We start from the raw sequence: 246,976 nt of genomic DNA, 5'->3' as shown, positions 1-246,976 counted from the left end.
TGAGGATGTGGAGAAAAAGGAGCCCTCTTGCACTGTTGTTAGGAATGTAAACTGGCCGCTGGAGAATACAGGATGGAAGTGCTTTGAAAAATTAAAAGCAGAAAAACAGAACCACCATATGAGCCAGCAATTCCACTACTGGGTATTTACCCAAAGAAAACAAAAACACTAATTCAAAGAGATACACGTACCCCCGGGTTTACTGCATTATGTACAATAGCCAAGACAGGGTAGGAACTCAAGCACCCATCCATAGATGAATGGATAAAGATGTGGGACACACACACACACACACACACACACTAGAATGAGAAAGACGAACACCACATGCTTTCACTTAGATGTGGAATCTAAAAAACAAAACAAACAGAAAGCAGAAACAGGCCCGTGGATACACAGATAGAACTAATGACCGCCAGAGGGAAGGGGGGGTGGAGGTGGTCGGGCAAAACGAGTGAAGGGGTGCGGGAGACACAGGCTTCCAGTTATGGGATGAACCAGTCATGGGAATAAAAGGCACAGCACAGGGAATAGAGTCCAGGCCAGTGTGGTGACAGATGGTAGCTATGCTTACGAGCAGAGCAGAAAGTATAAACTTGGTGAATCGCTATGCTGTACCCCTGAAACTAATGTAACATTGTTTGTGAACTATGCTTCGGTTTTGTGAAACAGTGTATCATGGGGGTGGGGTGATGGGTGAAATAGGTGAAGGGAATTAGGAGGTACAAACTTCCGGTTATAAAACAAATAAGTCAAGGGATGAGAAGTAGAGCAAAGGGAATGTAGCCAATAATGTTGTAATAACTTTGCATGGTGACAGACGGGAACTACACTTACTGTGGTGAGCATTGTGTAATGTACATAATTGTCAAATCACCCGAAACCAATGTAATACTATACAACAACTACACTTCAATTAAAATTTTTTAAATGGAGGGGCGCCTGGGTGGCGCAGTCGGTTAAGCGTCCAACTTCAGCCAGGTCACGATCTCGCGGTCCGTGAGTTCGAGCCCCGCGTCGAGCTCTGGGCTGATGGCTCAGAGCCTGGAGCCTGTTTCCGATTCTGTGTCTCCCTCTCTTTCTGCCCCTCCCCCGTTCATGCTCTGTCTCTCTCTGTCCCAAAAATAAATAAAAAAAAACGTTGGAAAAAAAAAATTAAAAAAAAAATTTTTTTTAATGGAGAAAAAAAAAAAAACTGTGTCACCAAACACAGTAAGATACTACTCCATATTAAGATGACTATAATAAGGGGCGCCCGGGTGGCTCAGTCCGTGGAGTGCCCGACTTCGGCTTAGGTCACGATCTCACAGTTCGTGAATTCGAGCCCCTGTTGGGCTCTGGGCTGACGGCTCGGAGCCTGGAGCCTGCTTCAGCTTCTGTGTCTCCCCCTCTCTCTGCCCCTCCCCTGCTCATGCTCTGTCTCTCTCTGTCTTAAAAATAAATAAAACATTTAAAAAAATTTTTTTTTCCATCCACGTTATGTGGATCCTGAGAAACTTAACAGGAACCCATGGGGGAGGGGGAGGAAAAAAGAAAAAAAAAAAAAAAAAAAAGAGGTTAGAGTGGGAGAGAGCCAAAGCATAAGAGACTGTTAAAAACTGAGAACAAACTGAGGGTTGATGGGGGGTGGGAGGGAGGAGAGGGTGGGTGATGGGTATTGAGGAGGGCACCTTTTTGGGATGAGCACTGGGTGTTGTATGGAAACCAATTTGACAATAAATTTCATATAACAAAAAAAAAATAAAAAATAAATAAAAAAATAAAAAAATAAAATAAAAAAAAATTTTTTTAAGATGACTATAATAAAAAAGACAATAACAAGTGTTGGCAAGGCAATGGGGTAACTGGAACCCTCACTCATTGCTAGTGTGACCATAGAGTGGTGTAGTCGCTTTAGAAAACAGTCTGCCAGGGGCGCCTGGGTGGCGCAGTCGGTTAAGCGTCCGACTTCAGCCAGGTCACAATCTCGCGGTCCGTGAGTTCGAGCCCCGCGTCAGGCTCTGGGCTGATGGCTCGGAGCCTGGAACCTGTTTCCGATTCTGTGCCTCCCTCTCTCTCTGCCCCTCCCCCGTTCATGCTCTGTCTCTCTCTGTCCCAAAAATAAATAAACGTTGAAAAAAAAAATTAAAAAAAAAAAAAAAGAAAACAGTCTGCCATTTCCTCAAATGGTTAGTACATGACTCAGCAATTCCTCTGCTAGTTATATTCCCGACAGAAGTGAAAACAAATATCTACCCAAAAACTTGTACATAAATATTCACAGCAACATTACTCATAAGAGCCAAAAAAATGGAAATAATCCAAATGTCCATCGGCAGATGATGAGTGGGTAAACAAAACGTGGTCCATCCATATAATGGCGTACCATTTGGCCGTTCAAAAAAAGAAGTGCTGATATCTGTTATGACATAGATGAAACTTGAAAACATAATGCTGAGTGAAAGAAACACATTATAAGAGGTGACACACTGTATGATTCCATGTGTATGAAACATCCAGAACGGACAACCCATAGACGCAGAAGGTACGTTACTGCTGGCCAAGAGCTGGGGGGCGTGGGGACTGGAAGTGACTGCGGATGGGAACGTGGGTTCTTTGTGGGCCCATGAAAATGTCCTAAAATTGCATAGTGGTGATGGTTGCCTGACTCCGTGATGATACTAATAACATTTTTTTTTTGGAGGGGGAGGAGACCATGCGAGGGGGTGGGGCAGAGAGAGAGGAGAACAGAAGATCTGAAGCGGGCTCTGCGCTGACAGCAGGGAGCCCCGTGTAGGGCTTGCACCCATGAACTGTGAGATCATGACCTCGGCCAAAGTCAGACACCTAGCCAACTCAGCCACCCAGGTGCCCCATAATGACATTTAAAAAAAAAAAATTTTTTTTAACATTTATTTATTTTTGAAACAGGGAGAGACAGCATGAACAGGGGAGGGTCAGAGAGAGGGAGACACAGAATCTGAAACAGGCTCCAGGCTCTGAGCTGTCAGCACAGAGCCCGACGCAGGGCTCGAACTCATGGACCGCGAGATCATGACCTGAGCAGAAGTCGGCCGCTTAACCAACTGAGCCACCCAGGCGCCCCCATAATGACATTTTTTAAGCGTTTAACTCAATGAGGTGTTGTTGGCTTGTTTTGTTTTTTCATTGAGACATAACTGACATATAACATTGTATAAGTGTTAGGCGGTCAACGAGATTTAATACACGCATATATTACAAATAGATATACTAGTAACTTTTAATCATACATTTGACGCTATGTAAATTATACCTCAACAAGATTGTTATTAAAAATAAAGCTGGATCTTCACATACTAACCATACATCCAACAATCTCATTCCTAAAACTTTACCTAAGAAAACATTCAAACTTACATTCACACAAGTTGTACATGCGTGTTTATAGTAACTTTATTCATAATGACCCCAAACTAAAAACAATTTAGACGCCTTTCTAATGGTGAATGGATAAATGGGCGGGTGGAGACAGACCAAGTCTTACTGGTACACCCATACAATGGGGTAGCACTCAGCAGTAACAAGGGAAGAAACTGTTGACTCACACAACATGTGAGAATCTCAAAAGCGTTTTGCTACCTGAAAAAAGCCGGATCCAAAAGGCTATATTCTACTTATGAGGCATTTTCTAGGGGTGCCTGGTGGTTGAGTAGGTTGAACGTCTGACTCTTGATTTCGGCTCAGGTCATGATCCTAGGGTCATGGGATCAAGCCCCATGTCAGACTCTGCACTGAGTGTGGGGCCTGCTTGAGATTCTCTCTCTCTCTCTCTCTCTCTCTCTCTCTCCCTCTGCCCCTCCCCCTACTCTCTCTCTCTCAAATAAAAAAATTAAAAAGACATTTTGTAAAAGAGAAAACTACATGGCTAGAACACAGATCAGTGGTTGCCAGAGACTGAGGTTGGGGGAAGGGTTTGATTTCTGAAGAGAAGCAATGGGGATTTGGAAGGTGACGGAACTGTTCTGACTATTCCATACCATGACCGTGGAGGGAGACACCTGATTATGCGCTTGTCAAACCTATAGATCTGTCTACTACAAAGAGTAAATTTTACTGAACGTGAACTTAAAAAAAAAAAAAAAGTGTGTGGGGAATCCAAAATGGAATACAAATGGTAAAAAAAAAAAACAAAAAAAAAAAACAAAAACAAGCATAAATACGAATAAAATGACTATACTGAGGAAAGTGGTAAAGAAAAGAACTACCCTAAGTTACATTAGAACACAGTATTTTGACTGGCTCCTGTATGCTAAGACAGAAGGAACTGAATACAAATAACGGTACTCTACTTAGTAAGTTTGTTTACCACGGGAATATGGGGTAGCAATTCTGAAGCTATTTGATATGTGTATTAGGCTTCGACAAAAAATAAATGCATTGCAGGTAACGAGAACCGGCGTTCTCAGCCAGTGAGAAAAAGATGACCAATGGAGGAGAGGGCAAAGCTAGAATGAGCCTGGTAGTGTTGGGTGGGACACAGAGACACCAGCGTGAGTTCATGGGGTTTTCACGTATATACATATCAGTAGATATGGAAATGTAGATGTGTGTGTACAAATGTGTTAGTATGTGTGCTTCTATTTCCTCGCTCTGGCCACTGAGAGAGTCTCAGGGCACCGAGGTTTACAGTAGCAATCAGCCCTCCTAGTGCCCCGACCTTGGTTTCTAAATGTCATTCTCCCATGAAAGGAGCCAGCCTTCCGTGGAGAAGAGGTCGGGTCTAGGGCAGGAAGAATACAAAATGAGGCTAGGCACCAGAAAGCAAGGAAGTGCTAACAGACTAAAACAAAAAGAAAACCACAAAAAGAAAAAAGAAGGAGGATGTGTCAAAGGCCCAGGAGCCCACCTGAGAGAACACTCCCAAAGCTGTGACACCTGCAACCCCCTTCCCTCCTGAGGTGTCACCACATCATGAGGTGCGAAGACAGCCTTGACAAAGCGAGATCATTTTAAGATCATTTAAATGAATTCTTACATGTGCTTTCTGTCCATACTCACTACTCACTTTTTTTTTTTTTTTAATGTTTATTTATTTGTCTGTGAGAGAGAAAGAGAGAGCACAAGCAGGGCAGGGGCAGAGAGAGAGGGGGAGACACAGAATCCGAAGCAGGCTCCAGGCTCTGACTTGTCAGCACAGAGCCCGATGCAGGGCTCAAACTCATGAACCGTGAGATCGTGACCTGAGCCAAAGTCGGACGCTTAACCGACTGAGCCACCCAGACGTCCCCTAAAATGCTATTTTAATAGGAAGCAATTTTTTTTTTAATTTTTTTTTTCAACGTTTATTTATTTTTGGGACAGAGAGAGAGACAGAGCATGAACAGGGGAGGGGCAGAGAGAGGGAGACACAGAATCGGAAACAGGCTCCAGGCTCTGAGCTGTCAGCACAGAGCCCGATGCGGGGCTCGAACTCACGGACCGCGAGATCGTGACCTGGCTGAAGTCGGACGCTTAACCGACTGCGCCACCCAGGCACCCCAGGAAGCAATTATTTTAACTCATGTGTCACATTACATGCCTGTTGACTTAGGTAGTAGCTTCACATAAGACACAAACATTCCAAAAAATGATGGCTATAAGGGCTCTCAAAATAATTCTGAATGTTCGTATAGGTAACTTCAGAAAAAAAGTCATCTACGGGATTCTGTAGACTTTTCCCTGCCTAAAAAACATATTTTCCCACTTAGTCCTCATTATTCACTCTATTCCTTAATCCGTGTGGCTACAGACCCTTTCCTTCATATTAGAATTCTGCTGAAAAGCATTAGTTTAACCCACCCCATGGCCTAACGACTGGGTTCTCTTGACAAATACAGATTCCCAGGGTGGTGCAGCAAAGTGAGGTTGAGTTGTTAAGATTAATTTGTTGTTTTAGGCCCAGTGCCTGGTTGGCTAAGTCATGACAATGAAGCCAGCGCACAGAGCACTCGACACCGTTCTAAGTGCTTTAAATATATTAACTTACCTAACCTGCACAACAAGAAGCATGTAATATTGCTTCGCATGTTTTATAGAAGAGGAAATGAGACATAAAGAGGTTAAGTACCTAAGTCAACGGCTGAGCCAGGATTCAAACCCGGAGTGTGGCCCACAGGCCATCCAACAACGATGCATGCAACCCCACCCATGACTGTGCATGAAATCTGTCTTTATTTTTATTTTTTAATTTTTTTTTAACGTTTATTTATTTTTGAGACAGAGAGAGACAGAGCATGAGCGGGGGAGGGGTAGAGAGAGAGAGGGAGACACAGAATCCGAAACAGGCTCCAGGCTCTGAGCTGTCAGCACAGAGCCCGACGCGGGGCTCGAACTCACAGACCGCGAGATCATGACCTGAGCCGAAGTCGGCCGCTCAACCGACTGAGCCACCCAGGCGCCCCTGAAATCTGTCTTTAAAAACTGATTACACAGAATAGTGCTCATTAACCTTGGAGTTAGGAGAAAAGTCATTCTGCATAAGTGAAAAGAGGAACTTGAGTGGTTTTAGAGACTAGCTATTTTCTTGTTTGTTGCTTTGAAAGAAATGGTTTTATAATTCTTTTCAAATACCTCCAACAGAGAGCACTAATGCCCAGCTCCTGAGTTATGCTTCCGGGCAGAGACGTGGCTAGGGAAGGGGCCCTCGTACGTACTAGCTTCGTTCACACACGTTCATCTGGTGGACTTCAGGAACAACGGTTTCTCTTACGTAGGGTTAATGAATTCTTGAAAGTGTGCTCCTAATGTCAATTTGCTTCGCAAATTGGAGACAGTGTTTATGCAGTTCTGTCTCATGTTATTGTCTAGGCTGAATAATCAGAAATTTCTTATCGGTTGAGTCCAAAGGAAGAATTTTGACTTTTTTTTTTTGTTACAAAAACTGGCATCAGAGCATTTTAGGGAGGGATCTTCTCTCCATGCCAGCTAGCTTCCAGGGCACAGGGAATAGACTATTATTTTTAAATCATAAAGGAACTCTCCCTCCTATTGGCCAGGATAATTATAGCTCTTTAAATTGATTCCTATAGATTCAACCTCAGTTCTGGAAAATGGTCAAAGCCCAACAAACAGGAGTCCTTTCTAGCCCTTTTATTGTCTGTGGTAGGAGGGTGGTGATCTGATCACTTACTTTTACTTATAGTAAAAGAGGCTTAAAATCCCTAGATCTTTCCAGCCGAACCTGGAGGGAGGGGCAGATGACAGAGGAATTTGCTGAGTTTGAGTTAGACTCAACCTCCTTGAAGGTCAGAAGGTTGGCAACGTGGGCTGTGCCTTGAGATAGAAGCAAAGCTTTGAACAACCTCTCATCTTTTCCCTGCTTTTTTTCTTTCCTTCCTTCCTTAGTTTTTTTGTTTCTTTCTTATAGCCTCATTGAAGTATAACTCACATACCATAAAATTCACCAGTTTTAAACATACAACTCAGTGGGTTTTAGTACACTGACAAACTTGTGCTGTATACCCATCACCGGAACCAAATGTAGACCATTTTTACTACCCCCAAAAGAAACTCCACGCTCTTTGGCCATCACCCCACAATTCCCCGATCTTCTGGAAGTCATGAATCTTTCTAGAGTTGCCTATTCCGGATATTTCCTGCACAATATGTGAACTGTTGTGTCTGACTTCTATTTTTTAACATCATATTTCAAGGTTCGTCCATGTTGTAGCATTCATCAAGATTCCACTTCCTTCTATGGCTGATAATATTCTATCGTATGGAAAAACCACATTTTCTTTATCCATTACTGATGGGCATTTGGGTTGTTTCCACCTTTTGGCTAGGCTATTGTGAATGCTGCTGCTATGAACGTTTTGTGTAGACATATTTCCATTTCTCTTGGGTATGCATCTGGGAGTAGAATCGTGGGTCACATGCTAGCTCTATGTCCAAGGACTTGAGGAACCGCCAGACTATTTTCTGAAGGTGGCTGCGCTGTTTTACATTCCCACTGGTGGTGCGAGAGTTCTCCACATCCTCGCTAACCCTTGTTCTCGACCGTCTTTATTACAGCTGTCCCAATGGGTGTGAGGTGGGATCTCATAGTGGCTGGCTTTGCATTTCCCCGAAGGCTAACGATGTTGAACATCTCATCATGAGCTTATTGGCCATTTGCATATCTTCTTTGGAGAGCTTCCTACCCACCACTTGGCTTCTGTTTTCCCTCTCATGGCAAAAGGTATTGCAACATGACGCTACTGGGTTCGTTCATCTTATTGCAATCTACAACTTCTAGACTATCACAAACACAGATTTATAAAGCACCTGAATCACTCAGTGATTACTTGAACTATCAAAGGGTTGATTTTAATACCGTTCAAGACCCAAAGAGTCTCGCAGACCTACTTTATCCACAGGCTCTGTTTTAACCTTCAAGGCATTATTCCTGGACCCGTGGCTCAGAATCAGGTCCAGCCGCAGAGTATCAGAGGAAGCATTCAGGATAGAAAGATCAACAAAAGGGTGATCACATCACGGGACTCTGAGCCTTCCGAAATCCAAACAGGGCGGCTGACCACCACAATTCGCCTGGGACTGTCTTCATTTGAAAAGTGAAAATCCCAGGAAGTCCTTTAGTATCAGGGAAGCCCAGTTGGTTAGTCAGCCCAGAGTCAACCTCACTCTCTTTGTCATGTGACAGAATTATACATGAGGATTCAGGAAAGGGCAGAGACCACGTACATCTTTAGGCTTTGCTGGCAGCACCGGCTTGAATTCTTGTCACTTGTTTGTTGGCTTGCGAATTTTGGCTGCTTCGTTACCTCTGTGAGCCTCCCAGAAGCTCAGATGAGATATGGCGGGGTCATATTTAGGGTGGTGGAAGTTCAACCACGTTAGGAGGTGCGGTTCACATACAGTCAACAGTAACCTTGAAAATCCTTCAGATACAAAACCACGTACAGTTCCAATGCATGGTTTGGTGTGGTCGATGGTGAAAATTCTTTTACCAGATTCTCCAACTCTTCATGAATTACGCTTATCGAATTCCTCACTTTCTTCTATTACCACCGTCCTGCCTGCCACCAGGAGAAACGGTTTCCCTTTTTGGATCAAAGCCTTGCAGTCATTCACACGGTCTTCCCAAAGTTCTCAGCCCACAGGTGGTGCTGGCTTCAGACACTGAATAGTACTGTTCACACTCCTGGGGGCACACTCCTGGGTAGACTAGCAGGGCCGGTCCCCACATTATTTGAATTCCTTCTCTTTTTGATAAGGACACACGATAGAATTCTTGTAAGTTAAAGATGTGTGTGATGGGACCCCACTGCTAAATATATACAGGCAGTCCTAGACTTATAATGGCTCAACGTATGAATTCTCAACTCTTCGATGGTGCGAAAGTGACACGCTTCGGTAGAAATCACGGTTTGAATTCTGAGTTTGGATCTGTTCCCCGGGGCTGGCGAGATTCAGCACAATCCTCTCCCGCGATGGGGCTGCAGCCTCCAGGCAGCCCGCCGTCAACAGGATCCACGACTGACTCGCTGACGACCATTCCGCACCCCCATGGCCATCCTGGTTCTCCCCGCAGCACAGCTCTCCGTCGATCACATGAGGCCGTCAGCACCGTGTTATCAGACAGGCTCTGTGTGGGATGGTTTGCCCAAGCGTGTAGACTAATGTAAGTGTTCTGAGCACATTCAAGGTCAGCTGGGCTAAGCTATAGGGTCCTCTGGGTTAGGTATAGTCAATGCATTTTTGACTTCCCATATTTTCAATTTACAATGGGCTTACTAACCCTATAGAAAGTAGAGGAAAATCTATAAATTGGTTAGCAAAGGGCTAAATAAGCCCTCAGGAGAGAGACCCTCAGATGTATCCAAGAAGAGGTCAAAGTCCCCCAAATCTTTATGTGACGGAGGCGGCAGCTCCTAGGCTTCCCCTCCTGAGACAGGAATGTGGCGAGAGATGCTTTGACTTCAGTCCGGTTGATTCTGAGATTTCAGGGTCTACTCTGGGGAGCAGCACGGCTCCAGAACTTGAGGTGGGGAATGACCAAAGGCAGGAATATAATACCCCTCCCTTCATCATCCAACAGGAGTCAGTAGGAATAGAGTGTGAGGACAGAGGTACCATTTCCCAGGAAAACTAAGGCATTCTGCGCTTTACCGGCAGTAGAAAATGCTACTATGCCAATACTGTGGCTTTAGAATTTTTAAAGTTTTTATTTTTAGTTATTCTTTGGGGTGTTCTCCAGTGATACCTTTTAATTTGCCTTTTAATAAAAGGCAAAAACATTGTGTCCACTGAAGTGGAGAGTCTTTATTGGAAAGTCTTTATCAAAAGACTGTAACAACTTATATGGCCGTCAACAGATAAGTGTTTAAAAAGTCATGTTATATAGTCCTGGCGGTTCTTTCTGCCCATGGGTCCTATCCCTGTGCTTTAATAAAAACACCTTTTTGGGGAGCCTGGGTGGCTGAGCTGGTTGAGCGTCTGACTCTCCATTTCAGCTCAGGTCATGATCTCACGGTTCATGAGATCGAGCCCCGAGTTGGGTTTGAATCCCTGCTTGGGATTCTCTCTCTCTCTCTCTCTCTGTCCCTCCCTCACTTGCATGCGTGCAAACATGCTTGCATGCTCTCTCTCTTAAAATAAAAATAACCTAACTAACTCAATGTTTAGAAACATCTTTTTGCACTGAAAAACAAACAAAAGCTATGGTACAGTGTTAGTATAGAATCCGAGGCAGTCATTAAAAAGAACAAGGTGGAGCTATGTGTCATAATATAGAACGTTCTCTGAGACATACTGATAAGTTAAAAAAAAAAAAAAAAAAAACACAAGGAGCACAACAGGTGCATTTGCCAACTTTGTAACAAGGAAAAGGGGAGCTATGGAGATGATAGATACATGTACATATCGCATGTCTCTGGACTAACAGAAAGCTATTGCCAGGGGTGGTCTCCATGAAGGTGAATCAGGGGTAGAAGGAAGAGTTAATTTTCAGGGGACGTCCTTTTGTAGCGTTTGAATTTTTTTTTATCCGTGCTTGTATTAGATTTTCTAAAGAACGTGGAAGCCCACGGGGTGCCTGGGTGGCTCTGGCGTTTGAGCGTCCGACTCTTGATTTCTGCTCAGGTGGTGACCTCACGGTTGTGGGATCAGGCTCCACGTTGGGCTCCACACTGGGCGTGGAACCTGCTTAGGATTCTCTCTTTTCCTCTAGCTCTGCCCCTCCCCTGCTCGCTCGTTCTCACTTTCTCTCCCTCTCAAAAAAAAAAAAAAAATACCAAGAAACAAAACAAAACAAAAGGAAGACCGAACACTAGGAACTGCAAAAGTGTGCATCTCACCTGTATTAAAGCAGAGTAGTGAGTGATAGAATTCCTAGTGCTCTTTTGCTTTGCTTGGCCAGCAAAAGAGCTTTGCAATCACTGAGTAAAGTAGTGCATATTTGAAATGAACAATTTCCCACACCGTCTTTTGAAGATCAAGTGTAAATCAGTTCATTGTAGTGCCTGGAGTGGATGTCAGAGCCACAACAGCCATGCTCATTTGATATCAATTGATCAATTGATTGATCATTTGATCAATTGATTAATTGATTGATCATTTGATTAATTGATTTGATATCAATCCAAGAGAAGCTCTCACTTGACCCTGAGAAGATGAAAGTGTAATAAAAGCTGAAGAGGAAAATGTCTTCATAAAAACATCTTCAAATTTCTATTAGTAGCGAAGATGAAGCCAAGTATTCAAAAACCTATTGGAGCCAGAATGTACAATCATGGAAAACGTGAGTCCGGAGACCACTGGGCCGATCAGAATCAGGTGAGATTTGTGTTTCTCTGTGGGGAAGAAAAGCGGCAGCTTACGCTGGTCCTTCATTCATCCCACGAGCTGTACTGAGTCCTTACGCACTTGATGTCAGGCACACGGCAAGGGGCTAGAGGTACAAAAGGGGGCACAGCTGCTATTTTCCTGGCCTAGAATTCGTCTCCTCCTTAACCGGTCTTAGCAGCTTGATTTTCCTTTGGGAGACGACTCTGTTCATGCGGTTCCTTCCACAGAGGTCTAGGCTTGGCACCCCGTCCCACGGCAACCACCACCGACCACTGGTACTGGCTATGTTCTCAGCCCGTGGCCACAGTGATGTGCACGGTCCTCAACGAAAGCGACCTGGAATGTCTGTGGAAGGACTGAGAAGGTGAAGGTCTCCCCTCAGTGGAGGCTGAAGCTGTCAGAACGCGAGCTCGAGGCTGCTGGTCGTGGACAAAGAGGCCGACAGAAGCAAAAGTAGGGCCAAAAGAACAGGGTCTGGGGGCGCGCCTGGGTGGCTCAGTTGGTTGAGCGTCTGACTTCAGCTCAGGTCACAATCTCGCGGTCCGTGAGTTCGAGCCCCGCGTCGGGCTCTGTGCTGACGGCTCAGAGCCTGGAGCCTGTTTCGGATTCTGTGTCTCCCTCTCTCTGCCCCTCCCCCATTCATGCTCTGTCTCTCTCTGTCTCAAAAATAAATAAATGTTAAAAAAAATTTTTTTTAAAAGAACAGGGTCTGGGTACCGTCACCTGGATTTTTTTTTAATTTTAAAGTTTTCCTTTTTTAATGTTTTATCTATTTATTTTCAGGGAGAGACAGAGAGTATAAATGGAGGAGGGAAAAGAGAGAGAGAGAGACACACACACACAGAATCCGAAGCAGGCTCCAGGCTCTGAGCCGTCAGCACAGAGCCCGACGCGGGGCTCGAACCCATGAACCGTGAGATGGTGACCGGAGCCGAAGTTGGATGCTTAACCAACTGAGCTAACCCAGGCACCCCTAATCTTATTTTAGAGAAAGAGAGAGAGAAAGAGAGAGAGAGATCGCGTTCACACAAGTGGGGGAGGGGCAGAAGGAGGGAGAGAGAGAGAGAGAGAGAGAGGGAGAGAATCTTAAGCTGGCTCTATGCTCAGTGCAGAGCCTGACACAGGGCTCCATCTCATGACCCTGGGATCATGACCTAAGACCGAGAGTCAGACACCCAACCGACTGAACCACCCAGGCACCCCAGAGTTTACATATTTTAAAATAAAGCTCACATTTCAATTTTAAGCCAAACAGGTAAATATTATACAGCACACACTTTCCCTTTAGAAGGGGTGAAAAACTCAAGTCAGTTGCATACAAGACGCTACTTGTATTGTAATTGTAGAGATTGTCTTCCTAATGAGAGGGTGAGGGAATAAGTCGGTCGAGAGAAGCAGACCACCTTCTAAGGAAGAAGGACACACACAGCTGCTACCCGTTAATGTATAATGTGCTATAAAGTCTAAACAGTCAGGTATTAAGAAGACAAGTATAAACCCGAGGAGACCTCTTCGATCTTCTCTTCTTTAAACCCATCCATTGAGCCATCTGCGGCCAGAGTCACTGACCCCGAGCACAAGTCAATTCATACCAAGTCCTCGCTTGAGTTCTTCACGGCTCCCTATTGCCTCTTGATTACCATCCTCTAGGGAGCGTTCGGGTCCCTGAAGATATCACTCTCAAGCCGTATTTCGAGGCTTTTCTCCCCCTGGTCACCTGTCCCAGTGCACCTAATGCTGTGTTATTGCCACCGCTCACTGAAGGGACTACACACATAACCTGCTGTGTGCCGTGACCCACACTGTTCCCGCATCCTAGTGTGACATTCTCCCCCAGCGCAACCTGTCGAAACCCTGCCATCTTCCGAGGCTCCCATGCCCGCTCCCTCTGCGACGCTCTCTGGCCTTGTCCCAGCAAATCTCCCCTCCTCTTGGCTTAGGTTACAGTTGACTGTGAGGCACCAGATGCCCCCATGTAAGGTGGGCTCCTTGAAGGCAGGACCCCACCTCAGTAAGCGTCCTTTCATCGACAGCTCTGTGCCTCGCACATGTATGTCACCAATTAAGCGTTTACAGAATAGTATTTTTCAGGGGTTAAATTTACATAAAATGGCCCAATCCAGTAGGATGGCATTTAACTACATTATTCTCCTTCATGATGTTATTATATTGGCCATTCCGTTCTAGACTCCAGCCTTTCTAAGCAATCAAAAAAGGGACTCATTCGTGGTGGGCGGGGTGGTGTCTGAATGAACTTCAGCTTGAAATACAGCCTTTCAGGGGCGCCTGGGTGGCTCGATCGGTTAAGCATCCGACTTCGGCTCAGGTCATGATCTCACGGTCCGTGAGTTCGAGCCCCGCGTCAGGCTCTATGCTGACAGCTCAGAGCCTGGAGCCTGTTTCCGATTCTGTGTCTCCCTCTCTCTCTGACCCTCCCCTGTTTATGCTCTGTCTCTCTCTCTCTCAAAAATAAATAAACGTTAAAAAAAATTAAAAAAAAAAAAAAAAGAAAAGAAATACAGCCTTTCAGCATTCACTGGCAGTGAGGGATTCCATGCTACGCTTCGAGAGATTCTGGACACGGATTTGAAATTGAACATGGTCGCTGACTTCCAGGAAACATGAATACGGGTTTCACTAAAAAAAGTGCACTGAATACACACGTTTAGGTTTTCCCCTCGTGCTCCCCCAGCAAACACAGAGACCTGCCTGTGCAAGGGACGAGCCATTTTGCAAAGGGCTTTAGAACAGCTTGCTTTGGGGCTGAGACCTCGGGACAAGATGAACCAAGAGAGCCTTGTCCCACTGCTGAATTGCTTTTTATGCCCCTCGCTCTGCCAGAAGCCGCCAAAGAATGTCGCCCAGTGTGTTTCATTGCACACCGTGGGTAGCTGGTAGGAGTGAGGTTGACATCAGATACTCGCCAAGACCTCCATCTCCAATACATGTCCCAGCCTGCCTCAAAGTGTGTAAAGTGCGGACACGCAGGTACACTCCGAATGCATGCATCTAAAAAGCCATGGTTGTCATCTGAGTTTGTCCCCAAAAGTCGGTGCATCTGCAAGTCAGTGGGAAGCCAGAGGCGCTCCCTCACTTAGGCTGCGCTCCGGGTGTCCATCGGGAGAGGGAGCACATCCCGTCCCCATCCTCATGCTGCTGACGAGGCAGGAGGAAGGCAGACCTCTAGATAAATAACTGACTTCTGTGTGTCACGCGGAGGTAACAGAGAGGATGCCGGGGCCGCTCTGGGGCCCCGCAAACAGAACAGGCTTCACAGACTGCACGAGGCGTGTGACACATGAGCCGGATTTGGCGGGAGAAGCGAGAATTTGCAAGTGCAGGGGGGCAAAGGGCAGCCCGGGCAGACGGAGCAGTGTGTACAGAGGGGCAGAGCACATGAAAAAGCCCGCCTGCTGTAGGCAAGCAGAAGTGCTTCACGGAACTGCCATGGCAACTGAGTGGAGGGTGGGAGAGGGGCGGGGGGAGCCGGTGGGCAGGTGCATGCCGACAACACCGTGGGTGCGCCTGGCTGTGCACGGCTGGCGATGGGCGCCGGCGAAAGGCCTTAGGCATCAGTAGACTGGCCAGATCGGTACTCGGGGCAAGAGGCTGGCCCTGCCTGGTGGTCCCGATTGCCCCTCCAGATCTGTCCCCCCGACTCTGACCTCCGCAGACAACGTCCACCAGCTTGGCTGTATTTCTCCGGCGTGGGCAGGAAAGCGGCGATTCAAATGTTAACCATATCTTCACAGCAGCATGAAGACTGCTGTTTGACCAAAACCTGGGGACCACGGCCTAGCCGAGCTGACACAGAAGATTAACCACCACCGGTACTAAGGGCCCTGCTCCCTTCCTGCCAGGCTGCCTAGGGGTACTGGCTCCCACTGTCCCTGTAGGTGGCCCTGGCCTTCCACCACACTTCTCTCTTTGCCCGTCAGACGCAGGCGCGGTGACCGTGTCCTTTCGTGGTGAGCCCTTGGCTCCTCTTAACCCTGCCCACAACTTCATAAATAGTTCCTTCATTAGGGGCGCCCGGGTGGCTCAGTGGGCGAAGCGTCTGACTCTCAGTTTCGGCTCAACCCACTGAGTCACCCGGGCGCCCCAATAAAACTTTTTTGTAAGTTCATAGAGAAGACAGACAGGAGTCTATGGCTAGAAACCCCCAAAGAGATGCATGTGTTCAACAAGGATGGAAGGGTCTAAAAATGAAAACACTAAAAATAAAACTGCTGCTGAGTACAGTGAGAATAAAAGCAATTTTCTCGATAGTCCTAGAGAAAAGAAGAGTGGCCCTAGAAGCAGCTTTCTGATGAGGGGACATTTTTCAAACAACAGGCACCACAGAAACCCAGAAGAGACAAGATGGGTTGCCGAATTAAGGACAAATCCCAGAAATGGACACGGCCTTATCGGAACATTACCAGGGAGGCGGTAAGTCAGGCTGAGCGGGAACAGTGGAGCGGACAGAAGGGTTGCGTCAGCAGGACGCAGACACCAGAGAGAGAGTGAGGAAGGCTAAACGAGGGACCGCAGGATCGCTCAAGTACCGTTTTGCAGTCTTCTTTCCCAAAGGAGTCTTCAGATGGGGTGTGAACAGCACTCACGTAAAGAGGGGACCCGACGCTCCAGGTGCTGAAGAAAAACTGAGGCCACCTGGCCATTTGAAAGGCGCTCATTCAGCCATCTTCAGACAACCCACAGACCAAAGGCCGTGGGATGGCAAGATCCCGACCAAGATGGCAGCTGGGAGTTCAGAGGTGTTACTGGCCACCTCTTTCCCCTAAGTGGCCTTCGACCACTGCCCCTCCGCCTAGAACAGCAGAAGCAGCCTTGTTTCCTACCCGACTGTCCAGTCCCGGAGATCACATCTCCCTCGGGAAGTCTTTCTGCTCTCCCGGTGTGGTCCTGCTCTTGGAAGAGGCCCACCGATGGGTACGAAGCCATTCATCACTACCCTCCAGAGACTGGGTCTTGTTCACCACAGTGCCAGCGTCCGGTAGTAACAACAGTAATTGTATCTAAGACATTATAGTTGTTCCCTAGGGCGGTCCTAACAAAGTACCACAAACTAGGTGGCTTCAAGTAACAAATGGATTGTCTTACAACTCTGGAAGCTACAGTCTGAAGCCAAGGTGTTGGCCAGCCATGTTTCTTGTGAACACTGTAGGGGAGTCCTTCCTTGCCTCTTCGTAGCCTCCCGAGGTGGCTGTCAGGCTCTGGTGTTTCTTGTCTCGCAGCCATACTACTCCAATCCCTACCTCGTCACCGGGTATCTTCAAAGATACCCAGGGTCAGGACTTCAATATATTTGGGGGGCACGCAATTCGCCCCGGAGCAGACACACCAAGAGCTCCCTGTGCTCAGTGACTCCCAGGCATCAGCTCATCTAACCCTTACAAAGCCCTTGTGAGGTAGGCAGGCGAACCGTGCCCATTGGATAGACAAAGAGATGGCGGTGAAAGCAATGTGAGATAATCTGGCCAGCTCCAAACTTCTAATAAATGGAGGGGGCAGAACTTCTCTCTTTTCCCCCTTCCTTTCCCTCTTCCCTCCTCATCCTTCTCCTTCTTCTTGAGTAATCAGAGAGCTAACTTATGGGAACGGCTTAGAGTTCCGCATTAGACAGTAATGCTCCCAGTGGGTCACCTGGTGATCTTTCGATGCTGACCCAGCAGGGCCGAGGTCGGAGAGGAGCCGCTGCCTTCCCAACCAGCTCCTCCCAGGTGCTGCCTCTGACCCAGCGGCCACACTTGGCTTAGCAAGAGCACTTGGTCCCCCGGTGCCGGCCATACAAAATGATTTTGGGGTGCTTTTAAAAATGACTCATTGGGGCACCTGGTGGCTCAGTCAGTTGAGTGTCCCACTCTTGATTTCAACTCAGGCTATGATCGCACGGTTCGTGAGCTCAAGCCCTGCGTCAGGCTCCCCGTGGACAATGCTTGGGATTCTGTCTCCCCCTCTCTCTCTGCTGTTTCCCCACTCGCTCCTTCTCTCTACCAAAATAAATAAATAAACTTAAACAAATAAAAATGACCAATTCTCAGAACTTAGAACCTAGTGACTTAGAGTCTCTGGGCTGGGGCCAGGAATCTGTATTTCAAAGGACGTGATTCTGAAGGGCATCTTGGTTTGCAAACCACCTCGCTAGACAAACTAAATGCTGATTTGAATTAGCCTCTGACAAAGTCTTTTCTGCTCACATTTGAGCTAAATGATGGCAAGTAGGACATTCAAAACTGGTTGGGTGACTATATCCAAAAAGTATGTCAACCCAGAGGCAATCTCTTAGATGAGTGGTCTGACCTTGCTCTAGGTGAGATGTGTGTGAATGGCTTAGATAAAGCCAGACAAGGTAGGCTCGCCAAGTTTTTAGGTGGTAAAGGTTGGGAAAACCAATGTGATTGCCAAAAGAAAATCAAGATTTAACAGGCTAAGACACTGAGCGGAAAGCAGTAAGGGAAGTCCTACGTTCAGGTTTATAAAATGAATTGTACCAGTGAATGACGAAGAAAGCCTGGCCTGATAAATTCTTATACAAAAAGGACTTCGAGAACTTAACTGATCACTAATTTCGTATAAACCAACCACAGCATAACGAAACTGACAAAACATCTCGAGCAATCTCAACCTATATTTCTGTTAATATAGTAAGGTACCCAGACCAGAGGCAATGACGTGCCAGGGCTCCCTGCCTGGTCCGGGCACAGCACGCTGGGGGGGCCAAGTAGTCCGGGTGGTAGTAGACTGTGCCCCGTGGAGCAAGATCAGGTTGGAGTTGAGTCTGAGTCACGGGCTCTTGAGCATCGATGAAAAGTGTGGATACAACCTTGGAACATGGAAGACAAAAGAATACTTGACCTCCATCTAAAAATGCTTGGAAGCTTGTCTGAAAACAACCTTCTTCTAAGTAGCTTCCAGGAGGCAGAAGCCGGTTCAATGGATCCAAGTTGCAGGAAAGCAATGGTTTAGTGGGCATAGATGGAAGAACACTCTCGGACTTGACCTGATTAATGGTGGAAAGAGATCCCTGATGGATGATTCAACTCCCCCATGTTCTTGAGAGTGTTGAAGATGCTGTGTTATAGAAAGGATTCTTTTCAGGGGCACTTGGGTGGCTCAGTCGGTTAAGTGTCTGACTTCAGCTCAGGTCATGATCTCACGGTTTGTGGATTCAAGCCCCACGTCCAGCTCTTCCCCTGCTCATGCTCTGTCTCTCTCTGTCTCAAAAATAAATAAACATTAAAAAAAATAAAAAAATAAAAATAAAGGATTCTTTTCAGTGTTTAGAAGGCGAGGCCAGGTGGCCTCTTAATGCTTCCACCGGAAAAGGGTTTGTGACTTCCTGAACGTGTATGGAAAAAAGATCCATTCATATATTATCAACGATTTGCCTCATCTCCCAGAGGGCTTTTTTTCCTTTTTCTCCTTCTCAGAAATAGAAATAATTATGCCTACATTTAAAATCCTTCTTTTGGGGCGCCTGGGTGGCTCAGTCAGTTGAGTGTCTGACTTCGACTCTGGTCATGATCTCTCGGTCTGTGGGTTCGAGTCCCGCGTTGGGCTCTGTGCTGACAGCTCAGAGCCTGGAGCCTGTTTCAGATTCTGTGTCTCCCTCTCTCTCTGCCCCTCCCCCACTCATGCTCTGTCTCTCTCTCTCTCTCTCTCTCTCTCTCTCGGTCAAAAATAAACATAAAAAAATGTTAAATCCTTCTTTTAAGGTGGTTTGATGTTGCTGAAAAATAATATCTTGGCATAAGGAGAATATTCGTTTTTTTATTCTATATATATATTGATTAAATACCTAATATTAGCAATAAGTAATAAGGATAGTCGCTGCCACACACAGTGCTGTGTGTCAGTCTTTGGTCTTAGCACATATTAGCCCGTTTAACCTTAGCCACAATCCAATAAACTATTTTACAGATGAGGAAACTGAGTCACAAATATAGTAAAACAACTCCCTTGAGGTCACGTGGCTAGGAAGGTCAGAGACAGGACTTCTGAGTTGACTCTCCATTAGGAGTAATTCCTGGAATTACAATACTTTTAGAGGTTAAAAATATATATATTATATGATATATGATATAATATATATTATTATATACTATATGATATTATGTCATATATGATATATATCATATATGATATATAATATATATATTTTTGAGAGAGAGCGAGTGAGTGGGGAAGAGGCAGAGAGAGAGAGAGAGAGAGAGAGAGTATCTTAAGTAGGCTCCATGCTGGGCTTGGGCTTGACACGGGGCTCCAGCTCATGATGGTGAGATCATGACCTGAGCCAAAATCGAGTCAGACACTTAACCAGCTGAGCCACCCGGGTGCCCCCAAACTACTGTAACTACTTTTAAAAGCACAAGAAAAAGATGAATGTAAGATTAAAGAAAACTTTCATTGTTTTCCTCATACAGCGCTCCCCCAAAAAAGAAAGGAAAATTGTGGGGCCGCGAAAAGTCGTTAGGATGGTAGGAGGCCCATGGGCCCAAAATACACAGGCTCTGAGAGCTCTACCTGCAGGAATTTTCCAAACACATTTCTTGGAAAAGGCAGTACTTTACTTCTTTTTCCTCTTTCCCCCACATCCTTCTGCATAGAAGTTGTGCCTTTCTAACAACATTGTTATTATTTTTAATAGCCGACTACTAAGATCAGCAGCTGGCTGGGTACAATGCTGTGTTCCTTTCGACTTCAACCTGCCAGCCTGAGGCACTGGCTGAAGCTGGAAATCTTTACTCACAGGAGGCTAACTTTGTGCTTCTAGACTCTTCTGAGAGGCAAATGGCCACAATATGCTTCAGATACGTGGTACTTTACCTCGGCTGGGTTAAATGGGGAGGGGGGTGGGGAGCGGAATGCTAGGCCCAGGCAGGAACATGACCAAAGGGAGGGAGGCAGGGAGAGAGGGGAATCGCCCAGGGTGCGTGTGCGGAGATGAGTCTGGCGGGGCCAGAAATGGTTTATTCAACAACACCCTTGCTAGAAGAACTGCAGAATTGCAGCTCTAGAGAGCAGTGAGGGGAGGTGATTTGAATTAGGGCAAAAGAGTGCAAAATCCATTTTGCACTGGAGGAGACAAGCTTGTCTGGAAAGGAAAACGGTTTCCATAGAGACTGATGCACAGAGCCGTGGGGGTTGGAAGGCATCCAGACTGCTTGTCAGGAAAATAACATTTACCCCGGGCTGGTGAGGGAGAAGGCCGCATGGCTGCTGTTTTGCAATGCAGATGTACCTCACTTCCTGGAAATGGAAATAATACACGCGAGGAAGGATATCTTCCAGGAGACTTTGATCTGTTGAGGGTACCAAAGATTCTAGGAAGAGGGTGTACGAATGTGCAAGACCCCAGAGCATCAAAGTGTGAAAACTCTCTAGAGGTTAACAACCCAAGGGATGGGAGAAGATAAGGACTTTATAGTACAGACTTAAACAATGTCTTTCTATTTTTGCTGTCCTCAGCTTTCTAACTTAATTAGAATATATTCACAGAACTCAACACTAAAGGCAAGCATTTTTGAAAGAGACATCATGTTGGTGGTATTACCTTAGAAAAAGGGGCCTGTATTGGAGCCCCTCCACCCGTACAGCCCCCACACTTTGAAGTGCCTTCCTTGAAATTCTCTAAGTCCCTTTTGGTCTGGGACATGGACTGGGACCCAACTTGGCCATGCATCTATTTTCTCCCCTGTGGAGTCCTTCTGCCCCATTGCCTGCTGCCTCATCTGGTCAACCAGATACCCCTAGAGCTCTGGGCTCCATACGTATGGATTCCCTCCAGGGGCCTATGGCTTCGCTAGCTCCAGCTCCAGAAGGGTGGCCTGAATTGCTCCCACCTGGATTCTTTTATGGAATGATGCTAAATAGTGCTGGGGGACTAAAAAAAAAAAAAAAAAAAAAAAAAAAAAAAAAATTTTAATGGCTTGATTGAGATAAAATTCACACACTACACAATTTAACCACTTAAAGCATACAACAAAGTGCTCTTGCTTAGAGATCAGCCATACCAAACTGAACGCGTAAATGGAGGCTGAGCCCACAAGGGATGGAGTAGGAAGTCAACCAAACCGTGAAAAGACAGGACAGAATTTGTGTATCTACAGACAAGAATTATGTCTCATTGTGATCAGTTACCTACAAATTACAGAGTCGTTCAAGCTGTTCCCACCGGTTCCTGATCGGACGAGCCCTTAGCACACTTTGATTCTTTGTCTGCCTTCCCTGACAATGTTGACGGTGACGAGGATGGTTGCAGCTGAATGTCTAGGCTGTGCAGGCGCTACGCTAAAATGCTTTCAAACATATTTCATTTGATTCTTACAACGGCTCTGTGAGGTGGTTTATTCTCGTTTTACAAATGATCAAACAGAGTTGAAGAGAGAAAACGACATGAACAAGATTGTAGATCCAGCAAGGAGCATAGGACACAAAGGTCTGATTCCAAAGTCCTTGCTTTTGGTGCCATATGTAAAAAAAACCACTGCCTAATCCAAGCTTGGGAAGCTTTACATCTATGCTCTACAGTTTTAGCTCTTTTGTGTAGGTCTTTGATCCATTTTGAATTAATTTTCGCACAGGGCACGTGGTAGGAGTTCAATTTCATTTTTTGCATGCGAATAGCCAGTGGTCCCGGCACGTTGGTCGAAAATATTATTCTTAGCGGGGATGCGGGGGTGGCTCAGTTGGTTGGGCGTCTGACTTTGGCTCAAGTCATGACCTCACAGTTGACAAGTTTGACCCTGCGTCGGGCTCTGTGCTGACAGCTCAGAGCCTGGAGCCTGCTTCAGATTCTCTCTCTCCCTCTCTCTCTGCCCCTCCCCCGCTCACATTCTGTCTCTCTCAAAAATAAAAACATTAAAAATTTTTTTAAAAATAAAAATTAAAAAAAGAAAAAAGAAAAGAAAACACTATTCTTGGCCCTATTGAATTGTTATGGTAACAAAAATCAATTGACCATAAATGTATGGGTTTATTTTTGGACTCTCAATTCTATTCCATTGATCTGCATGTCCCAGTACTTGTTTTTTTTTTTTTTTTAATATGAATATAATTTATTGTCAAGTTGGCTTACAGACAATATCTAGTGCTCACCCCAATAAATGCCCTCCTCAATGCCAAGCACCCATTTTCCCTCAAGTACTTGGTTTTTAATGTATGTCACAGCCGAAAAGACAACTCACAAAGGTTCTGACATCAAATGGGGAAAAATGCATCATCGGCTCCTTTTACTAAGCGTTTCCTATCACATCCACCAATTATGCAAATGTTTGGTTAAAGATCTAGCTAGTGAGCTTCTTTCCATCTTCTCTGATGTCTGTGAATTGACCTTGCAAACCAAGAGTACGGTATTGCATTTATTTTTCCTTTTTAACACGTAGATACAAAACTAACTAAAACTCTTCATTTAGAAGATCTATGTTGGTCCATAAGCAATTTACCAGTGTGATTTTAAAATTCCCCACATATGAGAGGGGAAGGGTCTTTATTGTTTGTTTTCATGCAAAACTTCCAGTTGTCTTCTTTGGAAGGGTCAGGGTCCCTGGCATTGATTTGTGACAGTGCGCACAGAATGTTGCCAAACGGAGGAGGCTCATCTAAGCCTCAGTGTTAAGTTTTCGTTAGGGCCTCAACTGTGCACATGACTGATTGGTTGATTGATTGCCCACATGGTTGAATCCAGTCTCCTATGTTGTGTGACCCAAAGCCCCCCCTCTATATCCCATGATTGGTCTTTCTGGCATGACTAGTCCCTAATCTAAGACCACCTGGTGTGGCCAGCCACACCTACCCTAAACAAAGACACTCCCATGAGGTATGACTTAGATTATCTCCCAGAAGTCAAGGGAAAAAGCCAGACCTGTCTTTGGCAAGGTCAAATTCCTAACGCACAGTGTTGCTGTGCTCAGGAAAAGCATGTATTTCCTCTAGTTGTTGAGTAATGGGTTAATATGTCTAGTACTTCGAGCTTGCTGACTATGTTGGACAATTCTTCCATATCCTTAGGAATTTTCATCTGTTCAATGGGGCGCCTGGGTGGCTCAGTCGGTTGAGCGTCCGACTTCGGCTCAGGTCACAATCTCGCGGTCCGTGAGTTCGAGCCCCGTGTCGGGCTCTGTGCTGACGGCTCGGAGCCTGGAGCCTGCTTTGGATTCTGTGGCTCCCTCTCTCTCTGCCCCTCCCCCTCACACTCTGTCTCTCTCTCTTTCAAAAATAAATAAACATCAAGAAATTAAAAAAAAAGAAATTTTCATCTGTTGTAGCAATTATTGAGAAAAGTATGCGTGAAGGTTTCTCACAATAATGGTCGGTATAGCTATTCTTCCTTTACCTAATATATTTTGAAGCTCTATTTATGCTATTAGGTACAATACATTTGGAATTTTTATGTTGTTCTGGTGAGTAAACCTTTCATCATTCAGTGATGACTTACTGGTAACATTTCAAAATTCTATCCTGGTTTGACTGTGGCCTGTGATTTACACAGCTACACCAGCTGTCTCCTGGTTAGTATTTACCTGGTCGTCTTTGTTTTTGTTTTAAGTTTTTATTTAAACTTCAGTTAGTTAACACGCAGTGCAATATTAGTTTCAGGTATACGATGTAGTGATTCCACCCTCCCCAACATCACCCCGTGCTCATCACAAGTGCCCTCCCTCAGTTACCCACCCCCCACCCACCTCCCTTCATTACTTGCTTATTTTTTATCCAGTCTTTTACTTTCTACCTTTCTCTGTTCTGCTGTTTTTGTTAAGTCTTTTGAAAGCAGCCCATATCTGAGTTTAATTTTTTATGCAGCCTAAGAGTCCATGACATTTAACCGAAAAGTTCATGCCATTGACCTTTTTTATGATTACTCATTCATTTGGATTTGTTTTTGCTCTCTTCTTATTTGCATAGATTATATGCTATCTATTTGCCTTGCTTTTTTTTTTTTTTTTTTTTCATATTTTCCTTTTCTTTTCTTGTCTTCTTTTGGACCGGTTAAAGTGTTTTTTCTCATTCCATTTTTCTGCCCTTCATCTGTTTGGAGCACATACATTCAATTTCTATTATTTGGGTAATTACTCTTAGAATTTTAACATATAAAGTAAATTTAATCAATATATTTCTTTTGAAAAGATCTTAGGGGGCGTAACTGGGTGGCTCAGTTGGTTGGGGGTCTGACTTCGGCTCAGGGCATGATCTCGTAGTCTGAGAGTTTGTTGAGCCCCGTGTTGGGCTCTGTGCTGACAGCTCAGAGCCTGGATCCTGGTTCAGATTCTAGGTCTCCCTCTTTCTCTGCCCTTCCTCTGCTCATGCTCTCTCTCTCTCTCTCTCTCTCTCTCAAAAATAAATAAACATGAAAAACTAAAAGATCTTAGGATGCCTGACTCAAAACAGTCACCTTCAGCCATCTGAGGTTTTTATGGACTTGCTTTCATCATTTGTCGTTTCTGCTGCCTCTCATTCATGGTGGCTTATTTTCTTGAATGTTCTTTGATTTTTTTTTTTTTTTTTTTTTTTAATATTATGAGCCCAAATTTGTTGTGCTCTCTGTGAGGACTGCCTGATGCCTGACCCTGAGGGCACATTCTCTAGGAAATCATTTGCATTTGCATTTCTGGGCACCAGGAAACATTCCATCCAAAGTTACTCAAAATAAAATGTTGTGTCTTCTCATCCTATTGATAGTGACGTCCTTGCCTAGAAATACCTGAGCCCCTCGCTAGGGCCATATTTACTCACAGCGAGCCCCACGGGTGTTTCCCCCTTCCCTACTAGGGCCAACATTGTGGCTATAGCAGGGGCCCGTGGTTCTTAACTGTTGCTTCAGGGCACACCTCAGCAAAACCATCAAAGAATCTGGAAGAACAAGATTTATTACTCCCAAGTCTTGGAAGGTACTTGGCATACATACCCAGAGGCCACACAGCAAGGTCACAGGTGCTTATCTGGGGCTCTTTCTATTAAGATTCAAGGGTGGGGTGTTCAAAATTTTGGGAACTTCATGGGTGGGGCGACAGGGTTCCTTACTCATCTAGCTGTTTTACTGGTAGCTGTGTCCCAGGCTTGCAATGGATTTATTTGAAACGGATGCCTTTCCACTCAAAAGCCTTTCCACTAACAATACAGAAGTTCTTGGGAGCTTTTCTATCCACAGTATGGCACATGTCCCTAACTTTAGAGGACACTGCATGCTAGCAAAATTCTAGGTCACGGTCTCTGTGCAAATTTAAGAGTCGAATATATTAGTAATAATGATACATTCAAATTGAGTATGCAGTCAGACACTATTTAATCAGTACCTTCTAAATTCCTAAACAAGAACTTAAAAAAAACCACTACCCTTTAATGCATATAAGAAGGGATTATAACATATGGAAAGGATGTTTTAATAAACATAATAGAACTTAGTGTCCCCTTCTGTAAAACGGAAAGCAAGCTTAAGTGAGTCTTTAAATGAGTCTATCCTTTTTTCTAGCTGTAAATGTATGTGTTAAAAAAAGAGGCGCCTGGGTGGTTTTGTCAGTTGAGCATCCGACTTCGGCTCAGGTCATGATCTCGCAGTTTGTGAGTTCAAGCCCCGCATCAGGCTCTGTCCAGACAGCTCGGAGCCTGGAGCCTGTTTCGGATTCTGTGTCTCCCTCTCTCTCTGTCCCTCCCCTGCTCATGCTCTGTCTCTCTCTGTCTCAAAAATAAATATAAACATGAAAAAAAAAGAGGCATAGATTGCAGAAATTATGAGTTGGGTCTCAAGAATTTGCACAATATATTTCTGTAAATTGTGACACACATTTAAAAATAATCTCCCTTTAAAAACTAAAAAATAAAATAAAATGAAATATGCTACCTGTGTTATCTTTAAGCCTAACTTTTTAAAAATTATGTTTTAATTTCTTTTTTTTAAGTTTATTTATTTATCTTGAGAAAGAGAGGGGTGGGGGGAGACAGAGAGAAACCCAAGCAGGCTCTGCACTGGTAACACAGAGCCCAATGTAGGGCTCGATCTCACGAACTGAACTCACAAACCGTGAGATCATGACCTGAGATGAAATGAAGAGTCAAACAGTTAACCGACTGAGCCACCCAGGAGCCCCCAATTTTTTTTTTTCAAAAATTATTTTAGTGTTTGCTTATTTTTAAGAGAGAGACAGAGCATGAGCAGGGGAGAGGCAGAGAGAGGGAGACACAGAATCAGAAGCAGGCTCCAGGCTCCAAGCTGTCAGCACAGAGCCTGTCGTGGGGCTCGAACCCACAAACTGTGAGATCATGGCCTGAGTTACAGTCCGACGTTTAACTGACCAAGCCGCCCAGGTGCCCCCTTTTTTGTTTTTTATTTTATTTTTTTATTTTATTTTTAAGTACATCTAATGTGGGGCTTGAACTCCCAGCCCCAAGATCAAGAGTCACATCCTCTATGGACTAAATTCTTATAGAAACACCAGTGACTGTGTCTTTTTCTTACTCCTGCCAGTCTTCTGTGCTTCAAAGCTCCAGTCCATGTAATACAGTAATTATTACTCTGCACTGGGCTGTACGAGAGATACAAAGATGAATAAGGCAGAAGCTCACAGTCAAGCAAAGAGTAAATAAACGATCAAGAAGAAAAAGAGACTCTGATAAGTCCTCTAACCCAGCAGCAAAGTTTTATGACGCAGACAGGGAGGAGGGAGTCATTCAAACTGAGGGTCAGGGAAAGGGCCGCAGGGGACAGCAAACAGAAGAATTTGACAAGGACTGGCTTTCCTGACAAAGTTCCAGTTTCCTTATTGATCAGGCCTACAAAAGAGAGTTCTGCCCTCAACGTGAGAGTAGTTAAGAATTCAAGAGACTTTTCACCCACTGGGGAAAATGGGACTTGAGCCAGGAAAGCTTTGGCTGGATTCGGATGGCTAAACAGAGGTTTTGAAAAATGAGAAAATGGTAAGACTTAACTCTTCAGCTTTACTTGTATCGTTTCACAGAACCGGAAGAATCAGGGTTTTGGGGTCACACGGTCCGGGTCCACCTGAATACTGGCTTCGACCATGTGGGCAGTCATGAGCCAATCAATCATGGTCACATAAAGGAGCCCCCATGAGTCCACCTAGTATCAAGCTGTAGAATCTGTCTCAGTGAAGTTCAAGAATCAGTAGCATGCCGATCACTTTTTCTGACAATGATGCAACTGACTTAAAAATCGCTAAAAAATGAGGTGCCTGGGTGACTCAGTCGGTTGAGCGTCCGACTCTTGATTTCGGCTCAGGTCGTGATCTCTGAAAGTATCAGCATAATTCAACAGGGACAAGAATAATATTTCCGATAAATATGCTGGAATAACTGACTATCCATATTCAAAGAACGAAGCTTGAACTCCTACAACAGGCCATGTATAAAAACTAATGCCAAATGGATCAAAGACCCAAATGTAACAACTAAAACTATGAAACCTTTGAAGAAAACACAGGTGTAAAGCTTCATGACCTTGAATTAGGCAATGGTTTTTAGATATGACCCAGAAAGTACAAGCAACCTCCAAATAATAATAATAATAATAATAATAATAATAATAATAATAAAGTACAAGCAACCTTCAAAAAATAACAGATAAATTGACTTCCTCAAAATAATATCTTTTGTGCTTCAAAGGCCACTATTGGAAAGTGAAAAAGATAACCCACAGGATGAAAAGGGAATTTTGTAAATCATAGATCTGATAAGGGTCTGGTGTTCAGAATATATAAAGAACTCTTATTATTATTCAACAATAAAAAGATAAATAACTCACTGTAAAAATGGAAAAATGATTTGAATAGATATTTCTCCAAAGAAGATATACAGAATACCAACAGGAACATGAAGAGGTGCTCAACAACATTAGTAATTAGGGAAACCAAGGCAACCTACAATGAGATACCATTCACACCCCACTAAGATGACTCCAATAAAAGATGGACAGAGACAACTGTTGGTGGGGCTGTGGAGAAACTGGAACCCCCATCACACTGCTGGCAGGATTGTAAAGTGGTGCAGCCACTTTGGGAAGTAATCTTCAAATGATTAAACATAGAGTTAGCATATGACCCAGCAATTCCAAGCTTAGGTATATACATAAGAGGAATGAAAACAAATGTCCACACCAAAGATCGTGCACAAATGTTCGAAGCAACATTATTCACAACAGCCAAAAAGTGGAAATGACTCAAATGGCCACCAACTGATGAAGAGATAACAAGAAGGTGGGATGTGGGGAAATAAGCTAGAGAATTCCTCATACTTACATGCGTTAAAAAAGCTTAGGGCATGGGGCGCCTGGGTGGCTCAGTCAGTTGAGCGTCTGACTTCGGCTCAGGTCATGATCTTGCAGTTCGTGAGTTCAAGCCCCACGTCGGGCTCTGTGCTGACGGCTCAGGGCCTGGAGCCTGCTTCGGATTCTGTGTCTCCCTCTCTCTGCCCCTTCCCCGCTCATGCTCTGCCTCTCTCTGTCTCTCAAAGATGAGTAAATATTAAAAAGATAATAATAAAAAAATAAATAAAATTAAAAAAAAAAAAAAAAGCTTAGGGCAGAAAGCCATTGCCACAGGGCAAAAGCACCCAAGGTCAGTTAGTGAGATATTATAATAGGATCATGAATGATTTGTTATATCACCTGCAGGAAATCACTTTCCATCTGGTGCCAATATACTTTGATCACAAAGTCCACTTGCCTCCCAGACCCTTTGCTTCTTACACACACAAGTTAATGATCACTATCTGATTGTTTTCTTAACATTCACCACGTGTGTAAGATCTTGAGTGCTCAGTAAACACGGAGACAAAACCCCTGTTCAGGGCTCTTGTCTCTTCCTGGACATTAGCCTCTCTCGTATTCAATTCTGCATCTGCTCTCTTGCTGGACAAGAGAGAACTCCAGACTCATAGTCTGCGACAGTGGGATACACAGACAATAGAATAGGAATGTAATACTGGTATATGATTCAACATGGAGGAAACTTGAAAACATTATGCCAAGAGAAAGAAGCTAGGCACAAAAAGCCATATAGAGCATGATTTCATTCGCACGAAAGGTCCAGAATAGGCAAATCCATTGGGATGGAAAATAGATTAGGGGTTGCCAGGCACTGGGAAGTGAGAGTGTGGATAGTGACTGCTAATAAGTGTGAGGTTTTTTTGGAGGTGATGAAAATCTCCTTAAATTAGATGGCGGTAATGCTCACATCACTTTGTGAACATCTTAAAAATAACTAAATTTTATATTTTAAATGGGGTGGGTTTTACAGTATGTGAATTATATCTCAATGAAAAGAAAGATTAAAAGGAGACAAGTACTGTAATAAACTGAACTAGCCCCAAATTTTGTACTGCAGTATATAATCACAAACGTTTTCTAAAAAGAAAGAAGTGTATTTAAACAATCATATTGTTCTCCTTAGCAAAAGCAGTGGGTTTTGTACTGTTACTAAATAAAACACAATTTGAAAGTACTTTTAAACTAGTTTTTTTCTTTTTAAAAATGTTTATATATTTATTTTGAGAGACAGAGAGTGAGCAGGGGAGGAGTAGAGGGAGGAGAGAGAGAATCCCAAGCAGGCTCTGTGCTGTCAGCACAGAACCTGATACAGGGCTCGATCTCACAAACCAAGAGATCACGACCTGAGCCAAAACCAAGAGTCTGAGGCTTAACCAATGGCGCCCCTAAAATAATTTAATCTGGAAGCTCCTTTCTACTTGCTAGATGATGTGCTGTCTGATTCATGAGTCACTGAATAAAGCCAATTAGAACGCCAAATTTACTTGGTTGAATTTTGTTTTTTAACAGATTTGGTGGCAGTGGTGGGAACCAAAGTAAAGTTCTGATGGCATTTAGGGGACAATGAAAAACACAGGCCTGGTACCTGTGAGCCCTTTTGTGGGTTCTCTGTTTTTCTAGACATTTCTGAGGCCCATGGGTAAGTTCCTCTTGGTTCTGAGCTCTGTTCTCTTTGCATTGAGCTCCCGATAGGGTTGGTTTTCCAATGAAGGGCCAGTCAAGTAAAGCCGGCAGCCAGATCTGTCCAGAGCCCAGATGAGCTGGCAGATGGCTTAGCCCAGAGCCATGCCCCTAACCTTTCAGACCACAGTCTCCAGGTTTTTGAGCAGGAAACCCCCCAGCCCTTAATTCTGTGTGAAGATCCACTGAGAACTGTTTATGGCAGTGCACAGCTCCCCATCAGTGTGGAGCCTTCAGTCTGCATTCCCAATTATTGACGTCTGCTATGTCAATCCTTTCCCTAGTCCAAGGGGAACTTTGCGTCGAGGATCTATTAAAAAGGGGGGGGGGGCGGGACACAAGGCAAGGATAACCAGAATAAAACTTCCTGTGTGGTCTACAGACTCCTAAAATTTTACTGGCCTCCATGGCTATCACTCTTCCAGTCTTGAGCCACAGATTCAAATGGGAATTACCAAAAGGCATTCATGATTTATGATTCACTTCCTTTGGCAGGACCCTACTTCCCTGGTTGAGACTAAGTGTAAAATAATCAGGGACTTCTCCTTGACCTCTGTTAAAAATATTACAGAATTAGGGGTTCCTGGGTGGCTCAGTCGGTTGGACGTCTGATTTGGGCTCAGGTCATGATCGCGTGGCCTGTGAGTTCAAGCCCTGCATCGGGCTCCGTGCTGACAGCTCGGAACCTGGAGCCTGCTTTGGATTCTGTGTCTCCCTCTCTCTCTCTGCCCCTCCCCTGCTCACGCTCTCTCTCTCTCTCAAAAAAAAATTAAATAAAACATTTAAAAAATATTACAGAACTGGGGAGCCTGTTTGGCTCAGTCGGTTGAGTGCTTGACTCTTGATTTTGGCTCAAGTCATGATCCCAGGGTCATGGGATAGAGCCCCAAGTTGGGCTCTACGCTGAGCCTGTAGCCTGCTTTGGATTCTCTTTCTCCTTCTGCCCCTCCCCTAGTCACACACATGCTCTCTCTCTCGCTCTCGCTCTCTCTCAAAAAAGTACTGCAGAATCTGTTGCTAAAGCAATCGTTGCTGAACAAAAATCCTTAGCCTCTCTGGCCAAAGTTGTTCTTGATAATAGGATAGCTGTTGAGCAAGGTGTCAGTGCTATGGTCAATACCACCTGCTATGCCTGGATCAATACTTCTGGGGAAATTGGCTTAATAGGGTGACTCCTTCAATGGGGTCTTCAACTTTTTTGATTTTGATTGGTTTAGGTCTCAGGGGTGATGGCTCCAAAGTACATTGTAGATGTCGGGAATTATCCTGTTTAAAACAGTTACAAGTAAACTCCCTGGTGTGTTGTTTTCTTCTCAAAAACTTTAAATACATGTTTGTAGCCACTAACCACGAAGAAAATGATCTTCCTAAGACCAGTATTTCAGAAAAGGAATGAACAGAATGACTGGCTTAAAAACTATGAATGCGGGACGCCTGGGTGGCTCAGTCGGTTAAGTGTCCAGCTCTTGGTTCCTCGGCTCAGGTCATGATCTCACAGTCCGTGGATTCGAGCCCCGCGTTGGGCTCCATGCTGACAGCACAGAGCCTGCTTGGGATTCTCTCTTGGGATTCTCTCTCTCTCTCCCTCTGTCTCTGCCCCTCCCCTGCTTGTGCTTGAGTGCTCTCTCTCTCAAAATAAATAAATAAATTTTTAAAAAAATGTGAATCTGAAGTCATGACCCGCGAATATCATAGGGACCGAGCAAAAAATGTCCTAACCTGTAAATACTACATAAAGGATCACCAGAAGCTGAGAGGATAAGAACAGCAGTGGAGAGTGGTGTTGATGACAACAGGCCCAAAATGGAGTCAGTTGTGCTCAGCCCCACATCGGCAAACCAAGACTTACTCTCTGACGGAATTATGGTTTTACCAAGATCCCAGGAATGTGACTTTTAACCAGTCAGTCTGGAATCCTCTGATCCGTCTTAGTGATGGAGTCTGCATGGATAGACCCCACCTTCCCCCAAAGGAAGATCTTGCCTGAAATAATCCCTCCTTTGTTAAGAAACTTCCTTTTCCTGCCCCCACGTGCCTACACGTGCCTACAAAACTCTCCGTACAGCTCCCCGGAGCTCTTTCTACTTGCTAGATGGGGTGCTTGCTGCCTGATTCACAAATTCTGAATAAGGCCAATTAGATCTTCAAAAAAAAAGAAGTTTAATCTTTATTTTATCCTTTAAAATGTAATTCTGGCCTGTTTTATATTGTGCAGAAAATACTGGCGCAGCAGTCGACGGATATAATTCCGAAATATGTAAATACACATGTATTGGAGATTAGTGCACAAGGACTTGTTATTGATGAGAGACACAATCAATAAAGGTCAGAGATCGCTGCCTTGATGTCTCGTTAGAGGACGGTCAGGAAAAAAAACTCAGGAAAGTTGATGTAAGAAAGTCACCCAGAAGTACTGACCTATCAAATTGTAGCTTATTTCCAGTACTCCCTGGTAATTCGTGTATATGATTAAAAATAAAACAAGTCTGAGGGGCTCTACTGGAAAATTCTCTGGACTCATATACACGATTTATGGATTCTAACTCACTTCAGTTTATCATGTGGTGGCAACTTGGCATGAAGCAAATTTCCATTCTGTGTTTCTCCACAGAAGAGGGTCACACCTTGTATGCTGTGTACTAAAAATACATCCTTCGAGAATAATAATGTTACAGTTCCTTCTTCAGCTGCGTCCCTGCTAGCCAGGCGTTGGCGCACTTCAGCGATTCAGAGGGAACCGCAGACGTTGTCTGGTCCAGCATCCAATTTCTTTTCCCAGCCTGTCCTGGAAAAAGACAGTGGTGTCCCTGTAGTCTGTGAGCTGTCTCTTCAAATGTTTGCCTGACCTCATTATCCAGAACACTCTATAAATGCAGTCCCCCCTGCACAGCACCGAGTCTGTGAAAGGGCAGGATACTCCCTTGAAAGTAACAAAGCAACATTGAAGGATCTGTCTGGCCAGGCTTGGAAAACTCAGTTGCCAGGTCGCTGTGGGCTTAAAGAAGACGCACGAGCAATGTGCCGGCTGCAGCCCTCTGTCCCTGAAGCCCCGGTGTGTGAGCACTTTATACAAGAACCAAACCCTGGGAGGAAAGCCTGCTCCGGAGCTGGCATACCTGCCCACTAGCCGTCTTCAGGAAGTGCTTTCCACCCTGTGCTCTGAGCAAGCCTGCACCCACCTGCCCCCAGTGCCAGCCGGGGCGGGGGGGGGGGGGGGGAGCGAACCATCAGTGTCCTGTAAGGGTTAAATTGTACTGTAGGGCTAACGCTTAGCTTGAAAAATAACTTTGTTCTGACACTGAAGGTCAAAAGATAACAACCTTGCTTTTACTCTTGTAAATCATACTTCATACTCTTGCGAATCAGGCTTTACCAATGAAGAAAACAAAAGCTCGAAAAAGAGCATCAGAGACAAGGTCAAGGAGACCCACTGGTTGCAACTTAGCGGCAGAAAGTCTAAAATAATCACCTCATTCGATAACTGTTTCTGACTCATCTGGCAACTATTTCTAACTCATCTAGAAACTGTTTCTCTGTTCTGTTCCCAGATAATGATAAAACGATGTGATCGGCTTTAAAAACTCTGTACCCCGGCTGTTCAGGGCCACACTCTTGTTAGGAGTGTTGGTCCCGATCGGTCGGCCTTGCCTCTTAGCGTCACCGGCAATGAGTGAGCAGAGGTCCAAGTTCGAACCTGCAATAAACGACCCTTGCCGCTTGGCTTTGACTTATGACTCTGGTGGTCTTTTGTGGGAGGTTTCAAAACTTCGGGCATAACAGTCCTTCCTTTCAGCAGGCCGGTGCTGCGGGAGGAACACCAGCTAACGTGGGTTTAAATTCCAGTCTCCCACTGACTGGCCTTGGGAACGTCACGCAATCTCTCTGATCCTTGGTGTTCTCGTCTGTAAAATGGGGACCATGACGGCTGTGGCATATGGTTGTCGTGCGGCTGAAATAAGCTGAAACATACCTAAAGACAGCACAGTGTCAAGCACACAGCGGGTGCTCGACAAATGTTGGATTTCCTTCCCGCAAGTGAGCCAAACCACAAAATGCTCCTCGTCCAATGTACTCATCAGAAAGCTTGAGTCAGTCCTAGGATCAGTTCTGGAAAATCCTAAAATTGACCAGTCATTTAGAGCCCGTGTATCACAAGGGGATCTGTTAGAAACAACTAGGTTTAAAAATTTTTTTTCCAGAGTTTATTATTATTTTTTTAATGTTTATTTATTTTTGAGAGAGAGAGAGCGAGAATGAGCAGGGGAGGGGCAGAGAGAGAGGGAGACACAGAATCGGAAGCAGATTCCAGACTCTGAGCCATCAGCACAGAGCCTGATGCGGGGCTTGAACTCACAGACTGTGAGATCATGACCTGAGCCGAAGTCAGATAGATGCTTAACCAACTGAGCCACCCATGTGCCCCAGAAATAACTAGGTTTTAATGAAGCAATTCGTTTCAGAGTTGGAGCAGCGATGTGGGAAATGAGCATATTTGATTTTCGCAGGTTTCAAAATAAATTTTTGAAAAGCTGTGCTCTAACCTGGTACATAGGTTGGTAGAGCCCAACAGTTCACTTAAATAGATGAAAACTATAAATATATTTAACACGTATCTGTCATTTTTACCGTACAAGGAATTTTCTAACAAAATGTAATTTTAAAATATCATGACTAACTTTAATTTGTGGTTTTAATCTAGAAGACGTTTTTGCTGATTCATTTGGCACAAAAGGTTTCACCAAACACCATGAAAATCTACTTGTAAAACAGGTTTTCCAGTGCACAGGTTTTGAAAGCGACTCCAGGTATGACACACAGCAAGCTCTGGGCTTCTTGGTAAATTTCTTTTTCCTGCCATGACATCTTGGTAGAACAATTCCTCCAAAGGACACATAAGAGAACAAAAACCACTTAAAACTGTCACTTAACGCTGTCAACTGATCGTCAGCAACACGCACTACTCTTTTTGTGCTGCAGGAGGTAAGTTACTCAAACGGTATGTGATCTAAGAAAGTCCAAGCAGATCAAAGAGTTCGGTGGTTTTCCATTAACAAACTACGTAAAAATCAACAACAAAACAGTTTCTCGGAAGGGCTTTCATTCGCCAGGAGCCTTGATGATGAGTAGAAGGTCACCACGTAGTCAAATGTGGAAACAGCAGCTGCCAGATGGACGCAGGGACCACGTGATCGTCCGGGGGCCTCCAAGCACTTGGCAGAGGCTGAGCTGTGAAGGGTTGGGAGGGTTGCCAGCAAAGGCCTTGGAGTCTACCACCGGGGTGCTTTTATCTACAACAGCGGAATCCTTCTGACGACAAACGTGTGTGTGAGTGGCAAGCAACTCTTCCGTTCTGTGCAGACACCAACTGGGTGCTCTGTCATTCACTTCATTCTAACAGTAACTACCAGAAGTAGTACCAGACCCCACAGGTTACTGGCTGAGTCCCACGAGACTGCTCCCTACTTCGGAATCCTGTCCTAAGTGGTGGGTCCCCTATTATCGAGTTGTCAAACAAAGTTCTAACTTATCAGGGATTACCTCAACATGTCCTATCTCTGAAAGAAGAAACGAATCAAACCCTCAGAAAAACAAACTTTACAGGATAAAATATCACTTGGGGCATAAGGGGAAATGGAAAACAGAATTAGCGATGATGACATTATCAAAGCGAAGTTCGTCCTATTTTTGTAACTTGGCCTATCCTAGGACGCTTCTACATTAGCAGTCCTAAATGTCCACTCCACTTAATCAGAACCCACTGTTTTGTGTTTTCTTTTGTTCCATATTGAGCAACAATCAAGCAAAACTCAAGGCTTCTCAATGTCACCTTAAGAATCTCAGATTTACTCATACTCAGCCCGCCTTGCAAAGCTCAGGTTTCAAACTAGAATTCTTAAGGGGGGGAAAAGCTAAATCCCATCTAAATCCAAATTACAACTTTAACCTGATTACTGATCTCAGATTTCAAACGTTAAAGACAGAGTTTATTCTCATTTTATGCCACTGTTTCAGCTTCAGAATGTTGACCGGTGGATGCCGAGAGTCCTGGCCATTGTGATTTTCAGGGTTTGTCATCTTGGTCCACCTTGCGATAATTCATCACGAACTTGATCGCGACCTGAGCCAAAGTTGGATGCTTAACCGACTGAGCCACCTGGTGCCCCTTGAGCTTTCTAGAGTAAGACTTGAAGAGGGGGATAAAGGAAAGTAACTTCCCGGCCCCTCTCCAGCAGAATGTAATTTCTTAGAACTATTTCTGAGTGTGCACAGTGCATTTTAGAAACCTCTCCATTTCATCCCCATGGGCTGTCCTGTGAGAAGACGGAAAGTAGAAAGAGAGAAGAGTGTTCTTGGTTCTCCCTCCCTGAGAAGCTTCCAGCTCTTGGGACGTTTATCTCAATTTGATCCAACTCATAAACAAAATTTTACTGTTTGGTTCCTATGAGTGTTGGGGTAGAGGGTGAGCTCTCCAAGGACGGTATTCTCAAAATCCTCAAAGAAATAAATCTAGGTGGGGAAAAAAAATCCATAAAACCAGAGAAAGTTTGAAATAAGAACGTGTTAGAATTAGAATCTTCGCTGACGAAGATGGGATGAGTGAACCAACATGTCAAACAAAGTTTATCTACTAGAATGTCGCTCAAGGGGATAAAAAGATCTACTAGAATGTCGCTCAAGGGGATAAAAAGAGTGCAAATATTAAGGAAAAGTTCAAAGAGAAGAGGACACACGCAGACCCTTCAAAAATATTTAATACGAGTGCCAGGAGCAAAGTGGAAGGGATAGCGAAGAGGTAATATTGAAGAGATACAAGCAAAAACACCCCCAAACTGAAAGGGGGTCAGAAAGAGTCCTCAAATGGAATTATTTCCACTTAGGGTACAGCAGAATAAATAAAGAACACACTCTTAAATATGTCGTGTAACACTCCAGAGTATGAGGGATGAGGTGAATATTCTAAAAGCTATCGGAGGGGAAAGATAGAATATCTAGAAGAAAGGAGAATGAGATTATTAGAAACATTGAAGGCCACGACTCAATGTGCTAAAGGAAAGTAATCTGGGACCCAGAACTCTATTTCTAGCCAAATTATCACCCAAATATAAAGGCAAGATGAAGACATTTTCAGACCTACAAATACTTAGAAAGTTTACTATCCAAAGATGGTCTCTGAAAGAACTACCCCAGGGGGTACTCCAGGGAGGAAAAAAAAAAAGTGCATCTAAAGAAAGGTTGCAAAAAATCACCATGAGCAAATAAAACACTAAAAATATAGAGGCCAATCAAAAATAGAGAGCGGTAAATCAAAATAACAAGTTTTAAAATTATGTGTTTAAAAACAAGCCGGGACCCAAATTTCAGAAAGTGGTAACATGAGAGTTGGGAGAAGTGGTGTGTTATCTTTTTGGTTTGGAGAATAAGGAGACTAATTACATTTAGACTGTCACCAATGTCTGCATAACGTGCTGTATATAACACATGACTCCAAACCTTAGCAACTTAAAATTAAAGAAAAAAACCCCAAAACAACCTTTTATCTTCTCAGAACTTTCTGTGCATCATGATGCCTTTGGCTCAGGCTCCAGTCACTGTGTCCACTGGACCTGCTCACCCGGGGCAAGCTCCATGTCTCAGCTCCCTCGTGTGCTTGAGGGCGAGCCCCGGGCTCTGATTGGCTGGTGGCCAGAGATATTGGCGGGAGGGGCTCTCCACAAGGCTGTGTGCCACATGGCAGCCGGCTTTCCCCAGAGTGAGAAACCCAAGAAGGTGAGGAAAGAGAGGGACAGCGTCCAAGATTGAAGTCACAGCCTTTCTATAACCTAATCTCAGGTGTAACATCCCATTATGTCTTCCATATTCCTTTTAGAGGTAGGTTACTAGGTCTAGTGCACACTCAAAGGAAAACGTGAAAACCAGCACACTGGGTGGGGCATATTCTAAACAAGCCTATTTATTCCTGAAGAGTGATGGCGTAAACTGGCGCCGTCTTAGGGGCCACCTAAAAGGCCAGGCAAACCTGAAGGCGTCTCGGTGAGGGGCACAGCTCAGAGATCCCTGCTACAGGCTGGCCGGTAGATTAAATAAGAAAACGTGTGTAGGGGCGCCTGGGTGTCTCAGTCTATTAGGCATCTCATTCGATTTTGGCTCAAGTCACGATCTCACTGCCGTGAGACTGAGCCCACATCGGGCTCCATGCTGGGCACTCTCTCTCCCCACTTCCCTTGCAGTCTCTCTCTCTCTCAACAAAACAAAACAAAACAAAACAAAACAAAACAAAACAAAACAAAAACATGTGTGCAACACTCTACCTTTATGTCTTTGCTATACCCTTCTCTGTACATGGAGGTATATTCTTATATTCTCTCATCATCAAAAACCAATCCATCTGACCCTTCAACTTCTTCCATTTCCATGAAGCCTTTTATGAATCCTTTAACCGTATGTAAATATTTCCTCGTATAAACCTGTAACATTCGGCTCGTGTCATTTTCATAATACTAACCATTTTCTGCCTTGTACTTTGATTTCCGCATAGTTGTTTCTCGTTCATAACCTGAATTCCATATAGAACGCTGCCTAGCCCATTGATGCACAATGTCTCTGCTTTCATTAGGAGCCAAATCCTAAGGGGAACGGAGCAAAGTAGGCAGGATTCCACCTTTCTCTGTTCCTCAGGAAATCTGGGAAAATGTAACAGAAAGAAAGCCAGCAAACAGACTCCTCCCTAACCCTCACCCCCGCCTGAAAGCAATGAGCAGACCACACAGGGCACCAGGATGTGGAAACACACATGAGCACTTCAAAGGTAAGGACTGAAGTTCCAACCTGACAAAGTGAGTGAGGTCAACGACCGACAGAGAAGGGAAATGTTCAAGAGAGCTGTCCTGCAGGCAGATCAATGGCGGACTTTCGGGTCACATGGAACCAACGGCAGAAGAGAGCTAAGAGGAAGAGATGCCATGTGACGCATCAACTCCATTTCCAGAATCCTCCACTCAGAGAATTGAAAACGGCCGCAAACACCTGTATGCCAATGCTCATAGCAGCCTTATTCGTGATAGTCAAGAGTTGGAAGCAACTCACATGTCCGTCAACAGATAAAGGGATAAAGAAAATGCAGCGTGTACATACAATGAGATATTATTAAGCCCTGAAAAGGAAGGAAGCCCTCATACCTGCTACAATACGATTGGACTTTGACAACAGTATGCTAAGTGAAACAAACACAAAAGGAAAAACATTGTATGATACCACTTACACAAAGTATCTAGAACGGACACTTTCATAGAGGCAGAAAGTCGATTAGAGGTGACCAGGTGCTACGGGGAGGAGGGAATGAGGAATTATCACTTAATGGTACAGTTTCTGTTTGAGTGGATTAAAAAGTTTTGGAAGAGATAGTGGAGACGGGTGCACAATGTCATGGATGTAATTGATGACACTGAATTGCGCACTTAAAAATGGTTACAAAAGTGGCGCCTGGGAGGCTCAGTCGGTTGAGCATCTGACTTCGGCTCAGGTCATGTTCTCGCGGTCTGTGAGTTCGAGCCCCACTTTGGGCTCTGTGCTGACAGCTTGGAGCCTGGAGCCTGATTCAGATTCTGTGTCTTCCTTTCTCTATCTCTCAAAAATAAGTAAACATTAAAAAAATTTTTTTTTAAAAAGGAAATGAAACCTGATATATGCCATTTACACAGTGTGTTCACATCCAGTTTGATCTGAGCCGACAGCGTGAGGGCAATTAAGGAGCCGTAAAATAAATTAGCCTCAGAGAGCTTATGTTCCAGGTCTAACATGCATAAGATTTCCAAGCAGAGGATTTCCAAATCTGTTTTATTCACATAGGAAAAGACGTTGGTGGCATTTTTTTTCCTGCGGCACTCGGCAGCCGGGTGGTTTTTCCCGGTCACATGGAGAATTAGAAACATTCCCTCCGGGAACCGCTCTTTCTCTGGTTACAGAGAACCCAGAGGCTTTGAAACGTCCCACCATGGGTTTCTCTCTCCCTGTGGTGGGACTGGCGGTCTCCCGGCCTATTAGATTTCCGGCCTTTTTGCCCAGAGGCTGGGTCTCGGGATGGTTTTATCTCGGTGCTTAGCGAAGGGCCTGGCCCCTAGTGGTGGCTCAGTGTGACGAGTGCATGAACGGGGCCACATGCTTTCCCCCAATATGCCTGAACATTTACTCCGTCATTTAGCGCCTCTCTCAGCCCCTCTCTGTCCTCCTCGCTCCTATCTGCTTTCCTCAAGGCCCAATTCCAGCCTTGCTTTTCTCAGGAAGACTTCCCTAACTGACCCACCCCTTGGGGACCATCCTCTGCTTTTGTGTCCGTCACCGCTTTTGTTTTACTATTTTCTTGATGGAGGACTGTCCCCAGGCTGCATGGCCCCTTTGTGTCGATTACAAAAAGGTGCCCTTCGGGACCTGGGTGGCTCTCAGGTCATGATCCCACAGTTCATGGGATTGAGCCCTGCGGGATCCCTGCTTGGGATTCTCTCTCTCTCCCTCTCTGCCTCTCCCATGTCTCTCTCTCTCTCTCTTTTTCTCAACACAAATCATCGAATAAACGTAAAAAAAAGAGAGTGGAAAAAAAAAAAGAGAGAGAGAGAGAGAGAGAGAAAGGTGCTCTTTTGGACGGACACACCAGGGCACATGGCTTCAGGGGCCGAGAACAGAGTAACCTCAGCCCTATTCAGCCCGTTAGCTTCACGCCTTTGTTCAGGGCGCTGTGCGCCCAACGGCATGAGGCGGCTCTGCTCCAGAGGCTCCCTCCTGAACCAAACCACAGCTGGAAGAGGACTTGGTTGAATCCCCACCTCTTAAGTCTTTTTTGTTGTGTTTTAAACCCCTTTCGTACATTCCCAGCCTTCTGTCTACCACCTTCTCCATTGTCTGCGACAAACTCTGCAGCAGCCGCTGGTAGTATATTAATTTGTGGAGTCTTACTAGGTTTCTGACTAAATAGGATAGTTAAATGAAATGCTGACACTATCTGAAAAACAGAGACAAAATTAGTGTAAACAAATATACCTAATCGCTTTTCATAACAGCTTTATTTTTTTTATTTTTTTATTTTTCAACTTTTATTTATTTTTGGGACAGAGAGAGACAGAGCATGAACGGGGGAGGGGCAGAGAGAGAGGGAGACACAGAATCGGAAACAGGCTCCAGGCTCTGAGCCATCAGCCCAGAGCCCGACGCGGGGCTCGAACTCACGGACCGCGAGATCGTGACCTGGCCGAAGTCGGACGCTTAACCGACTGCGCCACCCAGGCGCCCCTCATAACAGCTTTATAGCGACATAATTTGCTTAACATAAAATTCACCCTTTTTAAGTGTATAATTCAGTGGTGGTTTTTTTTTTTTAGCATATTCATAGTTATGGAACTGTTACCACCATAAAACTTCAGAATAAAAGTTGTACTTAAAAGAAGAAACCACCCCAAAGAAACCACATATCCATTAATAGCCACTCTCCTTTCTCCTCTCCTTCCAGCCTCTGGAAACCACTCGATTCTTTCTGGATCTTTCTGTATGTCTATTTTGGACACTTCATACACAGGCAATCACACGACATGTGATCTTTTGTGACTGGATCCTTCCACTTCGCATAATGATTTCGAGGTTAATAATGTACCACGTTTATTTAAGTATTCCATTTCTTTTAAGGCTGAAAAACAGTCCATTGTATGAATCTACCGCATTTTATTTGTCCATTCACCAGTTGATAGTTATTTGGGTTGTTTCCATTTTTTGGCTATCGTGAAGAACGCTGCTATGAATAGTCAAGTCCAAGTGTTGTGTGGACACGTGTTTCTAATTTTCCTGGGTAGATACCGAGGAGAGGAATTGCTGGGTCATACGGTAGGTAGGTAACTCCGCGTTTAACTCCTTGAGCAACTTCCAAACTTTTTTTCCAAAGCGGCTGTGCCATTTCCTAACCCCACCAGCCATGAGGGTTCCGATGTCTGCTCACCCTCAGGTGTACTTGCTACTGCCTGTCTTTTTAATTATCGCCATGCGAGTGTTTGTGAAGGGCTATTTCCCCAATGACGAATGCTGTTGGTTTTCAAAAAGAATCAGAAGGCAGGTGGGCCAGGGATGCAACGAGGCCTCAGAAACGACTAGAACCAGGAGCGCCACTGCAGCCGGGGCTCCCTCTCTCTTCCTACCGCTCGCTCTGCTTCCCTCTGCAGGTGAGCTGGGCTTCCCTCCCTCTCGCCCCTGACCAGCTTCTCGCACATGGCTGCTTCCAGCTCCTTCCACCAGAGAAGGCCTGACTCCCTTTCCTCATCGGCCTTGGGTCAAGACATTCAGAAGCAGACCAGTCAAGTGTGAACAGGACATCCAGGTGAGAGGAAAACACAGCAGCTCCCAGTGGAGACACATGGCTGGAACAGGGAAGGGGGAGACGATTCCCAAGAACGGGGAGGTGTTATTCCCAGGAGACAGACGAGGTACTATGAATAAAAAGTAGCGTGTGTCCGTGTCACTATTGACTTTGAAGAGCAAACGGCAAGAGATCGTTGGTCTAAAGTTTGAGAATAGCCTTAAAGTATTTTACCGACTTGGACTATGACCAAATATAAAGAAATGTACGGTTACGAGAGTAATAATAGGGGCGCCTGGGTGCCTCAGTGGGCTAAGCATGCAGCTCTTGATTTCGGCTCGGGTCATGATCTCATGGTTTGTGAGTTCGAGCCCCACCTTGGGCTCCACACTGGGATTCTCTCTCTCTCTCTCTTTCTCTCTCCGCCCCTCCCCCACTTGTGCTCAATCTCTCTCTCAAAATAAATAAACTTAAAAAAAAATAATGCATCATTAGGGATATTCCTGGTGTTGGCTACTTCGACAACAATATTCTGGGGCCGATTTAAGGTTATAACAACGTTTTTGAAGGAAATGCTCTTACAAGAAAAAGTAGCATCATTCTGCTTGTACCCTAATTCTCAGTGACTTTACCAAAAAGGATTGTGAGGAAAGACTTAACTCACAAGTCACAATCTGGCAGCTCACAGACCTGATTTCACCTGATAACATTGTTTGGCTTACACAATTTTTTTTTTTTTTTTTTTTAAGTTTGGATTGACTTCCCATACTAGAAAATCTGGAAATTTCACATAGAAATCTGGATTTCCGGCTTCTCTTGCAAAATCACACTGTTTGGCGGCCCTGGGCCGAATCCCGAATGGAGGAAGTGAGGTGTTAACAGTAGGAGAGATTACCACCCTCATCAGAGCATTCACATCCCAGCTCCCAGGCCTGCCTTTCTCTACCTGCTCCTCTGTGGGCACAGGAGATTGTAACCCCCCTGGAATTTCTGCCATCACCAGTCACTAACTGGCCCCGAGGAAGACAGGGTACAAAGGAGGAATTCCCTTCACAGTTGGATGAAACAAAAATCTCTCCTATAGGCACTTAAACTTTGTGATGATTCTAAGTTCAAGCACTTTATTTGTATTTTATTTTAATTTTTGAGGGAGTGAGAGAGGCAGAGAGATACAGAGATAGAGAGAGAGAGAGAGAGAGAGAGGACTGAAGGGGTAGACAGAGAGAGGGACACAGAATCCCAAGCAAGCTCCACGCTGTCAGCACAGAGCCCGACACGGGGCTCGATCTCATGAACTGTGAGATCATGATCTGAGCCAAAATCGAGAGTCAGCCGCTCAACCTACTGAGCCACCCAGGCGCCCCTCTATGTTCAATCTCTTGTATAACATGCAGAGAGACAACAGAGACAACGTCAATTCTCTGAGAATCCAAGGGTCTCTGCATTAATTCTCCTTGTCACCACTCAAAGCAGGCAACACTTACCAGTTTGGTTAAAACTTACTACTAGGGGATTGTATTTATCTAGAGCTATTCTCTTTCCTTATCAGTTGTTGCCAACAAGGTTTTTAGTTAATAATATAAGTATACATAACTATAAAAATATAAGTAAATAAGTAGGGTTAATAATACTGCACTGCATATTTGAAAGTTGTTAAGGGAGTAAATCTTTAACGTTCTCATCACCCGAAAAACAAATTTTTTTTGTAGCTGTGTAAACTGATGGATGTTGACTGGACTTATTGTGGTCATCAGTTCACAGTGTATACAAATATTGAATCATCATGTGGTACTCCTGAAACTAACATGTTATGTGTCACTGTCAGTTACATCTCAATAGGAAATACACTTAAAAAAAAAAATGCTTTTGGGGACGCCTGGGTGGCTCAGTTGGTTGAGCATCTGACTCTTGGTTTCAGCTCAGGTCATGATCTCACCATTCATGAGTTCAAGCCCCATGTCTGCAGACCCTGTTTGGGATTCTCTCTCTCTCCCTCTCTCTGCCCCTTCCCCACTTGTGCTGTCTCTTGCTTGCTCTCAAAATAAGTAAATAAACTTTAAAAAAATTTAAAAACATGTTTTTAGCTTAAAGTACCCTAAACAATGTAGGGCCATCTGGTTATTATCTTAACTCTAATCAACTGCAGGAAGTTTATAATCTTGTCCTTCTACCTTCGTCAACCCAGTGAAGACGTCACTCCGTGTCTTTCAAGCCAGGTCCTTAAGACTTGAGAGGTCAAAGTAGGGGGCTGTCATATCCAGCGATTGCCCAAGGTAGACACGACTACCCCAGCCAGCTTCCCCTTCGGGAATGAAAAATTTATTCCCACAGCTCCTGGTGGAGTTGTCCACCTCTGAACTCAGCTTCTGCCTAACCTTGCTTCCTTGTGTCCTTTCCACAAGCTCTCCCTAGCGACTTCCTACACCTGTATCACCATCTCGGAGTCAGGTGGGCAGCAGCACAATTGTGCAACTACTATGGAGAGGGTGGCCTGGGAACGCAGGTGGTATTTCAGGGAGGAGGGTAAGAAACCAGGAGAACCGTAGCCCAGGATATGTATCTGGGAGGAGACAAATGAGAAAGTGCGAGAAGGTTCTGAAAGCCCAGCAGAAAAGTCTCCGTTGATTTTTTTTTTTTTTTTTTAAGTCTCCATTGGTTCTTAACCAAAACTTCCAGACGGCAGAAACCAGGCAACACTGATCACCTTTCTCCTACGTCCTATTAAGATACTCATGAACCAAGGAGAGCAGATAAAGTTACAATGGCATTCGAAACTAGAAATGCTGTGGTCATCTGCCAGATGTCCCTGTACCAAAGCCTGGAGTGAGACGCCCAGAGACACAACAGAGGGGCTCTAAGAGGAGTAAATACGGGCAGAATGGCCAGAGATGATTCTCCTCCGGGTTGAGGGGTGAATCAATGTTGAAGACCAGAAGCTCTATCTTGGAAGGGTCAGGGATCTATCCCTTAAAGTGAATAAGGGATAAATGAATCACAGGCTAACAGAAGGCTGGGCTAGGGGGCGTGGGCATCCATTCTCCAGTCTGAGATGCAAATAAAGGATTCGGACACTGACCATCTCGCCATGATTACAGGCGTTCACTGGGGCTGAATACAGCTCTCCTTCTGCAAGGATAATATTTAAAAAGCAGCGAGGGAAGCCTGTGAAACATTAACCTACACAGTAGAGAATCTGGCACTTGAGGTTTTCAGCAAAACAGGTGTTTGAAAAATATTTCTACAGAAAGCCTAATTAACTTTACAAAACATCAGGGTTGAACTCTCCAGATTTAGGAAGATGTGGATCTTATGAAATAAAAGGCAAAATATAGATGGGACAACAAACAGATGAAAAAGGAGCTCGCTGAGAGGGAATCAGAAATCAAAAGCTGTATGAGCTAATGGGACCACTGTAAAAAAAAAAAAAAAAAAGTTGGAAATACAGTCACACAGGGGCACCTGCACCTGGTAAGTGGGTTAAGCATCCAACTTTGTCACCTCAGGCCATGATCTCACCTCATGGGTTCGAGCCTCACTTCGTGGGGCTCTGTGCTGACAGCTCAGAGCCCGGAGCCAACTTCAGATTCTGTGTCTCCCTCTTTCTCTGCCTCTGCCCTGCTCACATTCTGTCTCTCTCAAAATAAATAAACATAAAAAAAAAAAATTCAGTCACACAATTAGTCACACATCGACGGGAAAGGAAACCAAGGCAGTGATTTGGAGAATAAGCTTGAGAAGAGGAAAGCATAACAAAAAACAGATACCCTATTTTCTTCTGAATAGTTTGTTTTTAAATATATTTTTATTAAAAAAATTTTTTTTTAATGTTTATTTATTTTTGCCAGAGAGAGAGACAGAGCATGAGCGGGGGAGGGGCAGAGAGAGAGAGGGAGACACAGAATCCGAAGCAGGCTCCAGGCTCTGAGCTGTCAGCACAGAGCCCGACGCGGGGCTCCAACTCACAGACCACGAGATCGTGACCTGAGCCGAAGTCGGACGCTCAACCGACTGAGCCACCCAGATGCCCCTTAGATATTTTTTTAGTGTTTAGTTTTGAAAAAGAGAAACACAGCACAAGCAGGGAGGGGCAGAGACAGAATCCGAAGCAGGCTCCAGGCTGCCCGACGCGGGGCTCGAACCCACGAGCCACAAGATCATGACCTGAGCTGAAGTTGGACGCCTAACCAACTGAGCCACCCAGGCGCCCCCGAATACTTCGTTTTTCATCTGCTTACTTGTTCATTGTCTTCAGCCTAAAGTACCTCTTAGAAGCTGAAAATTCAGAATCCATGCTCTGTGTGCTTTCATTGACCAAGCTTCCCGCTAAGGCGCTGGTTTTCCTCAGCAAGCACAGGCGTGAACAGAATGACCCCGCGTGGAACTGTTCCCGGAATATCTGTTATCTTCAGCCTGTGGCTCTGGGGACCCTGGGGACAGTGCTTCGGTGGAGGGTCTGTATGTGAGTGGGAGCGGAGGCTACCCAAGGGGGAACAGAGAAAGGAAAAACGGAGAGGTGAAATGCAATAAATACACGGGGCAAGAGACTGGAGATCCAACAACAAGATAACTAACAGCTATCCCACAGGCCGGAATTAAACGTAAGCAGGGAATTAACAACAGGAGAAAACTTTACTGGTAAGAAAACTTACCATGTGGAATCCAAGAGCCCATTCTATCCCTGCAACTGAAAACAATAAGAAAAACATTAACACCTAGACCTATCCTATTGATTTTCTTTCTTTTTTTTAGTTTCAATTTTTTTTAGAGGTGTTCTACATACAGGAGGAACAGATAATCTACAAAGGAAAAAATGTAGCCGCGAAACGAAATGTGCTCCTTACCTCTCCCATAGAGATTGAGGTCACAGATAGGAAGCAGGGCTAGAGAAAGAACCAAGGATCAAAGCTGCGGTCACTCCCTGTCCAAGCGTGTCATGACACGAGGACTCGAAGGACACCCGATCTCCTGCGTAACTTCTTAGGCTCTGACCTGTCGGCCCCTTTCCCTTGTGCCCCCCACCAGTGCGGCTGTCCCCTAACGCACCATCACATCTACACCTGTGAGCTTCGGTTTATGGCCGTACATAGGTGGATTCGTTTGCTATTGCTGCTACAACGAAGGAGCACAAACTTGGTGGCTTAAAACAACTCGGATTTATTAGCTTATAGTTCTGGAGACCAGAAGCCTGAAATGGGTCTCACCAGGCCACAGTGAGTTGTCCCCAAGGTGTCCTCACTCCCTTGATCGGTTTTCCTTCTCTTTCCAGCTCCCAGGGGCCACCCACATCCCTTGGGACTCGGCCCCTCCCACCTTCTACACTAGCCACAGCTGCTGAGTCCTTACACACCACATCACTCTGACCCCTTCTGTCTCCCTTTTCCGGATTGATGGGCTCCTGTGATAATACGGAGCCCACCTCGATAACCCAGGCTAATTGGCCTCTCTTAAAGTCAACTGATTAGCAACCTTAATTCTACCTGCTACCTTAATTCTCCTTTGCCAGGCAGCCCAGCAGGCTTTCATGATTAGAGAATACAGCCGTCCTAGGGCGCCTGGGGGGCTCAGTTGGTTGAGCATCCGACTTTGGTTTCGGTCATGATCCCAGGGCCATGGGATCAAGCCCCAAGTTGGGGTCCGTGCTGAGTGAAGAGCCTGCTTAAGATTTTTTTTCTCCCTCTCTCTCTCTCTCCACCACCTCTCCCCCCCTTTAAAAATGAAGAAGAAAGAATTCCCCAAACGGGCAGTTCCTGGCATGTGCAGCAACTCTGTAAATAAGACTACAGTTTGTACAAGGCCAGGTAAATTTTAATTCTTTCCTTTTAATGGCCAATTTTCAAAGTTAGGTATTAGTATGCTAGCCACCTTCAATGGTGAATGGTTTGTTACACGTTTTGGATTTCCTTTTTTAAGGATCGTTATAACTCAGAGGTTTCTTTTTTAATTTTTTTTAATGTTTATTCATTTTTGAGAGACAGAGTGTGAGTGGGGGAGGGGCAGAGAGAGGGAGACACAGAATCCGAAGCAGGATCCAGGCTCTGAGCCATTAGCACAGAGCCCGATGTGGGGCTCGAACTCATGAACCGTGAGATCATGACCTGAGCTGAAGTCAGACGCTCAACTGAATGAGTCACCCAGGTGCCCCGAACCCAGAGTTTTCTATATTCAATGTGTTTTAATCGACTGCAGTTATTATTTTTGATGTTCAGATTGTCTCCTCTCTGGCCAGTTAGGAGCTGCTCCAGATTGGCATGAGTCCTGTTGACCCCCATCGGTCTGACATGTCTGAGACTTGCCTTGGGCACAAAAGATGTCTCAGGCTCATCTTGTGGTTCCTGCCCCAGACCAGGAATCAGCCATTTCTCCAAAGTGCCCTGGTTCCTTCTAGTGGGAAATGGCATTTGGGGAACACGAACTGGCTTTCACTACTGGGATGTCATTGTTCTCAGGCTTCAGTGGACACAGCTATTAATTATGCGTTTTTTTGGAAAAGTGAATCACAAGTTCATACTAATAATTTCAATTCAAATTTAAGATTGCAAAGATTGTACTTAATAACTTCTATTTTATATTCTCTATTTGCAGCTCTCTTAGGCCAAAAAAATTTGATTCCTAAAAACATGATAAGCAATATACATAAATAATAATATCAAATATTTAAAAACCAATATAACCACAAAGACTCCTGATTATACATTACGTTTCTGTGAAGTTATTTATTTTTTTTACCCTTAGAATATTTCCTAAAATATTGTGCATTTCTTTTTTTTTTTTTTCCTTTCCTTTTTTTTTTTAAATGTAAGCTCTACACCCAATGTGGGGCTGGAACTCACAACCCTGAGGTTGAGTGTTGCACACTCTACCGACTGAGCCAGCCAGGCACCCCAAAATATTGTGTTTTATTACTTTTTAAGTTTATATATTTTGTGAGGGGGGAGGGCAGAGAGAGATGGGGAGACAGAGAATCCCAGATAGGCTCCACAATATCGGCCTAGAGCCCGATATGGGGCTCAAACTCATGAGTCACAAGATCATGACCTGACTCGAAACCAAGACTCTGATGCTTAACCAACTGAGCCACCCAGGTGCCCCAAAATATTGTGTTTTAAATTACTGTGAAACAATTCTTCTCAGTGTAACTACATCACCACCTTAATACCTAGGTAGGTTTTCTTTTGTGTTTGGTTTTGAATTTGAATTTTTTTTTTTTTTTTTAGGTTTATTTATTTTTGAGACAGACAGCATGAGCAGGGAAGGATCAGAGAGAAAGGGAGACACAGAATCTGAAGCAGGCTCCAGGCTCTGAGCTCTCAGCACAGAGCCTGCTGTGGGGCTCGAACTCAGTAACCATGAGATCATGACCAGAGCTAAACTTGGACACTTAGCTGACTGAGCCACCCAGGCGCCCCTGGTTTTGAATTTTAGAGATTGTGTATTTGTCTTTTTAACTTAATTTTGTTTTTAAATTATAACATTTACCTCACCACAAATAAAAATTTTAAATGAGGTATATTTAGAAAAGCCTAGTTTCCCTTCCTCATAGCTAATTCTTTTTATTAGTTTTAGGTTTATCTTTCCATTATTTAAATTTTTTTTTAATGTTTATTTATTTTTGAGACAGAGAGAGACAGAGCATGAATGGGGGAGGGACAGAGAGAGAGAGGGAGGCACAGAATCTGAAACAGGCTCCAGGCTCTGAGCTGTCAGCACAGAGCCCGATGCGGGGCTCGAACTCACAGACTGCGAGATCATGACCTGAGCTGAAGTCAGATGCTTAACCAACTGAGCCACCCAGGCACCCCTTTTTAAATTTTTTTAAAAAATCTTTCCATTATTTAAAAAATTTTTTAATGTTTATTTATTTTTGAGACAGAGAGAGAGAGAAACAGAGAGTGAGTGGGAGAGGGGCAAAGAGAGAGAGGGAGACGCAGAATCTGAAGCAGGCTCCAGGCTCCGAGCTGTCAGCACAGAGCCTGATGTGGGGCTCGAACCCACGAACCACAAGATCACGACCCGAGCTGAAGTCGGAAGCTTAACTGACTGAACCTCTCAGGCGCCCCATGGAAAATACATTTTAATTCAAATATGTTTGTTGATTATGGTGGAAATTTCTCACTTTTAAAGTTGGAGAACAAGAGGGGCAGCTGGGTGGCTCAGTTGGTTGGGTGACTGACTTTGGCTCAGGTCATGATCTCAGTTTGTGAGTTCGACCCCGCATCGGGCTCTGTGCTGACAGCTCAGAGCCTGGAGCCTGCTTCGGATGCTGTGTCTCCTCCTCTCTCTACCCCTCCCCTGCTCACGCTCTGTGTCTCTCTGTCTCTCGATAATAAATAAACGTTAAAAAAAATTTTTTTTAAAGTTGGAGAACAAGAGCAAAGGGAAAAAAGAGAGAGAGAGAGAGAGAGAGAGGGAGAGAAGCAAACCAAGAAACAGATTTAACTACAGAGAACACACTGATGGTCACCAGAGGGGAGGTGGGTGCAGGATGGGGATTGAGGAGGGCACTTGTCGTGATGAGTACCAGGAAGTGCTGAGTCACTATATTATCCCTCTGACATTAACATAACACTGTATGTTAATTATACTGGAATTAAAATAAAGTTGGAGAGAACATGATGGGTGTGATTAGAAATAAAACACCTAGCAGAAACAAGCTTATACTGAGCAAAGGTCATGGTCATCGTGTTTTTTTTTTTTAGAGTAGAGAAGGTTCTATAAAGCTTTATGTCAAAGACTGCATAGAGGAAATTTCATCCGTGAGACTATAGCAGGGTCCATACACTTTCCTCACAGTGGTATGCCTTCCAGGAGATTCCCCAGCTTCAGCTACACATCACAGTCACAGAATTGGTTTTGCAATTTTTTTAAGTTTATTTATTTATTTATTTATTTATTTAGAGAGAGAGAGAGAGAGAGAGAGTGAGCATGTGTGGGGGAGGGGCAGAAGGAGAGGGAGAAAGAGAGAATCCCAAGCAGGCTCTGCACTGTCAGCACAGAGCCCGATGTGAGGCTCGACCCCACGAACCGTGAGATCATGCCCCGAGCCGAAATCAGGAGTCAGATGCTTAACTGACTGAGCCACCCAGGTGTCCCCATAATTTTTTTTTTTTTTTAAAGAAAAGGAAGAGATGCCTGGGCTCACCACTGGATGTTTGGATCTGGAAACTCTTGGGCAAGTTCTTGTCGGCTGTTTTTTTGTCTTTAGGTGTGGGGTTTTTTGGTTTTTGTTTTTGTGTTTTTAAAAATTTTTTTTTAACGTTTATTTATTTTTGAGACAGAAAGAGACAGAGCATGAACAGGGGAGGGGCAGAGAAAGAGGGAGACACAGAATCGGAAGCAGGCTCCAGGCTCTGAGTTGTCAGCCCAGAGCTCGACGCGGGGCTCGAACTCACGCACCGCGAGATCGTGACCTGGCTGAAGTCGGACGCTTAACCGACTGAGCCACCCAGGCGCCCCTGTTTTTGTGTTTTTTGGCTGAGGAGATGATTCTGTGCAGACAAATGTACCTGTTCAATGAGTACTTACTGGGTGTCCATTCAGTGCCAGGGATTGAGTTGGCTGGTGGGTGCTGGGAACACAGCAGTGATAACACGGATATGACCGCTGCCCTCACGAAGCTAGCCCTCACTGACTGATTTACCATCAGGTGTTTGTCAGGGGGCTGGCTGGGCTCTGGGGTGCCCTTGCTAACCCCAGGCTGACCTGGCCTTCACAGGACAGAAGTTCCAGAAGTGACTCGATTTAACGACGAATCTATCTTTCCTTTTGCAGACTCAGCAGCATCGTCATCAACTTTTAGAGGGCAAGGGACTTGACTTATCCCTTTCTGCACCCCCTCCCCAGAGTTCCTGGCGTAAGCTCAGTGTTGTGTAAAGTGCCAGACTCTGGGCTCTTAGCTGGTCTGACGTACACCGTCCTCTCCTCAGCCAAGGAGACCAAGGCCTGGCAGTGCCATTAGGAGAGAGAAGGGAATACATGTGGAGTCGGACACGTTAAGGGCCTGAAAGCTATCTTTATGCCTTGAAAAGGGGCCAACAACTCTGCGGTTCCAGTTTGCTAAGACGTTTGAGGCTGTAAAGTGCCAAATCTCAGATCCTGTTGGCATGGCTTTTAAAAGAATGGTTCTCACAGACTTCTTGGTTCTGTTGTTGTTAACGGACTTGAAAAATAATTCGCAAGAGAATATGTTCAAAATCCTGGAGAAGCTTCTGAATGCCCTACATTAACTAATAGTTCTCCCATCCCCACGTATGAACACTCACATCCATATACCACGTAGAGTCCATACTTGTGTTTCAAAACTCCTGTTTACTCCAAGTCAGTACGTCCCAGTCTCAGAAAACATCCATTATGCCAATGACTTATTGAGTTACAGTTCGCGTATTATTAGATAAAATAATATAGGATGCCCGGTTAAGTTTGCATTTCAGATAGACAACAGGTAATTGTTTCGTGTAAGTATGTCCCATGCAATTTGGGACATACTTAAACTTAATTATTTGTTGTTTTATGAGATTCTAATTTCACCGGGTATCCTGTATTTTTATTTCCCAAATCTGGCAATCCTACTTGGCTTGCCACGTGCTATCCCTCGTAACCCCTACAACACACACCCATACACACACACACACACACACAGGGAGTACCATGCTAATTTGACAAATAAGGAAGCTGTGGCTTAGAGAGAGACAATAAGATCCTCTGGGTTACAGCTGGTACAGGGTAGAGTCAGGATCCGAAGCTAGGTCCGTCCAAACACAAAGGCCCTGTTTTCAGGCTTCTTGGGAAAAGCAGCGATTGCTATGGCTGTTTTGTTCAGATCTACAGCAAGAGTGTTAGAGTGTTACCGCGGTGAGATTAATAGACACAGCTCTTTGCCATGCTGAACCCTGGTGCCGTCCGCCCCTTCTCATCAGGTGGGTGTTATTCGGCCCTCAAGGCTCAGCCCAGAGGTCACCTTCCTGAGGAAGCTTCCCTGGCCATCCTGGGGAGAGCTGACCGCTCTGTGCCTTCGTTTCGACACTTGCCCGGTGTCCGAGGACCTTCTCAAGGGCCCGTCTCCCTCAGAAGACCGGCAGGGGCCTGTGTCATTTTCTCAGTGCCCAGCATGGGGGTGGAGCCGCAGGACACGCTCAGGGAGTGCCTGAGGGATGAAGTTACAGCTTCTGGGCATCCGATTTTGACACAGTCCACTCGATCGTGTGTGCGGTTACCGACTGGGAACCAATGGTTCTCCTGGCTCTCTGTGAAAAATGCCATCAGAGAACGGACACCAGAAGCTATGGCAAGAAAGCCATCACCTCGGGGCGCCTGGGTGGCTCAGCCGATTAAGCGTCCGACTTCGGCTCACGTCATGGTCTCTCGGTTTGTGAGTTCGACTCCTGTGCTGGGCTCTGTGCTGACAGCTCAGAGCCTGGAGCCTGCTTCCGATTCTGTGTCTCCCCCTCTCTCTGTCCCTCCCCTGCTCACGCTCTGTCTCTCTCTCTCTCTCAAAACTAATAAACATTTAAAAAATTAAAAAAAAAAAGCCATCATCTCTTACTGTTTAACCTGGGAACAACCCTACCAGTTACATTTCTTTTCACAGTCCCTTTTCCCTGTGCCCTTTGACATTCGTGTAACTCGTGTTATTGCACAACCAACCTGGATTATCTGAGAATGAATCAGTCTTAGTTAACATTCAAAAATATACGGAAGGGAAGGAGGGAGAGGAAGAAAATACGAGCCTCACCTTTCCAGCTCAGCAAAGTTCAAGCCAGTCGTTTTTAAAAGTCAATTTTATGTGAAAAATGAGGTCATTTTATGTGCTAAAGACACATGTGCTTGGCATGGAAGGATGTTATTCCTTGAAGTATTTCCTTGAATATATTCCAGAGACTTTTTCTTTTTTTTTTTTTTTTTTCCAGTCATCTAAAAGTGGATGAAAGTTCTAGTGAACACAGGGTTTCTCTATGTGTTTCCTCCTCTGTACACAGAGCTCGTGATTTCCAAGGGCACCCAATACGATTACTGAAAAGAAATACGGTACCCTTGTCCCTTGGCTGACCAGGTCAGCATCCCGAACTGAGACTCACTTCTGTGCCAGTAAAGCACCATGTCGCTGAGAACAGAAATACACCCATTCCCTCTGGCTTTGGTTGTCCTCGCACAGCCATGTTCTGTAGCTCTTTTGTTGAGATAGTCCAGATAAGAATAATTATGGGCCAAGGCCCTTTCCAAAATGACATGTAAATGCTACAAAAAGGTAGGTGTTTAAGCTCGTCAGTGTTTTAGGAATGATTGACAAACTCGTATTTTGCTAAGTTTTTTAAATGTTTATTTCTAAGAAACAGAAGAGACAGAGTGTGAGCAGGGGAGGGGCAGAGAGAGAGGGAGACACGGAATCTGAAATGGGCTCCAGGCTCTGAGCTGTCAACACAGAGCCCCGTGTGGGGCCCGAACTCACGAACCGTGAGATAATGACCTGAGCCAAAGTCAGACGCTTAACCGACTGAGCCACCCAGGCGCCCCAGATTTTGATTTCTATTGAGACAAATAGACCTAAGGGGCGACTGTTCTTTGGCGGGAATGATCCACTCAGAAGAACAGCCAAGTTGTTCTTTCACGATGAGGAACTGGACAAAACTCTACGTCAGAAGGGAGTCTACCTAATGGTGGGTCCCAAACACCACAACCACGCAGTGTGGACGGTGTCTTGGGAGACAGACACAAGTGCGTATCCGCAAGGCTGGGCCACGGCAGGCCCGCTGCTGGCTGTTCCTCAGCATGCGGGGGACACACACAGCGGACAGAACAGCAGCTCTGGAGTCAGACTGCCGGATTTTGCCTGCTGGCCCTACTGCTCCCCGACCTTGGACAAGGTGCTTCTGTCTGAGCCTCACCTTCCTGGTCTGTGAAACGGGAATGGGAAACGTGTCTACCCCATGGGTTCTCAGGGGGGTTAGTGAGACTGTGGGCGAGTGGCTGAGTCCAGGGCCAGCACCTTGCGGCCACAGGACATCCGTTCCTCTGGCCCGTCCTCCTTGCCCGTCGGCATGGCTGAAATCAGCGGGACAGGAAGTTGGCGCTTCAGACCTCAGCTTCCTCCAGACAGATTTTCATGAACGATGCACGTCGTACGAAAGAGGAGCGGGATTTACATAGGGAGAGATGGCAGGGACTTGGGGTTTCAAATGCCTCTCTCCTTCCCCTTCCCTCCTCTTGGCCCCCTTCCCACCTTACACCCTTGAGGGAAGCAAAAACGGATGCACAAAAAACGAGGCCAGGCAAATGCACCTCAAAAGACTTTGGCCCCCAACCGCCCGCAGACCGCAGCGGGCTGGGCCGGCCCTTGTGGAAGGTCCCCTCCATGTGGCCAGAGGCAGGCCGACGGTCTCCGAGCAAAGGAGCCCTCACGTCCCCTCCCTCCCAAAGCCCAAACCCAGGTTCCTCTGGATCAGAACACTGCAAGAACACAGAAAAGGGAGTGTGGGGAGAACTGGCAAGTCCGCAAAGAAGCCACACGTTCTAAAGAGCATGTGGCCCTACCTAGCGCTCAGCTGCTCCGAGCTCTCTCAGGAGGTGAGCGCGAGCCCCGGGACTCTCAGGCTAGGTGAGCCCCATCATCCGAGGGACAGAGAGTCAGAAGACTCGAGAGCACCCACCACACCTGGCTCAGAAGGTTCTCTTGCTCAACGCATTCAACATTTAGTTTACTGAGTCCCTAGCGTGTGGCAAGCATGCGTTCCAAATGCATAAGCCCCACACACCCCAGTGTAGAAGCCAGTTTCAAGGTCAAAGAGGACACAAGCCCTTGACCCCATGCCTTTCAAACCTGCCCTCTACTCTCTCTGAGCTTAGCTCCTTCCCTTGTCAAAGGCTTTTTGCCCTTTGCCCCCGACCTGTGCTGAGGCCAGGGTGTGAAGGAGGCAGGAGAAGGGGCAGAAGGGAGGTTCGAGCTTTCGAAGCTAGCAAGCATCAGGCATCGAGATGGACTTTTTGGCTGGTTGCCTTGGTTTCTTTCTTTTTTCTTTTCTATTTTTTTTTTTTTTTTTTGAGAGAAAGAAAGAGCACAAGCAGGGGAGGGGCAGAGAGGGAGGGAGACACAGAATCCGAAGCAGCTCCAGGCTCTGAGCTGTCAACACAGAGCCCGAGGTGGGGCTCGAACTCACGAACCGTGAGATCATGACCTGAGCCAAAGTTGGACGGAGCCACCCAGGCACCCTGGTTTCACTTTCTTTACCACAGGGCTCAGAGCAGGGTGTCCCAGCAGGGGTGGGGGTGGGGTGGGGAACAGGACTGGCTCTCACAAAGCCTCTTTAGATTTGTAACTTCAGGCACAAAAGCCTCAGTTCTTCCCCCTGGGTCCCAAGTCCTCATGGACCTCTCACTGCGGTCACTGGCCTGAAGGAGAAAATCGGCACTTGCTGTGGACTGGGGAGAAAGTGGGCAGCCTTGCAGATGAACAGCCTGCACTTGTTTGCCTTGGGAAATGATTTGCCTGCTTCACGTCACAAGCAGGAAGATGTTAGCACAGGACTGGCGGAGAGCAACAGTAATCCGCTCAAGTGTGGTGAGCTGAGGTGAGGCCAAGTGCTGGAGACAATGCAAAGAGGCCCGACCAGATGTTTCCTTTCCAGGCCAATCCAGATCATCGGTTATGCCAGTGCGGGTCCCAAAATGCAGCCGGAGGCACAGTGGAGAGAAAGCTGGGCCCAGGCTCGTCTGAATCGCAGCAGGACTTGGTTTGTCCAGCTGTTCCTTTAAATTGCCATTTTCTTATCCTCACCATTTCAAATTAAATCCGCTTACATTAACACGCTTATATTTTTGCCTTTGAGGTTTTGAAACTGAACGAACTCAGTTGACCAGGACCCCTTTGAGCTTAAAAAAAACCAGAGGATGGAATTCACAGGGGAAGAAAGACCCTCCAGATCTCATGATACAAGGGCTGTCTCCCTTGTTCTATCATGAAGATACTCGCTTAGGAGCTCTCTTTGTTTTCCAGAGGAGAAAGAGGTGAGAATCACACTGCTAGGCAGATCCAGAGATCGTACCAGACCCTGATGAAGTGTTGGGGGGTGGGGGGCTCGTGGGGTCTGGAGCCGATGGCCAAGAAAGAATTCTTCAATGTTTATTTATTCTTGAGAGAGAGAGAGAGAGAGAGAGAGAGAGAGAGAGAGAGAGAGTTAGAGTATGAGCAGGGGAGGGGCAGAGAGCGAGGGAGACACAAAATCCCAAGCAGGCTCCAGGCTCAGAGTGGTCGACACAGAGCCCGACGCGGGGCTCGAACTCACGAACCGAAAGATTGTGACCCAAGCTGAAGTCGGACACTTATGTGACTGAGCCATCCACAGGCACCCCAAGAAAGAATTCTTGAAGACGTCTTTGGTACAAAAAGGTGATTTTATTAAAGCTTGGGGTCAGGGCCCGTGGGCAGAAAGAGCTGCACTTCAAGTATTGGGGGTGACTGTTTTAGGGAGTCAGGGGAGATCGTCAGGAGGGAGTTTCCAAATAGACTTTCACAGGCTAAAGACTTACTGGCGGTCTAGCTATGGCCAAGCTAAAGTTGTTTTCTCCTCTAGCAAAGCATTAACATTAAGACAGTAGGGAGTTCCTGGACTTTAGGCCACTGATGGGATTGCCTTTTCCTTGTAAACGGACAGAGACTCTTTTTTGATTTTTGTCCTTTCCTGTTTTGGGGTAGGTGGGAGTGTCCAAGGAATATCACACAGATCCCATCTGATCTGCGGGGCAGGAAGGGGGGTGCTAGCTTGTGCTTCGGCCCTCAGTCTGTCTGATGCTCCCTCATCAGACCCCAGGACTGAACTTCAGTCTAGCACTCTTGTTCTGTCCCCAAAAACAACAAAGCCTTCTCATTGTCCATGGCTGGTGCCTGAAGCTACTCTAGGAGTCAGGACCTGAGCCTGGGCTTTAATTGGTTGAAAAAAAAAAAAAAAAACGTTAGCAGTTTTCTGAAAGTTTCGGGTTTTGTGGCTTTTAAAAGACTATCTCCGTAGTTTGTCTAGTTGGTAAATGCAAAGGCAACAGGTAGTTTTTGCCTGGCCCCACTTCCTTGATGGTGTGGTAACTGTGACCGTTTTTTACGACCTAAGAGCCGTCTGTCACCCTAACTGATGAGGGAGCATAAGGCAAGCTGGCAGGCTGCAACACCCCCCCTCCCTGCCAGGCGGGATACACGTGATACACCCTCCAGGCTGCCCAAGAAGGAAAGGGGAAAAACAAAGGGTTAACTGATAGATCACAGTCCTGCAGGACCTGAGTCTCCATCTATTGACAAGTATCTTAGTAAATCACCAGAAACAGGCAATCTTATCAATAGCCAAATCTCCAGAAACCTATAGACGCCATTTCCTCGAGCCCCAACATCACCTCTCCACGGTGATGTGGGGACAGAGGCAGGAGGGAATGGCAGATAGAACTAAATCTCCTTATACCCTGCAGCCCATTGACAAACGATTGAGGCCGGCAGAGCAAACGTTTCTAGGGGAACCCCCTGCTGTCTCAATGCTAATGCTTTGCTGGAGGGAAAACCACCCTAGTTTCTGGCCTCCACCATCCTGGGAATCTTCTTTAGCATATGAAAATCTCACTGGAAACTTCCCCTGGATTTTGCCTCCCCCAGTCTCTCTTCCTGGTCCCCGGGCAGCTCTTCCTGCTCACGGGGTCCTGTCCCCGAGCTTTAATAAAATCACCTTTTTGCACCAAAGACGTCTTCAAGAATTCTTTTTTGGCCGTGCGCTCTGGACCCCGTGAACCCCACTATCGCCCCCAAAACCTCATCACTAACTACCTACCACCTCTTCCGTCTGTTTCAGGCCTGTTGCTTGCCCTGACTATTGCTCCCAGTTTTCTGAGATTGTAAGAACCACACTAAAAAAGCTTCTTTCTCAACTGCTGCCCTTTGCTCTTTCCATAAAAGTCCACTTTGGCGTCAGAGAGGTTCTACTTTTGAAACCTTATCCAACCTGCTGTCTGTAATCATGGCAGCAACAGCTCTAGAGTCGAAAGCAGAAACCGTCGTTCCAAGCCCGCCCCACGGCAGATGGTCCCAGTGAATGTGGACACAATCAGAGGCTGTCTGTCGGTAACATCAACTACAGAACTCAGAAGCAGGAGGGACTTTAAAGACCTCGGTCCGAAGGCCTCGTTTTACAGAGAAATAAACGGAGGTTCAGAGCAGCTCAATAATTTTCCCCAGATTTGGGAGTACCCACTGGTATTAAAAATACGTACAGTACTTGGGTTTCTGGTCAAGATGGTTCAGGAAGTCCATACTTTGACATACTTCTTCTGCTTAAGTAATAATATGGTATAACATTAAAAAAAAGGGGGGGGGCACCTAGGTGACTCAGTTGGTTAAGCATCCAACCTCGGCTCAGGTCATGATCTCACAGTTCGTGGGTTCAAGCCCCGTGTCAGGCTCTGTGCTAATGGCTCAGAGCCTGGAGCCTGCTTCAGACTCTGTGTCTCCCTCCCTCTCTGACCCTCCCTGCGCTCTCTCTCTCTGTCTCTCAAAAATAAATATTTTAAAAATTTTTTGTTTTTTACATTTATTTTTGAGACACAGAGAGAGACAGAGTGTGGGGGGGTGGGGAGGGGCAGAGAGAGAGAGAGGGAGACACAGAATCCAAAGCAGGCTCCTGGCCCTGAGCTGCCAGCACAGTGCCCGATGCGGGGCTCAAACCCACGAGCCGAAGTCAGATGCTCCACTGACTGAGCCACCCAGGTGCCCCAAAAATAAATCAACATTTTTTAAAAATTAAAAAAAAAAAAAAAAAAAAAAAAAAGACAAGACAGAAGGTCTGAAACACAGACTACATATTCCATGAGCCGGAACAGAAGAGTAACACGGAGTAGCGAGATGGGCTGGCGCTCCCCAGGAAGCAGCAGAGGGGGCTCGGCTTGTAAGTTCTGAAATTTAATGGGGACCAAAAATGTTTCAAATGAGGTGAGAGATCAATGATTTGCTGCTTGAAAGCAGGGTCCTGGGCTTCAAAGGATGAACAAAAGTGCCGTACAACCACTCCTGGGAGACACAGCCCAAGAGGAAGGGGTGTGCCGTGGCCCACGGAGGGACGGTGGGCCACGCTGATGGCTAGGAGTGGCTTGGTGACACAGCCACCCCCCCAATATCGCGATAAGTGTGGCTTGGGATCAGGAATCGAGGTTGTGGCAACTGCGAAAACACTAGGCATGTCAAAGAGAGGACAGAAAGACTGGGAAGAGGAAAAGGCAGGCAGAAATAAACACAAGTTCCATGCTAAACAAGTGTGCCCACGACATTTCCAAAAAGAAATCTAACTAGGAAGAGAAAAATAAATACATACATAAAATAAAATCAACAGGGGGAACATGAATTCATTCAGGAGGAAATGAAAATTAATTTTAGGCCACAGGCTGACAAAGACTTAAAATAAATGTTCAGAATGGCCGAAGAGACAAACTGAAGATTAACCTTCAGTGTAAGAGAACAAAAAGAAGACAAAACAAAAATATGGAAATTAAAACAGGCAGATCTGAAAAAGAACCAATTAGAAGTACCGGAAAGTATTTTTAGTCATTGAAGTTTTTAAAAAGTAGTAATGAATTAAAAAAAAAAAAACCCAAAACACCTCACCAGATGGATGTGGTCAGAACCTCAGTTGGAAAGCAGTATCCACAGACAAAGGGTTAAAAAAGATAAAGCAAGCAGCAGCGAAGAGGCTTGGGGGATCAACTTACAGGTGAAGAGATTGAAAGGATCCAACAGAACATCTAACAGAAGTTCCAGTAGACGGGACGGAGAAAATGGCAGAGAAATAATATTTAAAGAAAGAAAAATCAAGATGGTTCCAGAACCAGAGAAAGACATGAGCTTTGAGGTCTACCCTCTCATACTGAACAAAGACAATTCCACACTTACAATTACACTTCATCGAGGGTAAAGAGAAAAATCTAAAAGCTACCAGAGCCTACAGATTAAAACAAACAAACAAAAAACAAGAAAAGGGTGGATAATCCAACAGAAAAAGGGGGAAAGACTTAAACAGGCACTTCGCCAAAGAAGCTGTGTAAATGGCCTTTGAAAAGCAGCCCAATCTCATCAGTTACCTGAGAAATGCGAATTAAAACCAGAATGAGATACCCCCCCCCCCCCCAAATAGTTAAAGTGAAAAAGATGGGCAATACCAAGCAGTATTGTCAGCCCAATGGCACTGTCACATGCTGTTGTTGGGGGTGTGGATTAGTACAACTCTTGTGGAAAAATGTTTAGCAGTCACTACCAAAAGTGAACCCAGACATACCCTATGACCTAGCAATTCCGCTCCTAATGGAATCTATACAGATTTAGAAATGCATATATATGTTCACCAAAGGCACAAGAATTTCAATGACAGCACTACGCTCCTAGCCACAAACTTGAAACAACCCTAATGTCCGTCAAGAGATAAATGGGTGACTTATGGTATATTCATATAATACAATACAATGAGAGTGAATGAACCACCATTCGTGATACATGAATGAGCCTCATAACATCGTGTCGATTGAAAGAAGCCACATACTAGAACAAAATGTTTACAAAACATTTATTTGATAAAGAATCTGTATTCAGAATCTGTAAAGAATCTTTATACATTTCAATAACTAGAAGACAGACAACCCACTGTTGGGCAAAATATTTGAACAGGCACTTTATCAAAGAAGAGACAGGAATGGTGGTGACCCTCTAAAAGACTTGGGGGCACCTGAATGGCTCAGATAAGCATCCGACTCTCTCGGTTTTGGCTCAGGTCACGATCTTGTGGTTTGAGACCCGTGTTTGGCTCTGTGCCGAGTGTGGACCCTGTTTGGGATTCTCTCTCTCCCTTTCTCTCTGCCCCTGCCCCACTTGCACCATCTCTGTCTCTCTCAAAATACATACATAAAAAGTTAAAAAAATAAAAGGCTTGGGAAAGAGAATCTGAGAAGATGGCAAATGGTGGCATAATGTTTTAGCTTTCTCCGACCGGTTGACTCCCATAAAAACAGAGCAACAAAGATTATAAAACCAACAGCCCACAGACAACATCCACAGTACAAGTTGATGAAGTAGCCCCAAGAGTTCCCCAAACTGAGAAGGGACACAGAGCCACACGGCCCATAACCATATAAGCGTCGTCTCCATGGGAACAGTGGGGTAGCTGATGGCATGGGGACTCACCCACAGGTACTCACTGAAAGTAGAGGGCCAGTACCCAAATGCAGCTGGGTTACCTTCAGCTCTGAAAGGACTTGAGCAGAGGCCCCGTGAACCCCTAAATGTCAGCTGCTGGTGCTCCCTTCTAGGAGATGGCCCCACTTTGAGGAGACTCTCCTGGGAATAAAAATCCATAGAAGGTAGAACGGGAGATAAAAGAGAAGGTCCAGATAAAAATGGGGGCTGGGACTGAATCAGGAGAGCTCACGAAGTGCAAAGGACAGCCCTTCTGACCAACCCCCCACCCTGTATACCCTGCCACCGCAGCCAAGGTGCAGGAAAATGAATTAGCAGATTATAGGAAGATCCCACACGTAAGTGCACAAGCTCCCATGTGAGGTCCATGCTGCTGGTCTGAAGGCTACACTTTAAAGTGATAACATGATCACTGAGAGATCAACTTTGGTGTTCAGGTCCTCAGATTGGGAAATATTTTCTAGCAATGCCTGTATGGAACAGGATTCTGACATAAAACCACCCGGTAGTCACGTGGTGTTTGCTCTAACCCACATTGTTCTTGCAATGGGAATGAATCCAAGAGGCACGTTTATATGATGGAGTGGGGCAGAGATCACTGACGGGGCGTAACCTATGCAACTTGCAGTAAATTCTCACCTTTTGCACCTCCCACCCCCTTAGAATTCTGCATCCCAGATACCTGGTAAAGCATCTGCCTGATGCCGCCGCTGAGGTGTGCTCAAAGAACCTGGCTTTATGGACTCAGAGGGTAAGTCATGAGAGGGAGGCCACAAGAGTCCATGTGAATGGCTGCTTTCCTGAATGAAGCAATGGAAGGGAAAAGAGTACGCAGTGTAATGATCATTCCCATTATTTTGGAACTGAAATTGACCTAGAATCTCCAACAGGGTCTGACTTGCTTGAAATACTACAGATACATGGAACACCCGGTGGCTCGGTCGGTTAGACGTCCGACTTCGGCTCAGGTTGTGATCGCACCGTTTGTGAGTTCGAGCCCCGCACTGGGCTCTGTGCTGACAGCTCAGAGCCTGGAGCCTGCTTCCGATTCTGTGTCTCCCTCTGTCTCTGCCCCTCCCCTGCTCACGCTGTGTCTCTCTCAAAAATAAACAAATTGAAATACCACAAATACGATTTTAAGGGATGGTCTGTGATGCAACAACTAACCCGCCCTTCGGAAAGCCTTCTCCACTAGGTGCGTGGTGCAGTCAGCTGAGCCTGGGGAGATGGAAGGAACCCATCGGCCTTGGGAAAGGTCATTTGAAAGGCTCTGATGACATTTTGTCTCCCTTGGGCTCAGCAGTTAGAGCCAACGGCTTCAGAGAAGGATAGAGGGAGGCAGCATTTTCATTGCACTGGTGAGCAGAATTAAGAGATTTATGTGGTATACAGAGTGCATGACTCAAACAATCTGCGCACCAAAGTGCCTCAGATGAACTTGGTCGAAATTCCATTCTTACCACTGATAGAACGACCACATCTGAATAGAGCTTCAAGTATTAAAACAAAAAACACGACGAAACAAAAAACCAGGCACTTTCATGCTCGACCTCATTTCTGCATCCGCAAAATGGATTTCACGCTGACTTCACAGTCCGTAACAGAGATTAAGTGGAATAACAGTAAAATACCTTCCAAAGTACGCGGTAGGGGTATTTCCCTTACCTGATGGTGACTATTAGTTTACACACTATTTTGTAGGAACCTTGTTAACACCAGGTACGTTGGGAATTACCTAATCTCTCATTACATTATGGCTCTGTACCACGAGATGATTTTTCTCTGAAGGCAAGCCTTGGCGGATCCGTTTGGGCAAATACTAACAAATACGTGCACCCCGATCTACAACAGTGCTTGTGAAATACTGAGGAACCAGAGCTTTTAGACCTGTCAAAGTAAACCGTTCTTTGAAGCTCTTGGAGGCAAGTCTCCCAGCTAGGCTTCTGTTTTTTCAAGAACGAGGTTGCTGACAGCCAGACTTGAAAAGCAAGTACAACTTAATCTCCTCCCTCCAGCAAGTGATGAGGCAAAAATCAGCACTACCTGTTTGGAAAAGCTGCACGGGGCTGGCTGTGCCAGCCCATTTCCCTCTCAGACAGCCCTGAAGACTTGGCAACCAGGCTAACACAGAATCCCAGCGGCTTCCGGCTCCTTATAGGTACCTGGGAGTCTCAGGCACTGGTCTCAGCGAGGAAAAGGCCCCAGGGCATTGCTTCTATCTGTCCCAAGCATCTCAATCTGTCCTCAGACTCTTTTCCAGGCATCTTAGCAGTGAAACGGCCAAAAAACCTCTGAAAGCCAATTGTTTTTTTCCCCACCAGGGAGAGAACTCAGGTAGGGGAAAGAGACTACAAAACCTTTAACTGTCTAAAAATAGTCAAGTCAGGAAACCGGGCTCTCCTTGTGATCCCCCCAAGGCAGAGAGTGACAGAATGTCAGGGAGCCGACACTGCAGACAGAAGAAAGAGCACTCTCCTGTCCGCGCCATCTCGGGAAGGCAAGGGAAAAGGGCAGACATCAGGAAGAGAACTAGTGGTCTGCCAGGGGAAGAGGGACCATGGCTAGGGCACTGCTAGTGTTCTTGCCATCTCCACGAAGACTGTGTCTCACCAATTAAAGAGAGCTTTCTCATCTGGAGGTATACAAAGACATACACTACCATCTGTAGAATTTGTATCAAAACTGGATTTTTTTCTTTAAAACAGAGTATCTGTTGAAAAAGTCTCCAAAAGCACCCATACTGTTAACGTTTGGTCAAAAGACAATCAGAACCAAGGTCGGCAGCACGAACTCTAAAGAAAAAAGCAGGTAGTATCCATAGGTTTCCACCCCAGCTTGATTTTCCATGTTAGCTATTTCAGAAATCCTGTACAATATCCTCATGGAATTTTCTCATGATACTAGGAGTATTATTGAATTTGGAAGGCTATCATTTTAGTGAACAAACATTTGTTCTCCCAGTACATCAAACAAAAGCGTGAACACGAACTGCTGGAGTCTAAATAATGGTTCAAAATCCGGGAAGAGATGGAAGGTGTTGAGTTGAGACTAGTTTTAGAATAAGATGAAGAATCCCTCTATCTTACAATGTATTACTTCAGTAATGACCAAACAGTTTGGTTTTTTTAGGTAAACTCTACAACTTGGAGATCAAGAGTCACATACTCCACCTCATACTGAGCCACAAGTTCCCCATATGGCTACAGCTCTAAAAATTAACGTCCTCCCAGGTTGCTAGATAGGATGCTCAAACTACAAATCTTTTCATTGGAACAACATGACTTTTTTTTTTTTTTTTTTGCTGTGGCATTTTCTCAAAAATACTATTACACACACACACACACACACACACACACACACACACACACACACACTAAAAGATAGCTTAACAGGATGTGAACGTGCTTAAGAGTGGCCAGAGCGGCTGGGTGAGTGGAGGGAAATGCTAAGGGAGTGGGAAGAATGGTTAGGAGGGAACGCAGTCATCTGGGAAGTAAGTTCCAGACAGCTACATATAGGCAAATTGTATGGTAATGCAAATATTTATTTTCAGCTTCCATTTGGCAGAAGACAGTCCGAATTCCAAGGATCATTAATGAACCACATGAAATACCCATCTTAGAGAAATATATTCTGAAAACTTACACTTACATCTTCTGGTTTGGTCGTATGTGTGGCTCCCAGATATTTAAGGGCACGCATCAGTTCTGCAGGTGACAAGAGGAAAGCAACCAAGGGAAGATACAAAAGTTGGTTGTGCCTGGAAAAAAACAGCTCTTATTTCTTTACAAGTTCAGTGCTGCCTTCAGTGTTAAGATGACGATCAGGATTATATGCAAAAATAGTATCAAGTGAATGATGACGGGCTGGAGAGCAGAAACCTCAAAATGATACCATGACTATAAAAAACAGTAAGTACAACGCACACATACATCAAGTTGTATATTAGACAGAAAAATGACTCATGGCCACAGCCTGTTATGAATCGACCAAAATGTCAGAACCAGCAGTCAGTAAATTTTGGCTTAACTCAGTGATTTGGTCACCTATTATGAATGAACTTGTTAGCCAAAGATAATTTTTCGATGTTCAACTTTTTACATATCCCATCCTGGAGAAGACCACTGGATTTTACCATAAAATTCTTCAGTTTCAGGCATATTCTAAATGGGAATAATAGCACCAGAATAAACACGATCTCTGTAGCATTAGCTAAACTGGACCACACTTACCTTCCAGCCTGAAGAATTCACTGTTAAGATGACTATATGGTCCTTTTAGCAATAAAATTAAACGATTCTTAACATGAGACCTTTAAACTTTCAGGAGAAAGTCTGTAAATCAAAAATTCTTTAGTCAATGTGTCAGACACCAAGTAAATGTTAAGGGCTTGTAGGATAAGCCCCTTGCAAGAACTACGTCCATTCTATTTTATATACTTATATTCTGAGTCTAGTGTACGTACATATAATGCGTACTCAAGTACTGATGTATTGACAATATTAACTTGTGACAAATAATCAGGATCGAGGAAAATCTTCAAGAGAAGACACGGCAGTTAAAGTAAATCCCTCATTCAAGAATGAGATGTACCATATGTCCTTTCACAGAAAATTGAGTCCCCGCAACAATACTGCAAGTTTCCATGAGTCAAGAATGGTGAGAATACTAAATTTTATGCTGGTTACCCGAGGCACAGAACACAAAAAAGACCTTAACTGTCCTTATTTAGATCTACAAACAGGATGATGGACATGAATGCTGGTTATAGTATTCTCTTCTTTGCCCATTTACCAAAAAAAAAAAAAAAAAAAAAGAGAGAGAGAGAACACCAGACCTTTGCAGGGACAATCAGAGGCATATTGGTGCACCAGCAGTATTTACCAGCTAATCATCTATTTTATGAACGTAATTCATTTGAGGATCAATCATCAACAGATGGTCTATGCAACTTCTTTTATAATTTCAGTACATAGTTGTGATACTTATCTAGATTTTTAAGAAAATGCATTTCCATTTCTCTTAAAGAAGTGGAAATTTACTTGAGGAAATTTCTATCAGAATAAAACTGCCTTATATTGCCTGATTTAGTCAAAGCTGCTTGAAACTCCAACTTTTTACCATCATTTACTGCCTGTATCAACACAGCAGAAAAGACCTGATAATAAAGTCACAAGAATTCTGTTTATTATTATAGCAAACACTTTCACAGCATCTGACAAAACTCAGAAGTATCTGAGAAATGGGTTCAGATCTATGAAACTAAGCCAGCCAGGATGAAATCTTTATGGGGGGTGGGGAGGGAAAGGGGGAGAATGGAAAAGCAATAAATAACCAAAAGATACATTTCACATAGAGGCAAAATATAAAAAGAGGCAAAGTGATAGAATGAAAAAACAAACAAACTGCGAAGCAACGGACTAAGAAACTTTGATTCTTTCCGTCTTACTCACTGCTAATGGTCCCCTTTGTCCCTCCACCGTTACAAATGCAGAGCAGCTAAGGTAGTAATTAAAGAATGGCCTCACAAGACTCACCAGGAGGTCAAAAGGAATTACTGAAAAAGTGTTCAGATACTTTATAAAATATCTATTTTATTATACTCTGTCTTCCTTCGGTGAAGGTGTCCTTTGAAAATCACACTCTATTTCTTAATATCATTTCAAATCCTTAACTAGAGAGGCTAGCTTCTTCCAGAGTGACGCTCCTGGGGCTCCGCCTGTTTTCCACGGCAGACGGATGACAGCAGAGCCGTGCCACCTGCGGGAAAGCGAAGGGCAGCACAACCGTGAAGTTAAGTTACGATCATCCCTGGGGCAGACGCTGTGACTCCAGCACCCTCAAGGATCACTGTGAAATCATATTCTGTGTCAGTGTGAGAGTTCTTCTACAAACAGGAAGAATCTAATTTCTGTCGACACGTGCAGTGCCGGCTATCTTTCCCAACAGACTTTTCCCCCGTAAGACAGCTGCCCCAGGAGAACCGCTGCTTACACATCCCTGTCCAGATTCAAAAAGAAACTCAACGTCTTTCTGTGAAAAGACAGCAATACACAAGTACTGGGAAAGCTTCCTGCAACCGCGGCTTGCCCAGCCACTCCAAGCGCGGGGTCACTCCCTGATGGACGGAAGATCCTGTCCAGTGACTCATAGCTCATCAGACGTGTTGTTCACCTTTGGTAATTCACACTCGTCACTGGCGCGACAGCTCTGGAGGAGGTCCCTGTAGTGCTCCTTGAGATCCTCATATAGGGAAGCAGTTTCCTGGGAGTGAGCCAATGGCAACACCTTTTCATTCAATAGCATCTGCACCCGGAACTCTTCTTTGGGAGTCTTCGCATTCTTACAATGGTAAAGCACAAACATGAGGTTCGAGGCATAGGGCACAATGTGGCCACTTCGGAACTTCCGATGCATCTGTTCCTTGTAATTGTAAGCCGTCAGGGGCTCCTTGTCTTTGAAGTAGCCCATGAGGGAGAGCAGTGGAAGAAGGGTCTCCGCGTGACCAAACTGCAGGACAACTGGAGAGGAAACTGGCTGAGACCTTGAAAGACAAATGGGGAAAAAATATGTGTATGTATTCATGTCGTGGAGGTAATATCTACAGTAGTGAGAAGGAGCACACAACGTTCTCACCTTTTCAAATCTTTATGTACAGACGCCAACAATATGGCTAAGGTTCTGTGTGGCTGAGAACTCAATGTTTTACACTCAGGGTTAAGTTCCCAGTTCAGGATCGCTGTGGTATTGCAAATCCACCTAAAACACTGCACACACGCTATTCTTTATATAGAGAGAAGAGAGTCTTTACTAGGAGATTAACGAACTTGAAGCAGATGTGGATTTCAAAAGTGTATGGCCCTTCCGTGAAGGAAACTGAGCACACTGGCCCTTAGTAAACACTGATTACTCCACGGAGGGCTTCTGAACGAACCTCAGGCGCTACCATATCTATATCTGGGAAATGGGGACAAGCAATACTCAGTCAAGGTCTTGGCTAAAACCTGTCTGAACAGTGAATGGTAACTCATGTACTCCTTCAATGTTTTATAAGACCTGCCTTGGGCACTACATTGGGAGAGAACCGCAAAGGGTAGAGAGACAACCTGTTCCAGCCGCCCTGCTGTGTTTGTGGCTGGAGTGGAGTCTGCACAGGGCCAGCAATACAACAGCTTTCCACACCATGAGCTAGGTCACCTTTTTTTACTGCAAGTTTTCTATGCCTTCTATGCCTTTTTTTGGTAAAGGCTTTTTTTTTTTTTTTTTTTTTAAATATATATACAGTAGCAAATGACTTAGTTTTCCCCCAACTTTAATAGAAAGAATGTAACTTTGCTCTTAAACAAAATGTGTAAATCTACTCAAACACACTGAGCCGTCTAATCGATTAGCCTGCCAGCCCCACACCAGATTACACACTTGGGGCACCAGGGTTTCCCAGTGGACAGCAGCATTTGAGCAGGTTTGGACCTTCATGATTCCCCACAAATTCAGACGGAACTAGAGAGCAGATCCCAAACCCAACGAAAACATTTACAAATAACAGTAGGGAAAGGTTTTCTCAGTGAATCACCAACAGCCTCAGACCTGAACATGATCAGTGTCCATGTGGAAAAGTGTGTTGAAAGAGCTCACACCTGGTGGGTGCTAAGAGAACTCACACCTGCAGGGTGCAGACAGAGCTCACATCTGGTGGGTACAGAGAGAGCTCACACCTGGTGGGTACAGAGAGAGCTCACATCTGGTGGGTACAGAGACAGCTCACACCTGGTGGGTGCAGAGAGAGCTCACTCCTGGAGGGTGCAGAAAGAACTCACACCTGGTAGGTACTGAGAGAGCTCACACCTGGTAGGTACTGAGAGAGTTCACACCTGCAGGGTGCAGAGAGAGCTCACACCTGGAGGGTGCAGAAAGAACTCACACCTGGTAGGTACTGAGAGAGCTCACACCTGGTAGGTACTGAGAGAGTTCATACCTGCAGGGTGCAGAGAGAGCTCACACCTGGAGAGTGCAGAAAGAACTCACACCTGGTGAGTACTGAGAGAGCTCACACCTGGAGGGTGCAGAAAGAATTCACACCTGGTGAGTACTGAGAGAGCTCACACCTCATAGGTACTGAGAGAGCTCACACCTACAGGGTGCAGAGAGAGCTCACACCTCGTAGGCACTGAGAGAGTTCACACCTGCAGGGTGCAGAGAGAGCTCACACCTGGAGGGTGCAGAAAGAACTCACACCTGGTGGGTACAGAGAGAGCTCACACCTGGAGGGTGCAGAAAGAACTCACACCTGGTGAGTACTGAGAGAGCTCACACCTGGTAGGTACTGAGAGAGTTCACACCTGCAGGGTGCAGAGAGCTCACTCCTGGAGGGTGCAGAAAGAGCTCACACCTGGAGGATGCAGAAAGAACTCACACCTGGTGAGTACTGAGAGAGCTCACACCTGGAGGGTGCAGAAAGAACTCACACCTGGTGAGTACTGAGAGAGCTCACACCTCATAGGTACTGAGAGAGCTCACACCTACAGGGTGCAGAGAGAGCTCACACCTCGTAGGCACTGAGAGAGTTCACACCTGCAGGGTGCAGAGAGAGCTCACACCTGGTGAGTACTGAGAGAGCTCACACCTGGAGGGTGCAGAAAGAACTCACACCTGGTGAGTACTGAGAGAGCTCACACCTGGTGAGTACTGAGAGAGCTCACACCTCGTAGGTACTGAGAGAGCTCACACCTACACAGTGCAGAGAGAGCTCACACCTCATAGGCACTGAGAGAGTTCACACCTGCAGGGTGCAGAGAGAGCTCACACCTGGAGGGTGCAGAGAGAGCTCACACCTGGTGAGTACTGAGAGAGCTCACACCTGGTGAGTACTGAGAGAGCTCACACCTGGTAGGTACTGAGAGGGCTCACACTTGGCGGGTGCAGAGAGGACCACAACGACCTCTCCCAGGGCTGGAGAAATCTAGCCACCGGGAACTCTCGAAACAGCCACTCCAAGGCCCCATTCTAGCCCAGAGGCTGCACACACTAGAAGCTGCTGGGAGGGAGTCAAGACTGAGTCGGACAGGGACAGCAAACACCAAAAAAAGCGCCAGTCGGATCAAGGTCAGGGCAGCAAACCAGAACCAGGAGATCTCAGAAAGCAACCTGCCATTTTCTGAACAGCACACACATATAGTACCAAAGAAGGGAGCCCCAGGAGGTTAAAGAAGCAACCTGACGTGAGCCACCTTCTAAATATTCAGAGAAACTAAATGCACATTAAAACGAGCGATAGAAAAGTAAATAGAAGAATAAGGAGCAGAAAAACATCACTACAAAAAATAAAAGTATACAGTACTAGAAATACTCAAAAAATACATAGAAACTGTAACATACTATTTCTCAATTATCCACTATTCTGAGATTAATATTCTCTAAAAGGGAATAAGCACTTCAAGAAGAGGGAGTTGGGGGGGAGTTACTCCCTCTTCTTAATTGGTGTATTTTTTAATTCAGTCATCTAAAGTATTTAAAGTCTGTATTTATTTCCAAGAAGCATCCCCTTAGGCCCAAAGTTACAAAGCACTATCATTTAGACCATAGTTATATTTGGTTTCATCTACGTAACTAGTTTTGAATTTTGCATTATTTGTCAGTCTTTAAAGATTGGGTGGATCTCAGATTCTTAAAAATCCACAGATTTTTGGCTCCTCTTGAAAACCTAAAAGACCTGACAACATATGCTCCCATAAGGCAATAATTAGCTGAAAAGGAATAAGGGTTACTCCGGAGAGGACATATATACCCACTGCCCAGGACATCTATCACTGCACACTGTCTAACCAAGATGGATTCATTCATTACTTACCTGGTGCCTTTATACATCTGAATAAATGCAAGCCAAAGCTAATACCACTGTCATAATGTAAATATAATGGAACTTAATAGTAATACATAATAAAGTAAGTTATGTAAAAATACAGTTGACCCTTGAACAATGCAGGAGTTAGGGGTACCAAACCTCTGTGCTGTCGAAAATCTGTGTACCGGAGCACCTGGGTGGCTCAGTCGGTTAAGCATCCGACTTCCTCTCAGGTCATGCTCTCACGGTTTGTGAGTTCGAGCCCCGCGTCAGGCTCTGTGCTGACAGCTCAGAGCCTGCAGCCTGCTTTGGATTCTGTGTCGCCTTCTCTCTCTGCCCCTCCCCCACTTGTGCTCTGTCTCTATCAATAATAAATAAATGTATTAAAATAAATTAAAAAAAATCTGTGTACCACTTTTTGACTTCCAAAAACTTATCTACTAGCTTCCTGTTGATTGGAAGCCTTTTTGATGATAACATAAACAGTTAACTGTTTATCATAGACTACTGATTGACTGTATATAATACATTGACTGGAAGCTTTTCTGATAACATAAACAGTTGACTGCTGTTTTTTATAATATGCTATTGACTGTATATAATACATGTAACACATTTTGCATGTTACAGTGTATATATACATAATGCAATATATTACATATTTTGTACATTATATGCATTACACGCTGTATTCTCACAGTAGAGAAAAGAAAATGTTAAGAAGGTCCTAAGAAAGAGAAATTACATTCACAGTACTACACTGCATTTATTGAAAAAACAAACAAACAAACAAACAAAAAACAACGCCCATATAAGTGAACCCACCCAGTTTAAATCTGTTGTTGTTTGAGGGTCACCTGCTCTGGTTTACGTTTTAAGTCATCTAGTACAAGGAAGCAACTGCAAAGCCAGGACAGGCTCTCATCCTGATGCTCCACTGCCATTATCTACAGGATCCATCAGGATGGGAAGAGGTCAGGAAGGATCGCAGCAATACCTCCAGAGTCCTGCAGAAACACCAGTCAGCAACTCTCCTCTCTTCCCCACTGAGGAACTCCAACAAATGTAAGACAATATACGATACAGAATTTTCTAGTTTCAACAAATTACAGCAATATTATCAATGAACTATTTTACATTCTTTTTCGCTATCAAGTCTTCAATATGCAGTGTGTACTTCATGCTCACAGCACCTCTCCATACAGACCAGCCCCATTTTCAAGTGCCGAATGAACGAGCACGTGTGGCTCGTGACTACTGCGTAGAACTGTATACAGCATACCCACATAGGAGTATATGACAGACAGTGGTGACGACACAGCCCCATATACTTGGACTCAAAAGTCAATCAGATAAAGAGAAAATGGAAAGAAAGGTATGAGACAAATAACAAGCACATGTACAAAAAAATGCGTGCTAGGGAAAGGGAAGAAACCAACACAGCTATGTACAAATCATGAGTCCAAAGTCACAGTAATGACATCCAAGCTGCAGAAAAAATTAAATTTAGGTTGTGACCCACATGTAAGTTTTAAACCTGAAGGCTCTTTATGTAGAAAGAGCAATCAAACTTCGTTTTCTGTTTTGACTTGCTTTACTGCCAGTTATGTGTTAAAATCAGCTATTTTTTAGAAGAAAGTTGAGGAAAACCATGCTTTGAAAATACTCAGGAATTTTATGGGAAATCAAGTTAGTTTATATATTAGATTTACACAGGGAGCTCTGTTAACAAAAATTAATGTCTTCTGCCATTTGATAAGTCTAAATTAAAAAAAAATGTTTTACATTTATTGCAGCATTATTTATAGTGGCCAAGATAAGGAAGCAGCCCAAGCGTCCATTCACAGATGAATGGATAAAGAGGTGTTCTATACGTGTGGTATATACACACTATGGAATATTACTCAGCCATAAAAAAGGACCCATTTGCAACAATGTGGATGGACCTAGAGGGTATTATGTTAAATGAAATTTAAGAAACAAATGAACAAACGGGAAATAAAAGAGACAAAAAACCCCAGACTCTCGAATACAGACAACAAACTGGTGGTTGCCAGGGGGGAGGTATGCGTGTGATAGATAAAGTAGATTAAGAGGTACAAACTTCCAGTTACAAAATAAATAGGTCACAGAGATGAAAAGTACAGCATAGAGAACATAATCGGTAAGGTAACGCTGTTGGGTGACAGATGGTGGCTATACTTATGGTGACCACTGAATAAGGTACAGAACTGTTGAATTATTACATTGTACACCTGGAACGAATATAACACGGTATATTAATCATACTTCAATAAAAAAGTATTCCAGGCAAATAGTTAATTCACCAATAGTTAAATTCACCAATACAATAATAATAACTTGAGACAAGGATAACTACTAATTATGGGGCGAAAACTAACATAGCCTTCCCCAAAACAGTCTTAAACACGGAAAACACTAATTTGCTTAGAAATCCAAATGTGTATGTAGGAAATAAGGAACTTACAATTATTTGCAGGTTGTATTTTCTACAATAACCAGATAAAAATATTTTAAGCTTATAGGGGTGACAGGTCTGATCATTCCCTGCCAAGTGCCAGGTACCATGCTAGGTGTTTTTTGCTGTTTGTGCTTATCTGTTTTTAGAAGGGGAGGAAAAAATAAGAAAGGTTATAAAGATGAAAGAACAAAAAATCCGAAGAAAACACGTTCCTGGCTCTTGCAGATTAGCACTCGTGTAAGTGTTAAGGGAAATGAACAAAGGGAAGCAAACCCTCCTGGCTGGGGAAGAGCTGGGTGAACTTAGAGGAGACGGTGTCTCAGCAGGGTCACAAATACATTCCTAGTAAGTCTTACAACAGAAATGCTGCCCACTGTGGCTGAGTAAAGGGTCACGGCTGGTTTACCCTACGACATGGAAATTATCATCGCCCGTTAACAGACGAAAAAACTGGGGTTAACTTACTTATCTAAGTGATCTCTTAACTCACTAGAAAAACATTAGCTATTAATTTGTTTCATTCATTAATTTGTTTCATCCACACCTGAAAAGAAGGATCATTTCATGGGCTATATGTAAATCAGTCATAAATGTGTGTGCACAAATCTTTATTGAGCATACAAGACACTTAATTGGTTTGGTTTATGGCTTTTCAAAAATGTCAAGAAAGCAGACTATCGAAAATCTGGCTTAGAGAAATTTTATCCCATAGAGAAAAAGCTTATTAAATAGAAAAGAATGCCTTAGGATATTTTATAAAATATATTATCAACATGAACATAAAATTGAAACCCTGAAGTGGCCTAAAAATTCTTTAAGCACTTCCAAGTTTTACACAATTTTAAAAATCTCTTTCTTGACTTTGGCATTAAAAAATTTCAGGGGCACCAGCGTGGCTCAGTCGGTTAAGTGGCCAACTTCGGCTCAGGTCATGACGTCGCAGTTTGTGAGTTCAAATCCCATGTCGGGCTCTGGGTCAACAACTCAGAGCCTGGAGCCTTCTTCAGATTCTGTGTCTCCTCTCTGACCCCTTCCTGACTTGTGTTCTCTCTCTCACTCAAAAATAAATAAACATTAAAAAAAAAGAATTCAGAGCTCACTAAATGTCTAGGTTGGGTTAAGGTAAAAAGAATTTAACACACTCTTAAATAAGGTAAGAAATCTAAAAGAATGTTAAGTATTTTTTGTACTAACTCAAAAGTAGTTCCATTAAATTATAGCTCACAATATAAATCACTTCAGTTTCCAACATAATTGTTTTTCTTCACTATTTTATGTTTTCCTAGCCAAATTCATCTTAGTAATCCTTAATGGTTCCAGTGTTAAAATTAAATGTAATAATGTAATCTTCTTCAAGACTCCCCAAGAAAGTAGAAGTAAAACATCTAACTTATAATTACGAGGTATAAAATTCCAAAGAATAAAGCCAATAATTTTTCAGCCATTTTATACTCTCTAGTACAAATCAGGGATCTCCTTATAGTTAAGAACATCAGAATGCTTTTTTTCTTTTCTTACAATGATTAAGCAACATGTAAATTGATTTTTACTTTATTGTTTGAAACTCAACTGCCAAAATATCAAACTCTAGGTATATATTTTTTTAATGTTTATATATTATTTTGAGAGAGAGGGCGCGACAGAGCCCGATGCAGGGCTTGAACCCATGAACCGTGAGATCATGACCTGAGCCAAAGTTCACAAGGCAAAGTGATACCCCCCAAATTGGAGACACAGACGGCGGGCACCGGGTCATGGTGGGAAAACCTCAACTGTTAGTGACGAATGGCTAGGGGCTCAATATGGGCGAGTCAGAGTTAAAAACATCGAGGGACCCTGGGGAGCACCCACACTTAGTGAGCGTTACCTCCAGGAACCCAGCCAGGTCCTCACAGTGAATCCCTTCTTGTTTCTGGCAGGGGGAGGGGAAAGGAACCATTCTGAAAGACACGGAGCTTTCTATTCCTCTTAACAAGGCCTACCCTCAGAAGAAACTGTTCTACCAGAGTCTAACTTACCTAGGGGCAGGGAAATACCTGGTTCTAGCCACCTCCATCCGTCCTGTGCCACCTAAGGATGGGGAAGTGAGAAGCACTGGTGCCGTTCACAGCCTGAGCCACAGACTCATCAAAAGGCTGAGACCTCATCCCAGGTCTACAGGACTCTATACCTCACCACCACATTACTAAGGGCTTATCTACCACAGGTCTTTGTAGCCAGTACGTCATGCCCACTTTAAACAAAAAAATTACAAGGTACACTAAAAGGCAGAAACATAGTTTAAGGAGACTGAAAAAACATCAGAGCCAGAATCAGGTATGGCAGATAAGGGTGGAATTACCAGGAATTTTTAACTATGATTAATATGTAAGGGCTTCACAGGCGCCTGGGTGGCTCAGTTGGTTGAGCATCTGACTCTTGATTTCAGCTCAGGTCATGATCTCATGGTTCATGGGATCGAGTACCACGTCACATGAGCATGGGGCCTAAGATATTCTCTCTCTCTCTCTCTCTCTCTCTCTCTCTCTCTCTCTCTCTCCTTCTGCCCCTCTCCCCAGTTTGTGCATCCACCCCTCCCAGGATAAAAAAGAAAAACAACAACTAATATTAACATGCAAAAATGGATGGATAATGTAAATAGGGAGATGGAAATTCTAAGAAAGAATCAAAAAAGTACCAGACATTAAAAACATGGTACAGAAGCGAGGAATGTGTCTGTAACCTGGACACAGATAGAATCTCCAAGTTGGGGCATAACAACAGAAACTTCCCAAACTGAACAGTACAGAGAATAAAGACTGGGAAAAGCAGAACAGAATATGCAAGAACTGTGGGGCCATCACAAAAGGTTTAATTAACATGTGTAATGGGAATACCAGAAGGAGATGAGAAAGACAGAAAATGATGCAATATTTAAAGCAATACTGACTGAGAATTTCCCCAAACCACAGATCCAGGAAGCTCAAACGCCAAGCAAATAAAAACAAAAAACCACAAAAAAACCACCCACTGTACGTGGGCATACCATATTCAAACTTCATAATATCAAAGATAAAGAAAAAAATCTTGAAAGAAGTCATGCAAGCAAGACAATGAAGTATTTCTGTATTGAGAGAAAAAGCCCACCGACATAGAATTTTGTACCATGCAAAATCATCCTTCCAAAGTGACAGAGAAATAACGGCTCTCTCAGACAAAAATTGAGGAAATTTGTTGCCAGTGGACATGTCTCACGAGACATGTTAAAAGAAGTTCTTCAGAGAAAGGGAAATAGTTGTAGGTCAGAAACTCAGATCTACATAAAGAAAAACAGTGAAGATGAATAAGTGAAGGTAAAATAAAAATGTTTATGATTTTTTAAAAAAAAATTTTTAACACTTCTTTATTTTTTGAGAGACAGAGTGTGAGAGAGAGAGAGAGGCAGAGAAAGAGGGGAGACACAGATTCCAAAGGAGGCTCGGGGCTCCGAGGTGTCAGCACAGACCCCGACGTGGGGCTGGAACTCACGAACCGACAGATCATGACCTAAGCTGAAGTCGGACACTTAACCCACTGAGCTACTGTATTTTTTTATTCTTAACTGACCTAAAGATAATAATTTGCTCAAAATAATAATAGCAATAACGCACTTGATTATATATGCATGTTCATGTGCGCGCACACACACACACACACACACACACGTATGTTTATGTGCAAGTAAAATGAATGGCAGCAATGACGCAAGGGACAGGAAAGAAGACCGGGAACAGTTTGCTATAAGGTGCGTGCACTACCCCTGAAGTGCTAACAGTGTTATCTGAAAGCAGACTTAGGTTAGTTGTGCAGGCATACGGCAAATTCTAGGGCAACCACCAAGAAAAGAAACACAGCTGATATGCTATGAAAGAAGAGGAAATGGAACGATATAAAATCCTCAACTGAAACCACAGAAGTTAGAAAAAGTGTGGAAGATAAAATGGGAACAAAGAACAAGGGCAAGAAACAGCTAATAGTAACAAATATGGTAGATATTAATCCAACTGTATTAATAATCACTGAAAAAGTCAATGGACAAAATATACCAACTAAAAGAGATTGTCAGAGTGGATCAAGCACAAAACCCAACTACATGTTACCTACACGAAACCCACTTTCAATGCAGATTAAAAGTAAACTAACGGAGACAGATATAGCATGCTAATGAACACTGATCAAAAGAAAGCAGAAGTAGCTATATAAACTCAGACAGAGCCAACTGCAGAGCAAGGAAAGTTATTAAGGATAAACGGGGCATTACATATTGATGAAGGGGTTAGTACTCCCAGCAGATAGAATATTCCTTAATGTGTATGTAGGTATGTGCCTAACAGAACAAAATGCATGAGGCAAAAACTGACAGAACTACAAAAATAAACAGATAAACTCTCTCTTATAGTTGGAGACTTTAACAATCCTCTACCAGAAATGGACCAATCCAGCAGGCTAAAAAGTCAGTAAAGAGAAATTAAGCTCAACAAGACCATGAATCACCTGGATTTAACTGACATCTGTAGAGGACTTCATCCAACAAGAGCAGATTATACACTCTCCTCAACTTCACATGGAAGATTCACTAAGAGACCACATTTTGTGACACAAATCACATCTTAAAAAATTTAAAAGAACAGAAATTGTGTGACATTCGCTCAATGTAATGAAACTAGAAATCACTGACAGGACAACTGGAAAACCCCCAAATACTTGGAGGTTACATACCACACTTCTAAATAACACATGGGTCAAAGAACTCTCAAAAGAAATTTAACTCCAAAGAAATTTGAAAACATTTTGAATGAAATGAAAATGAAAACACAACTTATCAAAAATTTATGGGATGCAGTGAATACAGTACTTATAGGGAATTTTATAGCACTTAATGCCTATATTAGAAAAGTAGAAAGATCTAAAACCAACTATCTAAGCTTCCATTTCAGGAATGTAGAAAAAGAAAAGCAAATCAAATCCAAAGTAAGCAGAAGAAAATAAAATAAAAAATATGAGCAAAAATCAGTGAAATTTAAAACAGAGAAATCTTTAGAAAAAAATGAACAATATCAAAAGCTAGTTCTTTGAAAAGATCAATAAAATCAATAAGTCTCTAGCCAGGCTAACTAAAGAGAAGGCACAAATTATTAATATCGGAAAAGAAAGAAATGAGATCACCAAAGATCCCACGAACATTAAACAGATAATAAAGGAATATTATGAACTCCATACCTAAGTCTGATAACCTAGAAAAAATGGACCAATTCAATGAGACACAACCTGCCAAAACACAAGAATAGGTGATCCAAGTAAGCCTATATCTACTAAAAAATTGAATCAGTAGTTAATAACCTCCCAAAAGGATTCCTTCCAGAAGGATTTACCAGTGAACTCTACCAAACCTTCAAGGAAGAAATTCTACAAGCACTTCCAGAAAACAGAAGCAAAGAGAAAGAACTCCTAACTCATTCTGAGACCAGTATTACCCTAATACCAAAGTTAGGCAAAGATATCCCTAGAAAACACAACCAATCAATATACATGAAGACAGAAGCACACAAAAATCCTAAGCAAAATATTAACAAATTGAATCCAACCAACAATGTATAAAAAGAATTATACACCCCAACCAAGTAGGATTTATCTCAGGTGTCAAGGCTGGCTCAATATTCAAAAGTCATGCGAACAATCACATCAACAGGCCAAAAAAGAAAAAATCATGTTATCAAGAGCTTCAGAAAAACCATGTGACAAAATTTAGCACTCAGTCATGATCAAAATTCTCAGCAAACTAGGAACAGAGGAACTTCCTCCACTGGATAAAGAACATATGCAAAGAGCTACACTTAACATCATACTTAATGCAAAGCTTTCTTGCTAAGATCAGGTACAAGGAAGGCAAAGATGTCTCTTCTCACCACTAGTTTTCAACATCATACTGGAAGTCTTAGCTAACACTCCAAGACAAGAAAAAAGGGTATACCTATTAGGAAGGAAGAAATAAAACTGGCTTTGTTTGCAGATGACATGATTGTCTATGTAGAAAATCCAAAAAATCAACAAAAAACTCCTGGAACTAATAAGTATGTACAGCAAGTTTGCAGGCTACAAGGTTAATACATAAAAGCCAACTGCTTGTCTATATGCCAACAATAAACAAGTGGAAATTTAAAATTAAAAACACAGTGTTGTTATATTAGTACCATCACAATGAAATACTTAGGTATAAAATAAAATATGTCTATGATCTATATAAGAAGAAGTACCAAACTCTTACGAAAGAATCAAAGAGGACTCAATACCGTCAAAATGTCAGTTCTTCCCAATTTGATCTGTGGATTCAATACAATCCTAATAAAAATCCCAGCAAGTGATTTTGTAGATAACAACAACTGATTCTAAAGTTTACACGGAGAAGCAAAACAATATGGATGAGCCAAAACAACACTGAAGGAGAAAAAGAAAGTTGCAGGATCGACACTACTTGATTTCAAGACTTACAGTAATTTTACAGTAATCAACATAGTGTGGTCCTGGCGAAAGACAAACAGACCAATAGAAAGGAACAGAGAGCCCAGAAATAGACCCCTGTTAATAGAGTCAACCGGTCTTTGACAAAGTAAAGATCAGAAAGCAAAGGTAATACAATAGAGCAAAGACAATCTTTTCAACAAATGGTGCTGGAAGACCGGACGTGAAAAAAATTGCACCTAGACACAGACCTTGTACCCTTCACAAAAATTAACTCAAAAGGATCACAGACCTAAATGTAAAACTCAATACTATAAAACTCCTGGAAGATGACGTAGGAGAAAAACCTAGATGACCTTGGTATTGCAAGGACTTTTTAAATGTAACACCAAAGGCGTGACCCATTTAAGATAAAATTAATAATCTGGGCTTCATTAAAAGTAAGAATTTCTGCTCTACTAAAGACAACGTCAAGAGAATAAAAAGACAAGTCACAGACTGTGAGAAAATATTTACAAGAGACATATCTGATAAAGGAGTTATCTAAAATATACAAAAAACTCGTAAGACACAACAATAAAAAAACCCACCAACCCTCTAAATTTAAAAATGGGCCAAAGGCCTGAACAGAAAACCTGAGCAAAGAAGATAAACGGATGGCAACTAAGCATATGAAAAGGTGCTCAACGTTACGCATCATTAGGGAATTGCAAATTAAAACAATGAGACACCACTCCACTATCAGCAGAAGTCCAGAACACTGACAATGCCAAAGGCTGACAACAGAAACTCTCATTCATTGCTGGTGGGAAAGCAAACGGATAGAGCCACTGTGCAAGTCAGTTTGGAGGTTTTCTCACAAAACTAAACATATTCTCATCATACAATCCAGCAATTGCGCTGCCTGCTATTTATGCAAACGAACTAAAGAGTTATGTCCACACAAAAACCTGAACGTGGATGTTTACAGCAGTTTTATTCATAATTGTCAAAACTTGAAGCAACCAAGAAGGCCTGTTGGTAGGTAAAGGGGTAACTAAACTGTGCTGCATCCAGATAATGAAATACTACTCAGTTCTAAGAAGAAATGCGATATCAAGCCATCAAAAGACACAGAGGAAACTTCGATGCGTATTACTAAGTAAAAGAAACTATTCTGAAAAGGCTAACTATTGTACAACTCCAAATATGTGACATTCTGGAAAAGGCAAAACTATGAAGACAGTATAAAGATCAGTAGTTGCCAGGGGTTGGGGGAAAGGAGGGATGAACAGGCAAAGCACGGAGGGTTTTGAAGGCAGTAAAACTATCGTGGAGGACATTACAACGGTGGGCAGATGTTGGTGTGTATCTGTCCAAACCCAGAGAACGTAGAAGGCCAAGAGTGAGCGCTAACGTAAGCGTGGACTCTGGTGACCACGAGGTGTGTCAGTGCAGGGTAATCAAGTGTAGCGAAGGTCCCGCTGTGGTGTGGTGTGTGTTGGGGTGGGGGAGGGAATTTATGGGAACTCTGTACTTTCTGCCCGGTTTTGCTGTGAACCTAACACTGCTCTAAAAAATTAAGTTCGTTAATTAAAAAAACAAAGGAACAAACTACTACCACGAGAATACGGGTGACCAAAAAAAAGTATATTCTCCCTCCAAAGAGCTAATACGATTCCCCTTTAAACAGCTGCTCATGCGTATACGTGTTTGCCCCCCCTTTTAAGACTTACTCACATCTCAGTTTTCTTTGACAAAGTTAAGCAGCATTAATGTTAAATGGAAAACATATTGTATTTCTATCCTAAATTACATCCACGCACTAAAAGTAGGGACTTGGATATCTTCAATTAGTGGAGACTAAATAAAGAGCTGTGGAGTTTGTGTGGACATACGCACAAAGGGTTTTTTGTTTGTTTTTCTAGCTCTAAAGATGACAGAGCAAATACCTAAGAGTATTTATTTATGGCCCTATTTTTATCAGAAGCCGTTAAAGATATGTACCAGGTTCTCTAAAGTAAATCAATAATTTCTCTGAAGTTAAGTGGTTCTATTTCAAGAACACCCCGCTCTTTGCTCTGTCTCCTAACAGAAAATAAATCTCAGAAATACTCTGGGCCGTCCACTAGGAACTGATTTACATCCAGTGAGGCCCGCCTGCTACTTAAAGAACCAAATCCCCAGCTTCTCCTTGAATACACCAGAGTCCTGAGGCGGCGTAAGAACTTTGGTGGGTTTCATTCCCAAGCTTCTTCAAAGCAAAGCTGGCCTATGATTAAGCCCGAAATATTGGCAACGGGAAATGGGTAGGACGAGTGTGTGTCTGAATGAGGAAGTAAGGGAGTGTGCGTGTGTGTTGGCGTGGGGGGTCAGAACACGAGGAATGAGAGACTATAATGTGTGGGAGGATAAAAGGGGAAAGGATGTGGGGGAAAACACCACTTCTCAGTTTATTCGATTCCTAATTTAAGACCACGGCGCATAATGTTTTTCATTGGACTGTTGAAGGCAATCCAAAGACACTACATCCCACTCTCTCTCTGGTTCCGTGTGGCCTTCTCTGTCGTGACCATCCCAGGAACAAGGCTGGGAGGTTCAGGGTGTCCCCACGGGAGGTACCAAGTTCTCACCTGTAACAAAAGAATGCAGTCTTCTGGTGGAAAGACGTCAGTGTTGTTAGAGCAGGAGCCGCCGGGCCCTCGGTACTGAGGCACGGATTCGATACCTACTGAAGCCATAAGCTTCTGGGGACACACGACCACTGAGAATCTGACTCAAGGACTGGGACTTTATCCCTGAGAAACACACGAACCCACAGAACCGGGAGTACAGCCTTGGGAGCCGAGACTCCCCGCGCTACGTGTCACGGTCTGACATCCTGAGGGACAGCGAGGCAGGTACGGCCCGCACCTGTTTGTGCCTCCTGCACCACGTGGGCTCCGGGGAAGCCTAGTAATCTTACCCTAATGAGACCTGTATTTCAAATGTCTGAGCCGATGAAATCTTTCTGTATTTTCCGTATTCTGATCCATCAACCAAGACAGACTTCTTTTCTTTTTAACGTTTATTTATTTTGCGAGAAAGACAGCACACGAGTGGGGGAGGGGCAGAGCGAGAGGACGACAGAGAATCCCAAGCAGGGTTCACACTGTCTGCGCAGAGACCGAACTCACGACGGTGAGATCACGACCTGAGCTGAAATCGAGTGTCAGGCGCCTGACTGAGCCACCCAGGTGTCCCCAACACAGAGTTCTATGATCCATTGGTCACATTTGTCAAGTTCACGTCTATCCCCGACTTGTAACAACTATCCTTTAGAATTCTTAGAACAGTCTCCCAAACAACAAGGAATACAAAGACGTGAAGTAGGATACCAGTAACTCTGTTCTCTTCTTTTGATAAAAATGTATTTTTATCAAATGCATTTTGGAATGTCACATTTTCCAAAACGAGACAAAACCACTTTTTTTTTTTAATTTTTTTTTTTCAACGTTTTTATTTTTGGGACAGAGAGAGACAGAGCATGAACGGGGGAGGGGCAGAGAGAGAGGGAGACACAGAATCGGAAACAGGCTCCAGGCTCTGAGCCATCAGCCCAGAGCCTGACGCGGGGCTCGAACCCACGGACCGCGAGATCGTGACCCGGCTGAAGTCGGACGCTTAACCGACTGCGCCACCCAGGCGCCCCAAAACCACTTTTAAAAAAGAGGCACATTTTAGCTTTAAGAAGGAAAAAACAGCATAGAAAATGTAAACTATTAATACAAATATAAGGAAACAAATCAATATTCTGTATTAACAAATATAGAGAACCACAGAAATAAAAAGGCAAGCAGATTACCTAACTCTATCTAGCGAGGTAAGAATGTAGTTCTCCAAATTAACAGCCCCCTTTTACATACACAAGTTGGTAAGGAGATTTTACTAAATCTTCAATAAAAAACAAAATTGAATTTGAAGTCTCAAATTACGTTGTTACACGAGGGTTGATGACTATGTATGTTCAATGTACACAAAACACCTCAAGGATGTACTTAAAAGTCACACAAAGAAGCTCAATCATAAAAACAACTGATAACTGCAGGTTTTTCCTCTACACGTACTCAGCTCAGATCTTCCTAAACTCTTAATTCATGTTTCACTCTCAACCAATATGACACAGAGTATGTTTTTAACTGCGATCCAGGAATTCAAACCCAGCTTCAGACAACTCAGACAATTCCCATACTTACGTAAGGACACAAACGTTAAGTGCCAGACACAGGAGATGCTCTGGGAAGAAAATTACCAGGGAAAAAAGATATTTTCTAAGTCTGTTTATACATCTGACTGAAACATCAGCCCCGTGAGACATCTGGGGAAGCATCAGTTTGACTGAGAGCTTAGCACAAATGTAGAACTAAAACGGCTTGAGCATAAAGATTTTTCTCAGGCAAAAATACAACCGAAATAACCCGCGTTCAGCCAAGACGGAGCGACAGGGACCAGATTTACCCGAAGCCTGAAAACCTACATGGGGCGGTGGTTCTGAGGCGCTCAGCACGAGGCAGAGGAGGAGCAAGAAAAGCTAAGTGGCTTCCCCAGCTCACCGCCCAGGGTTTCCAGGCAGCGGCACGGGGAAGGGGAGCCCAGGCGGAGCGTGACCGCCTTCCCGTGTGGATGAGACAGGACCCAGGGCTCAGGGAGGCCACACTGGCCGGAATTCACAGGACCGAGTTCCAGAGAAGAGAGACTAGCGGGGACCCACACCTCGAGGTTGCAGCTGGCACCGATCCGCACACAGTTGAGAAAACCATCCAAATCCAGGGGAAAACACTGGGAAGGAACAGGTGAAACCATTCCCAAAGCTAACCCAGGGCCAGGAGTAGTCTGTTTCCCATAATGCAGACTAGGAAAACCTCCCAATGTACAGGGACCAAACGCACGCTTGGGAGTACCTGGCTCCATAGCGGGGCACCATCAGCCCAAAAGGGACATTTTTACAGAAACAAAAAGGCAAACCCCAGACTAGGAGAACAGATCTGTAGGGCATAAATCTGAGAAAGGACCTGTACCCAGAATATGTACAAAGAACTCTGACAACGATAAAAGATGAGAAACAACCCGCTTACAAAACGGCCAAAGATGGGAAGACACTTCGGCAGATTACACTAGGGTGAAGGGCGGTGCGCGTCAACAGTCTTTAGGGAGATGCAAACTAACACTACAATGAGGAGCCACGAGCCCATCAGAACTGCTCAAATTACAAAGACCTACCACACCAAGCGTCAGCCAGAATGTAGAGTAAGTCAGCTCTCACCGGCGGCCAGGAAGAGTTTGGCCGATTCTCAAGAAAGGGAAACGTTCACCGACAGGGGACTCAGCTATTCTATGACTAGGTGTCACCCGGCAGGAAAGAAGGCACAGGTCCACAGCAGGACAACCGAAGTTCACAGCAGCTTCACGTGGAGTAGCCTTGAATGGGAAACCACCTGACATCCACCGCAGGGGGAATGGATCAGCGAACTGGCGTGTGTCCGTATGATGGAATACCATTCAGCCTTAAAAAGGACTGACTGCCTAACAACCCCTAACAACGTGGGTGAATCTCCTAACCATTATGCTGGAACAAGTCAAATCAAAAAATGTATACAGTAGATGGTTCCATTATCTAAAATCTAGAAAAAATAGGTTAATCTAGAGTGACAGAAAACAGATCAGCGGCTGGCCTGGGGATGGGGGCAGGTGGAAAGAGTCACAAAGAAATCTTTGCACAGGATGGATATTCCGTTATCTTGCTTGCGCTGACGGTTTCACGTATATGTACGTATGTAAAAACTCACCAAATTGTACACTTTAAATATGTACCACTTAACTTTACATCAATGATAGGTCAATAAAACCTTTTAAAGAAATTAAAACGAGTATTAAGGGTGGATACACTGAGGTTACTGAAAGAAGTCTTCAGTGACCAACCTCAAGGCCTCGTACCAAAAAGCCTTTACCAAATCCCAAAGTTCAAATTCATTCTCCTTGAGCGTTTTAAAAACCGGTTTCAGTGCTGTTATATAAATATCCTCCAAACTAGGACATGAGCTCCCTGAGACAGTAACTTAGATGTACACCCTCTACCGCCTGCATAATCCACGGGAGCCAGGCAGGCGGACGCTGAGGCCAGGGAAGCACTTAGAAGGAGTTGCTGCAATCTAAGAGAAAGACACTGGCCTGAACTGAGGGCGGAGCGGTGGGGTAAAAAACGTGGAAGGAACAGATCTAAATCTGGAAGCAAAACCAAAAAACCCCACAAAACGACAAATACAGAACGCAACACAGTGAGTAGAGGTAGAAGGTGAGGGAGGCAGAGTCCAGAATGAGGCAGTTTGCGGCTGGGACGCCTGCATGACGGAAGCACGGACTAAAAGAGGGACAACAGACGGGAGAGAAAGAGAGGACTGCAGACACTCCTGTGATGCGTACCGACCACCAACTGTATGTGCCCCGTGCTCGTTCTAGGCACCGAGGAGTGGACACCGAGATAAAGTTCCAGACACCACACACCTATGCTCTACGGAGAGTCCAAAAGTTTTTCCCAAAACCAGATGGACATTGGCACAGCCAGACTAGTTACATTTTAATCTTTATTTAGCCAGTTTCTTTCCACAGGCAGCACTCCCAGAGTTTGCTGGAACATCCACCTGGACTCCATGGAACCCTGACTGCAGAAAGGGAGCAAAACGACCGGCACACACGTCCTGAGGACTTAGAATCTGCACACATTTCCAAGAACTTTAAAAGACAAGCCCCCCTCCCTAATTCCCACGGGCCAAATGACCCAAACAGCTATTTAAAATCACCCGCTGGGACACCGGGGTGGGCCAGTCGGTTAAGTGTCTGACTTCAGCTCAGGTCATGATCTCACGGTTGTTGAGTTCAAGCCCCAAGTTGGGCTCTGTGCTGACAGCTCAGAGCCTGGAGCCTGCGTTGGATTCTGTGTGTGTGTGTGTGTGTGTGTGTGTCTCTACCACTCCCCCACTTGTGCGGGCTCTCCATGTCTCTCCCTCTCTCGGAAATAATAAATGAATAAACTTTAAAAAATTATAAAAAATAAAAAGTAAAATCACTTGTTGCCACGTGAATTTCAATGCTGCCATCTTATGTTAAAATAAGGAACTACACAACGTTAAAAAGCCATACCCTTGTTCAACGGCAAAATCTGAAAATACCAAGATTTGAGAGTCAGTGAAAAAGTAGACAAAGTTAGTAAGTTTAACGATAGTAACAAATACTGACAGCAGTCAATTTCAGCGTCTGAGATTATCCATGATGAAATGAAAGCTCTCATGAAGCTAAGCAATCACAGTCCAGAATATAAACCTTATTTTAAAAAAGAAGTGACTTATTGAATTACCCCGATCTAAAAAGATAAAAATATATCAACAGAGATAATGGGGAATGGGTACAGTAGAATAAAATCCATATAGTCTCATCCCTTTAGTAAATTCAGTCTTTTTTTTTTTTTTTTAATTTTTTTAATGTTTGAGAGAGAGAGAAAGAGAAAGAGAGCAGGGGAAGGGCAGAGAGAAAGAGAGACACAGAATCTGAAGCAGGCTCCAGGCGCTGAGCTGTCAGCACAGAGCCTGATATGGGGCTCGAACTCACCAACTATGAGATCATGACCTGAGCCAACAGAGGACGCCTAATTGAGTCACCCAGGCACCCCTCCGCAATCTGCTTTTCTTTTTTTTTTTTTTTTTTTAAATTTTTTTTTTTTTTTCAACATTTATTTATTTTTGGGACAGAGAGAGACAGAGTATGAACGGGGGAGGGGCAGAGAGAGAGGGAGACACAGAATCAGAAACAGGCTCCAGGCTCTGAGCCATCAGCCCAGAGCCCGACGCGGGGCTCGAACTCACGGACCGCGAGATCGTGACCTGGCTGAAGTCGGACGCTTAACCGACTGCGCCACCCAGGCGCCCCCGCAATCTGCTTTTCTAATCACAGCTGCTTAAATGGCAAAAGCTGCTTAAATTTGCTTAAATAGTGAATGTACTGGTTTTAACTTTAATCCCATCACTGTGGTGATGGTTCAAGGAGGAAAATAAAAATCAAGATCCTAATAAGAGTAAAGGACCCTGAGCTTGAAGGGCAGCTATACGCAGCCAAAATGCGGACCCTCGCCAATTAACATTGTTTGTAATCTCCAGTTTTTCTGTGAAGTAAAACCAGACTCCTAAAATTACGTTGAAGAAGTATTCATAAACTCGGAAGCCGATCTCTGATTGACCATGAACATGAAGAGGGAACAGCCTGCCTACGCAGTAGTAGTACACGGAACGCAATTGTAGCCTGGGGGCTCCACCATGAAGTGAGAGACATCTCCCTCAGACAACAGGATGACAAAATACTGCTCATAAACATACACACAGACTCTAAACACAAATACAAAAAAGATTTTAAGAGTCGCAAAGAAAAAAGGTTAATGTTCTGACAGAATGGGTCAGAAAAATCTACTGAAGTCTTATCCTACCACTGTGTGTGTGATATTAATGTTGAGGGAGGCTGTGTATGTGGAGGGGAAGGTAGTTGGGAACTCTACAATTCCCACTCCAAACTGGTGTGAACTTAAAACTGCTCTAAGACACAAAATCTATTAATTTTTTAAAACGCTATTATTCTCTTTGCTGAGCATATGTTGGTTTTCTTTGGAAGTATTCTTAAATGTAGCACTGCTCCTAAAATCCTATCAATTTGCTTTTTTGGACAGAAATATGACAGAAGTCTCTAAATATACCTTCTTCCCTCTATTTAAGAAGATTTAATTTTTTTAGCTGTTTTTTAAAATTTTTATTTAAAAAAAATTTTTTTTAATTTACATCCAAGTTAGTGAGCATATAGTGCAATGATTTCAGGATTCGATTCCAGTGATTTATCCCCTACATGTAACACCTAGCGCTCATCTCAGCAAGCTCCTCCTTAATGTCCCTTGCCCACTTAGCCCATCCCCCCCACCCACAACCCCTCCAGCAACCCCCAGCTGGTTCTCTATATTTAAGAGTCTCTTATGTTTTGTCTCCCTCCCTGTTTTTATATTATTTTTGTTTCCCTTCCCTTATGTTTATCTGTTTTGTATCTTAAATTCCATATATGAGTGAAGTCATATATTTTTCCCTAATTTCACTTAGCATAATACATTCCACATTGTTGCAAACAGCAGAATTTCATTCTTTTTGATTGTCGAGTAATACTCCATCACACACACACACACACACACACACACACACACACACACACACACACTACATCTTCTTCATTCATTCATCCATCGATGGACTTTTGGGCTCTTTCCATACTTTGGCTATTGTCGATAGTGCTGCTATAAACATGGGGGTGCATGTGCCCCTCTGAAACAGCACTCCTGTACCCTTTGCATAAATACCCAGTAGTGCAATTGCTGGGTCATAGGGTAGTTCTATTTTTAATTTTTTGAGGAACCTTCATACTGTTTTCCAGAGTGGCTGCCCCAGTTGGTATTCCCACAAACAGTACAAAAGAGATCCTCTTTCTCCGCATCCTTGCCAACATCTGTTAACGTTAGCCATTCTGTCAGGTGTGAGGTGGTATCTCATTGTGGTTTGAATTTGTTTTTCCCTGATGATGAGTGACGTTGAGCATTTTTCATGGGTCTGCAAGCCATCTGGATGTCTTCTTTAGAAAAGTGTCTCTTCATGTCTTTTGCCCATTTCTTCACTGGATTATTTGGTTTTTGGGTGCTGAGTTTGATACGTTCTTTATAGATTTTGGATACTAACCCTTTATCTGATATGTCATTTGCAAATATCTTCTCCCATTCCATCAGTTGCCTTCTAGTTTTGTTGATTGTTTCCTTTGCTGTGCTGAAGCTTTTTATTTTGATGAGGTCTCAATAGTTCATTTTTTGCTTTTGTTTCCCTTGCCTCTGGAGGCGTGTTGAGTAAGAAATTAATGCGGCTGAGGTCAAAGAGGTTGTTGCCTGCTTTCTCCTCTAGGGTTTTGATGGTTTCCTGTCTTACATTTAGGTCTTTCATCCATTTTGAGTTTATTTTTGTGGTGTAAGAAAAGTGGTCTAGTTTCATTCTTCTACATGTTGCTGTCCATTTCTCCCAGCACCATTTGCTAAAGAGACTTTTTTCCATTGGATACTCTTTCCTGCTTTGTCAAAGATTAGTTGCCCATACATTTGTGGGTCCAATTCTGGGTTCTCTATTCTATTCCATTGGTCTATGTGTCTGTTTTTGTGCCAGTACCATAGTGTTTTGATGATTACAGTGTTGTAGTAGAGGCTAAAGTCTGGGATTGTGATGCCTCCTGCTTTGGTTTTCTTTTTCAATATTACTTTGGCTATTTGGGGTCTTTTGTGGTTCCATACAAATTTTAGGATTGTTTGTCTGGCTTTAAGAATGCTGGTGCAATTTTGATTGGGATTGCATTGAATGTATAGATTGTTTTGGGTAGTATTGACATTTTAACAATATTTATTCTTCCAATCCATGAGCATGGAATGTTTTTCCATTTCTTTGTGTCTTCTTCAATTCCTTCATAAGTTTTCTATAGTTTTCAACATATAGATCTTTTACATCTATGATTAGGGTTAGTCCTAGGTATTTAATGGTTTTTGGTGCAATTGTAAACGAGATCAATTCCTTGATTTCACTTTCTGCTGCTTCACTATTGATGTATAGAAATGCAACTGATTTCTGTGCATTGATTTTATATCCTGTGACTTTGCTGAATTCATGGATTAGTTCTAGCAGTTTTTTGGTGGAATCTTTTGGGTTTTCCCAATAGAGAATCATGTCATCTGTGAAGAGTGAAAGTTTGACTTCCTCCTTGCTGATTTGGATACCTTTTATTCTTTTGTGTTGTCTGATTGCTGAGGCTAGGACTTCCAATAGTCTGTTGAGTTAACAGTGGTTAGAGTGGACATCCCTGTCTTGACCTTAGAGGGAAGGCTCTCAGTTTTTCCCCATTGAGGATATATCAGCAGTGGGTCTTTCGTTGAGGTATGATCCTTCTATCCCTACTTTCTTGAGGGTTTTTATGAAGAAAGGATGCTGTATTTTTTCAAGTGCTTTCTCTGCATCTATTGAGAGGATCATGTGGTTCTTGTCCTTTCTTTTATTGATGTGATGAATCACATTGATTGTTTTGCGGATACTGAACCAGCCCTGCATCCCAGGTATAAGTCCCACTTGATCGTGGTGAATAATTCTTTTAAGGCATCATTGGATCCAATTGGCTAGTATCTTGCTGAGGATTTTTGCATCCATGTTCATCAGACAAACTGGTCTATAATTCTCCCTTTTAGTGGGGTCTTTGTCTGGTTTTGGAATCAAGGTAATTTTGGCAAGACAATTTAATCTTGATTCAGCTACGTAAATACTTTTTAAAACTCTGATCAGTCTTTTAGTATAGAGACAACCGGTCCCTGAAAAGCACCCGCCAGTTTCTTCACAATTACTGCTGTCTCTCCTTCCTCAGATAGAAAAGGAGGCAGTGGCCAACATGATCAGCTGTCATACAAGCTCAAACTCTCCTTCCTTTGACTGTTTATACTGTTTCACAATCTCACATGAACAGTTACACCATTACCCGTGAATCTGATACACATTTCTACTTTTTCTAGATTGTAAGTCACAAGTGCAAGGAGTCTGTCTTACTCATCATTGTTTGCTGGTCCTGAAACACTGCCTGACATGTATCATAGCAGGTGTTTTAATTCACAAATAATTCACAACTCCACAAATAAAGGAGTAATCATCCAAAAGAGGGTAAGAATTCCTTCATCTTGCTGATGGAAACATCATATTATACTAAGTGCTTCGAAGACATTATCTCATTTCATTATCACAACAACCCTGTCAGTCAGCAGACGCAGCCCCCTTTCAGAAGTGAGGAATCTGCAACATCAACAAAGCAGAATCAGGACTCACACGAAATCCAAGTACCTGCCTACAGCATCACACTGCCTCTGTATTACTGCACCTGATCCCAGGAGCCACGCACGACAATTAGCCTCATTAGCTTCTGAGTACAGAGTTGGCTACTACCTAACGTAATGATTCCTCAATTAGTTCCATTTTTCCGTCTGTATTTCATCTGTGGGTAAGATAAACAAATTGTAAGAAAATAAGCTAAAAACTGGAATTTCACTTTAAGATAAAAACAAAACAAGGAAAACCTCCCAGCAGGTCATCTGGATCGCTGTAAACAGGGCAACCCCAACTTGGAACTCTCTGTCTACAGATCACATCCAGGAACCAGCGCATGTCAGAGATTGCCTACATGGCTACAGTTTCAATACTCTTTAACAATTCCCGAGAGTCAAACTTCATGACTCCCTAGAAATTCCATTCTGGGCATATACCTGAGCCAAATGAAAACATGACCACACAAAAGTCTGTATGCAAATGCTCACGGAAGCATTACGCACAAGAGCAAAAATGTGAATAGGACCCAGATATCAATTAATGAACAAAATATGGTATATTCATATGACAGAATACTATTCAGCCATAAAAAGAACGAAATACTGACACATGCTACAACACGGATGAACCTGAGAACGTTAGCTAAGTCAAAGAAGCCAGTCACAAAGAACCACATATTACATGATTCCACTTATATGAAATGTCCAGAAAACCCAAATCCATAGAGAAAGAAAGTAGATTAGGGGCTGCCTGCTGCTCGGAGCATTTGGGTAAATGGTGAGAGACTGCTAATGGGCATATGGTTTCTCTCTCAGGTAGTGAAAATGATCTAAAATTAAACAGTGGTGACGGCTGCACAACTCTTGAATATACTAAAAGCCACAGAACTGCACAATGTAAATGGATGAACTACACGATATAGAAACTATTTCTCAAACCTGTTTTTAAAAAGTAACTCTGGTAGGGGCGCCTGGGTGGCGCAGTCGGTTAAGCGTCCGACTTCAGCCAGGTCACGATCTCGCGGTCCGGGAGTTCGAGCCCCGCGTCGGGCTCTGGGCTGATGGCTCGGAGCCTGGAGCCTGTTTCCGATTCTGTGTCTCCCTCTCTCTCTGCCCCTCCCCCGTTCATGCTCTGTCTCTCTCTGTCCCAAAAATAAATAAAAACGTTGAAAAAAAATTTTTTTAAAAAGTTAACTCTGGTAGGCGATTGTGATAGTAGGGACAGCTATGGGGAAGGGAATGGTGGGAAGTCTCTTTAGCTTCCGCTCAATCTTGCTGTGAACCAAAATGGGCTCTAAAAAACAAAACTGTTTAAAACAAACACTGGTTTGTCCTGTCTATAGCAATCCAGATCATCTCATGGAACTGCAAGAGCCCTGAGTTTTTGTTTTGACTCCTCAATTATGTTAGTGTATTTTATCAAGGCAGGGAGGCGAACTGATAATGAAAACACATTTCAAGCAATGACATGTCATAAGCATTTTGGAGTCATCCTGTCAAAATTTCTAAGGAAAGATTCCATTTTTCTGAGTTGCTAAATTCATTAAAAATTCTTTCCACTTTTACCAAAAGACTGTTTCATTCTTTCCCCCTCCTTTTTCCAACAGGCTTCTTTCAGTTAGCATAATATCTTGGAAGCCATTCATTTTGCTGCATCTGTCAGTAATTCATTCCTTTTCGTTGCTGAGTAGTATTCTATCACACGGACATAAGACCTGCATTTATTCATTTATCAGCTGGTGGACAAAGGAAATGTTTACAGTTTTTACCTACTATGAAAAATACTGCAATAAATAGTCACATAAAAGTCTGTGCAGACATGTATTTTCATTTCTATTGGGTACTTTTGGACTAAATTTGCTAAATCATGGTAGATTTATGTTTAACTTTTTAAGAAGCCGCCAAACTTTTCCCAAGTGGCTGTATTAAATTTTACATTCCCACCGGCAATGTGTAAAGCTTCTAGTTCCTACACATCTTGCCAACATTTAGGACAGTCTTTTTTCTTTTTAACTTAAATTTTAGCCAGTGAGTATGAAAAACACCCAGGCTTCCCCTCCTGTGTTTCTCCTCTACTCTTACACTACATACTCCTACCACCTCTGATACCAAACATGTGGGGCTTTTTCCCCACACCCAGCGATTCTGTGATAGCAGCCGGGTATCCTACAATTTAACTCAACTCTGACACCGTGTACCTGGAGCCAGTGTCAGATTCCACTCAGGACTCGGTCCCACGAGACTGCTCCTCCCTCCCCTTCCAGGCACCAACTGCAAGTATGAGTGTTAGTCCCAGGTTACACACAGCTTCTATCCAACTGGGCTACAAATCAAAGGATTTGTAGGTTTATTAACTTGCCAGAGCAGCTCACAAAACTCAGGAAAACACATTGCCAGTTTATTACAAAAGGATACGATAAAGGATACAGGTGAATGTCCACATGGAAGCAATGGGTAGGGCCAGGTTCGTGGGATGGGGCACGGAGCTTCCACGCCCTCTTGAGGCATGGACTACATAATAGTTCACTCTCTCGGCACATCGACTTGTTCATCAACCCAGGAGCTCCCGAAACCACAAACGTTTTTTTGGATTTTTATGACATCTTCATCGCACAAGCACGATTCATCATTAACTCCATTTCCAATCCTCCTTCCTTCTCAAGAGAATGGGGCTCAGGGCTGAAAACTGCAAGCTTCTACTTACTCAAGGCTTGGTCTTTCAACACTCATCCTGGGGCTGTCCAGGGTGCCACCCAAAGTTGCCTCATTAGAACAAAAGATACACCTATCACCCAGGAAATTCCACGGGTTTCAGGAGCCCTATGTCAAGAACTTGGGGAAGAGACCTATATATATATATATATATATATATATATATATATATATATATATATATTTTTTTTTTTTTTTTTTTTTTTTTTTCAAATCATTTCAAAACCAGTTTGGGAATATACTGGTGGTATTTCACTGTGGTTTTAACATCTAATGATGTTAAAAGCATCTTTTCTTGTACTTATTTGCCATCCACATATCTTCTTAACTGTCCATTCAAATCTTATGCTCTTTTTAAAAATTAGTTTGTCTCCTTATTGGGAGGTAACATCTCTATGTATTCTGGATTCAAATCCTTAAACATATATGTATATTTTGCAAATATTTTCTCCAAGTCTATAGCTTATCTTCTCATTTTGCAAATAATATTTTTAGAAGCATAAACATTTTAAAAAAAATTTTTTTAATGTTTATTTTTGAGACAGAGAGAGACAGAACGTGAGCTGGGGAGGGGCAGAGAGAGGGAGACACAGAATCCGAAGCAGGCTCCAGGCTCTGCGCTATCAGCACACAGCCCGACGCAGGGCTTGAACTCGTCAACCGTGAGATCATGACCTGAGCCGAAGTTGGATGCTCAACCAACTGAGTCACCCAGGCACCCCAAGAAGCACAAAAATTTTTAATTTTGAGGAGGTCCATTTTATCAATTTTGCTGTAGATTGAGCTTTCGGGCTTTTTAGCTATGAAATATTGACCTAATCCAAGATCACAAGGATTCACGTCCATGTTTTCTTCTAGGAGTTTCACAGTTTTATCTCTTGTATAGTGTGAAGTAAGGGCCTAAGTGTCATTTTAAACACATGGTTATCCAACTGTTCCAGCACCAACTGCTGAAGACTATCCTTTTTTCCAATGCATGACCTTGGCATCTTTGTTGCAAATTGACCATATAAGGGTTTATTTATGAGTTTATTTATTGACTTGATTCTATTCCATTGGTCTTTTTGTCTATGGCTATAGATTTATAGTACATTTTGAAGTGAAATATTTTTAAGTTTTTATTGTTGTTTTTTCTTTCAAAATTGTTTTAGCTCCTCAAGCTTCTTTGCATTTCTGTATAAATTTTAGAATAAGCCTCTCAATTTCTACAAAGAGACCTATGGACTGTGATAGGGATTGCATTCAGTCTACAAATGATCAATCTATCTTCCAATCCATAAAGATAGTATACCTCTTCATTTATCTGGGTCATCTTTAATTCACTCTGTAATGTAATATTCATTTTGAAACATGAAGATAAACTTAACCTTAAAATCTGGCATCAAATTATAATAGCAAATCTTACAAAAACTTATTCAAGAATCTTTCTGACACAATTTCAAGTTTCCCAAAACACGTTCAACAATGAGACAGAAACAATGAACAAATAGAAAAGATCCGTTATCTTATGAAGTCTATGGGTTATAAACCACTCATAAAACTAAGTAGGAAAAAGTTCATGCTTACCTCAAAGATAGAACTTGCCTTGACTATTCTGCCCCACAAAAATCATTTGGTAGCAGAAACTAAATACTCAATTGAGTTTTCTCCCTAACTCCCATCAAACCCAAGAAAACTTCATGAACTGGAGCTACACACACACACACACACACACACACACACAAATTCTCTCTCTACATGTATATATGAAAAACTTAATATTGCAAACACAATCAAACACACAATCTTCCATCTTTCTGTCTCCATCTTTATAGCATTTTTGTCTCTAATTATGAATGCATAAGCTTTCACGGAAGCATATTTGTCAAATAAAATGGGGTTTAGACTCTATCAGGTTTAAATTATGAGAAGTTTTTTAAAAAAAACTTGAAAAGGATGATTAACAAAAGATTTTCCATGAGAGAGTCTTACTCAAAAACATTTTGCAATTCCTACCACAAGCCATGTACAATTAATTATACTATTTCATAACAGCAAAAAATAGAAACTACCCAATGTCCACTGACAAAAGAGAGCATAAACTGTGGTATTTAGTTACTGAATATCACATATCATTGAATCTTGTACTATAGTAAAAATGTTTATTTTTTTAAGTTTATTTATTTTGAGAGAGAGAAAGAGAGAGAGAGAGAGTGAGAACGCATACACACACGCAAGGGAGAAAGCAGATCCCAAGGATCTTTGTGCTGTCACTGCAGAGCCTGATGTGGGGCTTGAACCCACAAACCATGAGATCATGACCTGAGCAGAAATCAAAAGTCAGATGCTTAACCGACTGAGTCACCTAGGTGCCACATAAAATTGTTTATTTTCTGACTTTATAGTATAGGTAACAATATGATGAACACTATAAATGTAATGCTGGGGCGGGGGGGCGGGGAAGTCCCAGAAGACAACAGGCATATGACTGTAAGCAAAACCAAACATACTGTTTGCACACATATATTTGCAATAAAAACTACTTTTAAAGAGGCAAAGCATTGACATACAGCAAATTCAGAACAGTGGTTATAGGGGACATGGAGTAGAGGGAACACAAGGAGGCAGGAAAAGGGAAGCACTGCAAATGCGAATTATTAGTAACGTTCTAGATCTTGGGTTGAACAAAGGGTGTATATATCTCATAACTCACATATGTCATCTCGTTCTTTTGTATGTCTAGTTATTATTTTTTAAAAACACAAGCAAAACCTATTAAAAAAATTTTTTTTAATGTTTATTTTTGAGAGACAGAGAGACAGCACAGGTGGGGGACAGAACATAGAGAGGGGGAGACACAGAAACCGAAGCAGGCTCCAGGCTCTGAGCTGTGATCACAGAGCCCAGCACGGGGCTCAAACCCACGAATTGTGAGATCATGACGTGAGCTGAAGTTGGATGCTCTACCGACAGAGACAGCTACGGGGCCCAAAACTATTTTTTGAAATCACCCATTATAAAACATTTTCCAGAAGTTCAGTTGAGCATTTAAGAAGACACATTAAAAAAAATTAAGTTTTTACCTTTGTTTCTGTTCAATTGCTTTGTCCAAGTGTTGGAAGATATCCTGAAACAGGGTGCAGCTGGACCGACTATTAATAGTGTACCCGTATCCTCTTTTCCAATATTGCTTCAGATCATTTAAATATTCTAATACCTAAAAATGAAAATTTCAAAAATCGTTATTACATTTTTTTAACGTTAACAGATTCCCTGATTTAACAGTGATTCTCACAAAGGATTACGTTGTTTAACTGCCATTCTACACAAAGTATGTCGAGTTTATATTTGCCATTGTAAGTCCATGACACATACAGATTTACGATGACACAAAAACTCAAACCGTGGGAGTGTCGAGGAGGGCACACGAGAGCAAGTGAGGAGCACTCATGCCCTAACCCAGCACCCAGGACCCCGCGCGACACAGGGTTAAAGACATGCTCACTTCCCCTTTCTGCAAAAATTAAAGTCATAGCAAATATATATACAGAAAAAAGAAAAAAGGATACACAGAGAAGGTTATTGATTATAGCACAGAAAGATGCCAACAGCAGACTAGGAACTTTTAAGAACTTTATGAAGATAGAAACCAGACAGAAGACAAGTTACTTTGGGTCATGTGTCAGTACGGCAAAATTAGTAATGAAATTTGACCAAGAATATAGAAAACGAATGTATACTGGCATAGTTGTTCTAAAGGGCAAGTCGGCAAACTCCATAAAAGCATACATCTCTATGACCCATTTAATTCCACTTCTTAGGAAGTTTTAGTCACAGAGGAACACAAGAGAGAATGTGTAAGAATGTCTTAACACCAGTACTGCTTATCGAATGGAAAAAAGATTCCTGGAAATACTGACATTTCGTTAACAGGCAGATGGTTGACTAAACTAGGGTATATACATACTATGGAACACTATGCAGTTATTTAAAACTTCTGTATTGTAGATCTTTGTGCACTGATGTGGAAGGATCTCCAGGATGTACTGAATGAGAAGGGCAGGTTGAGAATAATAAATACAGTATAATACCTTGTATTACCAAGACATACATACCTACATGTATACATTATGCTGTTTATAGTTCTAAGAATGACAAAGATTATCAACAGCAGCACAGAAAAGGGTTAAAAGGTCCATATTAAACTGACAGCAACGACTGATCGCTATGGAGAGAGGTCCTGGATTAGAATTGGTGATTAAGGCAGGCTTTCTCTGAATGTTAGACTCTGCACTCACGTATCATTTGATCAGATAAACACCAAAACTAGAGAACTAAAGTGTGCAATTAAAAGAGACACAAGAGTGGGGCGCCTGGGTGGCTTGGTCGGTTAAGCGTCCGACTTCGGCTCAGGTCATGATCTCGCGGTCCGTGAGTTCGAGTCCCGCGTCGGGCTCTGTGCTGACAGCTCAGAGCCTGGAGGCTGTTTCGGATTCTGTGTCTCCCTCTCTCTCTGCTCCTCCCCTGTTCATGCTCTGTCTCTCTCTGTCTCAAAAATAAATAACGTTAAAAAAAATTAAAAAAAAAAAAAAAAAAAAAAGAGACACAAGAGAAGCCTCTGTAGTAATTATAAGTTATTCTTCTCTGAAAAAGCCCCCAGAGAAAACTAGTAGTAGTTTTATTATAACTTTAAGAGCAAGAGCCAGGGTAAGTCATTGCCATAATCCAAAAACAAAACTAAAGAGATATTAAAAAGGCAATTAAATCAAGAAGTTAGCAAAAGGGACAAAGTAAACATTTTTTTAAAAGGAAGGAATTGACATTAAAAGAATTAAAGTTCTGTCAAATCCATTCAAGAAAATAAAACAAAAACTGTCAGAAATAAAAAAGGAGATATGACTAAAGATTTTTAAAAAATCATACATGCACACTATTGAAACTTCATCTCAAAAAGATTTGAAAATGTAAATGAAATAAGTGGTTTTTCTAGGAAAATACAAATTACCCAAACTGACTCAGAAAAATCTGATCATACATAATAGAGACAAAGGTCTACCTAAAACATACCAGGTATATTTGTTTTCTTTTCTTTTTTTTTTTTTAAATAATTTTTGTTAAGTTTACTTATTTATCTTGAAAGAGAGAGAGAGAGAATCCCAAGCAGGCTCTGCACGGTCAGCGCAGAGCGGGATACAGGGCCTGAACTCACGAACTACGAGATCCTGACCTGAGGTGAAGTCCAGGGTCGGATGCTTAACCAACTGACTGGGCCACCCTGGTGCCCCCAGGTATATATGGTTTTAAATAGGAGCTCTACGAAACCTTCAAGAAGGGTTAGTTCCTAATATTTAAATTATTCCAAGGTACAGAGAAAGATGGAAAGCTTCTGAACTCACTTTAGGAAGCTACTAGAAGCCTGTACCCAAACCTGAACAAATAAAGCCCTAAGGAAAGGGGCGAGGAAAGAAAATCCGGACCCTGCACTGCAATTCCTGTGCCCTCCACTGTGTCTCCTAGTCACTGCTATGGACACAAATTCCCCCTCACGTTCTAAACCCATCGAAGGAAAAAGAATGGGCCCAGGCCAGTAGTACCACCCACAAAGGAGAGCCACTGCCATAAACCAGCCTCACTACAAACAGGCTTTAATGAATCTGAAATAAAACATCACCAAATAAAATTCAACAGCATACGGAAAGAAATGCCATATGCCAGGACGGACTGCCTGATACGAAGCATGTCCTCCGGACCAAGAAACAAAATATGTAAAATAAATATTTTCAGTCATTGAGTAATCAGCACTGAACTGTGATTGCTGAGAGAAGAGAAACCAACCCAGCAAACCCTACAATTGTCCCAGGTTTGTGCCCGGAGGCACAGGGAAAGGAATGTCAGGCAGAATCCTGCTGAGCAGAGGAGGGAGAACAGACTCTTAAGGGGCTGGAAGTAGGCAGGGCGGAGTATCAGAAAGGAGGAAGCTGCCCAGAAGAGAGCTCCAGGAATCTGGGGGTCCCCTTGAGTCTGTCGCTGAATGTTGCGGGCATTACAAGCTGAATTCCAGAGCTATCACAAAGGTGGGAGATCATCAGGTTCCAAGCAGCCTAAGTAAGAGGCTTTCAGGGCACACTCAGACATCCACAGCTTCAACGCAGACCCCAGAAACGTCACACTTTAACAGCAGAAGCATGTTTACAAGATTTGGTTTTGAGTTTTGTTAAGTTCATACCTAGGGCATGAAACTCAGAAATAAACGTCAAAAGGATCAAGCTGATCCACAAGTAACTAAATTGTAAAGTAAAACAAAATTCAAAACTCTTTAAAGTTATATGACAAGGGGCTCCTGGGTGGCTCAGTCTGTTGAGCATTCGACTTCACCTCGGGTCATGATCTCCTGGTCCGGTCTGTGGGTCATGGCCCTGCTTGGGGCTCTGTGCTGATAGCTCAGAGCCTGGAGCCTGCTTCGGTTTCTGTGTCTCTGCCTCTCTCTGCCCCTCCCCTGTTCATGCTCTGTCTGTGTCCCCAAAATAAATAAATGTTTAAAAAAACCCTGCTACAGATGAAACAGCCAGATGAAAACTGTGAGTAAATAAAGTATCATGAATTCCAAAGGCTTAAGAAAATAAAAAAGTCAAAAGCAAAAAAAAAAAAAAAAAAAAAAGGATATGAAAAGAAGCACAATCACAGAAACAAGCTAGAACAACATCAAAAATAGTTTGGCATCGCTATCTAGCAAATGTCAAGTTCTCTACGCCCTGTAATCCGGCAACTCTACCACACACACAGACAGAACTTCACAAACGTGTGTGTGTATGCCCCAATTCACATACACAAGAATGTTCGTAATAGCCCCAAACTGAGAACAACCCAAATGTCTACCAACAGAATAATGGATTAAAAAAAACCTGTGGTAATTCATATAGTGGAATACAACAATGAAAATAAGTGAACTATAGCTACATGCAGCATCATAGGTGAAACTTAAAAACATGTTAAATAAAAACTAGATAGACAAAAAAAGGTGGGTGATTTCATTATATAAACTGTTACTTGTGAAAAAAATGACATCAGTAAATACTAAATTAGTGTAATGATGAAAATCCAAGCACACAAGTAATAATAGTGGGGAAATAATCTCAGATACAGAGGGGAAACATTTTGTTTAAAAAATTGTGAGAGGGGCACCTGGGTGGCTCAGTCGGTTAAGCGTCCAACTTCAGCTCAGGTCATGATCTCGTGGTTTGTGGGTTCAAGACCCACGTTGGGCTGTGCTGACTGCTCAGAGACTAGAGCCTGCTTCAGATTCTGTGTCTCTCCCTCTCTCTGCCCCTCTCCCGCTTGCACTGTCCTCTCTCAAAAATAAACATTAAAAAAATTTTTTTTAATTGCAAGAAAAGTTTGCCAACCTCTGCAAATAAATCTGAAAACCTGAATGATTTTTATAAGAAAATATTAAATACCAAAACTGACTCCAGAAGAGACAGAAAATCAAGATATTCTCATTACAGTATAAAATATATACAAAGTTGCAAAAAGCTATCCCACAGAAAAATACCTATTTTGTATGTCATCTATTTTTTTGAAAACTGCCATTAAATCAACTTTCTCCTTTATGTATCACTATCACATATATATATATACATACATAACTATTACAGCCATGTTCTTGTTTCTTAGATGCATACCCAAGTATTTAAGGGTGAAGTGCTTTGATGTCTGCCAAGATTATATGTGGTAGACAGAATAAATGGCTGCCCAAAGATGTTTCCATCCTAATCCCTAGACTCTATGAATATGTTATCTTGCATGATGAGAAGGAATTTGCAAGTGTGATTCGGGTAAGGATGTTAAAATGAGAAAGCTACCCTGGGCTATTTAGGTTGGCCAATGTCATCGCAAACATCCTTAGGATAAATATTTAGCGAGGACAGTCAGAGCAGAAGATTAGCCACAGAAGCAGAGGTCAGAGTGATGGGGGAAAATGTAGGTAGCCTCTAGAGACTGGAAAAGGCAAGGGACAGATCGTCCTCTTGAGCCTCCAGAAAGAACACGGTGCTGATATCCTGATTTTAGGCCTGTTAAGATTCATTTTGAACTTCTGACTTCTAGAACTGTAGGATAATAAATGTGTATTGTTTTTAAAACCACTAAGTCTACAGTAATTCATTATGGCAGCAACAGGAAACTCCCATATATGGAGAAAAGGAAATGCGGCAAAAAAAAAAAAAAAAAAAAAAGAAAAAAAAAGGTTAACAACTAGTGAATATAGGTGAGGAATGTGAATGTTTATTGTATTATTCTCACAACTTCTGTCAGCTTCAAATTTATCAAAGTTGCAGAAAAAAAAAAAAACTCTTCACAAGCAATAAACAGATATAAGGATAACCCTAAAAAAAAAAAAGAAACCAGGAAAAGCCAAGTAGTACAGAATCTTAGAATTACAGGGGGTGTTCCTGAGTAATCCAACAGTTGCATCCTTTAACAGATAGGGAAATCAAGGCATAGGAAGAGGAAGTGGAACTTTACCCAGATCATGACCTCCAGGGTTTCTGGAGCATGTGACACTCCATCTCCCAGAAGAGACGGAGGCACAAAAAGCAAGAGCAAATAGTTAAGAGGAGAGGGACTTGGGAAGGGACAGGGAAGGAGATAAGCAGGTGGAGAGAAGATGAGTCAGTGGAGGCCAGGCCGGTTAGGCTCTGAGGCACATCTGCACCACTGGCGGTGGGGGGGGGGGGGGGCGGGGCGGGTGGAGGGTGGGGCGGGGTTTGGAGCTGCGGGAGCCTGCACTTCAACCGGACAGACGCCAGGCCTGGGAAGGGAGCAGGGGGACGCAGCACCTCCTAACGGGAGAAGGATGGCCAGCAGAGGCATGTGGGCACCTGCCTAATAGTCCACCAGCTGTAGTAACTAGTAGCTGTAGTTGTTCTGCTAAAAGGTAAATTTCCCTTTGACAACACTCGTCAATCATTTGTACGGCACTGAAAATTACTGCTTGATCGACTTTTTGCCCTAGAGCAGTCTGGGTAGGGAGAAAAAGGAGGTATCTTGACACAGGTGAATGGGGACCAGAAGTTTCAGTTTATACCTATACTGGGCATAATAAATTAATTTTATGGTCAAGAAATTTCTTTTAAAATTTCTTGTTTTTAAGTTTATCCATTTCCAGAGAGACAGAGAGAGCAAGTGGGGAAGGGGGAGGAGGAGGGGGAGGGAGAGGTGGGGGGGCGGGGAGAGAGAGAATGAATGAATGAATCCCAAACAGGCTCTGCACTGTCAGCACAGAATCTGACACGGGCTCAAACTCACGAAACGCAAGACCATGACCTGAGCCAAAACCAAGAGCCGGATGCTTAACCGACTGAGCCACCCAAGCACCCCAGTGGTCAAGAAGTTTCTAAGTGATGAGTTTTTGAACAGTTACAGGAGAGGAGCAGACAGGGAGGAAATGGAACGCACCCGTTAGCCCTGGTGCTGTGTCCTAGAACAGCCACCCACCCAGGGCCCTCTCCTCTGTTTCCCACTCACCTGCTCTTTCCCGCGTGAGCACACTAACACATCACATCACCCTTCATCTGGCTGCTGGTCACTTTGGTCTTTGGGTAACAGAACAAAGCATTTGTTTACCCTCAAATGTACATTAGCTCTCAGCTTAAGAGCCTGCTTCTATCTGGCAAGTAGTACCCTTCTTTTCAAAATTTGAGGCTAAGAATGGATTTCTGCGTGGAGTACTGAACGCTTTGTGTGTATGCAGGAGACGATGAAAGTTTCAGACGTCCACGTTCCTGAATGATCCACACAGACACCAGCACTCTACCAGCTGGTGCTATTCTCAGTGCTGTGAAAACAATGAACTCTCCTACCCACCTCTCTGGCTCCCAACATCCCAGAACTGACCAGAATTCACCAGAGGCCTGTCTGCCCTTCTCTTTCTAGAGTCTGAAAGTCCACAGAAAGGCAACATGAATGAGGAGAAAAAGAAGGAAATAGGAAGCAGACAGACAGAAACCATAGAGGAATTACTGCCGTGGAACTCAATTTGTCACAAAAACGGTTATAAAAGAAAACTTGGATTTTAACAGCTCTGTAGTCCTTTCCAGCAGTAAAATCTGATGACAGGCAAAATAGATTTTTAACCGGGTGGACCCAGAAATCACATCACCATGGAAGAATGTCTTCCAAAGTTTTCTGAACCTGAACTATTTATAAGTGTGTGGGCCGTATCTGAACAATTCATCTCTTTATGCGAGGAACATTACAAGTAATCAAAGGCAGTTCATGTTCCCTACTCTGCTTATTTTTTGAAAAGCTGCTTCAAGTAACAACAACAACGATAAAAATCATGCAAAAAAAGCAAATAAACTACAAAAGTAATACTTACCTTTGCATCATCTATGTCAAAAACATCACACCAAGGAGATTTAACACCTTTAATTGCCAGGTCAAATGAACAGGTAAAAAAAGCTACCTGAATTAAATCTGGGGGGGGAAAAAGAAAGGTAAAATTTGTGAGTTACTGTTTTCTGTAATCTTCCAAAGGCTGAATGTCTACAGAACGTCACGTGCAGCCAGTCAGAGGACCTGGGCACGTCTAGCACGGAGAAAACACGACTCAGCTTCTTCCTGGCCATCACAGACGACTCACTGTGTACTATCCCTAACATAAGGAACTGTCAGGAAGAAACCACGAGGAGGTACAAATTTCAGTCCAATGAAAATAAGATGCTTTCTCTCTACAAAACGGTAACTTTTTCAGGTTTTACAAGTAAGGTGTTTGTTAAGAGCATATTTGCCTAACGAACCCAACAAGAAGTTTAATCCAAGAACTTGTTAAACAGAACTTGCTTTTGTTCGTTTTAGAGGGCTGGAGGAGGGGACATGAAGTTATAAGCTTTCAGTCCTCATCTTGAAAATCAGCAATAAGTTCTGAACAGTTCTCTTCGTCACACAATTCACACTGTAACTGTTACGAAGGAAAGAGGATATAAAAAGGGAGAAAAGAACGCAGAAGGCGGTGAGGAAAGAACGGGCAAAGTGGATCAGGTCAGGAGGAAGGTGAGACAGAGGTCAAGAAGGAGAGAAACGAGCAGGGAACTCACACACTGGAGAGAGGGGAGGCTAACAGCATCTGTTTCTCAAACTCGGCTGCTCAGTCAGGCAGATTTCCGAGCAAGGTACCTGGATTTTTTTTTTTTTTTAATTTTTTTTTTTCAACATTTATTTATTTTTGGGACAGAGAGAGACAGAGCATGAACGGGGGAGGGCCAGAGAGAGGGAGACGCAGAATCGGAAACAGGCTCCAGGCTCTGAGCCATCAGCCCAGAGCCCGACGCGGGGCTCGAACTCGCGGACTGCGAGATCGTGACCTGGCTGAAGTCGGACGCTTAACCGACTGCGCCACCCAGGCGCCCCAAGTACCTGGATTGTTACGCTGCTAACTAGCCTATTACATTTAGCTGCACCTGGAATTTGACAAGAAGGAAGAAGGCAACAAGTCCCCGGGCCATGAAAGGTGGCTATGCCAGGACCAGATGAGAGCAGTGCTCTCCGGTCACGGCAAAATGGGTGACACTCGGTGTCAGAGAGAGAGAAAGAAAGTCCGCTGCGAGGCTGCCTCCTACGCTTTACTTTTATTCTTTAATTTCAGAGTCTTTCCGCATTCCCAAGAAACCAGTTTTGATTTTAAAGAACTTCCCTAAAGCAGCACATAGTGCAAAAAGAATATTTAATTGAGAATACACGTAGAAGTCCCTTAAAACCTTTCTTATGTAAACAAAAGGGTTTATGTTCCTAATACCTAACATACCATAGTGACTCCTAAGTGCCAAGGACCTTTGATGAAAGAGCCAGACTCATTCACACCCACAGTTCCAGTTCTGAAACTGTGAAAGTCAATCCTAATGATCTATTTATTCTTCCACTAGAAGGGAGTCGACAGAAAAATCTCATCAAAAAACACTTACGATGATGACAGGCTATGGAACCTAACTCTGCCACTAATCATCCTGAACAAGTGACTCTAACCTCTCAGGTCTCAATCTCCCCACCTGCAAAACAGAAATGTGAGGAAGTCTCTCAGGAGTTACAGCTCTGACCCATCTACTATGACCACGCTGATCTCTTGGTCAGTCTTGTGGAACCACAAAAATATTTCAGATGGATCAGAGATTTAAATGTTAAAAAGCTAGGGGCGCCTGGCTGGCTCAATCAGGTAAGTGTCCGACTCTTGATTTCGGGTCAGGCCACAATCTCATTGTTCGTGGGATTGAGCCCCACATCGGGCTCTACGCTGACAGTGTGGAACCTGCTTGGGGTTCTGTCTCTCTCTCTCTCTGTCTCTTTCTCTCTCTGCCCCTCCCTGGCTTGTGCTCACACACGCTCACTCTCTCTCTTTCTCTCTCAAAAATAAATAAAAATTAAAAAAATAAAACATTAAAAAACTAAAATAAAATAAAGGAAAACATAGGAAAATATAATAATCTTGGGTTAAGGGAGGATTCCTGGGAAAAATACAACACTGAACAGCCATAACAAAAAGACATACATGGCTACGTAAAAGATGCAAAGTGTATAATCAAAGGCACCATAAACACAGTTAAAAAGTGTGCAACAAATTAAGAAAAAATGTTAGCAACATATGATACGGAAAAGACTTATCCTTTGTAAAGCAAAATTAAAGGACATATAATTGACATATCCATGACACATAAAGGGTACCTATGACCAATAAGAAAAACAAAAAACAATCCAGTAGAAAATGGACAAGGTAATGAAGAGGCAATTCCCAGAAGGAATGCAAACAGCCAACACACATATGAAGAGAGGCTCATCCTCACAAGTAACCAAAGACATGCAAATTAAAGCTACATACAATTTTTCATTAATCAAATTGGCAAAAATCAAAATGACTAAAGGGGCGCCTAGGTGGCTCAGTTGGTTGTGTCTGACTCTTCGGTTTTGGCCCAGGTCATAATCTCGTGGTTCCTGATTTCGAGCCCCACATCTGGCTTTGCGCTGACAGCGTGGAGCCTACCTGGGATATATTCTCTTCCTCTCTCTCTGCCTCCACTCCCCTACTCCCTCTCTCAAAATAAATAAAAAAATTAAAAAATTAGGGGCGCCTGGGTGGCGCAGTCGGTTAAGCGTCCGACTTCAGCCAGGTCACGATCTCGCGGTCCGTGAGTTCAAGCCCCGCGTCGGGCTCTGGGCTGATGGCTCAGAGCCTGGAGCCTGTTTCCGATTCTGTGTCTCCCTCTCTCTCTGCCCCTCCCCCGTTCATGCTCTGTCTCTCTCTGTCCCAAAAATAAATAAACGTTAAAAAAAAAAATTAAAAAAAAAAAATTTAAAAAATGACTAATAGTAACCACTGTTGGATAAAATAGGAAAAGTGAGCATCTCATATATTGATATAAATTTTTCTACACTTTCACAGAACAATTTGGAAATATACGTCAAGAGGTAAAATATGAACTGTCCTTAACCCAACAACTCCAACTTACAGTATTTATCTTACAGAGAAATTCTCCAGGGCGAAACCCAGACTGTAAGAATGTTCACTGTAGCATCATTCAAAAGAGTGACAAACTATGAAAAACCTCAGTAGGAAAGTGATTTCCTATAAAAAGAATTTGCACTGTATTAGCTCCAGCTCCCTCCACCAGTAAAATCTGAAGGGTTAAATAAGTTTTTAATTATCACTGACCTAGAAATTCAATTATATAGCCTGTGAAATAACATAAAATTCAGAACAAGACAGATCTTCTGCATAAGACAGATATTCTACTAGGTAAAAATGATTATATACATCATCATCCCTCTACGTTAAAAAAAAAAAAAAAAAAAGAAAGAAAGAAAAAGCATTTAAATAGCTACAATATTTTTGAGAAGTTACTCTGCCAGGCAGTGTGCTAACGCTTTATGTGAATTAAAGAATCCTTGCGATAATCCTAAAAGAAAGGTACAATTCCTATACCCATTTTACAGAGGAAAAACTATGGCCTAGAGATATTAAGGAACTTGCCAAAGACCAGAGAGTTAGTCGATAGTATAACAGGGTCAAGATTCAAATGCAAACAGTCCAACTCCAGAACCCATGATTTCAACAACCACGCTTAGAGCCTCGAGAGAGAAGTTGCTCTCAGCTACTCCATCAGTAAAACACAACATCTGTTTCCAGTCAGAGACCATTGTTTTTACAAAATTTTTTTTTAAAGTTTATTTATTTTTGAAGGAGAGAGAGACAGAGCATGAGCGGGGGAAGAGCAGAGAGAGAAAGAGGGAGACACAGAATTCGAAGCAGGCTCCAGGCTCTGAGCTGTCAGCACAGAGCCCGACGTGGGGCTCGAACTCACAAACTGTGAGCTCGTGACCTGAGCCGAGGTCGGCTGCTTAACCGACTGAGCCACCCAGGGGCCCCTAAATATCGTTTTTTTAAAAAATCTTCAGTCTTACCACCCACTAACAGAATAATGGCTAGACACTACTATAGTTATATAATGGAATTCCGTACAGAAGTTTAAAATGTAAGACTAAAATCACACACATTAAATGAAAAATAAAAAGGTGAATTAAAATTGAATTTCAGACTGCTATCATAGTTTGATACCATTCACGAAAGTTTTAAAACCTGCAAAACGATATCCCATTTATGTACAGGAACGTAAATATAATAACTGGCATGGGATGATTTAAACGCTCAGTTCATGACAATGGTTACCACTGGGAAAAAAAGAAGAGGAATGAAATCCTGAGAGGGACCAAAGGACCTCAAATGATTTAAAGCGACTCACTGCGGCATGTTAAAATTGATAAAACTGAGTTGTGGGTATACTGACGTTCATTAGATTAGCCTTTATGACTATACGTTTAAATGGCTTCCCATTAAATAATTGACTTTTTTAAAGATTTTATTTGCAGGGCGCCTGGGTGGCTCAGTAGGTTAAGGATGTGACTTCAGCTCAGGTCATGATCTCACACCTTGTGAGTTCCTGCCCCGCGTTGGCTCAGAGCCTGAAGCCTGCTTTGGATTCTGAGTCTCTGTCTCTCTCTGTTCCTCCTCTGCTAGCACCCTGTCTCGGTCTCTCTCTCAAAAAAAAAAAAAAAAAAAAAAAAAAAAGTATACATATATATACATACACACAAGATAGATAGATAGATAGATAGATACACACAAACAAGATAGATAGATAGATAGATAGATATACGATATATATATATATACGATATATATATATATATATATATTTTTTTTTTTTTAAACAAGATTTTCAAGCTATCTCCACATTCAACGTGGGGTCTGACCTTACCACCCTGTGATCCACAGTCACATACCCTACTGACTGAGCCAGCCAGGTGCCCCTAAAATAAATAATTTTTAAAGCTCTATAGGTGACCTCAATGTTTAGCACCTTTGAGGAAAGAGAAAAAAATTCAATTTTAAACGCTAGTCTCACATCTTCGCTATTTTGATGCTTACAAAGCATTCAGGCTCCATGATTCTAATCTTTTTCTCCCCCATCTCCTACTTCTAGTCTTTTGGAAACTTATTTACATCACACAAAATCCACAATTTTTGTATGCACATTTGTCAACTTCTGTAGTGTGATTTATAAATTCTTAGAAATCAGGGGAAAATCTTATTACTTTTTCTTAAGTTCCTATAGGTAGGTGACCACGTGCCCTGGCTTTCCACCTGCGTTCCCAGCAGAAGTATTAATAGTGTCTTTCAAGCGTCCCAGGTTGCATAACAAATTGCCAGTCAGCCCATCCACTGCAATACCTACTGAGAGACACAACTGTTCATTTTTTTTTAGCATCTCTAGGCTTAAAAGCCTCAAACAAAATACCCACAGCACTTTGCTTTTCACTTTCTAATACCCTCTTGAAACATTAACCTGGACATACTTCTCAATGGCTTCAAAAGCTGAAGAATTAATATAATACTTCACTTGGGGAGATAATTCAAAAATACACTTTTCATTTTATAAAGTATGCTTACAGTTGAAGCTTTATATACCTCTGCCCTCAATAAAAAAGTTCCAGGATATTGCAAGACTCTTGTATATTAATTTACATACAGTTCAAGGAAGAATATGACTCTAAAAACAGTAAGCACGGGACACACAATTTTCTTGACCTAGAACACATTATCTTCTTAGTGTAAAATCAATTGTGGGCCTTTAAAAGGAACAACTTTATGCTTCCATATTTTTTCATTTTCAGACTTCAAGAAACATTTAAATTATTTCAGAGTTCAAATGAAAGATAAGGGGCACATTACCTGCATTTAAATTGTTGACTGGCACTTGCAAAGTAGCTGCGACCTTTTTTAAAATGTTCTGCATTTCTGGTCCCGTTTTGAAGGCTTCTACATGATAAAGTGCCGTGGCATTCTTTTCCACTTCAGTTAAAAACTTCTCACAGTGATCGAAGAACCTCATTAGTTTATCATTAATTCTTGGAGGTCCACACTCCATATCTGAGAGAAAAAAAAATTATTTATTATATATACCCTTGACCTAAATGACGATCTCAAATTATTGAAAGTTTCAAGTGTGAAAAAGAACACTAAAAACCTGCTTATTTATTGGCGTGTCTGAAGTAAGTGCACACTGACCAAGGAAGGGCCAAACTGGGGAATGACCGTAATTCATGAGAGTCTGTGGTAGAGAAGACTAAAGAAACAGAGGATCAAATGCAAAATAAAATGTTACCGCATGCAGTACTACACAATGAAAAAAGGTAGCTGAAGTAAGTATTTTCTTAAAGAAAACAAAAATAGAGATGAAAATCATCAAAAGTGCAAAAATGTGTTCTATTAAGTATTACTTCTGCCAGGCACAGAAAACTTGGGAAAGCAAATTGAAAATTAGCAAAATTCTTAATTACAAAGTGAGAGACGAATTCAACCGATCAAATCTGTTTTTCTACCCTAAGCCAAAATCTAAATAGGGTGTTTTATTTTCTCGATTAACGTGCCCAACGCTGTTACTTTCCAAAACATTCCGCTCTGGACAAAAAGTACTGACAACAGCACAAAATACAGGAACTGAGTTTCAGGTCTTCCATTTCACGGTGCTTCTAATTTTGGCTTATTTTATAATGAAAGTTCCCAAAGACCTTCTATTTAGGTCTTCGGAATTACATATTTCGCTGATTTGGCAGTGAATATGTATTGTAAAAGCATCTGCAATCATGCGTTAACTACCGGGTACCCTTTAAGTTTTTTCGGTCATATTCAAAACACATCCATGTCAGTCCTCATTTCTCCAATAATTTACCATGAAAAGAACACCAAGAATACTACCTCTGTCTACAAAATGAGAAAATGAATGAAGTTATTATTTTGCTTTGGATGTGGGTGTGAAAAAATATATGGATGGATGTGTGTGTATCCGTTTTCAGAAGATCCTGAAATGGATAATTTTGCCCACTTTAACTGCCAATTGGATTACAGTTCCAAAAACATCTTGACTTGGAAGTGACCTTTGTCATCTTTCTCTGCGGACTCAAAATATGGTTTCCCAAGTGGACCTGGATATTTCATCCTTGCTATTATCTCATTACGGCTGCTCTTTAAACAGAAAACAAACAAAAAAAAGCTATTGTCCCGTTTCTGTAAGAACACAAAACCTAACTCAGTGGCCTCTCTCAAAAGCCTGGATGTACACAACAGGCAAAACAACGGTCTATGGATTGTAATGATGTAGCTAGACAAAGAGTTCAATCTCTAAGAACTCATCTCAGGAGGTCCAGGAGCCCCTTTTTGGTATATACCGTATATATTGTGCTACATTGAAGTATGTTCTGCTTTTAACATTCAGCTCTCAGATTTGTGGGGCATCTTCACTCATGTTAATCATTAAAAAGCACAATTCAACAAGTGACTAAACACAAGTCAGCCAACGGTTACCCGCACAGCAGTAACAGGACGCAGGAATGGCCTGCTGGAAATGGTTGAGCTTCGTTGAGAGAATGCTACTGGAGAAACGGTAAACCAGTCTACTCCTAATTTACTTTTCACTGGGGTTTAAAGCTAAACAATGTCTCACCTCATCTCTGACCTTAAAAGTGGCCAAGAAAACATGAACACGTGCCCATCTCTTTGGCACAAGCACGTTGTATTTTTCATCTTCATTCTTAAGTCACGGGACAAATGGAAGGTAGAATGCAGGGCATAATGGTTAGGAGCCCACGTGCTGAGTCACATCTCCCGGGCCCATACCTAGCCATATGAAAGTAGGCTAATTATTTAGTGTTTCTGTGTCTCAATGTCCTCTTCTGTTACGTGGGGAGAAAATACTGCCAACCCCAGAGAGCTTTTGTAAGGATTTAGTGAAATAAATGTTAGGCATGCCTGGCACATAGCCTACACTGTAGCTGGCCTTAAGAGTGTGTGATTAGTATCTGTGACTATTAAAAATTTTCTGAGGGGGGAAAAAAAGGCACCGGTTCGAGGGAGAAAAAGAAGACACTGATTCCTGGCCTGACTCTAGTCCGCAAACTCACCAAGGACAATCAACAAGGCATATTCTGGGGCCCGGCTTCTTCACCTGCAGAATAGACGGTCTCTCTTATTTTGCAAAAGAGTAAGTGATGGAATAAATTAGGAAAGAACTGAGCGCGACCTTGAATCACAGCTAAGGGATGGTACTCTACAGTACATACAAGAACAAAACAGAGAAAAAAGTGATGAGGGAGCCTGGGGCGGGCTGAGGACAAAATGCAAGCTAGCATTCTGCTAGCTCCCCCCCCCATTCTGCCCCCTGCAGGTGGGATCTGTGTGATAGTCCTCAGGTTCTCCTGGTGACCAAGGACAAAGGACAGGAAAGAAAACAAATGGCTAACTGATAGAGATCACAGACATACGGACAGGAGTCTCCATCAGTTTACAAATATCTTAGTAAATACAAGAAAAAATCTTATCGACAGCATAATCTCCAGAAACCTGTAGACTCAGTTTCCTGGAGCCCCAACATCCCCCTCCGTAGTGATGTGGGGAACAAAGGCAGAAGGAAATGGTAGGTAACATCAAATTTCTTTATAAACCTGCAGCCCATGGGCAAATACTGGAGACAAATACAGAGTAGAACATTTCTCCAGAACCCCCTACTGCTAATGCCCTGCTAGAAGGAAACAACCTTAGCTAGACTGGAGTCCTCTGTAGCATCCAAGTCCCTCTGGAGGCCTCCCTTTTGACTTTATCTCCCCATCTCCGGAGTATAAACCCAGCCATTCTTCACAACCCCAGTGCAGCTCTTCCTGACCACGGGTCCTGTCCCCTGCTTTAATAAAATCATCTTTTTGCACCAAAGACGTCTTCAAGAATTTTCTTGGCCGTAGGCTCTGGACGACCCCACCATCGCCCAAAACCTCATCAAAAGCACAGCAGTAAAGAAAGTTTGAGAGTAGCTTCCTTATAGCAGGATGTGGGTCAAGAACCAGCACGTAAAAAGGAAAACAAAACAAAACAACCCAACAGTATCAGAAGCAAAGCCCGAGGAAGAAAAGTCCTAGGTTGTATTTACCAAGTGCGCGCGACTACACAACTACGGAACTAGCTGCCAGGAAGGGAGGAAAGGCGAAGGTGGGTGCTCAGAGGGTGCGCACTTCTATTAGGGAATGGTGGATCAAAGAGTGCCCCGCTCCGTCTCCTTTCTGGTCGAACGCCCCAACACCTACGGCTGTGTCCCGCCGACACCTGATCAAAGGACAAGTGAATGTGTGCTGGAAGCCGGAGGTCGCTAAGTCTTGAAGGGGTGCTGGGTGGGGGGCGGGAGAGGTGAGCGGAGTCCGAGGAGGGGCGGAGGCTCCGGGGCACAGAGGGAGGTGAGGGGAGCCCGGAGAGGAGCCGGGGCTCCGGAGACGGGGGGAGGTGAGGTGAGCCGGCAGCTGGGGAAGACAGGGAGCGCGGAGGAACCCAGGCAGGGGGCCCCGCCCCGGGCCCGGGCTGTCACCTGCGACGTCAGGCGGCGGCAAGCCGGGGTGGTAGTGCTCCCACAGCCCCTGCAGGAAGGCGGCGCCGCTGTCCACGCAGCGGTGTTTGGAGCTGGTGACCAGCTGCAGGCGGCCGTAGTTCTCGAGGCTGAACAGGGCCGGGAAGAGGGAGGCCAGGCGCAGCGCCAGCTGTCGCATGTCCTGCCGTCCCTTCTCCACCAGCTGCCCGTCCATCCAGTCCGCGTACCACAGCGGCCAGTCGGCCAGCGCGGCGCCCAGGTCGCGGCCGCCGGCGGGGCCAGCGCGGCCGTCGCCGGACGGGCGGGCCTGCAGCAGGCTGTGCAGCTGCCGCAGTTTGCGGATCTGCTTGGCCGTGGGGTAGCGGGTGCCGTGGCGGATGAGGGCGACCAGCTGCACCGGCGTGCAGGCGTCCTCCAGCAGCTCGGGGTCCCTCCGCGGCGCCTCGGGGTCCGGCAGCAGCCCGGGGTTGGCATCCTCGTAGCGGGTCTTGGTGCCGAAGTAGGGGCTGAGCGCGGAGGCCGCGGGGTCGTCCGGCTCCAGGAGGGAGCAGCGCGAGAGCGACGAGAGCAGCGCCACAGCCAGGGCCGCGACCGGTGCCACGGAGACCTTGAGGAGGCGCGGGGGGCCACGGAGCATGGTGCGGCGCGGCCCGCGAGGGGCGACGTGCGGGCCGGGGTCGCAACTTCCGGCTCCGGCGGGCAGGGGGCGGGTCCGGACGGCGCTTCCGGCCTGCGCCCCCCCGGATTCGCCGCGCGGCGCGGGCGCGCGGGCGGGGAGCGCCGAGGGGCTCGGGCCGCCTGTGGCTCCGGTGGCGCCGGGACGGCCGCTCGCGGAGCTTCGGAGACCTGTGGCTGAGGGGCAGCCGGCGTCGGCTTGGCCTCCGGCGTGGGCGAGCTTCCGCGTAGCAGGCGCCTCCCAGGCTGACTCGAGGGCGCCCCCGCTCTTTGAATTTCTACGGCGGGAATGCGTCGGGACTGAGTCCGAGTCTCCCGAGGCTGACTCGTGCCCCCGCCCCGCCCCGTTCATCTGCGTGTCTGAAAACGTCGTGTTTGAACCACCCACGGCCAGGGCACCTGAGGCGGTTGTTCAAAAATGTAGCTCCCCGGGCCCCGCCCCGGCGTGCCTCCCGAAGTCCCAGGCTCTTCTCAGGTTGCAGTCTGAAAATAGCACACGGCGAGGCGCCAGGGGACCCGAAAGGGGCTCTGTCCTGCAGGAAGTCTAATTCCCGAGCCTTTGGTGGTATTGGGACCTGGGCCAGAGGAGCTGACCTCAGCCAGACAGCACCCCGGGATTGTGCTCGTTGATACCAGAGGCTTACAGAGCAGAGACACAGCGACCGTCATCTCCCGGGCGCACTGAGTCACAGCCCAGCAGGTTGACTGCGTTACTAAGTGTGAGCTAACCTGCTATATGGAGCAAACTCTGCGCCCATGTAATTACATACTCCAGTCAGCGGCTGGGTTTGTTCATACGTTCTTTGCTCCAAGAAAAAGGGAGAAATCATAAATCGGAAGCACACTTTGGTTTCTCCACTTGAACACCATTTCGTGCGCTAGTTGGGAAAAGAATAAAGATTGAAGAAGTCCTACGGTGATGCGAATTGAAGGAAATTTGGATCCTGTTTTTGTAAGGTCGCTTTTCTTTCAAAGACGCTACTACGCTGCCCTTGGTAAGCCCGCGTCCGTCTTTACCTCTTTTCTCCTTGCCTAAGTGGCTCTCTGGTTCAGAGAGGTGTGCCTCTGAATGTTAGCCACTGAAGAAAATGGTGGAAAATCACCAATAGATTCTAACTTGGGACGCTGCAAACTTTAAGACATTCGTAGCAGGAAGTCATCTTCACATGGACAAGTGTTCTTTTTTTGTTAGGCCATTTTGTAGAACGTCTGAATATTTGTGGCCCCTGATCAAGAACTTGACTCAAATTAACATTTGGTGAACCTTTTCTTTGCGGACTTCCTAAGCCTTACATTAAAAGCAAAAAAGTTTATTTACTTATTTTGAGAGCAAGGGGTGGGGTGCATGCGAGCAGGGAAGGGACAGAGAGAGAGAGAGAAAGAAAGAATCACAGGCAGGCTCCACACTGTCAGCGCAGAGCTGGGCTCAGGGCTCCGTGTCACTAACGGTGATATCATGACCTAAGCCAAAATCAGGAGTCAGATGCTTAATGGACTGGGCCATTCAGGCACCCCTAACCTTGACATTTTATAGGCTGAAATGCTTGATAATAATTCTAAGTGCATTCTGCAAGCATTTGTACCAGATGCATGTTGTTATATTTTGCTTAATATATGCGCCTAATAACGATTGCCTCCCATGACTGATCTTTAGATCTGTATGTGTATGTAACCACATACAGAACCACTGGCACACATTCTTTTACACTAAATTTGTCCCCAGCTTGATTTTTTCCTTAAATTAAAACAATTTTTTAAATGTTTATTTATTTTTGAGACAGAGTGGGGGGGGGGGGCAAGGAGAGAGAGGGAGACGCAGAATATGGGGCAGGCTCCAGGCTCTGAGCTGTCAGCACAGATCCCCACGTGGGGCTTGAACTCATGAACTCACTAAGATGCAGAACTCACTAACAATTACAATGTATCACCTTACTTCTGAACATTAAAGTGAATGACTTTCAAAAGACATGCATCAAAGATCATTTCATAATTTTCTAATAATAAAAATCTCATGTTACTTAAAATGGGTTTCTTATTCTTAAAGCAGTGAGTAGCTTTTGAGAAGTGTTTTTTTTGTTTGTTTTTTTGTTTTTTTTTTTTACATCCAAGTTAGTTAGCATGTAGTGCAACAATGATTTCAGGAGGAGATTCCTTAGTGCCCCTTACCCATTTAGCCCATCCCCCCCCACACCTCCTCCAGTAACCCTCTGTTTGTTCTCCATATTTAAGAATCTCTTCTGTTTTGTCCCCTTCCCTGTTTTTATATTATTTTTGTTTCCCTTCCCTTATGTTCATCTGTTTTGTCTCTTAAAGTCCTCATATGAGTGAAGTCATATGATTTTTGTCTTTCTCTGACTAATTTCGCTTAGCATAATACCCTCCAGTTCCATCCACATAGTTGCAAATGGCAAGATTTCATTCTTTTTGATTGCCGAGTAATACTCCATTGTGTGTGTGTGTGTGTGTGTGTGTGTGTGTGTGTGTGTACACACATAGACCACATTTTCTTTATCCAGTCATCCATTGATGGACATTTGGGCTCTTTCCATACTTTGGTTATTGTTGATAGTGCTGCTATAAACATGGGGGTGCATGTGTCCCTTCGAAACAGCACACCTGTATCCCGTGGATAAATGCCTAGTAGTGCAATTGCTGGGTTTAGGGTAGTTAGATTTTTAGTTTTCTGAGGAACCTCCATACTGTTTTCCAGAGTGGCTGCACCAGCTTGCATTCCCACCAACAATGCAAAAGAGATCCTCTTTCTCCGCCTCCTTGCCAACGTCTGTTGTTGCCTGAGTTGTTAACGTTAGCCATTCTGACAGGTGTGGTATCTCATTGTGGTTTGAATTTGTATTTCCCAGATGATGAATGGTGTTGAGCATCTTTTCATGCATCTGTTAGCCATGTGGATGTCTTCTTTGGAGAAGTGTCTAGTCATGTCTTTTGCCCATGTCTTCACTGGATTATTTGTTTTTTGGGTGTTGAGTTTGATAAGTTCTTTATAGATTTTGGATACTAACCCTTTATCTGATATGTTGTTTGCAAATATCTTCTCCCATACTGTCAGTTGCCTTTTAGTTTTGCTGATTGTTTTCTCTGTGAAGAAGCTTTTTATCTTGATGAGGTCCCCATAGTTCATTTTTGCTTTTGTTTCCCTTGCCTCTGGAGACGTGTTGAGTAAGAAGTTGCTGCGGCCAAGATCAAAGAGGTTTTTGCCTGCTTTCTCCTCGAGGATTTTGATGGTTTCCTGTCTTACATTGAGGTCTTTCATCCACTTTGAGTTTATTTTTGTGTATGGTGTAAGAAAGTGGTCCAGGTTCATTTTTTGCCTGTCACTGTCCAGTTTTCCCAGCACCATTTGCTGAAGAAACTGTCTTTATTGCACTGAATATTCTTTCCTGCTTTGTCAAAGATGAGTTGGCCATACGTTTGTGGGTCCATTCCTAGGTTCTCTATTCTGTTCCATTGATCTGAGTGTCTGTTCTTGTGCCAGTACCATACTGTCTTGATGATGACAGCTTTGTAGTATAGCTTGAAGTCTGGGATTGTGATGCCTCCTGCTTTAGTTTTCTTTTTCAAGATTGCTTTGGCTATTCGAGGTCTCTTCTGGTTCCATACAAATTTTAGGATTATTTGTTCTAGCTCTCTGAAGAATGCTGGTGTTACTTTGATAGGGATTGCATTGAATATGTAGATTGCTTTGGGTGGTATCGACATTTTAACAATATTTGTTCTTCCTATCCAGGAGCATGGAATCTTTTTCCATTTTTTTGTGCCTTCTTCAATTTCTTTCATAAGCTTTCTATAGTTTTCAGTGTATAGATTTTTCACCTCTTTGCTTATATTTATTCCTAGATATTTTATGGTTTTTGGTGCAATTGTAAATGGGATTGATCCCTTGATTTCTCTTTCTGTTGCTTCATTGCTGGTGTATAGGAATGCAACTGATTTCTGTGCATTGATTTTATATCAAGCAACTTTGCTGAATTCATGAATCAGTTCTAGCAGTCTTTTGGTGGAATCTTTAGGGTTTTCCATATAGAGTATCATGTCATCTGTGAAGAGTGAAAGTTTGACCTCCTCCTGGCCGATTTGGATGCCTTTTATTTCTTTGTGTTGTCTGATTGCAGAGGGGAAGACTTCCAATACTATGTTGAATAACAGTGGCGAGAGTGGACATCCGTGTCTTGTTCCTGACTTTCGGGGGAAAGCTCTCAGTTTTTGCCCATTGAGGATGATATTAGCATTGGGTCTTTCTTATATGGCTTTTATGATCTCGAGGTATGATCCTTCTATCCCTACTTTCTTGAGGGTTTTTATCAAGAAGGGATGTTGTATTTTGTCTACATCTACTGAGAGACTCATGTGATTCTTGTCCTTTCTTTTATTGATATGATGAATCACATTGATTGTTTTGTGGATATTGAACCAGCCCTGCATCCCAGGTATAAATCCCACTTGGTCGTGGTGAATAATTTTCTAATGTATTACTGGATCTGGTTGGCTAATATCATATTGAGGATTCTTGCATCTGTGTTCATCAGGGAAATTGGTCTACAGTTCTCCTTTTTAGTGGGGTCTTTGTCTGGTTTTGGAATCAAGGTAATGCTGGCTTCATAGAAAGAGTTTGGAAGTTTTCCTTCCATTTCCATGTTTTGGAACAGCTTCAAGAGAATAGGTGTTAACTCTTCCTTAAATGTTTGGTAGAATTCCCCTGGAAATCCATCTGGCCCTGGACTCTTGTTTTTGGGGAGACTTTGATTACTAATTCTATTTCTTTACTGGTTATGGGTCTGTTCAGATTTTCTATTTCTTCCTGTTTCAGTTTTGGTAGTGTATACCTATGGAGTTTGTCCATTTCTTTCAGATTGCCCATTTTATTGGCATATAATTTCTCATAATATTCTCTTATTATTGTTTAGGCAACAGGCCCTGCTCATCGCTTCATGTCTGTATGTTGGCTGCTCTTTGAGATAGTTGCCACCTGTACTCAGCTAGTACCCAGGAGTTTGCGTGGTATAAAACGTGGCTGCCCCTTGGCAAAGACCATGGATGGGTTGCCTTCTCTCCTATGGCGTTGTGAGCATGATAGCAATGTATTTGACAAATCTACCATAACACAAGAAGTTGAATGGAAAATTAATGGTTTGGGTTCCTTGAAGAGGTGACAGAGCTTGGAACCAAGAGCACAGAGAATTTGATTTGGACTGAAACAAGAGGAGACCTTATTTCCCAAGAGAAGATTGGAGGGATGGACGCACAGGTTGATAAATTTTCTTGGTTTAGCAGGAGGGAATTGATGGATTTCAAGCTGATGGCCTCAGTTTCCTCAGTGACTTAGGACACAAGACTACAGAGATGGGACAGTAGGATTTAGGTCTTCAGAATATGGAAATGGCTTGGATTTACAACTGAGAGGAATGGGAAACACAGAAAGTTAGGTGGTCAGCTCTGGGAATCCAACAGAGTGTAGAAGACTTGAATTGCTTGCGGTAGTGCAATTTTATCCAGAAGTGGACGTTGCCTGTTGTGTCTCCCAGAGTGGAAAAGAAAAAATTTCAATTCTGTTGTTCTACATTATTCTAATTTGTCTTAAGCAGAACTTTTCTGGGACATCTGGATGACTCAATGGGTTAAGTATCTGACTCTTGATTGCAGCTCAGGTCACGATCTCACAGTTCATGAGTTGGTTCAGGAGTTTGAGCCCCACATCAGGCTCTGCGCTGACAGCATGGAGCCTGCTTGGGGTTCTCTTTCTCCCTTTCTGTCTGTTCTTCCCCACTCTCTCAATCTCTTTCTCTCTCAAAATAAATACATAAACTTAAAAAAATGTAGAGCTTTTCTAATCCATCCATTATATTAAAGAATACGGTATTTTCCCCAGATTATTCATAGGATTTCTAAAATAGTCATTCCACTTTTAAGATTGCATGATGTCAAATAGAGTATTTAAAGTTACATCTATAATGCTTTTAAAAAAGGTTCCTAAAGAAGATGGCTTTCTGATGCAGAAACAATAAAGAAAGGAAAAGGGTAAATACTATGGGGGGAAGGGTAGACTGTCTGTGTAAGCATTGAAAATATCGATTAAAAAAATGGTTTCTGGGGGCGCCTGGGTGGCTCAGTCAGTTAAGTGACTGACTCTTGGTTATGGCTCAGGTCCTGATCTCAGGGTTCATGAGTTCAAGCCTGCATCAGGCTCCGTGCTGACAGTGTGGAGCCTGCTTGGTATTCTCTCCGTCTCTCTGCCCCTCCTCCATTTGTGCTGTCTCTTCCGCTCTCAAAATAAATAAATGAACTTAAAAAAAATTTAAACCGTGGTTTCTGAAATTAGGCTTTCTGGTTTTCAAATTCCAGCTGCATCACTTAATATCTGTGAGATCTGGAGCAAGTTAAACTGTTGCCTCAACTGAGGATAATATCTATATCATAGCGTTGTTGATAGGATTAAATGAAGCAGTTTACATAAAGATGTGCTATAGTTCCTGGCCCCAAATCAGTATGTAATGTTTACTGAGCACAATTAAGATGTTTCTTTTTTTTTTTTTTTTTTTTTTTTTAATTTTTTTTTTTTTCAACCTTTATTTATTTTTGGGACAGAGAGAGACAGAGAGACAGAGCATGAATGGGGGAGGGACAGAGAGAGAGGGAGACACAGAATCGGAGGCAGGCTCCAGGCTCTGAGCCATCAGCCCAGAGCCCGACGCGGGGCTTGAACTCACGGACCGCGAGATCGTGACCTGGCTGAAGTCGGACGCTTAACCGACTGCGCCACCCAGGCGCCCCCAATTAAGATGTTTCTTATTGTCGCTTTTCCTTTAGCCAAGTAAACTGACAATGACCAGCTTGTGATAGATCTTTGTGATCTCACAACTACATTAAGCAACTAACTTCGTGCCTGTGCCAAGAAAGCTTTAACTCTAGTATCTTACTGCCCTGCTGTTTCACTTTTCCTTTCCTGGTCATTGATTTAGTGCTTATTTGTTTTTTATTACAGTAGAAACAGCCAAAAGAAGAAGGGACCATATGTATGGATGGGGCTGGTACGATCCATGCTTCAACAGCAGTCCCTTCAACCTTGCTTGAATGTGGAGGTTTGATAGACCACCAGACTCCAGAGATGAACTACCTTGGCTTGAAAGGAACGCTATCATCACTGATAGCTGACCACTATGTTGTTCGCCAGCATATGAAAGCTACGCTGAATTGTTTAACAACGTTGTGTTTCAACTGATGAGTAGAAAACTTCACTGAACCATGCACAATAATGGAGGTAACCTTCTATTTTACATTCTCTATTATACCTTGCTATGGGAGTTATTTTGCAGCGACAAAAGTTCCCGTCTAGTGTCTTGACACATCTTAAGATTTTGATATTGGGAATTCTTCCTTCCCATCGAATGTTGGTTCTAAATCCATTGAACTATTTTAAGTGTTTAAATTGCCAGTATTCTTTTTGTGCTTTGCTATTCACTTTCTGGTCCTGGTCTACAAGGATTTTCCTGTACATGCCAGTACTGTTGTTCAGAGACATCATTTCCTTGAGAAGTCCCCTCCAAAATGTCTTGTTATCCCATCACAAAGATGAATAATGTGTTCTAAATCCTGGTAGAAATTTCTCCTCTTCCTTGTGTGTTTCAAGAACAAGCATAGACAACGGCAATAATTTAAACATCTTATTTTTCCCCGAAATGTTAGCTTTCCAAAATGGGAAGATCTCTTTGAGTGATTAGATCTTTAAGATAATTGGTTAGCTGACTTTAAAGCCATCGTTATTTCCTTATTCCCAAGAACAGAGAACTTTCAGAGAAAAGTTTATTAGTTCTTCTTTAAGACATTAATAAGTTTCACGTTGTCTCACTGGCCCACGCATGAACCAATCTTTCAGGTTTTGTCACTGTTTTCTTGTAACATAAACCCGTATTTCTTGGGTTGGGTTGCTTTGCCTATACTGTGTATCAGTAGGTGTTTCTAAGCTAGGAAAGCAGTGTAGCATCTATGAACTCACATACTTGGTGGCAGCATCTTTAGTAAACAGGATAACTGCTCCAACTGAAGCAACCATTATGGTTCCATAAACAACACCCGTCATCCCCCCGCCTTTTTTGTCTTATATCTTGCACTGCCTTGTCTGATTCTGTACTCTAGGAGATAAAGCAGTTACTGCTAAATCATTCATTAGTTAATACCTTAGATGCAAGAGCCATGGTGAAAACTTGGTTGATTCTCAGATATTCATGCCTTGCATTAAGTAGACTGTCAGCAATTATTTGTTAAAAGGGTGTAAGTATGAATGAATAAATGACATAGAGCAGACAGTATGGGAAGGTGAAATGTGGTAATAATATTGATTTGTATTTATGCAATGTAATTACCTTCCCAGCTATCCATGACATTGTGGATGTGGAAATCAAAACAAAGGTTAGGTGCCTTGTCTAAAGTCATCTCATCTAACTAGTACTTAGTAGAACCGGTTCTGGAATGTTTCAGTGGAAAGAGCCATCTTTGTGTTTGTTTTCCTGACACCTATCCCATTCCTTACAAATGAACAGTGACCTCAAAAAGTGTCATTTGTAGCTGGGGCTAAAAGTATAAATATTGCGTATAACGCTATAATAGTTACTATTAGTAAACCACTCAACATTCATTCTGCCTTTTTTCTTGGAATCAATGTGTGTACGTATTCACCTTCAAGGAAGGTCACTCTGTCCCCACTTAAGGGAAGAGTCCTGATTGGTTTAAACCAATCCTGGTAACTATATTGTTCTTGCCAGTTTTGGTTAAATAAAGAGCATGTCAGGCACCTGGGTGGCTTAGTCATTAGGTATCTGAATCTGACTTGAGCTCAGATCATGATTTCATGGTTTGTGAGTCTGAGTCCCTCATGGGGGTGATCTCGAGCCATGCTTTGGGTGAGCTCATGCCCCACTTCAGGTGAACCCTGCTTCTCTCTCCCTCCCTCTCTCTCTCTGCCTCTCATAGGATTCTGTCTTTCTCTCTCCCTCTTTCTCTCTGCCCCTCACTCACTTGTGCCCTCTCTCTCTCTCTTTAAAAAAAAAAAAAAAAGAACCTGTCATTCAATTCTAGGCACTGAGATATGAAGGAGCATCTACTGAGCAGTTTCTGAGAAAGTTGTTTTGGTTCTAAAAAAGACGAGTGACGGGGCAATAAACACTCAACACTTTATAGGATCAGTGGATTGGAGATCCTAATGACTCAAAGGAGTATTGCAGTTGGCACAGTTCAATATTCTGGAAGGAAAGGAGATGGTATTCAGTGAATGAAATGCCTAAAATGGGTATTTCAAAGATGGTGGAGTACTTCTTATTGATTAAATGAGACAGTTTAGAATATAAGATTAAGAAAACTTAGCCAAGGCAAGTTATAGAATACAATTCTTTTAGAATTAGGGAGATACAAACAAAGAAACAAAAAACAGGCCAAGAAATCCTGACTCAAAATTTTTCCTCCGGTTCCAAATTTCTGTTCCTGCAGGATTTAAGCCCCAGTAGATCCTCACCTTCTAAAAGTCTATGCACTTCTCCCTCTATGCACCTCAAATCCCCAGCTCACTCAACAACTATTCCATGAAACTTATTTAAAAAAAAATTATTTTACACCAACATTTTGTTTTTGATAGATTGGACTGATGGTTCGCAAAGACGAAAGAGATGGACAGCACAGAGATGCCAATAATTTTAAATATAATCTTAAAAAAAACTTCATTCTTAAAGTGAGTGAGAACAGTATACACAAGGAAGAGGCAACTGCCCTGGTCATTGTCACACCCAGATATGATGACGGGACCTGCCGTGGGCATCTTGCAAGCAGACAGGAGCCAGCTTGCAGACAAGACCAACACAACAAGATGACACGGCCGAATGTGGACCTGAGTCCTTTGTGATACTGTGGAGCTGATGAAGTAACCCAGGAGTGTGTTTACCGTGGGCTTCCTGGCGTCTAAGGTAATACCCATCTTTACTGTTTAAACTACTCTTTGTCTCATTATTCTCCGCAGAAGTCTCCTAATTGGTATAAGTGCCCATTAAGCCTCATTAGCCCCTTAGGTTAAACGTCCTGTTGTACCTTTCTTGACTTGCTGAAGTCACCTCTTGAGAATAAAAGCAAATCCCAGATGGTGACTCTCTGATCCCAGCTCCTTAGACCGAGGTCTCTCACTCAGAATGATCATGGTTTAGGAAGCATGAGAAGCACAGGGAAGAAGAGGAGGTGTGGAGGCGGTGACGGTAATCTGGGTCAGACAAGGTGAAGTGTGAAGGCTAAGCAGGAGATACAATTGAACCTCAGAGAGAAGGCAACTCTCCCAAGCACAGCCCTAGAAAGCCAGTCCTAGGGGCTGGCTCCCTCCTCTGGGGAGAGTGGTGGAATCCACGTTACCGTACTGGCATCACTTAGATCCATGCTTTTCCCTCAAGGGGAGGAATCGTTGTTCATAGGATATCAGAGGACTCTTGTCATGCTTGTCTTCTTCAGAACCAGACCCAGTTATAAGGTGTTTCATGATGACATCATAGTCTAAAGATGAGAGGCTTGGTTTCAGTGTTTCCTGTAAATACCCAAGAGGCTCATGGCATTGGTCTCTCTCAGCTGGACACAAGTCTTAAGCAAATGGCCTTAACATCCAGTCTGGGGCTGTTCTCTCCCGTGACCTTAATTAAGCCTTTTTTGAACATCTTCATAAACACATAGTAATACTCTATTTGTTATATGAGAGCTGTTCATGTGGATTAAGCAGTAAATCTAACAAATAGGCTATTCTTTCTCTGATGGCACAGAGGTATTTATTTATTTTTATGTTTTAGGCATTTAAGTAAAAAATTAATTCCTGGATATGTTAAATTGAGTTTGAGGGAAAAAGTAACAATAATAAGGATTAGAGCAGAAATAAATAGAGAATGCAAAAACAATAGAATCAATGAAACCAAAAACTGTTTTTTTTGGAAAGATGAACAAATTGACAAACCTTTAGTTAGATTAAGAAAGTAAAAAAAGAATACTTAAACTACTAAAATCAGGAGTGAAAGAGGAGATATTACTACTGACTACGGCAATAAAAAAACAGCATAAGAGAATACTAGGAATAGCTGTATACCAAATAAATTGTATATCCTGGAGGAAATGGACAAATGCCTAGAAACACTCAAACTACCAAAACTGGCTCAAGAAGAAATAGAAAATCGGAAAAGACCTTTAATAAGAAGATTGGATCAACAATCAAAAATCTCCCAACAAAAAACCAAAACCAAAAGCAAAACAGAACAAAAAAGTCTCCCAACAAAGAAAGGCCTATTAAATGAATAGAAAAGGGAAAAATACTTCTCAATTCCTTCCTTGAGGCTGGCATTACCCTGATATCAAAGTCTGACAAGACACTACAAGAAAAGAAAACTACAGACCACTATCCTTTACAAATATAGACACCAAAATCCTCAACAGATGCTAGCAAATGAAATTCAGCAGCATATAAAAAGGATTATACACCACGGCCAAGGGGGGATTTAGGCAATAGTGGTTCAGCATACAAAATCAATCACTAGGTTAATAGAATGAAGGCTGGGGAGAGCCACATGGTCATCTCAATTGATGTGGAAAAAGCACTTGAGGCACCTGGTTGGCTCAGTCAGTTGAGCGTCTGACTTGAGCTCGGGTCATGATCTCACAGTTTTGGGTTCCAGCCCTGCATGGGGCTCTGTGCTGACAGCTCGGAACCTGGAGCCTGCTTCCGATTCTGTGTCTCCCTCTCTCTCTGCCCCTTCCCCACTCATGCTGTCTCTGTCTCTCTCTCTCTCTCTCTCTCTCTCTCAAATAAAAATGTTAAAAGAAAAAGCACTTGTTAACATCCAACATCCCTTCATGATACAAATATTCAATAAACTAGGAATAGAAGAGAACCTTCTCAGCATGATGAAGGCTGTATATAAAAAACCTACAGCTAACATCATACCCAATGGGAAAGGATAGAAAGCTTTTCCTCTAATCCTGGAAACAAGACAAGAATGCCTGTTTTTGCCACTTCTGTTCAACATAGTGTTGGCAGTTCCAGAGCAATTAGACAAGAAAAAAGAAATAAAGTACACCCAAATTGGAAAGGAAGAAGAAAAACTGCCTATATCACAGATTACATAAATGTAGAAAACATTAAGAATTCATGCAAATATGCATACATACTCCCCCACATCCTCCTTTTAGAGCTAATTAATGAATTCAGCAAAATTGAAGGCTACAAAATGACACAAAAATCAACTGAATTTTTATATACTAGCAATGAAAAATCTGAAAAGGAAATTAAGACAATTCCATTTGCAATAACATCCAAAAGAATAAAATACTTAGGAATAAATTTAACCAATGAGAGGCACAAAACTTCTATACTGAAAACTATAAAACATTGCTTAAAGAATTAGAGAAACCGATGGAGTTAAGATTGCAAAGCAGCATGGAGCCTTTAAGTTTGTCTTATTCCTGAAACTCAGCTAGATCACCACCAAATCACTTTGAACACATAGGAAATTGATCTGAGGATTAAAACAACAGTCTGCATAATGTGAGCCGCAGAACTCGGTACGTACACAGTGTGGAGAGGTAAACTGAGGGAGGCAAAAGTCATGGAAGATAGGGAGCTATTTTCACAGAGAGAGAAAAAGAAAGGGAGAGAGTGAGGCATATGGAGATCATGCAAGAAAAGCACCGTCCCCCCCCCCCCCAAAAGTAGCTGGAGAGAAAGAGTGAAAACACTCACAGGGGACTGAACAAGAAATCTATTCCTAAACCACTGATGGGAAGAAAGGAGAGAGTTTCCATACCACCAGGATTCTACAAACAGTGGAACACAGAGTCTGAAGTTTTGGAGCTCAGTGCCTGGTGCTGTTCTAGTGAGGAAGTAGGGTGAATCCCCAGGAGCAGGCAGCAGGGTCTAAGAGGTCCACATGCCACACAGGAGAAGTGGTTCCCCTGCTAGAAGGGCATTTGGTAGAGGCCCTATGGCCTCCCCACAGGCAAAGGTTCTAACGGACCCTGGAGAGCACCCACGTTTGCTGGTATTGGGACCAAGACACCAGAGTGTGGTGAAACCTGGCGCTGGCTGTGTATTGTGGTTTGCCATAATCTCTGCCACTGCAGGATCCCACAAATGTTTTCTGGGGCAAGCTTGCACCGGCCATTGCTCAGTGATACCCTCCCCCAGAGAGTTGGGGGTCCAACCCACAGGAGTCTCTGAAGTGTGGGGTTTTGAAACACAACCCGATCTGAGACAAAACTCTGGAGGGAAGTGCTCCCTGGCAGGAGGATGGCTTGGACATTGAAAGGGTAGAGGCGGGAGTGGATGGAAGCCTGAGACAAAGGAGGGATGTGTGATTGCGGGTCGATGAGACCACAAAGTTCCTGTGCCAGAGGCAGGGGAACCGGGTGAAGCCATTTCCACCTTTCCAGTGCATGCACATACATGCCACACTGATTCCACCCCAGTAAGCTAAGCAGTGCCACCCAGTGGAGAACAGAGCCGTTACACCAAATTGCGCCCAACTGCACCCTCCAAGCACATCCCACACAAGACCAGCACAAATCACTCCACCTGCTTAGTATGCAGACTATAGAGGGCTTCATAGTGTCAGTTTTAGGGGAAACTGGATGTTACTTCATTTGGGTTTCATTCTGTCTGCTGGTTAGCTTACTTGTTTCCTTTGCTTTTGTTTTTGCTTAAATTGTTTTCTTTCTTCTTTCTTTTCTATCTCTTTCTTGAATATAGAAAGAAAATTTTGTTTTTATTTTTAATTTTATTTTTTAAGTTTTTTATTATATTTCATTTTCTTTATTTTATTTTATTCTGTTTTATTATATACATTTAAAAAAAATTTCTTACCCTTTTTTTTTTTCTTTCCTTTCCCTTTTTACTCTGTTCTATCAAACTTCTTTCAACAAGCAGACTAAACCACATCTAGGATCTAGCCTCCTTTATTTGATTTTTTGTTTTTTTTTTTTATTTAAAATTTTCGTTTTATTAATGTTTTTATTCCCCTCAAATGGCAAAATGAAGGAATTCACTCCAAAAGAAAGAACAGGAAGAAATGACAGCCAGGGACTTAACACAGACATAAGATGTCTGAACTAGAACTTAAAACCATGATAATAAGAATACTAGCTGGGGTTGAAAAAAAGCAAAGAAGACACCAGAGAATCCCTTTCGGCGGAGATAAAAATAAAACCTAGATAGGCAGAAATCAAAAAGGCTATAATCAAGATGCAATCTCAAATGTATGCCACGATGGCAAAGATGGATGAAGCAGAGCAGGGAATCAGCGATATAGAAGATAAAATTATGGAAAATAATGAAGCAGAAAAAAAACAAAGGCAAAGGATCACGATACAAGACTTAGAGAACTCAGTGACTTATTAAAAAGGAATAACATCTGAATCAAAGGAGTCCCAAAAGATGAAGAGAAATAAAAGGGGACAGAAGGTTTATGTGAGCAAAGCATAGCAGAAAACTTCCCTAATCTGTGGAAGGACACAGACATCAAGATCCGAGAAGCACAGAGAACTCCCATTAGATTCAATAAAAACCAAACATCACCAATGCATATCATAGTCAAATTCACAAAATACACAGACAAGGAAAGAATGATGAAAGCAGCAAGGGGGGAAAAAGTCCTTAATGTATAAGGGAAGACTGATCAGGTTTGCAGCAGACCTATCCACAGAAACTTGGCAGGCCAGAAAGGAGTGGCAGGATATATTCAACATGCTGAATTAGAAAAATATGCAGCCAAGAATTCTTTATACAGCAAGGCTGTCATTCAAAATAGGAGAGAAAAAGAGTTTGCCAGGCAAACAAAACTAAAGGAGTTTGTGACCACTAAACCGGCCCTGTAAGAAATTTTAAGGGGGACTTTTTGAGTAGAGAAAAGATAAAATGAGAAAGAGCAATAGCAACAAAGTCTGGAAAGGACCAGAGAACACCACCAGAAACACCCAACTCTACAGGCAACACAGTGGCACTAAGTTCATATCTTTCAGTACTCACCCTAAATGTCAGTGGACTTAAATGTTCCAATCAAAAGACATAGAGCATCAGAATGGATAAAAAATCAAGTACCATCTACATGCTGCTTACAAGAGACTCATTTTAGACCTAGGGACACCTGCAGATTGAAAGTAAGGGGATGGAGAACCATCTATCATGACAATGGTTGTCAAAGAAAAGCTGGAGTAGCCATACTTATATCAGACAAACTAGATTTTAAAATAAAGATTGTAACAATAAATGAAGAAGGGCATTATATCATAATTAAGGTGTCTATCCACCAAGAAGATGTAACAATTGTAAGTATTTATGCCACCAATGTGGGAGCACACAAATATGTAAACCAATTAAACACAAACATAAAGAAAGTCATTGATGATAATACCATAATAGTAGGGGACATTAAGACATCACTTACAACAGTGGACAGATCATCGAAGCAGAAAATCAACAAGGAAACATTCTCTTTGAATGACACGCTGAATTGGATGGACTTAACAGATATGTTCAGAACGTTTCATCCTAAAGCACCAAGTACACATTCTTCTTAAGTGTACATGAAACATTCTCCAGAACAGATCACAAAATGGGTCACAAATCAGCTCCAACATGTACAAAAAGATCGAGATCATATCTTGCATATTTTCAGACCACAACCCAGAAATGGACCCACAAACATATTGGCAAACTAATCTTTCATAAAGCAGAAAATAATATCCAATGGAAAAAAGACAGTCTCTTCAGCAGATGGTGTTGGGAAAACTGGACAGCAATATACAGAAGAATGAACCTGGACCACTTTTTACACCATACACAAAAATAAGCTCCAAATGGATGATAGACCTAAATTGGAGACAGGAAACCATAAAAATCTTAGATGAGAAAACAGGCAACAACCTCTTTGACCTCAGCCACAGCAACTTCTTACTTGACATGTCTCCAGAGGCAAGAGAAAAATAAGTTAGAGGCAAAAGCAAAAAATAAACTATTGGGACCCATCGAGATAAAAACTTCAGCACAGTGAAGGAAACAACCGACAAGAATGGGAGAAGGCAGCCGACAGAATGGGAGAAGATGTTTGCAAATGACATATCAGATAAAGGGTTAGTATCCAAAATCAATAAGGAACTTATCAAACTCAACACCAAAAAACCCAAATAATCCAGTGAAGAAATGGGCAAAAGACATGAATAGACACTTTTCCAAAGAAGAAATCCAGATGGCCAACAGACACATGAAAATATGCTCAACATCACTCAACATCAGAGAAATTCAAATCAAAACCACAACGAGATACCACCTCATACCTGTCAGAATGGCTAAAGTTAACTCAGGCAACAACAGGTGTAGGCAAAGATGTGGAGAAAGAGGAACCCTTTTGCACTGTTGGTGGGCATGCAAACTGGTGCAGCCACTCTGGAAAATAATATGGAGGTTCCTCAAAAAGCTAAAAATGGAACTATGCTACAACCCAGCAATTGCACTTCTAGGTATTTATCCAAGAGATACAGGAATGCTGTTTTGAAGGGACACGTGCACCCCAATGTTTACAGCAGCACTATTGACAACAGCCAAAGTATGGAAAGAGCCCAAATGTCCATCAATAGATCAGTGGATAAAGAGTATGTGGTATATATGCACAATGGGATATTACTTGGTGGTCAACAAGAATGAAATCCCTTCATTTGCAACAACATGAATGGAACTAGAGTGTATTATGCTAAGCAAAATAAGTCAGAGAAAGACAAATATATGATTTCACTCATATGTGGAACTTAAGAAACAAAATAGATGAACATAGGTGAAGGGAAACAAAAATAAGATAAAAACAGAGACAAACCATGAGAAACTCTTAAATGCAGAGAACAAACTGAGGATTGCTGGTGGGGTGTTGGGTGGGGGGATGGTCTGAATGGGCGATGGACATTGAGGAGGGCACTTGTTGGGATGAGCACTGGGTGTTGTACGTAAGTGATGAATCATTAAATTCTAATCCTGAAATCATTATTAAATTGTATGTTAACTAACTTGGATTTAAATTTTACAAAAATAATAAAGTAAAAAAAAAAAAACTAGAGAAACCTAAATAAATGGAAAGGCATCATGTGTTCATAGATTTGGAAGACTTAGTATTGTTAAGATGACTATATTACCCAGAGTGATATGCATATTTGGTGCAATCACTATCAAAGTCCCAACAATGCTTTTGCAGAAATGGAGAAGCCCGTCCTAAATTCTGGGTCAAGGGACCCAGAATAGCCAAAACAATCTGAAAAAGAACAGAGTTATAGCACTCACACTTCCTAGTATCAATACTTACTACAAAGCTATCATACTCCAAACCATGTGACCCTGGCATAAGGAAGACATACAAACCAATGGACTCGAGAGAACTGAGAACTCAGAAATAACCCTCAAATCTATGATCAATTGATTTTCGGGAAAGTAACTAAGACCATTCAGTGAGGAAAGGACAGTCCTTTACCAAATGGTGCTGGGGTATCCACATTCAAAAGTATGAAGTTGGACCCTTTCTTTGCACCATGTACAAATATGAACTCAAAATGGATCTAAGACCTAAATTTAAAAGATATAAAATTTAAAAATTAAACACTATAAAACTCTTAGAGAAAAAACATAGGAAAAAGTCTTTATGAACTGAGGTTTGGCAATGGTTTCTTAAATATGAAACCAAAATTACAAGTGACAAAGAATAAATAATTTGGACTTCATCAAAATTAAAAACTGTTGTACAAAAAGAGCACCTTTAAGAGAATAAAAAGACAACCCATTGAATGGGAGAAAATACTTGCTAACCCTAACCCTAAGGGACAAATATCCAAAATATGTAGAGAATCCTTTAACTCAACAAGAATACAAAGGACTTAATTTTTTAAATGGGCAAAGGACTTGCATAGACATTTCCCTCCCAAAAGATATACAAATGGCCAATAAGCATGTGAAGAGATGCAAATCAAAACCACAATGAGATATCACTTCACACCTATTAGAATGGCTAAAATTAACACAAACTAGGGTTGGTTAAAATGTGGAGAAAGTAGAGCTCTAGTCCATCACTTGTGGGTGTGGGGAAATAGGTTTGAGAATTCCTTATACTTACATAAATGTGTTAAGAAAGCTTAGGGCAGAAAGTCACTGCCACGAGGTGAAAGTGCCCGAGGTTACCTAGCAACATATTGTAATGGGATCATGAGTAACCTGTTATATCACCTGCAGGAAATTACTTTCCATCTGATGCCAATATACTATTGTGCTTTGATCACAAACTCCTCTTGCCCCCCAGATCCTTTGCTTCTTACACACATCAAGTTAATGATTACTGTCTGATTGTTTTTCTGAACGTTCACCACGTGTGTAAGGTCTTGTTTTCTTCACATTCACCACATGGGTAATATCTTGAGAGCCCAATAAATACAGAGATGAAACCCCTGTTCAGGGCTCTTGTTTCCTCCTGGACATTAGCCTCTCGTATTCAATTCTGCATCTATTCTCTTGATGGACAAAAGAGAACTCCAGACTCATAGTCTGTGACAGTGGGAATGTGAAATGGAACAGCTGCTGTGGAAAACAGTTTGGCAATTCCTCAAAAAGTTAAACATAGGATTACCTTATCATCCAGCAATTCCATTCCTAGGTATGTATCCAGAAACAAGGACTCAAACCGATACTGACATAACAATATTCATAGCAGCATTAGTCATAATAGTCAAAAGGGGGAAACAACCCAAATGTCATCAACAGATAGATGGGTAAACAAATGTGGTATTATATATACAACAGAATATTATTCAGCAATAAAAAGAACAAAGTACTTACACATGCTACAACATATTGGATCCTGAAAACATTATGTCAAATAAAACAAACTAGAAGGAAAGGACAACTATCATAATGTACCACTTAAATATCTAAAACAGGCAAATTCATAGAGACAGAAAGTAGATTCAAGATTTCTAGGGGCTGGGAGGAGGAGGGAATGGCAGTTAGTGTTTAATGGGTACAGGGTTTCTGTTTGGGGCGATGAGAGGGTTTTAGAGATAGATAGTGGTGATGGTTACACAACATTGTAAGTAATAATAATAATGCCATTAAATTGTACACTTAAAAATGTTTAAAATGGCAAAATTTATGTTTTGTATATATAGAGAGAGATATATACATTTTCTGATATATATAGAGACATATACATTTTCTTACGATATCGATTATATATATATATATACACATATATATATATATGTGTATATATATATATATAATCACAATAAAAAAAAGTTTGGGGATGCCTCGGTAGCTCAGTTGGTTAAGCATCTGACTTCGGCTCAGGTCATGATCTCATGGCTCATGAGTTTGAGCCCTGTGTCAGGCTTTGTGCCGACAGCTCAGAGCCTGGAGCCTGCTTCATATTCTATGTTTCCCTCTCTATCTCTTCCCCAGTCATGCTCGCTCTCTTGTCTCTCAAAAAGAAACAAACATTAAAAAAAAAAAAAAAAAGCTTGTCTTTCAAGTTGGTGAGTACATTGTTTGGGAGTATGAAATAACTCACCCAGAGGATAAATATCATAATAGCTGTTTGCTTCTCAATTTAGCCTGATTACACAGAATACATATTTGCCATGAAATTGTAGTATGGTATTGTATCAAAACATTGATAATTAACCAAAATAGAAAAAATATGTTGAATCAGCAGTGGCATTATTTTTATCAACTGGTTACATCTAAAGAAAAGCAAACTTTATTAGTGAAAAATGAGAAAATAGAAAGTTTTGTGTAGATTCTGGGAAAATTTAAGGGCAGTTTCCAGAAGGTCAAATAGCCTGATTTATTTTATTTTATTTTATGTTATGTTATGTTATGTTATTTTATTTTATTATAATTTACTTATTTTTTTAATTTACATCCAAGTTAGCATATAGTGCAACAGTGATTTCAAGAGTAGATTCCTTAATGCCCCTTACCCATTTAGCCCATCCCCTCTCTCACAACCCCTCCAGCAACCCTCTGTTTATTCTCTATATTTAGAGTCTCTTATGCTTTGTCTTCTCCCTGTTTTTATATTATTTTTGCTTCCTTTCCCTTATGTTCATCTGTTTTGTACCTTAAATTCCTCCTATGAGTGAAGTCATATGATATTTCTGTTTCTCTGACTAACTTTGCTCATTGTAATACCCTCTAGTTTCATCCATGTAGTTGCAAATGGCAAGATTTCATTCTTTTTGGTTGCCGAGTAATACTCCATTGTGTGTATGTATATATATATATATATATATATATATATATATATATATATATAGTGTGTATATATATGTATATATACATATATATGTATATATGTATATATACATATGTGTGTATATATATATATACTAAAGGGTATATATATATATATACACATATATATGTGTATATATATATGTGTGTGTGTGTGTGTATATATATATATATATATATATATATATATATGCCATGTCTTCTTTGTCCATTCATCCATCGATGGACATTTGGGCTCTTTCCATACTTTGGCTATTGTCGATAGTGCTGCTGTAAACACTGGGGTACGTGTGAAATGGCCCGATTATTTTAAATGACTATGATAGTCTAAAGAATAGCCCCAATCATATCCACATCCAAATCCCCGGAACCTGTAAATATGTTACCTTACACGGCAAGAGGGACTTTGCAGTTGTGGTTAAGTTAAGGGAAGATTGTCCTGAATTATCTGGTGTAACCAGGTAATCACAAGGGTCCTTCTAAGTGGAGGCAGGAGGGTCAGAGTAAAGAAAGATGAGATGAGACAACGGCCATGGGAGAGAAGGTGATGTGATGGCAGACACAGAGGCCAGAGTGATGCGGGGCCACATGCCAAGGAATGTGGGTGGCCTCTAGAAGCCAGCCAGAACAGGCAAGGAAGTGGGTCCTCCCTCTAGAACCTCCGCAAGGAAAGCTGCCCGTGGATCCATTTACACTTCTGATCCCTAGACCTGTACGATAATAAACTTGTGTTATTTTAAGCCACTAAGTGTGTCATAATTTGTTACAGCAGCCACACGATTAGTACGAGGACAGATTTTACTTCCAAAGTCATTGTTGCTTTTTCAAGGAACAGTTTTATCACAAGCACAATTTTTTTTTTTTTTTAATTTTTTTTTTTTTCAACGTTTATTTATTTTTGGGACAGAGAGAGACAGAGCATGAACGGGGGAGGGGCAGAGAGAGAGGGAGACACAGAATCGGAAACAGGCTCCAGGCTCTGAGCCATCAGCCCAGAGCCCGACGCGGGGCTCGAACTCACGGACCGCGAGATCGTGACCTGGCTGAAGTCGGACGCTTAACCGACTGCGCCACCCAGGCGCCCCTCAAGCACAATTTTTATATCACTCAGTTAAGATCATGGGTTTAGGAAGGACTGTTACCCTTGTTGAAGATAGTCCTGGAGATAATTCTACCATTTACGGTGCATTTGCCAACAAAGCATTGTGCTAAAAGCTTTGCATGCTTTATTTTAAAAGTCCTTACCACCTTTTCAGGTAGGTACTATTATCTTCTTTTATAGATGAGAAAAAAGTCTTTCACAAGGTAAAATAATTTATTTAAGATCATACAGTAGTGGTGTAACTGAGCATGCACTGAAAGAGAATAGACAGGATCTCAGCTTTTTCTGTTTCTGGTGTAGATTAAAGACAGTTGTTACCAGTAAGGGAATGGAAGTCTGGGAGAAGAGAAAGAAGATGTCAAGAGATGTTGGGTTGGGCAGTTCCATGAATTCAGCATAGCATGGCTGTGGTTCACACGGGGAGATTAGGAAAGCAGGAAGCAACCAGCCCTATGTTGGGCATTTGAAAGTCAAATATTCACATACCTTAGATGTTCTCAAAAGAAAGATCCATTTTCTTACAATTTCTAGAAATAGAATGTTCTTGGTATTATAACTACATAATGACATCGTTACGTGGTACATTAGGCACAAGTGTTATTTGTTGAAGCTTTTTGTAATTGTTGCTGTTCATGTAATTGGAATATATATGTTTTGCAAACAACAGAAAACCTAGAGGACCTTCTTTGTTGTTGTTTTTTTTAGTGTAATTAATTGTCAAATTGGCTAACATACAGTGTGTACGGTGTGCTCTTGGTTTTGGAGGTATATTCCCATGGTTCATCGCTTACATAACAACATCCAGTGCTCATCCCAACAAGTGCCGTCCTCAGTGCCTATCATCTGTTTTCCCTTCTCCCCCACCCCTCCATCCACCCTCAGTTTGTTCTCTGTATCTAAGAGTCTCTTATGGTTTGCCTCCCTCCCTCTCTGTAATGATTATTCCCCTTCCCCTCCCCTATGGTCTTCTGTTAAGTTTCTCAAGATCCATATATGATTGAAAACATGTGATATCTGTCTTTCTCTGACTGACTTATTTCATTTAGCATAATACCTTCCACTTCCATCCACATTGCTGCAAATGGCATGATTTCATTCTTTCTCACTGCCAAGTAGTATTCCATTGTATGTATAAACCACATCTTCTTTATCCATTTATCAGTTGATGGACATTTGATAGTTCTGCTATAAACATTGGGGTACATGTGCCCCTATGAATCAGCAATCCTGTATTCTTTGGATAAATTCCTAGTAGTGCCATTATTGGGTCGTAGGGTAGATTTATTTTTAATTTTTTGAGGAAACTTCACACTGTTTTTCAGAGCGGCTGCACCAGCTTGCATTCCCACCAACAATGCAAGAGGGTTCCTGTTTCTACACACCCTCACCAACATTTGTTTTTTCCTGAATTGTTACTTTTAGCCACTCTCACTGGTGTGAGGTAGTATCTCAATGTGGTTTTGATTTGTATTTCCCTGATGAGGAGTGTCATTGAGCATCTTTTCATGTGTCTGTTGGCATCTAGATGTCTTCTTTGGAAGTTTCTATACATGTCTTCTGCCCATTTCTTCACTGGATTATTTGTTTTCAGGTGTTGAGTTTGGTAAGTTCTTTATAGATTTTGGATATGAACCCTTTATCTGATACATCATTTGCAAATATCTTTTCCCCTTCCATCAGTTGCCTTTTAGTATTGTTGATTGTTTCCTTTGCAGTGCAGAAGCTTTTTATCTTGATGAGATCCCAATAGTTCATTTTTGCTTTTAATTCCCTTGCCTCTGGAGACATGTTGAATAAGAAATTGCTGCGGCTGAGGTCAAAGAGGTTGTTGCCTGCTTTCTCCTCTAGGGTTTTGATGGTTTCCTGTCTCACATATCCATTTTGAGTTTATTTTTGTGTATGGTGTAAGAAAAGTGGTCTAGTTTCATTTTGTTGCATGTTGCTGTCCAGTTCTCTCAACACCATTTGCTAAAGAGACTGTCTTTTTTTTCCATTGGATACTCTTTCCTGCTTTGTCAAAGATGAGTTGGCCATACATTTGTGGGTCCAATTCTGGGTTCTCTATTCTATTCCATTGGTCTATGTGTCTTGTTTTTGTGCCAATACCATGCTGTCTTAATGACTACAGTGTTGTAGTAGAGGCTAAAGTCTGGGATTGTGATGCCCCCGCTTTGGTTTTCTTCTTCAATATTACTTTGGTTATTCGGGGTCTTTTGTGGTTCCATACAAATTTTAGGATTGTTTATTCTAGCTTTGAGAAGAATGTTGGTGCAATTTTGATTGGGATTACATTGAATGTGTAGATTGCTTTGGGTAGTATTGACATTTTAACAATATCTATTCTTCTAATCCATGAGCATGGAATGTTTTTCCATTTCTTTGTGTCTTCTTCAGTTTCCTTCATAAGTTTTCTATAGTTTTCAGCATACAGATCTTTTACATCTTTGGTTAGGTTTATTTCCAGGTATTTTATGGCTTTCGGTGCAATTGTAAATGAGACTGATTTCTTGATTTCTCTATTTGTTGCTTCATTATTGGTGTATAGAAATGCAACCAATTTCTGTACATAGATTTTGTACCCTGCGACTTTGCTGAATTCATGTATCGGTTCTAGCAGACTTTTGGTGGAGTCTTTTGGGTTTTCCATGTAGAGTATCACGTCCTCTGGAAAAAGTGAAACTTTGACTTCATCTTTGCCAATTTCGATGCCATTTATTTCATTTTGTTGTCTGATTGCTGATGCTAGGAATTCCAACACTATGTTACACAACAGTGGTGAGAGTGGACATCCCTATTGTGTTTCTGATCTCAGGGGGAAAGCTGTCCATTTTTCCCCATGAAGATGTTATTAGCTGTGGACTCATAAATGGCTTTTATAATGTTTAAGTATGTTCCTTCTTTCCCGACTTTCTATCCCGTTTTTATTAAGAAAGGATGCTGTGTTTTGTCAAATGCTTTTTCTGAATCTATTGACAGGATCATATGGTTCTTATCTGTTCTTTTATTAATGTGATGTATCACATTGATTGATTTGCAAATATTGAACCAGCCCTGCAGCCCAGGAATGAATCCCACTTGATCATGGTGAATAATTCTTTTTACATGCTGTTAAATTTGATTTGCTACTGTCTTGTTGAGAATTTTTGCATCCATTGCATCAGGGGTATTGGCCTGTAATTCTCCTTTTTGTGGAGTCTCTGTCTGATTTCGGAATCAAGGTAATGCTGACCTTGTAGAATGAGTTTGGAAGTTTTCCATCTGTTTCTATTTTTTGGAGCAGCTTGAGAAGGATAGGTATTAACTCTACTTTAAATGTCTGGTAGAATTCTCCTGGGAAGTCATCTGACCTAGAACTCTTATTTGTTGGGAGATTTTGATAACTGATTCAATTTCTTCACTAGTTATGGGTCTGTTCAAATTTTCTATTTCTTCCCATTTGAGTTTTGGTAGTGTGTGGGTGTCTAGGAATTTGTCCATTTCTTCTAGGTTTTCCAGTTTGTTGGCATATAATTTTTCATAGTATTATCTGATAATTGCTTGTATTTCTGAAGGATTGGTTGTGGTAAGCCCATTTTTATTCATGATTTTATGTGTTTGGTTTAGAGGATATTCTTGGAAGTGAGAAGCAGTGATGCTTAATGCTGCTTTATATATGAATACAATGAAACATTTTTTAAGAAATTCAAAAATTTTAAAGAGAGTGGATAAAAAATATTTGATGATTTGGGATGTAGATGAGGGATGGCTGGCTGCACGTGCACACACACACATATATATATGTATGTATATGTATATATATGTATGTATATGTATATATATGTATGTATATGTATATATGTATGTATGCATTTTTTAAATTTTATTTTTTTAAATTTATATTCAAATTAATTAGCATATAGTGCAACAATGATTTCAGGAGTAGATTCCTTAATGCCCCTTACCCATTTAGCACATTCCCCCCTCCCACAACCCCTCCAGTAACCCTCTGTTTGTTCTCCATATTTAAGAGTCTCTTATGTTTTGTCCCCTTCCCTGTTTTCATATTATTTTTGCTTCCCTTCCCTTATGTTCATCTGTTTTGTCTCTTAAAGTCTTCATGTGAGTGAAGTCATATGATATATATAAAGACATATGTCTTTCTCTGACTGACTAATTTCACTTAGCATAACACCATCCACATAGTTGCAAATGGCACGATTTCTTTCTTTTTGATTGCCGAGTAGTACTCCATTGTATATCTATATCACATCTTCTTTATCCATTCATCCATCGATAGACACTTGGGCTCTTTCCATACTTTGGCTATTGTTGATAGTGCTGCTATAAACATTGGGGTGCATATGTCCTTTGAAACAGCACACCTGTGTCCCTTGAATAAATACCTAATAGTGCAATTGCTGGGATGTAGGGTAGTTCTATTTTTAATTTTTTGAGGAACCTCCATACTCTTTTCCAGAGGGGATGCACCAGCTTGCATTCTCACCAACAATGCAAAAGAGATCCTCTCTCTCTGCCAACATCTGTTGTTGCCTGAGTTGTTAATGTGAGCCATTCTGACAGGAGTAAGGAGGTATCTCATTGTGGTTTTGATTTGCATTTCCCTGATGATGAGTGATGTTGAGCATTTTTTCATGCGTCAGTTGGCCATCTGGATGTCTTCTTTGGAGAAGTGTCTATTCATGTCTTTTGCCCATTGCTTCACTGGATTATTTGTTTTTTGGGTGTTGAGTTTGATAAGTTCTTTATAGATTTTGGATACTAACCCTTTATCTGATATGTTGTTTGCAAATATCTTCTCCCATTCTGTCAGTTGCCTTTTAGTTTTGCTGATTGTTTCCTTCGCTGTGCAGAAGCTTTTTATTTTGATGAGGTCCCCATAGTTCATTTTTGCTTTTGTTTCCCTTGCCTCCGGAGACACGCTGAGTAAGAAGTTGCTGTGGCCACGATCAAAGAGGTTTTTGCCTGCTTTCTCCTCAAGGATTTTGATGGCTTCCCGTCTTACATTTAGGTCTTTCATCCATTTTGAGTTTATTTTTTTGTGTATGGCGTAAGAAAGTGGTCTAGGTTCATTCTTCTGCATGTCGCTGTCCAGTTTTCCCAGCACCACTTGCTGAAGAGACTGTCTTTATTCCATTGGATATTCCTTCCTGCTTTGTCAAAGATTAGTTGGCCATACGTTTGTGGGTCCATTTCTAGGTTCTGTATTCTGCTACATTGATCTGAGTGTCTGTTCTTATGCCATGTTTGTTTGTTTGTTTTAAAGAAAAAGGGCCTTTCTTGATTCTTAAAGTTTGGACTGTTGACTCCAATGGAGTTTCTGCCCTCAGGTCAAATCCCAGGGATAAGAAGAATTGTGAGGCATCTGACCAAACAAAGAAAAGATAAAGTTATTATAGGATTTGGGGTAAGAGTAGAATTTGAGGGACATATAAATGAGGCAGCGTTTGGGTAGACTGAAAGCAGATCAGAGGTCAACATCAGGTCTGAGAAGGATCCACAGTCCTATTTCCGTGGAAACTACAAAGTTAAGATAGATGCAGAGTGGTATATCCAGAACCCCCTTATCTTAAGCTCTGTACCTGGGTTGGGAATCGAATTTGATTCTCTGTGTCAAAGTGTCTTAGAATCTCCAGACAGAGTGGGATATTTTATTCTTAACGTAAAGTTTCAAATACCAAAACTTCTAATAGTCTATAGTTTGAGAGGACAGAGTTTTTTTAACAAGTCAGAAGATAGTAATCACTCAACAAAGACGTTGTTATGACACTTGTCCTTGGGAGAAATAGCATGTTCTTGGGAGAAGTTGCTTCCTGTAAATTTTGTGGCTGGCTTTATCCATGTATAGTATTCCAGCCAGATAAGTGATGGAAGTGATTTTCACTATCTAAGCCCCTGCTAGTGCTTAGCATAAAAGAGATAACCAACCATGAGAGTGGAAAAGAACTTCCCAGGCAGGAAAGGGCAAGTGTGAAGGTTATGAACTGGAAAAGGTCTTAACACATTCAAGAACCTATAAGCTAATACGATAGTAACACAGCAAATAATTAGAAATGAGATGGGAGAGATAGGCAGGGGTCAGATCTTGCAGGACGCTGTTAGCTTTATTAAGGATTTTGCATTGTATCAAAGAGCAAAGAAACCATTAAAGGGATCTAATCGGAGAAATTACCTAACCTTGTCTTTCTAAGACGGAGAATGCATAGTGGAGGCAACTGGTGGAAGCTGGTGAAGACAGTGGTTTTTATTCGGGTGACAGCAGTAAAGGACACATATGGAGAGATTCGAGATCTGGGGAGAGCTAAGCTAAAAGGTCTTAGTGAGAGTTTGAATGTGTAGAAAAGGAAGAGGGAGGAGTTAGGAGTAGTTTCCAAGTTCTGGCTGGAATATCCGAGTAGAGGGTGGTGTCATTAATGAAGATGTGGAAGGACGGGCTTCAAGGCAGTATTGACATGGCAGAGCGAGCACAGCTCTCTCTGTCTTCCCTGTGTGTGACGTTCAAGTCAGGATGGCACGAAGGCGCTTGGATGTATGCATTTGGGGCTCAGAAGAGACGTTCAAGTTGTTGATAAATACAGTCTTAAGCGTCTCTATTTGAGGCCATGAAAAAAAGAAAGTAATGTTTGTTTGTTTAAAAAGAGAGAGATTCAGGACAAAGCTTGGAAAAACTACCAAATCCAGAGGTGGTCAGAAGGAGAAGAGCCAGGAAGGACGTTCTGGCATCATGAAAATGGCCAAATTCATTTATCAAAAGCTTACTTTGATGCTTTGGTACTATCTCAACCGTACCTATCATTGGTTTCTTAGATGAATAAAAAATTGAGACAGATCCTGACCCAGCTTCTGTTTCTATCCACTGTTCCACATTGTCTGTATTCATTTTTACTTAGACATTTCCTTTCCTGAAATTCCTGTGACTAAAGCCAGTACAGGTGTATTTATTTGTGAAGCGCTTGAAAAAATGCAGGCATGCATGTGACATGTTCTCACAGCACCAAAGAGATGGTTTAAATTTTATTTTAATTGTATGTTCTACCTCCAGCATTTACCTGGGAATCCCCAGACGCAATATATATTTTTCACGCTTCTGATGCTGTGCTCATGCTGTTCCCTCTGATTTGAACGCCCTGTCTTCCCTGTTTTCGACCAACCAAGTCGTACTCAACTTCTACAACCCCGCCCCAGTGCCATTCTCTTCTCTGAGCTGTTTGCTGTTCTAACAGGCGGAATGAAGCACTCCCCCTCTATACCCCTCCCATCTTCGGCTTATCCTATCAGTAGAGACCTTGTCATATTTCATATTGATCAAGTATAGACAGGTATAGATCTCTCTGTCACTCTCACTAGACCGTGAGGCTCTTACAGGAAGCAACCATATGTTACTCACCTTGACATCTGTGATACTGAGAACAACGCTCCTTGAATTCAGTCGCATGTAGTTGGGGGTGACATGGCAAAAGATACCGTGGATGTACCTCTTTCAAGTTCAGATAAATGTTGTGACATATGCAAACAAAATATTCAGCTGAGTTTTTAACTTTAAATCCTATTTTGGCTTGTGCAGCATGTAAGTTACATATATATATGCATGCTTCTCCAGGTCTTGGAACATGCTGTTTCCTGCCTGCCATATGCCTCTCTCTTTCCGCTCCCACAATTCCACCGCACCTTCCAATTTTAGTTTCAACCAAACTTCATCAAAGAAACTTAACGTCTCTCTCCACCTCCAGGTAGCTTGCTCAAGTTGTGAGGTCTGCTGCCACCCTACACTCTCGTTTTTATTAAAAAAAATTCTTTTATCTGTTTATTAATTTTTTTAATTTAAATTCAAATTAGTTAACATGCGGTGTAGTCTTGGCTTCAGGAGTAGAACCCAGTGATTCATCTCTTACATAGGACCCCCAATGCTCATCCCGAAAAGTGCCCTCCTTAATGCCCATCACCCATTTAACCCACCCCCCCCACCAACCTCCCCTCCAGCAACCCTCAGTTTATATTGAGAGAGAGAGAGAGAGAGAGAGAGAGAGAGAGAGAGAGGGAGAGAGCATGTGCACTAAGGGGGGAGGGTCAGAGAGGGAGAGAAAGAGAATCCCAACAGGCTTTGCTCAGCGCAGAGCCCAATTCAGGGTTTAATCCCACGAACCATGAGAACATGACCTGAGCCGAAATCAAGAGTCAGAAGCACAAGTGACTGAGCCACCCAGGCACCCCTGCACTCTCATCTTTAACTCTCATCTTTTAGTTACGCAGTGAATGTTGCTTTATCTCTAAGACTGAAAACTCCAAGAGGGTAGGGAGAAAATCTATATCTTTTTTTATCCCCGTGAGGCAGGGAGGGAGGGCAGTTTTCTAAATTTTTTTGAAAGTAGATGAAAGAAACCAAATAAAATAATAAGCTCCCTGTACCATCACTCAGCTGTAGTAATCATGAACCCATAGCCAGTGCTATCTCTGCTGCACCCCTACCCATCCCCCACACCTTTATATTATCTTGAAGGAAGTCTCAGACCTCATATGATTTTATTTGCAAATATTTCAGTATGTTTGAGAAAGCACTCCTTTTTATAACATAACCACAATGCTACTGTCACACCTAGAAATGAATTAAACAGCTTTAATATCATCAAGTATCCAGGAAGAATTTAAATTTCTAATTATCTCATCATTTTTAAAATGTGCTTTCTGGACTCTGGATGTAAACAAGGTTCAACATCTTGAACTTAGTTAATAGTCCAAAGACATTAGCTTTTTAGCTTTTTTAAGCTACAGAGTCACCCTCTTTTTTTTTCTTTTTCTTTTTCTTTTTTTTATTAAAAAAATTTTTTTTATGTTTATTCATTTTTGAAAGGCAGAGACAGAGAGAGCACAAGCAGTGGTGGGGCGGAGAGAGAGGGGGACACAGAATCTGAAGCAGACTCCAGGCTCTGAGCTGTCAGCACAGAGCCCGACACGGGGGCTCGAACTCACTAACCGTGAGATCAGGACCTGAGCTGAAGTCGGACGCTCAACCAACTGAGCCACCCAGGCGCCCCTTTTTTCCTTTTTGTTTCATACATTTGTAATTGTAGTGTAAACACTACTTTTTTTTAAAGCAAGTTAAAAAAAGATTTGGGTATATGCCCAAATCTTAATCCAGTCCTGGTCATAGTATTTATTTTGGTAAATATGGTATTTGATGAGTGGATGGATGGTTAAAAATGGGGTTCATGAATGAGAAATCCAGAGAAGAGATACCAAAAGAAGTAAAACTTAATAGCAGTCTGATTTCTATGATCTCATATTTCTGTAGTCTCCTCTGAATGTTGAAACTTACTTGATATACAACAAATACATGATTTTGAGGTAAATAGTATCATTCTTTGAAAATATCTAAGAATTTAATTCACTTTTGAATTCTTGTATCACTTCATTTTAACTACTTCTGCTGGATAAAAATGGCCAGAATGAAGGCAGCCTAAAAAGGGTTTTTATTGTTTAATAAAATTTACTACCCCCACCCCCCCACTTAAGAAACTGTCATTAGTAGACCATGCAGCCCCTATGTTACTATTGTTGGATGTATCAACTGCTCATGCAGGACCTGATGAGAACACTGCAGCTTTTAATGCAGTCAGATTCCTTGGTAAGGGATTATATCTTCTTACCAGGTGCTGACACTATAGAAAGGGGAAAGGAAGCCCAACAGTGACTCAACATAGACAACGATATTATTGAAAACAGAGCAGCTACTGGAAGAAGGAATTCTCAGTCAACAACAGAGAAAACATGAAACAAAAGTTCAACTCAACGCTTACTTCACATTGTTAAAAACAAGACAACAGGACCAAAATGGAGTCACTTATGGTAAGCCCATGTCATCACACCAAGACTTAATTACAGTTTTGATCTCTCCCAGAAATGGAATCTTAAACCAATGAATCACTAATCACCTGATCAGCACTAGTGAAGAAGTCTGCCTGAGAGACTCCTATGATCCCCTAAAGAAAAGTGACTGTGCCCCAGCCAGTCCACTTCCTGCTAGTATAACTTTCTTGTTACTGCTCCCTTCCAGCTATAAAAGTCTTTTATTTTGTACAGCCTTTCACAGCTCTTTCCTGTCTGCTAAACAGGATGCTGCCCATTTCGTGAATCACTGAATAAAGCCCAGAAGATCTTTAAAATTTAAAATTTACTCAGTTGAATTTTGTTTCTTAACAACATTAACTAATGAGCACAGAAATGAAACTATTTTCCCTGAGATAATATCAACAGTACCTTTAAAGTTTATTATTATAACGTGTTATAAAGTGAGAAGTAAAAGTCTTCCTCTCTGGAGCCTCCCCCATTCAGATTTCCAGAGGTAAAGCCACTGTTTCTTATATATCCAGCCATTTGCTATTAGAATGCAAACATGTGTGTCTCTGTATACATCCATATGTGTGTATGTATATATCCATGTATACATGTACGCACATATGTATACATGTACACACATGTGTATACACATGTGTGTATACACGTACATACGTGTATGCGTGGGTATATACACATATGGACATATATGTATATATGTACACAGGTGTTTATACATACATACAGGATCAAACTAAACTAATTCTTCTTTACCATATTATTATGTTTTATCCATAAATGTATCATAGGTATTTTTCCCTGAGAACATGTAATGGAACATTTAATGGTTCCATAGCATTTCATCGTGTCTGGGTGTACCGTAATAATTTATTTAACCAGTCCCCTCACGATGGCGTTTAGACGTTTTTCTGTTACACACCACCTCCTTTCCCGGTACACGATGCTGCAGTGGTCAGACCTACTGTGTATAAACTTATGTGTAGGGTAAGTTCCTGAAAGTGGAATTTCTAGGCTAAAGGATGTTGTGCTGTCAACAGATGTTACCCAGTGGTTCTCTGAAGATGTTATACCAGTTCACACGACCACCACAGCTTATGAGAGTGCTTTATTTCCCTTCCCTCTGGCCAACACTGAGCATCATCCATCTTTCTAATTTTTGCCTGTTTGAACAATGAAAAATGATTTCCCACTGCTGCCTTTTGTTTTGTTCACAAGTGTCAGCGTGGGGAAAATCTTAGTGACTGAGAAAATCATACACCGCTAAGTAGAGTACAAGAACAGAATGTGTTACAGTGGAACCACCAGTGTGAACCGTAAAAAGAAATCTTTTGTTTAAATTATGTATTATTTATTTATAAATATTTATTCTTGAGAGAGAGAGAGTAAGAGAGCAGGGGAGGAGCAGAGAAAGAGGGCGACAGAGAATCTGAAGCAGACTCCACACGGTCAGCACAGAGCCTGATGTGGGGCTTGAACTCAGGAACCGTGAGATCATGACCAGAGCCAAAATCAAGAGTCAGTCACTTAACCAACCGAGCCACCCAGGCGCCCCGGAAGAATTCTTTCTTGTGGTAGTTCTGAGCACCACAGAAACAGCCCTTTTGCTCACCACCACTGCTTATGTTACACATAAGCTGCAGCTCATATTCGGATCTGTAACATCATTCTCTACTAGAGGAAACCAAGGCACCTGAGGATATTTAATTTAATATCCCAGGGCAGGAAGCAATCAGGAGGCATCCAGAAATTCCTATGTTGTTGTTGTTGATGCTGATTTTCTAGGAAGACAGGGTGTTCTCAAGATCTTTAGAGGCAATTCTAAAAAGCCAAGAGGCAATTTAAGGGGGTTCCTTATCACCTAGTTAAGCCAATTTGATCATAAAAAATTATAATAATTATGTCGAATTGGAACTCATTGAGTTTTTAAAGGACCAAGAGTTTATAAAACTAATGTGCAAAAGGAAAATTTATACAAGGTATAAAAATGATCATTGTAATACATAAAAAAAGTAAATAAATTATGTTTAGCTTTATTTTAGTAAGTAGGATATTGTTTATTATACAATATATAATTTAATGTTAATTAGATCTATTTTTATTAAGTTTATCCATTCACAAGGAAGAGGTTAAGTTCCTGCTTCTGTCTGTATGGACAGAAAGGGTGAACCAATGTTTATGAATTTTTTCCAACACTTCTGAAAAAAAAAAAAAGAACTGTATCAAGGAAGGGCTGATCAACAAGGAGGGTCTCTCTGGGGAACAGGAGGTAATAGCTGATTAGCACCTCTAGGCATACACAGTAATCATGTAAATGAGAGTCCAATGGTGTGTTTGAAGATGTGCTTCGAGATGACAAATTGGAAACATGCCCCCCAAAAACCTAACTGCATACACTCATTTTCCCATCTTCCAGGTAATATAACATTTAACTGACCCTATAATTATAACGAGGTACCGATAAGACATACATAAGTTTCTAGTGACACCAACAGACTATGTCAATATATCATTATGAAAGGATAAAAATTAGGTGCCGCCAGCCCACAGAGCACCTCAATTCCAGGAAAAACACCAAGTTTTCTAAAATGTAAATCTATGTGTATGAAATGTATTAAGGATAGTGTGGCAGGCTGAATAATGATTTCTCAAGATGCCCATGTCCTAATCCTCCAGATTCTGTGAATTTCACCTGGTATGGCAAAAGGGATTTTGCAGAAGGATTAAGAACCTTGAGATGGGAGACCGTTCTGGATGTTCTGAATAGGCTGATGTCAGCACAGCCCTCCTTGTGTAGGATGGTCAAAGGTGGAGTCCAAGCCAGAGGAGAAGGTGGTGGGATGCTGGGAGCAGAAAATGGAGCATTGTGCTTTCCAGACAGAGTCAGGGGCCGCAGACAGAGGAATACGGGAGCCACCAGAAGCTGAAAAAAGTCAAGGAAATGGATTCTCTTGTCAGCACCTCCAGATAGAACCTGCCCTGACGATGCCTTGATGTTAGCTCCTTGTGAAAGTGATTTCAGACTTCTGAAGTCCAGAACTGGCGGGGAACAAATTTTTGCCGTTTTGAACCACTAAGTTTGTGATAATTTGTTACAGCCTCAATAAGGAACTAACAGATAGGTTTTGGGGGAAAAAATCCCATGATGTGATAGGTGAAACTCGGTAATAAAAATCTAATTACGAGTGGTACAAATGCGAATTACCTGCTAATGGGTCTCCTGTTCTGATCCCAGTTCAACCCCTCCTCTGAAAAATTTCAATCCCGTCAGCAACGCAGGAGTTGCCACCTTCACTTGACCAAGATGGCATTCTTTTTCTCTTGGGTCATGGAAGATCACTAGAACCCAAGATGAGCAAGAAATAAAGAAATGGATTGGTGGTAGACACAGATGAGCACAGAGGGAAGGCTATGTGAAGATCGGCAGAGAAGACGGCCATCAGCAAACCAGAGAGTTCTTAGAAGAAACCAGCACAGCTGACCCCTTGGTCTTGAACTTCCAGCCTCCAGATCTGTGAGAAGAGAAATTTCTGTTGTTTAAGCAGCATCGAAAAAGAAAGTGCCCTGGGCCCCTAAAGTACCTAGTTAGTGGTATGTTTTATGGCAATCCTGGCAAGGGAATATAAGCATCTATTGAAAATTAACATTTATTAAATCATGAAACAATTACCATTCCTCTAAGTATCTTTGTACTACTTATATAATGATACATTAAAGCATAAGGATTCAAGAAATATTTTTTGTGTTGCAAACTTAACATTTCAACTTATTTTTTTTAATGTTTATTTGTTTATTTTGACAAGGAGAGAGAGTGTGTGAATAGACAAGGGGCAGAGCGAGAGGGAGAGAGCTACCGAGCAGGGGCTTGAACTCACAAACCATGAGATCCTGACCTGAGCCGAACTCAAGGGTGGGATGCTTAACCGACTGAGCCACCCAGGCTGCCCCCTAACTTAACATTTCAAACCATTTAAAGTCACAAACACGATGTGTTACATTACACCTTAAGCAAAAAGAGGAAGAATACACAAAGATTACCGATTTGAGAACAAAAGTATTTTCAAGAATGATTATATCACAGAATTAATGTTTGTCTTATTATTGCTCATATTCCCATTCTTATTAACTTCTCAAGATCAAAGTTTTCCTCATCTTGGCGCCTTTGGTCCACCATCGTGATGTGTGTGATTACGTGTTCCTCGCCATGTCTCCTCACGAGACTTTCAGGATCAAGCGATTCCTGGCCAGGAAACAAATACAGAATCGTCCGAGTGGATTCAGATGAAAACTGGTGAGGTACAACTCCAAGAGGAGGTATTGGAGAAGACCCAAGCTGGGTCAATAAGGGATCACACGTGAGATGGCACACGTATTTATGCTGCATGCAAGTCGCCTGCTCGCGTCGTATCACTCTCTGAACATCACTACTACCTGAACAGTAGATAGACACGTTTTTATTGGCAAAGTGATTTTGTTCTGTTTCTATGCTTCTGCACCAGTAGGTTGGTTCAGTAATAAACAGGTGAGACCTTTGGTTGAAAAAAAGATTTTTTTGCCCATCTTGGGTTCTAGTAGTCTTAAGAAATTCCATACACATAAAGTCTTCTGACTCTCTTCTTCATTTTTGTTAACGTTTCATTGATTACGTTTTAAAATTTGTGTGTTGGCTTTGTGCTACAAGGCATTTCCTTCATTATTTTTCCACGTAATTGATTTTTTTCCTGTAGTGCTTTTATTCCCCCCAGGTTTTCTACCGAATTTTGAAATTTGAAATCATATATTAAGTTTCAGGAATTATTTTGTGCTCTCTAATTCTTTCTCCCTGAGAGTTCTTGTTACATTTCGGTTGGAGAGCTCTTCTGTTTCTTCTGTTATTTCCGTATCAGTGTGAGTCATCTGAGCGTCAAGTCAAAATCCTTTTTTTCAAACTGTTAGGTTCTCTTAAATGAGCAGAGGTGCCTTTAACACAGAACACTCCATGAAAAATACCGTAGAGGCATTCTTCTCTCCTAACTGGCAGCAAATTGATTTATAAGCTAGGAGCTCTCATGAGAGGTGTGATAAGGATACACCCTCTGTTCTCAAGTTTCTCTAGGGCGTTTCTCTCTTTCATGTCTCACTCCTTCCACTCTCTCACTTCTAGTCCCTAGAATCACCTTCAAATAACGTGTCTGGTCGCAGGTGCTCCTTGTTGAATGCTGTGCTCTAGGGTAAACCCAAACTAAGACGCTTACCACATATTATATTCGATTCTGAACAAGAAGTAATAGTGGGAACATTTTTGGTTAAAAACAGTCTTCTCCACCTTCCCTCAAACTATACCCTCAAGGCAAGCTGCATATTGCATGCAGATATGAGTCTGTTATCACCTTCTCATGAGCCTTCATAGTGAAATGACCTGGGCTGGAGATGCTCCTGTTCCATGGCCCCTGTAGTGAGTGTATGTGATAGGATGTAATGCCTAAACTAGGAAGCTTTTAAAAGTTCTCTCATAATTTTTATTATCACCTTTAAAATTATATGGAAAAGCTAGATAATGTGTCACTTTTGTTCAGTCTACCTTGAGCTGCACATCTGGTAAATTGACTGATTTCAGTAGCAGGTTTAGATGGATGGAAAGATCAGGCACAGATCCCACCTGGACAAATAAGAGTCAATTCACTTGAAGGACACAGAGGGAAGTCAACACAACTAAAATACATGGTCAGCTTTCCAAAACAGACCCAAGACATGCAGCTTCCTGGTGCCAAATGCCTCCCCAGAGGATGTATACTTGCAGATGATAACACCTGTTTAGTGAGGGTCCTATAAGATGTTCTGGAAGCAGAGAAGTCTCCTCAAGTATAGTGTCACATACATACACGTACGTACGTACGTATGTACATACATGTGCATACATATGATGCAAAATGTAATTGCAGGGTGCAGGGTCTTTAGGCATGAAGAAAGCCCTCCTCCATCACTCTCACTTTCTCCGGTCTAGTACAGGTGGAACTCACCCCTGAGGAAACACAGCAAGGGTCAGTTTTCCAGCCCTTTCCAAGAGGCATTTGGGCAAGTAGTTAGACCAACTATAGGGCTTGGGTTGAATGGGTGTTCATAGCAGCCTGCATTTACCTCTGTAGCGCTTAGCACGAGTAGACGTTAAGCTCTGTGAGTGCAGGGGTTTTTATGTTTTGTGCATTGCTGTATCTCTAGTGCCCAGGACAATGCCTGACACGTGATAGAACCCCAATAAATATTTGTCGATAAATAAATGAATGAGTTAGAGATTATATATCTAATGCCTCTGTCCTTCCCTAGATCATAAACTCCACAAAATGAGGGATCTCTTACCTTGTTCACTTCTGTATCTAACAGTGCACCTAACATAGTACCTGCTTCACAAAAGATGTTGCATAAATTGTTGATAAGTTAGTGAATGTCTGCATGAATGAAATTTGGTAAAACCCATTCAGCTAAGATTGAACTAAAAAATAATTACATATTCTTGTCTCAAGACCCCCTTGAAGGTAAACATCTTGGGCTAAATAATCATTCAGTAATACGTCTTCTCAGCTTCTGGGACAAAACGTTTTGTTTACCTCAACACTTTATCTCAACTGTTTATCTCAGTCTTGCCTTTCCAGAGAAAATGATTTTCTCTCTTGGATTTTTCCAAAATACGTAGGAATATACATGTCTCTTTTCTGCCTCCTCCTTTTATAGATTAGTGTTGACTTTAAAATTTTTATTGATAGTTTAAAATTTATAATGGAAAGGAAAATACTGACAAGGTCTTTGGCTCTGGTAATAAGTATTACCGATAACTCAAAAAATAAAGCTTTCCTACATTACATCAAAATTCATCTCTTGGAAAATGATACAATATGGTTGACCGGAGATGAGGTAATTTTTCAATTCATTTGGTTGATGCATATTTCATGATCATAATATTCCTAAAATTAAATCTGGATACATAACAATTTGGAGCACCTTAATGCTGAGCCTTATTACTTGGGTGAGTCCCTTTTTATCAAACTGGAACTGTAAAAGTATTAAATGTCATTTATCCTCAAGATGTAACACATCAATGGCTTACTTTCTGTCATTGATTTTCATAATACATCCTGCATGAAAAATATTACCAAAAGTGTTTACCACAAAAGTGAGTGAAACTTGAAGACAGGGAAAATTAATAGAATTAAAAAGAAAGTACTCAGAGGATGGGAGCCATTGATTCAAAAAGACTGGATAAAGGATTTATAGAAGCATCTTATAATGTTCAATTATTGGATCTTGGTAAAAATTCATTCTGCCTATGTAAAGAAGTGGTTGAATTATTCACAAAGAAATAGTCTGAGATATGAGTGAAGTTGGAGGTCAATATGGGCATTCCAGGGCAAGAGTACTAAGTCCTCTAGAGGAGAAGTGCAGGGTAGTTTCACAGAGAAGAGCCAGAGTATACTTCATTGTTGTTGAGGACTTCCTCTAAAATAGGTTGCATTTATGATCCTATCTCTCACCTCCGAAACATGCCAAAGATATACAGAGCATATATTATGAGTATAAATTTCCGAAGAGTGGGGACCCTGGGTGGCTCAGTCAGTTAAGCATCCAACTCTTGGTTTTGGCTTGGGTGATGATCTCACAGTTCATGAGTTTGAGCCCTGCATCAGGCTCTGCGCTGTTGGTACAGAGCCTGCTTGGGACTCTCTCTCTCTCTCTCTCTCTCTCTCTCTCTCTGCCCCTCCCCCACGTGCACTCTCTGTCTCTCTCTAAATAAACAAACTTTTGAAAAATTTATAAATTTCAAAAAAGAGGATGGGGCGCCTGGGTGGCGCAGTCGGTTAAGCGTCCGACTTCAGCCAGGTCACGATCTCGCGGTCCGTGAGTTCGAGCCCCGCGTCGGGCTCTGGGCTGATGGCTCAGAGCCTGGAGCCTGTTTCTGATTCTGTGTCTCCCTCTCTCTCTGCCCCTCCCCCGTTCATGCTGTGTCTCTCTCTGTCCCAAAAATAAATAAAAAAAAAAAAAAAAGAGGGATACTACAACCCCTTTAGTAACCTGTAGGTGTATCCGACTTTTCTCTCGTCTTCATTACACTTCTGAAATGTCTTGAATTCCTGTTCTCCTTATCCTTTCATTGCCACGGACCCCATCACCTTCCTCAGAGACTATGCAGGTAGCTTCCTAAATGGTGTCACTGTACCCAGGTCTTCCTCTCTTCAGTATGTCTTCTATCTTGCTGCTCTTTACATCCCTAAGTAAATAGCAAATCATGCAACCACCTACTTACAAATGTTTTATGGCACACCACTGTTTATTTTCTTAAAGTCCCAAAATGCTTAATTCATCTTTTGATCTGACCCAGCCAACTCTTCCGGCGTCGCTCAGTAACCTACGCCGCCCCCCCCCCCCGCCCCCTGCCAAGGCTGAAAGAGGCAGCATTCCTTAAACACATGACATGTCATGTTGTCAAGGCATTACCACTCCTTCCACCAGAAATGCCCTCCTTCCAACTCCTTCCTCTCTTCTTTGCTTGCAGAGATTTGGCTGTTCTTTCACAGCATCTTAAATGTCATCTCCCCTGTGAAGCTTTCTCAGGTCCCCATCCTCAAAAGGGACCGTTATTTCTTCTTGACAGGGATGACTCTTAGTTTAAATTCTATCAGAGCACTTAGCAGTGTGAATTTAAATGAGAATAAGACTCTGTAACTCTTGGGTTGAATAAGGAATGCAACAGAATCATAGGTTTATTACCTTTTTATGTATGAGGGGAGAAGAAGGACATTATGAAGCTCTTCATGCTTAGCTAAGCTTTCATGCGTAGAAATATTGCAAGCATTTATCCTTTTTAGAAAAGAGAGATCAATTTAAATGTTGTTCCTCGAGCAAGAAATTATTACAGAAGCCAGGCAGTCAGAATGACAGAATTCTAGTAATTATAAGGTTCCTTTCACAGGATATAGCAATACACTCAGCAGCCCAGGTGTCTTTGGAAGACTTCACTGTTAAACCAAAGAAGATTAGAATAAGATTACATAGTTTTTATGCAAGTCTTCACATTGGGTAAGAGACTAAGAGTGATAATTTTGTGAATGGCCTGAATTCTCTACTTTATCACAACTGGCTTTACAGTATGGAATGATATATGTTCTTCTGCACATCTAAGGGAATATTTTCTTCTCTTTCTGAGATCGTTTATTTTATTTTAAGACTTATTTTTATTATATTTTATTTTTATGTATTTTTAGAGAGAAAAAGAGAAAGTGCATGCCTGTGCAAGCGAGCTGGGGGTGGGGCAGAGGAGAGGGAGAGAGAGCATCCCAAGTAGGTCCTGCGCTGTTAGCACAGAGCCCGACGTGGGACTCTATCTCACAACCGCGAGATCATGACGTGAGCTGAAGTCAAGAGTCGAATGCTTAACTAACTGAGCCACCCAGGTGCCCCTCTTTCTGAGATTCTTACCACAAGAGGCATTCTCAAAGCTATTTGATTAGAGAATAGAGTATGCTTGAGAGTCTTAAGAAAAGAGCAGGGCAGATGTTTGACAAATGGAATATAATGTTTGACAAATGGAACATCTGTTCCCTATGGAGTTAGAACTCAGTAAAGATTTGTCCTTAACATTGTTTAACCTTGTACTTCCATCCCTAGCATAAAGAGGCTGTTTGAATATTTGAATTGACTGAAATGTACCCTTGTTTGTCAAAGCGGAAGGAAAATATAATCATCTTGTTATTCAAGTCTCCAATGCAGTACATGATTTACAGAGAGCAGTTCAAACACTGATCCAAAGTGAGTATCTAGCACATTTTCCTAAGATTTGCCAGGAACTCAGGGAACAGAACTCAAGAGACTTCATTCTAACTCTGTTAATGTTTTCCTCTTAGTTCAGCAGGATTTATCATGTTCAAGAAGATGCTAGATTAAAGAGTAAAAAGCGGCCAATCTGTGCATTCAGATTTCTTTATTCCTTTGTGAACACTGCCTTTCTTTGGCACCCACACATATACCCGCTGAGTTCAGGGAACTTGCTTGAGTCTGGAGCCTCCCAATTTAGAATCTTTACCAGCCCAAGGTCGCATCCCAAACCTAAAACACTTTTTATGTATCAGAACTTACTGATTTTTTTCCAGTTTTCCCAGGGTTCTGCCAGCTGACTGCCTAGTATGATCAGTTGAGCAAATGCTCAGGTAACATTTGCGTTTGTGCTGAGGTCCATTAAATGATTCACGTGGGACATGTCAGGATCAGTAGAGACATTTTATGTTGGCGCGGCGGGGGGTGGGGGGAAGCTGTCCTGGGATCCTTAAAAATCTCAGCTTCTTAGTCTCCTCTTTAGTCTGGACTTGCTTGAAATTTCCATCAACTCCAGGCCTGAGGAGGAGACATCTTTCCCCTTGCTTAGAATTTCTTTTTGTAGGCATCAGCGGCAATGATGGAGTCCCTGTAATCTTTTTTTCATCAACCACACGTAGGTAGCTCATACGTCGACTTTCCACTGTAAACACTCCCATGATCAGGCTGTGAAGGGCCTGGTTACCATCAACACTTAGCAAGCTCAACCCAGTCAGCCCCCAGACATCAGCTCAAACAAATAATTTATAGGTGACAAGGCAGCAGGGGAAGTGAATCCAATCTGGAAATTTTCTATTTCCATTGTGAGAACACCCCTGGACGAATAATGTAACAGTACTGTGCACTTACAGGAGGGGGCCGTCCGGTATGAAACTTCATTATCTCAGCAAGTTACACACGAATAGTGCAGATGGATGGATGGTCGTTTAATGATGGCTGAATCCTACCTTCCAAACCATACACAGTCTACACGGAATGCGGGGTGAGAGAGGTCCTTCGTTCTCTTCAACCTGCCCTCGAAGGGCAGCTGCTATAGTCTCTGAAGGGCCCTCATTCCCTTCGTACCCTTCCCATCCTCCCTCCCCTCTCTTCACAGCCCCTGAGATCCTTAAAGCTAGTGATTCTCCATGTATACCCTGCGTTAGAATCTCCTAAGGAGTTTTCCAAAGATATGGATACTAGGCCCCACTCCCAGAGGGTCTGATTCATTTGGTCTGGGATGAGGTCTGGGACATGCTTTTTCCCCTCCTCCTTCTCCTTCTCCCTTTTCCTCCTTCTTCTCCTTCTCCAATCTCCTGTCTCCCTTCTCCTCCTTCTCCTCCTTCTCCTCCTCCTCCTCCTTCTCCCGTCTCCCGTCTCCTTTCTCCTTCTCCTCCTTCTCCTCTTTTTCCTCCCCTCCTCCTCTCCTCCTTCTCCTCCTTTTCCTTCTCCTTCTCTCCCTTCTTCTATTTCCTTTTTTCCCCTTAAAAGTACCCCAGGGCAGTGCACAGTCCAGTTGAGAACAGTCACCTCTTCTGTTCCTCTCACCCAGGGTTTCCCTCTTTCTCCAGTGAACCCTCCAATCACTCGATTCTATCGGGGGCCTCTCTGGGTAGAGTGAGAGTCCTGGAAACTGGGAGTGGATTTCTCATTTTAACTAGACAGAACTGCTCTTGCCATTTCTTCTCCTCATTTTTATGCTGGAACAGCCCCTCTCTCCTCCACCACTTTGAATTATTTGCCCAAATGTGCCCTTTTATTACTCTTGTTCCGTGCATGTAAGCAATAGCCTTTGTATTTGATCCTGCACCAACTTGACATGCATATTTCTGGGCCAAGAAAACCTGCCTTCATTTAGCCCTTTGTAATTATCCCAGGGATTTCAACAAGGTACCATTGACTTTCTACTCTATAATTAAGAAATGGAAGGGCCAGCAGCAATACGAAGTTTGCTTGCTTATATGTTTATACATGTCTGAATTTTAATTACTATCTTTGTAGCCTTTGGATTGGCCCTTCAAATCAGAGTTTAATTTGTAAATGCTTTTCTGATGCTCTCCAGATGTCCCCACTAAGTCGTCAGCAGCATCCTTTTGGAATCTAAAAAATGGAGGCATTTCTTCAGCCTAATCTTACCTTTGTGGTCGTTACTGCTGAATGCCTCCTGCTGCTTTCATTGGCTGAATTTAACTTAAATCCAAGCTGGGTTTTGTTTTAGCCCTGCCGTCCGAATCAAACCTGGGCTAATCTGTTGAAGTAGTGTCCTATTGGCTCAAGAAGAGAATTGCTAGACGCAAGCTGGAAAAACAGAACACTCGTGTTCATTGTGGCCATCAGGAAGAGGCTCCTTTCTATTTGCTTTCTATCATAAAGTAATATACTGCATCTTGGGCCAAAGCTTTAAATTAAAATAAAGTAAAACCCTCCGAGTTTTACATTTGGAAATCCACAACTGAGTCTGCTGGGATAGGTTTTGGGGACAGGTGGTGGAGGAAATCCTGTGGCTGGTCCTAAGTGGCTTTGGGCCAGCTACTTTGCCTCTCTAAGCCTTGGTTTCCTCATCTGTAAAATGGGCTAATATTAGCTCTCTTGCAGGATTGTTGGGACAGATAAGTGAGATAAGGAATACTTGGCATTTAGTAAGATAAATAAGTAGAAACTAATGTTCTTGTTTATATCCAGAAATAACAACGTGTGAGTTCATAGCAAAAACTTTACAATATATGCACCTGTCCTATACATCAAAGGCATTTTTGCCTAAAAGCACAAAGCTCCAAATACTAAGTACAGTTCTAAAACCCAAGCCGCAAAACAAAAGCAAGGGAACATGTCCATATGGCTCTGACCTTTTATCCGTTTCTGGGAGACACCCAATCTCCTTCTCACCTCATGAGTGTGATTTCCTTTCTCTTCAGCCTGGAAAGCTCTTACTCAAGCTGTTCAGGTGGCTGACTTCTCACCTTTTAGGTGTCAGCTTAATGTCACCTCCTGAGACAGGCCCTTCCTGATCACCTCAGCTAAATAAGGCTCTCCCTTCCACTAGCCCCTGTTAGAGTGCCTGTTTATTTCCTTCAGGGACACTGTTGCAACCTGTATTGCTTTTCTTGTTTGTTGACTGGTTTGCTGTCAGCCTCTCCCACTAAGACCGAGGGCCACGTCGGTGCTATGGAACATTGAAGAGCCACTCCCTAGGACCAGTCGAATGGCCAATAAATACTTGATGAAGCAATCAACTAATAAACATTGTCCAAGTCCCCCATTTCATAGATGAGGAAGCTGAGGTTAAAACATGATGAATGGCACTGAAATAGTAGGAAAGCCAAACCTCTAAGAGTCATTCGAGGGCCCTTGCCAGGGTGTTAAATCCTGTGTCCCGGACAGTGCCACCATCATATCCGTAACCTCTCCCTTTCTCGACTCGTACTCTGCCCACTTGATCCAGTGCCCTTGGGATCCACTCCAGACTCGTTCTCTGGGTTCCTGCTGTTATACATCAGCCACATCCTGCAGCTCCCTTGCCTCACATTCCTCTCTTCCCTTAGCAAACCCTGCACGTCTGCATTTGACTCATACTAAAATGTGATCCTAGAACTGGCTGGTGGCCAGGAGAGAAGGGCGCGAATTCTGAGCAGGGCCAGCATTATTTTCTAAGATACTCGATTCATTGGAAGCTTCTGTATAGTTGTCAAGCAAGGAGAAGTTCTTCTATCTTCCAACAAGGGAGTGGGCCACCTCTGTAGGTCCAGAGGGCTTGGGGAAAACTGGGTGATTAAGGTCCTTGAGTGTCTAACTGGGTCCGTGCTCCATGCCTCACAGCCCCTCTCCTTTCCTGTGGGGCCCCAACTCTGTCAAAGGGATTTGCCCAGGCAGAGGACTCACCTTCTCTGAAGTTCTGCCACTCTTCATGAAGGCTTACCTCTGGTTGCAGGTCCGTCATCCCTCTGGTTGCCAGTGAAGAGGGCCTCTTTGAGAGCTGCCGGTGAGGCCGTTTGACTCCCACATTTGGGTTGCAGTTGGTGCTTGATAAAACTGCTCCTGTCATCTACACTGCTCAGTACATCAGGAAAGATGTAAAAATCAATGCCAAACAATGTCTTCATCTGTCCATTATGTGCCCTTACCAGGAACACTCTGAGCAGTTCTAGGAGAATGCCTCCCCTTGAAAGAATAAAGATCTATGATGTGAAAAATAAAATATTCGTCATTCTAAATTTGTTAATGAGAAATGATGAATAGAGATGTGTACTTAGGGTCTAAGACCTCCTAGACGAATTGAATGAAGATTATAGGCTACAGAGGAGAGCTCCGGAGACGGGGTTTAACAATGAAAGGAATGTGAATTGTTTTAGAGATACCATGACTTGAGACTATGGGAAATGTGTCCACCAGGAGACGAGGACGGACACGAATGAAATACGTTGCTTTCAGGATGACAAATGTCCAAGACAGAGAGTATCTCCATCCAGAACAAGGAAACTGCTTGACCTGAAGGTGGCTTCCTGGAAGACTGGGGGTCCGGGGCCTTTTATCTCAAAGGAGCTGGGAGAAATAGCTCCCGAGTTAGATTAAATGTAGGTGTCAGGATGAATTAGATGAACTGAAACTGAGAGTCATACCCATAAAACTCCTAAGTGCATGTTAATTTTCACCAAGCTAATGTCAAGGATGAGGTAATGTTTGCAATGATCTGTGCTTTACTTGCAACCATGGAATGCGGTACATTGTGTATTCTGGGCTGGACCCTTGAGGCTACAAGGCTAACAACGTTGGGAAGAGGGGAAGGTTGGAGAGAAAGGGACGTGGGAAGTCCTAAAGTTTGGGGATCTTTGGTTACATGCTGGGATGTGCATGAAGTAATGAGCATTGGTGTTAAGAGCATGGAGCTTCACAGGGCCATCAGCACTCAGCACCAGATAGGTGCCCGTCGCAAGAGCTCACTGAGGGTTTCTGCCCCGCCACAACAGCAGGACAATTGTCATGCTCAGAATAGCTTTCCTTCTGCACTTAAGGGGATCTTTTATGGAAGAAGATTCTGAAGGAGAGGCAAAAGAGAAAAGATTATGTCCTGGATGTTTGGAAGGAGAACTCCAGCCAACATCCCACAAAGCCCTGTGCAATCTCAGTACCACCAGCCTCTACGCCAGTGGTGGAAAGTTACCTAAGGGGTGGGAGCAGCTCAGGCTACTAGTTTAAGGTATTATCATCACTATCTCTCTCTTTGTTAAATTTTTAAAAATGTTTTATTATTTTTGAGGGGGGAGGGGCAGAGAGAGAGGGACACATGGAATCCAGAGCAGGCTCCAGGCTCTGAGTCGTCAGCACAGAGCCCGACACGAGGCTCAAACCCGTGAGCGGTGAGATCGTGACCTGAGCTGAAGTTGGACGCTCAACCGACTGAGCCGCCCAGGTGCCCCCACCACTATCTTTATTTCCTCTTATCCGCAGGCATCCTGGGAAGGACAGTCGTGGCCACCATCCTCCACCTAAGCGAAATGACGAGGGCGATTGGAACTGGCTTTGTGAACAGCCCGTATGCTGGGACTCACCCATGAGAAAGGTAGAGATCTGAGGGCGTGATCGAAATCTGGACAGCTGCGGAGAGTGTACACGAGGAGACACCCCCTTCTGTTTACCAAACCCTAGAATAATGAGACGAAGGGGCGTCCCTAGAAGTTTGAAAAAAATGTTTGAGTATGTAAAGTGAGAGCAGTAAACTTAGAAACTCCTTACTCCAAGTAGTAGTGCAGGCTGGAAATATATAGAAGTCTGTATTTACTTAGACTATGAGGAAAGTGCTGGGAATGAAGTCACGAGGCTTATTGTCCGAACGGGAAGATAAATGTGAAACAATCCCCAAAGTAATTAGCTTAGTTTTGGGAAATCAGAAAAAGTAAATAAATTAAAAAAACATGGTGATAAGAAAGAAAGTCTTTTTAAAACATAACAACATCCTGAATACGTAAATACTGATTTCCTTATTAAAGGTTTTACTGCCTTCAGTTTTCTCTGCAGTTTCCAGGCTTACCAGAAATAAGATGTGTGTGAACTTTTCAGATTGAAAACATGCTTCAATATAGATTTATCGCTTATCGTGTCCCTTTCTTCCCTGAGAATGGTGATTATCAGGCAGGGAATTTAGGACAAAGGAGTCAGAAAATATTTATGAGACTAGGGAACAAAACTCCTATTCCAATTTCAAGGTTTCTTTTAAAAAATTTTTTTTAATTAAATTTTTTTTAATGTTTATTTATTTTTGAGAGAGAGAGACAGAGTATGAGTGGGGGAGAGATAGAGATAGAGGGAGACAGAGAATTGGAGCAGACTCCAGGCTCAGAGCTGTCAGCACAGAGCCTGATGCGGGTCTTGAACTTATGGACCTCGAGATCATGACCTGAGCCAAAGTCAGAGGCTTCCCGGACTGAGCCACCCAAGCACCCCATATATATATGTTGTTTAATTTACATCCAAGTGAGTTAACATATAGTGTAATAATGATTTCAGGAGTAGAATTTAGTGATTCATCACTTACATATAACACCCAGTGCTTATCCCAACCAATGCCCTCCTTAATGCCGGTCACCCATTTAGCCCATCACCCCCACCCCACTGACACCCCTCCAGCAACCCTCAGTTTGATCTCTGTATTTAAGAGTCTCATGGGGTGCTTGGGTGGCTCAGTTGGTTGAGCGTCCATCTTCTGCTTAGGTCATTATCTCATGGTTAGTGAGTTTGAGGCCTGCATCAGGCTCCATGCTGTCAGCACAGAACCCACTTTGGATCTTCTGTCCCTCTCTATCTCTCTGCCCCTCCCTCACTCATTCATTCTCTCTCTCTCTCTCTCTCTCTCTCTCTCTCTCTCTCCCCCTCTCCACCCCCCCCAAAAAATAAATAAACATTAAAAGAGTCTCTTAGGGTTTGCCTCCCTCTCTGTTTTTATCTTACTTTTGCTCCCTTTCCCCTATGTTCATTTGTTTTGCTTCGTAAGTTCCACATATGAGTGAAATCATATGATACTTGTCTTTTTCTGCCGGACTTATTTCACTTAGCATAATATCCTCTAGTTCCATCCACATTGTTGCAAATGGCAAGATTTCATTCTTTTTGATGCCGAGTAATACTCCAGTGTGTGTGTGTGTGTGTGCGTGTGTGTGTGTGTGTGTGTGTGTGTATACCACATCTTCTTTATTCATTCATCAGTTGATGGACATTTGGGCTCTTTCCATACTTCGGCTAATGTTGATAGTAATGCTATAAACACTGGGGTGCATGTGCCCCTTCGAATCAGCATTTTTGTATCCTTTAGATAAATCCCTAGTGATGCAATTGCTGGGTGATAGGGTAGTTTCCATTTTTAATTTTTTGAGGAACCTCTATATTATTTTCCAGAGGGGCTGCACCATTTTTCATTCCCACCAACAGTGCAAAAGGGTTCCTTTCTCCACATCCTTGGAAACATTTGTTTTTTCTAAGGTGTTAATTTTAGCCATTCTGACAGGTATGAGGTGTTATTTCATTTTGTTTTGGATTTGTATTTCCCAGATGATGAACGATGTTGAGCATCTTTTCATGTGTCTGTTAGCCATCTGGATGTCTTCTTTGGAGAAGTGTCTATTCATGTTTTTTGCCCATTTCTTCACTGGGTTATTCCTTTTTTTGGTGTTGAGTTTGATACTAACCCTTTATCTGATATGTCATTTGCAAATATCTTCTCCCATTCTGTTGGTTGCCTTTTAGTTTTGCTGATTGTTCCCTTTTCTGTGCAGAAGATTTTTATCTTGATGAGGTCCCAATAGTTCATTTTTGCTTTTGTTTCTCTTGCCTCTGGAAACATGTCAAGTAAGAAGTTGCTGCGGCTGAGGTCAAAGAGGTTGTTGCCTGTTTTCTCCTCTAGAATTTTGATGGTTTTCTGTCTGACATTTAGGTCTTTCATCCATTTTGAGGTTATTTTTGTGTATGGTGTAAGAAAGTGGTCCAGAGTCATTCTTCTGCATGTCTCTGTCCAATTTTCCCAATACCACTTGCTGTGGAGACTGTCTTTTTTCCATCAGATATTCTTTCCTGCTTTGTCAAAGATTAGTTGGCCATACATTTATGGGTCCATTTCTGGGTTCTCTGTTCTGTCCCATTGATCTGAGTGTCTGTTCTTGTGCCAGTACCATACTGTCTTGATGATGACAGCTTTGTAGTATAGCTTGAAGTCTGGGATTGTGATGCCTCCTGCTTCGGTTTTCTTTTTCAAGATTGCTTTGGCTATTCGGGGTCTTTTCTGGTTCCATACACATTTTAGGATTGTTTGTGCTAGCTCTGTGAAGAATGCTGGTGTTATTTTCATAGGGATTGCATTGAATAGTTACATTGCTTTGGGTAGTATTGACTTTTTTTTTTGAGAGGGAGGGCACAAGTGAGTGAGGGGAGAGAGAGAGACAGAGAGAGACAGAGAGAAACAGAGAGAATCCCATGAGGGGCAGAGGGAAAGAAAAAGATGGAGAAAGAGAGAAGTGGGGCTCCAGCTCACCCGATACAGGGCTCAGACTCACAAACTGTGAGATCATGACCTGAGCCAAAGTCAGATGCTTAACCAACTGAGCCACCCAGGTGCCCCTATTATCGACATTTTAACAATATTTATTCTTCCAATCCATGAGCATGGGATGTTTTTACATTTCTTTGTGTCCTCTTCAGTTTTTTTTTCATAAGATTTCTATAGTTTTCAGTGTATAGATATTTTACCTCTTTGGTTAGGTTTATTCCTAGGTATTTTATGGTTTTCGGTGCAGTTGAAAATGGGATCGATTCCTTGATTTCCCTTTCTGCTGCTTCATTATTAGTGTATAGAAATGCAACTGATTTCTGTACATTGAATTATGTCCTGTGACTTTGCTGAATTCATGGATCCGTTCTAGTAGTTTTTTGCTAGAGTTGTTTGGTTTTCCATGTGCAGTATCATGTTGTCTGCGAAGAGTAGAAGTCTGACTTCCTCCTTGCCTATTTGGATGCCTTTTATTTCTTGTGGGTTTTTTTTTTTCAATATATGAAATTTATTGTCAAATTGGTTTCCATACAACACCCAGTGCTCATCCCAAAAGGTGCCCTCCTCAATACACATCACCCACCCTCCCCTCCCTCCCACCCCCCATCAACCCTCAGTTTGTTCTCAGTTTTTAAGAGTCTCTTGGATGCCTTTTATTTCTTTGTGTTGTCTGATTGCTGAGGCTGGGACTTCCAATACTATGTTGAATAACAGTGGCGAGAGTGGATATCCCTGTCTTGTTCCTGACCTTAGGGGGAAAGCTCTCAGTTTTTCCCCATTGAGGATGATATTAGCGGTGGGTCTTTTGTATATATATGGCCGTTATGATCTTGAGGTATGATCCTTCTATCTCTACTTTCCTGAGGTTTTTTATCAAGAAACGATGCTGTATTTTGTCAAATGCTTTTTCTGCATCTACTGAGAGGATTACATGGTTTTTATTCTTTCATTAATGTGGTATATCACATTGATTGAATTTGCAGATACTGAACCAACCCTGCATCCCAGGAATAAATTCCACTTGATCGTGGTGGAATTATTTTAACATAGTGTTGGATCCGGTTGGATAGTATCTTGTTGAGAATTTTTGCATCCATGTTCATCAGGGAAACTGGTCTTTAGTCCTCCTTTTTTAGTGGGGTCTTTGGTTTTGGAATCAAGGTAAATGCTGGCCTCATAGAATGAGTTTGAAAGTTTTCCTTCCATTTCCATTTTTGGAACAGCTTCAAAAGAATAGGTGTTAACTCTTCTTTATATGTTTGGTAGAATTCCCCTGGAAAGCCATCCGGCCCTGGACTCTGGTTTGTTGGGATCAAGGCTTCACTATAAGCGTTTAAACACAGTTAATGATGAGTTAATGCTGTCTATAAAACCAAAGATGCTGCTTACTTGGCTAGACCCAATCAATATATGTTTACTGTTCTTTTAGCTTTGCTTCATGTACACAGGCACTTTATTTCTTACAAGAAATCAATGTCTGGAACCAAAAAAATAACTGTGAAATGGTTTTATTTAAATCAGCCTTTTCTCGTTATTGAACATTTCATATGAATAAATTAATCTTTATGCACACGATGATGACCTATCTGAAATAGCTTCCCAATTCTTTAAAATGTCAAAGGCATTTCCTAGCATAAAAAATACTAAAGGCATTTTGCTATCACATGGTTTATTAGTAGACTGGGAAAATCAATCTTATCCTAAGCAAAAGCAGAAATATTATTAGCTGAATCAAGAAAAGTGAGACATTTTGCCCGTGAACTCTTTTTCTTCCAATAATATATCTATTTTGGGAAATCATAAGACTGGAGCAAGACAAAAATGTGGGAGGATATTAGGCTTCTCTAACTAGCTATTGTTAAGTATTAGGAAATGAATGTAGCTTTTATCTGTGACTTTTTCAAGATCCATATGAAAAGAAAGTAATATGTGAAATAAAAAAGCTATGCCCATTATTAATAGCAACCGTCTGTCTTACAGAGAGTGACTAGGAGTGTCACCCATGGCAGTTAGTTAGGGGAGAGACCGGATGTACCTGGTTCCCCCTCCGGGGCTCACTTCCTGTTCTAGCTCTAAACCGCACGCAGTGTGCAGCGCACCACCTGCGGACGCCCCAAAGGTTCTGCTGGGAGCCCAAGAAACCCTTCACTTTAAAATGTGAAAAATTTAAGGGGCGCCTGGGTGGCTCTGTCAGTTAAGCCTACGACTTCGGCTCAGGTCATGATCTCGCGGTCTGTGGGTTCGAGCCCCACGCCGGGCGCTGTGCTGACAACTCGGAGCCTGGAGCCTGTTTCAGATTCTGTGTCTCCCTTTCTCTCTGCCCCTCCCCCACTCACACTCTGTCTCTCTCTCTTTCTCCGTCTCTCTCTCTCTCTCTCTCTCAAAAATAAGTAAACGTTTTAAAAAATGTGGAAAACTTAAGGGCTGATGCCCCCCATTTGCCCCTCACCCTCAAACTTGCTTCGTCTCTAGTTCTAGGATAAATGAGTTTATTTTGAGCCTTAATTCGCTAGGACGGAAGGCCTTCTGTTTTTGTTTTCTCACGCTGAGCATATTTACCAAGTTTCTTATGTTGGAGAGCCTGACCCTATTGCATACTGCCTTTCTGTCCCAGCAAAAGAGCTTTTCCATTGTGGAGGGAGCTGTCGTGCCACATTTCATACAGCGTCGGGGACAATTCTGAGCGTCTGGGATTTGTTTCCGTAGGTGTTCGGCTTTGTGTGTGTGCTTGCTTGCGTGCACGTAGAAAACAGAAAATCTAGATTCAAAGAAAAGCGCTGACAGTGTTTAAAGTGCCTCTTTCTGAGGACTGAGATTGCCTTCAGTATGTTCCTCTTTATTTTCTGGAGGTTTTGCAGTAAGCATACCGTACTTCATGGTGAGGGGGAAAGAAAGCTATTTCCCTCAAAATGATTGAGCATTTTGTATGAGCGCAGTACTGTACTAAGTAATCTGGGAAGTAAAAAGAACAGACTTCCTTCCACTTAAAGCCTTTAACAAGACATAAATCAGTTGATGTACTATGTGATCGTCTTTTTATTGCCCGTTCCATGTCAGATAACTCATTTTACTTCATGCACTCTATTCTCCCTTAATCCAGTCATACAGAAAATGTGTAAGTTCACTTGATGGTACATTATTATTCAGTAATTTCAGATGATGTTGGTGACAAACATGGCGATACATATTTTATAGTAGCAGATCACAAACACAAGATAAACACGGGCGAAAAAAAGGTATGCGTAACACAGAAAGCAGTCTAGATAGTGATAATTGTTTCCTACCTTTTAAATTGACTATTAAGAGCATGTATCCTTCTCATAATGAGAGAAAAATTAACCTCTAATGATTTTAATAGATTGATCACTCAAGAACAATTTTGTCCTAGCTTTGGGGCACTGGTACACAGTGTAATGGACATTTAGTGAAAAGGGAGACCAGGGGCACCTGGGTGGCTCAGTTGGTTGAGTGTCTGACCCTTGATTTCACTCAGGTCACGATCAGGGTTGTGGGATTGAGCCCCCAGTCGGGCTCCAGACTCAGTGTGGATAATAAATAATTTTATTTCTCTAAAATAAAATTTAAAAAATTAAAAAAATAAAAGAGAAACCTGTGTGAGACAGTGAAGCCGGAAGAGGCTTCAAAAAGCAACATAGGGGCGCCTGGGTGGCTCAGTCGGTTAAGCGGCCGACTTCGACTCAGGTCATGATCTCGCAGTCAGTGAGTTCAAGCCCTGCGTCGGGCTCTGGGCTGACAGCTCAGAGCCTGGAGCCTGTTTCAGATTCTGTGTCTCCCTCTCTCTGACCCTCCCCTGTTCATGCTCTGTCTCTCTCTGTCTCAAAAATAAACGTTAAAAAAAAAAAAAAAAAAAAAAAAGCAACATAGGGTGCGGTCCCTGGGTGGCTTAGTTGGTTAAGCGTCGACTTGGTTAAGCATCTGACTTCAACTTAAGTCATGATCTCAGGGTTTGTGAGTTCAAGCCCCGCATCAGGCTCTGTGAGCTAGGAGCCTGGGGCCTGTTTCAGATTCTGTGTCTCCCTCTCTCTCTGCCCCTCCCCCACTCACACTCTGTCTCTCTCTCTCTCTCTGTCTCTCTCTCTCAAAAATAAATAAACATTAAAATAAAAATTAAACTGGGGAGTGTTATGCTAAGTGAAATAAGTCATACAGAGAAAGACAGATACCATATGTTTTCACTCTCATGTGGATCCTGAGAAACTTAACAGAAGACCATGGGGGAGGGGAAGGAAAAAAAAAGTTAGAGAGGGAGGGAGCCACACCATAAGAGACTCTTAAAAACTGAGTATAGACTGAGGGTTGATGGGGGTGGGAGGGAGGGGAAAGTGGGTGATGGGCATTGAGGAGGGCACCTGTTGGGATGAGCACTGGGTGTTGTATGGAGACCAGTTTGACAATAAATTTCATTAAAAAATAATTTAAAAAAATAAAAAATAAAAATTTAAAAAGCAACATAGGGCTCCCTGAGTACTTCAGAGGAAGGGTGAGATTCCAGAAGGATACGGAGAGAGGACATCCTAGAAAGAGCTTGCACAACAGCAATTAGACCTGGGCCGTCTGTGAAACAGGGTAATAGCAACTTGCGCATACAGTGGCTGTTTGGATTAAGCAAGGTGGTACACCCATCGTCATCTGGGCAAGAGACACTCAGGAAATATTAGCCAGCATGATGATGGTGACAGCGAGGAGAGAGAGGAGAGGGACTCGAGAGAGAGAGTCCAAAAGAATGAACGGCAAACCCGGTGATAGTCTGCTTCCTTGAATGGAAATAAGAATGCCAAATCGTTGGAGAACAGGAAGCTGGAGGCACCGTAAGGATGTCCTGAAGGAAAGGGACGGAGCAGCAAGAAACTGAAAGCAGTTTCATCCCCAGGACGGAAGGCCATCGGGACTGCTCGTTCTCTGCAGGACTTCGCACGGGCGCCAGGCCTGGGGGTAAGAATGTTCCATCTGGCGCGGGATGTAGTCGTGACCCGGTATGGAATGCAGGTGGATGACTGTGCAGATGCCAAATACTATGTCGTGTGTGCTTGCTCTTTTTAGACAATTTGCAAAAATAAAAGAGGCTTGAACCAGGGGACCGATGCTTCAGCTCCTGGAGAGACTTGGCCCCCTGCTTTTCCAGTTTTTTTTTTTTTTAATTTTCTTTTTTCTTTTTTAAAATTTACATCCAAGTTAGTTAGCATGTAGGGCAATAATGATTTCAGGAGTAGATTCCTTAGTGCCCCTTCCCCATTTAGCCCATCCCTCTTCCCACAACCCCTCCCGTAACCCTCAGTTTGTTCTCCATATTTATGAGTCTCTTCTCTTTTGTCCCCCTCCCTGTTTTTATATTATTTTTGTTGCTCTTCCATTATGTTCATCTGTTTTGTCTCTTGAAGTCCTCATATGAGTGAAGTCATATGATTTTTGTCTTTCTCTGACTCATTTCACTCAGCGTAAGACCCTCCAGTTCCATCCACAGCTTTTACAGTTCTCACCGCACCTTTGGGACCTGTCTCTCTACACCAAATAGACCTTTGTTGTTTCTTCTCTCAGATATCAGAAGGAAGGCGCCCGAGCCAGAACCGTAGCTGGTGTGCAGGGAAAGTAATGGGTCAAGTTTAGGACATTTGGTATTAAAATTTTAGTGGGATATTTATCAAATAGTAGTAAATAACTATGAAATCTTGTGGGGGTGCCTGGACCACAGGGTTAGATCTGGGAATGGTCTGCACAAAAGCAAGCATTGGTTTCGGTTGCCTTGAGCCTTGGTGTGGTTTAAGGTAGGAGAGGGGACGAGAAGCCAGCTCAGGAGGCAGAGGGAGAGTGGTCAGCGGGATGGAGAATGCAGCAAGATGCAGCCGGCACCAGGGGCACAGGAGAGGCGAGATGGCCTCTAACGTCCTCCACTGTTCAGGCCGAGGAGTCTGGGGGGAGTTGAGTCGATGCGAGAGAAGCCACCAGCCCTACACTAGTTGTGCCACCACCGCGTCCTGCCACCCCTATTCTTGCATCCAGTTGCAGGACCCGGTGATGGAACCTCTGTTCACTTTGCTGGTCTGCTCAAAGGGATGCCCTGACTGTGAACTTGATCGCTGAAGGCCAAATGCTGGGGGCCATTACATTACTTACCCCTGAAGCACTGTATGTAGGTCAGCAGTTAGTTTCGAGAGAAGAAGTTCAGAGTCACTTAGGCAAGAGGCCTCGCGAGTCAACCGAATACGAATGAGGGAAACGTAGAGCTCAGTTCTCGAAGAAGCAAACGGAAGCCTCCGTCCAGGTCTTTTCCCTTTCCACTGCTTTGTCGTTTAGGGATTGAGAAGCTGAGTTGGGTAAAAGGTTGCGTAGAAAATGAAAAAGGAAGCTAGAGACGTGGTGGAGAGACAGGATCTTCTATAGCCCACAAAGCCCAGCCGCGGTACCGTTTTTCAGGCACTTTCCCTGTCCCAGACACTCTGCTGACTTTTCACACACTAACTGATGTGACCCTCACAGAAGCCCTGAGGCGGTAGTCTCATCAGCCTAATCGCTGCTGAGGAGACAGGTGAGGGGCCCAGCAGCTTGCTCAAGGTCTCCTAACGGGAGCAGCCCAGGCACCACGTGTGTCGGGGGGGGGGGGGGGGTCCTGCCGCATACAGTGGCTCTCTCACTGTGCCTCACCGCCTCTCGGTGCCGTGGCCTCAAAACCACCTCAAAAGGAAACCACCTGCCTCCTGGGAAGCGGAGAATGATAAACAAGATGACTGCCACCAAAAAGTATGAAAGTTAAAAATTAGCCAGAAATAAGAGGAATAAACTACTGACACAGTAGTGGATTACTCTCAAAAGTATTATGCTAAATGACATATCTGATAGAAGGTTAGTATCCCAAACATATAAACCACTGATCAAACTCAATACCCCCAAAATGAATAATCCAATTAAGAAATGGACAGAAGGCATGAGTAGGCATTTCTCCAAAGAAGACATACAGATGGCCAACAGACCCATGAAAAGATGTTCAAAATCACTCCTCAGGGAAATACGGATCAAGACCACGCTGAGATATCACCTCACACCTGTCAGAGTGGCTAAAATCAACAACTCAAGAGACAACGGGTGTTGGCAAGGATACGGAGAAAGGGGAACTGTCGTGCCCTGTTGGTGGGAATGCAGGCTGGTGCAGCCACTCTGGAAAGCAGTATGGAGGCTTCTCAAAAAATTAAAAATAGAATTACCTTATGATCCAGTAATTGCACTATTAGGTATTTGCTCCCAAAATACAAAAATACTAATTCAAAGGGATACGTGCACCCTGATGTTTATAGCAGCATTATCTGCCATAGCCAAGTTATGGAAATGGCCCAAGTGTCCACTGACTGATGAATGGATAAAGAAGAAATTACATATACAATGGAATATTACTTGGCCATGAAAAGAATGAAATCTTGCTATTTCTGGCGATGTGGATGGAGCAGGAGAGTATTATGCTAAGTGAAACGAATCAGTCAGAGAAAGACAAATACCGCGGGATTTCACTCCCGTGGAATTTAAGAAACAAAACAAACAAGCATAAGGGGAAAAAAGCGAGAAGGAAGCCAAGAAGCAAACGCTTAACTATAGAGAATAAGCTGATGGTCGCCAGAGGGCAGGGGGTAGGGTGCTGATTTGCTGTAACGAGCACCGGGTGATGTATGGAAGTGTCGAATCACTGTTTGTACACCTGAAACTAATATTACACTGTATGTTAACTAGCTGGAATTTAAATTAAAAAAAAATTTTTAAGTATTATGCTAAGTGAAAGAAGCCAGACACAGAAGACGTCACATAGGATCCCATTTATGTAAATTCTTGAAAGGCAAATTCTAGAAAAAGCAAGACGATAATGACGGAAAGCAGGATCGCTGGTTGCCTGGGGCTGGGAGGGGACTAGGGAACCGACTTTTTAAAAAGAAAGAACTTTTTATCATGATGGAAAATTCTACATCGTGGGTGTGGCGGGGGTAACTCGACTTTGTCAAAGCCCATGCAACTGTGCAGCTGAAATGGGTGAATTTTATTGTGTTAAGATATGTGTCAATCAAACGCGCCACAAAAAGTTCCATTTCTTTTCGCGAATGTTCTCAAAGAAGTGTTACCTTTAAGTTTTGTGTTTATTAGTGTTGTCTGTTTTAGTAAAGAAGAATGTTTTCATAACGGAGAATTATCATTTGGAAACTACAGTGGTGCTTCTGGGGGCAATTTACAATCAAAAGTGATCAAGTGAACACAGCAAGAGCAGACTAACCGCACACAAATGTAACTGTCTACGGTCTCCTGGTGGCAGCAATGTAGGATTTCACTCGATGAATTCATTCAGCAAATGTTCACTGTGTCGAACAATTTAAAGCTGCCATTTTTGTAGGTCAAACCTGGCCATCTGTTAGCAATTCCAAATGGTTCAGTCTAATAGAAAGCACCTTCTGTGTGCTCAGGTAATATCCTGGGAGCTGCGGGGGATATGGTGTTACGTGAGAAGGACCAAAGTCCCAGCCTTGCATTCTTGCTTGCATTTCTGGTCGCCCAAGACATGAATGAGCAGAGAGACAAGATAACAAAATCATTCCAAACCGTGATAGGAAAGAAGTAGGACGAAATGATTGGCCCTCACTTGGGGTGAGGTGAAGGCCACTTTGGGAAAGATCAGAAAAGCTGAGATCATGACATGGAACATCGGGGGAAGGTCGGTCTAGGTAAAAGGAACAGCAAGGTGAGCGACCTTAAGGTGGGGTGGACGCACACGGGGGCTGGGCTGAGTGAGGAGTTGTTATGACAGTAGTTCAGAAAAGGAAGCAGAAGTGAACCCTGCAGGGCCTCGAGGGCTTGGAGAAGGAGGATGGGTTCTATTCAGATTTGGGGAAAGTCACAGACGGACAGCCTTTTACCAAAAGGGCTAAGGTGATGCAGTTTGTGTTTTAAAATAGAGCTTTGCGGGCAAAGGAAATAAACATGCCATACCTCGATTGTGGTGGTTACAGGACTGTCTACATTTGTCGAAGTCACTGAATTGTAAACCATAAAAGGTGAATTAATTGGTGAGCTTTACTCTATGTCGAATACACCTTCATAAACCTAACCCCCCAAAATAAGACAACTCTGAGCTCAAGCACTAAGAATGGTTTCTCTGGAAAATGTTTATGGGAGGGGTTTTGGGTTTGGGATTGTTTGTTTTTGGTGACATTGTTTCTTGATCACTTTGCCTCCTTAAACTCTGCGCACGTATGATTTTTAGTAGAAGATCACATTTAGAAAAGACAACTCTGGCTACTGGATGGAGGAAAGATAATAAGACAGAGTCAAAGATCATAGACACACAGGGAGGCCGTTGAGGGGACTGTGGCAAGAGATCATCGTGGCTGAGCCTGGGGTGGTGACGGTGAAAGCAGGCGATGGAGAGAGCATAAACCATCTAGTTCCGCTGGATTGGACGTGGGCAGAGGGAATAAGGAAATGGAAACGGAGGACGACTTTTAGGGTGGGGACGTCAGCATGGATGAGGCAGGGTTGGCAAGAAGGAGCCGTTCAATCAAGGTTTTTGGACTTTTAAATATTTTGAAATGCCTATTGTTTATCTGAGTGGAGGTGTGAAAAAGGCACTTGGCCATATGAGCCCGCAGCAGAGGGGAGAGAGGACAGGGCTCGGGCTCATCAGTGCCCCGTGGTATCTCCCGCCCTGGGCCTGGTCGAGGTCAAAGGACAAGGGAAAGGCTGGAAATAGAGCAAAGCAGAGGGCCCTGGAGCACTCCAGATTTGGAGCTTGGGTAGCAAGGCGGAGATAGCCGGGCAGGGGAGCGCCACATGGCCCGTTCCCAAGAAGGGTGTATATTTAACCGTTTGAGTGTTGAATGTGTGCATCTGTGCGGGCTGCCACACAAAATACCAGAGACCGGGGGCTTAAACAACAGACACTTCTGTCCTCAGAGTGTGAAGGCTGGGATTCTCAGATCAGGGTGCCAGTGTGGTAGGTTCCTGGTGAGATCTTTCTTCCTGGCTTGCAGATGGCTGCCTTCTTCCTGTGTCCCCCCATGGTGCAGAGAGACAGGCAGACAGGGAGAGAGACACAGAGAGAGAATGAAGAGTAAGTGAGAGATTTCTCCCTCTTATGAGGCCAAAGTCCTCTCAGATTAGGGCCCTGCTCTTATGAGCTCATTTAACCTTAATTATCTCTCAAGGACCTTACCTCCAGGTACAGTCACAGTGGAGGTTAGGGCTTCAATATATGAACCGGGGGAGGAGACACAGTTCAGTCCACAGAGACCTGTACGTGGACATCATGGTGACCTAGAGTACAAACCATGGCCACAGGCTTGTCACGTGGCCAAACTGCAAAATGATGACCTCGCTGTGAGCCTCCAGCTATTGCAACAGTGCAGTGGCCCATCATCCAAAGCCTCCCCGCCCTCCACAGCATGCTTGTGATAAGTGAGGACACTAATAACAACGACAACGTTGATGATGACATTTGTTGTTTGACCACTGTGTGTCCGGTGCTGTTGTCATAAGCACTTTGGCATTGAGTAGCTCAGCCTATCCTCACAACAAGCCTTTGACGTAGATATTTTATTTACAGCCAAGGGGGCACAGGCCCCAAGAAGTTAAATAACTTGCTCAAGGTCACAATGTTAATAAGTGGCAGGAAAGGGCTCCACGTCCTGCTGCCTGGCTTTAACCGTCTGGGCTATTAACCACTGTTCTAGCTCTGACTTTAAGGGTCCACTTAACATTTACTTAGATTCCATGGAGTCACTGGGGCTGGGTTTAGCAAGTATCTTCTCGTGGTCAGTTCTGTCATCTCTGGAGTTCAACATGTGGCAAAATTCAGATCAAAGAAGTCAATGGGCATTTTGATGTCAGAAACCACAAGGCCATTAAATTTCATGGGGGATATATTAGTGTCCTAGGGCTTCTGTAATAAAGTTCCTGAAACTGGATGGTTGGGAGTCTGAACTCAAGGTGTCAGGAGACGCACGTTCCCTCTGAAATCTGTAGGGGAATCCTTCCTATCTTGTTAGCGTCTGGTAATTTGCCAACAACCCACATTGGCCACTTAGCCAACACTGACACAGAGTACACGTGTAAGAAGGTGTTTCTTGACTTGTGGCTACGCAACTCCAGTCTCTGCCTTTATTGTCACATGGCAGTCTTCACATGATGCCTTCATATAAGGACATCAATCATACTGAATTAAGAGCCCACCCTTCTCCAGAATGACCTCATCCTTTTTATTGAGATAGAATTGACATATAACATCATATTAGTTTCAGGTATACAACATGATCAAATATTTGAATATGCTGAGAAATGATCACCATGACAGATCCGGTTAACATCCATACCATACATGGTTATGATCTTTTCCCCCTTATGATGAGAACCCTTAAGATTTGCCTTCTCAGCAACTTTCAAATATACAATACAGTCTTATTAACTATAATCACCAGCATGGTGATTACATCCCCGTGACTTATTTATTTTATAACTGGAAGTTATACCTTTTGACCCCTTTCACCCATTTAACCCATCCCCCATTCCATTGCCTCTGGTGACCCACCAATCTGTTCTCTGTATCAGTTCAGGTTTATTTGTTTTTTTATTTTTCAGATTACACATATAAGTGAGATCATACATACATATACATATACATATACATATACATATACATATACATATACCTATACCTGTAAGTATTTTCCTTATCCATTTCCTTTCCACATTTCACATCTTCTTTATCCATTTGCCCATCAGTGGACACTTAGCTTGCTTCAATGCTTGAGCTGTTATAAATTGCTGGATCATATAGTAGTTCTATTTTTCTTTTTCTGAGGAACCTCTGTACTATATTCCATAGTGGCTGCACCAATTTACATTCCCACCAGCAAGACACAAATGTTCCCTTTTCTCCACATCCTCACCAACATTTGTTATTTCTAGTCCTTTTGATAATAGTCATTCTAATAGGTACCAGGTGATATATCATCGTGGTGTCAATTTGTATTTTCCTGATGATTAGTGAAGTTGAACACCTTTTCTTGTATGTGTTAGCCATCTGTATGTCTCCTTTGGAAAAAATGTTTATTCAGATCCTCTGCCCATTTTTAAGTTGGATTGTTTGGGATTTTTTTTTTTTTTTTTTTTGCTATTGAATTGTATGAATCCTTTATATATTTTATAAATTAACCCCTTATCAGATATATGATTTGCAAATATTTTCTCCCATGTGGTTGTTGCCTTCTCATTTTGTTGGTGGTCTTCTTTGCTGTGCAGAAACTTTTTAGTTTAATATAGTTCCACTTGTTTATTTTTGCTTTTGTTCCTTTGCCTTTAATGTCAGAGCCAAAAAATCATCGCCAAAATTGACACCAAGGAGCTTTACCATCTATGTTTTCCTCTGGGGGTCTTATGGCTTCAGGTCTTATGTTCGTCTTTAATATATTTTGACTTAATTTCTGTGTATAGTGTAAGGTAATCTAGTTTCATTCTTCTGCATGTGGCCGTCCAGTTTCCCAGCAGCATTTTTTGAAGAGACTGTCCTTTCCCCATTGTATATGTTGGGTACTTTGTTGTAAATTAACTGACCACATATGCATGGGCTTATTTCTGGGCTCTCTATTCTGTTTCATTGACCTATGTGTGTCTGGCTTTATGCCAATACCGCACTGTTTTGATGACTATAGTTTTGCAATATAGTTTAAAATCCAGAAGCATGATGCCTCTAGCTTTCCTTCTTTCTCAAGACTGCTGTGGCTAGTTAGGGTCTTTTGTGGTTCCAAACAAATTTTGGGATTTTTGTTCTATTTCTGTGAAAAATGCCATTGAAATTTTGATAGGGATTGCATTAAATGTGTAGATTGCTTTGGGTAGTATAGACATTTTAACAATATTAATGATTCCAATCCATGAGCACAGAATATCTTTCCATTTATTTGTGCTATGACTTCATCTTAATTTAACTGATTACATCTTCAACAGCCCTATTTCCAAATAAGGTCACATTCTGCATATTGGGAGTTAAGACTTCAACATTTCTCTCTCTCTCTCTCTCTCTCTCTCTCGCTCTCGCTCTCTCTCTCTCTCTCTCGGTGGGAGTTACATAATTCAACCCAAACAGGGGCTATGTAGATAGAGTTTAAAATCTTAAGAATAAGTATCTCTCTGAAAATCTTTAATGCACAATCCCCACTTTCTCAATCTAACATCCCTAGAAAAACTTCCTGACAGCAAAGTTCCTTCCTCAGGCTTAAGGATTCTTGGCACCAGATGTCAAGTCCTCTAGAAAATCTGCAAATGGCAGAGGAAAGATGCAAAGAGAAAATAAAGTTCTCAAGTGCAACTAGCTTCTACTCTAAATTAAAGCAACGTCAGAATTTTTTCCAAGTCCTCTAACTTCAAAAATACCAACAAACACTGTTCATAGTGTTGGGTTCTATCATTTCTCTTAATTTTTTACATTCTGGAAGTTGAACTATAAAGCCACATGCTAATTATGTAACAGTATTCTCTGTTAATAAGTGTTTTTGAGCAGTTTTGCCACCTCAAAGTAATTCAATGAAGATTTAACGTAAGGTGGCCTTTCATTTTTCTTTTTAATATATGAAATTTATTGTCAAATTGGTTTCCATACAACACCCAGTGCTCATCCCAAAAGGTGCCCTCCTCAATACCCATCACCCACCCTCTCCTCCCTCCCACCCCCCATCAACCCTCAGTTTGTTCTCAGTTTTTAACAGTCTCTTATGTTTTGGCTCTCTCCCACTCTAACCTCTTTTTTTTTTTTTTTTTTTTCTTTTTTCCTCCCCCTCCCCCATGGGTTCCTTTTAAGTTTCTCAGGATCCACATAAGAGTGAAACCATATGGTATCTGTCTTTCTTTGTATGGCTTATTTCACTTAGCATCACACTCTCCAGTTCCATCCACGTTGCTACAAAAGGCCATATTTCATTTTTTCTCATTGCCACGTAGTATTCCATTGTGTATATAAACCACAATTTCTTTATCCATTCATCAGTTGATGGACATTTAGGCTCTTTCCATAATTTGGCTATTGTTGAGAGTGCTGCTATGAACATTGGGGTACAAGTGCCCCTATGCATCAGTACTCCTGTATCCCTTGGATAAATTCCTAGCAGTGCTATTGCTGGGTCATAGGGTAGGTCTATTTTTAATTTTCTGAGGAACCTCCACACTGCTTTCCAGAGCGGCTGCACCAATTTGCATTCCCACCAACAGTGCAAGAGGGCTCCCGTTTCTCCACATCCTCTCCAGCATCTATAGTCTCCTGATTTGTTCATTTTGGCCACTCTGACTGGCGTGAGGTGATACCTGAGTGTGGTTTTGATTTGTATTTCCCTGATAAGGAGCGACGCTGAACATCTTTTCATGTGCCTGTTGGCCATCCGGATGTCTTCTTTAGAGAAGTGTCTATTCATGTTTTCTGCCCATTTCTTCACTGGATTATTTGTTTTTCGGGTGTGGAGTTTGGTGAGTTCTTTATAGATTTTGGATACTAGCCCTTTGTCCGATATGTCATTTGCAAATATCTTTTCCCATTCCGTTGGTTGCCTTTTAGTTTTGTTGGTTGTTTCCTTTGCTGTGCAGAAGCTTTTTATCTTCATAAGGTCCCAGTAATTCACTTTTGCTTTTAATTCCTTTGCCTTTGGGGATGTGTCGAGTAAGAGATTGCTACGGCTGAGGTCAGAGTAAGGTGGCCTTTCAAATGAACACAGAAAAGATGGGGCTTTTGGCTAACCATTTGGGTTACCATTTGGGAAAAAGTAAAGTTAGATGCCTACTTCATACATTAAACTTACATAAAATTGAATTATAGAAAATTTTTCATTTTTTTATTTAACTTTCCTAAAAGTTTATTTATTTATTTCTGGGAGAGAGAGAGAGTGCATACACGTGCCTGCGCATGAGCAGGGAGGGGCAGAGAGAGAGAGAGAGAGAGGGAGAGAGAATCCCAAGCAGGCTGTGCACTGCCAGCACAGAGCCTGACCCTGTGAGATCGTGACCTGAGCTGAAACCAAGAGCCAGACGCTTAACTGATGGAGCCACCCAGGTGCCCAGAATTATAGATGAATTTTTAAAATTAGACAAGGTAAATCACAAAATAACTGAGAAAATAGAAGGGACTATTCACTATATTTTGAATTGGAAAGTTTTGCTAATTATAAGCGCAAAGAGATAATCCATAAAAATGGGGCACCTGGGTGGCTCAGTTAAGCATCCAACTTCCGCTTACCTCACAGTCTCACAGTTGGTGAGTCTGAGCCCCACATCAGGCTCTCTGCTGTCAGCAAAGAGCCTGCTTCAGATCCTCGGTTCCCCCCTCTTTCTGCCCCTCCCTCGCTCTTTCTCTCTATCAAAAATAAATAAACAACTACTAAAAAAGATATAATCCATAAAAAGAGATATGAATCAGTTTAAATACATAAAAGTCTAAAACTTACTTGTATATATAAAAAACAGCATAACAACATGGGGGAGAAGGTATGTACTGTATATGACGGATATGTTTATATTTTTCGCGCAAGAACACAAATTGCTAACAAATTCATTCTCCAAAAAAAGATAGCAGAATTTTAAAAGGCAACCCACAGAAGAAGAAATACAGCCATTAAACATATGAAAAGATGCTTGTTCTCATTTAAGACCAGTTACGTAGGATCTCTAAGGCCTCTTTCATTCAGTGCAAACACAGCATGATTCTGAATATAGAGTATTCATTGGGTACATTTTTGCATAGATTTGCTCTTGAACTCACCTTCCAGTGCAGAATATTTTAATCTCCAATACAAAGTTTAATAAAATCACTTACATCTCATTTACCATATTTCTGCTAGAAAAATCTGGATCTTTTCAAACCCAACGTTATTAGAATCTCTTGGTTGCGTAAGCCGAAATGCCAATTCAAACTTGCTTAAGAAAAAGATTCAGCAGATGTCTACCACCTCCACACATTCCTACACCCTTAATCTCCCTGTGTTTTGAACCTCCAAATGAGCTTTCTCCAAAATGTAAGGGCAAATTGACCTAATTCTCCTCTCCCGCTGAGTGGAGGGCAGTCAACTTCTCACACTTAACAAGTAGAACAGCTCTGAGTAGAAAAGGCCTGAGGGCCTGCCATGGCCTCCAGAGATTTACCAGTAATTTAACCTTTCATATCTGGAAGTTTCTAGAAGAGAATCCCCTTCCTGGCTAAACTCCTAATTGCGTCTCTCCGAAGCCCTTAGGAACAACAACCATGTGTTTAGAATGACTTCAGTCAGGCCATGTGAACCAATAAATTACATTGTTCACTTATTGGCTTGCCTTGGGTTTCCATCCTTTAAGGCCAGACGGCTCTAACTTAGGATACTTCTTTGTGGTTCATCCTGTCCCTTATCTTCTGAGCTGCTGTCCTCGACTCTCTTGGGAGCGTGACTCTGCGTGTGTGTGTGTGTGGAGGGGGGGGTGTTGTGTGTGTGTGCATACTTAAGGGTTTTCAAACGGTTTCAATAACAACAAAGAAGCTGGTTGGTTGTTTCAAAAATTCATTTCTCACTTCCAAAGAAGTGAGATATATTTCAAACACACGCACACACTTCATTTCTGTCGGGCCCACAGATCATGGATTCACACTGACACTGTCCATTCCTTTCCTTTCTGGTGTTCAGTATAGACACTGCCCTGGTCAGGGGTGGGAGCAGCTCAGCTGGGTGCTTCCGCCTCAGACTCTCCCTTGAGGCTGCAGTCGGTATTGCCAGGACCGCAGTCCTCTGGAGGCTTAACCCCATGGAAGGGTTTCCTTCCGGGCTCATTTCCACGGTTGCTGGCGGCCCTCAGTTCCTCACTACCTGCGTTTCCACAGGCTGCCTCACAACATGGCCGCCGGTTCCCCCAGTGGGAGCAAGGTGAGAACAAAGAGTAAGCATTCACCCGCGAGACAGAAGCCACAGCCTTTTAGAAACCTAATTGCAGAAGTGCCATTCCATCGTTTCTGTCATATCCATGTTTTAGAGTCACAAAGTCTAGCCTGCACCCAGGAAAGGGGAATTAAGCCCCTTTAGGGAGGAGTATCAAAGAATTTGTGCGTATATCTTTAAAACTACCACACGGTATTGGAGGTAAACTGACTTCCCCAGAGAATCTGAGTCCTTTCTAAAGTACCATGATCCTTTGCCAAAGGCTTGCCTCAGGAGTGCTAAGATGGGAAGGAGGGTAAATGAGAGAACCCAGTGGGGGTGGGGAGGGAAGATCCAGGCAGAGGACAGATCCCCCTGTCATGCACCTGCATCACAACACACCTGAAGCCACCTGTAACAGTTTTAAGTAAGAAAAGGGCTAAGAACCTTAACCTTCTACAATGGGAATCAGAGAGCCCCTAATACCACAATTCGACAAGGCAGAAGTGAAACACAGACATGGGGTTATAGTAGGTGGGAGAGTGGCAAGCATTTGATGGCCTACAGTTGCAAAGCAACCTCATCTGGCCAGCGGCATAAACAGGAAGGTGGTGGGCTTTTAATTCCAGAAAAAGTGCAGTTCCAGAGGAGTGGACATGACCTCAGCTCAGCTGCTCACTCCCTCTGTCACCTATGCTCACACCACACCTGGGACCCTGGGGGGTAGAGTCTTGCCTCATTTTCATCCATGTCCCCCGTTCCTTAAGTACCCCAACATACCAGAGCTGCCCTCCGAATTCCCTCAACAGTATTTATGCATAGCACTCAGTGGGTGGTTAACCAAATGTGTTCTGATCAGCAGTTTTATTTTTTAATGGTTTTAACATCACAATTATTTTGTCATTTGTGAACGCCATTTACAGGCAGCTCCCGTCTTTAGGTGCTTTGAGTTCATGATTTTTTCACTAGACCAGTGGTTCTCAACCTTAGCTACACATTAGAATCAACTAGAAATTTCTTCCCATTCCAGGATTTGATGCAAATTAAAAGAGAATACTGAACCAGTTTCAATAACTAAGAGTTAACAGATTTTGCTAAGTAATATTTCCTTAGTGGGAAGCTAAGATTGAAAATCATCATTTCAGAATCTCTCTACTCAAAGTGTGCCCTGTGTACCAACAGCAACCTTATCACCTGTGAGCTTCTTAGAAATGCAGAATTTCAGGCCTCACCTCTGAATCAGAATCTGCATTTTAACAAGGTTCCCGGGTGGGTGGTTCATACGCACATAAAAGTTTTTGTTTTGTTTTTTATCCATTCATTTTATTATGAAATATTTCACTCAAATAGGAAAACATATAAATAAATCTCCACGTGGCTGACATTTTCCCCATATCTTAAGATGAAGACTACAATGAAAAGCACAAAGAAACAATTGAGACACCGCTCCCCCCCCCCCCCCCACACACGCACTTTGTGGTCTTTTTGGAATCTGTTCCTCTGCTTTCCTTCCCAGAGCTGAGGTTGTTCTGAAATCTCCTATCCAAGTTTTTACATCTTCATTGCCTCTTTTCCTATTGCTCTGTGCTTCTGAACATTACATCTGCATTATTTTTCTATAATTACTAATTTGTGTGTTCATTTCACATTCTGTGTAGGGAGTATCCATTCTGACAGGTGTAATTCAAATTCATTTATTCAACTGTAGTGTCATATTCCATTTGTGAATATACCACCCACTGTGTCATATATTATGCATTTTAAATTAACTGCCCCCAAATTCAAATAGTTTTCCATTTTCACTGTTACTGTGTTGAAATAAACATTTTATCCTGGTTTCTTTGTGCACTTGTGAAAGTGTGTCTACAGGGCATGTATCCGCAAGTAGATTTCAACGTTAACAATTTTATTAAACTCTACTCCAAAACCACTGTGCTAATAAATAAAACCACCACATCCCAACATCCTGACCAGCACTTAACATTGTTCACGTTTTTTTTTCCCCCGATTTGGAATAAGTGATGATTGATTTGTGTTTCTGTGATTATAAGTATGATTGATAAATATGTGTTGGTTTAGTTGTCCTTTAACTTTTGCTTTTCTGTCAAATAATCAAATTCTTTGTCCATTTTTTAGCATGTAATTATCTAAAGCTAAAAAATTTCATCTAAGTAGTGATTTGTCTGTATTACGCAAATTTTTAAATGTTGTGTTTTCATTTTTATTTGGTTAAAAACAATGTCTAATAGGGGCACCTGGCTGGCCCAGTCAGTGACTTTTTTTTTTTAGTATTTATTTTAATGTTTATTATATTTGAAAGAGAGAGAGACAGAGTGCGAGCCTGGGAGGTGCAGAGAGAGGGGAAGACACAGAATCGGAAGCAGGCTCAAGGCTCTGAGCTGTCAGCACAGAGCTCAAAGTGGGGCTGGAACTCACGAACTGTGAGATCATGACCTGAGCTGAAGCTGGGTGCTTAACTGACTCAGCCACCCAGGAGCCCCTTTTTGTATACCTTCTTTGAAAAAAAAAAAAATCGTATTTAGGTCCTTTATCTGTTTCTTAATGGGGTTATTTGATTTTTTGCAATTGAGTTTATGAGTTCCTTATATCTTTTGGATATTAACCCCTTAGTCAATATATAGTTTGCAAATATTTTCTCCCATTCTGTAGGTTGCCTTTGAATTCTGTTAATTGTTTGCTGTGTGGAAACCTTGTAGTTTGATGCGATTCCACTTGCCTATTTTTGCTGTTGTTGCCTTTGCTTTTGGTGTCGTATCAAAAAAATCATAGCCCAGACCAAGGTCAAGCAGCTTTTTCTCTATGCTTTCTTTCAGAAGTCTTGTGCTTCAGATTTTACATTGAAGTCTGTAATCCATTTTCAGTTGCTATTTGCATATGGTGTGAGGTGAGGATCCAATATTATCCTTCTGCATGTGGATACCCAGTTTTTCTAATGCCACTTTTTGAAGAGACTATCCAGCTTTGTAATACACTTTGAAACCAGAAAGTCTGTCCGTTCGCAAGCTCCTCAGGAGCTTTCCAGGTACTGGTACTCATACCCTGAGTACTCATCATCTGAAACTGGTACTCATACTCAGAGGCCAGAGAGAGACCAAAGGCAGACCACTGCAGATGGATAAGGTGGCAGGTTTTCATGAGCAAGAGAACTTACATAGGAGGCTTGTCTTGGGGGTTACAAGATGAGTAGATCTCTGCACCTACTCACCAGATCTCAGATGTTTATGTAGAGGCCGTAACTGGGTTCAGTCACAAACACCATCCACATGATCTCAGCATCACACCCACTATCTCAACGCTCTGTCATTGAGGCAACCTCAGATGATAGTTGGGATCCCTAGTTCGTGGCCCCAGACTCCGTTGGCCGTTGCCTTGAGCAGTGTTGAAAACATACAGAACACGCCTTTACTACACTAACCAAGTCGCTGCCCTTCAGAGGCAGTCTGGCATCCTTGACAACGTGTCATCCCACTAGGGCACTGCAGTGGTCACTCTTTACTAAAAGTCCTCCAAAACCCCCAAATTCCTACAGAGCCGTGTACCTCTTTCACATTGTTAGGGGTGGGATGGGCTTGCACCTTATCAATCATGGCTTCTGGGACAACAGGGGCCTTAGCAATGAAATAATTCCCAAAAACTTATGGCAGTGCCTGGACCTTGAATTTTCTGTGGGCTCACTGTTCGTCTCCCTCACAGATGTTCCAGGAAAGCTTGCAGGGTGTCCTGCAGCAGAGGCAAACCTTCACATGTTAACATTAGATCATCAGTGCAATGGGCCCATTTCACTGCTACGGGGAAGGGGGACAAGGACAGATGACATAGGGTAGGGTTGTGCAGGTAACCTTGGGGAAGCACTTGAAAAGTTTATTATTGTCCCTCCCACGAGAAAGCAAATTGATCTTCGTTATCAGAAACCTGACAAAGTCTTTCCTGTGAATTTTCTCGAAGCCTTTTTCAGGAACAATTTTTTTACCAAAGCATCAGAGGAAAACAATATCTATATGCAAACAACGAAAGACTTTTTTTAAAAGGCCATAGTTAAATATCTGATGAGAGTTCATTATAATGCAATTATTCTTCTTGCTCAAGATCACCTTGTATATTTGGGGTCTTTTGGTTACATATCAATCCTATGATTTTTTTTTTCTTTTATCGTGAAGAATGCCTTTGGGATTTTGCTAGGGATTGCATTTAATCTGTAGATGACATTGGGTAATATGGACATTTCATGAGTACTAATTCTTCCAAGGCATGAACACAGGATATCTTTCCATTTGTCTGTGACCTTTAATTTCCTTCCTCAGTGTTTTATAATTTTCAACGTACAGGTCTTTCACCTCTTTGGTTAAGTTTATCCCTAAGTATTTTATTCTTTTGTTACTGCTGTGAATAAAATTGTTTTCTTAATTTCCTTTTCAGATAGTTCACTGTTTGTGTTTAGAAACGTGGCAGAGTTTTATGTATTGATTTTTGTATCCTGCAATGTTACTGAACTCACTTATTAGTTCTAACAGGGTTTTTTGTTATTGAGTCTTTCGGGTTGTATACTATATGGTCACGTCATCTGCAGAAATAATTTTACTGCTTCCTTTCTGATTTGGATGTCTTTTATTTTCATTTTCTTGCTTCATTGCTCTCGCGAGGACTTCCAGCACTGTGTTGAACAGAAGTGGTAAGAGTGGGCATCCTTGCTTTGTACCTGATGCCAGAGGGAAAGGTTTCTGTTTTCCTCTGTAGATTATGATGTTAGCTGTGGGCTTCTCATAGATGTTCTTTATAGTATTGAGGAAAGCTCTTCCTACACCTATTTTGTTGAGAATTTTAAACATGAATTGATATTGAACTTTGTCAGATGCTTTTTCTGCGTCTATTGAGATGATCATATACGCTTTTACTTTCATTTTGTTAATGTGGTGTATCACGTTGATTCATTTGCATATGATGAACCATCCCTTGCATGCCAGGGATAAGTCCCATTTGGTCATGGTGTTTGGTCTTTCTAATGTGCTGTTTAATTTTATTTGCTAGACTTTTGTTGAGGATTTTGCATTTATGCTCATCAGGGATATTTGCCTGTCATCTTCTTTTCTTGGATTGTCTTTGTTTGGTTTGAATATTAGGATGATGCTGGCCTCATAAAATTAGTTTGGAAATGTTCCCTCTTCTTCCAGTTTTTGGAAAAATTTGGGAAGGATGGGTATTAATTCTTCTTTGAATGTTTGGCGGAATTCACGTGTGATGCCCCCTCTGATTTAGGCCTTGTCTTTATTGGGACGTTTTTCACTATTGAGTTAATCTCCTTATTTGTTATTGGTCTATTCAGGGTTTACATTTCTTCTTTTTTTGTTCAAAAGTTTCTTTAAATTCTAGTTAGTTAACATACGGTGAAATATTGGTTTCAGGAGTAAAATTCAGCGATTTGTCACTTACATACAACACCCAGTGCTCATCATAACAGGCACCTTCCTTGATCCCCATCACCTATCTAGCCCGTCTCCCAACCACCTCCCTCCATCTACCCTCAGTTTATTTTCTATGTTTAAGAGTCTCTCATGGCTTATTTCCCTCTCTCTTTTCCCCCCTCCCATATGTTCATTTGTTTTGTTTCTTAAAGTCCACATGAGTGAAATCATACGGTATTTGTCTTTCTCTGACTGACTTATTTTGCTTAGCATAATACTTTCTAGTTCCATTCACATTGTTGCAAATGGCAAGATTTTATTCTTTTTGATGGCTCAGTAATATTCCAGTGTGTGTGTGTGTGTGTGTGTGTGTGTGTGTGTGTGTGTGTGTATCACTTCTTCTTTATCCATTCACCAGTTGACAAACATTTGGGCTCCCTCCAAAGCTTGGCTATTGTTGATAGCCATGTAGCCCTTCAAATCTGTATTTTTGTACCTTTTGGGTAAATACCTAGTAGTGCAATTGCTGGATCATAGGGTAGTTCTATTTTTAACTTTTTGAGGAGCCTCCATACTGTTTTCCAGCGTGGCTGCACCACTTTGCATTCCCACCAGCAGTGCAAAAGAGATCCTCTTTCTCCGCATCCTCGCCAACATCCGTTGTTGCTGGAGTTGTTAACATTAGCTATTCTGACAGGTGTGAGGTGGTATCTCACCGTGGTTTTGATTTGTATTTCCCTGACGATGAATGATGTTGAGCATCTTTTCATGTGTCTGTTAGCCATCTGGATGTCTTCTTTGGAAAAATGTCTATTTGTGTCTTCTGCCCATTTCTTAACTGGACTATTTGTTTTTTGGGTGTTGAGTTTGATAAGTTCTTTATAGATTTTGGATACTAACGCTTTATCTGATATGTCATTTGTAATTATTTTCTACCATTCCATAGGCTGTTTTTTAGTTTTGTTGATTGTTTCCTTTGCTGGGCAGAAGCTTTTTATTTTGATGAGGTCCCAACAGTTTATTTTTGCTTTTGTTTCCCTTGCCTCTGGAGATGTGTCTAGTAAGAAGTTGCTCTGGCCAAGGTCAAAGAGGTTACTTCCTGTGTTCTTCTCTAGAATTTTGATGGTTTCCTGTCTTACATTTAGGTCTTTCATCCATTTTGAGGTTATTTTTGTATGTGGTGTAAGAAAGTGGTCCAGTTTCATTTTTCTGCATGTTGCCATCCAGTTTTCCCAACACCATTTGTTGAAGAGACTGTCTTATTTCCATTGGATATTTTTTCCTGCCTTGTCAAAGATGAGTTGCCCATATAGTTGTGAGTCCACTTCTGGGTTTCCTATTCAGTTCCATTCATCTATATGTCTGTTTTTGTGCCAGTACCATACTGTCTTGATGACTACAGATTTGTAACATAGCTTAAAATCCAGAATCATGATGCCTCCAGTTTTGTTTTCCTTTTTCAGGATTGCTTTGGCTATTCAGGGTGTTTTGTGGTTCCATACAAACTTTAGGATTGTTTGTTCTAGCTCTGTGAAAAATGCTGGTGGTATTTTGAAGGAGACTGCATTAAATGTGTAGATTGCTTTGGGTAGTACAGACATTTTAACAATGTTTGTTCTTGCAGTCTGTGAGGATGGGATGCTTTTCCATTTCTTTGTGTTCTTTTCAATCTCTTTCATAAAATTTTTATAGTTTTCGGAGTACAGATCGTTTACCTCTTTGGTTAGGTTTATTCCAAGGTATCTAATTGTTTTTTGGTGCAGTTGCAAATGGCATTGATTCCTTGATTTCTTTTTCTGCAGGTTTGTTATTGGTGTACAGAAATGCAACCAATTTCTGTACATCGATTTTATATCCTATGACTTTGCTGAGTTTATGTAGTAGTTCTAGTGATTTTTTGGTGGAACCTTCCAGGTTTTCTATATAGAGTATCGTGATCTGCACATAGTGAAAGTTTGACTTCTTCCTTGTCGTGGTGGATGCCTTTTATTTATTTTTGTTATTTGATTGCTGAGGTTAAGATTTCCAAAACTATGTTAAATAGTAATGGTGGGAGTGGACATCCTTGTCTTGTTCTTGACCATCGGGGAAGGTTTTCAATTCATCCACAGTGAGGATGATACTAGCTGTGGGTCTTTCATATATGACTTCTATGATGTTGGGGTATGTTCCATCTGTCCCTACTTTATTGAGGGTTTTTATTAAGAATAGATGCTATATTTTGTCAAATGCTTATTTTACATTTATTGAAAGGATCATATGGTTCTTATCCTTTCTTTTATTAATGTGGTGTATCACTTTGATTGATTTGTGGATATTGAACCAGTCCTGGAGTCCAGGGATAAATCCCACTTGATCGTGGTGAGTAATTCTTTTAATGTACTGTTGAATTCTATATGGTGTGTCTTGGTTTTTTTAATTTTTATTTAAACATTTTTTTAACGTTTATTTATTATTGAGAGAGAGAGCGCACGTGCGCGCGCATGAGTGGGGGAGGGGCAGAGAAAGAGAGGAAGACAAGGAATCTGAAGTAGGCTTCAGGCTCTGAGCTGTCAGCACAGAGCCCGACGCGGGGCTTGAATTCACGAACTGTGAGATCATGACCTGAGCCGAAGTTGGATGCTTAACCGACTGAGCCAACCAGGCGCCCCTAATTTTTATTTTAGTGAGAGGAACACGCAAGCGTGTGAGCAGGGGAAGGGGCAGAGGGAGAGAGAGAAACATAAGCAGGCTCCACACTCAGCATGGAGCTCGATGCAAGGCTCGATCCCTCGACCCTATGGGATCATGTCCTGAGCCAAAATTAAGAGTCAGACACTCAACCGAGCCACCCAGGCACCCCATCGATTTGCTGGTTTCTTGTTGAGAATTTTTGCATTTACGTCCATCAGGGATGTTGACCTGTAATTCTCCTTTTTAGTGGGTTCTTTGTCTGGTTTCAGAATCAAGGTAATGCTGACCTTATAGAATGAGTTTGGAAGTTTTCCTTCTGTTTCTATTTTTTGGAACAGTTTGAGAAGAATAGGTACTAACTGTTCTTTAGATGTCTGGTAGAATTCCCCCTAGGAAGCCATCTGGCCCTGGACTTTTGTTTGTTGGGAGATTTTTTATTACTGTTTGAATTTCTTTTCTGGTTATGGGTATGTTCAAATTTTCTATTTCTTCCTGTTTCATTTTCGTAGTTTGTATGTTTCCAGGAATTTATCATTTCTTTCAGGGTACCCAGTTTGTTGGCATATAATTGTTCATAATATTCTCTTATAATTGTCTTTCTGTGGTGTTGGATGTGATCTCTCCCCTTTCATATGTGATTTTATCCATTTGAGTCCTTTCTCTTTTATTTTTGATAAATCCGGCTAGGGGTTTATCAATTTTGTTAATTCTTTCAAAGAACCAGCTCTTAGTTTCATTGATCTGTTATATTGTGGGGTTTTTTTGTATTTGTTTCTATACCATTTATTTCTGATGTAATCTTTATTTTTTCTCTTCTGCTCGTTTTAGGTTTTATTTGTTGTTCCTTTTCTAGCTCCTTTAGGTATAAGGTTAGGTTGTGCATTTAAAACCTTTCTTGCTTCTTAAGGTAGGCCTGAATTGCAATATACTTCCTTCTTAGGACTGCCTTTGCTGCATCCCAAAGGGTTTGGACTGTCATGCTTTCATTTTCATTTGCTTCCATGCACTTTTACATTTCCTCTTTAATTTCCTGGTTAACCCATTCATTCTTTAGTAGGATGTTCTTTACTCCAAGTATTTGTAGTCTTTCCAAATTTTTTCTTGTGGTAGGTTTCATAGCGTTGTGGTCTGAAAATATGTGTGATATTATCTCAATCTTTTGGTACTTGTTGATGGCTGATTTGTGACCCAGTATGTGATGTATTGTGGAGAATATTCTGTGTGCACTTGTATTCTGCTGATTTAGGGTGGAATGTTCTGAATATATTTAAGTCCATCCAGTCCAGTGTGTCATTCAAAGTGGTTGTTTCCTTGTTGATTTTCTGCTTAAGTGATCTGTCCATTGCTGTAAGTGGGATGTTAAAGTCCCCTACTATTATTGTATTATTGTCAGTGAGATAAGTTTGTTATTGTTTTATATATTTGGGTTCTTCTAAGTCGGGGGCATAAATATTTATGATTGTTATATCTTCTTGATGGATAGACCCCTAAATTATGATACAATGCCTTCTTCATCTCTTGTTACAGTCTTTGGTTTAAAATCTAGTTTGTCTGACATAAGTATGGCTACTCTGGCGTTCTTTTGGTGTGCATTAGCATGACAGATGTTTCTCCATCCCCTCATTTTCAATCTGCAGTTGTTTTTAGGTCTAAAATAGTCTCTTGTGGGCAGCATATAGATGGATCTTTTTTTTTTTTTTTTTATCCATTCTGATACCCTATGTCTTTTGACTTGAGCATTTAATCCACTTACATTCAGGGTGATTGTTGAAATCTGAGTTTAGTACCTTGTGTTACATATAAAGTTGGTATTTCTGGTGAAGTTCTCTAGTCCTTTCTAGTCTTTGTTGCTTTTGGTCTTTTTTCCCCCCACTGAAAGAGTCTCCCTTAATATTTCATGCAAGGCTGGTTTAGTGGTCACGAACCCCTTTAGTTTTTGTTTGTCTGAGAAACTCTTTATCTCTCCTTTTCTGAACGACAGCCTTGCTGGATAGAGTATTCTTGGCTGCATATTTTTCCCACTCAACATTCCCATGTTGAATATATCCTGCCACTGAATTCTGGCTAGCAAGTTTCTGTGGATGGATCTTCTGCAAGTCTGATGTCTTCCCTTTTAGGTTAAGGACTTTTATTCCTTTGATGCTTTCAAGATTCTTTCCTTATCTGAGTATTTTGTGAATTTGACTATGATATGCCTTGGTGATGGCCAGCTTTTGTTGAATTTAATGGGAGTTCTCTGTGCTTGGATTTTCATGTCTATGTCCTTTCCCAGATTAAGGATGTTTTCAGCTATAATTTGCTCACATAAACCTTCTGTCCCTTTATCTCTCTTCATCTTCTTGGACTCCTATGATATGAATGTTATTCCATTTTAATAAGTCGTTGGTTCTCTAAGTCTGCCTTCATGATCCATGACTTTTGTTTCCCTCTTTTTTTCAGCTTCATTATTTTCCATAATTTTATCTTTTATATCACTGATTCATTCCTCTGATTCATCCATCCTCACTGTAATGGCATCTATTTGGGTTTGCATCTTGGTTATAGCATTTTTAATTTTGGTCTGACTAGATTTTAGCTCTTATATCTCTGCAGTAAGGGAGTCTCTAGTGTCTTCTATGTTTTTTTTTTCAAGTCTAGCTAGAATCCTTATAATTGTTGTTTTAAATTCTAGTTCAGACATCTCACTTATATCCATATTGATTAGATCCCTGGCTGTCGTTTCTTCTTGTTCTTTCTTTTGGAGTGAATTCCTCCATCTTGTCATTTTGGAGGAAAAAATAATAAAATAAAATAAAATAAAAATTTTTTAACTAAAAAAATCAAATAAAGGAAGCTAGATCCTAGGTGTGTTTTGGTCTGCTTGTTAAGAGAAGCTTTATAGAAAAAAAAGAAGAAAAAAAGAGAAAAAATTTAAAATTAAATAAATGAAGTGAAATGAAATAAAACAAGATAAAAAAATTTGCTCTTTCTATATCCAAGAAAAAAACCAAAAACAAAATTAGAAGCAAAAGAAACAAAAAAACACAAAGGAAGCCAGATCCAGTTTTCCCAACAGCTGAAACTTTGCAGCAGTCTATGGTCGTTAGACTAAGCTTGTGGAAGGGATTTGTGCTGGTCTTTTGGGGGAGGGGCCTGCTGCTCTGATTCTCAGGCAGATTGCCCTAGTAGAGATGTGCCTAGAGGGTGCAGGGGGTGGGCATTATGTAACAGCTCTGTTCTCCACTTGATGGCACTATTTAGCTAACTGAGGGTGATCTGTGCTTGTGGGCTAATGGTGAAAATGGCTTCACCCCAGTCTCTAGTCTCTGGAGCAGGAAGTTCATGCTCTCACAGACACATGATCAATCACCCCTCTTGTGTCCCCAGCTTCTGTCAGCTCCCTACCTTCCTCCTGTCTGTGTCTGAGCTATCCCTTACCAGGTGGTGCTGCCCTCCTGAATTTTATCTCAGGATTGGCCATGTTTCAAAGCCCCACACTACAGAGACCCCAATGGCTTGGACCCATGCTCATCCTCTGGGGGAGGGTTTTGCCTTGCTGTGGCTGGTACTGGCTTCTCCCAGAAAATGGTCACCGACCCAGCACTGAGTTTATGGAAAATCAAAACACATGGCCAGTGTCAGGGTTTGCTGCCCTCAGCCAGCATCTTTGTTTCTATATGGGTGAACATAGTGGCTTGATGGTGCCCACCGGGTCTTTTGTCCTTGGAGAGGCTGTATCATCTCTACCAAAGGCACTCCAAGCAGGAGAACCTCTTCTCCCCTTGTGACCCAGGGGATCTTCAGACTGCGCTGCTGGCTTCAGGGTTCCACCTTGCTTCCTCACCAGAGCACCTCCAGGTACTGAGCTCTGAAACTTCAGACTCTGTGCTGTGCCTTTTGTAACAAACTAACAGTAGTAGAACCTTCTTTTTTGCCCTGTCAAATGGTTTTGGGGAACAATTTTCTTGCGCAGAACCTTGCATGTGTTTTCACTCTTTCTCTTTTTCCCTCTAGCTACTTTCAGGGAAAGTGTTATTCCTGCTTGAACTCCATGCACTGCTCACTCTCTGCCTTTCTCTTTCTCTGTTCTGTGCAAAGGGCTCCCTCCCCTCCTCGGCACCTTGGCTCTTCTCTCCCACAATTCACCTCTCCATACCCCGTACCTGCCATGTTCTTTCCCTTAAATTATGCAGATTGTTCTGTTAATCCTCAGATTGATTTCCAGGTGTTCAAAGTGGTTTGATGTTGATCTAGCTGTGTTCCAGGGATGGGATAAGACCAGGGTCCCCTTACTACTCTGCCATCTTAACTCTTCCCTACTATTTCTTCTTGGTTCAGTTTCCGTAGGTTGTATGTTTCTGGGAATTTGTCCATTCCTTTCACATTATCCAATTTAGTGGTGTATAATTGTTCATAATAGTCCTTTATGGTCCTTTTTATTTCTGAGGCATCCATTGTTATGTCTCACCTTTCATTTGTGATTTTATTTGAATCTCTTTTCTCTTTTTTTTTTCTTAGTCTAGCTAAGGGTTTGTCTATTTTGTTTAAAAGACCAACTCTTAGTTTTGTTGATTTTTTTTCCTATTGTTTTTCAATTCTCTAATTTATTTCTGTCTAGTATTTATTATTTCATTCTATCTGTTAACTTGGGCTTATTTGTTGTTCTTCTTGAGGTATAAACTTAGGTTGTTCATTTAGTAACCTTTCTTCTTTTTTAATGTAGGTACTTATTATTATAAACTTCCATTTTTGTACTAGTTTTGCTGCATCTCATAAGTTTTGTTTTGTTGTGTTTTCATTTTTGTTTGTCTCAAGATATCTATTAAATTAACTTTTGATATCCTCTTTGATCCAAAGGTTGTTCAAGAGTGTGTTGTTTAGTTTCCACATATTTGTGAATTTTCCTTTTTTTTTTTTTTTTTTTTTGGCTGCCATTCATTTCTAGTTATTCCATTATAGTCAGAAAAGATATTTTGGGGGGTACCTGGGTGGCTCAGTCGGTTGGGCGTCTAACTTCAGCTCGGGTCATGATCTCGCTGTCTGTGAGTTCAGGCCCTGCATTGGGCTCTGTGGTGACAGTTCAGAGCCTGGAGTCTGCTTCAGATTCTGTGTCTCCCTCTCTCTCTGCCCCTCCCCCACGCATACTCTGTCTCTCTCTCTCTCTGTCAAAAATAAATAAACATTTAAAAAATTTTTTTAAAAAATAAAAGATATTTGGGATAATTTTCATCTTAAATTTTTAAGACTTGTGCTGTGACTTAACATGTGATCTATCCTGGAGAATGCTCCATGTGTGCTTGGGCAGAATATGTGTTCTTCTGTTGTTGGGTGGAACATTCTGTTTCTATTAGGTCCATTTGGTATATAGTGTTGTTCAAATCACCTGTTACTTTTTAAATTGTCTATCTGAATGGTCTATCCATTGTTGAAAATGGTGTACTGAAATCATCTACTAGCCTTATATTACTGTCAATTTCCCTTCAGATCTGTCATTGTTTGCTTTATATATTTAGATGCTCTGATGTTGGGTGTGCATATATTTGTTATTGTATTTTTCTTTTGCATTGGACTTTTATCATTACATAATGACTTTATTTGTCTCTAGAGACAGTTTTTGACTTAAAGTTTATTTTGTCTCAGTATAGCCACCTCTGCTTTCTTTTGGTTTCCATTTGCATGAAGTATCTTTTTCCATCCCTTCGCTTTCAGCCAATGTGTGTCTTTAAATCTAGAGTGAGTATCTTGTAGACATTTTCACAACGGTTCTTGGGTTTTAATTCATTAAGCTGCTGTATCCCTTTTGATTTGGGACTTTAATCCATTTACATTTAAAGTAATTTTTTTAATGTTTATTTATTTTTGAGACAGAGAGAGACAGAGCATGAATGGGGGAGGGTCACAGAGAGAGGGAGACACAGAATCTGAAACAGGCTCCAGGTTCTGCACTGTCAGCACAGAGCCTGACGTGGGGCTTGAACTCATGGACCGCGAGATCATGATCTGAGCCGAAGTTGGACGCTTAACCGACTGAGCCACCCAGGCGCCCCTAAAGTAATTTTTTTTAAATGTTTATTTATTTTGAGGAGAGAAAACATGTGCGTGCAAGCAAGTGGGAGAGGAACAGAGAGAGGGACAGAATCCCAAGCAGGCTCCAAGATGCCAGCCCAGAGCCTGATGCGGGGCTTGAGTTCCTGACATGAGATGATAACCTGAGCCAAAGTCAAGAATCAGGCTCAACTGGCTCAGCCACTCAGGCACTCTTAAAGTAATTATTGATGTGTGAGGACTTACTTTTGCCATTTTGTTAATTTTTTTTCTATTTTGCATTTGCTTTGTCTCTTTGCTCCTCTCTTGCTGTCTTCCTTTGTCTTCTAATGAATTTTTGTAGTGATTTGAAAATCTTTTGTGTATCTATCATAGGTTTTTTTCTTTGTAATTAGTTTGAAGATTGCATAAAGTATCTTTTGGTTATAACCATCTATTTTAGTTTGCATAAACATTAATTTTGATTGCATACAAAAACGCTACATTTTCAATCCCCATCCCCATCTTTATGTCCTTGGAGTCAGCCTTTACTTCTTTTTGTACTGTGTATACATTAACACATTTTTATTTTTTAATCTTTATATTAGTTAAAATAATTTATTATAACCATTACTGTGTTTCATTATTCTTCATTTGTCTATATATGTACCTTTACCAGTTAGATTCATGCTTTTATATGCTTTTGTATTGCTGTTTAGCATGTTTTTTGCTTCAAGTTGAAGAATTCCCTTAAGCATTTCTTGTAAGACAAATATAATAGCAGTTTTTGTCTGGAAAGATGCTACCTCTCCTTCAATTTTAATGGAAAATTCTCCTGGTATAGTATTCTTGGTTGGCAATTTTTTTCTTTCAGTGCTTTGAATATATGGTCCTACTCTCTTCTGGCCTGCAAGGTGTCTGCTGAGAAGTCCACTCAGTCGTAATGCAGTGGGGTGAGGATGCTTTTATATGTGATGAGTCTTTTTTCTCTTGCTGTTTTCAGAATTCTCTCTTTGTCTTATCTTGACATTTTGGATATACAGTATCATGGTGTAGTCTTTTTATAATGATCCTGTTTAGAATCATTTGAAGTTCATGAATCTGGAATCCATTTCCAAAGTGTTGCCTAGCTGGTTAGTCAGTAGAGCATGTGATTCTTGGTCTTAGAATCCATATCCCTCCCAAAATTTGAAAAAATTTAAGCCATTTTCTTTTTTTTTTTTTTTAATTTTTTTTTTGACGTTTATTTGTTTTTGAGACAGAGAGAGACAGAGCATGAACGGGGGAGGGTCAGAGAGAGAGAGGGAGACACAGAATCTGAAACAGGCTCCGGGCTCTGAGCTGTCAGCACAGAGCCCGACGCAGGGCTTGAACTCACGGACCGCAAGATTGTGACCTGAGCTGAAGTCGGCCGCCTAACCGACTGAGCCACCCAGGCGCCCCCAGCCATTTTCTTTAAATGAATTTTTTGCCCCTTTCTCACTCCCTCTTCTCCTGGGACTGCCATAAAAAATATATATATTTATTCATTTGATGGTGTCTTGTAAACCTGATAGGCTTTTCTCACTCTTACTATTTTTTTTCTTTTTCCTCCTCTTACTGGGTAACTTCAAATTATCTGTCTTTGAGTTTGTAGATTCTTTCTCCTCCTTCACTGAATCTGTTGTTGAAGTTTTCTGCTGTATTTTTCATTTTATTCATTGTATTCTTCATATCCAGAATTTCTATTTGGTACTATTTTGTGATTTCTATCTCTTTTGAACTTCTCGTTTTGTTCATGTATTGTTTTTCTGATTTTTTTGAATTTTCTGTGTTTTCCTGTGGCTTGCTGAACTTCTTTAAAACAACTATTTTGAATTGTTTGTAGATATCTATTTCTTTGGGGTTGGCTACTGGAGATTTAGTGTGTTCCTTTTGGTTTTTATTTCCTTGATTATTTTTGTGTTCCTTAGAAGGAACTACAGCCTCGCATTGATGTCTGCACATTTGAAGGAACAGTCACCTCTTCCAGATGTTCTGGACTGGTTTCAGTGGGGGAAAAACTTCTTCACCTTTGCATGGGTGTGAGGATGCCAGCTAGGTAGGGTGTGGCAGCTCTGCTTCAGGGAGCGCAGTGGTGTCGACCCCAAGAAGCTCTGTCAGCTGAGGTCAACATCAGCAAAGAGTGGGGGTTCTCAGTGGCAAAGGTTGTAAGTGTCCACAGCAGTGGTGAGCATTGCTGTTATCCTCCGTGGCAAAGGCTGCTGGGGTCCACTTGCTTAACTTTTCCCCTGCAGGAGGTTGTGACCAAGGGTGTTCCTCTTGGTGCTGAGAGGTACTGGGCTGGGGGAATGGGGTAACATAGGTAAGATGCTTCCTACACTTTCCTATGTAGCCGTCCTCTGTTTTTGTGCTCCATTGAGTTGCTGCTGCTTTTTATTTGTACTCCAGAGGTCTCTCAGAACTATTTTCATGGTGGATGGTTCATAAATCGTTGTTTTTGTAGGGAGACCAGGGCTGGGATCTCCTAATCTGCCATCTTGCTGATCATTAAATGATGTCCCCATTGAAGTTCAAGAAGCATTAATTTAGGCCTTCCCCTTACCTGCCTCTTATCACTCTGCCTAATTTTGAGCTTCCTAGCTAGTGGCAGAGGAGGGTACTGGAAGATGACAGCCTCAAAGTCCAACCAGGATCAATGGGACATATTCACTTATTCATTCCACAAGTATCTTTTCAGATGGGAGACTCATGTCTGTGGTTGCACATACTGTCTACTGCAAAGACTGTCACATCTAAGGAAATGCCATTCCCATCGTACATTTGTGATTTTCTTGCTACAGTTTTCTAGCAGATGGCAGTACAGTATCTTGGTCTAACAAAATCAATACATGTGACAAATTTCAGCCAGGTGGACATAAAGTGTCTTGAGGAAGGGGTAGCATTTTCTATTCAAGTGTGCCCTGTGGGTGAGAGGTCCTCTGAATGAGAGCGAGGACCTGGACCTGGGGGAACAGCTGCAAATCAGAGAAGCCAACTGATTAAAGAAATATTTTTCATTTAATATGATTCTTGTTAGTTTTTGTGCAAAGTAATGCTTTTTAAAATTTAGCATATATGGCATACTTTACTCCCATTGCATAAGACATCACCTATGACTTTACTGTCTAATACTATTACATCTTGTCTTTTTCCCTTCATCTTGGAGCACGATCCCTAATTACAATACTTTCTATGGGGAAAATTTTAGCCACTTTCAAGTTTTGCGCTTTGTGGCATAGTATACAAATACACTTTGTAACAAAAGTGAGAGGAATATGCTTTTTCTGAATATTTCATAATTCCTATCGCCAAGTGCCTTGGACATGGACAGTATAAACTCAATCGATGTTTTTTTTTATATTTTTAATTATTAAAATACAGCTTTCTCTTTTTAAGTTCTTGGCCCCTAATGGGATTCTCCGACCTGGTTGCACGTTGTGGTGCCAAGGTGCCGTGTTGAGTGGTCTGTGAACCAGGATCATAGGCATCACCTGAGCTTGTTAGAAAATCAGACTCTTGGGCTCCACTCCAAACCCACTGGATCCGAATCCTCAGGTGATTCTCGGGCATCTGAGAATCACCGTCCAGGTCTTACTGACTTGGGGAGCAACCTCAGGTCATCTCAACAATTTGAACCAAAGTTTGCTAGGTCATTGGCACCCAGCTCCCTAACACCAGACCACAGCCCCTTTCCAAACACACACCCAGTGCCTCCGAGGGGGTATTCGTATGTGTAGACTCAGCGCTGGGGTGGTGACTTGACTTCTCCCTCAACATCCCCCCAGAATGACCTTTGGTAATGATGGTTATTTTAAAGTTACATCAAAGAGAGTGGGGAGGAATGTATTTGTTCACCTTTGCAATTTCTCACTGGAGATGCTTTTAGTGTAATCTCTGCCTATTTGTTTCCCTTTGTGTTCCTTCCTGTCCCTCACATGCCTCCGATCTTATCTCAGAATCCCAAGAAGAGTCAAGGAGGAGACCCAGCAGCCCAGGGTTAGAAGAAATGATTATGCCCCTGTGTGCAATGATAGATACCACCACAGAAGGCAACATGCCTGCTCTCCCACCCCCTCCCAATGGGATGTGGACATCACTATCCCTCTTGACCATTGTCCCAGTGGCCACTTTGCTACACCTCCAACCTTGCTGATGTGGCTCACCCTGGGCCACTGCTGCCCAAACTCCCCTCTGACCACTGTCCTCATGGTTAGTCCCATCTACTTTGGACCTTGGCCATGACTTTCACTGTTTTAGATTGCTATGTGGAGGTTTCCAAGGTCACTACCTACATTGTGGTTCTTAAGCCAAATGCTTCTGCCCACGTAGTTGCTGGTGTCCTCAGGTAATCCAGGGCAATGCTCTGGGCCACTACTAGGTGTCCCTTTGAACTTTCTGTCTTCCATGCTGGCATCTCCAGTCTTCTCCACGCTGCAGATACATGTCTTCCCAGAAAGGCAAATGGGATAGGACGAGAACTTAAGCAGAAATTAGACAAAGGCAAAGGGTTTGGGAGCAGGGATAATTTCCCTGAGAGTTTCCCAGGAAATGGAGCGTCCTGGTTATACTCAAGCATGGAGCAGATAGCAGACTAGAAAAAGCAGAGAAACAGGAGCTAGAAAATATGGTGTCTTGGGGCGCCCGGGTGGCTCAGTCGGTTAGGTGGCCGACTTTGGCTCAGGTCATGATCTTGCGGTTGGTGAGTTCTAGCCCCGCGTCGGGCTCTGTGCTGACAGCCCAGAGCCTGGAGCCTGCTTCATATTCTGTGTCTCCCTCTCTCTGACCCTCCCCTGTTCATGCTCTGTCTCTCCCTGTCTCAAAAATAAATAAACGTTAAAAAAAAGAAAACATAGTGTCTTGTCCTCGTTCCCTGTGTGACCTGGGGAAAGTCACTCTCAGACTCTCAATTTCCCCCTTTACAAAATGAGGGTAAAAAATATTTGCATAACCCATCTCCAAGCTCTGGTTAAGTTCAATGAAGTAATATTTGGAAAGCGGCTTTGAAATATGTAAGATGTATTCTTGTATAAATAATATACAGCATCATGATAAGAAAAACGGTGACCTGTGCCCAAAATTGGCCTTAGAAATATCACACTTGGCCACCTGATAGGACTCGTGAGTTTTTGCTGTATATTATAAGGTCAAGAGTAAACTTGAAAACCAATAGTACGTTAGAAAGTAATACATAGCTGATACCTTATGGGGGAAACTGAGGACATAGAGAAAGAAAAAGGTATTTATTACGGGGGGGAGAAGCATCCTGTTCTAAAAAATACAATAATAGAATATCCACATTTTATTTTCTCAAACATCTACGCATTTGTTCAAACCCTAAGTGCAGGAGGTTCTTGCATTTCATCATGTACCTTTCAGTCTACATAGATTTGTGGCAAAGTGAGTGCGATATATACAGTATAATGGCTTTGTTGAGTTGGTTACATTAGCCGAAGGCATTTTTCAGTCTGTCATTACAGTTCATTTCCCAACATTTCTTAGCTGTATTGACTCTTTCATCAATTCCTCTTCAGCTCTGCCAGTCACCGTTCCTTTCCTCCGATCCCTTTTCAATTGCCTATCGAAAGCATTCCAAAATAATCACTGTAAAAGTTGGAGAGAGATGATGCACCTCTTTCAGTGGCTATGAACCTTGCAGACTCATTCTCAGCACCTAGAGCACGGAGCGGAAATTCATAACTCGAGAGTGCCTTGGTGCTTAAGCATGCAGAACAGATGTTTCCTTTCCCGAGTTTTCCAATTTATTATACCTGATGTCTCTATCCGTGTGGGGGCTTGCTGCTTTGGGGAACAGGCCTTCCCACTTCCGCCAGCGAGTCGATGTCCGCAAATGGGGGCCATTGAATCAGCTTCTCTTTACCTCCAGAGAGGAGGTTTTCAAATGCTGTTTGTTATCATACAAGCACATGGGAGGGAGGGAAAGGGTCACCCTCCTGTACTCCCCACCTCTGCACATGCCATTCCCCTACCTGGAATGCACTGAGGTGGATTCACCTGCCCCGGCAGGCACAGCCTGCCACATTTCACATTTCACAGGCACAATTTCTCCTCTTTTGTGAAATTGATGAAGGCAACTTGGAGCGATCGCGCTTTCTCCAAAAGGCTCAGCAGTATCTGTTGGTGTCATCATTTTCCGTGTCATCATCAGCAACACAGAAGAGAGAAAGGTGGTGCTGAGCAGGGAAGTAATATTATCTCCACCTCTCCCTGTTGTATAGCAGGTCCCGTGCTCGCAGACACTGTTCTTTTCGCTCGTTGCCACGTCTCACAATGGCTGGAACAGTGCCTTTCGTACGATCGGTGTTTTAAAAAAGATTACTAGGTGACATAAAATAGCCTTCTCACGGGGCGCCTGGGTGGCTCGGTCGGTTGGGCGTCTGACTTCAGCTCAGGTCACGATCTTGCGGTCCATGGGTTCGAGCCCCGCGTCAGGTTCTGGGCTGACGGCTCAGAGCCTGGAGCCTGCTTCCGATTCTGTGTCTCCCTCTCTCTCTGCCCCTCCCCCGTTCGTGCTCTGTCTCTCTCTGTCTCAAAAATAAATAAACGTTAAAAAAAATTAAAAAAAATAGGCTTCTCACTAGCAAACCTAACTTTGCCCTTGCATTAGGGCTAAAAGGGAGGGAGAAGAAGAAATGAAAAAATGGACATCAATCCTGAAAGTTACGGGGGCAAAGGAAGGTGAGGAGAAAAGTTCGCATTGTCAGAATAGCACAAAAAGATGAAGCACATTATCTTCAGGTCTGAAGGTCGAGTTTCTCTTCTGGTCTAGATGTTCACACACCTCGGCTTCTCTTACGTCTCTTTCCTCCCTACAAGGATTCTCCAAACAACCCTGAATAAATCTTCTAATTTCACATACTTAAGAATGTCCAAACCAGTGAATCTCAGCCACGGCCAGTGGAGGGCGGGGTGGGCTTTCCTGAGTGGAAAGCAATTTGTCGGCGATATCAGGGGTTCCAACAATATTCGTACCCATCATCTCAGTAACTCCACTTCCGGTCCATGCTGATGAAAAAAATCCCAAATCTGCACAAAGATGTACGCCCCTAAAGTTTTCACTACAGCTTTGTCTGTCCAGAAATAGGAACAATCCCACAGCAGGGGAAGAGGTGCCTAAATAATAACACAAGCCCCCTGCTGGAATGTTTATTAAAAAGTTATTTTAAATTGTGTTTTATAGGCATTTCAGCCTGTTCTGTTAAAATCGGCACACAATAAAATTGACTTTTTGTGTACACAGTCCTGTGAATTCTGGCATCTATACAGATTGGTGTACCCACCAACAAGATCAAGGTAAGAAACAGTTCCACCCTCCCCAAACACTGCCTTTGCCATTCCTGTGTCGTGCGTCCTGCCCTCACCCCCAAAGTCCTGGCAACCGGGACTCCACGCTCTGAAGCTGTTTTCTGTGCTTACAGTTTTGTCTTTTCAGGAACATTTCAAAGAAATGGAATCATCAGTCATGCGTTGATCTTTGGGGACTGGCTTCTTTTGCTTAGCATGTCTTTGGGGTTCACCAACACCCTCGTGCGTGTCCATAGCTCTTTTCTTTTTCGTTGCTGAGTGGTATTCTGCCGTATGCTGGTTTGGCCATGTACCCACCGCGGGGCATCTGGGTTGTTGCCAGTGTTTGGTGATGCACGGGGCCGCCATACACACTCGTGTGCAGGATTTTGTGCGCCCGTCACTGTTTATTTCCCTAGGAGTAGGATGTCTGGGTCATGTGGTGTTAACCGTATAAGAGATGATCAACCTGTTTTTTCAAAAGCACGAAGGCAAGAGCTTTTGTTATGAATGAGACAGTAGGAAACGAAATTGTATGCACAGCATAAAAATAGGAAGAAGTTGGAAGGAAGTACATCGTACTGGTAGAGAGTGGTTGTGTTGATGTTAAGCCTACTTAAGTCGGCAGGCTTGTCTCTCCTCTTTTCTGTGTAAGCTGTGTGGTTCCTGATGTCTCCAAGACATGAGTAAAAACATCGCGTTGACACACGAATTTGCAATCACTGGAACCCCAGTGCTCAGAGGCCCCACCCCTCTGCTGACTCTACGCATCCAGTCGTGTCCAGAGAAGCCCTTGCTAGTTTTCTCTTGTAAGAGCAGAGCCGCAGAGGCAGAACAGGTCCACGGATCTCTGAAGCTGGTCTGCCTGATGCGCGAGGCTCTGCTCCCTGCCCCTGCGTTGCCCATCGTGCTGTGATTCTTGAAGCTTCTTCAGAACCACACCCTCTGGTGTTCTCTTTCACCTTGGCCACCCGGAGAGCTCCCGCCTCTCCTCTGATGGTTCCTGGTGGCACCCGTCCTGGCGTTGTCCACAGGCACAGGGAGGCGAGGCAGGGGTGGGGAGGGCGCATCCACGACTGCTCCTTCTGACTGCTGTCTCGCTGCCACCGCAGACTGCAGCCTCACCCACGGTGTTTTCTGTCAGGAGCTGATGACTGTCCCCTATTTCGGCCTCCAGGAGAAGCCCAAGGCTACCAAGCAGGTCTGCTTTTGAGTGAGGCCTGCTGTGGGCCCGGGGCAAGTGCCCTGCCACAGGACCCCTCACCCCTGCTGGAATCACCAGACACACTCAGGGTCCAGCAGGTGGCGGCGGCCGGGCACTCGCAGTGCACACAGCAGACCTCCAGGGGGCAGTGTGGCCCTACACCCAGGCTGGTCCGCTCGCGCTTCCCTTCACTCTGTCCTGACCCGGCCAAATCACCCCGCACCAGTGTTTTCCAAGTGCGCACTACCTCCATAATCAGAAAACTAGTAAATCCCTAATACGCTAAAGACAGCAGGGAGCTATTTCAACGTCAAAGTAACCAAAACACTCACTCATGGAAGGCATTGCCTAAAAGGTAAAAATAGCCTCTGTTGACAGTCTACTTTCTAGACCATCACCTTCTCTGTTAACTGTGCTTATGCCTCAGAGCCCGAAGTTGTGTGTCCTTTAGTTAGCTTACGAGATCATATGGTTCTTGGTTTTGATTTCCCGTATTTCAAATAGCGCTGGCCATGTGTTTGTTGGTTTTTAAGATTTTAATTTTTAGTAACCTCTACACCCACCGGTGGGGCTGGAACCCATCGACCCCAAGATCAAGAGTCGCGTGCTCTACCGACCGAGCCAGCCGAGCTCCCCTGACCACTTGTTTTTTCCTAAAATAATTTCAGTAGCATTTGCTAAGTTTCTCAGCGGAAACGGGGTAACTCCTCTTCCCTCTCTGTTGTATGGAAATAGCAGACAACTAATGAGATGGATATTAGTCTTAGTCCATAGAACACCTACATGTAAATGCAAACTGTTCTAGGGGCGCCTGGGTGGCTCAGTCGGTTAAGCATCCGACTCCAACTCAGGTCACGATCTCGCGCTCCGTGAGTTCGAGTCCCGCGTCGGGCTCTGGGCTGATGGCTCAGAGCCTGGAGCCTGCTTCCGATTCTGTGTCTCCCTCTCTCTCTGCCCCTCCCCCGTTCATGCTCTGTCTCTCTCTGTCTCAAAAATAAATAAAACGTTAAAAAAAATTTTTTTTTAAATGCAAACTGTTCTAAGAAGTGAGAAGATGCTGCTGCCAGTTTATACGTCCGAGGGCAGGAGTTTTGCATCTTTTGAGTTGGGCTTTTGGACCTGGGCCAGTACACCCGTTCTCTCTCTCCCTGTGAGGCCCCCTAGTGAGAAGGGGGTGTGCAGACCTGTCCGATGTGTGGCCAGGGAGAAACAATCTGTCCGGATTTATGAGTTGGAAATAAAGATTACCAAGCTGTGCCAGATTCTTAGATGGAAACCTACCCCAGCAGAAGAAAACTTTGCTCATTCACCAAATATCTAGCAAGTGCCCTGTAGTTACCAAACACTATTCCAGCTGCTAGGGATAAAGTAAAAACCCGCATAGACAGAATTCCTTTTCTCACGGAGTTCACATTTTGCGCACAGGGCGGGAGATAGCCACAAGGAAAAATAAGTATAAAGAGGATTATCTTGAGGGTTAAAAGAGGGTAGAGGCTGACTTGTGGGGGCCCCTTTACGCTGGAGGTTTGCAGAAGTCCTCTTTGAGGAATGGTAATGAAGTGGAGATCTCAATGATAAAGAGATGGCCTTGAGAAGATGGGGGTGGGGTTGGGGGAACTGTCTAGAGAAAGGAACACTGGGTATACAAAGGCCAGAACTAACTGAGTGGGTTCAGGAAACAAAAGAAGGCAAGAGTGGCTGGAATAGAGCCGCCAAGGATGAAGATCAAGTCAGGTAAAAGTCTGGTCAAGTTGTAGTCTTGTAGCCCGAGGTAAGGAATTTGAATTTTATTTTACTGCAGTGAAGGATGTGTAAGATTTCAGACAGAGGAGTGAAATGATCTGTACAGGTTTTTATTTTTTATTTTTTATTTAAAAAAAATTTTTTTTTCAACGTTTATTTTTTGGGGGACAGAGAGAGACAGAGCATGAACGGGGGAGGGGCAGAGAGAGAGGGAGACACAGAATCGGAAACAGGCTCCAGGCCCTGAGCCATCAGCCCAAAGCCTGACGCGGGGCTCGAACTCACGGACCGCGAGATCGTGACCTGGCTGAAGTCGGACGCCCAACCGACTGCGCCACCCAGGCGCCCCTGTACAGGTTTTTAAAAATCACTCTGGGGGCGCCTGGGGGGCTCAGTCGGTTAAGCGTCCGACTTTGACTCAGGTCATGATCTCGTGGTTCACGAGTTCAAGCCCCGCGGCAGGCTCTGTGCTGGGGCTCTGTGCTTTGTGCTCTCAGAGCCTGGAGCCTGCTTCGGATTCTGTCTCCCTCTCTCTCTGCCCCTCCCCATCTTGTGCTCTGTCTCTCTCTCTCTCAAAAATAAGTAAAACGTTAAAAAAATAATAAAAAGTATTAAAACCACTCTGACTGCCATGAGGGGCGACAGGGAGCATCTAGGCAGCGGTCACAACCGCCAAGGCCAGAGATCATGAGGGTATAGACCAGGCATGTGGCAGTGGAGATGGGGGGAAGGGGACGGAGTTACTACATCTTCTGGAGATGGAGTTGTTGAGATTAGTTGATTTATCAGACGTACGCCGTGGCGGATGGTGGGTGGAGGGGAGGGGTGTGGTTCCAAGGGCCACTTCTTCCTCTTCTACTTCTCCTAGCTTTTTATTCGGAACAACTAAAAAAGCGGTAGTTGTGGACGGAGGAGAGCATATTGCGGGGAGGAAATTGGTGGTGTTGAAGATGTGGGCCTACGCACCAGGCCCGTGGGGGACTTGAGGCCTGTCCCTCGGCACAGCTGGCTGGGAGGGCAACCTGAGCAAGCGGTCTGGCCCAGAGCTGTATCCGGAAGGGGCGGTCCAGGGCCGGGTTGGAGACCCAAGGTCAGCAACCTGTCGCGCCAACAAAGAAATGTCTGTGCAGGTGATTGATACCTCAGCATTCAGGAGTAGCGTCTCCAAGTGGCTAAGTTCCAAGTACGCAGCCCCCACTCATTTGCTCCCCACTCCTTGGCAGAGCCTTCTGATGTCGTTAAACTACTGAAAAGCTGTATTTTACGTATACTCACGTGAATTGAAAACACACCTGTAATATGGATTCTAAATACTCATTGAAAAATATTTTAATGTTTATTTTTGAGAGAGAGACAGAGCATGAGCAGGGGAGGGGCAGAGAGAGAGAGAGGGAGACACAGGCACCCCTCTAAATATTTATTTCAATATTTCAACATCACCGGAACTTAAATATTCTTAAATATTCTGGGTTTCCATAGAGAGCGCACATGTGTTTAAAAATAAGTCTGAGGGGCGCCTGGGTGGCGCAGTCGGTTAAGCGTCCGACTTCAGCCAGGTCACGATCTCGCGGTCCATGAGTTCGAGCCCCGCGTCGGGCTCTGGGCTGATGGCTCAGAGCCTGGAGCCTGTTTCCGATTCTGTGTCTCCCTCTCTCTCTGCCCCTCCCCCGTTCATGCTCTGTCTCTCTCTGTCCCAAAAATAAATAAACGTTGAAAAAAAAAAATTAAAATAAATAAATAAATAAAAATAAGTCTGAGATGGGGGCGCCTGGGTGGCTCAGTCAGTTGAGTGTCTGACTTCAGCTCACGTCATGATGTCGCAGTTTGTGGGTTCGAGCCCCGCGTCGGGCTCCGTGCTGACGGCCCGGAGCCCACTTTGGATTCTGTGGCTCCCTCTCTCTCTGCCCCTCCGCTGCTCTGTCTCTCTCTCAAAAATAAATAAACATTAAAAAAAAATAATAAAAAATAAAATAATTCTGAGATGAAGGTTAAAAAACGGTAAAGCTGTAAACAGCTCTTAAAGGCATAATATTTTCACTCCTCGATACCTTAAGATGTAAATAAATGCTTTATCTTGTCTGACTCTAAAGCTGGAGGATTTTGAGTATTTTGAAGAGTTTTGAATTGATATGTTTACTCACAGAGATCCTGAGTAATCATAGTCCCTAATCATACTCACCCCTGTTTCATTATTGTGAGTGGTTTTGTTAATCATCAAAAAGATCCTTTTAGGGGCGCCTGGGTGGCGCAGTCGGTTGAGCGCCCGACTTCAGCCAGGTCACGATCTCGCGGTCCGTGAGTTCGAGCCCCGCGTCGGGCTCTGGGCTGATGGCTCAGAGCCTGGAGCCTGTTTCCGATTCTGTGTCTCCCTCTCTCTCTGCCCCTCCCCCGTTCATGCTCTGTCTCTCTCTGTCCCAAAAATAAATAAACGTTGAAAAAAGAAAAAAAGTAAAAAAAAAAAAAGTAAAAAAAAAAAAAAGATCCTTTTAGCAGAAAAGAGCTACCACAGCTTTGGGCTCCTTTTGGGGAATTAGACCTTCCCACTTTGTCAAGCTCTTTCCATATTGGTGTCTGTAGGGAGGGTCTTATTCTCCCAGGAGTCGAGGGGTCTGTAGTTATGCAGCTGAAGGGGTGGGAGGTTCAGGAACATGAGGGTTGGACCCAGCAACCAGAACCTTACAACATATCGGAAATTGCCCCGAGTCAATACCCAGGGGGTGCGTGTCTGGGCTCACCTTCATCTCCTGCTTCTTTCCCCAGGGTTGGCCTGTCATGGGGGAGGGAACTGTGACTGAATGGCGAAATTTGGAAGTATATTCTTAGTCCTACCTTCCGTTTGAGCAGCCTGAGCATGGTGTGAGGAAACCCTTCTTATGAAGTATGCGTTAAGTACAGAACATCGCTGAGAAGCTCTGATCAAGGACCGTCCCATATGACCACGGTCTCCGGGGCTCCCTGCTAACTGGTCCCCGTTAATCTCTCTACCTTTGCTCCCAACCGTTCTCTGTGCCCTAGGCGCTCTGGCCTGCCTCCCTGTTTTTACTCAAAACCAGACATGCTTTACCTTGGGGCCCCTGCATACGCTGGTCGTCTGCTAGACCACTCTCCCTGTATCTGTGCACCTGCTTCCCTTACATCCTTTAAATCTTGGCCCCAACATCACTTTTGAAACCCTGCCTACCCACACAAACCCCCTTTAATAGTGCAAACTTCCCTCCGCCGTCCGCACTCGCCTTCCCCGTTATGCAGCTGTTTTCTTTTCAACGCATCGATCACCTTCTTACATGTTACATCATGTACTTATGTGTCATATTTATTGCTTGTCGTCTAGACCCTCCCACTCGAACACAGTTCCACAAAAGCTGGGGTGTTTGCTTCTCTGTTTGTTCACTGCTGACTCCCCTGGGCCTGCAGGAGTGGCTGGCACATCGTAGGTTTGTGATAATCGTTGTAGGTTAAACGGCAGAACATAGCACAGCCCTTCCGGCACTGCCTGCCTGCTGCCAGTCCGTGCTCGGTGTGACAGCACTTGGCCTCAACCCCAGCCCCTGCTCGACCCCCACTTAGCGTCCACGCCACCCCTGCTCCCCGTGACCCCAGGCTGCCACACAACTCCTCAGCTTGTCCGCGGCTGAAAGTCTTCAAGTCCAAAGCCCTCCTCACCCTTGGCTTGCTCCCTGCCTCTGGCTCCCGTCCGAATCCCTGCAGGTGCCTCCTTTTTTTTCCGCTCGGCCACACTCCCCTGGGAAACCAGGCTGTGTCCCCAGTCTCCCCCAGCCCACCCCTGCCTCATTCCCCTGCAAAGACGAACTCTTTCTCCTGGGAAGATTTTTCTGCCGGCCATTAGAGAGGAGTGGGCCTGGGATAATAAAAACAACCAACAAGCAATTTAAAAAGTCATGCATTCTTATAAAATGTTCACAGTTGGGGGCGCCTGGGTGGTTCAGTCGGTTAAGCATCTGACTTCAGCTTAGTTTGCGATCTTGCGGTTAGTGAGATTCCAGGGGCGCCTGGGTGGCTCAGTGGGTTAAACTTCCGGCTTCGGCTCAGGTCATGATCTCACGGTCTGTGAGTTCGAGCCCCGCTTCGGGCTCTGGGCTGACAGCTCGGAGCCTGGAGCCTGGAGGGGCAGAGAGAGAGGGAGACACAGAATCTGAAGCAGGCTCCAGGCTGAGCCCCACATGGGGCTCGAACTCATGAACCGTGAGATTGTGACCTGAGCTGAAGTCGGACACTTACCCGACTGAGCCGCCCAGGCGCCCCCATTGTTTTGTTTTTAAAAACCCGCCTCGTGTCTGTGTGGAGAAGGGACTGAAGAGAAGAGCAGTGGTGTGGAAGGGTAAGCGAAGAACCTTCGCTGGAGACCCACTGAGTGGCAGTGGAGCCCCGATCAGGGTCACGGGCGAATGCAGGGCGCTTACCGCCGTGTGAAAGAACGGGGCCTCCTGGGAGGGAGTTCTCAGGACTCTCTGACCCCCCGCCCCTTTGCTCTGAGCCCTTTGACAGTCCTGTGAAGCCCACAGGCTCCTCCATCCGTGTGTCAGGGAAACGACAACTTACTTTTGCTCTCTTGGCGTTTTCCACTGGCTCTGAAAACTCAACTGACACAAGACAGGTTAACAGGAGAAAAGCGCACACGTTCATTCAATATGAATTTTGTGTGACACGGGAGCCATCAGGAGGGATGGAGACCCAAAGAAGCAGCTCGAATTGAACACTTACATACTGAGGTTGACAAAGGGTAGTAGCTTGTGAAAATGTGGCAAGGAAGGGGGCGGGGCCGGGGCAGTTCCTAGTGGGGAAGGAGCTCCGAAGATAAGGCTGAGTTGTTTGTGTGGTTTCTCTTGACTTCCGCTTTCGGTCCCTGGTGACAAAAGTGTTAACTTTTCTCTTGGTACAGGCAGGACCTCTTCCATTTCGGAGGAAGAAAAGGGGGAAGTCAGACACTCCTTCTTTAAAAAAAAAAAAAAATTAAGGTTTATTTTTGAGAGAGAGAGACAGAGACAGAGCACCAGTAGGGGAGGGGCAGGGAGAGAGGGAGACGCAGAATCCGAAGCAGGCTCCAGGCTCCGAGCTGTCAGCCCAGAGCTCGACGTGGAGCTCGAACTCACGAACTTCGAGATCACGACCTGAGCGCAAGTCGGATGCTTAACCGGCTGAGCCACCCAGGCGCCCCCAGAGACTCCTTCTTGCACTTCTGAAGTGCCTTGAGCTAAAAACAAGCCTTATACCAAAGCTGCATATTTTGGAGTGACCTATTCTGCCAACCTTTGCATACCTAAAATGAGATGTATGGGATGACCGAGAAACCAATTATATCGAAATGCAGTTATCAGAATATTAAGAACAAATTTTCATAGAGCAAAATATGTCTTTATTAACGTATTAAGTGACAAGATCCAGCAGTCTAATAACTACCGTAATGTCGAAATGGGGATGAGCATATATAATATTTCAAGATATCTGCAACAGCTCTGATGTGAAAATATCGGTGACTTGGTGACTGCCACAGCCCGGGTTCCCCCAAAGGCAGAATCTAAGCTGGAGACTGGCGTTCAGGAGGGTCACTAGTGAGTGCACCTGGGGTGGAGGGAGGAAGGGAAGGGAAGGGAAGAGGAGGGAAAGGAAAGGAAAAGGAACGGAAGTCCAGAGCTATCTTGAATCAGAGGAGGGGCCAAGCCCTACGTGTCCCAGCATTGATCGATCATTGGATAGAAGCAGTCCCAGGGAATCTGGTGACTCAGGGTGAAGTGACTCCCCACAGCTAAAGCCATCCCCAAGAGACTGATGGCTGAGGGCACTCTGCCAACAGCTTTCCAGGCACCGGGGGCGGAAATCTTCGCTCCTGGGAGAGAATCCGAGCAGCATGTCCTAACGTCCAACACAGTTGCTACGGTGCTTTGTGGTCTATGTTCATTCCCGAGGAAAATCATGAATTTCAGTCAAACGTTAGTGAAAATGAACATACCAATTTTTAGACCCCTTCCAAGTTCACAGGACCCCACACGAACCACAGGTGAGGACCAATTTCAAATGAGAAGCGAGCCCCGTAGTCAGAGGCACCGGTTAGGCTCCGTTGTTCCGTGAAACAGAGTAAGGCTGTCTTCTGCTGAAGGCAATAAGGAGCCTGTTTTCCAGAGCGAGAATAATGCCCGTTCACGAAGAAAGTCGGACACAAGGGAGTCGCCAGTCCCAGAGAGAAAGACACAGAGACAGATGTAGCTGCCTGAGTTTGTCTCAGAGTTCCAGATTTTAATCCCCCATGACAACAAATCACCCCTCCAGGTCTTGGCGTCCAAGAACACCCCCGTAGGTTTTTAAGGGCTTAATTTTCTTTCAGAGCAGTTTTTGGTTCACAGCAAAATTGAAAGGAAGGTATTGAGATCTTCCATAAATACCCTGCCCGCCACACACCTGGCCTCTGCCATTATTAACATCACTCACCAGAGCGGTTCTGTTTGTTACAGTTGATGAACCTACGTTGCCAAATCCTAACCACCCAAAGCTCATAGTTTGCATGATGGTTCACGCTTGGGGTTGTACATTCTGTAGACTTGGACAAATGTATAATGACATATATCCGTCATTACGGTGTCATACAGAATGTTTTCAATTCCCTAAAAATCCTCTGTGCTCCCCCCCTGATCATCCCTCCCCACTAACTACTGATCTTTTTACTGTCTTCATAGTTTCGCCTTTTCTGGCATGTCATATAGTTGGAATCACACAGTATGTAGCCTTTCCAGATTGCCTTCTTTCCCTTGGTAGTGTGCATTTAAGATTCCTCCAGGTACTGGGGTGCCCGGGGGGCTCCGTCGGCTGAGCATCCGATTTCAGCTCAGGTCATGATCTCCCAGTTTGTGGGTTTGAGCTCCGCATCAGGCTCTGTGCTGACAGCTCAGAGCCTGGAGCCTGCTTCGGATACTGTGTCTCCCTCTCTCTCTGCTCCTCCCCACCCCTGCCCTGTTTGTGCTCTGTCTCTCTCTCTCAAAAATAAACATTAAAAAACATTTTTTAAAGGATTCCTCCACGTGTTTGTTAAAAAAAGTATTTTTTTTAATGTTTATTTATTTTTGACAGAGAGAGACAGAGCATGAGCGGGGGAGGGGCAGAGAGAGAGGGAGACACAGAATCCGAAGCAGGTTCCAGGCTCTGAGTTGTCAGCACAGAGTCCGACGCGGGGCTGGAACTCACAGACCGCAAGGTCATGACCTGAGCCGAATTCGGATGCTTAACCGTCTGAGCCACCCAGGCGCCCCCCTCTGTGTGTTTTCAAGGCTTGGTAGCTGCTCTCTTTTTAGCATCCCTGTATCTTTATAACGCATTTTTCCCTCTAGTTTAAGTAGATGTCTGCTGCTTCCAAGGTAAAGTGCCCTGTAGAAGACAAAGAGATACTTTTGACAGCTCCCCACTTTCCCAGTTCTTGGAATCTGCAGGAATTCGGCCCGAGCAACATCTAGCAACAAATGTGGAGTCAGGAATCGGTCAAGCATTGGCCGGCACCCAGGTGTGTCAAGAAGGCTCAGATCTCCACGAAAGCATTGGCTTTCTCCTTGGAGGTCCTTGCCGTGTTCTATAACCGCTTCCGAAAACAGCTTCGACGTTTTGATGACCGCCATGCTTTAAAACGGGAAGAAAAGTAACCATTATAGTTTCTAATCTGACGGAGCAAGGCAGGCAATCATGAAATGGCATTCATCTAGATAGCAGTCTATGTTTTTAAAATCCAAAGGCTGTCGATAATGTGATCTGTATCCTTTGCTATTATGATGACATATAGCATATAAAACATTAAGCCTGTCTAATATTTAATTCATTTCAATCGTACCAGTCCGTCAAGATACAATAAATCAACAAAGAAGTCTACCAACAGCTCCACCCCCAAATATTCCCTATTGAGCAGCCCTTAGCTGTTTCTCTGTATTCATGAAACTTGAAAAATGCCCCTAAATTAGCATAGCTATTCACACATTATTTCCAGCACCAACAAAGAAATGCCATTGTAACAGTTGCTGAGTACATTTTTATGCAAAATTGATGTTAGTGACAGATTTTCAAGCATGTAATTTGTCTCCACACGTGTGTCATTTTATTTGTAAAAACTCCTGGGACAAAAAACCGGAGTTTCAAGAAATTTATTTTGTCTCCCGGCAGGTTAGAATTGATGTAAAATAATCGACCGGTAGAATTGTGTGCTGGCCTCTTACATTCAGAGTTATGGTACTGTTATAGAGCGGAAACGAAAGACATTTCCTCCCGGATCCCCTTTCTCTCTAGTATGAGGCGAAGCCCCCTCCCCCCACCCCCACCTCTAGGAAGAAGTGAAGAACGGGCATGCCAAATGACACACGCTTGGGTCTTCATTTCATTATTTGATGGGATGAAGTAACACCTCATAAATGGGATCGAGTTCCTCACCAAAACATCACGCTGCCAACCCACTTCTCCCCCTGCAGCCACCATGACTTTGAAAAGAGACTATTATAAATAAACAGCGGAGTCGCCTGATTGTAGGGTCTGAGGGGGAATACCTTCCATGGCCCGCTTTTAGCCTCCCCCAGCAGACACCCAGTTCCTTCCCAGACTCTGTCCTTGGCACCAAAGACCCAATAAGCACTAAATAATGTCCCTTGAGGGACTCACTGTCAAGTATGAAAAAAGATTATTCAGGAAACAAAGGGTTAAAACTTTTAGTGGTTGTGACCACACAAGGGTGTGGTGTAGGCAGCCTCTGGCCAAAGAGGACAGGGCTGCCATCTTTGGCCAGAGGAATGGGAGAAAGGAGGTGCAGAACCCAAGGGGGATGTAGTTGGTGAAAAAGTAAGCAGGAAGTAGGGCCACAATGAGTTGTCCAACTTCCCTTGATTGTGTACTCTCTCTTGTGAAGAGAACAACAATCCCTCACACCAATCAAAATGTGTTTGCTCCTGAGGCAGCTTTTCTCGGTGTCTTGAGGGGAGCTAGGAGACCAGGGGGTGCTCGGGCCATTTAATTCATGCCTCTGCCAGAGCTTTAGCCAGAGATCTGGAAGTCTACAAGCTCTTTCCTTTTGTGCTGGAAACACACTGGTTGTAAAGTTTTGGAAATTTTACATTGACTGTATACTATATCGTTTACTGATTTCTTCACCGGTCAAATGGGAATAACAACGCTTTCTGCCTCACAGGGTTGTTGTAAAGTGAAAGTTTATAGATACAGATATATAAACTTACAATGGGGCTTGTAGATAGTAAACTCTATTATGTGTTAGCGATTTTGTTATAACTGGCTTTAATTTTAGTTTTAAACCATCACAATTACTGTGTGGTGGAATGTTCCATCAGTCTACGTCTGCAGTGAGCGTTGTGTTCATGTTTGCATTAATGAACACTACGGGGACCGACATTTCTGCACCACGTTCCTTACAGCCCACATAGTGGGTTTTATCACCATTACCGACGCACTAGTCATGCCCATGTCAAAACTCTTCTTCCTTTGCTCCGCTGAAGGTATCGATCTCCAAAGCATATTCTACTGTGGTGCTTTTCAAACTTCTTGTCTATGAAATTAATGTAAAGGGTCTAAACCAGCATTTTGAAAAAAGCGATATAGAAAGGAGAAGTCAGATTGCACCACACGTAGTACGTAAGTTGTGTTTTGTGCAACTTCGGGTTTGTTCCGCGTGTCCATATGTCCAGGGTCGCATTCTCTGTACGGGGTCGTAGTCAAAGAGCTTTGAAAGCCACGGACTCGATGACCTGTTAGTATCTGATATCAGGGCCCGGGTTGGCCTCCTACTCAAGGCAGCACTTTTGTTAAGTCCTTTCACCCCCTGGACCTTAACAGCCTTGTCTGTAAAATGAGGGAAGGTCTCTTTCAAACTCTACTTCGTATGTGAAGGAGAAGAAGCCAGACACAAAAAGACAGATATACTGTGTGATTCCACTTATATGAGGTATAAGAGGCAAGACACGTACAACTCATGTAAGTGTACATAGAGTAGGCCGGTTCCTAGAGACGGAAAGTAGACTAGCAGTTCAAGGGGCTCTGACTGAAGACGTGTGGGGCGGTTGTTGTGTAGTGGGTAGAGAATTTCTGTTTGGGATGATGAACAGGCTCTGGAAACGGATTATGGTGACAGTCACTATTACACATGTCCTTTATGTGACTTAATGTACACTTAAAAATGGTAAGTCTTCTGTCATGTGTATTTTACCACAATAAAATAATGTCCGCACACCCCATTCACCCCCTACTTCGTAGAGAAGTGTCCAGAGATAAGTCAAGCTTCCTAAGCCCCATGTTTCTGGTACTCAGGAGACATTGCTCTAAAAGCACCATGATTTATGGAGTTTCTTTTTCTTAGCTTTTTAAAGAGTCTTTCCTTGGGCTGCCTGGGTGGTTTCGTCAGTTAAGTTTCCAACTTTGGCTCAGGTCATGATCTCGCAGTTCGTGAGTTAGAACCCAACGTCGGGCTCTGTGCTGGCAGCTCGGAGCCTGGAGGCTGCTTCAGATTCTGTCTCTCTCTCTCTCTCTCTGTCCCTCCCCCTTTCATGCTCTGTTTCTCACTCTCAAAAATAAATAAACTTAAAAACAAATAAATAAAGGGTCTCTCCTCTCCGTCTCTTGTTTGACATTACATCTGCTTTTGTCCCACTCTCATGATGCTTCCCTGCTCCGAGCCCCAATGTCCCCTCTTTCTCTCCTAAAGATCACCCAAGTCCTGCTTTGTTCTCGAGTTTCTATACCAAAGCTTTTCAAATTTCTGATTCAGGGGCAGGGCCCAAGAGTCTGCATTTTTTTTTTAATTAAAAGAAATTTTTTTTAACATTTATTCATTTCTGACAGAGAGAGATAGACAGAGTGCAAGCAGGGGAGGGTCAGAGAGAGAGGGAGACACAGAGGCTCCAGGCTCCAGGCTCCGAGCTGTCAGCACAGAGCCTGATATGGGGCTCGAGCTCACGAACTGCAAGATCATGACCTGAGCCGAAGTCAGACGTTCAACCAACTGAGCCACCCAGGCGCCCCAAGAGTCTGCATTTCTAACATTCCCCCAGGTGACAGCAGCACGGCTGCCCTGGCTGCCCACTCGAGTCACCTGCAGACCTCCCCCCCACATACAAACAGCCCCCTTCTCAGACCTCAGCTGCCCTTGTTCTTCACACATGGCTTCTGCTAGGACCGCTCTGGTCCCCTTGCCTCTCTCCACACACAGTGTGATCCTCCCTGCCTTTGTCGGCTCGTTCCTTGTGCCTGGAACACTCTTCCCTCGGTCACCTGAACGTCTCACCACCTTCCCACAGGTCTTTGCTTCCTTCTCCGTGTGGCCTTCCCTGACCATCCTGTTTGACACTCACCCCCAGCATCCCCCCTTTCCGGTTTGCCTTTTCTCTCTTATACTCATCCCCGTCAGCATGCTTTGTATCCCTCTTTTCAGTGGACCCCTGGCTCTTTCCCTCGTCAGACTACACGTCCATGAGAATGGACACCTTGGTCTGTTTTTATCCCCCGATCCCTTCCCAGCACCTAGCACGTAGTCCCTGGCACATAACATGCATTTTTTTTTTAAAAGAATGCAATTATTTATTACTTTTTAACTTCTCCTTTTTTTGTAGGCTAAGCCCCTAAAACCCAAACGCTTGGGTTGTTTTCTCAGCCTTGTCTGTAGGCTGAGCTCGCTTGTAGCCGTGTGTGACGGCCAGTGCTGGGCTTTCTGACCTCCTCATTCATTTCTACGCCATCCTTTCTGGCGACTTTGCTCCTGGACCCTTCCTTTTCTGCCTGTGGACAGTGCAGCCTCCTCTGGGAGGAATGAGCCCATTTAAGGTTCTCATCTGCAGTAAGGCGGCTTACTGGGTAGACGGTCTCCAGACCCTGGAGATACTTAGTGCGCAATCCCGGCCAGAACGACGTTAACAGACCGGGCGGGGACTTTGAAAGTCTGAATCTATTGGCCAGCGCACAATTCAGAAATACCAGACGGGGCTGGGTGTGAACAAAGGCATTTATCGCTCACAGCTCTGGAAGGCGACGTCCCAGGCTCCGGCAGATTCCGTGTGTGCTGGGGACCTGCTTCCTGGTTCACAGACAACTGTGTCTCCTCTGGTTCTCCGTGGCAGAAGCCGCTAACACAGCTCTCTGGGGTCTCTTGCATAAGGGCTCGGATCCCACTCTTGAGAACCCCTCCCTCATGACCTAATCACCTCCCAAGGCCTTACCTCCTCACAGCCTCATGTTGTGCGTTAGGACTCTTACCCAGAAATTTGAGGGGGGCTCGGATACGTGTGGTCCACAACATGACTAACGACTAACGGATTTGTCGGTATCTTCCCCTATCTCGGTCTGTGATCCGGGGAGAGAATTTTGTCTAGTTGACCAGGAATTCTATAAAACAGGTGGGAGATTCTGGTATAAAGTTTTCTCTTCCTGCTCACTAAGGATCTGTCTCAGGAAGTCGTTTGTGGAGCAAGGACGATTGTGAAATTCTTCCTCTCTCTCCTTTTTAAGGAAACTGGGGAAACCACTCAGCCCAGTGTGGCCAGGAGGATGGGTCTCTGTTGGGATATTTTCTGGTCTGCTATTCTCCCCTGGTCATTCTTAGTTTCGTGTTACGGACATGATCCAGGCTGGCGTTTCCCACCCGCCGGAGGCCGCCCGTCCCTGCCCGCTCACAGCTCACTCTCTGGGGGGCCTGTGCTCTGAGAGGTGCCAGCCGCCCTCCTTCTCTGCCTCGCCCTCAAGCACGTCCTCTGTGGCTCCGCACTACCCTTGTTGTACTTGGGCTACTTCTGGCGTTGGGGGGAGGGGTTCACAGTGACTTCCAGACTGGGTACAGAGGAAGTGTTCTCTGCTGGAGGCGGGGGACGGCTGGGGGGCTCAGTCGCTTGAGCAGGACTCTTGATTTCAGTTCCGGTCATGATCTCACAGTTCGTGAGTTCAAACCCCACGTCGGGCTGGGGATCCTCTCTCTCCCTCTCTCTCTCTGCTCCTCTCCCCTGCTCATGTTTTCTCCCTCTCAAAATAAATAAACTTAAAACAAAAAATAGAAATGTTCTCTGCGGGGCAGGGGAGATGCCCGGGGGGTGGAGGGTCTGAGTGCACTGCACGCGTATCTCCTTTAGGAAGGACTAAGTCTCCTTAGGATTTCTTCTGCCAGCTGCTGGGAGATGCCTCAGCTGAAGAGTCCCTGGCCCAAGGTCGTGCCTGCTGGAGGCCCGCGTCCCGTAGCTGACAGACTAGGGGCATGAAGATTCCGCCCTCCAGCCCTTAGTCAAGTCACCACTGAAGGCTCAGCCCATTTTCAAAACTCCCCCCAGGATCCGCGGAGGCTTTATTTGACACTGAGTCTCACGTGGACTTCTGTCTGCCCCGTGGGCTGAGTCCCCTGCCCTGCCCTCCCACCCTCCACCCTCCATCTCAGAGCTGGCTCCCTGGGGACCTCAGCGCCGCATTCCTGCCATTTCACATCGTCCGCCATCTCTCAGCGAGCCTCTGGTGTCTCGTGAGGGATCCTCCTCCCACAACTTCCCCGGCAAGAGTCCTGGGAAACGGAGGGTCTGGGCAGCTACTCCAGAAAGAGACGCGGGCAGAGGGGAAGCAAGGCCAAGTTCAGTGTGGGAGCAGGGGCTTGAGCTCTGGGGAGTGGTCTCAGGTGGCAATCCGTGGGCTAGAACCAAGGCAGAGGTGGGGGTGGAAATAGCAATATTAATCTCGGGGCCTGGAAAGACAGGAGGGGAGAGGGTGAGGTAGGAGGGGGACGATTTGGAGTCCAGAGGTCTGGTCAGTGGTTAGATATAGAGACAACCAATTAGTCAAGTTAGACAACATTTACACACACACACACACACACACACACACACACACACACACACCCCTGCTACCTTGGGAGAAAGCAATGAGCTTAAGGAACACTATACATTTGAATTAGTTCCCCTTTCCAAGCCATTACTCTGCAGAATGACAGATTAACTTTCTTATTAAAAATTCCCCGATAGATTCCTCGAACTCGTTCTCCATCACACCCATTACATACGGGTGACACATCTCCAGGAAACCCAGTGGAAACACAAGCTATAAATAGGACATCTATATTTATGAGTGCAGGAAAGAAGTGTCGGCCAATGTCAGGAAGCAAGAAGAGGGGTGGCAGGGTCCCGGAGAAGGGGCAGCGAGAGGGGAGTCCTGTGACTCTGCTCAGTTCCCTCAGGCCTAGAAAATTTGCATTTTGGTTAAGTTCAGTAGATGCCGCTGCTCCGGTAGAGAGGAGAAAAATCATCTCGTTTCCTTGGATGCAATCTGTCCCGTTTATGATTCCGAACCGGTAGAATGTTTGCGTATACAATTCTGACGCCCTGTCCTCACGTGTGCATATGCATCCAGAGTGTAGCGTTTACAGCAAATCCTAGTGGGGGCCTCTTCAATGGTCACCTGCCCAGGTCATTCTTAGTTCATGCAGTGGCTTGTCATCTACAAGGACCTTGATTTCTCTCTTGCTGTTTCCTCCCAGGACAAGAGGCTTTTGAGTGAGCCCCACAGTAATGGCCGTCACCATCACCTGCTCTGTCCCCTGTGCTTGTGAGCACTGAGCACCCCATCCAGAAATGCCGTGGTTAGTGCTTTGTCTGCCTCCATGTGTTATAGATGCATGTTATGTTCTATATAATAAAGTATATATGTATATTTATAGACCTTATTATGTATATTGTATATAGATGCCATAGTATTACGAATAATAATACACAGGCAGGAAATAAAGTCAGTCAATCCCTAAAAGCTTGCTGTCTTAGTTTACTAAGGCTGCTGTAACAAGTTACCATAGACTGGGTGGCCTTAACAGTAGAATTGTGGCCCAGTAGGGTTTGGCTCCTGGGGAGACCCCTCTTCCTGGCTTTGTAACGAGCTGCCGTCTCGCTGTGTCCTCGCATGAAGGAGACATAGAAATCTTTCTCTCTTCCTCTTCTTTATTTTTTTAAGTTTATTTATTCACTTGCTTTTGAGAGAGAGCGAGAGGAGGGGAAGGGCAGAGAGAGAGAGGGAGAGAGGGAATTCCAAGCAGGTTCTGCGCCAACAGCGTGTGGGGCTCAAACTCACGAGCCGTGAGATCATGACCTGAGCTGAAATCAAGAGTCAGATGCTCATCCGACTGAACCACCCCGAGTGCCCCTCTCTCTTCCTCGTCTTGTAAGGCTCCCAATCCTATCGGATTAGGGCTCCCCCTAAGCCCTCGTTTAACCTTAGTACCTCCCAAATGCCCTATTTCCAAGTATAGTCGCTTTGGGGGTTAGAACTTCAACATACAAATTTTGGGAGACACAGTTCAATCCGTAGCAACTGCTAAATGCAAAGGGGCTAAATACCTAGATGTGCCAATAATGGCAAAACGCAAGCACCGTCACATATGTCTGTCTGGTGCAACACCCGTTATCCATTAGTCTAATAGTAACATGTTAAAAAAACAAACAAACACCAAAACCCTTGTGTTTCTTTCTAGAACGACGGAAGATTCTCAGCCACCAAGTCGTTTCCAAAGAAAAAAATTTTTTTTCCTTTTTTGTTTTCCGACTTTCAAAAAAATTTCAGACCTACAGACAAGTGGAAAGAATAATACACACATTTACATCCTTGCCATTTTGGCACATTCCCTCACATCCCAGTCACAGCCTCTCAGCTTGGGATGTAACTCAAAGGCCATTTGAGTCACCCATCACCTCTGACACACACTCAGTCTAGACGGGCCATCCGGCCTCCGCTTCTAGATCTCTGGTGATGGGGAACTAGACTCTTTGAGCCAGCCCCTTCTGTTTTTAGAGGCCTCTGCTTGTGTCTGAGTTTATGCTTAGAATAAACTGAGATCTGGCCCTCTGTGGCTTCCTCAGTTGTGCTTTATTTAACACTCTAGCCAGACAGACTAATTCTAGTTCCCTTCTCATGTGACGGCTTGAAAATGTTTGACGGGAGCGGAGCTCCTGGCCTCTTCCTTACTGGGAGGGAAAACGGTCCCCCCCGATGCCTTATTTGGAGCCGTAAGGAGTCCTTACTTGCTTGGGTAGGGGGTACACGTATTCACACACCGTGACTCGAAGTTGACTAGACAATGAGGCTTCCTTATCTCCTCTAACGGGTGGGATTTTCCACGTTGGGCCTGCCAGGTAACTGAGTCTCTTTGGGGTATGCAGACATTGGGAGTCCCCAAGACCACCCTCGGTTTCAATAATTCACCCCAAGATTCACAGAACTCAGTGAGCGCTGTTTGACTCACAATTATGGTTCATTACAGCAGAAGGTTACAGAGTAAAGGTGGCCACGGGAAGCAACGCCTGAAGCCGAGGCCCAGAGCGTTCCAAGCACAAAGCTTCTGGTGTCTTCCCCCGGTAGAGAGTCTGACGGCACTGCCTCCTCCCGGCACCGAAGCGTGACCATGGGCAGAGGGTTGCCAGGCAGGGGAGCTCACTCGAGGCTCGGGGTCCGGAGTTTTCCCTGGGGCTCGTCACGCAGCTCTGGTCGACCGCCTGCACGACGTCAGCTTCCGGCCCCTGCAGAGGCTGGGCTGATAGGGTGGCCCAGAGCCCCCTCATGAATCACACTGTTAGAACGGGTAGAACGGGCGATGCTAAGGCTCCCAGATGGACAAAGACACTCTTATCAGGCAGGACATTCCAAGGGCTCAGAGATTATCTCTCAGGACAAAGGCCAGACTTCTTTCCGGGCGGAATTCACTTTCCCACCCAGGGCGGATGAGTCATCTTTCCTGTTTCTTCCCCGCCCGTTTCCACCGGTCTGCAGTCCTCTGCTGGCAGGCGTCTGGGCCGGCAGACCCCGCGGTGACAGGGTGCACGGGGCTGCCCCGTCCCTGCCTCCGCTTTGGGGTGGCTGACCCTCCAGGCCTCCCCAAGGGCAGCGTGGCTCGCTCCGACTCACCCCACCAGCTCTGCTGGGCCCGCAGATCCCACCAGTCTAGGCGGCCCTCTCTCCCTGGCTCCTGGCCTAGGCGTCTGCCCTTCAGCCTTGAGGTCCGGTCACCTCACACCTAACCGCAGAGGCCCTACCTTAGCAGGCCCTGAGGCCATCGGTTCTGTCACCTACCTTGTGGTACCCCACAGGAGGCCGTGGGAGCTTCTGGGGCCCTTCCATGCCCCTCACCAGCCAGCGCAGGCTTGGGAGGGGGCGCACCGGCCCCCCCTCTGCCGAACGGTGCCCCCATCTGTCCATCTCCCCTGTGCTGTGGTGTCCCAGGGAGGCCCGTCTGCTTGGCGCTCTCTGCTCAGAAGGACTGGGCCACTGTCCCCTTTGCTTCCCTCTTTCCCCCCGCTTCCAGACTGTGCCCCGGGCAGGACAGGCCCCCTTGGTTGTCTTTTTGCCTTCTTGCCTTCGGTTATTTTCCCCACCGCCCACCGCCCACTGGGCCAGAAGGAAGGACTTCCTTTACGTGGGGTTTTCCTCTCACCTGGTCGAGGATTCCCTCGGGCTCTGCTACCTGAGTGGCTGCGGGGGAAGTAGACTTACAACTTAAAAGAAAGAAAACTATTTTCAAAACATTACCTATATTACACCTGTGTAAAGAGCTGGACAGCAGTGAAAGCCTGGGGCCCACAGAGAGCGGGGAAGCCGTCCTGTCTCACCCTCCTTCCCGCCTTCCTCGGGGCTGAAGGGCCCACAGAAGCTGAACAACTTCAAGGGCGTGGGTTTGGAAATGGAAGGGGTTCGCGATTCCCTCGCCTGTCAATTTCCACGGCAGTGCGGATAGCTGCCATTTACGTCAACACGAGATGCCCCGTGTTGTGCTAACGTTAAGCAGTCCTCCCCAAAGGCTGATCATCACCCCCATTTTGCTAACGAGAAAACCGAGGCTCGGGGAAGTCATTTGTCCCATGTCTCACAGCTGGTGAGTGCTGTGTGCAGGGGTTTAAACCCAGCACCATCTGACTGCAGAGATCTGCACTAATTAACCATTCCCTTCAACTGCCTTTCGGTGAGGCTTTTCCCGTTTCTGGCTTCCTCCTTACTGCCTTACGAAGGCATTCGGTGAAGCACAACTTTATGCTTAGTTGCATGCACTGTTTTGCAAACTTCCAAGGATTCCCCTGATGATAGAGTGGTGGCATTTAAAACCCGCTCGGGGGTTGGCAAGCATCCCCCCACATCCTGCTGGGATTACTGAGGGAATCAGCCGCTTGGGACTCCACCTTCCTAATCGGCTCTTAAGGGAACTTGTAATGAACCTAATTGGAAGCATTACTTGGTTCCCTGCAGGATTATTTTACATAAACCAGCAGCAGGAAAGGTACTAAAATCAATAAATGAGAGAGAGAGAGAGAGAGAGAGAGTTGAAAATGTAGAGCTAAAGTCAGGATGGCAGGTTGCAGGTAGGACGCTGACCTTGTAGCTCAGGAGGAGAGTCTGGGGCACCTTTTAAAAAAAATGTTTATTTATTTTTGGGAGAGAGTGTGTGTGCCTACGCAAGCAGGAGAGGGGCAGAGAAGAGAGAATCCCAGGCAGGCTTCATGCTGTCAGTGCAGAGCCCAATGTGGGGCTCGAACTCATGAACCATGAGATCATGACCTGAGTCGCAATGCAGTCGGACGCTTAACCGACTGAGCCACGCAGGGGGCCCTCGTGTACCTTGCGATAACCTGCTATAGGTGCAAAAGAAATTTATGACTTGGATATGGGAACTCTGGACACGGGTTTTTCCTTTCAACATTTGATAAGCTAAGTTGTGGGAATTTCTGTGGGTGTTGATTAAAAAAGTGCAGGGCACTTGGCTATGCAACTGTGATCTTGACTGTCCTGGGGCTTCATTCGGTTATTCACTCACCCATTAAAGAGTTGAGCTGGGCCTGAAGGGTTGGGGAGGATTGTGACAGATGGAGATGTTGGGGCTGGGCACTGGTGGCGTCCATAGTGAGATGAGACCTAAGGATGGGGACATCCGGCTCCTGTTTGGGGCAGGAAGGGTTGTCTCCTGCAGCCAGAATTTCAGAAGGAGGAAAGAAAGAGAGAGATAAAGCCAGAAGACTAGACCAGGATCAAATTGCGTAAAATGATGATTGCTAAGGGCCCAGGAGCAGCGCTCAGTGGGAGCCCCCAGCAGCCCCAGAAAGGCAAAACAGCGGAGGCTCTGAGCGTGGGCGGGAGGCCCTTCCGTCGGCCCCTGCCTCGTGGCGCTCCCACCATGTGAGTCTTGCCGGTCCCTCCTGGTGAGTTTCCACTGTCCACCAGAGGGGTATGTTTGGTCTTCTTCTCCTTCTTTCTCCCCCTTCGTGATGATGTCTTTTCGTTCACTGGTTTGGGTTAACACTTCTGGGGAGGTGATTCTCAGACAGCAATGTTGTGGGGGTCATGGGAGCAGTGGCCAGATGCCCGCCACAAGGGATGACTCAGAAGCACAGGGGGTGACCGGCAGTGGAGGGAGGACAGAAGGATGTGGGTCTTCAAACCGTCCTGGGGTCGGCAGTGTAGGAGGAAGCCAAGCCTGGAGGAGGGTGTGAAGTCACGGGGCGCTACGAGGAGGTGATTCAGGTCCCGAGTTAGGGAGAAGGCACCAAGAGTTGAAATGTAGTAAATGACCAGGTTAAAAGTCTTCGCCAAATAGTCTGCAGCTACTCAAAATCAACTCCCTTAATACCTCGCACGTCCGAAGGTCTCTGCCTCTGAGGGATAAGAGATGCTCAGTTCCTTCTAAGATAGCATTTTCTTAAAGCAGAAACAATACAAACCTGAAACCCATTTCGTCACGGGCGTAAGAAGTCCTTCGTCCGGAAGTTCCGTCTGTGTGAAATCAAATGTGCGAGTGACTGAATTGTTAAGCGAGCTTTTCCTCCCATCGGTGTCTAACCCGTGTCTCAGTGCCTCCATGGAGTCTCTGAGCTCCGGGGCCCCTTGTTTCTGACTCGTTCATTCCATTCCAGGCGGTGGCCTGAGTAGCAACTTTCTTTCTCTTTTTAAAAATACGGAGACCAGTGTGTTTTCGTTTTTAATATTCTAAATTCATTCCTTGTCCTTTTGGCACAACAGGGCATTTGTATAATAATTTCTTTGTTTCTCTTTAAGAAGCAAGTAGATGTAACGGGTATTTTTTTTTTTTTTTTCCAGGCCACGCTGACCAGGAGTCTAAACAAATCCACTGACTCAATGTTTTTCTAGCTCACTTTCTTCAGGGTTTGACTGTTCCTTTTTAAGGGCAACAGTCACCATTATTATTATTATTTTAAGAATATAAAGATAAACCTTAAACTATAAATATCTTTGGGAGGGGGTTCCTCAAAAAATGAACATCCCTTTTAAGGCACGAATAAACAACATCTAACAGATCCCTTTCTAAAGGGAAGATTTGAAACGGGGGGATACCAGCTGGGAAAAGGAGACGAGGAGTAGAAAGGGAGGCTTATAGCACCTGAGTGGCTCCCAGAAAACTGGGGAACCACAAACCAATCTAGAACCACTTCCTGGTTTTGCTCAGGGCTGTCCGAGTTAAAGATTCACATTAAAATCAGGTGCGTTGCTCTCCGTTTTCCTTTCTTTAAGTCTGAAATCCAAGTTGGATATCTTCACTAAGTGGGATGCTCTTTTGTTTTCACTGTTGTGCACGGACAAAGCTCTATAAATGGTCTGCCAGTGAATTGGAATAAATTGAGTTTAAACTGATTTTTAGGGATATTATAAAATGTGTTGACTGCTTTGAAAAGAACAAAAGCAACTCTGAACAATGGCTGTTAGAAGCAGCTGAGATGGTGGAAAATTGCTTTATACTATTAAAAAAAAACACAACACTCATTGACAAAGAAATGTTTCCTTTCAAAAATGGAAACTCTATCAGAGATGTAGTGCTATGCACAGCTAGTTGTTCCTAAAATATACTGAACTGTTAGCAAACTCATTAATTAGGGTCCTGTATGTAGCAACATCTGTTTAAAGTGACACTTCTGTTCTTTACTGCGTATTTCATAAGATGCACACTTCTGTCCTTTCATTGCACAAGCATGGAATCAATTACAGTCTTGAAATTCCCCACCAGAGGTCTAATTTAGGTGACTGCTGAGACAAACGTGCTTCAGAACTCAGCCACAACGGAATCCTGAGTTTGTAACAGAGACTCCTTACAGCGGGATACCATCTCCGGTGATAGGTACTGGAATGACCCGTATCTCCAGGCAACTGGGGTCTTCTCACAGACCCTAGGCGGAGACTGAGTGCTAACAGAACTGACGCAGTGCGGCTCACCTGACGTTTAACAGAATGTTTTGATTGGCCTGTTTCCAGAGGACCAATGATCCAAACACCTGCTATGCTAATTCTTGTGGGGCACCTTGGACAGTAAGTACAATCACCCGTGTAAATAAAGCCTGTTTGTCGACCCTGGCCACAAGTATTTTAAAGCTAATGCCTAAATTCCTCCCTCAAAGGTTCTGACTTAATTGGTCTGGGATGCAGCCTGGACCTGGGATTTTTTACAGGCTCCCGTGTAGTTGAAAGAAGCAGCCAAGGTTGTGAATTTCAAAGGCTGATAGCTTCACAGATCTGGCCGTGACTCCATAGCAGCTGGCAGTTTCCTCTTATGCCTAATGATTCCATTTCAGGTAGCCAGAGAGTGGTGATGTTTTCCTAGGAAATAGATACCCAGATTTGAACCCTCCTTGGCCTTGCTGAAATGTGTATTTGTGAGAGCGGGCTCCCCGGCCTGAGTACTTTTTATATCTCCTCAGGTGGTTCTGAGATACAGCCAGGCTTGCAGATTCCTGCTTTGGAAGGTCTCTAGACCCAGCCAGGTGACACTCTTTCAACGAGGAAAGCTGAAGAAGCTACATGTGATTATGCATCAAAGCATTTCATTTAAAGATGGAATTTTTAGTAACAATTCGATTATCGTTGCTATGACACATCTAATCGGTTCTGGTTAGACTAGGCTTCTCGGTCTAACTTACAGTACCTGGGAGGTATAACCTAGTACCTCGGCAAATTGTACCGAGGTAAAAGAAAAGTGGCATTATGAATGTATTTGGATTTATGTTTTTAATTTTTTTTTGTTTTTTTTTATATTAAATATAATTTATTGTCGAATCGGTTTCCATACGACACTCAGTGCTCATCCCAACAGTGCCTCCTCCATGCCCATCACCCACTTTCGAATGTATTTGGATTTAACAATTTTCTTACCTAAACATCGAAAGTCTGTCACCAGTACCAGAATTTCTTTTCGGTGGTTGTAGGGTGTACTTATTTCGGGTTACTCTAGGCTGCTCATCTGAGCCCAAGTGCTACTTCCCTGGTTAGAATCCACCCTTTGTTATTACTGAGGACTTCCTTCTTGGTGTCTCCCCTACAGGAGAAATTACTATTTTTTCTCAACTGAGGCTATACCTCACCTGCTCTTCTGAGCCTTTGGTCCTGACCATTCTTTCGGTGTTGGGGTAGAGGGCCCTTCATGGTCTTTTCATTGTCGCCCCGTCTGCAGTTAGACTTCTCTTTCAGTTAACTCCCTTTTGATTTGTGGCTCAATTTCATTCATAGCCTGCTCTTGGTTAAGACGGTGATTCATTATTGAAGGATTGCAGACTACCTTTACTTCTAAATTTGTTTCCAGATGCTTCTTATGGAAGCAAACCGTGCTTTGGAAAACATCGATTGCTCAAAGTTGTCATTCATTGCTGAGGCTACGGCTCTTTTTTGGTATGGGTAACAGTCAGGAGCACAGAACCTTGTGCATAAAAGGCACCGTTTGGATGAAGGAATAGCAAATATTTAAGGCCAACAGTTTTTTTCTAAGATCGTAAACCTTCTACATCCATTATTCTACATTATATTACCTAGTTCTTCAGTATTCTTTCTTTCTTCCAGTAGACATTTTGTAAGAGCTTGGACAAGATGCAACAGATCTAGATGCGGGGGGGGAGGGGGGGAGGGAGGTGATAAAATGCAGCCTAACTTGACAACAAGGATCATGTCTTGGATTATGTCTCATGTGTAGACAATTAATGGATGTTTTGGAATGACTAATGATAAACAGCAAAGCAAGAACATGAAATGGTGAAAAATGGCCACCTCCATTTTGGATGATATCAAGGTTCAGAAAGACCTCTTAAAAATTGAACTTCTGTTTGGGGAAAGATAGAGTAGACTTACTTTTTCCCATTCCTGCCACTAAGTACAACTAAAACCCCTGGATATTACATATAAAATAAACATGAGCCTCTGAAAGGTTGAAAGTAGAAAGTAGACCCAAGGCACAACAAGGTAGTTGGTCACCTGGCTTATCTTTTATCCCATACATTCCATCCCTGGAGGTGAAGAAGCTGGCATCCCAGAAATGCCAATGAGCCCAGACATATAGAGCCCCAATGAAATAAAGCCCCTGCTCTCTTTAGCCAAAAAAAAACTAGAGAAGGGGCAAATAGAATTCAGCAACATATATGATAATTCTATAGCATGGCCAGGTGGGGGTTATCCCAGTGATACAAGGCTGATTCAGTATTTGAAAATTTGACTACATAATTTATCATATTAATAGACTTATGAAAAAAACACAAATAATCGTATCAATCAATGGATGCAGAAAGATTTTGACAAACTTAACAGCCATGTCATGATTTAAAAAAAAAAATCAGACATGATACTTACTGGTGAGATCAGGAATTGAGTCAGGGTGTCCATTGTCACCATTCTTATTCAGCATATTACTGGAAGTTCTAGCCAGTGCAATAAGACAAGAAAAAGAAATAAAAAGCATACAGATGAGAAAGGAAGAAATAAAATGATCCCTATTTGTAGATTACATGATTGTCTACACAGAAAATCCCAAGGAATCTGGGAAAAAACTCCTATAGCTAATAAGTGAGCTCAAAAGAAAAAGAAACAACCCAGCATACCAGATGGACACACAAATATCAACTGTATTTCTATATATTAGCAATGAACATACGGCCACTGAATTAAAAATGTATTACTCTTTGTAATCATTCAAAAAAAGGAGAATACTCAGATGTAAAAATCTATATGTAAAACATCTACAGGACTTGTAAGCTGACAATTAAGTAACGTTGATGAACGATATCAAAGAAGATCTCAATAAATGGAAAGAGGTCATAGATTGGAAGACCCAATATAGTAAAGATATCAATTCTCCCAAATTAACATACGGTTTTAATGTGATTCCTATAAAATCCCTGTAAGATTTTTTTTATAGATATGGACAACATTATTCTAAAATTCATATGGAAAAGCAAAGGAAATACAATAGCTGAAACAATTTGAAAAGGAAGAGTGAAGTGAAAGGAACCAGTCTAACTAGTTTCAAGACTTATTATGTAGCTACTATAGTCAAGACTCTATGATACTGTCCGAGGAAGTAGAAATGTAGATTGAGAGAACAGAACAGAAAACCCACAGTTCGGCTCACACAGATATGCACAACTGATGTTTTGACACAGGTGCAAAAGAAATTCAATGGAGAAAAGAGTGCCTTCTCAACAAATGGTATTGAGCAGTCCATAGGCAAAAGAGTGAAACCTGACGTGATACTCATACTTTATACAAAAATTGACTCAAAATGATTCGTAGATTTAAATGTAAAACACAAAACTATCAAACTTTTAGTAAAACACAGAGGAGACAATCTTAGTGACCTAAGACTAGGCAAACAGTTCTTAGGCTTGACCCCAAAAGTATGATTTATAACAGGAAAAACTGATACATTGGACTTCATCACCATTACAAACTTTTTGCCCTACAAAAGACTCCGTTAAGAGGATGAAAAAACAAGTTCACAAGTGAGAAAACTTGTTTTCTAACAAGCAGACAAAAACATATTCAGCCTCATTAGCCATTAGGGAAATACAAATGAAAACCACAACAAGGTATTGCCACACACCTATCAAAGTGGCTTAAATAAAAAATAGTGACATTACATGCTGCTGAGAATGAGGACGAGCTGGGCTACCCACACATTACTGGTGGGAATGTAAAAAGGTGTAGCCACTCTGGAAACAGTTTGATAGGCTCTTTATGTCTGATAGTTCCTACAGGTTACTACCATACAACCTAGCAATGACACCACTGGGCATTAATCCCACAAAAACATGTACACAAATGTTTATAACAGCTCTATTCATCATCTCCAAACGCTGGAAACAACCCAGATGTCCTTCAGTGTATGAACAGTTAAACACACTGTGGAACGCCCATACCAGGTGATATCACCACTCAGCACAAAAGGGAGCAAATTGTTGATACGTGCAACAATGTGTATGAATCGCTAGGCAACTATGCTTACAGGGAAAAAATGCAATCCCAAAGGGTTAAATACTATATTATTCCATTTAAATAACATTGTTGAAGTGGTAAGATTCTAGAAGCAGAGAATAGTGAGAACAGCAGTCAGCAGGAGTCAAGGAGTTGGGGAAAATGAGGGAGTGGACATTGGGATAAAACGGCAGCTGGAGGGATCTTGACGATGTTAAAAATATTCTGTATCCTGACTGTATCAATGTCAATATCCTGCTTGCCATGCTGCACTCTAGTTTTGCAAGATGTTGTCATTGAAGAAAACTGGACAAAGCGTACATGAGATCACCCTGTATGGCTTCTTACACATTCATGTGAATCTACAGTTCTTTCAAGATTAAAAAGTTTAATAATCGTAATTAAAAAATCCAAATCTTGGGGTGCCTGGGTGGCTCAGTCGGTTAAGCGTCCAACTTTGGCTCAGGTCACGATCTCACGGTTTGTGGGTTTGAGCCCCGTGTTGGGCTTTGTGCTGACAGCTCAGAGCCTGGAGCCTGCTTCGGATTCTGTGTCTCCCTCTCTCTCTGCCCCTCCCCTGCTCGTGCTCTGTCTCTCTCTTCCTCTCAAAACGGAATAAACGTTAAAATTTTTTTAAAAAACTTCACCATTATGGTACGGTAAACTCAAAATGCTTCATGGTGCTTGATGAAGACTTGTCTGGTCTGGCCCAGTGATTCCCGACCCTGGCAGCTTGTGAAAATTATGTATGGAGCTTATAAAGAATACTGATGCCTGAGCATTACTCCAGCTAATTAGATCAGGATCTCTGTGGGGTAACTAGATAATAATTAGTATTTTCTTTGATCACCGGTCACTACAGACCATAGGCTCCATGAAGCCTGTTTTTGCTCTCCATTGTAGGGCTAGCTCCTAACTCAGTGTCTGTCCTCTGGGACTTGCTCAGTTCATATATGCAAAATCAGAGGTGCTAGGTACACATGTGGGGTGAGAGGTGCCGGGTACACGTGTGTGGGGTGAGAGGTGCTCAGTACTTATATATGAGGTGGGAGGTGCTCAGAATGTATATGGGAGGTGAGAGGTGCTCAGTAGGTACATGCAGGGTGGGAGGTGCTCAGTACATACATGCAGCGTGGGAGGTGCTCAGTACTTACATGCGAGGTGGGAGGTGCTCAGTACATATACACGAGGTGGGAGGTGCTCAGTACTTACATGCGAGGTAGGAGGTGCTCAGTACTTATATGCAAGGTGGGAGGTGCTCAGTATGTATATGGGAGGTGAGAGGTGCTCAGTATTTAAATGCGAGGTGGGAGGTGCTCAGTATTTAAATACGAGGTGGGAGGTGCTCAGGACATATATGCAAGGTGGGAGGTGCTCAGTATGTATATGGGAGGTGAGAGGTGCTCAGTACTTATATGCGAGGTGGGAGGTGCTCAGTATGTATATGGGAGGTGAGAGGTGCTCAGTAGGTACATGCAGGGTGGGAGGTGCTCAGTACATACATGCAGCGTGGGAGGTGCTCAGTACTTACATGCGAGGTGGGAGGTGCTCAGTACATATACATGAGGTGGGAGGTGCTCAGTACTTACATGCGAGGTAGGAGGTGCTCAGTACTTATATGCAAGGTGGGAGGTGCTCAGTATGTATATGGGAGGTGAGAGGTGCTCAGTATTTAAATGCGAGGTGGGAGGTGCTCAGGACATATATGCAAGGTGGGAGGTGCTCAGTATGTATATGGGAGGTGAGAGGTGCTTAGTACTTACATGTGAGGTGGGAGGTGCTCAGTATGTATATGGGAGGTGAGAGGCGCTCAGTATTTAAATGCGAGGTGGGAGGTGCTCAGTATTTAAATGCGAGGTGGGAGGTGCTCAGGACATATATGCAAGGTGGGAGGTGCTCAGTATGTATATGGGAGGTGAGAGGTGCTTAGTACTTACATGTGAGGTGGGAGGTGCTCAGTATGTATATGGGAGGTGAGAGATGCTCAGTATGTACATGCAGGATGGGAGGGGCTCAGTACTTATAGGCAAGGTGGGAGGTGCTCAGTACGTACGCGCGAGGTGGGAGGTGCTCAGTACCTACGTGCAGTGTGCGAGGTGGGAGGTGCTCCGTATTCATATACGAGGTAGGAGGTGCTCCGTACCCACATGTGAAGTGAATCAGTAGAGGGCAAGTAGCAGGGTCCTCCTCCCCTCTTTTGCTGCCTCCCTGAACCCATGAAAGAAGAAATAGAGGGGATAAGGTGCCTTCTCTGGTGTCCTTTTCATCCCTCCAGCGCGTCGTTACAAAATTGCGTTAGGGTCACAGCACTGCTCCAAGAAGAGATCCACCCCATATCTGGAAATGATGACGGTGCCTCCTTCTTCACACTCAATCAACAAATTCAATGAAAGTGAGACAGAAGCTGACAAGGAGGCTGAAATGACACATCATCTTACTCATGCAGGAATAACAGAAAACATTTTAAATGGAGCTAAAAAAAAAAAAATTCAAGTCACTGACAAAGAAATGAAAACAATTTGCTGAGTTTGTCCTTTTCATTTCCCCCTCCCACGAAGCCTCAAGTCCAGACACGATCATTGATTATGTATGTCCTGCCTCCTTTACCTCCGTGGTCTCCTTAAATGATTCTCCAAACCCAGCCCCTCTCCTGCGCTGTCTCTCTCTCAAAAATAAACATTAAAAAAAAAAAAAAAAAAAAAAAAAAAAAAAAAAAGAATTATCTGGCCCAAAACATCCACAGAGCTGAGGTTAAGAAACCCTGGTCCAGATCTGGCTGTGCAGGATTTAGTAATTCTTATGTCAGATCTCTCCGGCCATGTCCTGGAGTGTCATAGTATTTTAGTGTTCCTGGGTGTCAGTCTGACAGAGAGAATGTCTCCTACTTGCTGTGCAGTAAAGGTACCAGGAGAAGAATTTTGATATGCTCCTTTGAAATCTCATAACACATGAGAGGTGTTGTTGAGAAAAAGCCTGTCCTCGATTTGACACCTCTGAAGACTTCAGGCAGGATCTATGAAATTCAGGTGATCGACCTCCCTAAATCTCCCCTTCTTCAGTGCGGGAGACATATTTTTGTCTTGAGCCTCAAATTGTTCTGGCCATCCAGGACATGTCTGTAAAGGGGAGTCGGAGGAGGTGAACAAGCAGGTTATTTGTTACTTTGTGTACGACAGCTGTTACTGGAATCCTTGCATTCAGAAGGAAGCCGGTTGCTAAATCCAACAATGCACATTTGTACCATCTAGACAACATCTCGTGTTTTTCATGATGTGTACCTCTCATTAACTATAAAGCATTTAACAGACATACGTTCTTATTAAAGACCTAATTAATGCCCACAGTACTCATGGGGAGCAAAGAGGAGGTGGGTCATATTATTCCCGCTTTAAGAGGTGATAATTAAGCCTGGAGTCGCACACTGACTATTTGAAGAGTACATTGTATCTCTCGACAACGAGCTGCGTCTGTCAGCCGCTGCCGGCACTGATTCATCAGACCCTGATTAGCGTCCAGTGATAAATGTCGAATTTCAAAATCCTTTTTAAATGCACACAGCAGATTGTGAAGGGTGGTTGCTAATCAGAGAAGGACAGCACAGCGAAGACATTTCCATTCCTAGGAGTTTACCCTTTTTAAACAAACATGCAGCAACAGAAAAGTAAAAAGGGGAAGAGTATAGATTACGGTTCAATAGACACTTATTATGGGCTACGTGCATGGCACCAAGTCCCGGGCTAGATACCGCAGAAGATGAAATATAAATATATATCCTTGATGTGTCATTTACTATGTAAGCTGGAGACTCGAGACAGTCTGTAAAAACAGAACTGTTGGGACGCCTGGGTGGCGCAGTCGGTTGGGCGTCCGACTTCAGCCAGGTCACGATCTCGCGGTCCGTGAGTTCGAGCCCCGCGTCAGGCTCTGGGCTGATGGCTCAGAGCCTGGAGCCTGTTTCCGATTCTGTGTCTCCCTCTCTCTCTGCCCCTCCCCGTTCATGCTCTGTCTCTCTCTGTCCCAAAAATAAATAAACGTTGAAAAAAAAAAACAAAAAACACAGAGAACTGTAAAAGTCATAATGTAACATGTACACGTGCCAAAACGTGCCTATAGGAAGCTTCGGTGTCCTGGAAAACAAGAGAGGCTTTTATGAAAAAGGTAGAATTGGGGAGGAGCCTGGAAACAGTAACAGGATGGGTTCAAGTGGACAGAAGGAATCTGGGGAAATAGGATTCGGCTAGACAAAAGGGTTAGTGAATATAGGTGGGGTCATTCTTTGTACTTTCTGGAAGAGAAAGAAACTTAGCAGCTCTCAAGTGGTCATTTCCTGACGGGTGAACAGAAGGCAAAAAAGCCAGAGGTTAAGGGGACAGAATAAACACGTGTTCAGGAGACAGAGGAGGAAGACTTCCCGAGTTCCTGTTACACCCGGACCCTGGCTCCATCTCTGCCTGAATCTCAGATGCAAATAAAATCCAGTAGTTTGTTGACCAATAGCAGAACCTAAGCCTTCACTGAGTCCAGGATTCCCAGCCGTGGGCAAAGGAATGGGGACGTAGGCTTGAGACTTCCCGGATCTCAGCCACAAGGCACCAAACCTTGGCATCAGCTTGGTCATCTGAAGCTGGCTTTGCCTGTCAGCCTTGGTTTGGAAACCAGACTGTGGGGTGGCCAGATGAGTTTAAGGACTTTTTTGTTTTCCTTCTTAACGTTTATGTATCATTTTTGAGAAAGCGGGGGAGAAGGGAAAAAAGAGGGAGACAGAGAATCCCAAATAGGCTCCCTGCTCAGCACAGAGCCTTGATGTGGAGCCTGATTGGATGTCACCGACCTCAATGTCATGACTTGAGTGGAAACCAAGAGTCTGTCACCGCCGACTGACCCACCCAGGAGCCTCCAAGGCCAGATGAGTTTAAAGGGCTGAGGGGGCTCCTGAGGTCTCGTTCTTGGCACTCAGGCTTTATGGCTGCAGATTCTTCCCACCAGACAAACTGCCATGGACACACAGGCTTCTCGCCAAGGTCACACCTTGCTTCTTGAACACGATTTGACTTGGACTGCAGTTTGGTGAGTGATGGCTAGTACTTAATAGTTCAATTGGACCCAACCACCACGTTTTTAACCAACTAGGTTACCTTCTGAAGGTCACTCATCTGGAACTAGACCACCGACTTGAGAATAGTTGTTCTGGCATGCAAAGGGCCTTCCCCAGCGTTTGCTCTTAGTATTATTTTAAACATAGTTCAATGACAGATTGTGACTTGGAAGGGACTCATTTCTGTTTCAGTTGTCTTGACAACAATGTACGTTATGACATCTCATACGCTTGAGAATCCTAAGGTTTTACAACCAAGGAGTGTGTTGCTTATTACAATTCTGATAAAAAAAAAAAAATTCTTCAGAGCTGGCGGACTGAAGACGATTATTTTTATTAAATCTTCTTTTCTGTGGGCGTCACAAAACAGTAGCCCCGGGCGGACCACAACTCGCTTTAATTTCAGGGAGAGCCAACTCAAGTGTCTTCTCATGGCTCCACCCAGAACTTACTTGTATTGTGTGGCCTTTGCGATTTCTTTTTACATTTTTTAAAATTCTAACTCCTTCTCTGAAATATTTCTTGAAAACGGAATAAAGTGGGAATAGTTTTATACCTTGCTTTCCCCCATGCCTTTTACACAGTTCTTACAATTACTCTTGGAAACCAATTTACAAAGAGACATTTTTATTAAGAAAAATTGCAAACATACAGAACATTAGGGAACAAAATTACAGTGAGCGAGCACTCTAGAAAAACCACTTATAATCGAGAACTGTTAACATCTTGCAAAGCTTAGTTTACCTTAACTTTTTTTTTGGGGGGTGGGGCGAAGGGGGTATTTTAAAGACTCCTTGACAGCAGTCTACACCAGATGTTCACTTGAAGCGTGTTCTTTTTTTTTGTTGTTGTTGTTCTCCCCCCCCCCCCCCCCTCCGGAAGTCCAAAGCTTATGGGATACTGCATAAATAGCACTTGTGAGAAACCGGCCATCAGCTCTCAGGCATTCCTGGAGTTTGGAAACAGTGACCTCACAAGCAAGCAAGGCCTCGGCCCCGCTTCTTAGGTGCAAACTGACGAAAGTTCTCAGCGGGGCCGCTCTGACTCCCGGAGGGGTGAGCACTCAGTGGGCACTCGGGAGCACGTCTAGCTCAATTTCAGTTGCTCCCCTAAAGCCGCCTGTGACCGCGGCACTTTCTCAGCCTCCCAGGGAGGTGCAGGGCGGCGTCGAGGGGGGAGACGGAGCCAGCAGAGCCGGGCGCAGGGTGGGGGGCACCGGGGTGCATGCCCGACCGCTCCCGGGCTGAGGGTCCGCTCTCCTTGCTTCACGTGTACGGGGCCGCCTCCGGCTGGGCTCAAGTGAGGCGGTGACATGCCCCGCAACCCCCGGGAGAGCGGGTTACCGAGACTGCGGGGCCGCACCCGGGGGCTCGGCTCGGGCGGCCCAGCACCCCGCGCTGCTGACGGATTCTCGGGTGGTGACGCCGCTGCCGACGGGCCCCGGGGACCCCGCGTGCCCGCGGCGGGGCTCGCCACCCGGGCTGTGCGCCCGCACGGACCGGGGCCCCGGCCCCAGCTTCCGCCTCGGGGAGGCAGAGCCCGTGCGCCCCCGCAGCCCGGCCGCGCGCCTTCGGCTCCGCGAGCCCACGGCCGAGCTGCGGGGCCGAGGCAGGGCCCGAGCCCAGGCCGGGAGGGCGTGGCGGGGAGGACGGCGCCCGCTCGCGCCCGCGGTCCGCCGGCCGGAACATGGCTGCCCCCAGCGCCGCGGCCAGTCACGTGCCCAGGCGCTGCCGCCACCGCGCGCCCCCTCCCGCGCTGGCCCAGGGGCCGACCCCGCGGCAGGCGCGGCCCCGGACGCCTGTCCGCCACGGGGGTGCCGCGAGGGCCGGCCGAGGACGGAGGGCCCCGCGCCGCAGGCCACCTCTCCCCGTCGCCCGCCTCTCACCCGGGCGCGGGGGTCGGGCTCTCGGAGCCGGGGAAACCTTCCTGGGGGCGACCTGCGCCAGGTCGGGCTACTGGGCATGCGCGCTGCTCCCGTCCGAGTGCGGCCGGTATCCGGGTTTTCCCGGCCCCTCGGAGCGGCGGCAGGGGCGGGGCTCGGGGCGGGGCGGGGCGGCCGGGGGCTCGGTCCCCGCCCGGGGCCTGCGCGCCGCGGGCTTACCTCGCCCCAAAGGGCTTCGCGGGGTGCCCGCGGGCGGCCTTATTGTTCGGGGCGGTGGGGGAGGGAGTAGTGCGAGTCCGCACAGAGGTGTGACTAGGGGTCGGAACGTAGGAGCCGCCCTTTCTTGTGATCAACCAGGGGTTCGTCTCGGGGCCGGGGGGACAGAATCTCCGGGTGGCTCGCAAACTCGTGCCCCCGAGCCCACCTGCGGAACGGCCGAGTTTGCGTTCCTTGGTCTGACCAGCTCCGGCTCCGCCCCAGGCAGTGTGCCCAGCCCGACCGTAAAGCTCGGCTCCGTTCCGGTGTCACCGACAGACATCCCCCCCTCCCCCAGGGCGCAGGCCGGAGCCCTTCCCCCGATTCCTGGAAAGTAAAGTAAGGGGCCACGCCCGCTGCCCCTCGGGGCGCAGCCTGGCCCGGGTCCCGCACGCGCCCGCACGGAGCCCGCCGACCCCGCCCGCCCGGCCCGCTCCCCCCGCCCCCCCGGCCGCCGCGAACACCCGGAGCCGCGGATCGCGGCGCGCGGAGAGCCGGGCCGGCGCGGGTCGCGGACTGGGCATGCTCGGCAGCCCGGAGGCTCGCGGTGGCAAGTCGGAAGCGTTCGCACCAGCGAGGCAGCGGCCCGGCGGCGGCGGCGGCGGCGGCGGCGGCGGCGGCGGCGGCCACGGCCACGGGCAGGACGGAGCGGGCAGGGCCGGCCGGGGAAGGCTGCGGTCCCCTCGCGCACGGCGAGCCGGCCGGAGAGCGCGATCCCGCTGCGGAGCCCCGACGCTGCCCTGCCCCGGATTTTGGTGCGCGGCGGGGGGCTCGGCGAGCGGAATTCCGGCGGCAGCTGCGACTCCGGTGCAAGTGAGCCGCGGGGCGGGGGTGGGGGTGGGAGCGGCGATCCCGGGGGGGCCGATGGGGAGCGGCGTGCGGGCGGCTCCGGGGCGAGGGGGCGTGAGCGCAGCCCGCGCGGACCCGCGCGCGCACCTGGCTGGCACTCCCCCCGCGCCGCGGCTCCCGGGGGTGGGCGCGGGTCTCGGCCGGGCGGGCTGCCCGCGGGGCTCCGGGACCCGGTGGGGGCGGCGAGGAAGGCGGGGGCGTCAGTGGGCGCCGTTCGGGGGTGCTGCGTGCGGGCTGGAAGGCTGCCTGTGTCGGGTTGGGGCGAGCCGAGGGTGGCGGGCCGGAAGGGCGGGGGGGCGAGGCGCCTCGTCCGGTGACCCGGCGGGGGTCCGGAGACCCACAGGGCCCGACCCCCAAATCACGGCCCCACCCCCACGGCCCCGGGCGGCGGCGTGACAGATGGCACCTCGGGGTCCCGATCGCAGCGTTGGTCAGGCGCCCAGGGTTTCGGGGTCCCCCTCCCCCGCCGCGGCCCCTCGGTGCCCCCCGACTGCATAACAGGTGGGATCCCCTCCCCTGCAGAGTGAGCTGCTGACTCCAGGCCGCAGAACCGCCTGCAGGTTCGGGGGCGGCCCCCGCCGGCTGAGGGGGAACTGGCCAAGGCCTGGAGGAGTCGTCAGCGCAGCCGGGACTGGACAGTCCCTCCAGGACGCGGCTGTGCCCGCGAGCGAGGGGTCCCTGCGACCCCGAGGCGACTGATCAAGGGCAGGGCGGCGACGGCGTGTGGACCCAGGCGGGGGCTTGCGGCCGCCGGCGGGCCGGGCTGGGCGTCCTGGTGCAGCCAACGGATTCAGGCTGGCGCGTTCTGGTTAACGCCTGTTTCCCTCCCGGGAGCCGCGAGTGTAAGTCGTGGCCGGAGGGAGTGGAAGGGATCCGTGCAGGCGCTGCTCAGATGTTTCTTTTCACCTTCAAGCAGAGCCGACTTCAGCGGCGCACGCCTAGGAAACCTGGAGCGAAGGCTGCTTTGTGAAAGGGAAGTTTATTTTCCGTGCTGGGGGTCGGCCCGCTGTTTTAGCTCCCTTGACATTTCCCTTCCTGGCTGGACCTTTCCAGCTGTTTGGACAGGTTACTTTTCTCTGGGATGACGGGGTGTTTCTGGTTGGCTGCCTGGCGGTGGAGCGGTGCGCCTGTCAGGGTGTGCCGTGAACCCCCCCCCCCCCCCAACTCGTCCCGGTCCCGCGGGGAGGACTCGGTGGGCAGAAAGAGGGGAGAGGCGCTGGGGACGTCGCAGGTCGGTGGGAGTTGCCCGGGAGGCCGCCCCAACAACACCAGGGGGGCTGGCAGCCGCGTGGGCCTGTGCTGGAGGGGACGGGGCTGCGCGTCTCACTGGTTGGGTAGGATGTCCGCGGGAGAAGCCGGGCGGAGGATGGGTCCCTGTCTGGCCAGTGCTCCAAGGGAAGCCCGGGGATGTTTGGTGATTCAGCAGGTGGCAGCCTTCCAGCTCCGAAGCCCTGCCTTGGCCGAGCCAGCGAGCCAGCCGGCAGCGGCAGCAGCTCGTGCCCTCCCGTTGCAGGCTCCAGCTTTGAGGGAACCTCCCCCCCCAGCAGCTCCGCTTGCCTTATCTTGCTTTGGGTCTGGAGGCCCTGATCTTTTGGTTTTCTTCACGGTTTCTCTTCTTCGAGGCCTTGCAGCTCTGTGACCTGCTGGCTAGCAGGAGGCGGCAGCTGGCACCGTGCACAGTTTAAGTAGCTAGTTATTCTGCAGAAAATGATAGCAATATGTAAAGCAGGGAGTCAGTCTTTTCCTTCTATTTCTGCTTCAGGCTGGAAATTTACATTTTTAATAAAATGGTAAGATACGTTTCTGTAGCTGTTCAGTGCTCCTAGTAAGCTATTGAAAATATCAGTAAGCATTTTTTTTTTAAAAAAGAAATTAACATAAGGGATGGATTAAGCTGACATTAAAGGGACACAGTTATTAACACAGTATCTTATTCCTTCGAAGATCCCAAGCGTCTTGCACAGTGTCTAACTTGTCGATGCCCGATAAATGCTTATTCAGCTGGAATTAAAAAAAAACAACAACCCATAACAGAGGCTTGTCATTAAGTTTTGGCACTTAAAGAACTTTGTTTTATTTCTATTTTGCTTAAATGTTTATTTGTTTTAGAGACAGAGAGAGAGAGAGAGAGAGAGAGACGGAACGCAAGTGGGGTAGGGGCAGAGAGAGAGGGAGACACAGAATCCCAAGCAGGCTCCAGGCTCCAAACTGTCGAGCACAGAGCCTGATGTGGGGCTCAAACCCACGGTGTGTTGGTTTGGGGGGGGGGTCACTGAGCCACCCAGGTGCCCTGAGAACTTTGTTTTAATAAGTCGGAATTGCCTTTGTGGACCATAGTCAGTCAATTTTACCTTGAAAACTCCACGCTTTCCTTTTTTTTCCCTAGTCAAGTCCCTGAATTTTCAAATTGTGGCAGATCCTGTATTCTGCTGGAAAAATAGGCACAGGCTTTGCTCACACATCTCGTGAAGATCTAAAGGACCCCTACATACTGCTAAAATAACGTTTCTTAAAAAACTGAAATGTATCCGCGGCGTATCCAATATGCTTTATGCATGAAACTTTATTTTACGCGAGGCATTTCAGGAAGACTCTCCAGAATTCCTAAACCTTTACTCACCATTGAAAAGTGCTGCTACAGAAAGGACAAAACCGTGTTGGGGGACTAAAGATTCTGGATTGTTCACGCAGGGGTATGATCTCCCCGGGCTTTTGGGGGAGGCGGGCGTGTTGGGCCAGCTCAGGCTTATGCTGCTTTTTTAGTTTGCTTCTTCCTCCAGTTGTCCATCCGGTTCTTTCCCTGAAGTCACACATTCCTGGCAGGGGCTTGCTTGCTTCAAGCCACTGCCAGAGGATCTTTTGCGTTTTCTCACATAAAGTCAGTCAGTGGCGATTTTTATTCTGATTGTTCCCTCCGCATTTCCACCGCTTTGGGTGGCCGAGCTGTTCTGTGGCCCTTGGACAGAGCTGCGTCCAGTGTGCCCATGAGGGGGGCAGGACAGATCATGGATGGTTTTTTCTTTGCCTTTTCTTGATGGTAGCTATAACCAGTGTCTTTGGAAGAACTGTTAATGGCATGCCTGGTCCTGAAGGTTGTGGCCTTTCTGTGACAGGCTCTTGGTCAGCAGTATAAAGGGTCATTTATCCAGGATCGTGGCCGCAAAGTTTGTCACTTGCCAAGTTAGTCTGTCACCGTCTGGATGTGGGAGCTGGGAAGCCCAGGGAGGTGCGGGAAGGGACGGGGAAGAGAGGGGGAGAGGAGGGTTGTGGGCCCGGAACGAGGCTTGGGCTCTGGTTCCAGTGGAACAGAAGTGCGTGCTCATCGAGTGTGGCTGAGTCGTGGAGGCTTTTTACCTTCACAAAGAAGCTGCTCCCCGCTTCCCCCGCAGAGACACCCACACACAGAGGGAAGACACAGGTGTGGACACACACCCCCGTTGCCAAAAGCCGACCGCTCAGCCCTGTTGAGCTGCGAATATGCCAAAGAGGGGACTCCAGGGCCCCGTAGCCGGCTGGGTTCTGTGGGTTCTGGGGGCCGATGCGGTAGAAAGATTCCCCCTCCCCCTCCAAGTGGAAACCCCTGGGGGCTTCCCCTGAGGCCACCATTGTATGGGCCTCCTTCCCTGCTTTTCCACCTTCCGGCAAAGTCGGCCTTTCTCAGTTGTTGGCACTGGACCCTCTCCTGGGTGAAGCTGCTTTCTCCTAGTTTTCCCCTTCGTGTCTCCTCGCCGTGCCTCCCCGCCACAGGAGCGTCCTCTCCCGGGTGTGTCCTTGTCGAAGATGTTATTTTGTGTGCCTGTCTTCAGCTGACAGGAGCGGGGCCGTGCCGTGTAGATTTCATCTGGTGTCTTTTTCATTCAACATGAGCCTTTTTATTAGGGCGATGTTCAGACATTTACAAAAGCCGGAAGAATTTCATTCGGCGCTTTGTCGGTGAGATATGTGTTCGCGTTTGGCTTGGCTGGTGCTTTGCTGTCAAGCGCATGCCCTGCCCGCAAGCATTCGCTCGTTTTTTTACTCTTTGCCCTGGCGGGGGACACGCAGCCCACTCTCCTCCACTCGAGCAAAGCTGTGATGAACATCCTGTATGCTCTCTTTAAAAGATGCAGGTGACAGCGTCTGGAGGGTGGTGGCTCTCAAAGTCCACACCCAGCAGCAGCAGCCTCACTTGGCCGCTGCTAGAAATGCAGATTCTCAGGCCCCGACCTAGGCCGGAATCGGAAACCCCTGGGGGCAGACACCATCAACTGGGGCTTCGACCTGCAGGTCTGGAGATTGTGATACTTGGGAAAGTCTGAGACCCTCTGCCAGGAGGGCGGGTGCGTTCGGGAGGGGAACGACCGCGTGAAAGAGAGTGGCACACCTGTTTTTACTACGTGCTGCCCAGTTGTTCTCCAGGGGCTGAGCTGGTGACCCCCTCCCCCCCTCCGCCACGTGGGTGCCAGACGGTTCCTGATCCCCCACTTCCTTGACAGGGTTCCTTTTAGCCTTCTTTCTAATCTTACCAGTATTGGGGGGCCACGGTGTGGGATCTCGTGGTTTCACCGGGTATTTGTGTAGTTTCTTCGTGAATTTGAGCGTCTTTTAATATATCTGTTAGGCTATTAGTGTTTGTTTAACCAGCTGTGGTCGGTTTCTCTGGTGTTGATTTGCAGCTGCTTCTTGCCTAGTCGCGACTTGCTGCCTGCCTATCCACTTTGTCAGGGGTCACTTTCAGAAGTTTTTGTTTTGATGTAGCCCATTCCTTTTTGCCCTCTGGGGGTCCTTACCCCAGGGTCGCAGAGATACTCTGTATTTTCTTCTATCAGCTTCCTACTTTTATGTTTCACAGTCAGGCCTTTCTTTTGTTTGAGGTCTATCTTAACATATGGCATAAAAACGGAATCCAGTAGTATTTTTTGCCTTTCCCATTTTGTGAGCCAGTGTTTCCCGTGTTATTAAATACTGTATTTTTTCCCTTAACATTTTAACGGGAGAACGTGGAGCCACCTGTGTCATACTTGGGGTTCCTGCATGTGCACACAAGCCTATTTTTAAAACTTTATTGAATGCGAATTTACACCCAGAGTGCGCGATTCGATGAGTTTTGGCAGATGTACATACCCGTGAGACTCGCGCAGTCCAGAGCATTTCCATCACTCCCAGCTTCCTGTGGGTCCCTTGCGGTCCAGCCCCCACCGTGTCCCCAGACGCAGGCAACCACTCATCTTCCTGCCACTGTGGCTTACTGGTTGTATCTTCTAGACCTTTATATAGATGGAACCCTAGAGTGGTACTTTTTTGTGGATGGCCCCCTTCACTCAGCATACTGATTTTTTAAAATCTTTTTTTAAGGTGCGGCAACATAAATATACCCTAAAATGTACCTTTTTTAAAAAAAAAAATTTTTTTTTAACGTTTATTTATTTTTGAGACAGAGAGAGACACAGCATGAACAGGGGAGGGGCAGAGAGAGAGGGAGACACAGAATCTG

At 43.7% G+C, this 246,976-nt stretch overlaps 2 protein-coding genes and 1 long non-coding RNA gene across 10 annotated transcripts in view; 2 read left to right on the top strand and 1 right to left on the bottom strand.

The window, feature by feature from the left end:
* Positions 1 to 66,796: 66,796 nt before the first annotated feature.
* Positions 66,797 to 117,507, bottom strand: MINPP1 (multiple inositol-polyphosphate phosphatase 1). The gene is made up of 5 exons (XM_045437174.1): positions 116,640 to 117,507; positions 112,964 to 113,161; positions 107,066 to 107,163; positions 99,771 to 99,904; positions 66,797 to 69,814 (listed from the first exon to the last, which is right to left on the bottom strand). The coding sequence occupies exons 1-5, from the start codon at positions 117,274 to 117,276 to the stop codon at positions 69,418 to 69,420; spliced, it is 1,464 nt and encodes a 487-aa protein (XP_045293130.1). The 5' UTR covers positions 117,277 to 117,507; the 3' UTR covers positions 66,797 to 69,417.
* Positions 117,508 to 117,595: 88 nt separating this feature from the next.
* On the top strand, positions 117,596 to 222,961 carry LOC123576391. Of its 3 annotated transcripts, XR_006701359.1 has the most exons (6): positions 117,596 to 118,309; positions 124,312 to 124,587; positions 126,955 to 127,279; positions 163,859 to 163,970; positions 205,160 to 205,272; positions 222,696 to 222,961. It is a non-coding gene; the product is annotated as an uncharacterized LOC123576391 (long non-coding RNA). The 3 variants fall into 3 exon arrangements; XR_006701360.1 differs by lacking the exons at positions 163,859 to 163,970; positions 205,160 to 205,272; positions 222,696 to 222,961 and adding an exon at positions 148,393 to 148,912; XR_006701361.1 differs by lacking the exons at positions 163,859 to 163,970; positions 205,160 to 205,272; positions 222,696 to 222,961 and adding an exon at positions 145,385 to 145,580.
* An 18,228-nt stretch (positions 222,962 to 241,189) lies between these two features.
* SGMS1 (sphingomyelin synthase 1) overlaps positions 241,190 to 246,976 on the top strand; it is a 293,110-nt gene continuing 287,323 nt past the window's right edge. For 5 of the 6 annotated variants that reach the window (XM_045439431.1, XM_045439423.1, XM_045439430.1 and 2 more), the window contains exon 1: positions 241,194 to 241,467. The gene's annotated coding sequence lies outside the window, so the exon portion shown is untranslated. Of the gene's footprint in view, positions 241,468 to 246,976 lie in introns of all 6 variants that reach the window. The other variant, XM_045439433.1, reaches the window with a different exon arrangement.

The sequence above is a fragment of the Leopardus geoffroyi genome, chromosome D2 (genome assembly GCF_018350155.1).
Source record: "Leopardus geoffroyi isolate Oge1 chromosome D2, O.geoffroyi_Oge1_pat1.0, whole genome shotgun sequence".
Classification (NCBI taxonomy): domain Eukaryota; kingdom Metazoa; phylum Chordata; class Mammalia; order Carnivora; family Felidae; genus Leopardus; species Leopardus geoffroyi.
This window is presented reverse-complemented; position numbering and strand designations above follow the sequence as displayed.

Excerpts from the sequence above, each read along its gene's own strand:
- MINPP1 (XM_045437174.1), bottom strand. The coding sequence starts at position 117,276 with ATGCTCCGTGGCCCCCCGCGCCTCCTCAAGGTCTCCGTGGCACCGGTC. Across the intron at positions 107,164-112,963 it reads AGTCAACAATTTAAATGCAG|ATTTAATTCAGGTAGCTTTT; the intron begins GTAATGTGCCCC and ends TTCCCCCCCCAG. Across the intron at positions 69,815-99,770 it reads GCAATTGAACAGAAACAAAG|GTCTCAGCCAGTTTCCTCTC; the intron begins GTAAAAACTTAA and ends TTGTCTTTCAAG.